Genomic DNA, 272335 nt, shown 5'->3' with positions numbered 1-272335 from the left:
GAGTAGAAGGCAGAGCCCCTTGCAGTTCGAAGGAAATTCAAGTCCTGACTCCGAGACAGGCCGGGTCGGCCGGGAGGTGACAGGGTGATGCCGAGACTCCCTCGGTGGGTGCCACGTGGAGAGGGGGCAACACCCGGACCCCGCCCAGCAAGCCAGCTCCAGGAGGGTGGGAGCACCAGGGCCTCCCTCCCAGGGGGTGTTCTCACCCCCGAGACAGCCCAGGGTCACAGGACTGGGCTCCCAGCCCCCCATAAAGGCTTCTTAAACAGCCTGCTTGGCCAACTGTCATCTCCATTAATGCATAAAAATCATTAGGCACCGGTCCCGAGACCCCGATCATAAAACCAGCAGGTCCCCGGGGCCCTCACCCGGGCGGCAAATGGCATCCAGGGGAGGCTCCCAGGCCCCCGTGGCGCCCGCTCCACTCGGAGCCTCTTCCGATCGATTTTATGAAGCAGCTTGGGGTTCGTCAATGCTCCCGCTCCCGCTTTATGCCCCTGTTTAAAAATTCTTAATTAAGCAGGTTTTTTCTGTTTACACTTGAACTAATTACACTTTTAAAACCAACAATAAAACATTAGGCCCAGGCTATTAAGAGCTTCGGTGCAGGCCTGCGGCGCGGCCCATGGGGCAATTCAGGAACTGGGTCCTTCCATGGGAGATAGGAGTGCCGGGCGGCGGGCGGGTGCCAGGCGTCCCTTAAGAGGGTCCCCGGGCCTTATCCGCCTTCCTGGAGGGTGGGGAGGGGACAGCAGGCGCCCTGATGAGCCGCGCTTCCGCCCCCCCGGCGGCCGATGGACCTATTGATCGCATGGCCTTATCCACGGTGCATCTTCCGGGGCATCCTCGGAAGACGTGGTCCATGCCAGGGAGGGCTGAGGGCCAGCCAGAGGGAGAACCGGAGGGCCAGGAGGGTCTGAGGCGGAAGATTCGGGTGCCGGGTCAGCAGACGGTGACTCTGGCCCCTGGACAGTGTCCTGAAGGGCGTTCAGTGGCCTGGCCCCAGAGGTGGGAGCATATTTGGGACTGGGGCGACATGTGCAGGCCCAGGGGGCACCATGGGGTTCCCAACAAAGCCCCCCATCCCTTGATGGGCATCTGAAGCTCTGTCTGAGCTGAACCAAAGCCGGCCTCCCCTCCCACTGCAGAGGCACCTGGGCCGGGTCACTGGTGGTGACTTCAAATGCTCCACGTGCACCACCAGCCGGGGCTCATGGGCTCCTTGGCATGGAATGTCCTCCACCAACTTCCTTCTCTTCTTATTTCTTGAGACAGGGTCTCGCTCTGTCATCCAGGCTGGAGTGCGGTGGTGCAATCATAGCTGACTGCAGCCTCAACCTCCTGGACTCAAACGATCCTCCCACCTCAGCCTCCAAAGTAGTTGGGACTACAGGTGTGCATCACCACACTCAAATTTTTGAATTTTTTTTGTTTGCTTTGTTTTGTTTTTTGAGACGGAGTTTCACTCTTGTTGCCCAGGCTGGAGTGCAATGACACAATCTCGGCTCACTGCAACCTCCATCTCCTGGGTTCAAGCGATTCTCTTGCTTCAGCCTCCCAAGCAGCTGAGATTACAGGCATGAGCTATCAGGCTCAGCTAATTTTGTATCTTTAGTAGAGACAAGGTTTCACCATGTTGGTCAGGCTGGTCTTGAACTCCTGACCTCAGGTGATCCACCAACCTCAACCTCCCAAAGTGCTGGGATTACCGGCATGAGCACCGTGCCGGCCTTAATTTTTGAAATTTTTGTATAAGTTGGCGGGGGGTAGGGGGGCTGGTCTCACTATGTTGCCCAGGCTGATCTCAAACTCCTGAGTTCAAGCAATCCTCGCCTCAGCCTCCCAAAGTGCTGGGATTACAGGCGTGAGCCACTGTGTCCGGCCAACCTCCACCAATTTAGGCCTTAGCTGCTTCCGCCCATCCCTCAGCCCAGCTTGGTGGCTGCCCTACAGAGCTTCCCGAAGCTGATGTGAGCCTCTTGAGCTCCTCAGACTCTAAGAATTTTTGAGGCATGGGGCCTTCTAGGCTGTACCCGCAAGTTGCTGTGAGCACTGATACCTCGGGGGCTGCTCTGAAGACAGTCACAGAGTCCCCCAGGGTCCACTGGGGCCTTGATCTGTCCTCTCTGCATGACCCCATCTCACCCACGGCCCCACCATCCATCCCATCTCCCAGGAGAGTTGCTGCCCTCCTTCGCACCCCACCCCGATGGTTACCTTCTCCAGCATCCTCGAGTCTCACCCAAGTCTCCCTGGAATACGCCCGCTCTGCCATGTTCCAGCAGCCCTCACCTTCTCCCAGCCTCACCTCTGGACTCCACCCTCGAGACCAGGCTCTGCAAACTTTCTTTTTTTTTTTTTTTTTTTTTTTTGAGATGGAGTCTCACTCTCTCGCCCAGGCCGGAGTGCAGTGGCGCTATCTCGGCTCACTGCAAGCTCCGCCTCCCAGGTTCACGCCATTCTCCTGCCTCAGCCTCCGGAGTAGCTGAGACTACAGGCACCCGCCACCTCGCCCGGCTAATTTTTTGTATTTTTAGTAGAGACGGGGTTTCACCATGTTAGCCAGGATGGTCTCAATCTCCTGACCTCGTGATCCGCCCACCTTGGCCTCCCAAAGTGCTGGGATGACAGGCGTCAGCCACCACGCCTGGCCCTCTGCAAACTTTCTATAAGGGACCAGGTAGCCAATGTTTTTGGCTTTTTGAATTGGACAGTCTCTGTCAGGACTGCTCAGCTCTGCAGTGGCAGTAAAACCACCACAGACAATATATAAGTGAGTGGCTGTGGCTGTGTGTCAATAAAGCTTTATTTATAAAGACAGACTGGCCAGGTGCTGTGGCTCATGCCTGTACTTTGGGAGGCCAAGGCTGGTAGATCACCCCAGGTTAGGAGTTCAAGACCATCCAGCCTGACTAACATGGTGAAACTCCATCTCTTCTAAAATTACAAAAATTAGCCGGGCATGGTTGCACTCACCTGTAGTCCCAGCTACTTGGGAGGCTGAGGCAGGAGAATCACTTGAACCCGGGAGGCAGAGGTTGCAGCGAGCTGACATCGCACCACTGCACTCCAGCCTGAGTGACAGAGTGAGACTGTCTCAGAAAAAGAAAGAAAAAAAAAAGTAAGAAAAAAGTATCATTCAAAGTGCTAACATTAAAGCTTTTTTCTTTCTTCTACAGTCTCTCTCAACTTGTCATAGTTTTCTTCAATTTGCTATTCCACATCATTCTACAGTTTATTTTACATATTTTTTAGACAGGGTCTCACTTTCGCCCAGGCTGGAGTGCAGTGGTGCAATCACAGCTTGCTGAGGCCTTGACTTCCTGGGCTCAAGTGATCCTCCCACCTCAGCCTCCCAAGTAGCTGGCACCGCAGGCATGCACCACCACTGTATTAGCCTGTTTTCTTGCTGCTGATAAAGACGTACCTGAGACTGGGAAGAAAAAGAGGTTTAATGGTCTGGGCACGGTGGCTCACGCCTGTAATCCTAACACTTTGGGAGGCTGAGGTGGGAAGATCATGAAGTCAGGAGATCGAGACTATCCTGGCTAACATGGTGAAACCCCATCTCTACTAAAAATACAAAAAATTAGCTGGGCGTGGTGGTGTGCACCTGTAGTCCCAGCTACTCAGGAGGCTGAGGCAGGAGAATGGTGTGAACCTGGGAGGTAGAGGTTACAGTAAGCCAAGATTATGCCACTGCACTGCAGCCTGGGTGATAGAGCGAGACTCCACCTCAATAAAAAAAAAGAAAAGAAAAAGAGGTTTAATGGACTCACACTTCCACACGTCTGAGGAGGCCTCACAATCATGGTGGAAGGCAAGGAGGAGGAAGTCATGCCTTACATGGATGGCAGCAGGCAGAGAGAGCTTGTGCAGGGAAACGCCCGTTTTCAAACCATCAGATCTCGCGAGACTCATTTACTATCACGAGAACAGCGCAGAAAAGACCCGCCCCCATAATTCAATCACCTCCCACAGGGTTCCTCCCATGACACATGGGAATTGTGGGAGCTACAATGCAAGATGAGATTTGGGTGGGGACACAGCCAAGCCATATCCACCACACTTGACTAATGTTTTCATTGTTTTGTAGAGATGGGGTCTCACTGTGTTAGCCAGGAAGGTCTAAAACTCCTGGGCTCGCATGATCCTCTCACCTCGAATTCCCAAAGTGCTGGGATCCCAAAGGCGTGAACCACCTAAAATTTTTTTAATTTTTAAATTTTAAAAAACTTTTAAATTTTTTTAAGCCTAAAATTTTTAAAATTTAATTTATTATTGTGAATTTGACCATTCATCTTTATGCTATGTAATGCCAGGTTTAAATACAACTATTGAAAGAATTTCATCATTTGGTCTGGAAATATTGGCTATGGTTCTTTAAGAGCACGTGACTTGTCTACAGAATCACCTAAATTAGGCCATTTGTGTTTTGGAGATTGCATGAGCATATGTGTTTGGTTCTAATGGGAACAACTGAAACACTGAACAAAATTAACCTGTTTTTATTTCACTTTTTCTTTTATTTTCTTTTTTTTTTTTGGAGATGGGGTCTCACTCTGTTGCCAAGGTGGGAATGCAGTGGTGCAATCACAGCTCACTGCCACCTCAACCTCCTGGACTCAAGCAACCCTCCAGCATCAGCCTTCAGAGTAGCTGGGACCGCAGGCATGTACCACCATGCTCGGCTTATTGTTTGTTCATTTTTTTATTTTTTAGCAATGGGGTCTCGCTATGTTTTCCAGGCTAGCCTTGAGCTCCTGGGCTCAAGCAATCCTCCCACCTTGACCTCCCAAAGCGCTGGGATTACAGGTATGAGCCACCATGCCCAGCCTTTATTTTACCTCTTCCTGCACGCCTATTCTACCAACTCTCTCACACACTCATCTGGTACTCGTTTTGGGTCTCGCTGAACTCTTATGAGCTGTGGGATCCTGGAACTCTGTGCCCCTGGGCATAGTGACCACTAGGTGCAAACAGACCAACATGGAATAGCTAAGCACACACGTTTCGAGGACCTCCCTTGCTCACAGGCTCGCTCCACCGTTCCACTGGACTTCACTTATAAAACACAAGTTCAGGCTGGGCGTGGCCAAGGTGGGTAGATCACGAGGTCAGGAGTTTGAGGCCAGCCTGGCCAATGTGGTGAAACCCCATCTCTACTAAAAATAAAAAAAATTAGCAGGGTGTGGTGGCGCACACCTGTAATCCCAGCTACTTAGGAGGCTGAGGCAGAAGAATCACTTGAACCTGGGAGGCAAAGATTACAGTAAGCTGAGATCATATCACTGCACTCCAGCCTGGGTGACAGAGCGAGACTGCATTAAAAACAAACAAACAAACAAACACACACACACACACACACACACACACACAAGTTCAAAGATCAAATTAGCAAAAGCATCAAGATGGTGACAGACACCAGAACATTAAGCCAAACATGAAACCCTGAACCACTGGGCTACACATCCATGAAGCCGGACCAGCCAGATGGGCCTGGTAGACAGCAGGCACTTAACAAATGCTTGCTAAGTAAATCGTTGGAATATGTTGGAGATCATCTAATCTCTGGGGGTTTGCAGTGTTCCTGGCAGCCTCAGAGGCTGTGAACATCTCCCAGCTCCAAGGTAGGGTCAGGAATGGGGGAGTTGTGTAGGGAAGTGTCCTCTGGGCGAGCTGAATAGTGGCCCCCCACAGATGTGCACCCCCGAATCCTAATCCCTGAAACCTATGGATAGGTCACTTTACATCCCTAAAGGGACTCTGCAGATGGGACTAAATGAAGGACCTTGGATAGGAGATCATACTGGATTATCTGGGGGATGCCCAATGTCCTCACAGGGTTCTTTTAAGAGGCGGCGGGAGGGCCAGGAGCAGTGGCTCACGCTTGTGATCCCAGCACTTTGGGAAGCCAAGGTGGGTGGATAACTTGAGGTCAGGAGTTCGAGACCAGCCTGGCCAACATGGTGTAACCCCCGTCTCTACTAAAAATACAAAATTAGCTGGGCATGGTGGCAGGTGCCTCTAATCCCAGCTACTCAGGAGGCTAAGCCAGGAGAATCGCTTGAACCTGGGAGGCAGAGGTTGTAGTGAGCTGAGATGGTGCCACTGCACCCCAGCCTGGGGAGTCAGAGAGAGACTGGAAGAGGCAGCGCTGTGGCTGTGAAGGGGGAGAAAGGGCCCTAAGATGAGGGATGCGGACGCCTCTAGACCCTGGGAAAGGCAGGAAATGGGTTATCCCCTGGAGCCTCCAGGAGGGACCAGCCCTGCCCATGCCTTGATTTTAGGATTTCTGATCTCCTGAACCACGACAGCATAAATCTGTGAAGTTTCGAGCCAATAAATTTGAGGTCATTTATTACAGCAGCTGCAGGGCAGGCACCTAGCCTGCACCCCCACCTGGAGGACAGGACTCTGCTTGCATCTGTCTGACACACCCACATTCTGAAAATTGATTCTTCTCGCCGGGCGCGGTGGCTCACGCCTGTTATCCCAGCACTTTGGAAGTCCAAGGCGAGAGGATCATTTGAGGTCAGGAGTTCCAGACCAGCCTGACCAACGTGGTGAAACCCCATCTCTACTAAAAATACAAAAATTAGTAGGGTGTGATAGTGGGTGCCTGTAATCCCAGCTACTCAGGAGGCCGAGCCAGGAGAATCGCTTGAACCTGGGAGGCAGAAGTTGCAGTGACCTGAGATCGTGCCACTGCACTCCAGCCTGGGCGACAAGAGCGAGACTCCAACCCAAAAAAGAAAGAAAGAAGATTGATTCTTCCAATAAGGCATTCTGACCAGGTGCAGTGGCTCACACCTGTAATACCAGCACTTTGGAGACCGAGGTGGGCGGATCATCTGAATTCAGAAGTTTGAGACAAGCCTGGACAACATGCTGAAACCCCATCTCTGCTAAAAATGCCAAATTGGCCGGGTATGGTGGCACATGCCTGTAATCTCAGCTACTTGGGAGGCTGAGGCAGGAGAATCTCTTGAACCCGGGACGCAGAGGTTGCAGTGAGCCAAGATCGTGCCATTGCACTCCAGCGTGGGCGACAGAGTGAGACCCCGTCTCAAAATGTTGTATTTTTAGCAGAGATGGGGTTCCAGCATATTTGCCAGGCTAGTCTCAAACTCCTGACTTCAGATGATCCGCCCGCCTCTGCCTCCCAAAGTGCTGGGATTACAGGCGTGAGCCACCGCGCACGATCAGGATGCTATATTGGAAGAATCAATTTGGAGGCTGGGAAGAGGAGGTAACCCATTAGTGATTTCAGAAGGAGGGGGGACACACCAGGGGAGGGGAGAGGGTTGCAGGGCCTTCATGGGGGGATTACCCTATGGGAGACCCCAAAGCGGGGACAGTGGGGACCTCTGAACTGGGACACCCCAGGCACAGGGGCAGCCGGGCGCCAGGCTGGGGACCTCCCACCCGTCTCCACACGCAGAGGCTCCGGCTCCTTCCGGAAGGACTGCCTGGATTTTCGGGGCAGGTGCTGTGTCCCTCCCTGACACTGGGGCTCCCCTGCATTTTGGCCATCAGCTGCCCACAGCCCCCTTCCTTTTCATGGGCACCTGGGACAAGTGAGGGGCACAGGTGGGTTAACACCTGACTGAGGATGAGTCTCTCTCTTCCCGGCAGGGCCCTGGCTGAGACCACCGTCAGGGGCCGCCATCAACTGGTGAGTCCACAGCCCGCCCCAGGGCTGCAAATTCGGGGGTGGGGTGGGGTGTGTTCCTGGGCTGTTTTGGGGAGGATCTACTCTGGGGAGGCCCCTGTGTCTAGCATGGCCAAGCTGGTGGGGAGGACGGGCTTCAGGTCACACTGGCCCCCTGCCCCGTGTGGGGAGGGACAGAGGACACGGCAGGCAGGTGGACGGCAGCAGGCGGGGAACATGGGGACCCCTTGGGGACAGGCAGGTGGCAGGAAACACTGGCCTGGGGTGGAGGTCACAGCTGGAGAAGGGGAACATTCCCAGCAGCCTGGAGCAGGGGCTCCACAGGGGCCGGTCCAAGCCCCTTGCCCGCAGCCAGCCCAGCTTTCTCGAACAGGCATTTTCCCGAGTCTGGGGCGGGGGGAGCATTTCTGAGAAGGAAAAGAGTCCCTCAGGGTTTCGGGGTTTCTGAGAACCGTTTCCACCTTTTCTCAGAAGTGCCTCCCCCAGACCCATCCCCGGGCCCCAGCCTGACAGGCATCAAACCTCCACTCCAGGGCTCTGGGAGGGGGTGAGCTCCCCGTCCCTGGGGAGTGCAAGCCGGCGCGGAGATGGGGGCCGGGCTGGGGACCAAGGCTTCCTCCAAGCCGGTGAGGGTCGTTTCCCAGCTCAGACAGAGGCACGGAAATCAGCTGTGGCCACTTCAGTGTTGGAGAAACTGAGGCGCAAAGACAAGACCTGCTTGGGTCATTCCCATGAGTTCAGAGAGGGGAACCGAGTGGGTGCGGCGTGGCCTCATGTGGGGGCAACTGACGAGGGGCGGGGAAGGTGGGCGTGGCTTTGGTGGAGGGGCGCCGTCTTGTGTGGGCGTGGCCTATGTTTGGGCGTGGCCTGCTGTGGCCGGCTTTCTCATGGGGCGTGACGCCAGGTCCCCTAGAGGGAAGGGGACATTTGCGACCTCCCTCCCTCCCTTCCACATCCAGGCTCTGGAGAAGCGACACAGAACGCAGTCAGCCGGCCTCTCCCTGCAGGAGCTGAGGGTCTAGCAGGGCAGGGGTGTGGACTGCAGCAGTGGTTCCTTTGACACGGAGTATATTTCATTCTTGCCACCCAGCCCCTGACTTGCTGCTTTGGAACTCCACCTCATTTCACCCTCGCTGCAAATCACCTGTCTCACAGATGGGGAAACTGAGGCTCTGAGAAGCCAAGCAGCTTGCCCAAGGCCCACAGAGGGTCTGAACTCGGGTCCGGCTGCCTCTAGAAGGCTTACAGGGAATCCGGCCTCAGCCTCCCCCAGACCACCAATTTCCAAACTCATGCAAAATTGTTCTCAACTGCCAACCTCCTCCTTCCTACCAGGCGGCTCCAGAAAGAAATGCTAACTGTCTGTCGGGCGCAGTGGCTCACGCCTGTAATCCCAGCACGTTGGGAGGCTGAAGTGGGAGGATCGCTTGAGGCCAGGGGGTTGAGATCAGCCTGAGCAACACAGAGAGATCCCCCTCTCTAACAAAAAATAAAAAATCAGGCCGGGCGCGGTGGCTCACGCCTGTAATCCCAACACTTTAGGAGACCGAGTCGGGCTGATCATGAAGTCAGAAGTTCGAGACCATCCTGGCAAACATGGTGAAACCCAGTCTCGCCGGGCGCGGTGGCTCACGCCTGTAATCCCAGCATTTTGGGAGGCCGAGGCGGGCGGATCACGAGGTCACGAGATCGAGACCATCCTGGCTAACACGGTGAAACCCCGTCTTACTAAAAATACAAAAAAAATTAGCCAGGCGTGATGGTGGGCGCCTGTAGTCCCAGCTACTCCGGAGGCTGAGACAGGAGAATGGCGTGAACCTGGGAGGTGGAGCTTGCAGTGAGCCAAGATCGCGCCACTGCACTTCAGCCTGGGCGACAGAGCAAGACTCTGCCTCAAAAAAAAAAAAAAAGAAAAGAAAAGAAAAGAAACCCAGTCTCTACTAAAAATACAAAAATTAGGCTGGGCATGGTGGCTCACCATGTAGTACCAACACTTTGGGAGGCTGAGGCAGGTGGATCACAAGGTCAGGAGTTCGAGACCAGCCTGGCCAACATGGTGACACCCCGTCTCTCCTAAAGATACAAAAAATTAGCTGGGCATGGTGGCATATGCCTGTAGTCCCAGCTACTTGGGAGGCTGAGGCAGGAGAAACGCTTGAACCCTGGAGACAGAGGTCGCAGTTAGCCGAGATCATGCCATTGCACTCCAGCCTGGTGACAGAGCCAGACTCCGTCTAAAAAAAAAAAAAAAAGTAGCCGGGCATGTTGGCGCATGCCTGTAATCCCAGCTACTCAGGAGGCTGAGGCAGGAGAATCACTTGTACCCAGGAGGTGGAGGTTGCAGTGAGCCGAGATCGCGCCCCTGCACTCCAGCCTGGGCAATAGAATGAGGCTCTGCCTAAAAAAAAAAAAAAAAAAAAAAAAAAAAATCAGACCTGGCGGCGTGCACCTGTGGTCCCAGCTCCTCTGGAGGCTGAGGTGGGAGGATCGCTTGGGCCCAGGAGGCCGAGGCTGGCACAGTGAGCTGTGTTTGAGCCACTGCACTCCAGCCTGGGAGACAGAGTGAGACCCTGTCTCAAAAAAAAAAAAAAAAAAATCTGTTTCTAATCTAGCGACTTCTCCCCACCTCTGCAGCCCTCCGCAGTCCTCAGCACCCCTTGCCCCCAGCCTGGATGTTGCTCCCAGACCTCCTTTTGTCTGCCCTCCTGCCCTCCAGGTAGTCCAAGAAATGACTTTTTTTTTTTTTTTTTTTTTTTTTTGAGACAGAGTCTGGCTCTGTCGCCCAGGCTGGAGTGCAATGGCGTGATCTTGGCTCACTGCAACATCTGCCTCCCAGGTTCAAGCGATTCTCCTGCCTCACCCTCCCGAGTAGCTGGGATTACAGGCACCTGCCACCTCGCCTGGCTAATTTTTTGTATTTTTAGTAGAGACAGGGATTCGCCATGTTGGCCAGGCGGGTCTCAAACCCCTGACCTCAGTTGATCCACCTGCCTCAGCCTTCCAAAGTACTGAGATTACAGGCGTGAGCCACCGCGCCCGGCCAGAAGGGACTTTTCAAAGTCTGGAGTTTCACCATGTTGGCCAGGTTGGTCTCAAACCCCTGACCTCAGGCGATCCACCTGCCTCGGCCTACCAAAGTGCGGAATTATAGGTGTGAGCCACCGCACCCTGCCCTAATTTTTATATTTTTATACGAACTGCATCGTTGCCCATCTCCACCTGCCAGAAGCCCCCATGGCTTCTCCACTTCTTCGGAAAGCACAAATCCCCGCCCTGTCCCCGTCTCCACCTGGTCTCCCAGGCTCTTCCACGCACCATGCACCCTGCTCCAGGCAAACTGGCTTTTACTCTGCTGGTGTCTCAAGGCCTTTGCACATGCACCCCCTCTGTCTTGTCAGCTGGCTGTCCTCTGTCTATCCTCAAAGCCGCCTCCTTCAGGAGCCCTCCCCGACCCCAGGCAGAGCTTCCGAGGTACCCTCCGGGTCCTCCTCAGCTCCGAGTCTCCCTCTCCCACCCCATTCTGGTCCCACAGGGCTGGAGGTCATCCACGCCTAGCAAAGGTCTACGGGGACTCAACGACTCCTTGGGTGGATGGGTCTTTGCTGCTTTAGGCCTGGTCCTCAAAGAGGGGAGAACCTGCCTGGGCCCCACCTTGGCCCTGTCGCACGCAGGCCACGCCCACTGGGAAAGCCGCCCTATAGACGACGTCCACATGCAGTTAGCGCGTTTGGCCCCGCCCCTCCACAAAAGCCTCACTCACTTGGCCCCGCCCCCTCGTCAGTCGCCCTCCGATGCGGCCACGCCCTATCCACCCCACCCATTCGGCTCCCCAGCTCCGGAGTGGCTCCAGGTTTCGGGGCTTTTCTGATCACATGTTTTCTTTTGTTTTGTTTGTGTTTTTTGAGACAGAGTCTGGCTCTGTCGCCCATGCTGGAGTGCCGTGGCACAATCTCAGCTCACTGCAACCTCAGCCTCCTAGGTTCAAGCGATTCTCCTGCCTCAGCCTCCCAAGTAGTTGGGATTACAGGCGCCCGCCACCACGCCCGGCTAATTTTTGTATTTTTAGTAGAGACGGGGTTTCACCATGTTGGCCAGGCTGGTCTCGAACTCCTGACTTCAGGTGATCCACCCACCTCGGCCTCACAAAGTGCTAGGATTACAGGCATAATCCCTGATCATAGGTTTTCTAGAACTGCTTCATAGCAACCCCACTCTTCTTTTCCTCTTGGGGACAATGATAGGCCCTTGGCCACCCCTCCCTCTTGGCCCTTCTTCCTCCAGGTCTTACGCCCCCTCCTCCAGGAAGCCCTCTCTGATCCCTCCGTGGTTTTCTTGTGTGTGTGTGTGTGTGTGTGTGTGTGTGTGTGTGTGTGTGACGAAGTTTTGCTCTTGTCACCCAGGCTGGAGTGCAGTGGTGCAATCTCGGCTCACTGCAACCTCCGCCTCCCAGGTTCAAGCGATTCTCCTGCCTCAGCCTCCCAAGTAGCTGGGATTACTGGCGCCCACGACCACTCCCGGCTAATTTTTTGTATTTTTAGTAGAGACAGGGTACTACTCTACCAAAAATGTTGGCCAGGCTGGTCTCGAATTCCTGACCTCAGGTGATCCACCCACCTCGGCCTTCCAAAGTGCTGGGATTACAGGCATGAGCCACCGCGCCCGGCCCCCTCCTTGGTTTTCTCATTAGACATTCATTTGTTTTTCTCTTTCATGAAAAGAGGTCATGTCCACTGTGATGACGACCGTGCCCACAGCCCCCGAAGCCCCCAGCCCAGGGGTTGGTGTGCAGCAGGGATTCGCAATACCTTTGTATAGACAGTCTCGAATGTAGGTTTCGGTCCCACTCGGAGGGAGGACCTCCAGACCCCAGGGGCACGAACATCAGCCTGGCCAGGCTCATCCGGAGGGGTCCCCCGTGAACTGCCTGCACCCGCCACCTCCTGGAATCCCCCCCAGCCCCACCTTCAAACCCGTGGATGCCTGAAGACTGGGGTGCAGAGCCTTCTGGGGGGCCTCAGCCGCTCCTGCGTCCCGGGTGAGATATAGCAGCTATGCAGTCTCTACCACTGCAGCCCTTATCCACAAAATCCCAGACCCTTGAGGCTGAGGTTCTGGGGCTCCTCACTGGATTCAAATCCAGACAAAGCCATTTGCCGGTGGTGGGACCTCACAGGGGTCACTCAACGCTGGAAAAGGAGAGAAGAATGGAGGGCCCTGCAGGCCTCTTGTGGGGATTAAAGGAAATGATACTGGCCAGGCGTGGTGGCTCCCGCCTGGAATCCCAGCACTCTGGGAGGCCGAGGTGGACGGATCACTTAAGGCCAAGAGTTGGAGACCAGCCTGGACAACATGGTGAAACCTCGTCTCTACCAAAAAATATAAAAATTAGCTGGGCGTGGTGGCTCATGCCTGTAGTTGCAGCTACTCAGGAGGTTGAGGCAGGAGCATTGCTTGAACCTGGGAGGCGGAGGTTGTGGTAAGCTGAGATTGCACCATTGCACTCCAGCCTGGGCAACAAGAGTGAAACTCGTCTCAAATAAATAAATCATTAATTAATTAATTAAAATAAATTAGATGATGCTTAGCACTGGGGTCAGCCACATGACCCTATGCGGTGGTTGTTACACTATTTTTCTTGTTTGTTTGTTTTGTTTTTGAGAGACAGTCTCACTCTGTCGCCTAGGCTGTAGTGCAGTGGTGCAATCACGGCTCACTGCAGTCACTATCTCCTGGGCTCAAGCAGTCCTCCAACCTCAGCCTCCAGAGTAGCTGGGACTACAGGCATGCACCACCAAATTCTGCTAATTATTTTTTAATTTTTTTGTAGAGGTGGGGTCTTGCTATGTTGTCCAGGCTGGTCTCAAACTCCTGGCCTCAAGTGATCCTCCAACCTTAGACTCCTGGGTAGCTGGGACTACAGGCATGTACCACCATGTTTGGGTAAATATTTTTTGGTTTTTATTTATTTATTTACTTTTAGATGGAGTCTCACTCTGTCACCCAGGTTGAAGTGCAATGGCGTGATCTTGGTTCACTGCAACCTCTGCCTCCCTGGTTCAAGTGATTCTCCTGCCTCAGCCTCCTGAGTAGCTGAGATTACAGGCACGCACCACCACACCCGGCTAATTTTTGTATATTTAGTAGAGATAGGGTTTCACCATGTTGGTCAGTCTGGTCTCAAACTCCTGACCTTGTGATCCGCCTGCCTCGGCCTCCCAAAGTGCTGGGATTACAGGTGTGAGCCACCACGTCCGGCCAATTTTTTTTTATTTTTTTGTGCAACGGGTTTTGCTCTGTTGCCCAGGCTGGTCTCCAACTCCTGGGCTCAAGAGATTCTCCCACTTCAGCCTCCCATAGTGCTGGAATTACAGGTGTGAGCCACTGCGCCTGGCCAAGTTGTTATTATTAGCTGTTTTCCAGCCCCTTTGCCAATCTGCTATTGTGGGAGCACGATCCCATCCTGTAGAAGTGGAAACTGAGGCTCAGAGAGCAGCCAGCACCCCCCCAGACCCATCTGGCCGCCTTCCCCCGGCTGGCCATGCCGGGTTGGAGAAGATAAAGCCGTGAGCCGTTATCAGCCGGTGCTGCGGTGACGGATGAGACGGAGAATTCCTGGCCGTCGCCGAGCCGCCCCATCGATCGGGTGTTTCAGCCTCCGTGGCCGGCCACGATTAATTTATGTGGGACTGGAGAACACTAATTAAGTCTGTTTAAGAGGAAGTTAACTTGAATACCCTGACCGCCCGCCTTAAGCACCATCAGAGTGGCTGAGAGGTTCTGCACGTGCGCCAGGGCCACCCCCAGACTCGGCGATACTTCCTCTGGGGACTGACCGGTGTCCAACCTGGGATGGAGCCTACACTGGCCCACCACACACTATCAGGCCACCAAGAGCCGGCTCCCAGCTCCTGACGGCTTCAGCAGTTTCCACCAGTGCAGACAGGGCAGGGGGATCCCTGATTTGAAAGCCTGGACTCGCCTGTGGGGCTGGCCCCCAACTGCATGCCCACAAGCCTTCGTGTGATCTGGCCTCTAAGGCTGAGGCCAAAGACGGGCACACAGTAGGTGCTCAATCCATGCTTGCCAAACCGGAGCTTGCTAATGGAACTTCGAATGCTCCCACTTGTACTCAGAGTGCAGCGATCACTCTTGAAGGCCAGTTGGGACACATCCCTCCCCCTGCTTGAGACCCCGTGTGGCTCCCCAGTGCCCTCCCCAGCTCAGAATCCCTAACTGGAACTTTGGGAGACCGAGGCGGGACTATCACTTGAGGCCAGGAGCTCAAGTCCAGCCTGGGCAACATGGTGAGACCCCATCTCCACAAAAAAGTTAAGATATTGCCCTGCTATGGTGGCACCTGTAGTTCCAGCTACTCGGGAGGCTGAGTCCGGGAGGTGGAGGCTGCAGTGAGCTGAGACGGCGCCGCTGCACTCCAGGCCGGAGGAGTCTCTAGGGCTGCCCCTTCACATCTCCGAGCCTTTGCACGTGCCGGTCTCTGCCAGGGGTCCCTTCCTGCTTCCCTTAGCCGATAATCCCCCACTCATCCTCCAAGCCCCACTCCCTGCAGCCCTCCCATCCCCCCCAGGCCCAGCCCTCAGCCCCTCTGCCCCTATTCCCCAATCTCAGGTCTCTCCCTCTGATCCCACCCTGACTGCACAGAGCCGGGAATGCCGGTGTCCAGCTCTGTCCAGACCATGCCCGGGATGCACCCACTCAGGCTCCAAATCCTCCAGGGTGGGGTCTCAGCACAAAGAGGTTCAGACACCTGGGTGTCCGAATGAATGAATGAATGAATGAATGAACAGCTGACACAGTTCGCATGACAGCCGTGTAGTACGGGTTTTTACCATTATCATTATTATTATTATTTTGAGACAGGGTCTCACTCCGGTGGCCCAGGCTGGAGTGCAGTGGTGCAATCTTAGCTCACTGCACCCTCAATCTCCCAGGTTCAGGCGATCCTCCCGCCTCAGAGTAGCTGGGAGTTCAGATGCATGCCCGGCTAATTTGTTGTATTGTTTGTAGAGACAAGGGGTTTCCCTGTGTTGTCCAGGCTGGTCTCCAACTCCTGGGCTCAAGCGATCCTCCTTCGTCAGCCCCCCAAACTGCTGGGATTACAAGTGCGAGCCACCACACCCAGCCTTATTATTAATATTACTATTATTATTATTATTGAGACAGAGTCTCACTCTGTCGCCCAGGCTGGAGTGCAGTGGTGTGATCTCAGCTCACTGCAACCTCTGCCTCCCGGGTTCAAGTGATTCTCCTGCCTCAGCCTCCCGAGTAGCTGGGATTACAGGTGTGCACCATCCCTCCTGGCTAATTTTTGTGTTTTTAGTAGAGACGGGGTTTCACCATGTTGACCAGGCTGGTCTCAAACTCCTGACCTCAAGTGCTGGGATTACAGGCGTGAGCCACCGCACCCTGCCTATTATTATTATTATTATTATTAGTGTCTGCTGGGCAAGCCTGCTAACTGCTGCCCCTCTGTTTCCTCATCTATAAAATGGGCAGTGGCCAGGTGCAGTGGCTCCCAGCACTTCGGGAGGCCAAGGCAGGAAGATCACCTGAGGTCAGGAGCTCTAGACCGGCCTGGCCAACGTGGTGGAACCCCATCTCTATTAAAAATGTAATAAATAGGTGGCTCACACCTGTAATCCCGGCACTTTGGGAGGCCGAGGCGGGTGGATCACGAGATCAGGAGATCGAGACCATCCTGGCTAACACGGTGAAACACCATCTGTACCAAAAAATACACAAAAGTAGCCAGGAGTGGTGGCGGTTGCCTGTAATCCCAGCTACTCGGGAGGCTGAGGCAGGAGAATGGTGTGAACCCGGGAGGCGGAGCTTGCAGTGAGCCAAGATCGCGCCACTGCACTCCAGCCTGGGTGACAGAGCGAGACTCCGTCTCAAAAAAAAAAGAAAAAGAAAAAGAAATGGCCTGGATATTGGGAGGCCGAGGCGGGAGGATCACTTGAGACCAGGAGTTCAAGATCAGCCTGTATAACATAGTGAGACCCACGCCCCATCTCTACAAAAAAAATTAAAAATTAGCTGGGCACTTGTGGTCCCAGCTACTCGGGAGGTTGAGGCAGGAGGATCGCTTGAGCCAGGGAGGTTGAGGTTGTCGTGAGCCATGATTGCACCACTGCACTCCAGCCTGGGTGACAGAGCGAGACTCTGTCTCAAAACAAACACGAAACAAAAAACCCGGAGACCCGGAGGAGGCACCCAGCGCCTGCAGGGAACCAGCAATGGGGACCAAGGAGCCAAAATACGGGGCCCCAGAAATGTCTGCTGTGGAGGGGCAGCAGCGGCTGAGTGCCATCTACTCTCTGGGACAGACCAAGGTGAAGATGGAGGAAAAACAGACGATAAACAGCTAAACCCGTAAATCACCAAGAAGATCTCGGAGGGAAATCAAACAGGATCATGGGTGATGGGGAGGTGCTGGGGGCCCTGGGACTGGGGACATTGGAGAAGGTGCTTCTGGGAGATGACACTGACGCTGAGACCCCAGGGAGTGAAGGAGCCGGGAGGAGATGCGGGACGGCAGCTCCCAGGCGAGGGCACAGCAAGGGCAGAGCCCATGTGGTGGGAAGGAGCTGGGAAGGTTCCAGCAGTAGCAATGGGCAAAGGGAGACAGTGAGTGGAGACTGAGTGAAGACGGAGCCGCAAAGGTCACCCAGGGTCGGATGAGCATGGATTTTCTCCTCAGGGCACTGGGGAGCCATGGACTATTCTTGAGCAGGGTAGGGGTGTCATCTGATTATTTAATTATTATTTTATTTTATTTTATTTTATTTTTTAGACAGAGTCCCACTCTGTTGCCCAGGCTGGAGTGCAGTGGCACGATCTCAGCTCGCTGCAACCTCCGCCTCCCTGGTTCAAGCAATTCTCCTGCCTCAGCCTCCCAAGTAGCCCACCACCCTGCCCAGCTAATTTTTTGTATTTTTAGTAGAGATGGGGTTTCGCCATGTTGGCCAGGCTGGTCTCGAGCTCCTAACCTCAGGTGATCTACCCACCTCGGCCTCCCAAAGTGCTGGGATTACAGGCATGATTCTTTTTTTTTTTTTTTTTTGAGACAGGGTCTTGCTGTGTGGCCCAGGCTGGAGTGCAGTGGTGCAATCATAGCTCACTGCAGCCTCAACCTCCACGCTCAAGTGATCCTTCCATCTCAGCCTCCCCAGTAGCTGGGACTACAGGCACACACTACCACACCCAGCTAAAAAAATTTTTTGTATTTTTAATTTATTTTATATATTTTTTTAATTTTTGAGACAGAGTCTCGCTCTATCACCCAGGCTGGAGTGCAGTGGTGTGATCTCAGCTCGCTGCAACCTCCGCCTCCCGGGTTCAAGTGATTCTCCTGCCTCCGCCTCCCGAGTAGCTGGGATTACAGGTGCATGCCAACCACACCTGGCTAATTTTTGTATTTTTAGTAGAGATGGGGTTTCAGCATGTTGACCAGGCTGGTCTTGAACTCCTGGCTTCATGTGATCCACACACCTCGGCCTCCCAAAGTGCTGGGATTATAGGAGTCAGCCACTGCGCCTGGCCTGTATTTAAATTTTTCTTTTTTTTTTTTTCTCTAGAGATGTGGTCTCGATGTTGCACAGACTGTTCTCAAACTCCTAGGCTCAAGTCCTCCTCCCGCCTCAACCTCCCAAAGTGCTGGGATTACAGGCATGTGCCACCGTGCCCAGCTGACATTTCTTGAGGCCACCCTAAGACCCAAATCTAAGCCCCCTTTCTGCATCCTGGCCCCGCCACCAACTAGCCTCCCCTCTCAGACAACATCTTCATTACAGAGCTGAGTTGTTTAAATAAATGAATTAATATTGACGAACCATCAGTGACCTAATAAATGATTAGTTAAAGTACACATACATCACGCCGCGGGGACGCCGGGAGCCCTTAATTACTGCTGTGGAGGGGCCGGCAGGGCCACGGCCACTGCCCTGCACCCCTTGGTCCCCAGACCCCTGCCCAGCCGTCCAGCTGCCCCCTGGGTCACAGAAGCTGGGCAGGAAGGCAAACCTTGCCTGTCTCTCCCTGTCTGTCCATCTCTGACACAGTCGCCTGGCAGAGACCATCTGCGTGGCCTTGACTCAGCCTCAACCCAGCCTTCCAGCCTCCCCATCTGCCTCCAACAGCCCTTCCCTGGAAGCCACCAGGGCTGGTGGCTTAAAAAACATGACTTTAGGCCTGGGTGCGGTGGCTCACGCCTGTACTCCCAGCACTTTGGGAGGCTGAGGCAGGAGGATCACCTGAGGTCAGGAGTTCGAGACCAGCCTGACCAACATAGTGAAACCCCCATCTTTACTAAAAATACAAAAATTAGCCAGGCGTGGTGGCGCATGCCTGTAATCCTAGCTACTCAAGAGGCTGAGGCAGGAGAACTGCTTGAACCTGGGAGGCAGAGGATGTAGTGAGCCAAGACTGCACCATTGCACTCCAGCCTGGGTGACAAGCGTGCCCAGAGCTTTGGGAGGCCAAGACGGGAGGATCACTTGAGTCCAGCAGTTCAAGACCAGTCTGGGCAACATAGCAAGACCCCATCTCTCTTTTTTTTTTTTTTAAATTTTTTTTAGACTGAGTCTTTCTCTGTTGCCCAGGCTGGAGTGCAATGGCGTGATCTCGGCTCACTGCAACCTCCACTTCCCAGGTTGAAGTGATTCTCCTGCCTCAGCCTCCTTAGTAGCTGGGCTTACAGGCACGCGCCACCATGCCCAGCTAATTTGCAAGACCCTATCTCTAAAAAAAAAAAAAAGGGGGGGAGGAAGAAACAAGGAAACATGACTCTGTTCACAACAGCCTCCTGTGGCTCCCAGTGCACCCCAGAAAAAGACCCACGTCCTCAATGCAGCCCACAGGACCCTGCATGGCCCAGCCTCCAGCTCCAGTGTCCGGTCTTGCTTCCCCACAGCCTGGTTCCAGCCTCAGGGCGCTGTCCTCCTCCTTCCTGTACCAGAAGTGCTGTCTACGCTCTGAGCTCCTGCTCACCTCAGGCTGCAGCTCAAGTGTCCCCTCCTCCAGGAAGCCCTCCCTGACCCCAGCCCGTGTTGGGCCCTTGGCAGCTGCCCCGGGGGGTCGCTTCTCTGCCCGCCAGCCCCACCCTGGGCTCTACTGCTGTATTTAGGGGTCCTTTTGTTGAATGCACCTCCTTTTTTTGGGGTGCACTGGCGTGATCTCGGCTCACTGCAAGCTCCACCTCCTGGGTTCACACCATTCTGCCTCGGCCTCCCGAGTAGCTGGGACTACAGGCACCCGCCACCACGCCCGGCTAATTTTTTGTATTTTCAGTAGAGATGGGGTTTCACCGTGTTAGCCAGGATGGTCTCGATCTCCTGACCTCGTGATCCGCCCGCCTCGGCCTCCCAAAGTGCTGGGATTACAGGCATGAGCCATGGCGCCCGGCCAGAATGAACCTCCTTCTTTGCCCTGAAGCCTGGGAGGGCAGGACAGGACCTGGCCGGATCACTGCTGGGTCGGGCATGGAGTTGGCTTTAGGGAGGTGCGTTGAGGAGTGCATAGGACCAAAGCCTCCTACAGACCCCGGCCTCAGTTTCCCCGTCTGTCCAGCGGGAAGTGACCCTGACCAGGCGCCTGCCCCCTTCACGCTCATGACGATGCTCCTGGCAGGGACGTGCAGGCCGAGCCCCCTCCTGCCCCTGCCTTCATCAAGGCTGGAAAGAGGGCCAGGAACCAGCATGGGAGCACCTGGGGGGATGCCATGGGGGAGGTGGTCCCAGCCCCAGCCCCTGGCCTGAGGCATCTCCACACCCTGCAGACAACGAGAGGGACGCCCGGGCGCGGGAGCCTTTAGCCGCCTTTAGCCCTCCTCCGGCACCTGTACCCTGCCTGTGCCTCAGTTTCCCCAGAAGATGGGGGGTCTCTGTGGGGATCTGGCAGAAGTGAGGTGAGGCCTGAGGGGCTGGTCCTGGTTGGCTCATTTATTCTCTTCTCCCAGCTCCAGGGTGTCCACCCTCGATGGGTGCTGGGCTTTTATGAAGTCCTAGGCTGGGGGGACCCAGCCAGACACCGACCCTCCCAGATTTCAAGGGCAGGGCAGGGCTCAGAGAGGGCAGCGGCTGGCCAAGGCCATGCGGCCTGCTCGGGTCAGGGGACAGGGTGGAGCTGGGGCACCCAGGAGCTTCTCAAGCCTCTACCTGTCCAGCACCAAGGCCCACCAGGGCCCCATGAGGCCCTTCCCGGCAGGAGTGGGGGCACTTGGAGAGGCCACGGCTGAGGGCTCCTGAGGCGGGTGGGGAGGGGGCCAGGGAGCTGGGAAGGGGAGAGATGTGGCTCCGGAGTCAGGGGGAGGAGAGGGCCAGAGACAGAGATAGGAGCATGGAGAGAGATGGAGAGACAAAGAGAGAGACAGAGACAGAGAGAGGGACTGGGGGACGAGGAGAGAGAGTCGAAGAGATAGAGATGAAGAAAGAGTAAGAGACAGAGACATGGAGATAGGGAGACAGAAGAGATGGAAAAAGAAGATGGAAAGAGAGAGACACAAAGGGAGAGGGAGACAGAGACAGTGGCAGAGATGGAAGAGAGAGACACAGAGAGACAGAGATGGAGAGAGGTGAAGATGGAGAGAGAGACACAAAGGGAGAGAGAGAGAGAGACAGAGAGACAGAGATGGAGAGAGATGAAGATGGAGAGAGACACAAAGGGAGAGAGGGAGAGACAGTGGCAGAGATGGAATAGAGACAGAGAGAGACAGAGATGGAGACCGGGATGGAGAGAAAGAGGCAAAGATGAAGAAAGAGTAAGAGACAGAGACATGGAGAGAGACAGAAAGAGATGGAGATGGAGAGAAGAGAGAGATAAGAGAGGGAGACAGTGGCGGAGATGGAAAAAGAGAGATGAAGAGAGAGAGAAGGAGAGAGACAGAGGAGAGAGACACAGGCTCGCCCTTCTGGATGTCCGGCATTGGGGGGCTGCAGGGGAGACTCTGGGGGGACACGGGTGGGCCCCCCATCCCTGCTCTGGCCCTGCCCAGAGGCTGAGACACCCTGGCAACCCTCTCCAGCAGAAGGAATCACCTGCCTCGACCCCTAAGTGTGACCTCCCTGACATTCCTCTCCTGAGCTCCCTCCTCTCCTGTCCTCCCCACCATGGCGGGGTCCTCGCCCAGCTGGTCCCTACTGAAGAGGTCCCAGGTGGTACCGTGTGGTTGTAGCTCAAGCCAGCCACATCCCCTCCTTCTGCCTGCAACCTGGAGGGTGAGTCTTGGCCTCCTGTCTCCTCATGAAAGCTCTGTGCCTCGGTTTCCTCCCATTCAGAGCCTCAGAAGTACAAGCCCAGGCCCCTTTCCTAGGAGGCAACCTAAGGTTCAGACACAGATGGGCCTGGCTGGGAGGGGTGGCTCACACCTGTCATCCCAGCACTTTGGGAGGCTGAGGCGGGCAGATCACCTGAGGTCAGGAGTTCGAGACAAGTCTGGCCAACATGGTGAAACCCCCCCTCTCTACTAAAAATACAAAAACTAGCCGGGTGTGGAGGCGGGTGCCTGTACTCCCAGCTACTCAGGAGGCTGAGGCAGGAGAATCGCTTGAACCCAGGAGATGGAGGTTGCAGAGAGCTGAGATCATGCCACTGCACTCCAGCCTGGGCGACAGACCAAGACTCTGTCTGAGAAAAAAAAAAAAAAGACACAGTTGGGTCTGGGTTTACAATCTCATCTTCTGGGCTCTGCGGCCTCAGACAAGGCCCTCCACCCCCCAGATCCTCAGTTTCCCCCTCTGTAGACTAGGCCAGTCATATTTCCTGCCTCACAGGCTGCTGAGAGGATGAAGAAGGTAGTTGGGGCATACAGTCGGTGCTCCATAATGTTAGGAACGATGGAAGGATAGAGGTTTTCAGGGACGATAGGGCAGGGAGGGTCATTGAGACCCAACTGAAGTCCAGTCTAAGTGGTTTGTATTTAATCTACTGCTATTGCAAAATACTGTCATTTGGTCAATCAACAAACGTTGACTGTGGGACCAGTGGACTGGGTCTCTGGGGGCGCATCGGGGTGAATGTGGGTGGGCACTGGAACCAGCTCCTACTGTGCCACAATCGGCAGGGGGACGGTTCAGGGCCTGGCACACAGTAGGTGTTCAATGAATGCGTGCTTGCCCACCCTCCAGCCCCCCGTGGGCATGGGGTCGCATGTGGGAGCAAACGACCGCGGAGTGGAAGGGAAGCTGGTCCTGTCCACTGCCCACCAGCCCCCGACTCAAGCTCATGGGCCCGGGGCCTTTCTGCTGAGGCTTCAGAAGTTGGTGGTGGAAGGGCCTCCTCCTGCCCCCACCCATCCGCTGGCCCATCCTTTCCTCCCACACTCAAGGGTTCATCTGCTTCAGCTCAGGCACCTACCAGAGGCCTTGGCGGGTGCAGAAGGGGTCACAGTGGATGGAGGGGCTGGTCCCCAACTCCCCCCACAACCCATCCCTTCCCTTCCTTCTACGGTGACCCTACTAGGGAGGCTCCCCAGGAGCGAGCCGGGGGCCCGCCTGTCCCGGTTCGGCCCCTCTGGCTTGTTTGAGCTCCGGCCTCAGTTTCCCCATCTGTATAATGGGACCAGGGCCTCTGCCACTCTAAGTGTTGGGGTGAGGATCAGAGACAACGCACATAAAGGCTTGGTGGCACAGCAGGAGCGAGTCAGGAGCACAGATATTCATGATCACCACCATCATCATCTGTGACTCTATTTTTATGCGAAACGCTAATCGGATTAGTAGGCCCCGCGCATGCGCGGCACACACTAGGCGCTCAATAAATGCAGCTGAACAAATAAACCCGTCTTCCTGGGTATGCGGCCTCGCAGAAAGGCGCACCCCTCTCTGCGCCTCAATTTCCAAACCCAAAACACAAAATGGGGGCCCCAGTTACCCATCCCCCGTTCCCGGGAGCGCTGGGCCGCGCCGCACCGGGACGCCCCCCAACCGGGAACGAGCCCCCTCCCAGGCCCCTGGCCCAGCGCCCTTCGGGGAACGGTTTACAAGAAGCGGCGCGCTTCCCCCGCGCGGCCCCCGCCAGGCTGCCGTTCCCAGCCGGGATAATCTAATCGCGTTTCCAAGGCTGCGATCGATAACCCCGAGGCGGCGCCAAAACGAGGCTCTTAAAGGGCCAGCAGCCCCGCCCGGGCCGGCGGGGAGGGGGCCGTGAGGTGGGGACAGGCTTTGCGCGTCTGCGCCCCCCGGCCGGCCCCCACCTCCAGGCTGTGTGGCCCTAGGCAGGCAGCCTGACCTCTCTGAGCTGCAGTGCCGCAGCCGGAAAACGAGATCCCCGGAGGCCAAGGGCAAACCTATTCCCTATCTGCGTCTTCCCCCATTGCCCGGATGGGGAAACTGAGGCTTGGGAAAGGAAGAGAGCAGCCTGAGCTAGGTTCTGCAGGCGATCCCACCCTCTCCCGCCTCTGGCCCCCCAAGACCATGCCTCCCCTCCTGCCCCAGAATCCATACAAACGTCTTTAGCATGCCAGTCCTCCCGGGCCGGCTCACCGACCTGCCGCGAGGCCCCTGGTGGCCCCACCCGGGCTGTGCCGCCCCGAGGAGGTGTCCCCAGCGCCCCACCGAGGAGGGGGGGCCAGCTTCTCCCGTGTGCTTGGAGGGTCCTCTCCCTGCCTAGCCTGCCCACCTGTTCCCCAAAGGGAAAAACCTCAGGGCACCTTCTTCCTTCTGCCCTGGTGGCTGGAATTCGGAGCTGCTCAGAGAGGCAAAGATGGAAGCTTCCAGAAATGGCAATGGTGGAATCTTCTAGAAGCAGCAGTGGTGGACTGCCCAGGAGCTATAGTGGTGACTTATTTATTTATTTATTTACTTATTTATTTATTTTGAGACGGAGTCTCGCTCTGTCGCCCAGGCTGGAGTGCAGTGGCGCCATCTCGGCTCACTGCAAGCCCCACCTCCCGGGTTCACACCATTCTCCTGCCTCAGCCTCCCTAGTAGCTGGGACTACAGGCGCCTGCCACCACGCCCGGCTAATTTTTTTTGTATTTTTAGTAGAGATGGGGTTTCACCGTGGTCTCCATCTCCTGACCTCGTGATCCGCCCGCCTCGGCCTCCCAAAGTGCTGGGATTACAAGCGTGAGCCACTGCGCCCGGCCAGTAATGGTGACTTCTTTTCTGGTTGGTCCCCAGCCCTGACCACTGCCTGGCCCAGCGGCCTGAGGCCAATGTCTTCTGGGCGTGTAAATTGGGATGAGGGCAGCGTTGTCCTTTCTCACCGTCAGCCCAGGGACTGTGTCTCCCACGCACTGGGTTCTCCAAAGGACTGTCCTGGACTGGACCCGGAGTCCAGACATCAGAGAGGCTGTGCCTGAAGGGAAACTGAGGCCCAGGGAGGGTCACACTCAGTGTGTGGCCCAGGGCTCGCCGGACCTTTGGCCCTGCTGACCCTCCCAACAGGGACCGGCTCACCCTATCTGAGTCCTGCCACCCCTGCTCCAGCCAAAGGACCCCCCCTGTCCTACACACACTGGGTCCCTCCCGGGAAGCCAGGCCTGACCCCACTTCCTTGTCACCTTCCGGGTCCGGGGTCGGGGCTGCAGGGGTGAGAGGAGATTGATCCAGCAGATGACCTTGTGGCCACTGTTGCCAAGGAGATGGCCCTTGGGGGCTGTGTGGGTGGCCAGGGCCAGAGAGTGACAGAGGGACAGAGAGAGGGAGGGATGTAGGAAGGGAGGGAGGGATGAAGGAAAGGAGGGAGGGACAGAGGGGAGGGAGAGACAGAGAGGGAGGGAGGGAGGGAGGGAGGGAGAGAGGGAGGTACCAGCAGTGGGTACGGTCCTCACATCAGAGCCTCCTGGGCAGCTGGTCGGCTATGTTGACACAGCCTGGGAACCAGCATTCACCCCTCCCTGGCGGTCTGCCATTGACTAACTGCCATTGGGCTCCTGTCTACAGGCTTGGCTTGGAAGTGAGACGCAGCTGCCACCACCCAAGTTCACCCAGGAGGGCTGGGAGCCTGGGAGCTGGCACCTGGTCTGCTCTCCGAGGTAGCCTCTGGTCCATTCACCCCCAGGACTGGGGTAGGTATCCTAGAAGTGGGGCCCATGTTCCAGGGCCCCACAGGATGAATAGGAGTTTGCCAGGTGGAGAGGGAACGGTAAACAGGAGGGAGGCGGCCCGCTCATCCAGCCCCACCACTGGAGAGGAAGGGGTGAGTGAGTGTCAGGAGGGTCTCTGCTTGGCAGGCTCTGTGACAGGGGAACCTCTGGCTGAGGCCAGCTGGTGACTGCTGGGTTTGTGGGAGCTGAGCATGGATTTCCCATAGTGACAGGAGCTGCTGGGCAGGGCTGAAGGACGGTTAGGCTTCTGACCTGGTTACCGCGTGCCGGCTGGATACCAGAGATCAGGGTGCAGCCGTGGACCCCAGACACGGCCCTGCCTCCTAAGAGCTCTGCATCTCTTGGGGGCACAGGCAGCAGCTGGGGCTGACTGGGGACCGGACCCAGAAGCCACTACAGCAGGAAGAGGGTGCGGGTGCAGGAGGCTGCAGCCACTGAAGTGGGGGAGATCGAGTGGAGAGCTGGGGGTTGGGGCAGACCAGGGAGAGGCCGACTGGGGGCGACCTGGACCCTTTGGCTGCAGGGGTCGGCTCACAGGGCCAGGGGGTTTGGGGCAGTGGAGCTGTGGGAGGGCCCTGGGGTATGTGGGGCCTGACTCAGGGGTGTCCTGCGGGACCCAGTCCATAAGGGGCCATTGCACTCAGGGACGCCAGCATGGGCTGTGGCTGTGAGTGTGCCCACATGCACACACACAAACATACGCAAGCACACCAGAACACGCAAACACACGCGTTTACCAGGACACACGTGCAGATACAGCAGGCCGCACATGAGAAGGTGTATGTGTGGACGTTCCTGGCACATACGTGCTCATGCGTGCACATGTATAAACGGGACTGACCATGTGCAAACACACCTGAGCTCGTGGCAACAAGCGAACATGTCACAGCCTCTGTGCGCACCCACACGGACATGCCAGCACACGCATGCAAACCTGTGTATAGGAGTGAGCGCACATGCTAGAATGCACACGAGCATGCGAGAACACGCATAAGCATGCCCCGTATACATCACGTGTGGCACACCTGAATCTACGTGAACACTGTTCATTCAGAAACACACCAACCACACAGGACCACGTGTGCCTCGGGTCAAAATGCCTGAGCCGGCCAGGCGCGGTGGCTCATGCCTGTCATCCCAGCACCTTGGGAGGCCGAGGTGGGCGGATTACAAGGTCAGGAGTTGGAGACCAGCCTGACCAACATGGTGAAACCCTAGCTCTACTAAAAATACAAAAATTAGCTGGGCGTGGTGGCACATGCCTGTAGTCCCAGCTACTCTGGAGGCTGAGGCAGGAGAATCGTTTGAACCAGGGAGGTGGAGGTTGCCGTGAGCCGAGATCGCGCCACTGCACCCCAGCCTGAGTGACAGAGCGAGACTCCGTCTCAAAAAAATAAAAATAAAATAAAAATAAAAATTAAAAAAAGCCCGAGCCGCGAGGCACTGGGGTAGCCGCGGATGCACGTGTGAGCGCGCACGTGGAGAGCGCCCGCGGGTTTCTGGGCTGCGGGCGCGCCCTGGTGGACGCCAGACCCGCTGCAGCTCTGTCCCTGGAAGGGGGTCCCAGTCCCACCTCCCTCGGTCTGGGCGTCACGCAGGGGTAAGAAGGGGACGGGACGGGGACAACACCAGAAGACCCAGGGGAAGGCAGCCCGCAGGACCCCCATCATCCAGCTCCCTCCATTCTTCCCATGACGCGCCCGAGTTTGGGGGAGTCTGGCGAAGCTCCGTGTCCCCCACCCCTGGCGTCCCGAGCGGGGGCCGCGGCTTTCCTGAGCCCACCTCCCCCAGCGCAGGGTGGGCTCCGTGGGGTGGGGGCCCCGACGCCCGGGGAGGACCCGCGGCCTTGCCCCAGTGGCCACCAGGTGGCAGCACGCGCGCCCGACTGAACCCCAGGACCAGCGAGGCCCCCGCGCCCCACCCCATGCACCCCCGGACCACAGGGAGGGGAGGGGTCTGGGGAGGACCCCGGGGGGCCGTGAGCACCAGCCTCGCCGCTCTATGCCTCGGTTTCCCCACCTCCCAGGGAGAGGGAGAATAACTGAACACACAGGCGTGGTGAAGTAACCAGGAGGGCTTCCCTGGGGAGGTGGGGTTGAAGGAAAAGGCACCAATGGTGAAGAAGAGCAGGCCGGATACGGGACGCGGCAGGTGCAGAGGGCCGGGGGGAGGGCGCGGTGGGGGCGAAGGGAACTGAGTCCTGAGCCTGGGCGGGATTGTGGGGTGGGGTTTGGAGGCAAAGGTCCCAGGTTTCCGATCTGAGCGCAGGAGGTGAGGACAAGGGCAGGATTTAGGGTCTACCTAGGACAGAGAATACAAAGGTTTGTTTTGATTTTTTTTTAAATGATATTCTTGGCCGGTAAATATTCTTACTATCCTCAGCCTCGATGGGCTGAGGATCCAAAGGTTTTAAGATACTCCGAACTTGAATTCACAGCTTTCCAAATATGGGATTCTCAGGATGGAGCCAATTGGAGAAAATTCCAGAATCCCAGTTCCCCTGGCCAATGCCAGCATTGATGCCCAAATGCAAGAGTGGCAAAGCCAGGGCGTGATGGCTCACACTTGTAATCCCAGCACTTTAGGTGGCTGAGGCAGGAGGCTCATTTAAGCCCAGGAGTTCGAGACCAGCCTGAGAAACATAGCAAGACCCCTGTCCTACAAAAATGTATTTATTTATTTATTTTTGAGACGGAGTTTCACTCTGTTGCTCAGACTGGAGAGCAGTAGCGATCTTGGCTCACTGCAACCTCTGCTTCCTGGGTTCAAGCGATTCTCCCTGCCTCAGCCTCCCGAGTAGCTGGGATTACACGCACGTGCCACCATGCCCAGCTAATTTTTGTATTTTTAGTAGAGAGGGGGTTCCCCTATGTTGGTCAGGCTGGTCTCCAACTCCTGATCTCAAGTGACTCACCAGCCTCTGCCTCCTGAAGTGCTGGGATTACAGGCGTGAGCCACGGCACTCAAACTCAAAATTTTAAATAATTAGGCTAGTGTGGTGGTACATGCCTGTGGTCCGAGCCACGTGGGAGGTGGGAGGATCACTTGAGCCAGGAGGTGGAGGGTGCAGTGAGCTATGATTGCACCACTGCACTCCAGCTTGGGTAACAGAGCAAGATCCTGCCTCAAAAGAGAAGAAAAAGAGTGGGCGGGGCGCGGCGGCTCATGCCTGTAATCCCAGCACTTTGGGAGGCCGAGGCAGGCGGATCGCCTGAGGTCAGGAGTTCGAGACCATCCTGGCTAACAAGGTGAAACTCCGTCTCTACTAAAAAAAAATTCAAAAAATTAGCCAGGCATAGTGGTGGGCGCCTGTAGTCCCAGCTACTCGCGAGGCTGAGGCAGGAGAACGGCGTGAACCCGGGAGGCGGAGCTTGCAGTGAGCCGAGATCGCGCCACTGCACTCCAGCCTGGGCGACTGAGCAAAACTCCGTCTCAAAAAACAAACAAACAAAAATTAGCTGGGCATGGTGGCGCACACCTGTAATCCCAGCTACTCGGGAGGCTGAGGCAGGAGAATCACTTGAACCCGGGAGGCGGAGGTTGCAGTGAGCCAAGCTTGTGCCACTGCACTCCAGCTTGGGCAACAAGAGCGAAAGAAAGAAAGAGAGAGAGAGAGAGGGAGAGAGAGAGGAGGGAAGGGAGGGAAGGAAGGGAAGGAAAGGAAGGAAAGAGAGAGAGAGAGGGGAGGGAGGGAAGGAAGGGAAGGAAGAGAAGGAAAGGAAAGAGAGAGAGAGAGAGGGGAGGGAGGGAAGGAAGGGAAGGAAAGGAAGGAAAGGAAAGAGAGAGAGAGAGGGGAGGGAGGGAAGGAAGGGAAGAAAAGAGAGAGAGGGGGGAGGGAGGGAAGGGAAGGAAGGGAAGGAAAGAGAGAGAGAGAGAAGCGAGGGAAGGGAGGGAAGGGAGGGAAGGAAAGGAAGGAAAGGAAAGAAAGGAAAGAGAGAGAGAGGGGAGGGAGGGAAGGAAGGGGAGGAAAGGAAAGAGAGAGAGGGGAGGGAGGGAGGGAAGGAAGGGAAGAAAAGAAACAGAGAGAGAGAAGGGGGGAGGGAGGGAAGGGAAGGAAAGAGAGAGAGAAAGAAGCGAGGGAAGGGAGGGAAGGAAGGGAAGGAAAGGAAGGAAAGGAAAGAAAGGAAAGAGAGAGAGGGGAGGGAGGGAAGGAAGGGGAGGAAAGGAAGGAAAGAGAGAGAGAGCGAGAGAGAGAGAGGAGAGAGAGGGGAGGGAGGGGAGGGAGGGAAGGGAAGGAAAGAAAGATAGAGTGGCAGAGACTCTGTGATTCCTGTGAGCCCCAGAGGCAGGGACCCCATAATCCCCAAGGGTCCCTGCAGCTCCCAGAGGCAGGGGCCGCTCCCAGGGCAGAGACCCTGTAACCTGTAACCTGAGGGCCAGCACCCTCCAGGCCAGGTGAGGAAGGCCCCGGTCCTCACCCCCTCACCGCCTCCGTAGTTTCAGAGCTACTGCACCTTTAAAATCATGTGCCAAAATTAGCAGCTCTGCTGTCATTAATATGCAAAAATGCAAATCAGGAACTGATTAAGCCCCAGCCCCAGAGGATGTTTCTACAGTGATGAATTCTATTGTCTGCGAGGGTGGTGGGTGGATGTGCTGGTAGATCCCGGAAGGGGGGGTCCTTGAGGGGAGTCCCAGCTCCGCCCCCCTAGTGCACACACAGCCCCTCCCAGCTGCCCTCCCCAGGACCAGTGGGTACGGGCAACTGGGCCAGGTTCCCTGTGTGACCGGGGAGTGTGGCTGGGGGTGGCCCGGGGAGGGACTCTCAGGGCCCTCACCCTGCCTGCTCCTAACCCGGGGAGGGACTCTCAGGGCCCTCACCCTGCCTGCTCCTAACCCGGGGAGGGACTCTCAGGGCCCTCACCCTGCCTGCTCCTAACCCGGGGAGGGACTCTCAGGGCCCTCACCCTGCCTGCTCCTCCACCCGGGATTCCCCTGGCCTCTGCCTGCAGAGTTTCAAATGCCTGTAAGGCGATTCCTTCGAAATTCTCCTTCCCCATCTGGCTGGGAGCCCCGACGGGCTGAGACCTCTGCCCTGTGGTTCCCCAGAGCACCGCTCTGAGAGGGCTCTGCAAACACCCTGCATGTGGGGAAATGCAGGCTCACAGGGGAGCGATGCGCACAGGGTCCCCAGCCCGTGAGAGGGTCCTGGGCTCCTCCCGGTGGGTTGAGACCTTCATGCCAGCACAGAGGCGCTGGCTGACGCAGGGGTGCAGGCAGCAGGGAGTGGGGTGGAGCGGGAGGTCTGGAAGAGAGGGTGCAGCAGTGTAACCAGCCCCTGTCCGGGCCAGTCAGGGGAGGCCCCAGTGTGAAGGGGAAGGAGAGAGAGGCAGAGACAGAGGGAGACAGAGAGGCAGAGAGAGACAGAGAGAAAGACAAGAGATAGGAACAGAAAGAGAAAGAGACAGAGAAGCAGAGAAAGAGACAGAGAAGAACAGAAACAGACAAAGAGATAGAGAGAGATACAGAGAGGCAGAGAGAGAGACAGGCAGAGAAACAGAGAGACAGAGAGGCAGAGAGACAGGCAGAGAGAGACAGAAAGAGATAGAGAAAGAGAAACAGAGAGACAACGAGAGAGATGGAGACAGAGACACACACAGACACAGAGAGACTGACAGAGACAGAGGGACAGAAAGAGATACACAGAGACAGAAAGAAACAGAGACAGAGACAAAAAGAGAGACAGAGATGGGGAAGAGAAAGAGACAGAGACAGGGAGGCTGACACAGAGAGAGCACAGAGAAAGAAGACAGAGAGAAACAGACAGAAAGAGACAGAGACAGAGAGACAAGGACAGAGATGGAGACCAACCGAGAAAGGCTGAGGGGGACTCAGAAGGGGACCCAGAGGCAGCGTGAGCCGACCCAGCGCCCTCCCTCTGCACAGGCTCCAGCTGGCCTGGGGCCAGCCACCAGCTGCTGCCTCCCGCCCACCCTCCCCCACGGCCAGAGCCCCAGCTGCCACCGCCACACACACGGCCACCCTTTGGCGGCCCCACCAGCTGCCCCGGGACCCCACGGCGCCCTGGGCCAGAAGGAAATACCTTCGCCTGGGCCGGGGCTCCCAGATGCCTGTCAGGCCGCCCTCTTCGGAGCCTCAGTTTCCTCACCTGTAAGATGGGGAACCCCCCAACTTAGCCTGTGCATTTATGGAGCACCTACTGTGTGCCAGGCCCCAGCTGGATGCTGGAGGTGTGGGGCGGCCAGGCTGGGCCCAGGGCTCCCCTTACAGAGCCAGGCAAGCCCCACAGGCGCAAGGGGGAGAAACAGGGGCCTGAGAGTGGGAGGAACGATAAACTGATGATACACCGGCAAAGGGGCCTGAGAGTGGGGAGGAACGGCTCCCGGCCGAGGGACATCCTGGGCACAGACCCTGCGGTCACAGGGAGAAAACGGTGTCCAAGCAGCAGCGAGGAGGTGGCCAGCGCAGCTGGAGGGAGGTGGGCAGAGGGGGCTCGGGAGGCCGGACATGGAGGGCAGTGGAGTCTTCCGAGACAAAATAAAGCTCAGGGTCGGCCAGGCGCGGCGGCTCACGCCTGTAATCCCAGCACTTTGGGAGGCCGAGGCAAGTGGATCACGAGGTCAGGAGATCGAGACCATCCTGGCTAACATGGTGAAACCCCATCTCTACTAAAAATACAAAAAATTAGCCGGGCGTGGTGTCGGGTGCCTGTAATCCCAGCTACTCGGGAGGCTGAGGCAGGAGAATGGCGTGAACCGGGAGGCGGAGCTTGCAGTGAGCCGAGATGGCACCGCTGCACTCCAGCCTGGGCGACAGAGCGAGACTCCGTCTCAAAAAAAAAAAAAAAAAAAAAGTTCAGGGTCAGCCAGGCCAGGGGGTTCCCACCTGGGATCCCAGTGCTGTGGGAGGCTGAAGTGGAGGATTCCTTGAGGCCAGGAGTTTGAGACCAGCCTGGGCAACACAGCAAGACCCCCCTCTACACAAAAAATAAAAATCAGCAGGGTGTGGTCAGGTGCAGTGGCTCACGCCTGTAATCCCAGCACTTTGGGAGGCCGAGACAGGTGGATCACGAGGTCAGGATATCGAGACCATCCTGGCTAACACGGTGAAACCCCGTCTCTACTAAAAATACAAACAATTAGCCAGGCATGGTGGTGAGCGCCTGTAGTCCCAGCTACTCGGGAGGCTGAGGCAGGAGAATGGCGTGAACCCGGGAGGCGGAGCTTGCAGTGAGCTAAGATGGCGCCACTGCACTCCAGCCTGGGCGACAGAGCAAGAACTTTTCTCAAAATAATAATAACGAATAAGGAGAAGAAGGAAGAAGGAGGAGGAGGAGGAGGAGAGGCCGGGCGCGGTGGCTCACGCCTGTAATCCCAGTACTTTGGGAGGCCAAGGAGGGCAGATCACCCGAGGTCAGGAGTTCGAGACCAGCCTGACCAACATGGAGAAACCCTGTCTCTACTAAAAATACAAAATTAGCCGGGCATGGTGGCAGGTGCCTGTAATCCCAGCTGCTCGGGAGACTGAGGCAGGAGAATTGCTTGAACCCGGGAGGCAGAGGCTGCGGTGAGCTGAAATCACGCCATTGCACTCCAGCCTGGGCAACAAGAGTGAAACTCCTTCTCAAAAAAAAAAAAAAAAAAAAAAAAAAAGAGGAGGAGGAGGAAGAGAAGGAAGGGAGAAGTAGGGCCCGGCCAGGTGCAGGGCACGGGCTTCCCGCCCCTTCTCCAGTTTGCTGTGTCCCCTGGATTCCTCCCGTGCCCCTGGGCCTGCCCTGACTCAGCCCTAGCTGCAGGCTCCTGTACCCAGTTCTGTATCCCATCTCAGCCCAGGTCTCCCTGACAGGGTCAGGTTCAGGGTCAGGACAGGAGCGAGGAGTGGCTGGTGAATTTCTTGTCTGTCTCTGCCCAGTGTGCAGACCGTATGCGTGAGGTACAGACCGGCCACGGACCGGCCGGAGACCCGGGGTTCTGCCCTGCCCTGCGGGTAGCTGAGGTTACGAAGGGGCCATGCCCCCACCCAGACAGCCGGGGTGATAAGGAGGCCAGGCCTGATGGAGCAGGAGCTGGGGGGACTAACAAGAGTCTGAAGCAAATAGAAAACCTGAGACCAACCTTCAGGGGGGTCACATGACCCGGTTTCTCCCGGGCAGCCCTCGGGGCCGTCCCTGGCCTCTGGAAAGGGGCCTCCCCTTCTCACACCCCTGCCACCTGCTGGGAGACCCAGAGGCCCAGCCTCTGCTAGGGGCCTCAGCAGCAGAGAGCACCCGCTCCTTCTCGGGCAGGACTGCCCTGTAGGGCTGTCTGGGACCAAGTCACTTTTGCCATCCTGAGTCCTTTCCTCTATTGGAAAAAAAAAAAGTAAAATTGAGGCTAGAATTGTTATTATTAATTTATTATTATTATTATTTGAGACGGAGTCTCGCTCTGTCGCCTAGGCTGGAGTGCAGTGGCACGATCTCGGCTCACTGCAACTTCTGCCTCCCAGGTTCAAGCGATTCTCCTGCCTCAACCTCCCTAGTAGCTGGGATTACAGGCACCTACCACTACACCCGGCTAATTTTTGTATTTTTAGTAGAGACGGGGTTTTGCCATGTTGGCCAGGCTGGTCTTGAACTCCTGACCTCATGATCCGCCCGCCTCGGCCTCCCAAAGCGCTGGGATTACAGGTGTGAGCCACTGTGCCCGGCCTTAATTCGTTATTATTATTGTTCATTGGAAAACAATTATTATTCATCATTTTTCTTCTGATTTAATTTTTTTTTCTTCCTGAGACAGGGTCTCACTCTGTCTCCCATCCTGCAGTGCAGTGACGCAAACTTGGCTCACTGCAGCCTCAACCTCTTGGGCTCAAACCACCCTCCTGTCTGAGCCTCTCCAGTAGCTGGAATACAGGTGCCTGCCACCACGCCTGGCTTTTTGTTTTTTTGTTTTTGTTTTTGTTTTTGTTTTTTGAGACAAGGTCTCGCTATATTGCCCAGGCTGGTCTCAAACTCCTGGGCTCAAGCGATCTTCCTGCCTCAGCCTCCCAAAGTGTTAGGATTACAGGTGTGAGCCACACAGTGCCCGGCCCTGATTTTAAAAGAAATTAAAACATTTTTGGCCAGGTATGGTGGTTCATGCCTGTAATCCCAGCACTTTGAGAGGCCGAAGCAGGTGGATCACCTGAGGTCAGGGGTTTCAGACCAGCCTGACCAACATGGTGAAACCCCATCTCTAGTAAAAATACAAAAATTAGCCAGGCATGGTAATGGGCACCTGTAATCTCAGCTACTTGGGAGGCTGAGGCAGAAGAATTGCTTGAACCTGGGAGGCAGAGGTTGCAGTGAGCCGAGATTGTGCCATCGCACTGCAGCCTGGGTAACAGAGCAAGACTCTGTAACAAAGGAAGAAAGAAAGAAAGAAAAAGAGAGACAGAGAGAGAGGGAGGGAGGGGAGGGGTGGGGGGAGGGGAGGGAGGGAAGGGAAAGAAGAGAAAGAAAGAGAGAGAAAGAGAGAAAGAAAAGAAGGAAGGGAGGAAGGGAGGGAGAGAGGGAGGGAAGGAGGGAAGGAGGAAGGAAGACAGACATTTTCATGGGCCCTAAAAGCCTCCGGGGCCTGGGCCTGTTGCGTTCGATGGACAGATTGAACTCACCCTGGTGGGTGCTCTTGTTAACCTCCTTTGACAGATGCGAGCTCACACCATTGTGTGACCACAACCACAGTGGACTCGCTGAGCAGTGCTCCTTGCCCTGAGCTCAAGCTCACGATCAACCTGGTGGGGCCTCCCCAGGACACCAGGGGTTTCCCCCAGGGAACCCTGGGACAGCAAGAGGCCTCCCCACCCCCAGGGAAATGCCCGGGCAGTGCGGATCCTGCAGGAGGAGGGGGTGCCCCGGTGGAAGCCCACCCACGCCCGTTCTGTGGTTCTGCAATCTCAGTCATGCAGCATCTATGGTGAGGTGAAAAACTAAACATTCTTTAATTTTAAAAAGCAGCCGGGGCCAGGGCACAGTGGCTCACGCCTGTAATCCCAGCACTTTGGGAGGCCGAGGTGGGGCTGATCACCTGAGGTTGGGAGTTCGAGACCAGCCTGACCAACATGGAGAAACCCCGTCTCTACTAAAAATACAAAATTAGCTGGGCGTGGTGGTGGGCGCCTGCAATCTCAGCTACCAGGGAGGCTGAGGCAGGAGAATCGATTGAACCCGGGAGGTGGAGGTTGCGGTGAGCTGAGATCACGCCATTGTACTCCAGCCTGGGCAACAAGAGCAAAACTCCATCTCAAAAAAAAAAAAAAAAAGCGGGGTGGCGGGGGGCCGGGCATGGTGGCTCATGCCTGTAATCCCAACACTTTGGAAGGCCAAAATGAGAGGATGGCTTGAGTCCAGAGGTTGGAGACCAGCCTGGGCAACATAGCAAGATCCCGTCTCTACAAACAAAATAAAGAAAAATTAGCCAGGTGTGGTGGTACATGCCTGCAGTCCCAGCTACTTGGGAGGCTAAGGATAGAGGATGGCTTGATCCCAGGAGTTTGAGGCTACAGTGAGCCATGATCGTGCTACTACACTCCAGCCTGGGTAACAGAGTAAGACCCCATCTTTTTTTTTTTTTTTTTTTTTTTTTTTGAGACACAGTTTCACTCTTTTGCCCAGGCTGGAGTGCAGTGGCGCAATCTCGGCTCACTGCAACCTCTGCCTTCAAGTTTCAAGCGATTCTGCTACCTCAGCCTCCTGAGTAACTGGGATTACAGGCACCCCTCCCCCACACCACCACGCCCAGCTAATTTTTTTTTTTTTTTTTTGAGATGGAGTCTCATTCTGTCACCCAGGCTGGAGTGCAATGGCGCCATCTCAGCTCACTGCAAGCTCCGCCTCCCGGGTTCAAGCGATTCTCCTGCCTCAGCCTCCCGAGTAGCTAGGACTACAGGCGCCCGCCACCATGCCCGGCTAATTTTTTGTATTTTTAATAGAGACGAGGTTTCACCATGTTGGCGAAGATGCTCTCGATCTCTTGACCTTATGATCCACCCGCCTCGGCCTCCCAAAGTGCTGTGATTACAGGCGTGAGCCACCATGCCCAGCTGAGACCCCATCTCTTAAAAAAAAAAAAAAATTAAAACTAAAAAAACATAAAATACACACAAAGATAAACCATCATCTTAGAACATGAAGATGAAGTGGATGCTGGCAGTCTTTTTTTTTTTTTTTTTTTGAGAGGGAATCTCACTCTGTCACACAGGCTAGAGTGCTGTGGCACAATCTCAGCTCACTGCAGCCTCTGCCTCCTGGGTTCAAACGATTCTCCCACCTCAGCTTCCTGAGTAGCTGAGACTACAGGTGCCCACACCACCACGCCTGGCTAATTTTTGTATTTTTAGTAGAGGGGGGTTTCGCCATGCTGGCCAGGCTGATCTCAAACTCCTGGCCTGAAGTGATCTGCCCACCTTGGCCTCCCAAAGTGCTGGGATGACAGGTGTGAGCCACCGTGCCCGGCCCCTGGCAGTTTTTATTCAATGTCTCCAGGACAGCAGCTCTCCTGTCAGCCTCACCTTCCAAATATTCTGTGGCCTTGTATCCAGTGGCCATTTGCATTTCTTCTTCTATGAATTAATCATTCATTTCTTTACATGGTTTTCTTTTTTAGTTTTTTCTTATTGATTTGTTGGAACTCTTTGTATATGAAGAACCCAAATCCTTTGCCTCTTATGATGTTGCAAGTGACGTTCCAACTGAGCTTCACGCATGTGGCCTTATGCATATTGTCAAAATGAAATTTTTTTTTAAGAGGCAAGGTCTCCGTCTATCCCCCAGGCTGGAGTGCAGTGGCACAATCATAGCTCACTGCAGCCTCCAACTCCTGGACTCAAGGGATCCTCCCACTTCAGCCTCCCTAGTAGCTGGGACTACAGTTGCACACCACCATGCCTGGCTAATTTTATTTATTAATTTATGGTAGAGATGGGGTATTGCTATGTTGCCCAGGCTGGTCTCGAACTCCTGGACTCAAGCAATCCTCCCACTTTGACCTCCCGAAGGGCTGGGATTACAGGCGTGAACCACCACTCCCGGCCCCCAAAACAAACATTTTCAACCAAGGAAAAGAGAAAATAATGTCCAATATAAACTCTCAAGCTAATCCTGCCTCTTCAAAAGATAAAGTAAGGGCCGGGTGCAGTGGCTCACGCCTGTAATCCCAGCACTTTAGGAGGCCAAGGCGGGCGGATCACGAGGTCAGCAGATGGAGACCATCCTGGCTAACGCGGTGAAACCTCGTCTGTACTAAAAATACAAAAAATTAGCTGGGCGTGGTGGCGGGCACCGGTAGTCCCAGCCACTTGGGAGGCTGAGGCAGGAGAATGGCGTGAACCTGGGAGGAGGAGCTTGCAGTGAGCCGAGATCGCGCCACTGCGCTCCAGCCTGGGCGACAGAGTGAGACTCCATCTCAAAAAAAAAAAAAAAAAAAAGATAAAGTAAGAACTGAAAGTGTCCCCCACCCCCAGAGTAACCACCAAGCCCTTGGGGCATTTCCTCCTGCACCTTTTCAATATGCTTTTTTCCTTTACAAAAGCTTCAACCAAAAGTGGAATGGTGGGTCTTTAACTTGTATTTCATTCCCCCAGAGAGGCGGCCTCAGCAGTCTTTTGGCTCCAAGCAGGCACGGGAACCTGACTTGCTGGATGGTCAACAATCGGGTTCCTAGTGCGGCCATGACACAATCTTCTTCTACAGCCCTTGTTGTTGGACACTTGGGCAGTTTTCAAATCAAGTGTTCTGTGCCACAAACCACGTTCTAATGCACAGCCCTGCTCATGCCGTCATGTTTTGTCTTGTTTTTAAAAAACGGCCTTGGCATGGGTGAGCAGTGGTCATGCCACCATTTTTATTAGATTTATTAGTTTTATTTTATTTATTTATTTTTTGAGACGGAGTCTTGCTCTGTCACCCAGGCTGGAGCGCGGTGGCGCCATCTCGGCTCACTGCAAGCTCTGCCTCCCGGGTTCACGCCATTCTCCTGCCTCAGCCTCCCGAGTAGCTGGGACCACAGGCGCCCGCCACCACGCCCGGCTAATTTTTTGTATTTTTAGTAGAGATGGGGATTCACCATATTAGACAGGATGGTCTCGATCTCCTGACCTCGTGATCCGCCCGCCTCAGCCTCCCAAAGTGCGAGGATTACAGGCATGAGCCACCGCGCCCAGCCCATTTGTATTTTTTTCACCAAGAGTGACTTTAGGTTTTTTTTTCGTCTGTGTATCTAGTGGCCATTTTAATTTTTTCCTGTATGAATTAATCATTCATTTCTTTGCATGATTTTTTTTTGAGTTTTTTCCTTGTTGATTTGTTGGAACTCTTTGTATACGAAGAGCCCAAACCCTTTGTCTGTTATGATGTTGCAAATAGTTTCTCCCCAGCTTTCTCATCTCATCTAACTTTATCGTGAGTCTGGGACCACACAAAAGTGTTTAGTTTTTATGTAGTCAAAAAACTTTTTTTTTTTTTTGAGTCAGAGTCTCATTCTCGTGTCCCAGGCTGGAATGCAGTGGCATGATCTCGGCTCACTGCAACCTCTTCCTCCTAGGTTCAAGTAATTCTCCTGCCTCAGCCTCCAAGTAGCTCGGATTACAGGCGCCTGCCTCTGTGCTCGGCTAATTTTTGTATTTTTAGTACAGAGTGGATTTCATCATGTTGGCCAGGCTGATCTCGAACTCCTGATCTCAAGTGATCTGCCCACCTCGGCCTCCCAAAGTGCTAGGATAACAGGCGTGAGCCACCGTGCCCAGCCTAAAAAACATTTTTTTTTTTTTTGAGTCTGAGTCTCATTCTGTTGCCCAGGCTGGAGTGCAGTCACACAACCATGGCTCAATGCAGCCTCAACCTCCCCAGACTCAGGTGATCCTCCTGCCTCAGCCTCCAGAGTAGCCGGGACTACAGGCACATGCCACCAGGCCCGGCCTAATTTTTGTATTTTTTTTGTAGAGATGGTGGTCTCGCTATGTTGCCAAGGTTGGCCTCAACCTCCTGGCCTCAAGTGTTCCTGCCGCCTGGGCCTCCCAAAGTGCTGGGAATACAGACATGAGCTGCCGTGTCTGGCCTGTGTGGTCAAATTTGAAGAATTTTCTCCTTGCATGGTTCTGGATTTTGTATCTTCTCTATGCCTGAAAAGGGCAAGGGGGCTGGGTGTGGGGCCGACCTTTGCTGAGCCTCTTCTGATCCCAGCACCTCCTGCTCACCCTCTCCTGTCTCACATGCAGCCACCCCCAGCTGTTAGAAAACTGCCGACCAAGGCCAGGCACAGTGGCCCACACCTGGAATCCCAGAACTTTCGGAGGCCAAGGGGGGTGGATCACCTGAGGTCAGAGAAGTTCAAGACCAGCCTGGCCAACATGGTGAAACCCTGTCTCTAATAAAAACACAAAAAATTAGCTGGCCGTGGTGGCAGGCACCTGTAATTCCAGCTTCTCAGGAGGCTGAGGCAGGAAAATTGCTTGAACCCAGGGGGCAAAGATTGCAGCGAGCCAAGATGGCACCATTGCACTCCAGCCTGGGCAACAAGAGGGAAACTCTGTCTCTGGAAACAAACAAACAAACAAACAGACAAACAAACAAAGCAAGGAAGGCTCCCCGGAGAAGGTGGCCCCCAAGCTGAGGGTGGAAGGATGAGTAAGAGAAGACAGCCAGGTACAAAGAGAGGAAAGTTGTTCCAGGAGAGGACACAGCCAGGAAACAGGCCCAGAAACCAACAGGCGCTTGGAGGGACAACCAGGAGGGGCGGAGACAGGGAGGTGGGCAGGGACTTTCGGGCTCTGGGCAGCAGCAAGACATACAATGTCCGTGGAGTGCAGGGCCGGTCTGACGGAGGCAGGGAGGGGGCGAGGGCAGGGTCCCGGATCCAGACAGGATGGCCCGGATGGGGATGGGTGGCACATCCATCAGTGCCACCCGCCCCCGCCCCCCGGCCCTCGGCCCAAACCCAGGGAACAGCTTGCATTTCCTCATCTCGTAGCTTTTGCCTCTGCTGTTCCCTCTGCTTAGTTACCCTTCCTCCCTGGTCCAGCTTTGCAGGCTCAGCTCCAGGCAGCCATCCCTGCAGCCCCCAAGCCCTGAGTCTCCTCCTCGAGTCTAGTTCTCACCCCTTGGGGTTGGGGGCACCTGTGCTCCCTGCCCTCCTAGGATCCTTGTCGTCTTTCCCCAGGGGCGCCCCCCCAGTTTCCCGTCTGTCTAACAGGCATCTCTTTCCACCCCTCCTGTTGCCCTGGGCATCCCACTCCACAGCCACGTCGCCGGCCTCCACCTCGGTCTCCCAGATGCCCTTCCCCACCCCCAGTGAGATCATGTGGCCCCCTTGGCTCCTCCAAACCCGCGAATCAAACCCAACCTTCTTAGCGTGGCAAGGCGTCCCTGGATGGCTTCTGACCTCCCAGCCTTTGTGCCAAAGGGCTGACAGCCTGGAGTGGCCTCCCCCGTTTCTGGAAGGCACCAGGTGCAGGTGAAGGAGCCTGGCGGGGTGAGGTGGGGTCGGGGGGCGGGGGGACAGGTGGACCGGGGATGGGAGCCTGGCTCAGCTTCAGGCATGAGGCCACTTGAGTCCTGCCTCGGTTTCCCCATCTAAACAATGGGATGACGTCCTCTGTGCCTTGAGCAAAGTTCAGGGGAGGTGAAGACCCCCGGGAAGAAGGGAGATGCCCCCATTGTGCCCAGGGTGCACTACAGAGGCGCTGTCCCCCCATGTCAAGGCGGGTGCAGGTCAGCAGGGCTGCCTGTGGGCAGGTGCATGGGTGGCGGGAACTGAGAATCTGGCTGGGCTCCCTGTCCCCTGCCCTGCCCCCGCCTCGGGGTAACTGGGCCAAACAATGCCCCGTGGGGGGTGAGGGGCAGGCACCCTGTGTTTGCACGGGCAGCCCCGGAATGTGGCAGGACAGGCCCCTGGGGGCCCCTGAGTCAGGAGCTGTGGGCGCCTGGCCAAGAGGGGGTGGGACCATCCTCGGCAGTTGGCCCTGGCCCTGGGGTGGACGGGCATCCGGCAGGTGCAGAGGGGCTGCGTGGGGGGCTCGGACAGAAGGAGGGCTCAGGGAGGCCAGGCTGCGTCCAGAGCTGGGCTCCCCCCGACTGGGGACTGTGCCTTCTTCACCGGTGCCCCCTCTCATGCAGCCCCTCCTGGCCATGACCCGCCCTGTCTCATGGGGCCTGGACACCACCCTGGGACATGAGCCTCCTGTTCCCCCTTCACGCCTCTCCCTTGACCCACGCTGGCCCCACTCAGTGAACGATACCGCCATTCACAGGCCCAGGTCCCTAACCCCACACCTAGTAGGCAGGCTGCTAACCCCTCACACCCACCCCCTGGGAGAGCCCTCAGTTATCCTCCAAATGTACCCCAGATCCACCCCAACTCATGGTCCCTGTGATCACGTCTGTCTTCTGCTCAAACTCCCACCATGGCTCCCTAGTCCTCTCACCATGAAGACCCAATTCCTCCCTGTGGCATAGGAGGCCCTGCCCCTCTCTCTGATCTTGGCTCCTCTTCTCTGGTCTTCTCTGGGCTCCAGCCTCACAGGCCCCGTTCCTTGAACACCCCACACCCCTTCCCACCTCAGTACCTTTGTCCCTCAGCTTCCCCTGCCTGGCATGGTATCCGCTCTCTGCCTCTCGACCGCATGCATCTTGAGGTCATAGCCCAAGAGTCACTGCCCCAGGGGACCCACTCCCTGTGGGAGATGGTCCTCCTTCCCCTGAATGCCCTACAGCAGGAGGTGTGAGGCTGCGTTCCCGTTCCCGTCAACCTCAGAGCCCCCTGCCCAGCTCTCCTGGCCCTCTGGCTCCCATAAGTCTGGGTGGAGGGGTAGGGGTCTGATCACCGACAAGCCTCTTCCCTTCCTTGGTGTCCTCATAGCTGGAAGTGCCCGAGGAGTCAGGAACCCTTGTGATCAGACCCCAGGAACTGGAGTGTGTCCCCACTGCTCCATTTCACACCAGAATCTCCTCCCTCCGCTAGGGGAGAACGATCATAAGCCCCTAGCACTCCCAATCTCAGGAGGCTTCCCTGCCCAGGTCCAACCAGCAAGCCTGGAGACGCCTCCTCCCAGAAGGCAGGAAGAACGGGGCCGGGCGTGGTGGCTCATGCTGGTAAGCCCATCACTTTGGGTAGGCCAAGGCAGGAAGATCGCTTGAGGCCAGGAGTTCTAGACCAGCCTGGGTGACAGGGTAAAACCCCGTCTCTATAAAAAAATACAAAAATTAGCCAGGCGTGGCAGTGGGCACCTATAATCCCAGCTACTCAGGAGGCTGAGGCAGGAGAATCGCTTGACCCCAGGAGGTGGAGGTTGTAGTGAGCTGAGATGGCACCGCTGCCCTCCAGCCTGGGCGACAGAGTGAGATTTCATCTAAAAAAAATTTTTTTTTTAAGAGATGGAGTCTTGCTGTGTTGTCCAGTCTGGTCTCGAACTCCTGGGCTCAAGCGATCCTTCCACCTCACCGCATCTCTGCTAAAATAAAATAAAAACAAAGTTGTGGAGAATAAGGGAATGGGCCCTACCCTGGCCGAGTCCCAGCCCAGGGCTCTGTGGGGTGGTCCTGATCTGGTCGTGTTGGGATCAGGCCCCTCACTGGAGGTCTGAACTCGAGCAGGAAGCCCCCACTTTGGGAGGCGACACCGATCGCCCCAGCTGCCCATGCTCAGTGGACGCCGGAGCGAGGTTTGTGCCGGGTGGACGCCGGAGCGAGGTTTGTCCCAGGGCCTGACACGGGTGATAAGTGCTGGGCCGCCACTCCCTTCTCCGCCCCTGCTGGAGGGCGCTGGGGGTTGGGGGAGTGTGTTCATACCCTGGGAGAAGTCAAAGGTGCCCACTTTAGGGACAAATGGAAACAGAAATCTGGAGGGTGGCCCCGAAGTCCTAATCCAAGCCCAGTCTCTCTGCGGACAGCTGTGGCCTGCACACCTACTGCGTCTGTCTCCGGAAACCTCGCCATCGCCGCCCCTCGCCCCCCTCGCTTCTGTGTCTCCCTAGTGGGAACTTGCCCTTGGCCTCAGTTTTTCTGACATATGTGGTTCATGTTGGCGGGGGCGCACACAGTAGGTGTGGAGGGAACAGGCGGCAGGTGCAGAGGCCCTGCTCCTCCTCCTGCCCGGCCCCAGAGCAAAACAAAGGCCACAGTCAGGAGGATAGCTTGCTGCCTGTCCCCGTGCCAGGGCCCTGGAGGGAGCACCCAGGCCTTGGGGCTGGGCAGAGGTGGTGGCCAAGTGGGGGGCCCCCACGGGCTGCTCCACCCAGTGACTCAGCCCCAGGACTGACCTCCTTGGGGAAAACAATGGTGGCTTGTGGTTACCAGCAGAACCTCCTGGCAGGCGTGAGCCCCAGGGTGCCCTGGGGCCCAGGGAGGAGACCCCTGAGTCTCAGTTTCCTCATCTGTACGATACGTGGAACCACACAGGCAGGAGGACCTCACAGGAAAGAGCCACATTCAGGACTAGACAAGGGGTCCCTCATGGGTTATCCTGCCGGGACAGCAGGGACTGAGTCCATCACTGTCCACAGTGCTATGATGCGCGGCACAAGGCCCTGCTCGCTGTCAGCGCCCGATAATTGAATAGTCCTGTACGGCGCAGTGGCACACGCCTGTAATCCCAGCACTCTGGGAGGCCAAGGCGGGAGGATCACTTGTGCCTAGGAGTTCAAGACCAGCCTGGGCAACATAGGGAGAACCCCGTCTCTACAAAAAATACAAAATTAGCTGGGTGTGGTGGCGCGTGCCTGTGGTCCCAGCTACTCGGGAAACTGAGGCGGGAGGATCGTTTGAGCCCAGGAGGTCAAGGCTGCAGTGAGCTGTGATCTTACCACTGCACTCCAGCCTGGGCGACAGAGCGAGACTCTTTCTCAAAAAAAAAAAAAAATTAATAATAATAATAATAATAAGTCCGTGATTGGATGGTTGCTTCCCTTCCGTGGGTGAAACTGAAGGGCTCCTCGGGAGGACTCCGGCTGCCACACTATGGCTTGGACCCTGAGTGTGGGTGGGGAGTGGCCCACAGTGAGCTCCCTACACTGGAATGGGGAGAGCCAGACCCGGCCACAGACACCCTCAGACCCATGGGGTCAGGGCTGGGCCACAAGGAAGGGCCGGGGGCTGAGGAGGCTGGGGTGGGATTGGAGCTGCTTGGAGACCCTGGCTCCGGAGAGGCCTCTGCGGGGGTGGGGGGCGGCTGAGGAAGGCAGGCATCAGCTGTGAGCACCTACTGTGTGCCAGACTCCCCCCTTCCACTGTCCAGATGGAGAAACCGAGGCCCGGAGAGTAGCACGAACTTGCCTGAGGTCACAGTGAGGTGGAGAGGGATGAGGGATTGCAGCGCAGACCCTGGGACCCACAGCCCTCTCCCCAGACCTGCGGCACGTGGAACTCTCTGGGCACGGAGGGTCGGACTGTGGACAGCCCAGTTTGGGTGTATAGCAGGAGGGGCTTGTGGCTTTGGTGGGGGGCCCCTGTGGCCCCGCTTCCCCGCCGGCCTGGCATAGGTGCAGCATTGAACTGTGATGACTCAGGGCCTCCAGATAGGGGTGGGAAAAGCCTCCCAGGTAGAAGACAAAGCAAACGTAGAGGCCCGGGGTGGGGATGAGCTTAGCAAGTTCTGGACCATCCAGAGGGCAGCATGGCTGGAGCCAAGCGGGCCAGCAAGATGGTGGCATCTTCCCAGGCTGGGAGTGGAGTGTAAATTTCCCTTTGGGGCCCCAGGGAGCCCTGGGAGATTGTGTTATTTTCATTTATTTGTTTAGTTATTTTTTTCTTTTTTTGAGACAGAACCTCGTTCTGTCGCCCAGCCTGGAGTGCAGTGCTGCCATCTCTGCTCACTGCAACCTCTGCCTCCTGGGTTTAAGCGATTCTCCTGCCTCAGCTTCCCGAGTAGCTGAGATTATAGGTTATGCCACCACGCCCAGCTAATTTTTGTATTTTTATTTTATTTTACTTATTTATTTATTTATTTTGAGACGGAGTTTCGTCCTTGTCTCCCAGGCTGGAGTACAATGGCGTGCTCTCGGCTCATTGCAACCTCTGCCTTTCGGGTTAAAGCGATTCTGCTGCCTCAGCCTCCCGAGTAGCTAGGACTACAGGTGCCTGCCACCATGCCCGGCTAATTTTTGTATTTTTAGTAGAGATGGGGTTTCACCGTGTTGGCCAGAGTGGTCTCGAACTCCTGACTTCAGGTGATCTGCCCGCCTTGGCCTCCCAAAGTGCTGGGAATACAAGCGTGGGCCACTGCGTCCGGTCAACTTTTTAAATTATTATTTTAAATATTTTTAGAGACGGGTGTGGGTGGGGGGGGGTTTCACTATGTTGTTCAGGCTGTTCTCGAACTCCTGGCCTCAAGCGATCTTCCCGCCTCGGCCTCCTTCAAAGCGCTGGGATCACAGGCAGGAGCCACGGCGCCCGATCCTAGGCGGGGTCACTTTTTACTAAAATGTAGACACGGACTACTAAGAATCAGGAAGCCAGATCTGGCCTGAGTTCTGTCCAAAGTCAGGTCCAAATTCACAGATGCCGAGACGGAGACTCAAGTCGGCAAAGGCACCGCTGAGGCTCCCCGCGGGGCTCTCTGACCCAGAGCCGGAGCCAGCCTCGGTTTTCCCGCCGGGAAAATGGGTCTGACGTAGCCCCCTCGGGGCCGTGATACCCGCTCGCACCACTCAGCACGCGGGGCCGGCCCGAGGAACGCAAATATAACCAAGCAGAAGGCTCCGCGCGGGCGGCCACGCCAACCTGAGAACAAAACTCCAGGACCCACCCCGGCCGCCTCTCGCGGCCTCTCGCTCGCAGAGTCCCGCCTCTGCTGAGGGGGCGGGGCCGAGAAGAAAGGAGGCGGGGCCTCACCACGAATGGCTAGGATCCCCGCCCATCAGACTTTCGCGGCTTCCGATTGAGCAGACTGCTCTGCCTTAGCTTTCAATCTCACGGGCCTTACTCGCTTGCGTCATGGACTAAGCGCACAGCTCGTGTGTGCTTCCGCGGACGGGGATAGTCCGTGATTTCTCCCCGCGCCGTGGCCCGACCGCCTCCTCTGCGCGTCCCCGCTCCCAGGCTCTGGACCTCACGGGATTCGGGGTCCTCACGAGGGTGCTCGAGAGGCCGAGCTAGGGCGTTCGGGCCCGAGCCGCCCGGAGGTGGCGGAGGGATCCGCGTGGGCCGCCGGGCGGGGCACTCGGGGGCGGAGCAGGGGCGGGGCCTGCACGGGGCGGGGCGGGGCGGCGCGGGCGGGGGGCGGAACATGTCTCCCGCCGCAGGAAGATGAGGCAGCGGCGGCGGCTGCGGGCGTAGCGGGCCGGAGCCGACGCGGCGGCGGGCACCGCGGGCACCGCGCACGCCGCTGCCCTAGGGGCGCCCCGGCCGGCCGCGCGCACGGGCCCCGCGGGACGGGCCACGCGGGGGTGGGAGGGGCCCGGGCCACGCGCGCCGCCGCCGCCGCCCACGCGCGACCCTCGGGGGCCCGGCCGCGACGCCCCTTTGTCCGGGGGGGGCCCCCCCGCTTCATGCCGCCGCCCCCCTCACGCGCCGCGTGCCCGGCCGCGCCCAGCAGGTGAGCCCGGCGGGGGGCGGGGGGCGCGCCCGGTACCCCCGTGCTTTGTGCCCAGGGAACCCCGGCCCGCCCCGCGCGCGCTTGTTGGGGGGGGCGCGGAGGAAGTTGGGGCGGGGGCGGTGTCGGGGGGCGCCCCGCGGCCCGGGAGTCATTGTTCTCCAACTTCGCGCGGCGCCGGGGGGGCGGCGACGTGGAGGAGCCCGGAGCTCGCCAGGCCCGCGTCGCCCCCGTCGGGCCGGGCACTTCGGGAAACTTTAAGCAGCCCCGGGCGGGGGCGCTGGGGGCGCCGGACGGGCTGTGCAACTTAGGCGCGAGGACCGTCCCCCCCAGCCCGGGCGCACGGGGACCCCGGGGCGCCCCCTTTCTCGGGTAGAGGGGGGCCCGGCCCGGGCGCCGGAGTTTGGTGGGGGGAGCGCGCGGGAGGGGCGTCCTTTTGTCTGCGCGGGGAAGGTGCCGCGCGCTGCAGGCGCTGGTCGGGGCCGGGCGGGCCGGGGGGGGGCGCGCGGGTAACATCTGCTCCGCGTTAATGCGGGGCGAGGCGGCGGCCGCGCTGCGAGCTTCAAAGGCTCCCGGGCCGCGCCGCCTGCACCGGCTGCGGGGGGAAGGGGTCCGGCTTCCCGGGCCGCCTCCCCCCGGGAAAAAGGCGTTCCAGCGCGCCCCCCGCCTTCGGCGCCGTGCAAAGTGGCTTCAAACATTCTCCAAGTCTCTCAAAGTCCTTGGGACGCCCCAGAAGTCTTCCAGCTCCCGTAGAATGCCCGTTTTAGCTCGCCACCCCCCCAACTAAGTCTGTCTTAAAATCGGTTTCAGCTACCCCACAAAAAAGTGCGGTTTCGTAGTCCTCAAAAAAAGTCAGTTTCACACGCCCTCCAAAAAAGAAAAAAACTGAGCGGGGGAGGGGCTGCGCTGGGGCGCCCGCTTCACACCCGGCCTCCAGTTGGCAGACAAAGAGGGGATTTCTCTGCTTCTGAAGTTGGGTCTCCCTCGACCTCGGAGGCTCCTCCCCACCCCCAGCCTCGGAGGTGTCTCCCGGGCTGCCCCCGTCCCCACCTGGGGACCCCTGGGGAAAGTCGAGACTGGAGGGGCCTGGAGTGCATTTCTTTGGAATGGAAATTTTTCTCTGTACCTTTTTCTGGGGGTGGAATGGGTCTTGGCAGGTGGATCCCCCATCCCCCATCTTAGAATGGAGCCCCTTGGGACCACGCGGGAGCACCCTGGTCTTGGGACGCTCTCCCCGCTCGTGGAGGGCAGGCAAGGCATGTTGTCAAAGTTTTGCTTAAAAATAATTCCCGGATACATCGCGACAGTAAAGCAATCTAGGGCTGTTTTTTTTTTTTTCTTTCCTGAATACTGTTGGGGTTTTCTTGGGGGGAGGGAGATTGAGGGTGGAGGAAAGCTTTGCTGGTCCCTGCATAGGATGCGTGTCCCCCCCACCCCCGGCACTTTAAGTCTTGAAGCTTGTAAAAGAGTTTCGTGGTTTTCTGACTTGTGGATTTCCCTCATGTTGAATTTGGGGGCGACCTGGTCTTCAACGGGCTGTGCCATCTGCTGGGGGAGGGGGGAATCACCAAATTTCCCTCGGGGTGGGGTAGGGTCGGGCTGTTCATCCCTTTCCCGGGGGTAGGGGGGCCTCAGAGGAAGCCCGGGGGTGGTTGGAAATGAGAGAGGTGGAGAAAGGAGAGGTTCTGGCTGCCCTGCGTGCAGTTTAAACTTGGCAACTTGATGCCCTGGTGGTCCCTGGGGGAGTTAGGGAGTTTATATTTGCACACCCTCCCCCCATTTTTCAGACTCCTTGTGGCCTCTGGGGAGGACTCTGCAGGGACCTAGACTCTGGAATTCCAGCTTCCTTGCGCCTGCTCCCAGGGCTCCCCGTGCCCCCAGGGCTCTGCTGGAACTCAGACCCCAGGGCGATTGAGGGTTTTTTAGGTGGCTTTTAGCACTCTGTGCTTTGGTCACTCACAACTCTTCTCTCCTCCCTGTTTCTCCCTGTCCATCTGTCCCCACATCCACCAAGCAGGGTTTCCAGGCCTGAGGTGCCCGCCCTGGCCCCAAGAGAATGAACCAGCCGCAGAGGATGGCGCCTGTGGGCACAGACAAGGAGCTCAGTGACCTCCTGGACTTCAGCATGGTGAGCCAGGACCCCCGCCCAGCCCCCGACACCCCTTTGCCCCCACAGTTCACGGGAAGGTTTTCAGGGGAGAGTGTTTGCTGAATACTTCAGCGATGGAGCCTCAGCTGTTTGGATGGGAGGCCCCGGTGGGGCTGGGGGAGTGGGCCGCTCTCTGGCAGGAGGCTGACACCGCACGGCAGCGCGTGTGCTATGGGGCTTTTGCCCGGACACAGCATGCTACAGCCTACTGCTTTACAGATGGGGAAACTGAGTCCTCAGGGGCATGGTCCTGGGCCCCCAGCTTGGCTGGGTAAGCAAAATGCGGCCTTGATCTTCTGATCTGTAAAATGGGCCTGATCAGGGTCGCTTACCTCATTGTAGATACAAAAATTAAAAGTAAGTAAAAGATCACTGCACTCCAGTCTGGTTGACAGTGAGACCCTGGAGACCCTGTTTCAGTAAATGGGAGGGGAGCTGGGCACAGTGGTTCCCACCTGTCATTCCAGCACTTTGGGAGGCTGAGGCGGGAGGATCGCTTGAGGCCAGGAGTTCCAAGTCCAGCCCAGGAAACATAGTGAGGCCCCATTTCTCAAAAAGACAAAACAAAACTCAAAAAATTAGCTAGGAGTGGTGGTAGATGCCTGTGGTCCCAGCTACTCGGGAGGCTGAGGCAAGGAGAATCACTTGAGCCCTGGAGGTTGAGGCTGCAGTGAGCTGTGATTGCGCCACTGCACTCCTTCCTGGGCGATAGAGTAAGATCCTTCCTCGAAGAAGAAAAGGAGGGGGTGCCCAGTGCTGAGCGGACGACCCTCCGTGAACAGGGCAGACAACGACCTGCCCCATACGGGACTCCCCTGGCGGGCAGAGGACACGGGCATGAAACTGACTGTGTGGTTAATTAGTCACACGTGGGTGCTGAAGTTAAGCTGCCAGAAGCCGAGCTTGGGCCAGGAGGAGGCTGGGTTGGGATTGAGTGGGAATTCATGGGCCACCGAGCAGACAGCAGCGCCACCATTGTGACTGCCACGGTTATCACTGCGGAGCAGGCAGGCCCGGTGGGGAGGGCGGGGCGGCTTCTTCAGAGTGTTAGGTGGTTGGATCTGTCCCTGTACGGCCCATTTTCCACCTGGGTGAATGGAGGCTCAGAGGGTGCTGGTCCTCAGAAGTCACACAGTTCAGGCAGGTGCAGTGAGGCTGGAATGCCGGAGCCCCCTGGGATACCGGCCGCTGCCGGGTGCTGTAAAGGCCCGGGGCCTCGGTTTGCCTGCTGGTATAGTGGGGCCATGTGTTATGGGTTCCTGGAGAAGCCCAGGGACCTTGGTTTGTTTCTTCTGGCCTGTCTACAGATGTCCTTAAATTCTGCTCCCCCCACTCCATGCCCAGTGGCAGCGTTTGGGGTTGAAACAGGTTGGGGGAGGGCACTTTCAGTCTGAATTTAACCCTCCCGCCTATGAGGCACAGGCCACTGAGGTCTGTCAAAAACAAAAGTCCCCAAACTGAAACAACACCGGCCACCCTGCGGAAAAAAACAGCCCAAGGGCCGGAGGGGCCAAGGCTCCGGAAGGGCCATGCTGGTATTTTTAAGCCCCGTTTTATTTTTGCCTCCCTGGCTGAGTAACCCGAGGTGCAGTTGGGTTGTTTTTTGTTAAACTGACAAGTCACAGACCGCTGGGCTGGAACAGACCAGCGTTTGGGGGGGGAGGGCACAGGTTCAGCACCAGGACCTGACTCCTCACCTCAAGCCACTCAGCACGTCTCCCCATCCCGGGTCGGAGCCGTTCCCAGATGAGGAAACAGGCTGGGAGGGGCGAGGTGCCCGTCCTCTCCGGGCGTCCCCCCTCGGGCTTTATCCAGAGGTGGAGTTCCACCTCCCTGGCCAGGACGGGGAGGCAGAGGCAGCCCCTGTGACTGCCCGCATCCCCGCTCTGTTCCTGCGTGCCTGCCTTCTGCCCCCGCCGAGGCTGGGTCCTAGGGGAAGCACTTACTTCCCTGGACCAGATGCGTATAAAGTGAGAGAACAGGGAACTCCAAATAAATACGAGGGAGAACGCTAACCCAGGCTGTTCCCAGCACGCCTTTGTCCTGCCCCGACCCAGGCTAGCTTTGGTCTGGAACGAAGGACCCGCCGGCACTGGCCTGGGCTGACATGCCCTGCCTGGGTCCCAGGCAGTCCCTGGGCCTGAGTCAGGGGCTTCAGGAATGAAGGGGGGGAGCGAGTCCCTAGGACCGAGGCTGTTGGAAGCGAGCTCCCCAGGCCCTGCCGCGTGCGAGACTCCCATGGGCTTTTGGGTTTCACCACGTCCCACACAGCCAGAGCCCTCGGTCCATTCTCAGAAGAGGAAACTGATGCTCCAAGGGGTGCGGGGGCTGTTCTGGGCTGCTCATGAGGCCTGCAGAGCCCACAGGACACAGCCCGGTACCCCTGTGACCTGTGGCACGTTGGTGCAGCCCTGGTGTCCTAGGGGACAAAGCAGATAGAAACGCAGTTGGCTGTCCCCCACAGCAGGCCTTTGTTTCCCAAATGGGAGGTTGGCCCTTGGAGGTCTGGGTCCAGGGGAGGCTGGGCGCGCCTGAGCCTGCGGGAGGGGGTGCGGTCCTGGGCTAACACTGCCTTCAGCGCGGTTGCCACCCCTACCCGCAAGACCGTTCTTCCTCTCCAGGGCCAGGTGAGAATGCGGCCTCCGTTTCCCCTTCTGCAGGACCAGGGAGTGGGGGACAACCCCACTTCCTGGGTCCCCTTTGGACCTGTGGATCGTGGCCACAGGCGCTGTGCCTTCGCCTCCTGGCTGGCTGGGGAAGGTGTTGGGGATCTTGGCTGCTCCTCAGAAAGCCCTTGGCTCTGATTCCAGCCACTTTGATCACTTAAGCCCCGATGGGAGCCTTAAAACGCAGCCCCTTGGGGCAGGGCGGAGGCTTGTTGTGTTTTTTTCTGTGGCAAAAGGGTTTGTTGCTGTTGGCTTTTCCGGTTAATGCCGCTGAGCCCGTTAATCTTTAAGGACTTAGTGTTCTGGGTACGGGTGAGCCGGGCGGGAGGGAGGGTGGCAGTCCCACACCCCTAGCACCCAGGAGCTGGATCAGCTGTGGGGTGCAGCCTCTCCCCAGCCCCTCCAGCTTCCTGCCGGGCCCGGGGCTCCATCCCGTGTCTTCCTCGACCTGCTGCCTGTCTGAGCCTCAGCTTCCCCTTTTGCCAAGAAAACCCATACCCAGCCCTGGTAGGGGGACACTGGGCCCTACCCCCTGCTCCAGGGACCCCCGCTCCAGGGACCCCCTGCTCCAGGGCCTGCCATGCGGGGCCAGTGCACACACAGGAAACGAGGAGTCAGCCAGGGCTCAGGCATCCGGGGACTCTCCACATGTCCACCTGTTGAGTGTAAACCTCTCACTTTTCAGAGCTGAAATGTAAAGCAACTTTGTATCACTGTCAAGAGCTGATTGATAAGTTGTATCTTTCACCTAATGGGATACCCCTCCCCCCAGAGCAAAGGCAGGGGGAACAGCAAGTTTTCAGCGGCAGGGATTCTGCCTGGCGGTACAGCGGGGTCATCGTCTGGAGTTTTCTCACCCTGGGCGTGGGTGTCCAGGGTGCACCGTCACTTGAGGGCACGCGAGTCCTCAGAGTCTTCTGGTCTGTGATGGGGCGGAGCAGGACCGGCCGGGCCTAGATGGAGCGCAGTCTCAGGTTCCCGGGTGTCCCCAGCTCTGCTCCCAGCTTGGGTTCGAACCCGGGACTGTAGGGTTTGGTTTGCCGCCCACCCTGCTCACGTCTCCCCTCCCCTTCCTGCAGATGTTCCCGCTGCCTGTCACCAACGGGAAGGGCCGGCCCGCCTCCCTGGCCGGGGCGCAGTTCGGAGGTTCAGGTAGGACCCCGCCTTCCTGCCGGTGCTCGTGGAGTGAGGAGATCAAGGGTCTGTTGAAGATAGTGTGTGGGGCGAGGGAGGCTGGGGCAGCAAAGGAGGGAGACAATGGGGAAAGGGCCACACAGGCCGGGCCAGGGGCAGCGAGCCTGAAGACCCCTGAAATCAGCTGCCGTTGCCCGTGTGACCTGCCTTGGGAGCCCGAGCCCCTCGTCCCCTCGTCCGTCCCGCGCCTGGAGCCTGGGTCTGGGGGCTGGGTGGGGCTTGCCTTGAGGCGCAGGGTTGGAGCTGGGCCTGTGTGTGGGTGGGGATCTCGAGCATCCGTTTCTCCAGTGAATCCATAAGGGGGAAACTGAGGCTCTGGAGAGGGCGTGGTGCGGGATCCCGGCTCTCACTGGATCCCACCCACCTTGTGAGCCTCGACGACTTTCATTTAAGCAGGTATTAGGCGCTTGCTGTATGCAGGGCCCAGCACCAGGGTGACCGGCCATTGTGGTTTGCCCAGGACTGAGGGGCAATTCCTGGGACCCGCAGCTTTGAGTGCTCAAAGCAGAAACATCCCAGGCTGACCTGGATGAGCGGGTCACCCTCGCTGATGACACAGCAGTGGGCGGGACAGATAGGGGAGACGTGGGGTCCTGGGGGTCTGGAGCGTGGGCAGGGCTTCATGGCACACCCAGCGAGGGCCAGGTTGCCCCAAAGCGGGACTTCTAGTGAAGGTCCCCGCAGAGGGCGTGTCGGGGCAGAGCCCTGAGGGTGAGAGGAGGGGGCCATGGGAGCATGAGGGGAGGAGTTTGCCAGGCAGAGAGAGCAGCCCGTACGGACGCCCTGCGGTGGGACCGTCCGGCGGGGCAGGCTAGGGGCGCTGTGTTCGTTGCAGGGGCAGCGGGGAGCCCTGGATGGTTGTGAATGGAGAGAGGGTCTAGTCTGATGTGCATTTGGGCGGCCCAGGCTGGCTGTCGACAGGATTTGGTGGGGGAGGTTGGGGCGGGTGCCCCCGATGCTGCTTCAGAGCCACGGGTCTCTTTGTGGACATCAGCATCTTTCCGGGGAGTGGGGGCCTCGGGTTGGGGCCTCTGAAGCTGTGTCCTTCCTGCCTCCGGGATCTGGGTGGAAAGCGCCGTCCTGCAGTTATCTCCAGAATCCCCCAGGGGTGGGCCCTGGCTGGAGTGTCGGGATTTTGAGCGGTGGGCAAAGGGGGGTCTGTACTTGGGCACTTGCACCCCCACATGGAGAGACATCGCTTTGCTGCCCCCACTGCCTCACACTGGCCTTCCCCTCTAGTGAGGAAGTGGCCACAGGGCTGGCCGGAATATGCTCCCTGAGGCGTGGAAATCCCCAAACGCCACCCTGCCAGCCCCCCGGAAACAGCCCCAGGAACCGGACATGCTAATGCTTCCCTGTGTGAGGCAGAGGGTCAGGCCCTGGGGGCTTCCTGGAGGAGGAGGCGCAACTCCCAAGGCCGTCCACTCTCATTCTCCTGGGCCTCTGGGTGGGCTTACAGCAGGGCCTGGTGGGGAGGGTGGGGTGGGAGGTGTCTTCCCTCGTCCCCTGTCGTCTCTCACCCCCTCAGCCCTGGCACGGACCACTAGCTGTGAGATTGGTCCCTGGGTAACCAGAGCTGTGGTGTGTGGGCCGTGTGGCCCTGAGAATGCTCCCTCTGGGTTGCCTCTCCCTGGACGTCCAGCCCGGTCCCAGCAGGAACCTGCCAGTGTTTGCAGATGTATTTTCTGTGGTTCCCACAGAGTCTCGCCCTGTGCTCCGGCCCTGCCCCAATGCTGCAGGTTGGGAGGGTCTCGCCTTGTCCCCCCACACATTAGGGCGGAGGCTTTGGAGGGCCCAGTGAGGCCCAGTATGTTGCATTTTTTGCCCTTGAGGGACGTGATGTGGCTGCTCCAGCCTGGGACCCCCCAGCTCCTGGACACAGAGGGGTGACCCCCTCCCCGTTCAGTCCATGCAGTTAACGCCCGCCTGAGCCCGGGGGTGGTGGAGGATGCAGAGCTCCAAGGCCTGAGTTGGTGGCACCCTCCTCATTGCCTCCACTCCCCCAGGCCCCTGCAGGCTGTGGCGCTGGCCCCAGGTGTGGCCCTCCTGAAGCTCCCGCAAGATGGGCACCTGCTCTCTTCCATCGTCAGGTTCAGCGAGTCGGTGGGTGCGAGGGGCGGAGGGATCCCGGCAGGGCCCAGGAGCTGCAGTAGCTCGTTTCCCCCCTCCCCGCTTCTCTCCGAGGACCCAGAAAGAGGGGAGGTTGGGGCTCATCAGCAGGATGGAGCCCCGGAGCTGTGGGATCCCTTCCCAAACCTCGGCTTCTTCCTGGAACAGTGGGTGCAGCTTCCTTCCAGGCGGGGCCTAGTTGGCTTCGGGGACGCCACCCTTCGCCAGGAGTCCCCAACGCTGATGGCTGATGGGGTACCCCAGCCGCGTTCTCCACCTTAGCCCCTTCTTCATGTGCCCTGTTCTAGCTCCCTTTTAAGTCACCTCGCTTTTCTTAAGTTCATTTGAAAGGAAACTTTAGATTTGAGAACCAGAAACCCAGGTGAGAATAAAAGGTGTCCCTGAAAATTAATTAAACACAAGTTTTCCCCTGTGAAGGGTCTGCCTGCTCTTCGATATTTATAAATATTTAAAAATTGGTGTCGAGAGAGGAGTTAGGTACTGGGCAAGGTGGCTCACACCTTTAATCCCAGCACTTTGGGAGGCCAAGGCAGGAGGATCGCTTGAGGCCAGGAGGTCAAGGCTGCAGTGAGCTGTGTTTGAGCCACTGCGCTCCAGCCTGGGTGACTGAGAGACCCCAACTCAAACAAACAGAAAAGGGCCAGACACAGTGGTTCATGCCTATAATCCCAGCACTTTGGGGGACCAAGGCGGAAGGATCGCTTGAGCGCGGGAGTTAGAGACCAGCCTGGGTAACACAGCAAAACCCCATCTCTACTAAAAATACAAACATTAGCTGGGCGTGGTGGTGCACACTTGGGGTCCCAGCTACTCGGGAGGCTGAGGCAGGAGGATCGCTGGAGCCTGGGAGGCGGAGGTTGCAGTGAGCTGAGATTGCGCCACTGCCCTGCACCCTGGGTGACAGAGCCAGACCCTGTCTCAAAACAAAAACAAAACAAAAAAGGCATTAGAGATTAACGAATAGGAAACCAAGATTTTCTGGTTGTCTGGATCGGAAGACATTTAAAACGGGAATAATTTTTGTACGCCTTCTCCCGCCCACCGCCTCCCATTTTTGGAAACCCTCAGGCACAGGTCTCTGAGTGACAGCCCATCTTCTGCCAAGACAGACAGGCTCTGAGGCCACGGGGGACACCAGGAAATTGCTTATTGACAGACCAAAGGAAAGTTCTTTCCTATTTTTCATTTCCCCGTCGCTTTCTCTGTCCGTGCGATTGTAAGTGTGACACACGCTCAGAGTGAAAATCCACAGAACGGCACCTCCGGGTTCTGCTTTAAGAGGAAAGCCCGGGAGAACCTGGCGCGTGGGTCATTTCCTCCGGGTGCGTGTCTGGGAGTGGGATTGCTAGGTCCCTGGATGCTTTTTCACGTTGAAAACATCCCTTGTGACTGACTGGGCGCGGTGGCTCAGGCATGTAATCCCAGCACTTTGGGAGGCCAAGGCAAGAGGAGTACCTGGGGCTAGGAGTTGGAGACCAGCCTGGCCAACGTGGTGACAGCACAGCCTGTCTCATTTAATAGGTGACAGAGATCGTGTCCTTTCACCTGCCACTCGTTTAATAGAGGGTGGTGGTGTTCTCAGAAGGGGATTGACCCTGTGAATGGCTCTCTGGTGAATTTTCTGTTACTCTCTTGGGCCCTCGTCCTTGAAGTTGATCCACTTTTTATTCTGAAGTCTTTCGGGATTCACAGGAAGTGGCAGAGTGTTCTCCTCTCACCTAGCCACCCCCAGGGGTACCGTCCCGCCCACCCGTGGTGCTGCGTCAGACCTAGGAAGCCAACATTGGTGCCGTCCACAGATGCTGATCAGATTCCACCGGCTTTACATGCACGTGTGTGTGTCTGTGCGTGTGTGTGCGTGCGGGTGTGTCTGTGTGCGTGTGTCTGTGCGTCTGCGTGTGCGTGCGTGTGTGTGCGCACGTGTGTGTGCGTCTGCGTGTGTGCACGTGTCTGCGCATGCGTGTCTGCGTCTGTGTGCGTGTCTGCGTGCGTGTCTGTGCGTCTGTGTTTGCGCGTCTGTGTTTGCGTGTGTGTGCGTGCGTGTGTGTACGCGTGTGTCTGTGCGTGTCTTTGTGTGTGTGTGTGTGTGTGTGTAGTTCTGTGCAGTTTTGAGACATGCACCTTCCTTAAGCCCAGGAATCACCAATCTGTTCTTCATCTGTATGATTTTTTTTTTTTTGGGGACCAGGTCTCACTCTGTTGTCCAGACTGGAGTGCAGTGGTGTGATCATAACTGACTGTAGCCTTGAAGTTCTGGGCTCAAGTGATCCTCCCACCTCAGCCTTGTGAGCAGCTGCGACCACCTAATTTAAAAAATACGTATATTTGTAGAGGGCTGGGTCAGCGGCTCACACTGGTAATCCCCAGCACTTTGGGAGGTTGAGATGGGAGGATTGCTGGAGCCCAGGAGTTCAAGACCAGCCTGGGCAACATGGAGAAACCCTGTCTCTGTTTAAAAAAAAGAAAAATAGGCCGGGCGCAGTGGCTCACTCCTGTAATCCCAGCACTTTGGGAGGCAGAGGCGGGCGGATCATGAGGTCAGGAGATCGAGACCATCCTGGCTAACACAGTGAAACCCTGCCTCTACTAAAAATACAAAAAATTAGTCGGGCGTGGTGGCGGGCGCCTGTAGTCCCAGCTACTCGGGAGGCTGAGGCAGGAGAATGGCATGAACCCAGGAGGCGGAGCTTGCAGTGAGCCGAGATCGCGCCACTGCACTCCAGCAAGACTCCGTCTCAAAAAAAAAAAAAAAAAGAAAAAAAAGAAAAATTTCAGCTGGGTGCGGTGGCTCACACCTACAATCCCAGCATTTTGGGAAGCCAGGGTGTGTGGATCACATGAGGCCAGGAGTTCAAGACCAGCCTAGTCAACATGGCGAAACCCCGTCTCTGCTAAAAATACAAAAATTAGCTGGGCGTGGTGGTGCGTGCCTGTCATCCCAGCTATTCAGGTGGCTAAGGCACGAAAAGCACTTGAACCTGGGAGGCGGAGGTTGCAGTGAGCTGAGATTGCACCACTGCACTCTGGCCTCGGGGACAGAGGGAGACCGTGTCTGAAGAATAAAAAAATATTGTATAGATGGGGTCTTGCTGTGTTCTCCAGGCTGATCTTGTATTCATGAGCTCAAGTGATCCTCCTACCTCAGCCTCCCAGAGTGCTGTGATTACATGTGTGAGCCACTGTACCCAGCCCAATTTTTCACTTTTAGTATTTTGTGTAAATGGAATCCAATAGTTTGCAACCTTCTGAGATTAGCTTTTATTCTGTTACGTTAGCATAATTCCCTGGAGATCCAGCCAAGCTGTTGGCTGTATCTTTTTTTTTTTTCTTTTTATTGCTGCCTCATTAACTTTTTTTTTTTTTTTTTTTGAGACCGAGTTTTGCTCTTGTTGCCCAGGCTGGAGTGCAGTGGCGCGATCTCAGCTCACTGCAACCTCCGCCTCCGCCTCCTGAGTTCAAACGATTCTCCTGCCTCAGCCTCCTGAGTAGCTGGGAATATAGGTGCCTGCCACCACGCCTGGCTAATTTTTTGTAGTTTTAGTAGAGACATGGTTTCACCACGTTGGCCAGGCTGGTCTCAAACTCCTGACCTCCAGTGATCCACCCATCTCGGCCTCCCAAAGTGCTGGGATTACAGGCGTGAACCACCGCGCCTGGCCGCCTCATTAACTTTTTAACAGCATCAGTAATACAACAGTTTACATCACTTTTTTTTTTTTTTGAGACGGAGTCATGCTCTGTCACCCAGGCTGGAGTGCACTGGCGCATCTCAGCTCACTGCAAGCTCCGCCTCCCAGGTTCACGCCATTCTCCTGCCTCAGCCTCCCTAGTAGCTGGGACTACAGGTGCCGGCTAAGTTTTTGTATTTTTAGTAGAGACGGGGTTTCACCTTGTTAGCCAGGATGGTCTCCATCTCCTGACCTTGTGATCCGCCCACCTCGGCCTCCCGAAGTGCTGGGATTACAGGTGTGAGCCACTGCTTACATCACTGTTTCTTGAGCACTGTGCATTGGACACAAAGCTTGGCTTATTCACTGGGAATTCTCAGTTCTAACAGGTTAGCGAAATAGGTGCAATTATTACCCTGTTTTACTGGTAAATAAGCTGAAACTTAGAGAGTTTAGTAACCATTGCACTAATTTTTTGTATTTTTAGTAGAGGCAGGGTTTCACTGTGTTAGCCAGGACAGTCTCGGTCTCCTGACCTGGTGATCCTCCCGCCTTGGCCTCCCAACGTGCTGGGATTACAGGCATGAGCCACCAAGCCCGGCCTCATTTGGCTGTTTGATAATGTTTGGAGGCGCCTGTGTGTCCACCCGTGCCAAAAGTGCTGGGATTCCAGGCCTGACCCTCTGCGCCTGGCCCTGTTCGGCTCTTTGATAACGTTTGGAGGCGCCTGTCTTTCCACCTGCGCAGGGAGGCTGAGGGCGCCGCGGTCCTCAGTGCGCCAACTTTTCGGTGGTTTCTTTGTTCTTGACTCGGCTGCCCTGTGCATTTTCTCTCTCATTGATTTTTCTTCCAGAGAATCTGCTTCATTGGCAAATCGATATTGATCAATTGATCAATTTTTCTCTTTATCGGCATTTCTTCTCTTTCTAAAGTTTTTGGTGACGTTCAGATCACAGGCCCCTTTGCTGACTTCTGCCCTCTTCTGTTCCATCAGTGTGGTGTTGAGGGTTCCACCCCGTGAACCCCATCCCATTGGTTTCCATAATGCATGTTTTTCTCATATTACTGACATCTGTTCCTTTTTTTTTTTTTTTTTCCTAATTCCTCTTCAGGTCAGGTTGCTTCAGAGGTTTCCGAGTTCCAAGTTGGAGGCCCTTTCTTGATTTCTAGATCTCCAGTGCCAAAACTCAGCTTTGGCTTAAACGGTAGCTACTGTTTGCAGGACGCAGAGCTCCTCTGCCGAGGCTGAAACATGGATTATTTTTGTCCTTCTTCGTGAGTACTTGAGGGATAGTTGGATGTGGAGCTGCGAGGCCTTTCAACCATATTTAGATTTTTAATCTGTTTAATGTCAGGCTGAGAGCAGCGCCATCCCCCTCTGTTCTGTTTGTCGGTTTCTCTGTTGACGTATTTAGATGCCAGGATTGTGGGCTTGTGTGGGCTCAGACAGTGGGATTTCGTTGTGGATCGAGTCATTGTCAACAACAACAAAAAACCCTTCCTTGGCTGGTGGTGGTGGCTCACGCCTGTAATCCCAGCACTTTGGGAGGCCAAGGCAGGTGGATCATCTGAGGTCAGGAGTTCAAGACCAGCCTGGCCCACAGGGCGAAACTTCATCTCTACTAAAATATAAAAAATTAGCCAGGCATGGTAGCAGGTGCCTGTAATTCCAGCTGCTCGGGAGGCTGAGGCAGGAGAATCACTTGAACCTGGGAGGCAGAGGTTGCAGTGAGCTGAGATCGCGCCACCGCACTCCACCCTGGGCGACACAGCGAGACTCTGTCTCAGAAAAAGAAACCTCCCTTGAATTGAAACTTCGATATGAACGTTGCAACCCTTCCTTTTTGTTGGCACGGCTTGGCAGATCTTTGTGCACCTGGTTGTATCTCCTGAGTCTCTTGTTTCAAAACTGTCTTTGGTCGGCACCACGTTTTCAGATTAAAGACGTTAAGCACCCGTCCATCTTCGTTCTCAGCTTTTCCTTCCATCGTCTTATTTTGTTTTTCCATCTGTGTGCTTCCGACTCCGGATTGCTTCCCCCGGTGTGTGTTTTCTGAAGCTCTGTACCGCTTTGCGGCTCTGCCAGTGGTTCTTTTCTAGTTTTGAATAACACGTTTAAGGCCGTGATTGAATAGCGGTTAGTACTCTGCGTTGTGAATAACACGTTTAAACACGCCGTTTCTCGCGCTCTCAACTTCCGAAGTGAAATCGCATCTGCCCCCTTCTGTGAGAAGGTGAAAATTGAGCCTGTATATTTCTCTTCCCTGCTGGTATTTGCTACCAATAAATTGCTACTTTTAAAAAACATTGTCCGAGGCCAGCGGATCATGAGGTCAGGAGATCGAGACCATCCTGGCTAACACGGTGAAATGCCGTATCTGTTAAAAATACAAAAAAATTAGCCGGGCGCGGTGGTGGGCGCCTGTAGTCCAGCCTGGGCGACAGAGCCAGACTCAGTCTCAAACAAACAAACAAACAAAAAACAAAAAAACATTGTATCTGTTCATAATTGTGTTTTTGCATCTTAGTAGGAAACATTTGTATCATTAAATAGTGACTTTGCTACTTACTGTGAGGGCTTGAGCAAATGGCATCTATCTTTTGCGTCAGTTTCCTCATCTGTAGGGTGGGGGTAATGTAGCCACTGCAAGGATTCAGTGAAATGAGAGAGAACTCACAAAGTGCCCCCAGAGGGCTTTCCTTTTGTGCCTGTCTTGTTACGGCTTCTAGCAATCTCTTGATTCGTAATTAAATGTGCTCACCGTCTACTTCATTCCATAGAACCCCCAGGCTCTGCCATTTCTTTGAGGATCCATGGGGCTTACAGGCTTAAGACAGTCTTCTCGTTTTTTAGGGTAAATCATTGAACTTCTTGAACTTCATCGTTTTTGTTCCATGTTGGGTTCCCTCCTGTGTCTCTTTTTCTTTTTCTTTTTCTTTTTGAGACGGAGTCTCGCTCTATCGCCCAGGCTGGAGTGCAGTGGCACGATCTCGGCTCACTGCAAGCTCTGCCTCCCGGGTTCACGCCATTCTCCTGCCTCAGCCTCCCGAGTAGCTGGGACTACAGGTGCCCACCACCACGCCCAGCTAATTTTTGTATTTTTAGTAGAGACGGGGGTTTCACCCTGTTGGCCAGCATGGTCTTGATTTCTGGACCTCGTGATCCGCCCGCCTTGGCCTCCCAAAGTGCTGGGATTACAGGCGTGAGCCACCGTGCCCGGCCCCAGGTTGGTTTCTGAGCTTGTTTTGAGGGGCAGGTTCTCCGGTCCCCACACTCAGGTGTCGCTGGTGATGCCCATAGGCATGGAAGCAAGAGCGGGATGGGGTCTCGGTTATCTCTGTGGTCACTGAAATTCAAAGCGGGGCCCTGTTTCTCTGAGTTGTTACGTAACATCTGTGCTCGACGCCCACTCTCGGGGCCAGCTCTGCCCTTCAGGGAAACCCCAGGGCCTTGGGGAGCGGGGTTGCGAGGCGCCCCTGGTTCTGGGGGAGAAGGTTGTCCCTGGTTCTGGTGGAGGAGGTTGCCAGGCGTTCTCGGTTCTGGTGGAGGAGGTTGCGAGGCGTCCCTGGTTCTGGCGGAGGAGGTTGCCTGTGTTGCCCGCACAGCCTCACTGTGCCTCTGCCCGAGGGCACGTCCTGCCACTTTAGGTGCTCTGGGGACCCCCACTCTTAGGGTGGTGTGTGGTCTCCACTCACATTCTCTTCAGCCTCAGGTTTGTCTGCTTGCGGGCGGGCCACAGGGCCCTGCTTTCCCACCCCCCATCGCCAGACATTAGAGGCAGATCGAAGGGGGAGGCTTTGCGGGATCTCGTCAGCCCCCCAACAAGGAAGGGCTCTGTGGTGCCCCAGAAGCATTTTCTCCCCCACCCCGGATCCTCCTCAGAAGCTGGGAGCATGTGCCACAGCCTGCGGGCCCTGACCAAGAAGACACGACGGGAAGATAAACCCAGGGCGGCTGCAGTGCGCGAGCTGGGCCGAGGGCATCCTGGTCTTTCATCTTCTCCCATAGCTTGAACTTAGATAAAATGGAGGCTGTGCACGCCTGTGACCCCAGGGCTTTGGGGAATACAAGGTGGGAGGAGCGCTTGAGTCCAGGAGTTTGAGACCAGCCTGGGCAATGTAGTGAGACCCCATCTCTACAAAAAAATTTTTTTAAATTCGCCAGGCGTTGTGGCTCATGCCTGTAATCCCAGCACTTTGGGAGTCTGAGGCGGACGGATCACTTGAGGTCTGGGATTCAAGACCAGCCTGGCCAACATGTATGAAACCCCGTCTCTACTAAAAATACAAAAATTAACTGTGCGTGGTGGCAGGCTCCTGTAGTCCCAGCTACGTGGGAGGCTGAGGCGGGAAAATCACTTGAACCCAGGAGGTGGAGGTTGCAGTGAGCCAAGATCGCACCACTGCACTCCAGCCTGGGCAACAGCAAGACCCTGTCTCAAAGCAAAAGAAAAAAAAAATTTTTTTAAATACTGCTCCACCCAAGGAAAGGCCACCCCCAGATTCAAACCTCTGTCTGATCTCACCCGTCATGACCCCCGGAGGGGCTGGGAATGGGTCTGAGAAGCATCACAAGCTGCAGGGGCCAGACCCAGGCAGGGCGGTGGGACAGGCTGCCATCGGGGTCCTTCAAGATTTTAATTATAAGGAGGAAGAAGAGACAGGGCGAGGCACGGGCTTGGGGGGTCATAGTGACCCTATATGGGATGGCCCGCTTCTACTCCCGAGTAAACGGAACCTGCGTGAGGAGCTGTCGAGGTGTTAATTGGTTTTTAGACGTGACCGTGGTATTTGGTGGTGGCTGTTATTTCATTTGCTTTTGGTGACTGGGTTGTTCAGTACAGCAGGCACTAGCCATATATACATTTTTTAATGTAATTTTTAATGTGCTTGAAAAAATGCTGGCCACGTTTCCAGCAGTTGGTAGTGCGGTTCCCGTATTGGACAGCAGAGGTGGAGAATATTTTGATCCTCCAGGAAAATGTTCTTGGAAGCACAGTTATTTATGAGTAAAATGAAGACGTTGAGGGTGGGTGTTTTGGGGGCGTCAGCTGTGTTCCAAGCAGTGCTGCGGACAAAGAGGGGTCCCAGGCTGGGAAGGGGCTCAGGCAGGGGGTGTGGGTGGGGGTCACCTCCTGTGTTGGGGAAGAGGAGAGTGGTGAGGTCAGGAAAGAGTTTGGTCTTTATCCTGAGGACGGTGGGGAGCCATGAGAGAGGGTAGAGGGAGGGAGAAGGGCCAAGTTTTGCTTCTAAAGGCTCCATCCGGCTGCCTGAGGATGTCAGCAGACTTGGAAGGAAGCTGCTGCAGGGACTGGGTTTAACCCGCTGCTGTAGCTATGGGGCAAGCTGCTGTTCTTTGGGAGGAGGGAAGGTGAGAGGACTCCCAGGACTTTAGCCTGAGCACCTGAGTGGGGGCACATTGCAGAGCTGGGGCTATAGGATGAAGTCCCCAGGCCCATCTGAAGCCAGACCACCTGGTGGTGTGCCTGAGGGTTTGGCAGGGGCGGTACACAGGGCTGTGTTCAGGGCCCATGTCCACGAATAGTTTTGCCTGCCCGGCATGGTAACCCCACTTCTGGTACTGAAGTCTGTCGATTGGGTTTCTTGTGTAGAGGCAGCTGAAGGCACTTGGACAGTCTTTTTCTGTATCAAGGTCAGCCGGCCTTCCCCGGAAAGGACCAAGGAGTGAATATTGTTGGCTGTGCAGGACAGATGGTCTCTATTGGAATTGATTCAACTCTACTCTTGCAGCAAAAGCAGCTGTTGATAGTACATGGACAAACGGGCATAGTGTGTGCCAATAAAACTTTATTTAAAAAGCAGCTTAGGGGCCAGACTTGGTCCTTGTGTACTGTTTGCAGATCCCTGCTGCAGACCAATCTCAGTCCTACCCGGTATTTACTAAGCGCCTTTTGAAGCCTCCCTCTCCCATTTGCCAACGAGCCACCAGGCAAAGACCAGTCCCCAGTCCCTCTCAGGAGGGGACCCAACAGGGACCGGGACTGGGAAACCACCAGCCTGGAGCGTTCCTTGGCTACCGATGGCCTCTCTGAAGCAGCATCTTTCATTGTTATCCTCACGGCAGCCCAGGCAGGTGGGCGGCTTCCACACCCCGTGACTGGAATTGGAACTGAAGCCCAAGGGGTGAGCCGCTCCTGGGGCCCTCTCCCCAGCGCCCCTGCGCCGTCCACTCGCAGGCCTCTCCCGAGGCAGCCAGGCTGGCCCAGGGCAGGAAGGTGCCCTTCCCGGGTAAAACTCTGCGGTGCTTCACCAAAGAAATCACAGAAAACCACACTCTGACAGCAGCGTCTTATTCTATTAGTACATTTTAATTAGAACAGGAGCAAGGGATGCATTATGAATATTCATGGTGGGTTATTAAAAAGCATGATTAATCGGTGGGGGGGATTTTAATAACTGTATTAATGTGGGGGCTGTCCTTATTTTTGTCATTTCTAGGAGGAGGCCAAGGCTGGGTGAGGGAGGGTTCCCCCAAAGGGCAGATTGAGGCCGCAGTGCCTCTGGCACAGGCCTGTTGGAGTGAACTTTGGGGGCGATCCCTGGGCATGGGGCCCCAGGAGGTCCCCCACCACACCAGGCCTTCCAGGGGGTGAGGGCTGGGGTGCCAGGAGCCTCCCGTTTGCTCAGTTGGGGGTCTCTGCATCTCCTGGGGTACTGGCTATGGCCGGAGGGGACCAGACAACATGCAGGTGATATAGAGGCAAACTGAGACCCAGAGGGTGCCGGTGCTGTTCCCACCCCTACACAGCCAGCCCACCCTGGCCTCAGCAGCTGCCCTGTTTGCCAGGGCCCACATGCAGGACCAGGATCTCGGGGTGCAGATGGCCCAGACCTGGCAGCGAATGCCGTGTGGATTCCTGGAGACCACAGGAGCCCCCTGCCTGGCCCCCAACCCAGCCAAGGCAGCATCCCAGCCCCCCACTCATAATCACATTGGAAATTTTTGATTAGAAAACAAAATCTAAATGAGGCGCATGAATATTCATTAGACTTGGAGATTAATATGCATAATTATGCAAATCAGACAGCAATTAAACACCAATACTCCCCGGGGGGAATGATTAACACAAAGGCACCGAAATAGAAGGATGCGATTTGAAAGAAGTTTCTGGTGTGGATGAGCAGGGAGGGCAGGGGGCGGGGCGGGGGAGCCTGCAGAACAGCCTGAGGTGGTGCCTGTCACAGACATCAGCCCTGGGCTGGGTCCCCCAGGCCTGGCTCTCGGGCAGCCTCTGGACTTGGGAGTTGGACATGGACACCCCCAGCCCTGCAAAAGTAGGGCCTGTTGGTAAATCATTTATAGAGAGGGAAACCAAGGCAGGGCAGCAACTCCGTGGCCAAGCTGAGGAGGCCCAGGGCCCGCTCCTGCTTCTCCACGGGTGTGCTCTGTGGCCCCCGATGGAAGGGGGAAGGATCCAAGCAGGCCCGCCCTGCCCAGGGCAGAAGATTCTGGAGTCCTGGGCGTTGGCTGTGAGTGTTCTGAGAGATAAGGGCCCCGCCCGCCCCGCCCCGGGACCAAGGTCCTCGTCCCGTCCCTTGCTGCTCCGGGAACTCCTGCCCCACGCAGGCTTCTGGTCTCCACACTGGGCTTGTTCCTGGGTGATGAGATTCGGCTCCACCCTCACGGGCTGCCAGCCTCCTGCCCGGTGGGTGAGCCTCTGCTGCTGCTTCAGCAAAGGGCGGCCCCAGTTCCCACACTGGCAGGTGGGGACAGGGAGACCCTGGGCCTCCCCAGAGCTCATGGGTTAGCTTCCACACCCTCATGCTGTCATGAGCCTTTCTCACAGGGTCAGAAGAGTCTGCATCTGACACAGAGACCCCAGCCCACATAGTCAGGGCTGGGCCAGAGGGAGGGACTTGGGGCTGATGGGGAGGAGGCTCGGCGTAAGAGTGAGGTCTTTGCCCAAGGAGGGTATGAAAGCTGGGGCTTTAGTGGGTGGGTAGGAGTTGGCCAGCAGAGAGCCGACAGAAGAGTTAATTTAAGTTTATGGACCTGTAAGTGCTCCGAGTCCCAGGGTATCTGGGTGTTAGCTGCTGACGGGTGTCCTCATAAGTCGGGCTGGGTGAGGCTGGGTTAGGAAGGGTTCCACAAGCCCCCCGGGTCCACTGAGGTTTGCCCCTGAGACGACGAACCGAAGCTTTTAGAGCTGGGCAGGCGTGAGGGTGACCCATAACTCTCTCTGTCCTGCCTGCAGGTCTTGAGGACCGGCCCAGCTCAGGCTCCTGGGGCAGCGGCGACCAGAGCAGCTCCTCCTTTGACCCCAGCCGGGTAGGAGTCCCCGTGAGGCCTGAGACCCTGAGTTTCCTGTCCCCAGAGTTGGGGGCGAGGGGTGTGGGGAAACTGAGGCTGAGAGAAGGGGCCAGCCTTCCAGGGGTTTGGACTGGGGGACGTGGGTTTGAGTCCTGCCTCTCCAGCTGTAATACGGGGTGGAGGGGGGGCCTGTGAAGCCCCAGCACCTCTCATCCCCACCCCATCTCCCCTAGACCTTCAGCGAGGGCACCCACTTCACTGAGTCGCACAGCAGCCTCTCTTCATCCACATTCCTGGGACCGGGACTCGGAGGTGAGTGCCCGGCCTGGTGCGGTCCCTCTGCTGTGCACAGATGTGCAGACGTGGGCCTTGGCGTGGCCAGTGCACGCACAGCGCCAGGCAAGTCCCCAGCGTTCACCCAGAAGGTGTGGACAGCCGAAGCCTCTGCCCGTCCTGGGAGCAGCTGCGGGAGGTGCAGGGGACGTGGCCCGGACTCCCTGGTACGGCACTCTGCAACTAGGCTTCCCCGCCTGAGCGTAGAGGCAGGGAGGCCATTCCAGACCCCACTTCCTCCCTGGGATTTCTGCAGGGCTCCTCCTGCTTCCCGGGGAGGGGTCAGCAGGGCTGGCCTGTGCCTGCTGGGAAGGAGGCGTAGGAGTTCTGGAGCCCATGCCCTTCCGCAGACCGGCCGCCCACCCTCTTTCCCTGGGGGGCCCTCCTGTTAACCGAGAGAATCGTGACTCAGGTTGGGCTCGGTGGCTCACGCCTGTAATACCAGCACTTTGGGAGACCGAGGTGGGTGGATCACCTGAGGTCAGGAGTTTGAGACCAGCCTGGCCAACATGGTGAAACCCCGCTTCTACCAAAAACACAAAAATTAGCCGGTCGTGGTGTTGGATGCTTATAGTGCCAACTACTCAGGAGGCTGAGGCAGGAGAATTGCTTGAACCCAGGAGGTGGAGGCTGCAGTGAGCCGAGATCACGCCATTGCCCTCCAGCCTGGGTGATGGAGCAAGATTCCATCTTAAAAAAAAAAAAAAAGAATGACGACTCAGGCCTGGTGTCTGGTCCCACCCCACCACGGAACCTGGGCAAGCGCCATCCTCTTCTGAGCCTCAGTTTCCCCACTGTGGGAAAGGGACCCTCCCAGAACCTTCTTGGAGGGAGGCGGTGAGGACTGGCCCAGCTCTGCAGGCCCTGCCCAATGCCAGGTGGGGGTTGGTGCCTGGCCTTGGGAATATTCCAGCCCCGCTGCAGGCTCACCCGTGCTGCAGGGGAACGAACCGACGCTTGGGAAGGGCCCCCTGGCCGGGGGTCTGTGGCTGGGTGGGGCTGACTGGGGCGCCCTCCTCCAGGCACCTGGGGCTGCGACTGGGACAGTGTCCCGTGTGCGGTCCCTCCTGCGGGTGACACAGGAAATCCCCCGAGCTTCACACGCTCCGCCTCCTGCGGGAGTGTCAAGTCCTGTGCCCCAGGGTTCGGGGGCTCAGGTAGGGGTCTTGGGGGGGTCCTGCTGCTTGGGGGGCTGGTAAGGGCCTCAGGGGTCCCGCTGTCGTGGTCACCCTCCTGCCCCAGTGCCTCAGCTGTGGAATTTGTGGTTTCATCCCTCAGTCATCCTGGGATGCGGGATCCTTCCCTTCTCCAGAACCCGACGGTTTGAGGCAGTGTTTCTGCTGGCTTTTCGTGGTGCAGTGGGGGTGTGCGCTGCTTAGAAGCCGGGAGCTGTGGGGCACTGGACCTGCTGCAGGGCCCAGGTGCTCACCGTGTACTCCTCGGCATTGTTGGCTTGCGGGGAAACTGAGGCCCGGAGGACTTTGGGGGACCCAGCCTTTTTTCCCTGGACCCTGAGGGGCAGCCCCTGTTTGGGCCCCACAGCGGGGCAGGGATGGTCCTGTCTCGCTTTGCCCAGCCTAGAACTTGGAGTACAGTAGAGTCAGTTGGTGTCCTGAGTAGGAAGCGAATAGCGTGAAGGTCGGGCGGGCGTGTCTGAGGGCCCACCACGTGCCACGGGCGATTTCTGCCCGTTCCCCTCACGGGGTAGGTGAGGCCTGGCCCCGCCCCCCTGCCGGGGGTGGCCCCTGTACCTGGGAGGCTGGTTCCTCACTGGCTGTTCCTTCCTCCCAGCCTCTTCCTCATACCCCCGATGGCCCCAGGGTGGGCAGGGCTGACGTGGGCAGTTCCCACGGCCCGGCCAGCAATGCCCAGAGCCCAGCCGTGTCCCACCTGCCACCCCCACGGGTGGGGCCCAGGCCATAGCCAGGCAGCTTGGAGAGGGCAGGCGGGGGTCCCGGGGAGGCACGGGGGGCTTTTGCCATAACCTCAGCCTCCTATGGCCTCAGTTTTCTCACCCGAGGAGCCGGGCGAGTGACTGCTGTGGCTGGGTGTGGCCTGTGGGGTGGGTCGTGGCTGTCATCTTCCCCATGTCCCCCCGGGTCACCAAGATGAGGAAACGGGAGGCAAAAAACAGCAGCATTTGTTCCAGGAGTTGGGAAATCGTTGAACTTTTAAAATTCAAAAATCGGGAAATTTTTTTCCTGCTTTGAGAATAATGTACATTACTCGATCGCGCGTCCCAGCCCCTCACAGCAGCCCCAGTCACATTCCGTGCCCAGTGTCAGCCAGAAGGGGATTTAAGTGGTTCAGGTCCTGAGTAATAGGGGTGCCTGCTTCAGGCAAGGCTGGATCCAGGTGTTACTGCATCAGCCCCAGACCCTCCACACTGGGGGCTCGCCCCAGCAGGCTGTCCCCCTCCGTAGCCCAGGCCCTCCACACTGGGGGCTCGCCCCGGCAGGCTGTCCCCCTCCGTAGCCCAGGCCCTCCACACTGGGGGCTCACCCCGGCAGGCTGTCCTCCTCCGTAGCCCAGGCCCTCCATGCTGGGGGCTCGCCCTGGCCAGCTGTTCCCCTCCGTAGCCCAGGCCTTCCACACTGGGGGCTCGCCCCGGCAGGCTGTCCTCCTCCGTAGCCCAGGCCCTTCATGCTGGGGGCTCACACTGGCCAGCTGTCCCCCTCCGTAGCCCAAGCCCTCCACACTGGGGGCTCGCCCCGGCAGGCTGTCCCCCTCCGTAGCCCAGGCCCTCCATGCTGGGGGTTCGCCCTGGCCAGCTGTCCCCCTCCGTAGCCCCGAGGCCTCACCTGTCCTTTGTCACTGAGCGCCCCAGGGAAGTGCTCATTGGTGGGGTGCAGGTCACATGCTCATTCGCGAATGAACCCTGGCCTGAAGGCTGCATGCTGGGCACTTTGGGGGAGCCTTGCCAGGGGAACCCAGGGGCCTGTGCGGTGAACCTGATGTGGTGTGCACAGGCCCCGGGGCTCCCCGCCAGGGCCCCCAGGCCTGTCCCCGGGACAGACAAATGCCTCTGACCCCAGTACCCCAGGGCATCAGCCCCTCAACGCCTGAAACAGAGGAAACTGAGGCTCAGGAAGGGCAGGGGCCTGGCCAGCAGGAAGCAGGGCCACTGTGAGCTCTGCTGTCCCCTTCCCGCCCCACCCCTGTGAGCTCTGCTGTCCCCTTCCCGCCTCACCCCCGTGAGCTCTGCTGTCCCCTTCCCGCCTCACCCCCTGTGAGCTCTGCTGTCCCCTTCCCGCCTCACCCCCTGTGAGCTCTGCTGTCCCCTTCCTGCCTCACCCCGTGAGTTCTGCTGTCCCCTTCCCGCCTCACCCCCTGTGAGCTCTGCTGTCCCCTTCCCGCCTCACCCCCGTGAGCTCTGCTGTCCCCTTTCCGCCTCACCCCCTGGGCAGGGCTTATGTGGGCTGCAGATGCTCAGAGTTGGCCCCGAAGTCATCGGGGACCCCTTCTTGTCCCCAAGCCTGTCATTGGGCAGGAGATGGGCATACTGGGGTCAGGGCTCCCCGAGATGGGCACACTGGCGTCAGGCTCTGCCAGCATCCTGCTGTGGCGCTCTCAGTCGTGTGCACTTACTGAGAGCCTATTGTAGGCACATGGCAGGCACTCGGGGGCCCTCAGGATGTTCCTTGGGGTCGCCTCCCACTAACCTTCCTTCTCCCCTTGCAGGCAAGAGCGGTGAGCGGGGCGCCTATGCCTCCTTCGGGAGAGACGCAGGCGTGGGCGGTCTGACTCAGGTGAGGGGCTCAGGCCGGGCTGGGGTGTATTTTAATTTTAAACAAATCTGTCACCCACTCTCTCTGATCTGCAGAAGCTCTCCTGGCTTAGCTAGGTTATGTTTGCTTCCTGGTAGCAGCGAAACCAGGCTGGGCTTGGGCCAGGGTGGGCTGCGTGGGTGTGGACCGGGAGCAGTGGGGAGGTAGGTGAGGACCAGGGAGGCCAAGGCCTGCGGGGCTGCCATGCTTAGCTGGAGGGGCTCAGTTGCCCTCTCCTCTGAGTGGCAGGCAGGAAAACAGGCCACGCAGCAGGCCTTTGCAGGTGTGGACTCCCTGGGGAGCCCATACAACAGGCCCCTGTGCAGCCAAGATCCTCACCCACGCTGGCCCTGGTTGTGAGGCTGGGGGAGGATGTTGGGGGCTGTGACCAGTCACAGGGGTCCCATGCAGCCTCCGGTGCTGGGCACCCCCAGGGTTCCTCCTTCACCCCAGGACTTCATCTCTGTCCCCGCCGTCGGCTCCTGGCTCTCAGTGGGGCTCGGCCTTGTCACAGGTGGGGCCGTCTGTGTGCTCACTGTGCCCAAGCCAGAGCAACAGTAGCCATAGTGATGGAGGGGGCCAGCCGGGTGCCAGGCTCTGCGCCAGGGGCAGACGCGCGTTTCCCTATCAGTCCCCGCAACGAGGGGCCGCGGCCTACGTGCCCATTTTACAGACAGGAATACACAGGTGCCCGGGCTCCCCATCCGAGAAGCAGAACTAGGGCTCGGGCCCTGCTCTCTGGCGCTCCCGGGTGACTCATCGAGCCCCGCGGTGGCCACACAGGGTGCGGGCTCAGGACAGGCCGGGCCTCGGGAGAAGGCCCTGTCCTGGGCGCTGGGCCACCCCGTGGGGCCACTGGATGATGATAGAACAGATGATTCTTTTTTTTTTTTGAGACGGAGTTTCGCTCATGGCCCAGGCTGGAGTTCAATGGCGCAATCTTGGCTCACCGCAACCTCCGTCTCCCGGGTTCAAGCGATTCTCCTGCCTCAGCCTTTTGAGTAGCTGGGATTACAGGCATGTGCCACCATACCCGGCTAATTTTGTATTCTTTGTAGAGACGGAGTTTCTCCATGTTGGTCAGGCTGGTCTTGAACTCCCGACCTCAGGTGATCCGCCCGCCTCAGCCTCCCAAAGTACTGGGATGACAGGTGTGAGCCACCGTGCCCGGCCTTAGAACGGATGAAATGCAGGAGTCAGTTCCGGGACCCGGCTCAGGGCAGCCCTGGCTCCCTAGGAAGAAAGCCCGTTTCACACTAACATGTACAGAATCCAACCGAGGGCTTTACAAAACAAAGCCAAAAAGATAGGAAGCAGCCGGGTGCACAGACGCTGAGCCACGCAGCTTTGTACTTTGCGTCTCAGAATCCGAGGAGCAGCCCCTTGGGTTGGCCACACTGGTATCTGTTTCTCAGTCTTTCGTTCTTCGTGAAAACAGCAGTGTGGGATGCGGTCAGTCTCAAGTCAGAAAAACACAGCAGGTGTCACAGAGAAACACTGTGACAGGCAGAAGGGGCATCACCCACTGAGGGGTGGGTCTGAGTGGCTTCGGCCTTTGCAGTTTTTTCTTGAATGGAACAGCCTGGGGTCTGGATGCCAGCTGGGCGCTTTCTGACCATCCGCTCCCCACCAGGCTGGCTTCCTGTCAGGCGAGCTGGCCCTCAGCAGCCCCGGGCCCCTGTCCCCTTCGGGCATGAAGGGGACCTCCCAGTACTACCCCTCCTACTCCGGCAGCTCCCGGCGGAGAGCGGCAGACGGCAGCCTAGGTGAGCGGGGTCTGGCCGGGGCATCGGGGGCTTCTGGGAGGGAGCCTGCAAAGGGAGGTAGGAGGCTCCCCGTTAGCTGAGGGCACCAGAGGGAGCAGACCCCGCACCTTCCAGGTCCTGGCTGGACGTCGGGCGCTCGGGCCGTGGGAGGGATGGATGGTGATGGGGGGTCGAGGCTGGGGCCGGCGGGCATGGCACGTCCAGGGAGAGGTTCCTACGAGCCTCTGGTCCCGAGGTTCCTGCAGCTGACGGGCACGGGCTCTGCCATGTGCTTTCTGTGTCAGATGCCTCATGGGGCTGCATCGTGGCTCCTCTGCACTGAGCCCTGCTGCACACGCGGGCATCCCCCGCGAGGCACGTCACAGCCTCGGGCTCAGGAGCACTGGACGGCGCCTTGAACTACCCGGGGCCCATTCCAGGCAGCACAGTCGCCAGGCATGGTGGCACTCACCTGGGGTCCCAGCTTCTCTGGAGGCCGAGACAGGAGGATCACTTGAGGCCAAAAGTTGCAAACCAGAAATTCTGGGCAACATAGGGAGATCCCATCTTTGCGAAAAATTTTAAAAATTAGCTAAGTATGGTGGCACACACCTGTGGTCCCAGCTACTCAGGAGGCTGAGGCAGGAGGATGGTTTGACCCTGGGAGTTCGAGGCTGCAGTGAGCTGCGATCGCACCATTGCACTCCAGCCTGAGCAACAGTGCAAGACCCTGCCTGAAAAAAATAAGCGTGAAATCACCCACAAAAAGCACAAAAACGTAAAAGATCGTGGCTCTGAATAGACCAAGGACAGGAGCCCCGTGATGCGGGAGGAGGCCTCTGTTCCGCCTCGGCTGGGCACGTGCGCCTGGGCCAGTCGAACTTTTCCCACTGTGTGCACGTCCGTGAGTGACCAGGAAGGCGCCTGAGTGCTGGTTTCCGGGTTATGGATTTTATCCTGTAGGCGAGTTTGCAAACAGCAGCCCCAGGTGGTGAAGCCTGACTGCATGGGATAGTCGGGGCCATCTTGGAAGGAGGGTGGGGCCAAGGGGCTTCTCAGCAGAGCCTTGGTTCAGAATCCACCAACTCCTCGTTTTCCAAACTGCGCGTCGCGGGAGAAAACCGTCGTGGTTCTTCGACATCTTTGGAGCCGTATAGATAGACCCGGGGCTTTTTGTTGTTGTTGCTGCTGCTGCTGTTGTGTTTTGAGACGGAGTCTTTCTCTGTCCCCAGGCTGGAGTGCAGTGACACGATCTCGGCTCACTGCAACCTCTGCCTCTCGGGTTCAAGTGATTCTCCTGCCTCGGCCTCCCGAGTAGCTGGAATTATAGGCGCCCGCCACCATGCCCGGCTACTTTTTGTATTTTCAGTAGAGACGGGGTTTCACTGTGTTGGCCAGGATGGTCTCGATCTCTTGACCTCGTGATCTGCCTGCCTTGGCCTCCCAAAGTCCTGGGATTACAGGCATGAGGCACCGCACCCAGCCGACCCGAGGTTTTTAATATATGAAACGGGAATTGTGAGGGTCTCTCCTCCAGGGTGTAGGGCAGGGGTTGTTGTCATGGCCAGTGGCCGGTTCTCACCCCTTTTGCTCCTAACAGACACGCAGCCCAAGAAGGTCCGGAAGGTCCCGCCGGGTCTTCCATCCTCGGTGAGTCGCACGAGGGAGAAGGGACCCCACAGCTCGTCAGTGGCAGTGCCAGGCCCTGTGTCCTGGCGAAGCTTGGGAACACACATGGCGGGGTGGGCCCCGAGTGGACAGGCCCCCTGTGATTTCTGAGCCAAGATCTGAGCTCTGACCTGAGCTCTGACCTGAGGCCGCCTCCAAGGGAAGGCGGGGAAGTTCTTCCCTAGGTCCAGCCTCTGTCTGTCTTGTTTTGAGAGAAAGGCAGTCCTGGTGGCTGAGGCCCCTTTAGAAAGGGCACAATTGTGCTGGGTGTGGTGGCTCATGCCTGTCATCCCAGCGCTTTGGGAGGCTGAGGTGGGTGGATCACCTGAGTTCAGGAGTTCTAGATCAGCCTAGTCAACATGGTGAAACCCCATCTCTACTAAAAATACAAAAATCAGCCGGGCATGGTGGTGCGTGCCTGTAATCCCAGCTACTTGGGAGGCTGAGGCAGAAGAATCGTTTGAACCCAGGAGGCGGAGGTTGCAGTGAGCCAAGATCATGCCGCTGCACTCCAGCCTGAGCAACAGAGTGAGACTCCGTCTCAAAAAAAAAAAAAAGTGGGGGGTGCCGCAATTGGGGCTCCCTGTTACATCCTCACAGCTTCAGGCTGCCCCGCATCCCTGCCTCCCTGCCAGGCCTCGCAGATGGTCCAGGCTGCTGTGCCACACTCCTGCGGTCTCATCTCGCTGGAGGGAGAGGGAATTTGCCGATTCCCTGGCTCAGTAGCCACCAACCACCCTCTGCCCAGTGCCTGTGCTGGCCCCAAGAGCCCTGGGCATACATCTCCTCACCCCTCCAGCCGACCAGCTCCCCACAGGCCTGGGTTCGGGATTAGAGTCAGGTTGGCTTCCCAGGCCAAAGGCGTGGTCAGGCTCTGCTCCCAACAGTATCACTCACTCCCCTCCTTCCCCAGGGTGCACTTTCTCTGCCCTGAAACCGCCCCCCAGTTTATTACAACATCAGGCCCACCCAGCATACTTTCCGCTCCAGCACAGCAGCAGACGTTACCAACAGGCCCCAGCCCCACAGTCCAGGCAGTGCCAGCCAGTCAGAGCTGGCGCTACTCACAGACCCCTCTTCCTGTTACTTTAGTGAAGGACGAATGTTGCTCTGGGACCAAGGGAAGCTCAGCACTGGAAGATTGATTCCAGCTGGGGAACAAGGGAGAAGGATGGGATGGGGTGTTGGAGCTGGGGTTTTGATGGGTCGATAGGAGTTTTCTGGATTAAGGAGGAAAAAGGTTTAGTAGGCAGAGCCAGATCCAAGTCCTCAAGTACAAAGGTCAGAAGTTCAGGGAGGCGGGAGGTGGGGGCTGGAAAAGGAGTAGGAGAGAGAGACCAGGACATCATAAGAACCTCAAACTTGGCCAGGGGCTGGGATTTACCTAAAGGGGGGTGGCTTTACAGGGAAGGGAAACGGGGTGGTAGATGTGCTACCAGGAGGGGACAGGAGGCCGGCAAGGTGCGTGGGCTGATCGTGGCCCCTCCGTCCTGACTGCACCCCCCACCGCCCACCTGCCCGCAGGTGTACCCGCCCAGCTCAGGTGAGGACTACGGCAGGGATGCCGCCGCCTACCCGTCCGCCAAGACCCCCAGCAGCACCTATCCCGCCCCCTTCTACGTGGCAGGTATATGGCAGGGCGGGGGCTCGCCAGGGATGGTAGGGCAGGGCTGGGGTTCCCCACTTGGCCCCCACCTTACCAGCTCCCCTCCACAGATGGCAGCCTGCACCCCTCAGCTGAGCTCTGGAGTCCCCCGGGCCAGGTGGGCTTTGGGCCCATGCTGGGTGGGGGCTCATCCCCACTGCCCCTCCCACCCGGTAGCGGCCCGGTGGGCAGCAGTGGAAGCAGCAGCACGTTTGGTGGCCTGCACCAGCACGAGCGCATGGTAGGACTCAGGGCAGGGGGCAGGGGGTGGGCGGAGGGTGGCAGTGCCCCATCTAACCCACCCTCCTCCTGCCTGACCCCCCAGGGCTACCAGCTGCATGGAGCAGAGGTGAACGGTGGGCTCCCATCTGCATCCTCCTTCTCCTCAGCCCCCGGAGCCACGTACGGTGGCGTCTCCAGCCACACGCCGCCTGTCAGCGGGGCTGACAGCCTCCTGGGTATGGCCCCTCCCTGGGATGCGGCCTCTCTGAGGGGACACTGGGCTCCAGGCAGGGTCTGGGTGGGCTCAGTGCGGGGTGGCGAGGACTCCACGGGAGGCGCAGGCGCGTCTGCTGGCCCTGAGAGCGGGTTGTTGTCAGTTCTCATTGTCCGCTGTCTGCAGGGCCTGCCACGTGCGTTGGGCTTGGGATGTCTGGAAACAGATCTTTCAGGAGCGGCTTTCCCGCCTTACAGCTGGGAAAGAGGCTCAGAGAGGGACTCACCCACCCAGGGTCGGAAAGGGACTCAGTCACCCAGGCTCAGAGAGGGACTCACCCACCCAGGCCCAGAGAGGGACTCACTCACCCAGCGTCAGAGAGGGACTCAGTCACCCAGGCTCAGAGAGGGACTCATCCACCCAGGCCCAGAGAGGGACTCACCCACCCAGGGTCAGAGAGGGACTCAGTCACCCAGGCTCAGAGAGGGACTCACCCACCCAGGCCCAGAGAGGGACTCAGTCACCCAGGCCCAGAGAGGGACTCACCCACCCAGGCCCAGAGAGGGACTCACCCATCCAGGCCCAGAGGGGGACTCACCCACCCAGGCCCAGAGGGGGACTCACCCACCCAGGCCCAGAGGGGGACTCACCCACTCAGGGTCCTCTGCCAGCGGCCTGTCCCCAGTGCCTCAACCCCTGCAGAGGCCGGTTTCAGGGGGTCAGACAGAAACCGGACCCGAGTCAGGCTGCTCTCCCCGGCGCAGCAGTGTCTGTGCAGGACGGCAGAACTCAGGAGAGCTTGCCGTCGGCGGCGGCACCCAGGCCGGGCTGCATGGGCCTCACTTCTCTTCACCCACAGGCTCCCGAGGGACCACAGCTGGCAGCTCCGGGGATGCCCTCGGCAAAGCACTGGCCTCGGTGAGGCGTGGGGCATGGGGGGTGGCCAGGCAAGTGACCTGAGAGGCCGGCCCCTGACCGCCGATCTCTCCTGGTCCTCCTCGCAGATCTACTCCCCGGATCACTCAAGCAATAACTTCTCGTCCAGCCCTTCCACCCCCGTGGGCTCCCCCCAGGGCCTGGCAGGTCTGTGAGGGTTTTGGGGGGAGGGGAGGCTGAGGTTGTGAGGGTTTGGGGGGAGGGGAGGCTGAGGTCTGTGAAGGTTTTGAGGGGGAGGGGAGGCTGTTTCTGGTGCCTGCACCTTGCTGGGATAGGCAGGCAGGTGGGAGGGAGCAGATGGCCCCCAAGGGCCCGTGGCATCGCTGGTCAGGAACCGACAGTGGAAGGGAGTCCCCCATGGGCTTGTGTTCCACTGGGCAATCCAGGAAAGCTGCCTGGTGGAGGCAACCTCCAAGCCAGCCCTCCAAGGCTATAGCACATAACCAGGCAGTGAGGGAGGGCTGGGAGGTGGCGTCCAGGTTAGGTCACAGCACAGGCAAAGCCAGGAGGCAGGACCTGGCAGTTCACACTGCGTGAACATGAGGGGACATTGGCGTGCCTAGCAGCTCCCAGGTCCGATGGGGCCAGCAGCGCCAGGGCTGTGGCCTGGACTCTAGAATGTGTGCGTGTTGCCATTTGCTCACCCACTGGGTATTTATTAGGTACTGACTGTTTACCCTGTGTGGTGCTCTGGCATGGGAGGGCAGACCCTCCTATCACTGTGAGGACGTGCTTGCTTATCGGCAGGGGGTGGGGGGCAGGTACAGGAGGAGGGGGAGTGAGAACTGGAGGTTTCCAGGAGGTCTGGGTGTTTAAAAACACCCGTGAGTCCTCATCTCTGCCCCATGGGAAGCGCCAGGAACCCTCACTTCACTTCGGCCTGTCTGGTCCCACCTGGAGCTTGCCACTTCCTTGCCTGCTGCTGGAGCCCAGAGTGGGTCAGCCAGGGTGGGGCAGCATGGGGAGGAGCCCCCTACCGTGTGCTGCCGAGCCACTTTATCCTCTGAGTGGGGAGTTGGATTTTGTAGATGGGGAAACTGAGGCTCAGAGATGGGAATGGCAGTACCCACTGGGCACCCAGCATCCCTGCCTGGCGGGGCTGAGCAGCTTTGCATCAGTGTGGGGTGCCCCGGAATGGCCATCGTGGGCATCACCGGAGGCTGGACAGGCACGGTGGTTCATGAATCCCTCCCCATGGGCATCAGGCCATGCTCACACCCTGCCCCTTTCACCCCATTCACGTCCCCACTCCCTTCCAGGGACATCACAGTGGCCTCGAGCAGGAGCCCCCGGTGCCTTATCGCCCAGCTACGACGGGGGTCTCCACGGCCTGGTGAGTGCCCGCCCTGCCACACCCCACCCTTCCCCGACAGAATTTGCAGGACAGATGCTCCTTGAGAAGGAGAAACCTTTTAGTTAGTTTCTTGTAAATAAGCCCCAAGCTGTTATTGAGGCCTCGTGGCCACCAAGGCACACACATTTTGTGTGCGCTCCCGGACGCCATATGCCTGGCATACGCAGCTTCTTGGGGAAGGGGAAAATGGGACCACCGGCCACTTGCATGTGGAAGGGACATGAATGGGGGCCTGTGGGGTCCCTCGGCTTGGGCCCCTCACCACCCATCCCCCCACCCTGCAGCAGAGTAAGATAGAAGACCACCTGGACGAGGCCATCCATGTGCTCCGCAGCCACGCCGTGGGCACAGCCGGCGACATGCACACACTGCTGCCTGGCCACGGGGCGCTGGCCTCAGGTTTCACCGGCCCCATGTCGCTGGGCGGGCGGCACGCAGGCCTGGTGAGCGCTGGGCGAGGGTGGGGCTGGGCAGTGGGCGGGGACCCGGCTCCCCCTGATGCACCCGTCTCCCCACGCCTGCAGGTTGGAGGCAGCCACCCCGAGGACGGCCTCGCAGGCAGCACCAGCCTCATGCACAACCACGCGGCCCTCCCCAGCCAGCCAGGCACCCTCCCTGACCTGTCTCGGCCTCCCGACTCCTACAGTGGTAAGCTCTTGAGCTTGGGACTGTCCGACTCCTGGTTCCAGTTGGGGAAACTGAGGCACTCTAGTGGTGGGGGTCAGGGTGGGAGCCCAGGGCAGGTGTGGTCACCGTGGGGGCACCTGGTGACATGGGCGCCCCAGTCAGCAACTTCAGGAGGGTGGGTAAGACCGGCAGGGCCGGCGTTGGCCCTGGGCGTGTGAGGTGGACGGCTCTGGGCTGCCTCTTCATTCGCCTGCTCTCAGACGCTGTGTGCCTGGCAGCGCTCAGCACTGGGGAAGAGGGGCGAGGGGTGCAGCAGGATGCCTCTGCCTCAGGGGAGACAGACCAGGAGCTCGCTGCACAGTACAGGTGCCACGGAGAAGGAACGAAGTGGCTGCGGTGGGTTGGGGGTTTTGTATGGCTTTGAAGATGGTGGCCCATGAGGCCACAAGGTGGTGTTTGTTTGGGCAGCATCTGGGAGGAGGCAAGAGTAGGCAAGTACCTGGAGGAGGAGGGTTTCAGGCAGAGGGCGCAGCCCAGGCAAAGGCCCTGGGGCTGGACTGCACCTGGGAGGAACAGCCAGGAGACCCGTGGGGTTGGAGCAGAGTGAGGAGAGGGAGAGAGGGAAGGGGGGAGGGCAGGGCAGGTCATGCGGGGCCTTGTGGGCTGCGGGGAGGACTTGGGATTTGGCCATGAGAAAGGTGGCAGCCGTGGAGGGCTGAGGAGGGATGGGACCTGACCCAGGTGCTCACAGATACCCTCTGGTGGCTGCTTGGAGGACAGACTATGAGTGGCATCTGGAGACCAAGGCAGAGGCCACAGGGCTGGTCCAGGGGCCTTGGAGGGGTGAGCAGTGGGTGGGCCCTGCATCTCCTGAAGGCGGGGCCCACAGGATTTGTGATGGACAGGACTTGAGGGTGAGAGAAGGCAGGGTGGCTCTGGGATTTCTGGCCCGAGCTGTGGGTGACACTGGGGCTGGGAACTCCGTAAGGAAGGGGACAAAGGAACAGGTTGGGGACAAATCTGGACCTGGGCCTGGGGATTGTTGAGCGTCTCAGACACCCATGAGAGGCCCAGGAGAAGGCGGGGTCATTGTGGACCCTGTCCTGGCCCTGTGCCTTCCACCAGCCCAGGAATCCTGCCTGCTTTCCAGGCAGACTTTCCAAGTACCTTGATTCTATCACCCCTAGGCCAGGGCATCTCACCGCAGTGGCTCTGCCCCCAGGGGACACTGGGTGATGTCTGGGGACATCTGCAGTTGTCAGGGCTGAGGGGAGCTCCTGGCATGGAGTGGGTGGGGGCCAGGGATGCTGCTCAGCACCCTGCAGTGCCCAGGACGGCCCCACCCCAGAGAAGGGTCCGGACCCACAGGTCAGCAGTTTCCAGGGGCAGCCCCAAGCTTAGTCTTTCACCCGTAGGCTCCCCTCTGTTTCCTTCCTGTCCTTCACTTCGTGTGCTGAGGCCTGGGCTGGTCCTGGTGGCTGGCGTTGGCTGATTGCAGCAGAGTTCACTGTGGGGAGCGGGTGCATTTCTGAGGCTCCCCCTCAGGGTACAGGGGTCTCAGGGGATGGCAGCTGGTTTGCTCCATGTGAGCCCTGACTGATTCCTGGACTCCCAAAGCCCGGGTTTTGGGGGTGGCCCAGGCCCTGCTGAACGCAGAGTGGCCGCATTCATTTGGGGCACTGTGTACCCTTAAGCCACATGTTTTGCAATTATTGTTCTTGAGCTTCATGAACACGGCGTCCCACTAGCGTGTTCTTTACATGCTGGTTTGCTGGCTTATGTTGTGTGTGGGGTACATGTGTGGTGTGAGCGGCTGGGGTCCCATTGTGAGTGTGCCGTTGGCCCTGGCCCGGGCGTGGGGCTGTAGGTCATTCCAACATCATGCTTTCCTGCCAACCTGCTGATCAAGGGTGTGATACACCTGTTGTCAATTCAGAGGAAAGGCTGATGAATTATTTTCCAAAGCAGCCAAGTTGCCCTCCCACAGGCAAGATTTTGACTGTTCAGGTCCCTCAACTTTGCTAGCTGACTGGGTATGAAAGGGTAGCGCAAAGCCACCCTAATTTGCATTTCCTTAAGCTGTTGATGCGCTGAAGCGGACTTCCACGTGTTTCTGGCCATGTGGTTTCCTTGTCTGTGAGATGCCTTTTTGGATACCTTGCTTATTTTTCTACTGAGTTACTTTCTTTTTGTCCTTTCCCATTGATTGTGGGAGATCACCTCCTGGTTGGCTACATCTATGGTGGGTGTCTTCTATTCTTTGGCAAATGCTTTTCTTTTCCTGGTATCTTTGCTGATCAGGAACTCTCAATTCTGATATAGTCCAGCTGACTGATTTTTGTTTTTTCTTTTTTACTTGTTTTGTTTTGAGACAGGGTCTCATCCTGTCACACAGAGTGCAGGGGCATGATCACAGCTCACTGTAGCCATGACCCCCTGGCCTCAAGTGATCCTCCCACCTCAGCCCCCCAAAGTGCTGGGATCACAGGCGTGAGTCAGCCACTGTGCCCGGCCTGTGTTCTTTCAAAAGCAGCGCTTTGAGCACTTGCTTGGACAGCTCTTGGACTAAAATGAGAATGATAAAGATTAGCATAGCATCTGCACAAGGGTGACGTGGACATTCCTGAAGTGTTCCAAAGTTTTATTCTTTTTTTTTTTTTGAGACGGAGTCTCGCTTTGTCACCCAGGCTGGAGTACAGTGGCCCAATCTTGGCTCACTGCAACCTCCGCCTCCTGGGTTCAAGTGATTCTCCTGCCTCAGCCTCCCAAGTAGCTGGGATTACAGGTACCCGCCACCACAGCTGGCTAATTTTTTGTATTTTTAGTAGAGATGGGGTTTCACCACGTTAACCAGGATGGTCTTGATCTCCTGACCTCGTGATCCACCCATCTCGGCTCCCAAAATGCTGGCATTACAGGTGTGAGCTGGTGTGAGCCACTGTGCCCATCCGAAGTGTTCCATATTTTTAAGTTAATGATTGAAACAGTTTACTTTCACCAAAAAAGAAGAGTGTTCTTTTAGCATCTTAGTAGATTCCTGCCATTGAGTTGCTGCAGAATTTCTACACACTTTGTTCCAAAGGTGGTAAAACTGTTTCCCTTTCATCTTGTGGTCCTTAATCTGTCTGGCATTGGTAGCTACACATGGCGTGAGGTAGGGATCCAGTTCTGGTTGTTGGTTTTTCGTTTTTATTTTTGGCCAAGACCTGGTTTTTCCAGGAAAGCCCAAGTCCCTCACCACAGGAGCACAAAGAGATATGTCAGTTGGCCCTGGAGGCCGACGCAGGCCCCTGACCCCAGGCCTGTTGCAGGGCTAGGGCGAGCAGGTGCCACGGCGGCTGCCGGTGAGATCAAGCGGGAGGAGAAGGAGGACGAGGAGAACACGTCAGCGGCTGACCACTCGGAGGAGGAGAAGAAGGAGCTGAAGGCCCCCCGGGCCCGGACCAGGTGCCAACCCACCCCTCGGCCCTCCCCACCCTCACCCCATCAGGACGCACATGTGCACAGGCCACACGCACACCGCACCCACACTGGGAGGCCGTCGGCGGGCCCCACGCTCTTCCCCCAACCTCACTGTCTCCCTCTGGCCCCCTCCCGGCGCCCTCCCCATAGCCCAGACGAGGACGAGGACGACCTTCTCCCCCCAGAGCAGAAGGCCGAGCGGGAGAAGGAGCGCCGGGTGGCCAATAACGCCCGGGAGCGGCTGCGGGTCCGTGACATCAACGAGGCCTTTAAGGAGCTGGGGCGCATGTGCCAACTGCACCTCAACAGCGAGAAGCCCCAGACCAAACTGCTCATCCTGCACCAGGCTGTCTCGGTCATCCTGAACTTGGAGCAGCAAGTGCGAGGTCAGTGGGGGCGCGGGCCACCAGCGTCCCCGCAGCGCCACCCTCCCTCGTGTTCCTGCCCTCGCTCTCCTTCCCCGCCCGCCTTCCTGGAGCCAGCCCTCCCTCTGCAGCAGTTGCCTCCTTGCAGTGACTGTGCCCTTCACCCCCCTGACCGCATTGCCATGACTGTCCACTCCTGACTGCCAGCCCTTCTCCCTGCCTGCCTCAGCATCCCCTCCACAGTGGGAGGACTGGACTCTTTCTGGACCCCTAGTCCTTCAGGCCTGGGCTCTGTGGCTCAGAACTGTATCTCCCAGCTCCAAGGGGCTCCCACTCGCCCTGGTCCTCCTTTCTTGGGAAGCCCAGAACCCAGCTCACAGAGGCCAGTATCCCCTGATCCCAGAGACAGGAGCTGGTGTGCAAACCACCCTGGCCCCTTCCTGTCAGGCAGATGCCACGCAAGGCCACATGAGCCCATCCCCTGCCTCTGACTCAGTTTCCCTATCTGAAGGTGATAGGGAAACTTCCTATCACCCCCATTTCCCAGGGCCAGGGGGAGGAAGGATACAGACAGACCCTGTCCCCACCCCCAGATGTGAGCTGACTCCTTCCCCCCACTGGCGCTGGCGGCTGCTTCCTTAACACCTTCCTTTCCTCGCCTGCACCCCGTTAACCCTTTCTCTCCTGCAGCACTGTTGCTGGGACCGGAGCCAGAGCCCCGGCCCGGCCCACGCGCTATCCCCTCAGCTCTAAGATTTCCGAGTCTCTGCAGCCGTGTGTGGCACGCCTCGCGCCCCACAAGCCCGCCTCTCTGCTGTCTGCCTTCCGCCCTCCCCTCCATCCCGCCCGTCCGTCCCTCTGCTTCCCGTGGCAGCCCCTCCTCACCTCGCACTTGCTGCCCAAGCACCGGGAGCGGCTGGGCTGCAACCTCAGGGCGTTTCCTCCCCCAAAGCCCCCCGTCAGGGCTTGCGGGAAGAAACCAGACCCGGGAGCACGCAGCCCCTGGTCCTGTCAGTTTGGTCTGTGCGCTTGTCCTGGGCTCCAGGGGCCGCCCCCACCACCTGGAGGGATCCCCTCAGGCCCCTAAGGCAGGGTGGGCAGGCAAGTGGGTGAGGCAGCCCCCTAGAGACTAAGACAGGGCACCAGGCATGCTGGGCACTGGGCCAGACCTTCACCCATTTCATCTTCACCACAGCCTAGAGCAGTGGGTGCCCTGATGGGGACCGGCATCCATTCTACCAAGTAGGAAGCCAGGGAACAGAGCGAGGTCACCCGTGCAGGGCCATGCAGCACAGAGGCCTGGGCCTGGACCCGCACCCCCGCGGCAGCAGCAACAGTGCCCACTCGCCAGCTGCATGCTGCTCAGCTGGAGAGGGGGCTCAGCCTTGGGCCTGGCACAGAACAGGCTCTTGGAACCTCAGAGCTCCTACTGCGACCATTCACGGTGGCAGTGACAACGGGGTTCCCGGAGGCCTAGGGAGCTGGCCTTCCCAGCCAGGGGCAGGAGCTACAGGGAGGGCTCATCTTGGGGCAGCCGGAGTTCACTGTAGGGGATGGGTGCATTTCTGAGGCTCCTTCCCAGGGTGTGGGGGTCTCGGGGGATGGGAGCTGGTTTGCTCCATGTGAGCCCTGACTTGAGTCCTGGACTCCCCAGTCCCGGGTTGTTGGAGTGGCCCAGGTATTTGCCTGCTGAGCCCGTGTCTTCAAGGCCTCCTCTGTCCACAGTGAGTCTGGCCAGGCCTAGCTGTCCATCACCCCGCAAGTGGCTGCTCTGAGCAGGGAAAGTCATCATCTTGGGAGGGAAGAACAAAGAGAGGAGCAGGCACTGGGCCTCCCCTGCCCCCAGCCCTGCCTTGGGGCCCACAGAGTGAGCAGGGTCAAGGGAGAAGCAGTTACCCTGTGGGCTCCCAGACGGGGAAGCAGGGCCCCATCTCCCTCCACAGAAACGTCTGGGAACAGTCAGACCTTGGGTCTTCCTGGGTGTGACCACATCCACAGCCTCCCCTAGAGCTGAGTCTGAGGGCACTTGCACCTGGGCAGCCAGTTGCGTACACACACAGGCGCCCCACCATGGGGCTCTGCTGCATTCCAGGGAGCACATTCGCCGCGTGCACAGAGAAGCACATTTTCACGCATGTGACAACACACACATCAGCATGTGGACCCGTACTGCTGCCCACACCAACACCAACACCAGCCGTGTACCCCCACTGCTGTCCACACCCACACCAGCCATGTACCTGCATTGCTGTGCCCGACACCAGCCGTGTACCTGCACTGCAGTGCCTGACACCAGCTGTGTAACTGCACTGCTGCCCACACCAACACCAGCCATGTACCCACATTGCTGTGCCCAGCAACGTAAGCTGTGTACCCGCACTGCTGCCCACACCCACACCAGCTGTGTACCCCCACTGCTGTCCACACCAACACCAGCCATGTACCTGCACTGCTGTGCCCAACACCAGCCGTGTACCTGCACTGCAGTGCCTGACACCAGCTGTGTAACTGCACTGCTGCCCACACCAGCACCAGCCATGTACCCGTACTGCTGCCCACACCAACACCAGCCGTGTACCCACACTGCTGCCCACACCCACGCCAGCCGTGTACCCACACTGCTGCCCACACCCACGCCAGCCGTGTACCCGCACTGCTGTGCCCACCAATGTAAGCCATGTACCTGCACTGCTGCCCACACCCACACCAGCCATGTACCTGCACTGCTGCCCACACTGCTGTGCCCACCAACACCAGCCGTGTACCCACACTGCTGCCCACACCAGCACAAACACAAGTAGCTGGATACCCTCTCCACAACCCAGCCCTGCCCTCCCACCCAGCCTTGGCGCATCACTAACAGAGGCCTCGGTGCTGTGACCCAGCAGTACGGACGAGGTGCTGTCCCTGGAGGAGAAAGACCTGAGGGACCGGGAGAGGCGCATGGCCAATAACGCGCGGGAGCGGGTGCGCGTGCGGGATATTAACGAGGCCTTCCGGGAGCTGGGGCGCATGTGCCAGATGCACCTCAAGTCGGACAAAGCGCAGACCAAGCTGCTCATCCTGCAGCAGGCCGTGCAGGTCATCCTGGGGCTGGAGCAGCAGGTGCGAGGTAGGCTTCCCGGCCAGGGCTGCCCCAGCACCCTCTCCCTTCCCCACACCCAGGTGCAGATGCTGGGGTCCTCCTGTGCTTGCCGCCCCCGGACTCTGTCCATGTCTGTCTTTGTGGCTGGTCTCAGACCCAGTGACGTTCCCCAGACACCCCCTGATACCCACTCTTTTCTTTACAAGCCTCCACCCCATCCCCCCAGCCTTCTCAAGGAAGGAGGTGAGAGCCGGAAATACAGGAGGCCACACGTGATGGGGCTCTGCCCCCACCCCCCCCTCCCTGACATCCTACCCCCCACTCCCACCTCACATCTTTCTCCTCCCTGGGACCGTCCCCCACAGAGCTCTCCCCCTCCCTCCAGAGCGGAACCTGAATCCCAAAGCAGCCTGTTTGAAACGGCGAGAAGAGGAAAAGGTGTCGGGTGTGGTTGGAGACCCCCAGATGGTGCTTTCAGCTCCCCACCCAGGCCTGAGCGAAGCCCACAACCCCGCCGGGCACATGTGAAAGGTATGCCTCCGTGGGACGAGCCACACGCTCTCAGCCCTGTGCTCTGGCCCCAGAACGGCCACTCGAGACCCCGGGCTTCATCCACATCCACACCTCACACACCTGTTGTCAGCATCGAGCCAACACCAACCTGACAAGGTTCGGAGTGATGGGGGCGGCCAAGGTGACGCTGGGTCCAGGAGCCCCCTGGGGCCCTGGCCTACCACTCACTGGCCTCGCTCCCCCTGTCCCCGAATCTCAGCCACCGTGTCACCCTGTGACCTGTCCCATGGATCCTGAAACTGCATCTTGGCCCTGTTGCCTGGGCTGACAGGAGCTTTTTTTTTTTTTTTTCCCCAGTAAACAAAACCTGAAAGCAAGCAACAAAACATACACTTTGTCAGAGAAGAAAAAAATGCCTTAACTATAAAAAGCGGAGAAATGGAAACATATCACTCAAGGGGGATGCTGTGGAAACCTGGCTTATTCTTCTAAAGCCACCAGCAAATTGTGCCTAAGCGAAATATTTTTTTTAAGGAAAATAAAAACATTAGTTACAAGATTTTTTTTTTCTTAATGTAGATGAAAATTAGCAAGGATGCTGCCTTTGGTCTCTGGTTTTTTTAAGCTTTTTTTGCATATGTTTTGTAAGCAACAAATTTTTTTGTATAAAAGTCCCGTGTCTCTTGCTATTTCTGCTGCTGTTCCTAGACTGAGCATTGCATTTCTTGATCAACCAGATGATTAAACGTTGTATTAAAAAGACCCCGTGTAAACCTGAGCCCCCCCGTCCCCCCCCGCCCCAGAAGCCACTGCACACAGACAGAACGGGGACAGGCGGCGGGTCTTTTGTTTTTTTGATGTTGGGGGTTCTCTTGGTTTTGTCATGTGGAAAGTGATGCGTGGGCGTTCCCTGATGAAGGCACCTTGGGGCTTCCCTGTCGCATCCTCTCCCCTCAGGAAGGGGACTGACCTGGGCTTGGGGGAAGGGACGTCAGCAAGGTGGCTCTGACCCTCCCAGGTGACTCTGCCAAGCAGCTGTGGCCCCCAGGGCTACCCTACACGACGTCCTCCCCAGGCCCCCCTAAGCTGCTCTCCCTTGGAACCTGCACAGCTCTCTGAAATGGGGCATTTTGTTGGGACCAATGACCCCTGGCATGGGGACCACACCCTGGAGCCCGGTGCTGGGGGCCTCCTGGACACCCTGTCCTTCACTCCTTTGCCCCAGGGACCCAGGCTCATGCTCTGAACTCTGGCTGAGGGGATGCTGCTCAGGAGCCAGCACAGGACACCCCCCACCCCACCCCACCATGTCCCCATTACACCAGAGGGCCATCGTGACGTAGACAGGATGCCAGGGGCCTGGCCAGCCTCCCCCAATGCTGGGGAGCATCCCTGGGCCTGGGGCCACACCTGCTGCCCTCCCTCTGTGGGGTCCAAGGGCAAGAGTGGCTGGAGCCGGGGGACTGTGCTGGTCTGAGCCCCACGAAGGCCTTGGGCTGTGCGTCCGACCCTGCTGCAGAACCAGCAGGGTGGCCCCTCGGGCCCATCTGTGTCCCATGTCCCAGCACCCAGGCCTCTCTCCAGGTCTCCTTTTCTGATCTTTTGCCATGAGGGTAACCAGCTCTTCCCAGCTGGCTGGGGACTGTCTTGGGTTTAAAACTGCAAGTCTCCTACCCTGGGATCCCATCCAGTTCCACACGAACTAGTGCAGTGGTCACTGTGGCACCCAGATGTGGGCCTGGCTAGCTGGGGGCCTTCCTGTGCCCTTCATGCCCCTCCCTGCATTGAGGCCTTGTGGACCCCTGGGCTGGCTGTGTTCATCCCCGCTGCAGGTCGGGCGTCTCCCCCCGTGCCACCCCTGAGACTCCCACCGTTACCCCCAGGAGATTCTGGACTGCCTGACTCCCCTCCCCAGACTGGCTTGGGAGCCTGGGCCCCATGGCAGATGCAAGGGAAACCTCAAGGCCAGCTCAATGCCTGGAATCTGCCCCCAGTCCAGGCCAGGCGGAGGGGAGGGGCTGTCCGGCTGCCTCTCCTTTTCTCGGTGGCTTCCCCTGCGCCCTGGGGGTTTGATCTCTTAAGGGAACTTGCCTCTCCCTCTTGTTTTGCTCCTGGCCCTGCCCCTAGGTCTGGGTGGGCAGTGGCCCCATAGCCTCTGGAACTGTGCGTTCTGCATAGAATTCAAACGAGATTCACCCAGCCCTAGGAGGAAGAAACAGCAGTTCCTGGGAACCACAATTATAGGGGGGTGGGGGGTGTGATCTGAGTGCCTCAAGATGGTTTTCAAAAAAAATTTTTTTAAAGAAAATAATTGTATACGTGTCAACACAGCTGGCTGGATGATTGGGACTTTAAAACGACCCTCTTTCAGGTGGATTCAGAGACCTGTCCTGTATATAACAGCACTGTAGCAATAAACGTGACATTTTATAACGATGCCCTGCAGTCCCCGGGTTCTTTCTGGTGTCACATGTTTAGGAAGGGAAGTGGGGGGCCCCTGACGTTCACCTCGGGTGCAGCAAGGACCATGGTCCTCCCTGTGCACTGGGCTTCCTCGAAGCGACTCCTCACTCTGAGGAGCCCATAGCTCCCAGGGCGGCTGGGAACCTGCATGTGTACTCAGGGCTCCAGGCCACCCGGAAGCAGGATTGGCTCCCAGGGAAAAGCAGCTCCCTGGGGGCTGCACTTGGGCGCGTAGGAACCATCCAGGACTTGCAGTCCTCCCAGCCCCCATCTGGGAGGGCTCCCCATCTCCCAACGTCCCCCCACCCCCGGGGTGTTGGAACCCACTTCACCGCCCCTTCCTGCTCCGAAGTCAGCTCGAAGTCCGAGCCTGTCATTGCTCCTCTGAAACCTTCCACGGCTCCGTTGCTGGCAGCATCAACCCCACACTCCTTAGTGCGGCATCTGTGACTTCCTCCTCAACCGGATGCCCACGGAACCCATGGACAGAGCTCTCGGGGGGAAGGGATGTGGCAGGACCTGTGAGGGCACTGCTCATCCCAAAGTGCCCACTGGCATCTGTTGCTGTGCCCAGGGACTTGGCCGCTGCATCTCTGCGAGGACACAGCTGGACTGCCCTGCTCCCCTACGGGGTTGGGGTGGAAGGAGTGCCTTCCTGGCCACTTGACGGGTGTTGGCCCCCAGGAGAGAGCCCTTTGGCGCACAAGTGCCTTAGGGAGGAGAAGGCTCAGCACAGTGACTCATGCCTGTAATCCCAGGGCTTCAGGTGGCTGAGGCGGGAGGATCGCCTGAGGCCAGGAGTTCCAGTCCAGCCTGGGCAACATAGTGAGACCCCATGTCTATAATTTTTAAGGGAAAGAGAGTGGCCAGGAGTTGACAGAAGGTGCTGAGGGAGCCCTGTCCACCACTCTACCCAGCTGGCCTCTAAATTCATGCTGGAAAACAACTTTTAAAATATACATTGGCCGGGCGCGGTGGCTAACGCCTGTCATCCCAGCACTTTGGGAGGCTGTGGCGGGTGGATCACTTGAGGTCAGGAGTTCGAGACCGGCCTGGCCAACATGGCGAAATCCCATCTCTACTAAAAATACAAAAATTAGCCGGGCATGGTGGCGCATGCCTGTAATCCCAGCTATTTGGGAGGCTGAGGCAGGAGAATAGCTTGAACCCAGGAGGCAGGGATTGCAGTGAGCTGAGATTGCACCACTGCACTCTAGCCTGGGCGACAGAGCGAGACTGTCTCAAAAAATTAAAATTAAATTGGTTGTACCTGGTGACACACACTTGTAGTCCCAGCTACTTAGGAGGTTCAGGTGGGAGGATCGCTTGAGGTGGCAGTGAACTGTGATTGCACCACTGCACTCCAGCCTGGGCAACAGAGCCAGAACCTGTCAAAAAAAAAGGGTGGGCCAGGTGCAGTGGCTCATGCCTGTAATCCCAGCACTTTGGGAGGCCAAGGCAGGCGGATCACGAGGTCAGGAGATCGAGATCATCCTGGCTAACAGTGAAACCCCATCTCTACTAAAAATACAAAAAATTAGCCAGGCGTGGTGGCGGGCACCTGTAGTCCCAGCTACTCGATAGGCTGAGGCAGGAGAATGGCGTGAACCTGGGAGGCGGAGCTTGCAGTGAGCCAAGATCACACCACTGCACTCCAGCCTGCAGCCTGGGCGACAGCAAGACTCCGTTTCAAAAAAAAAAAAAAAAAAAAAGGGTGGAGGGGACATCCAGATGGTCCAACAAAATAACAAAAACCGGCTCAAGAAACAAAAAGGAAGTTCTATGTCATGTTGAATGGCTTCAGGCACAGCTGGATCCAGGCGTCATTACAAATCTCTCTCCATCTCTCAGCTCTTGTTTATGTCACTGTCTCTGATGAACTTTTTTTTGTCTGTCTGTTTTGAGACGGAGTTTCACTCTTGTTGCCCAGGCTGCAGTGCAATGGCGTGATCTCGGCTCACCGCAACCTCTGCCTCCCGGGTTTTCAAGCAATTTTCCTGCCTCAGCCTCCCGAGTAGCTGGAATTACAGGCATCCGTCACCATGTCCGGTTAATTTTGTATTTTTAGTAGAGATGGGGTTTCTCCATGTTGGTCACGCTGGTCTCGAACTCCCAATCTCAGGTGATCTGCCCGCCTCAACCTCCCAAAGTGCTGGGATTATAGGCGTGAGCCACCGTGCCCGGCCACTGGCGAACTCTTACATTGTGGCATCTGGAAACTCTGGGCTGACATTCCAGCAGCCCTTGTGTTCCTGTCCTTTCTCTTAATAGTCTCTGTGTCAGCCCCTGCATCCCACTTTTTTAAGTTTCCACCAATGGGAAGAGTCTTATTCAGGTGCTCTCTGATCCCAAGCTCAAAAACCCCAAGCCAACTGGAAAGTTCTACAAACAATGCCCAGGGCCGGGCCCGGTGGCTCACACCTGTAATCCCAGCATTTTGGGAGGCGGATCACTTGAGGTCAGGAATTCAAGACAAGCCTGGCCAACATGGCCAAACCCCATCTCTACTAAAAATACAAAAACTAGCCAGGTGTGGGGGCTCACGCCTGTAGTCCCAGCTACTTGGGAGGCTGAGGCAGGAGAAGCTTGAACCCGGGAAGCGGAGGTTGCAGTGAGCCGAGATCGTCTCATTGCACTGCAGCCTGGGCCACAGAGCGAGACTCCGTCTCAAAAAAAAAAAAAAAAAAAAGAAAAGAAAAACAGTGCCCAGACTGTGGTGTCCAAAACCTATTTCTCGGCTCCCACCCTGAGTCCTTAACCAGGGATAGGGATGGGTTAGCACCCGCAGTCCCCAGAGAGCTGCAGGCTTGGAGAGTACTGAGGGGCTGACCCCAGGAGGACAGGCCAGGCTGGGCAGAAGAACCCACGGTGTCCATTCCTTATCACGAGGCCTGCAAGTGACGCTGGCGCCCGAGAGACAAATCACGCCCAGTGCCCCGTCTAGGCTATGGCCTTTCCGTTCATGCTGTAAAGGTGCCTGTGGGTCAGGCAGTCCAGGAGGGCTTCCTGAGGGAGGCAACTCTTGAATATGGGGGAAAAGGCACAAAAGTGCAATGGCGGTGTCTGGGAATATGCCCCTCTTCCTTCTGCCCACACCGGCCCGGTGTGCAGGGGGGAGGCTGGAAGCTGGGAGCTGAGTGAGCGTGTACGGTGCTGCGCCGGGTTGTGGGAGAGCAGAGGAAGCAGGGACTGGAGAAAGGCGAGCCCAAGCGAGCCTGGTGCGGTGGAAAGCAGAAGGCAGAAAGACCTGCCTGTCATCAGCTAAGAGCATCCAGAGACGTTCACCGAGCAAGGAGCCAGGCCACCCTCTGCTGCCAGAATGAGGAATAACCCAGGCTCGCAAACGGAAACCTGCAAAGAGATTTCCGACAGGGCCTCCAAGCAACGGGCAACGCTGAGGCTCAGGGAAGCACTGCCGCTCGACCAAAGTCCTACAGCGAATCAGGAACAACGCCTGACGCCTCCAAAAGTGGGCTCCAATCCCAGCTCTTCCCTTCTGTGTGACTCTGAGCAAGACCCTTCCCCGCTGGACCTCAGTTTCCTTCATTGTAAATAACGTTCTGGCACATACTAGGCGCACAAAATCACTGGCAGGTAGCCCCGCGGAGCCCAGAAGCACATTCGGCCGCCAGACCACGTGGCCAGAAAGCCCCGCCCTAACACCGCCCACTCCGGACCACTTCTCCGCGGTCGTCCAACCCTCGCCGGAAGTTACTGTAAGTGGCTTCCGGGTCTGTGCGCACAGTGGCGGATGATGTTTTTTTTTCCTTCCCCCCCCGCACTCCCCGCGCGCGTGCGCGCCGCGGCCGCGCCTGCGCAGTGTAGCCGGGTCAGCTGGACAGGGTCATCCTGAGGGTGCGACGCCGCCGCGATGGTGACCCGGTTCCTGGGCCCACGCTACCGGGAGCTGGTCAAGAACTGGTGAGGACGCCGACTCGCGGCCCCATCCGCGCTCCCGCCTCGGCCCAGCCCCGCGCCGCTGCGTTCCGTATTTGTGCGCGTTTCCGGGGGCCGGGCCGGGCCCAGGTCCCTTGTTGTGCCCGGTGACAGAGGGGGAAACTGAGGCAGAGAGGCGGAGCGGCGCGTCCCGGCGTGAACGGGACGTGACGGACCCAAGGCCAAACCCCAGCATGCCCGGCTCCGCGGCTAGGCCGCTCCAAGCCTCAGTTTCCCCATCTCTACCGGGGGATCCGAATGGTGACCCCCTGGACGGAAACGCCCAGAAGGTGCCGAGTCCCGATCCCCAGCCCAGCACTCGCGGCATCTTCGGCCTTTGCCACTATTTTGGTTTTTATGATTTTTAACAAGGAGCGTGAAAGCTTCAGCTGCGCCTGAGCCCACGTGGGCAGCGGGAAGGCATAGGGGTGGCCCCCATAGAAGCCGGGCTGGGGGTGGCCTCCGTAGGGTTGTCTGGTGTTTCCACGTGGGGTGCTAAGAAGCAAGGCCTTGCTGGGTGCGGTGGCTCCCGCCTGTGATCCCAGCGCTTTGGGAGGCCGAGGCAGGTGGATCACCTGAGGTCAGGAGTTCGAGACCAGCCTGGCCAACATGGTGAAACCCGCGTCTCTACTAAAAATGCAAAAATTAGCCAGGCGTGGTGGCGGGTGCCTCTAATCCCAGCTACTCGGGAGGCTGAGGAAGGAGAATCGCTTGAACCCGGGAGGAGGAGGTTGCAGTGAGCTGAGATTGCGCCATTGCACTCCAGCCTGGGTGACAGAATGAGACTGTGTCCCAAAAAGAGAAAAGAAAAAAAAAGCAGCAAGGTCTTAGCCGGGTGCAGTGGCTCCGGCCTGTGATCCCAGTGCTTTGGGAGGCCCAGGCAGGAGAATCACTTGAGCCTGGGAGTTCAAGACCATCCTGGACAACACAATGAAACCCCATCTCTACAAAACAAAAAATTATCAGGGCATGGTGGCACCTGTCTGTAGTCCCAGCTACTGGGGAGGCTAAGGTGGGAGGATCGTTTGAGCCTGGGAATTTGAGACCAGCCTGGGCAACACAGCAAGACCTTATCTCTACAAAAAAATTTAGAGCTGCTGGGCGCAGTGGCTCACGCCTGTAATCCCAACACTTTGGGAGGCCGAGGCGGGCAAATCACCCGAGGTCAGGAGTTTGAGACCAACCTGACCAACATGGAGAAACCCCGTCTCTACTGAAAATACAAAATTAGCCAAGTATGGTGGCACGTGCCTGTAATCCCAGCTACTTGGGAGGCTGAGGCAGGAAAATCGCTCAAACCCGGGAGGTGGAGGTTGTGGTGAGCTGAGATTGTGCCATTGCATTCCAGCCTGAGCAACAAGAGCGAAACTCCGTTTCTAAAAAAGAAAAAAGCAAAGGCTTATGATTGGCAGTGTGTCCGGAAGCCAGAACATACTTCCTCCATCCCAGACTGGGGGACAGGTCGGGGACAGGGTCTGCACGGTGGAGCTGACTGGGACCTTCAAGTGGAACGTGATGGTGCCGGTGGCATTTTACAGCGTGGGTAACTCAGGCCTGGGATGAGGAAGCCTGCTCCTAGCTGAGAACCCAGTGGCCCATGGTAGCCAATGCAGCCCCTACCGGGTGCAGCAGGTCTGCTTCTTCTGTGTTCAGTCACAGCGGGGACCACCCGTCATCCGTGCTTTCATCCAACAGCAAGCATTTATTTATTTATTTATTCATTTATTTATTTAGAGACGGAGTCTTGCTCTGTCGCCCCGGCTGGAGTGCAGTGGCGCAATCTCGGCTCACTGCAAGCTCCGCCTCCCGGGTTCACGCCATTCTCCTGCCTCAGCCTCCCAAGTAGCTGGGACTACAGGTGTCCACCACCACGCCCGGCTAATTTTTTTTGTATTTTTTAGTGGAGACGGGGTTTCACCGTGTTAGCCAGGATGGTCTCAATCTTCTGACCTCGTGATCCACCTGCCGTGGCCTCCCAAAGTTCTGGGATTACAGGCATGAGCCACCGCGCCCAGCCCAACATTTATTGAGCACCTACTATGTGTTAGGGACACGCCAATAGACCGAACCCTTGTGGGCGGACATTCTGGTTGGTGGGCAAGGAAAGGTAAAGAAACGAGACCTGTGGTGTGGGGCTGACCTAAAATAACGAAGCGGGAGAGGAAGGGGTGCAGACACCTGCGTGCGAGGGGCCGTGCAGGGCTGTGCCACCAGGCAGTGGCTTTGGGAGGCTAGGGAGCGGGTCTCATCCCCAGGAGGCACTGTGGGGTTGTGTCTCAGAGTCTCAGACTTAGGACTGAGAGGGCCACAGTTCACCAGCTGGGGACCCTGCAGCCCACACCCCTTCTAGGCCCTGCTGGGGCTTGCTTTGAGGAAGGGGTTGTCGTGGCGACGAGGTTGTTGGTCAGTGTGGTCATGGTCTGTACGTCCTTCCTCAGTGGCTAGTGGAAATCAGGTTTTGTGGGCTCTTCCCACACTGTCCAAATCCACAGGGTCCTACATGGGGTGACCAGGATGATAGGGGAGGCGGAGGCCGGCCCACTGGGCATATTTATGAGCAGGCTTCTCTGGTGATTAATAATCCAGGGCTGGGCGCAGTGGCTCACGCCTGTAATCCCAGAACCTTGAGAGGCTGAGGTGGGTGGATCCCTCGAGGTCAGGAGTTCGAGAAGAGCCTGGCCAACAAGGTGAAACCCTGTCTCTACTAAAAATACAAAAATTAGTCGGGCGTGGTAGTGGACACCTGTAATCCCAGCTTCATGGGAGGCTGAGACAGGAGAATCACTTGAACCTGGGAGGCGGGGGTTGCCGTGAGCTGAGATTGCGTCATTGCACTCCAGCCTGGGTGACAGAGCGAGATTCTATCTCAAAATAAATAATAAGTAAATAAATAAATAAATAAATAACTTATCCAGAATGCCATCAAGACACACGTGCAAAGATTCCTGCCCTGTTGGTGGCATCTGCCTCCGAGCCAGGTTCCAGGAGCAGCTGTGCGTGCCCCCAGCTGGTGAGCGGGCACCTGGCCTGCACTTGGAGAGTCTCTGGTGAGGCCCCCTGGGGCAATGTGGGCAGGGTTTCTTAAATCCGTCTCCAGGAGGAGCACCCCTTACCGCCCCAACATCCCAGCTGTGTGATTCGCTGTGATCCAGGGAGGTGAATCGGATTTTTTTTTTTTCTTCCGAGACAGAGTCTCACTGTCGCCCAAGCTAGAGTGCAGTGGCACGATCTCGGCTCACTGCAACCTCCACCTACAGAGTTCAAGTGATTCTCCCGCCTCAGCCTCCCCAGTAGCTGGGACTACAGGTGCGCACCACCACACCGGGCTAGTTTTTATATTTTTAGTAGAGATGAGGTTTCACCATGTTGGCCAGGCTGGTCTAGAATTCCTGACCTCAGGTGATCCACCCGCCTCGGCCTCCCGAAGTGCTGGGATTACAGGTGTGAACCGCTGCACCCCGCCCGGAATTGAATTTTAATTTCAGCCCTCTGTTGGCCAGCAGTGGGACCTGCAATTGTTATCTAGTGCTGTGTGCATAAGAAATGGTCTCCCAAAATTAGCCGCTTAAACTAGCAAACACTCCTTATCTCACAGTTTCAGTGGGTGCACTGAGTCGACTCCTCAGGCTCTCTTGTGAGGCTGCAGTCTCATCCGAGGGTGTGACCAGGCAGATCCGTTTCCACGATCACTCACGGGGTTGTTGGCTGGATTCATTTCTTTCTTCCTTTTTTTTTTTGAGACGGTGTCTCGCTCTGTCGCCAGGCTGGAGTACAATGGCATGATCTAAGCTCACTGCAAGCTCCGCCTCCCGGGTTCATGCCATTCTCCTGCCTCAGCCTCCCAAGTAGCTGGGACTACAGGCGCCCGCCACCTCGCCTGGCTAATTTTTTTATATTTTTAGTAGAATGGGGTTTCACCATGTTAGCCAGGATGGTCCCTATCTCCTGACCTCATGATCCGCCCACCTCACCCTCCCAAAGTGCTGGGATTACAGGCGTGAGCCACCATGCCCGGCCCTCATTTCCTTCTTAGCTGGAGGCTGCCGTCAGTTCTCTGCCACTTGGGTCCCTTCATAGGGCATCACACAGCATGGCAGCTGGCTTCTCCAGAGGCAGCTAGAGGTTGCACAAAGGTGCCCAGGATGGAAGCCAGTCTTTTTCTTTTTTTTTTTTTTTTTTTGAGACGGAGTCTCACTTTGTCACCCAGGCTAGAGAGCAATGGTGCAATCTTGGCTCACTGCAACCTCCACCTCCTGGGTTCAAGCCATTTTTCCACCTCAGCCTCCCAAGTAGCTGGGATTACAGGCATCCACCACCATGCCCGGCTAATTTTTGTATTTTTAGTAGAGACGGGGTTTCACCATGTTTCCCAGGCTGGTCTTGAACTCCTGACCTCAGGTGATCTGCCCGCCTCAGCCTCTCAAAGTGCTGGGATTACAGGCGTGAGCCACCACGCCCAGCCTCTTTTTCTTTTTTAATTTTTTTTGAGATATGGTCTCATATTTACCCAGGCTGGAAGGCAGTTGGTGTAGCCACAGTTCACTGCAGCCTCTGCTTCCTGGGCTCAAGAGATCCTCCTGCCCCAGCTTTCCTAGTAGCTGGGACTACTGGCATGTGCCACCACACCCGGCTAATTTTTCTTAATTTTGTGTAGAGATGGGGTCTCACTCTGTTGTCTAGGCTGGTCTCAAACTCCTAGGCTCAAGTGAGCCTCCTGCCTCAACCTCCCAAAGTGCTGGGATTCCCCTTGTGAGCCTCCGTGCCTGAAGCCAGTCTTTTGTCACTTGACCTCGGCAGTGAGGCCCCATTGCTCATGCTGCGTTCTACGCATTAGAAGCCTGTGCCCGGCCGGGCGCGGCGGCTCACGCCTGTAATCCCAGCACTTTGGGAGGCCGAGGCGGGCGGATCACGAGGTCAGGAGATCGAGACCATCCTGGCTAACACGGTGAAACCCCATCTCTACTAAAAATGCAAAAAAATTAGCCAGGTGTGGTGGCGGGCGCCTGTGGTCCCAGCTACTCAGGAGGCTGAGGCAGGAGAAAGGCGTGAACCCCGGAGGCGGAGCTTGCAATGAGCTGAGATCCCACCACTGCACTCCAGAGCCTGGGCAACACAGCGAGACTCCATCTCAAAAAAAAAAAAAAAAAAAAAGAAGCCTGTGCCCAAGTTCGTACTGTGCGAGGGCGTAAACGCCAGCAGGCGGGCTTGCTGGTCCTTCCTAGAATCTGCTGGGCCTTCCTAGAATCTGCTGGGCCCAGGCAACTCAGGGGAGCTCTCACAGCACGTGCCGTGGTGGGCAAGAGCGTGAGCTTGGAACCGGAGGCCTCGATCCTCGCCAGCTGTGTGGCCTCAGGTGAGGGCCTCGCCCTGTCTGTTGTTTGGTGTCCTCGCCTGGGAACAGGGACTGTGATGGCGGCACCTGCCTGAGTCCTGCAGCTGTGGCAGGGATGGATGAATTTCTGCAGACTGCAGCAGACTGGACCCATCATCATGGTGGTTGCAAACTTACAAACACCTACACATGCCCCAGGCCCAGCCTCCCCCCCAGCTCCACTCCCACCCCAGCAGCCCCTTGAGCAGTTACTGGCTTCCCGAGAGCCGGCAGCATGGGCAGGGCCTGTGCTGCTGGTGCCACCCCTCAGGGCTCACAGCACTGGGCGGGTGCAGGTGCCAGGCCCGCACCTCAGCCATCACCGCTCAGGACGGGGGGCCGGGGTGGGCAGGAGAGGGTCTTGGAGAAAGGGTCCAGAGCAGGCCTGACCATCCCCTCTTCTCGCAGGGTCCCGACGGCCTACACATGGGGCGCTGTGGGCGCCGTGGGGCTGGTGTGGGCCACCGATTGGCGGCTGATCCTGGACTGGGTACCTTACATCAATGGCAAGTTTAAGAAGGATAATTAATTACACAAACCCTTCACAGACTGCTCTGGTAAGTTTCAGTGGGCTGCGGTGGGTGGACTGCATGATGGCCGCTGAAGAGTGGGTTCTCCAGGCTCCCAGAGCCGGGGCGGCAGCCCTCACTGCTCCCCCTGGAGAGGCCTGCATTCGAGAGTGGGGCCCTGGGTGCCCTTTCGGGCATCTCCGGCCCACGGGCACAGAACTGTCCGCCCCGCAGCCTTGGGTTGTGTGATTGGGGCGTGGGCCTTGCCCTCTCTCTGGACAATCCCAGTTAGTCTTTGAGGCAGACCCTGCTTCCATCTCAGTGGGCACTCCAGCCTGAACTGGGTGGGGGCCCATGTTACAGACAGATGGGGAAGGTGGAGGCTGGCCCACGGTGGCTGGACACCCCATGAGCTCTTGGAAGCGCCTGTGAGGCCCTGGACGCATCCACGTGTTTCTCCAGCATGCCAGCTGCCCTCTTAACCACAGTGCCTGTGGCATCTGCCCAGTGCCCACATGACAGTCCCACGTGGCCGTGCTCTTACACCCCCATTTTCCAGGTGCTGGCCTGAGGCCTGAGGCCATGCCACTGTTTGAACCTGGGCCTCAGAGCCCTGCTCCGGTCTGTGTTCCTCCCTACTGCGTGGAGCCCGGGGCCTGTGCTACATTGGTGTTCCTGCCAGGCTGCTGTCCTGGGCCACTTCCGCAGCCAGCTTCATATGGAAGGGACATTTCTTTTTTTTTTTTTCTTTTTTTTTGAGACGGAGTCTCGCTCTGTTGCCAGACTGGAATACGGTGGCGCGATCTCAGCTCACTGCACCCTCTGCCTTCCGGGTTCAAGCGATTTTTGTGCCTCAGTCTCCCAAGTAGCTGGGACTACAGGTGCCCACCACTACACGCAGCTAATTTTTTTTTTTTTTGAGACAGAGTTTGGCTCTTGTTGCCCAGGCTGGAGTGCAATGGTGCGATCTTGGCGCACTGCAACCTCCACCTCCCGGGTTCAAGCGATTCTCCTACCTCGGCCTCCCAAGTAGCTGGGATTACAGGCATCTGCCACCACACCAGGCTAATTCTGTATTTTTAGCAGAGATGGGGTTTCTCCATGTTAATCAAGCTGGTCTCAAACTCCTGACCTCAGGTGATGCGCCCGCCTCGGCCTCCCAAAGTGCTGGGATTAGAGGCGTGAGCCACTGCACCCAGCCTGGAAGGGACACTTCTACTCACCCTGCCTCGTCTGCTCTCCCTCCAGGTGCCTGGTGGCGCCAGCTCCTCCCACCTCAGCACCTGCTGCATCTGGAGCAGCCCAAGCCTCAGGATGGACGAGAGGAAACCCACAGCTCAGCTTCAGGCTTCTTATGTTTCTGAAAACAGCTTGGATATTTTAATGCACGTTGCATTAAACCTCACTGAAACCTGCTCCGTGCCCGGATGTTGATCATGCTGGTGGCTTGGTTACTGTGACTGTAGCTGGAGTGGCACAGGTGACCCAGGCATCCTTTCAGCTCCAGAATGTTGCAAGTCTAGGAGAGTTTTCCAATGGCTGACAGAAACTGCTTATTTAAAATGTTTCATAAGTAATATCTGCAGTATGTTTATCCGTTGCTGCCTTAACAAGTTACCCCACACGTAGTGGCTTAAAGCAACGAACATTCACTATCTCACAGTCTGTGTCAGTCAGGGATTTGGGAGTGATGTATCTGGGTGGTTGTGGCCCAGAGTCTCTCATGAGGTTGCAGTTAAGACATCAGCCAAGGCCACTTTGTCTGAGGAAGGCTCAGCTGGGGCTGGAGCCACTTCCAAGCCAGTGCCCTCACGTGGCTGTCGGTGACAGCCACAGTTCCTTCCCATGGGGGCCCCTACACGAAGCTGCTTGAGCATCCTCACGGCATGGCCTCTGCCTTCCCCAGAGCAGGTGAACCAAGGGAGAGGAAGGAGAAAGCCACAGTGCTTCTATGAGCCACCCTGAGAAGTCTCACGTGATCACTTCCGCCACAGCCTGTTTATCAGAAACAGTCCCAGCCCGAGTCCCAGCCCACGTGCAGAGGGAGGAGAATGAGGTTCTGTGTTTTGAAGGGAAGAATATCAGAATTGGTAGACATTTCAAACTGTCACATTAGGGGTACAAAAATGAACAGGCTGGGAGCGGTGGCTCATGCCTACAATCCCAACACTTTGGGAGGCTGAGGAAGGGGCATCACTTGAACCAGTTCAGTACTAACCTGGGCAACAAAGAGGCTCCTGTCTCTGATAAAAAGAAAAAAAATGAAAAAATAAAAATGAACAGGTATTAAAAGAGAATATGGTACAAAGTCACACTCCCTGATACAGCTGCCCAGTTTTTTCCAGCTCTTGCCAATCTCTGAGCCGACATTGCACCACTGCACTCTAGCTTGGGCAACAGAGTGAGACTCAAAAAAAAAAAAATCCTAGACATACTGTCTGCATACGTAAGTGTGTTGATGGAAATAGCTATTATATCAGTCTGCTAGGGCTGCCATAACAAAATACCACAGATTTTGCATGGCTCAACCAACAGAAATTTATTTTACTTATTCTTTTTTAAAAGACAGTCTTGCTCTATCGCCCAGGCTGGAGTGCCGTGGCACGCTCTTGGCTCACTGCAACCTCCGCCTCCTGGGTTCAAGCGATTCTCCTGCCTCAGCCTCCCAAAGTGCTGGGATTAACAGCTGTGAGCCACTGCACCAAGCCTATTTATTTATTTATTTTTGGAGATGGAGTCTTACTGTGTCACCCAGGTTGGAGTGCAGTGGCATGATCTTGGCTCACTGCAACCTCTGCCTTCAGGGTTCAAGCGATTCTTCTGCCTCAGCCTCCCGAGTAGCTGGGATTACAGGTGCCTGCCACCACGCCCTGCTAATTTTTGTATTTTTAGTAGAGATGGGGTTTTGCCATGTTGGCCAGGCTAGTCTTGAAATGACCTCAGGTGATCTGCCCACCTCGGCCTCCCAAATTGCTGGGATTACAGGCGGGAGCCACTGTGCCCGGCCAGATTTTGTTCTGATTTTTAAAAAAACATTGGCCAGGGGTCTGTGCGTGGTGGCTCACGCACCACTGCACTCCAGCCTGGGTGACAGAGCCAGACTGTCTCAAAAAATATATAAAAATTAAAAAAAAAAAATTGTCTGCAGGCTAAGTGTAGTGGCCCACACCTGTAATCCCAGCACTTTGGGAGGCCACGGTGAGAGGATTGCTGGAGCCCATAAGTTTGAGGCTGTGGTGAGCCGTGATTGTGCCACTGCACTCCAGACTGGGTGGCAGAGTGAGACCCTGTCTCAAAAAAGAAATTGTGTGACTTGAGCCCTGCATCTGTAGGTTACCAGACCCCAGTAGCAGTGAGCTTCCCCTGCCTATTTCTGTATCTGCTGTCCTGGTACTTAAGTCCCAGAAGGGAAGGCAGAGACTTCAGCATGGTGGCACTGAGGCCCTCGCCAGCCCAGGAGGTGACAGGAGCCAGCCTGGCGGATGGGGTCCTGTGTTTGTTGCCACAGTGAGTCACTGGACTGCACTGTAAAGAGGAGCAGTCTCGTGGTCCCATCAGCCATTTATTCAGTCATTTATTTCTACCAGCATCCACTCGAGGACATTTTTTCTTTTTTTTTTTTTTTTTGAGACAGAGTCTCGATCTGTCGCCCAGGCTGGAGTGCAGTGGCGCGATCTCAGCTCACTGCAACCTCTGCCTCCCAGGTTCAAGCGATTCTCCTGCCTCAGCCTCCCGAGTAGCTGGGACTACAGGCGCCCGCCACCAAGCCCAGCTAATTTTTTGTATTTTTTAGTAGACACGGGGTTTCACCGTGTTAGCCAGGATGGTCTCTATCTCCTGACCTCGTGATCCACCCGCCTCGGCCTCCCAAAGTGCTGGGATTACAGGCATGAGCCACCACACCCGGCCTTGATGACATTTTTTCTACAGACTATAAATCCTTTATAAACTTTAATTTTGTTGCTCACGTTTTCCTCTGTTTGGCCATCGTGACCCCTTCCAAATGGGCTCCTGTGTGCACATGATATGTCCCGGGTCATTTTTTTTTGTTATTGAGGTGAAATTCACATAACATAAAATTAACCATTTTCAGGTGTGCAATGGAGTGTTTTAATACATTCACACTGGTATGCAGCCACCGCGCCCAGCCTGGAATTGGCCATTTTAAAGACTATTTTATTGACTTACTTTAGACAAGGTCTCGCTCTACCACCCAGGCTGGAGTGCATTGTCACAATCATAGCACAATTTTAAAAATAATCTTGGCCGGGCGCGGTGGCTCACGCCTATAATCCCAGGACTTTGGGAGGCCAAGGCAGGCGGATCACCTGAGGTCGGGAGTTTGAGACCAGCCTGACCAACATGGAGAAACCCCGTCTCCACTAAAAATACAAAATTAGCCGGGCATGGTGGCGGGTGCCACCATAATAATCATCTCCCTTGCATGGGGGCAGGCCTTGCACTGGCTGCCCTAGTCAAGTAATCCCAGCTACTTGGAAGGCTGAGGCAGGAGAATCCTTGAACTCGGGAGGCGGAGGCTGCAGTGAGCCGAGATCGCGCCACTGCACTCCAGCCTGAGCAACAAGAGCGAAACTCCGTCTCAAAAAAAAAAAAAAACAAATAATTAAATTTAAAAAATAATAATAATCTCCTAGCCGGGCGTGGTGGCTCGCGCCTGTGATCCCAGCACTTTGGGAGGCTGAGGCAGGCACATTGCTTGAGCTCAGGAGGTTACAGTGAGCCAAGATCACGCCACTGCACTCCAGCCTAGGCAACAAAGTGAAACCCTGTCTCAAAACATAATTATCATCTCCCTTGCATGGCGGCAGGCCTTGCGCTGGCTGCCCTAGTCAGGTACCACGGCTGGTTCTGGGGTGTAACTGCCTGGCTTTGAGTCCACGGCATAGACTTTCCTGTCTCCTTGGGAGCACTGATTCTTCCATGGCAGCCCAATGCTATGCAGCCTCGGTCTCAGGCCAGTAACCAGCTCCTGAGCTTCTCGGGAGACAGAGCTGGCTGTCTCACACCTCACCTCACCTCACGACGAGGTGGGGTGAGTGGGGCATCCGACCCTCATCCACCCATCCATCCTGATTTATTCAGTGCTTCTGTGGTCAGCACAACATCCCGAAAATGTGCCCGTTCCGTCGGCCGCTGTGGCTCACACCTGGAACCCCAGCAGTTAGGGAGGCCGAGGTGGGCGGATCACTTGAGGTCAGGAGTTCGAAACCAGCTGGCCAACAAGGTCAAATCCCATCTCTTCTAAAAATTCAAAAAAATTAGCCGGGCACGGTGGTGGGCGCCTGTAGTCCCAGCTACTCGGGAGGCTGAGGCAGGAGAATTGCTTGAACCCGGGAGGTGGAGGTTGCAGTGAGCCGAGATCACGCCATTGCACTCGAGCCCGGGCAACAGAGCGAGACTCTGTCTCCATCAGTCAATCAATCAATCAATAAATGAATGTGCCTGTCCTACTCCCTGGAACCTGCAGCTAAAGGGACTTTGAAAATGGGATGAGATCTTCAGATGGGAAAGCATCTCAGATCGGGTGGACCCAATGTCAACAAAAGAGTCCTTAGAACCAGGACAGTTTCTCCAGCTGGAGGCAGGGGAGCACAGCAGCTAGACTCAGTCCTTGAACACCTGTGCAGGCCTGCCCAGCCCTAGCCTTGGGAGCGACGCTGTCAGGGGGAACTGATGGGGGGCAGCCCACCCGTTTCCATTTCAGGATCCCTCTGGCTGGCTGGGGAAGGGGTTAAGGGGAGACAACAGGGGGTGGGCGATTCCGCAGGAAGGTCCTGGAACTCTCCCGGCCAGAGATGGTGGCTGGACTAAGGTGCAGGGGGTGGTCGGGGAGCGGGGCGGGGGGGCTCAGATTCCTGGATTTTGAGGGTTCAAAAAGCAGCTGGACGGGGCGCGGTGGCTCACGCCTGTAATCCCAGCGCTTTGGGAGGCCGAAGTGGGCTGATCACCTGAAGTGAGGAGTTCGAGTCCAGCCTGGCCAACATGGTGAAACCCCGTCTCTACTAAAACTACAAAAATTAGCCGTCCGTGGAACCAGCTACTTGGGAGGCTGAGGCAGAACAGCTTGAACCCGGGAGGCGGAGGCTACAGTGAGCCAAGATCGCGCCTCCGCACTCCAGCCTGGGTGACAGAGACCCCGTCTCAAAAAAAAAAAAAGCTACTGGAGGGAACTTGGGGGCGTGGAAGGGGTGGTCACGGGGGAAGTCCCCCAGATTTGGACGCTCGTAAAAAGCTCGGAAGCTGGGAGACCAGGAGGGCGGGGAAGTCGAGGTCCAGTCACTGGGCCAGAGTCCCCAAGACTTGGGCTGGAGAAAAGGACCCCACTATTCCGAAAGCATGTCCCCGCGCACGCGCACCAGGCGGCCAGGAGAGACAGGGCACAGTAAAAGGAGCCGCGCGGACTCCGGGCACAGCTGCTGGGCACTGGCAACTCGCAAGGCACAGCGCGCAGGCGCGCACGCCTCTTAAGGCCCCGCCCCCTCCCAGCGCGCTGATTGGCGGGGCCGTAGAGGGGCGGGGGCATGGCGCCGCGGCTGCGCAGCGCGGGGCCCCGCGCGGGCGGGTGGGCGGAGCGGGCCCCCCGAGCGGGGGCTGGCGAGCGCGGGGAGGGGGCCGAGAGGGCGGCAAAGCCGGCGCGCGCCCGGCTGGGGGCGGAGGGCGGGGGCCCGCGGGCCGGAACAGCCGCGGCAAGTGGCGGCGGCGGCAGCGGCAGCGGAGGCAGCTGAGGCGGCGGCGGCGAGCGGGGGTCCGGGCGGCGGCGGCGGGCCCGGCGGCGGGCCGAGGAGCCGGGCGCAATGGAGCGGAAGAGGTGGGAGTGCCCGGCGCTCCCGCAGGGCTGGGAGAGGGAAGAAGTGCCCAGAAGGTCGGGGCTGTCGGCCGGCCACAGGGATGTCTTTTACTATAGGTGAATGAGCGCGGCCTCAACGGGCGCCTCCCAGCGGCCTCTGCGGCGGCCGCGGCGCCCCTGCCCCGGGCCGCGGCCTGGGCCCCGCGCGTGCGTCGTGCGTGCGTGCGTGCGTGCGTCTTGCGTGCGGCGCGCGGAGCCCCAGTGCGCGTGCGCCGCTTGTTGGGCCGCATGGCTTTTGGCCGGCCGTTCGGGGACTGGCTGCCGGACGGCGACTGCGGCCTTTGTTCGTGCGCGCTGGGCCAGGGGCGCCTGGCGGCGGCCAGATGCTGCCGGGGGGCAGGGGTGGAGGGTGGGCTGTCCCTTTGGTTCCCGTGAGACGCAGGGGGTGCCTTCTTGGGGCGCTCCTGGGGTGGCGCGGAGCCCGAGGGGGTGGCCAGCCGGGATTTCGGGGAGCAGTGCTCATGGGCGGATCGGGGAGGGCGTGCGTGAAAATAGGGTTCTTGGGCTCGCCCCAGTCCTGGGAATAAGCGCCTCAGGGTGACTGGTCTCCCGCGCAGCGTTGCTTTTTTTAAAGGTATTCCCCTTGACTCCTTCCGAGGCCTCTGATCCTCTTGGGTCGTGGCCCCCTCAGGGTGGAGACCTGAGGCTTTCGACTTTCCGAGCCCACCTAACGGTAGTCTTTGCGTGGATGTTATTGGTGGTGGAAGGCTTTCAGAGACCCCCCCCCGTCCCCAAATTGGAACAAGGCGCTGCTCAGAAAGGTCGCAGGGAACCCCCTCCGTGGAACAAAGACTTAGTCGCCTGCTGCAGCCAAGTCCCAGACAGTCGGCCACCTGCTGTTTGTCCTCTTTCTTTTTTTTCCTGGCTCGGGAAAGATGCTTTTGATTCTGGGCCAGCTTTGATTGCGCCCTCCCCTTGGTTCAGTGTCCCGTGGCGCCTTCAGGTCCCCCAGGAGGGGAAAGCGGAGGACGCCTGCCATGTGCCGAGCACCTGGGTAAAGGGGGGTGTGCGGCTGGTCCCCCTTTTTCCCACAGCTCGGGGTCGTGGGCAGGAGACCGCCCAGGTGAGGGCGGGTGGTTTCCACGAGCCAAGGAGGGGCAGAACGACCGCTCCGTCCACTGTGCACTTCGGTCCTCTGTGGTTCTTGACTGTCCCGGTTTGGGGAGATAAAGTGAGAAAAGTGAGCGGGGAAAGGATGGCTGTGATCAGAAGCAATGTGTGGGGCCTCGTCCTGCAGGAGGAGCTCAGGGACTGGTTCCTGGAAAGTTGGAGGACAGCAAGAGAGGGGAAACTTGGTCCCCAAATGTGTACCCTTATGAGCTGGAACCCTGTAATTGCAGGCATTGGCATAGCGGGACTGCAATCCCTGTCTCTGAGGGACAGGCTCATGCATCCCCCTTTGGTACTCGCCCCCTTCACTGGCTCTCTGGCTCTTTAGAAAGCCTGCAGCCCTGTGTTCTGTCCTCTGTCAGGAGGAGGCCGGGCCTGCCTCCACGCTCCCTCCAAGCACGTTTCTGGGCTTCCTTCTCCCAAAGGCTGCCGTAGAGTCCACGGCAGGTCTGTGTCGGCCTCTGCAGCCCCTTGTCAAAAACAAGCCTCCCCAGCACCAGGCGCTGCCTGGATCCCGACCATTCAGTCAGGAGTGAGGCCGGGTCCTCCCGCTTACAGGTGACAGCCAGGGCACCAGCCACTTCCCATTACAGCCGTGGGTACACGTCCTGAGATCTGCAGTGACACATGCTGAAATCTGGGAGGGCAGATGACGGGGCCTGAATGAGACTGGGGTCAGGGAGGGCTTCTCTGAGGACGTGACATTGAGTGACAGGGAGAGGCGTCCAGGCAGCAGGAACCCCCTAAGAGGTGGCTGCAGCTTGGGAGCTAGAACCAAGGCCAGCTTAAGCGGAGTATCCTGAGGCTGTCATCACCCCACCTCTCTCATTCCCACTCTGGGCCCTGGCCCTGAGCATGAGGGTCTAGCAGTGGAGAAAAGCAGGGAGAAGCTCCTCTACAGGCTAGAGATTTCAGGTTTCTCTGCAGAGGGTGAAGCCAGGCAGCCCAGAGCCGCCCTCTGCAGGTCTGGGGCCTCAACCCAGCCCTTCATCTGAGGCTGCAGGCTCCCAGACTGCGTTCTCTGTTGGGGGTGCCTGGGGGAGAGTTCAGGCCATGTTGCCCACTTTTTTCTATACGTGTGGTTTTATCAAGGCTGTTCTTTTTTCATTGAATAAAATCTCAGGGACATCTTTTTGTGTCAATAGATGGGCATAACCTTTATTTAAAATTGAGATATAATTAACATTCCACAAAAGCTACCTTTTCTGTTTTTTTTCTTTGAGACAGGGTCTCACCCAGGCTGGAGTGCAGTGGTACAATCACGGCTTACGCATTCTTGACCTCCCAGGCTCAGGCGACCCTCTCAGCTCAGGCGACCCTCTCAGCTCAGCCTCCCAAGTAGTGGGAATTACAGGCACGTGCCACCATACCTGGCTTATTTTTATAGAGATGGGGTTTTGCTGTGTTGCCTAGACTAGACTGGTCTCGAATTCCTGGACTCAAGCAGTTAACCTGCCTCAGCCTCCCAAAGTGCTGGGATTACAGGCATGAGCCACTGCCTGGCCAAAGCCACTTTTTAGAAATGTACAATTCAGTGGGGTTTTTTTTTGGAGATGGAGTTTCACTCTTGGCCCAGGCCACAGTGCAATGACGCAATCCCAGCTCACTACAACCTCTGCCTCCCGGGTTCAAGCGATTCTCCTGTCTCAGCCTCCCGAGTAGCTGGGATTACAGGCGTCTGCCACCACGCCCGGCTAATTTTTGTATTTTTAGTAGAGAAGGGGTTTCGCCATGTTGGCCAGACTGGTCTCGAACTCCTGACCCCAGCACCTCAGCCTCCCAAAGTGCTGGGATTACAGGCCTGAGCCACCACACCCGGCCCCCAGTGGTTTTTAGTACATTGACAAAGTTGTGCAACCATCACCGCTATCTAATCCCAGAACATTCTCATCACCCTGAAAAGCAGCTCTGTCCTCATTAGCAGTCACTCCCCACTTGTTACTCCCCCAGCCCCTGGTAACCACTAACCCCCTCTATCTTACATTTGCATTCATTCATTCATTTATTCATTTTGAGACAGGGTCTTGTTCTGTCACCCAGGCTGGAGTGCAGTGGTGCAGTCACAGCTCACTGCATCCTTGACCTCCTGGGCTCAAGCGATCCTGCCTCCTAAGCCTCCAGCATAGCAGGGACTACAGGCATGTGCCACCATGCCCAGCTAATTTTTTATGTTCATTATTATTTATTTATTTTGAGAAGTAGTCCCGCTTTGTCACCCAGGGTGGAATGCAGTGGTGCAATCTCGGCTGACTGCAGCCTCCACCTCCTGAGTTCAAGCGATTCTCCTGCCTCAGACTCCTGAGTAGCTGGGATTACAGGCCCCCACCACAACCCCCAGCTAATTTTTATATTTTTAATAGAGACGGGGTTTCACCATGTTGGCCAGGCTGGTCTTGAACTCCTGACCTCAGGTGATCTGCCCTCCTTGGCCTCCCAAAGTGCTGGGATTACAGATGAAAGCCACTGCGCCTGCCTTTTTTTTTTTTTTTTTTTTTTTTTGAGACCGAGTTTCGCTCTTGTTGCCCAGGCTGGAGTGCAATGCTGCAATCTGGGCTCACTGCGACCTCCACCTCCTGAGTTCAAGGAATTCTCCTGCCTCGGCCTCCCAGCTAGCTGGGATTACAGGCATGTGCCACCACGCCCGGCTACTTTTGTATTTTTAGTAGAGATGGGGTTTCACCATGTTGGTCAGGCTGGTCTCAAACTCCTGATCTCAGGTGATCGGCCCTCCTTTGCTTCCCAAAGTGCTGGGATTACAGGTGTGAGCCACTGCATTTATTCTTTTTGAGAGGGTGTTATCGAGATACAGTTTATGTACCATACAATACAGTCATTTAAAGTGCACGAGTCAATGGTTTTTCAGCATATTCACATATTTACGGATATGGGCAGCTATCCTCAGATTCAATTTTAGAATTTCCATCACCCCAGAAAGAACCCCAGGCCCATTTACCACTGCCTTGTGTGCTCACCCCCAGTCTTAACAACCAGGCTGTGATCTGTGTCTCTTGTTCGCCTTACACCTTTTTTTTTTTGTTTTTTTTGGAGACACAGTCTTGCTCTGTCGCCCAGGCTGGAGTGCAGTGTCATGATCTCGGCTCACTGCAACCTCTGCCTCCTGGGTTCAAGCCAATTCTGCCTCAGCCTCCCGAGTAGCTGAGACTATAGGCACGTGCCACTGTGCCCGGCCAATTTTTTGTATTTTAGTAGAGACGGGTTTCACCATGTTGCCCAGGCTGGTCTCGAACTCCTGAGCTCAGGCAATCCACCCACCTCAGCCTCCCAAAGTGCTGTGATTACAGGCGTGAGCCACCGCGCCCGGCCTTGTTTCCCTTCATCTTAAAAGGCAGAACGGCCTCTCTTTGGGGTGACCGGAGGCAAAGAGCTGTTGGGAGTGTTTTGTGGGGTCTCTTCTTCCTTCCTTGTGGCTACATGAAGCCTGAGTCTCAGCCTCTGGTTTCTTGGTTTCTTTCCACTGCCGTGGGCAAACCAGCTTCGATTTAACGTCAGCCAGCCCAGAGAGTAATTAAAAGAGTTAAGTCTCAAAAGTAAATCTCCGGGAAGAGCCCTCAGTGGTTTCAGACCCCCAGGCACTTGTCCTCGTGCCCTCCCTGAGGCGTCCTGTCCTACTGGACATGCTGGAGCCTGCCTGTGTCCTTGTGGACCATGGAATTTGCCCGGGGTTGGGGGGCAGGGGTGGAGAGAAATAAAACTTCCTGTGATCTATGTATCAGCCCAGTACATAGATCCTGGATAGAGGCGATTGAGCTAAGCATGGGACCAAGCATTTCTGTGCAGTGCCTGCAGAATTGAGTTTCCTTCTGGCTATGGGAGATTCTTCTGAGCTGTTTCAGTTGTCTGACATCTGGCATCTGCCATGGGCCAGGACGTCTGCGGCAGGGGCAGAAGAGGACAGGAGGAGACTGCCCTAGAGGATTCTGGGAAAACGGGAAAACAGCAAAACAGAGCTACCCACCAATCTCAGGCTGATGCATTATTAATAAAAGTGACTGTTGACTGAGTTTGTAGACATAATATGTTTGAGGTACCTGGCCTAGTAAACACCATACAAGTGCTATTATTTCTAAATGATTTTATCAAGATAAAAGACACCAGCCAGGCATAGTGGCTGCTGCCTATAATCCCTTTGGGAGGTTGAGGCAGGAGGATCTCTTGAGATCGTAAGTTGGAGACCAACCTGGGCAACATAGCGAGTCCCCATCTATGCAAAAAATTTAAAAATTAGCTGGGCATGGTGGTGCACACTTGTAGTCCTGGCTCCTCAGGAGGCCAAGGCAGGACAATCCCTTGAGTCCAGGAGGTCAAGGCTGCAGTGAGCTGTGATCGCACCCCTGCACTCCAGCCTGGGCGACACAAGGAGACCCTGGGTCTGAAAGGAAAAAGGAAAAAAAAAAGAAATGAAGCAGCAGGGCATGACGACTCCCACCTACAATCCCAAAGCTTTGGGAGGGAAGATGGGAGGACTGCTTGAGCTCAGGAGTTCCAGACCAGCCTGGGTAACATGGTGAGACCCTATCTCTATTAAAAAAATATAAAAATCGGCTGGGCGCGGTGGCTCACGCCTGTAATCCCAGCACTTTGGGAGGCCAAGGCAGCCAGATCATGAGGTCAGGAGGTCGAGACCATGCTGCCTAACACTGTGAAACCCCATCTCTACTAAAAATATAAAAGATTAGCCGGGCGTGGTGGTGGGCAGCTGTAGTCCCAGCTACTCGGGAGGCTGAGTCAAGAGAATGGTGTGAACCCGGAAGCCGGAGGCTGCAGTGAGCCAAGATCGCACCACTGCACTCTAGCCTGGGTGACAGAGCGAGACTCCGTCTTAAAAAAAAAAAAAAAAATTAGGCCGGGCACGGTGACTCACACCTGTAATCCCAACACTTTGGGAGGCTGAGGCGGACAGATCACCTGAGGTCAGGAGTTCGTGACCAGCCTGGCCAACACGGTGAAACCTGGTCTCTACTAAAAATACAAAAATTAGCCAGGTGTGGTGGCGGGCACCTGTACTCCCAGCTACTCAGGAGGCTCAGGCAGGAGAATCACTTGAACTTGGGAGGTGGAGGTTGCAGAGAGTCAAGATTGAGCCACTTCACTCCAGCCTGGGGGACAGAGTGAGACTCCATCTCAAAAAAAAAAAAAAAAAATTAGGCGTGGTGGCTTGTGCCTGTCGTCCTAGCTACTTGGGAGACTAAGGTGGAAGGATCACCCTAGCCCAGGAGTTCAAGGTTGCAGTGAGCTGTGATTGAGCCATTGCATTCCAGCCTGGGCAAGAGTGAGACCCTATCTCCAAAAGGAAAGAAAGAAACGAAGTCCTGTCCCTATCAGCAGCCACTCCACATCCCGCACCCCAGCCTCTGGCACTACGCGTCCCCTTCCTGTCTCTGAATTATCCTGTTCTAGACATTTCTTAGAAATGGGATCACACACTGTGTGGCCTTTTGTGTCTGGCGTCTCTCACTGAATGTGGCATCCTCAAGGTGCATCCACGCTGTGGCCTGTGTCAGAGCCTCGCTCCTTTTCATGGCTGAGTATGTCCCATCGTGTGGATGGGCGTTTGTCCGTTCATCCATTGAAGGCGTCTGGGCTGCTTCCACCTTCTGGCTCCTGGGGACATCCGTGTAGAAGTGATGGTGTGGATGCGTGCTCATTTTTCGGGCAGATACCTAAGAGTGGCGTGGCCGGGTCATCTGGAAACTCAGTGAAGAGCTGTCAGGCTTTTCCAACATGGCTGTTCCATCTTACATCCCAACCATGATGACGATGTGTTGGGTTGGGTGCTTGTCATCCTGTAGTGTGACCTCATGTGACACACAGGGCAACCCATTGGTGGGTGTCCTTATGTCCTGGAGAGGATGAGTTGCCGGCGCTTGTCCGTGGCAGGCTGAGAGCAGAGCCCCGTGTCTGAGAGCAGGTCTGTGTTTACCTGGCTGCCTTGTTGCGAGCTCTCCAGTCGGGTTATGCCCAAGCAGCTGTTAGGGCCTGGCCCCAGATCTTAGAACGAGACCCCTTCCCAGTCTGGCCCTGCTGCTGTAACCCCAAGGTGGAAGAAGATTGCTTTTAGGGCTGTCCCTCACATACCTGTTCTCCGTGGGGTCTTTTCTCAAGAATGTGACCTAAATTCCATTTCTGGAATGTTCTGGACACGTGAGCCATCCTCCCAGAGCCGGGGCCCAAAGTCCTGTAGGTAGTAGCGTTTGTACCCGAACTAAGCGTCTGCTGTGCCTGACGCTGCCAGGGCCTACGGTGGGGAGGATTCAGAGGGGACCGGGGTTGGGGGTCTGGAGCAAGGATCCGATGTGGAGGCTGGGGCTAGGGCCAGGGTGTGAGGATCGGGGCCAGTGCTCCGGGTCTGGGGCTGGCGCCCAGATCTAGGGGCCAGTTGTGGGGTGCTGGGGTCTGGGATGAAGGTCTGGGGTCACGCCAGGGTTGGAGTCTGGGGCTGGGGCCAGGGCCTGCCTGGGTTTGGGGTCAGGGCCGTGTTGGGGTCTGGGGCTGGGGTCGCGACCTGAAGCTGGGGCTGGGACTGGGTTTGGGTCTGCGGCCAAGGCCTGGGTTTGGGGTCTGGGGTCCGCCCGGGGCGCCGACCGTCCCGCCTCCCCGCAGCCCGAGCGGGAAGAAGTTCCGCAGCAAGCCGCAGCTGGCGCGCTACCTGGGCGGCTCCATGGACCTGAGCACCTTCGACTTCCGCACGGGCAAGATGCTGATGAGCAAGATGAACAAGAGCCGCCAGCGCGTGCGCTACGACTCCTCCAACCAGGTCAAGGTGAGTGGTGGCGTCACGCAGGTGACGTCGGCGCGGGGCGTTCTAGGCGGGGACGCGGCCATGACGTGAGCTGCAGGCGACACAGCCCGGAGTCCTGAGCGCAGGAGGTCACAGCGGGCGGAGGGCACAGAGCGGAAGGCGCGGGCCACAGGGTGCAGAGCGCAAGGCGCATGGCGAGGACGCGGCCCGCGGCGGGGGTTCCAGAGCCGGCCGGACCGACCCTGCGGGAGCGGCCTCCCCGGACCGTGGGGGTCCTGGCGGGCGCGGGGGACACGAGGGGCGCCGGCAAAGCAGGGGGTCACCCGGGCCCCGCACCCCCTGAGGCTCCGCGCCGCCGGGGCGCCCCCAGGCCGGACTGCATATCCTTCCTCCCGCAGGGCAAGCCCGACCTGAACACGGCGCTGCCCGTGCGCCAGACGGCGTCCATCTTCAAGCAGCCGGTGACCAAGATTACCAACCACCCCAGCAACAAGGTCAAGAGCGACCCGCAGAAGGCAGTGGACCAGCCGCGCCAGGTGAGCTCAACGCACAGCGACCCCAGCCTTCCCGGCCGGGTTGTTCACTTTGGTGGGTGGACGTTTGGAATAAGGTCGTACGTGGAGCGGACGTAGTGAGCGCAGGAGTTCCAGGCTAGCCCGGGCAACATGACGAGGCAAAAAAACAAGTAAAAAATTAGCTGGACGTGGTGGCGCCCGCCTGTGGTCCCAGCTTCTCGGGAGGCTGAGGTGGGAGGATTGCTTGAGCCCAGGAGGCTGAGGCTGCAGTGAGCTGTGATCACACCACTGCACTCCAGCCTGGGGGCAGAGCAAGACCCAGTCCTGCGGTCCCCTCTTGGAATGTGCAGGGTATTGGTGCCAGGATACGCCCCACCCTCAACCCCCAGATACCAAAATCTGGGGATGTTCGGGCCCCTCAGAAAATGGTCTAGTATGGCCTCACGCGGTGACTCACGCCTGTAATCCCAGCACTTTGGGAGGCCGAGGCAGGTGGATCACCTGAGAGGTCAGGAGTTTGAGACCAGGCTGACCCAACATGGTGAAACCCCGTCTCTACTAAAAATACAAAAATTAGCTGGGCGTGGTGGTGTGCGCCTGTAATCCCAGCTACCCGGGAGGCTGAGGCAGGAGAATCACTTGAACCCGGGAGGTGGAGGTTGCAGTGAGCCGAGATGACACCACTGCACTCCTGCCTGGGCGACAGAGCGAGACCCGGTCTCAAAAATAAAATAAAAATATTTTTTAAAAATGGAAATGGTCTAATGTTTGCACGTTACCTGCAGGTATTTTCTAGCTTGCTCATGAGGTGTGGATGCTTGTGACGTTCCTTGTGTGTGTTTTATTCATTTTTTTAAGTTTTTCACTTTCGAGACAGGGTTTCTGTATGTTGCCCAGGCTGGTCTCAGGCTCCTGGCCTCAAGTGATCCTCCCACCTTGGCCTCCAAAACTGTGGGGATTACAGGTGTGAGCCAACTCACCTGGCCAGTTGTTGTATTTATTTTTTTTTCCCCCCAAATATTTTCAGTCTGCCGCTGGTTGGGTGTGTGGTTATGGAACCCACAGATACAGGGGGTTGACTGCCCTTATGTGACTGTGTAACCTACTTCTTAAAAACCTGAGAACCGTGTGTATTTTCTTTTTGTTTTTTCTTTTTTTTTTTTTTTTTTTGTGACAGAGTCTCGCTCTGTCACCCAGGCTGGAGTGCAGTGGCAGGATCTTAACTCACTACAACCTCTGCCTCCTGGTTTCAACTGGGTTCAAGTGATCCTTCCACCTCAGCCTCACAAGTAGCTGGGATTTCAGGTACCCGTCACTACGCACGGCTAATTTTTTTTTTTTTTTTTTTTCTTTTTTGAGATGGAGTTTTGCTCTTGTTGTCCAGGCTGCAGTGCAATGGTGCGGTCTCAGCTCACTGCAACCTCCACTTCCTGGGTTCAAGTGATTCTCCTGCCTCAGCCTCCCAAGTAGCTGGGATTACAGGCGCCCGTCACCACACCGGACTTTTTTTTGTATTTTTAGTAGATAAGGGGTTTCACCATGTTGACCAGGCTGGTCTCAAACTCCTGACCTCAGGTGATCCACCCACTTCGGCCTCCTAAAGTGCTGGGATTACAGGTGTGAGCCACCCCATGTGTATTTTTTATTCTTATTTACAAACGTCCACTGGATCCCTGGCTGTGGAAAGCCTGGGCAGGGTCTGGAGACCCAAGGCAGTGGGAGGGGAGATGCCCCATTGGGACCCACATGGGGCAAGGAGGCCAGGTGGGCCTCCCTGGAGCCCAGCAAGGACCTGGAGTGGGGAGAGGGCAGGGCCACTCTTGAGGTTCACATATGTGTCTGGGGCAGCTCTTCTGGGAGAAGAAGCTGAGCGGCCTGAACGCCTTCGACATTGCTGAGGAGCTGGTCAAGACCATGGACCTCCCCAAGGGCCTGCAGGGTGAGCGGGCACCCTGAGGGGAGGCGGAAGGGGATGTGCCGGGTGGGGTGGAGGCGCTGCAGGTGCCCTCATCTCCTGGCAGGGTGGATGGCTGTTCCTGCTTTGGGTGCTTAGGGCAAATCTGCCAGCGACTGGGGCAGGAGGAGGGGACCCAGTGGGGTTGGGGATGGGTAAGGGCGCTTGGGCTGGGCCCTTCATTCTTGACCTTGGAGACCCTGCGGGTGGGGCTTTGTGGCTTCCAGGTGTGGCGCAGGCCTGGGGCTGTTTTCACCTGCAGGACGTGCAGTTTTGCCATGGAGATCCTAAATAAACAAACAAGGACAGCTGACTTTGCTTCTGTACTCTCCCAGCACGTCCACACCACAGAACAAAGAATGCAGCTCTTGCATGGTTTTGGTGGTTGTTTTTTGAGACAGGGTCGGCTGGGTACAGTGGCTCACACCTATAATCCCAGCCCTTGGGGGGGCTGAGGCAGGAGTTTCACTTGATCTCAGAAGTTTAAGACCAGCTTGGACAATATGTGAGACCCCATCTCTATAGAAAATACAGAGCAAGGCCAGGTGCAGTGGCTCACGCCTGTAATCCCAACACTTTGGGAGGCCAAGGCGGGCGGATCATGAGGTCAGGAGATCGAGATCATCCTGGCTAACATGGTGAAACCCTGTCTCTACTAAAAATACAAAAAATTAGCCGGATGTAGTGGCGGCCGCCTGTAGTCCCAGCTACTTGGGAGGCTGAGGCAGGAGAATAGTGTGAACCTGGCAGGCGGAGCTTACAGTAAGCCGAGATCGCACCACTGCACTCTCCTGGGCAACAGAGGGAGACTCCGTCTCAAAAAAAAAAAAAAAGATACAGAGCAAGACCCCATCTCAAAAACAAAAGGCAGCCTTTCCGTGGCCCATGCTGAAGTACAGTGGCGCCGTTACTACTCACAACAGCCTCTACCTCCCGGGCTCAAGTGGTTCTCTCAGCTCAGCCTCCTGAGTAGCTGGGACCACAGGTATGCAGCGTGACACCTGGCTAATTTTTGAATTATTTTGTAGAGACAGGAGTCTCACTGTGTTGTCCAGGCTGGTCTCAAACTCCTAAGCTCAATCAGCCCTCCCACCTCGCCCTCCCAAGATGCTGGGATTACAGGCGGGAGTCGCCACGCCTGGCCTAACTTGCTTTTTTTTCTGTTATGAATGTAGTAACACAAGCGGGAGAGGGAATTTAGAAATGAAACCCAAGTTGGGGTTCCTTCCAAGAAGGTGGCAGCTCCCATTCTTGGGGCATTTCCATGGCCTGTCTGGGCCACAGCTGCCCCGTGGTGACCTCTCCACTTGCGGCTGTTTGTCCACTGCCTGGCAGGGGTGGGACCTGGCTGCACGGATGAGACGCTGCTGTCGGCCATCGCCAGCGCCCTGCACACTAGCACCATGCCCATCACGGGACAGCTCTCGGCCGCCGTGGAGAAGAACCCCGGCGTATGGCTCAACACCACGCAGCCCCTGTGCAAAGCCTTCATGGTGACCGACGAGGACATCAGGTAGCCCCTTGGCCTGGTCCCCTGCTGCTCCACCCTGTCTCTTGTGGCCGTGGGGACCCTGAGTGTCCCCATGTGCCTGCGTGCTTCCCGTCTCCCCACGACGCTGCTGGGGTTTTGAAACAGAAACAGGGCAAGGGGACCCATCGTCGGAGCAGTATGAACCGTTTCACCTGCGTCCTGGGTTCAGGGCGAGCCAGGCACCCCTTGGAGGAATGTTCTTGAAAAGAGTGTGGTCCTTTGAGTCCGTGAGGACTGGCTGTGCTGGGTGCTGGGCTCCATGTTGGGCCCTGGAGACGGAGGGACAGGGCAGGCCAGGAGTCTCTGCCTTCAGGGAGATGGCTCTGGGTGCCTGCTGAGGGGCAGTTCTGATGTGCAGAGCCTCGGAACGAACAGCAGGGAACACGGCCGCTCAGAAACAGGCAACAGTCAGGTGAGGCTGAGCAGCCCAGGGGTGAGGGGCCCTCCTGCGGGGCCTCAGGGCCGAACCCACTTCCAGTGTGTAGAGTGGACGCAAGGCCGCCTGGTGACAGAGGCGCCTGCAGGAAACTCTGGAAGTGCTGGAGCGAAGACGGGACCTTTCCCGTTCAGTGCAGCACACGGCTTAGGTCAGAGGAAGGAAAGGAAACTTGACGGTTCCAGAAAGAAGGAGCCAAGACCCGGAACGGCCAGGGAGGCGCTGGGCACGCGGGTTTCCTGTGGCAGCAGCCAGGGTTAAAGGCCCCTGGGCACAAGAAGAGACCCTGTGCCCCCACGCAGGGTGAACAGATGGACCTGAGACGCCACCCCCGCAAGCACACAAACTGTGGGCCCCAAGGGTTCCGTCCAGAGCGGCTGGCGGCATCCTCCTCCGGCCGTGGTACCTCTGGGCCCCCTCTTTTGGGTTTGAGGTCCATTTACACTCTCTGCGCGCTCAGAGAACTTCGCGAAATGAAGATGGTGAAATAGGAAGAATTGTCAACAAAAGAAAAGAACAAGACTGTGAAAAATAGCAGACAGATCATTAAAAGCCCTGCAGAACTTGCAGAAATAAGGCCGGGCACAGTGGCTCACGCCTGTAATCCCAGCACTTTGGGAGGCCGAGGCGGGAGGATCACCTGAGGTCAGGAGTTGAAGACCAGCCTGGCCAACATGGTGAAACCCCGTCTCCACTAAAAATAACATAATTAGCTGGGTGTTTTGGCACATGCCTGTAGTCCCAGGTACTCGGGAGGCTGAGGCAGGAGAATCACTGGAGCCCGGGAGGCGGAGTTGAGATCCTGCCACTGCAATTCAACCTGGGTGACAGAGTTAAAAAAATAAAATAAGAACTTATAGAAATAGGAAAGGGCATTGAAATGAGGAACTCGGTGGTGGGTTCCGCAGGAGGTAGGGTCCTGTCTGGAAAGATGACGAGCAGGTGGTGGCTGCAGTCGAGTAGGTGAGCCAGGGTGTTCCGGGTGGTGGGGACAGAGTGAGAGGGAGCAGCTCAGGTCTGCAGGAACCGCTGGAGAGAGACCCCGGAGGCAGGGGGCGGCTGAGCCTCGGCCACAACTGGGGAGAAACACAGTCAGCTTTGCCTGGGAGTGAAAGCAGAACAGAGACGGGCTCTTTGGGCAGCCAGAGAGGGAGGTGGGCAGAAGCACGTGCTGCGGCCCTGGAGGCGGCAGGCAGAGGAGCGGCCACCCTGGAGTGCCTGGCATCAGCTTGTAGGCCCCGAGGAGGAGGCCCCCCATCCCTGGTGGTGGGTTGAGACGAGGGTGTGGATTCTTTTTCTCAGGCCCCCCGAGCCATGGTAAAGGAGTGCACGCTGGTGCATAGTGGGCAGCGGAAAGGTGACCCCCGGCCTGCGAGGGTGGGGGCTGCTGCGGGCTGATGGTAGCTGATTTTGGTGAGGCTTTTTTTTTTTTTTTTTTTTTTTTTGGCAGAATCTGGCTCTGTTGCCCATGCTGGAGTGCAATGGCGCCATCCCAGCTCACTGCAACCTCCGCCTCCCGGGTTCAAGTGATTCTCCTGCCTCAGCCTCCCAAGTAGCTGGGACTACAGGCGGCCGCCACCACGCCCAGCTAATTTTTATATTTTTAGTAGAGATGGGGTTTCGTCATGTTGGTCAGGCTGGTCTCGAACGCCTGACCTCAAGTGATCTGCCCACCTCGGCCTCCCACAGTGCTGGGATTACAGGCATGAGCCTCTACCTGGCCTGGTAAGGGTTTTCCTGCCCCACTCAGTGCCTGTCAAGGGACAGGAGCAAGGGTTTACACATCTGAGCCCCGGGGAGGCTCAGGGCCAAGTCTGGGGACTGAGGGGTCAGGCCCCTCCCTTGGTCCCAGTAGAGGTGGCAGGGGGGCCATCTGGGAGGGTGGCGGACGCTGGCGATGGCCAGCGGCAGCCGGTCGTTCTCTGCATGGATTGTGAAGGGAGGGGTAGCATGGGCCAGGGCTGGTCCTGGGGGTGCCTGTGGATCCCTCGGGCCTCCCCTCTCAGCTGAGGTCCCCACGTTCATCCTGTGTCCACGTCCTGCTGGCCGCTCACCTTGGTGTAACGCAAGGTCCGTGTGTCCCCAGGAAGCAGGAAGAGCTGGTGCAGCAGGTGCGGAAGCGGCTGGAGGAGGCGCTGATGGCCGACATGCTGGCGCACGTGGAGGAGCTGGCCCGTGACGGGGAGGCGCCGCTGGACAAGGCCTGCGCTGAGGACGACGACGAGGAAGACGAGGAGGAGGAGGAAGAGGAGCCCGACCCGGACCCGGAGATGGAGCACGTCTAGGGCAGGTGCTGCGGGGCCACGGGGGCTCCCTGGAGTCGGGTCCTGGCAGTGGGGACTGCCTGGTGAACACAGATGTGCTTGGGATGACGGGTACCTCCCAAGAGCTTCCCATCTCCCTAGAAGAGCCCAGGCGTCCCCGTCCCGTGGAGTCGCTAAAGCCAGCCCTCCCTGTCCTTTCCAGAGGCCCTGCCGAGAGCCCGTGCTGCCTGCTGGAGCCGCCTGCAGACGCGGCCCTCGGCCCCACGTGAACCAGGCTCGGCGGCCAAGCCCAGCCTTGGAGACACCCGGGAGGAAGGCCGTGCTCCTGGCTCCCTCCTCGGCCTGTCCCCACTTCCCGGGGCCTCAGGGCACACAGCTGGGGCTGCCCCCACCCGAAAGACCCTCCACACTCGTCCTCTACAGAGTCCGGCTTCGGGAAGTGCCGGGTGCTCCTGGGCCCTGCCTGGCTCCCTACGACCTTTGGGCTCGAGGCCAGCTCCTCCCCATGCCCGCTGTCCCAGCTCCTTGAGACTGGAGAGCAGCCAGCAGGTGCCCGGCAGCTCGGCGCCAAGGATTGCTGACAGCTGGGAGGGTTTCTCGGTCTGGAGGCGTAGTTTTGAAACTCACATCACCCACTGTGCAGCGTGAGGACGGGACTCTGGTCTGCTGTGGGGGGCGTGCAGGACGGCGCCACCCTCTGCCCTGCCATGCGGCTGGTGGTGCCACAGACCCTCACCGTGCCTGAGTGGCATGCCCAGGAGGCCGCTCTCCTTCAGTAAATCTAACACAGTCGAGGCACGTCATCGGGCGGCCTTCCCTGTGTGCCAACGCCAGCCTTCGCTTCTGAAAACCAAACTCCAGCCGCTGCCAGTCGGGACTTGGTCGCCCGGCGCTGCCAGAATGCTCCACTGCCAGCCGGCCCCCCTGCCTCGGTTTCCCTTCTGTTTAGTGGCGACACAGGCACCCAGCTTTGGGGTGGTGCTGACGCTCCCAGGGGTGCCAGGAGCCACTGGGACAGGGTGAGGCTCCCAGATGCTCCTCGAGGTGCCCGGCTCTCCAGGGAGCTTCTGGCCCAAGGCCGTCTGAGGGATCTGCTCCTTAACCCCCCAGTGCCTTGGCGAGGGCAGGTTCCAAGCCACAGACGCCTGCCCTGAGTGGACTCTGCGGCCAGTCCCTGGTGCCCTCCTGGCCCTGGTGCCCAGTGAGGGCTCCTACAGGTGGGTTCATTGGCCTGGGCCCAGCGAGCCCCCACCTGCATTGACCTTAGGCCCATAGAGAGGGCCTGTCCCGGTGCTGCCCCAGCCAGGATCTGGTCGCTGCCCCAGGGGGACTGATGGGCAGAGTCGCCCCTGTGGCTGGACTGTGACCATCCCTGATGGGGCCTGACCGCGGGAGCTGAGGAAGCGCCGCTCCACCGTCTGCCCTCCGAGGACCCCCATGGAGGCAGTGGGCTGGCAGCTTCCTGCTGCTCCCTGTCAGAGTCAAAGCACAAATCCTCAGGACGGGCTCAAGGGCCAGGGCAGCCGAGGGAAGCTCCAGGTGGGGACCACGTCTTCCTGAGGTTGGTGCCCACTGGCTGGGACCCTTTGCAGTGGGGTGGCCTCCCCTCTGTCTGTCTGGTGGAGGGAGCCGTGGGCGTGGGGACGTGACTGAATAAAGCCACCGTGGGTGGATGTGCTTGGAGCCTGGAGTTCGGTGCGTCCGCTAGACTTTGGTGCCCACGTTTGAGCTTCTGTCTTTGGTTGGGTGATGAAAGGCTGAAAGCGGTGTGGGGACAGGGCCAGCAGGTCCCCCAACCTCGCGGACATTCACAACCCAAGAGTCAGGCTTGGGGGTATTCAAAGAAGACCAGGCCGGCCTGGGCATCTGTGGGCAAGGGCCGTGCCCCCTGAGGTGCCGCTGGCTCGGCCTAGGGATCGTGGGTCTTGGCCCTGCTGCCCCGGTGAGGAAGATGGGCTGGGGCTCCGAGCCAGCACCGCTCCTTCCAAAGGAAGGGAAGCAGGAGGGGCTGCCTGGCAGGGAGGGCCCCCCAGGTCCTCAGGTCCTGCACAGCCGCTGCAGGGAGGGGAGCTGTGCCCCGGGACCCTGGACTTCAGCTCACTAGCCATGGCCACTGGAAGCTGCTTTCTGGACCTGAAGGCTGGGAGGCCACCCTCCCCTCACCTGCCCGGCACTCAGAGACACTCTGTTTCCCTCTTCCCATCTCCCACTGTGTCCCTGTCTCCCTTGGTCTCTCTCTGTCTCTGTCTATCCCTGTCTCTGTCTCTCCCTCTTGTCTCTCTCTGTCTCTGTCTCCCTCTCTGTTCCTCTTTGTTTCTTGCTCTCTCTCCTGTCTCTCTCCCTCGGTCTCTGTCTCTGTCTCTTGCTGTCTCTCCCTCTCTGTCGCAGCCCAGCTTCCTGTCACTGACAGACCCCGATCAGTCCCTCTGATCCCGGGGTTCTGGCCATGTCCTGGCCTTGGTCTGAGATGTGATGATCCCTACCCCTGCCACAGGGCCCTCCCCACCGGAAGCCCATCCAGGCCCTGGGCTGTCGCTGTTGACGAAGCTTGAGGGTCCTTTCCTCTCTCCCTGAAACCTTGGGGACCCCCACAGGCCAAGGCAATACTGGCCTTTGCTAGAGGTCGTGCCCAGTGAGAAGTGAGTTGTAGGCGTGGGCACCTGGGGGACCAGCCCAGTGCTCAGGCCCTCGTCAAATTCTCTGCCCTGGAAAAGTCTCAGACCCTCAGACAACCCCCTGGGCGCACCCAGGCTCCACACTTCAGCCCCAGAACCCAGACCTGGCACGGGGCGGGGAAGCCTGAGCTCCCAATGCTGGGATCTTTCGTGGGGGCCTCATGACCAGCCTGCCCTGTGCGGTCCCAGGCCCCATCCTCAAAGGCCACTTGGCTGCCCCCAGCCCCGCCCTTGTCTCAGCCCCAAGACCTTCTGGGACTTTTTTTTTTTTAGACAAGAGTTTCGCTCTTCTTTCGCTCTTGTCGCCCAGGCTAGAGTGCAGTGGCGTGATCTGGGCTCACTGCAACCTCCACCTCCTGGGTTCAAGCCTCAGCCTCCCGAGTAGCCACCACGCCCAGCTAATTTTTGTATTTTTAATAGAGACAGGGTTTCACCATGTTGGCCAGTCTGGTCTCGAACTCCTAACCTCAGGTGATCAGCCCGCCCCAGCTTCCCAAATTGCCGGGATTACAGGTGTGAACCACCATGGCAGCCCTTCTGGCACTTGCCAGCAGCAGCAAGAGCCTCACGTGTCCCCCGCCTCCCCTCAGACCAAGCTCCCCACCACTGCCGCCACAGAGGGTACCAGGGAGGAGAGGCCTCAGGACCCCCGTGGCAAGGATGCACCTCCCAGCCCTCGGCCCAGCCACACGGACCACAGGGCTCCCGAGTCTCAGCAACACCAGCTAAGGGGCATCATGCCTCTCCTGCCACACCCAGGGCCCGTGCCTTGCTGTCCCTGCAGCCCCCAGACCCAGGCAGACAGGGACAGCCCTTCTGACCACCCCACACACTCGCCACCACAAAGATCCCTGGGGATGCCCCTCGCCTGTGTGTGTCCCTCATGGCTGTCACAGCAAATCTCCAGGAGCCCGGAGGTGCCCATGGAAAACACCCCCAGCTTCCGGAACATTCTTTCGGACAGGGCCATACCGGAGCAAGACTCAGCTTTCTGGTAGCGGGTGGCTGGGCACTGCCTGTGAGATTCTGTCACACTCGTTCCAGATTCAAGGGGTCCAAAAAGTGTAAACAAGTCAAGTGCCCATCCAGGGATGAACGAACACAGCCCGGCCCGGCCACACCATGGAGCAGGACTCGGCCATGAGCAGGAACCAGGCTCTGACACCGGCCACGGCGCAGATACCCCTGGAGGAGTCCACCCTCAGCAAGAGACACACAGACACCGACACGGCGTGCGATCCCATTTGTGTGAATGTCCAGGACAGGCCGATTCAGAGACAGGAAGGGGACACGTGGGTGCCAGCGACTGGGGATGATGGGGAGTGGGGGGAATGGCTAAAGGGCACCCACAAAAGTTAATGTTCCACAATTTTTCTTTTTTTGAGATGGGAGTCTCGCTCTTGTCACCCAGGCTGGAGTGCAATGGTGTGATGTCGGCTCACTGCAAGCTCCGCCTCCCAGGTTAACGCCATTCTCCCTCCTCAGCCTCCCAAGTAGCTGAGATTACAGGCATGTGCCACCACCCCCAGTAGAGACGGGGTTTCACCATGTTAGCCAGGCTGGTCACGAACTCCTGACCTCAAGTGATCCGCCCACCTCGGCCTCCCAAAGTGCTGGGATTACAGGCGTGAGCCACCGTGCCTCACCAGAATTGTGTACTTTTTTTTCTTCTTCTTCGGCATGGAGTTTCGCTCTTGTTGCTCAGGCTGGAGTGCAATGGCGCAAACTTGGCTCACCGCAACCTCCTCCTCCCGGGTTCAATAGATTCTCCAGCCTCAGCCTGCTGAGTAGCTGAGATTACAGGCGCCCGCCACCACACCCAGCTAATCTTTGTACTTTTAGTAGAGACGGGGTTTCACCATGTTGGCCACAGGCAAAAGAATTTTGTCGAGGGCAAATAATATGAGACCACAAAACTGCCTTCCCTGCTCAGTTTTAATTTTCACAGTTTTAATTTTTAGCCTTCTCTGGTTACCAAAATAACGCACGCTCACGGCCGTTCGTTTGGAGATATTTCCAGTTAACGTGTGTGAAGTGGGTTTTTTGAGATGTAATTTACAAGCAATAAAATGCTCCTGTCTCTGCTGTCCTGCCTGCCTTCCTTCTCCGTCACAGGATTCTCCCTGTGCATTTTCCTTTTCCTTTCTGAGTTTTGTTTTGTTTTGTTTTTTGAGATGGGGTTTCCCTCTTGTCGCCAGGCTGGAATGCGATGGTGCGATCTTGGCTCACTGCAATCTCTGCCTCCCCGGTTCAAGCAATTCTGTCTCAGCCTCCCAAGTAGCTGGGATTACAGGCATGTGCCACCACGCCCGGCTAATTTTTTGTATTTTTAGTAGAGACGGGGTTTTGCCATGTTGGCCAGGCTAGTCTCGAACTCCTGACCTCAGGTGATCCACTGATCTGCCCCCACCTTGGCCCCTCAAAGTGCTGGGATTACAAGCGTGAGCCACTGCACCTAGCCTTTTTTTTTTTTTCTTTGTTTTGAAGCAGGATTTCACTCTGTCGCCTAGGCTGGAGTGCAGTGGCGTAATCTCAGCTCACTGCAACCTCTGCCTCCCGGGCTCAAGCAATCCTCCCACTTTAGACTCCCAAGTAGCTGGGACCATAGGTGTGTGCCATCAGACCCGGCTAATTTTTAAATTTTTTGTACAGGCTGGGCAAGGTGGGACACGCCTGTAATCTTAGCACTTTGCAGGGCCTAGGCAGACAGATCACTTGAGGTCAGGAGTTTGAGACCAGTGTGGCCAACACGTACTAGAAAGCACGAAAATTAGCTGGGCATGGTGGTAGGTGCCTGTAGTCCCAGCTAGTCGTGAGGCTGAGGCAGGAGAATCCCTTGAGCCAGGGAGGAAGAGGTTGCAGTGAGCTGAGATCACGCCGCTGCACTCTAGCCTGGGCAACAGAGTGAAGGGATTCTGTCTTCAAAAATAATAATAATAATAAATAGGCCAGACACGGTGGCTAATGCCTGTAATCCCAACACTTTGGGAGGCCTAGGCAGGAGGATCACCTGAGGTCGGGAGTTTGAGACCAGCCTGACCAACACGGAGAAACCCCTTCTCTACTAAAAATACAACATTAGCCAGGCATGGTGGGCACCTGTAATCCCAGCTACTCAGGAGGCTGAGGCAGGAGCATCGCTTGAACCTGAGAGGCGGAGTTTACAGTGAGCCAAGATGGCGCCATTGCACTCCAGCCTGGGTGACAGAGCAAGACTCCGTTCTCAAAAACACAAAACAAAAAAAACTGTATCCTAAGCAAGACAATGGATCCCCCAGGCCCACCCCTGGGCTTCATCAGCGATGATCACGGCTCCTCTTGTCTCCCATAACCCCCACCCTGCCCGGTCAAAATGCCTCCCTTCCTATGTGATTTTCTTCCAACATTCTCCCATGAAAAAATGTCAGATGCGGCTGGGCATGGTGGCTCATGGCTGTAATCCCAGCACTTTGGGAGGCCAAGGCGGGCGGATCACCTGAGGTCACGAGTTCAAGACCAGCCTGACCGTCATGGTGAAACCCCGTCTCTACTAAAAATACAAAAATTAGCTGGACTTGTTGGCGGATGCCTGTAGTTCCAGCTACTCAGGAGGCTGAGGCAGGAGAATCGCTTTAACCCAGGAGGCGGAGCTTGCAGTGAGCTGGGATTGTGCCACTGCACTGCAGCCTGGGCAACAGAGCTAGACTCCGTCTCAAAAAAAAAAAAAAAAAAAAAAGAAAAGAAAAAGTAAAAAACATCAGATGCAGAGTGGGCCTGAGAGAATTTCACATTTCACGGTGACCACGATAGTGCCACCACCTACACCAGCGCTTCCCACCTGAGGTGACTCTGGGCCCAGGGGCCACGTTTGTGGGCATCTGGGCTGTCACAACCAAGGAGGTATATTATGGGTTGAATCATGTCCGCACAAAGATGTCTGTGTCCTCAACCCCATAACTTCTGAATGGGACCTTGTTTGGAAAGAGGGTCTCTGCAGACAAGTTAAGCCAAAGTTGTACGGGAGAGGGGTGGACTCTCATCCTGTGACTCCTGTTCCCATGAGAAGAGGGAAACCAGGACACATATAGGGAGACATAGGTGTGTGAAGACAGAGGCCGAGGTCAGAGCGATGCGGCCACAGTGAGCGATGCGGCCACAGTGAGCGATGCGGCCACAATGAGCGATGAGGCCCAGAGCCCCCAGAAGATGGAAGAGGCAGAAAGGACGCTCCCCAGAGCCTTTGAAGGGGGCGCGGCCCTGCCCACACCTTGAGTTTTGACTCTGAGGCTCCAAAACTGGGAAAGAATTAAATATTCATTGCTTCATTCATTCATAAATTCATTTGTTTATTAGACACAGGGTTTTTTCTTTGTTTGTTTGTTTGTTTTTGAGACAGAGTCTTGCTCTGTTGCCCAGGCTGGAGTGCAGTGGTGTGATCTCGACTTGCTGCAACCTCCACCTCCCGGGTTCAAGCGATTCTCCTGCCTCAGCCTCCCAAGCAGCTGGCACTACAGGCTCACGCCACCACACCCGGCTCATTTCATATTTTTAGTAGAGACGGGGTTTCACTGTGTTGGCCAGGTTGATGTAGAACTCCTAACCTAAGGTGATCTACCTGCCTTGGACTCCCACAGTGCTGGGAAGACAGGCGTGAGCCACCACGCCCGGCGCCCGGCCGACAATGCCATTAATAATTGCAAGTGGCTGGGCATACTGTTACCCACCTGTAGTCCCAGCAGTTTGGGAGGCTGAGGCAGGAGGATTGCTTGAGGTTAGGAGTTCAAGACCAGCCCGGGCAACAAAAAGGACCCTGTCTCTACAAATACAAAAAGTAGCCCGGTGTGGTGGTGCACACCTGTGGTCCCAGCTACTCAGGAGGCTGAGGCGGGAGCATTGCTTGAGCTCGGGAGTTCTGGGTTGTAGTGAGCTATGCTGATCCAGCGTCTACATTAATATGATGACCTCCCTGGACTGGGAGGACCACCAGGTTGCCTAAGGAGGGCTGAACCCGCCCAAGTCAGAGACGGAGCTGGTCAAAGCTCTCATGCTGATCTGTCCTGGGGTCACACCTGTGAATAGCCACTGCACCCCAGCCTGGGCAACAGAGCAAGACTCTGTCCAAAAAAGAAAGAAAAGGAAAGGAGAGGAGAGGGGAGGGTAGGGGAGCAGAGAAGGAAGGGAGAATCCTGGCTGATACGGTGAAACCCTGTCTCTACAAAAAATACAAAAAATTAGCTGGGTGTGGCGTCAGGCACCTGTAGTCCCAGCCACTCGGGAGGCTGAGACAGGAGAATGGCGTGAACCCAGAGGCGGAGCTTGCAGTGAGCCAAGACTGCACCACTGCACTCCAACCTGGGTGACAGAGCGAGACTCCGTCTAAAAAAAAAAAAAAAAAAAAAAGAAGGAAGGGAGAGAAAAGAAGAAATGAGGAACGAAATAAAGGATGAAAGAAAAGGAAGGAAGCAAGGAAGGAAGGAGAAGAAAGAAAGAAGGAAAGAAAGAAAGAGAAAAAAGGAAGAGAGAGAGAAAAAAAGGAAAGAGAAAAGGCAAAGAAAAAAGAGGAAAGAGAAAGAAAAAAAAGAAAAGAAAGAAAGGAAGAAAGAAAGAAAAGAAAGAAAGAGAGAAAGAAAGAGAAAAAGAAAGAGAAAGAAAGACAGAGAGAAAGAAAGAGAGATAGAAAAATAATTCCAAGCATGGGCGTGCACAAAAGAGAAGTCCAGGACCCCAGGAGGGGAAGTGGGGCTGGATGCAGCCTGGGGTCAGGAGAGAGATTTTGGGTGGCGAAGGGCTCCAGGCAGGGGGATCCTGACCCTGCCTGCCTGGAAGAAGTGGGCAGAGAAGCCACCAAAAGTGAAGGGCCCAGCAGTGGGTGGCTGTGGCTGAGGGACTAGATGAGGGGCTGAGGGGGACCCAGGGTGTGTGAGGCTGGGGGAGGGGACAGAGGAGAAGCCTTGCTAGGCAAAGGGGCAGGCTGCCCCACTCCTGCCCAGAGAGCCCTGCCTTCGGTCCAAGTTTGCACAGCCAGCCAGGGACAGGTCTGGTAGAAGAGGGGGGCAGGTAGACCCAGCCAGACAGGTTTATCACAAAAAACCCCATAGGTGCAAGGAAGGCCCCGAAGGACAGCTGGAGGAAGAGCCGCTGGGAAAGCGTGGCTTTTTTTTTTGAGAGGAGTCTTGCTCTGTCAACCAGGCTTGAGTGCAGTGGTGCAATCTCGACTCACTGCAACCACCACCTCCAGGGTTCAAGCAATTATCCTGCCTCAGCTTCCTGAGTAGCTGGGATTACAGGTGCGCGCCACCACGCCTGGCTAATTTTTGTATTTTTAGTAGAGTCGGGGGTTTCACCATGTTGGCCAGGCTGATCTCTAACTCCTGACCTCGTGATCCACCCGCCTCGGCCTCCCAAACTGCTGAGATGACAGGCATGAGCCACCGCGCCCGGCAAGGGTGGATTTAGAGGTGGACAACACCCATTGCGGGGAAAGGCACCCCAGAAGAGGGTGGGGCTCCACATGGAGGGTTCTGGCTGGTGTGAGCCTGCCCTCGCCATGGAAGCACCACTGAGGTAGAGAGGTCTCTGGCTGGGGGCACAGAGACCGGGTCTGTGGCCTTGGGTGGGGCGGAGGAGGTGGCGTGGAAGAGGTGGCCTGACCCCAAAGCCTGGAGCCAGCCAGAGGGGAGCTAGGAGAGACTAGGGGAGAGGGACCTAAGGCCCTGGGGTGTGCATGATTGTGGAGCTGTCCCTGGCACAGAGGCTGGGGGTGGGGCAGGGGCCTGACCCTAAAGCCCACCTGATAGCAAGGGGTACTTGGGGACTGGGACCCCAGGCCCTGGGGGGTGCACCGTGGGGCGGGGGGTGGACCCTGGCACAGAGGCGGTGGGCGGGGCAGGAGCCTGACTTCGAAATCCAGTGGGATCGCGAGGGGGACTTGGAGAGGACCCCACGCCTTTATGCAGGGAGGTGGGGGTCCCTGGCACAAGGAAGCGGGCGTGGAGCAAGAGACCTCGCTTGGGGGCGACCCGGATCTCTAGGGGAAATTGGGAGCGGGACCTCGGGCCCTGGGGCGCGCGAGGCAGGGACTCTCAGGCTTGGGGCGGGAGCGCTGTCCAGGCAGGGGCTGAGCCGCACACACCTGCAGCAGCGCCCGCACGTGCGGATGCGCCCGGGTTCCCGCCCGAGCGCCGGTCGGAGGCGGGGCCTGGACCACGTGCCCGGCGCCGGCCCCGCCCTTGCCCCGCCCCCGGCCCCGCCCTGCGCGCCTGCGCCCTGGGGGCCGCCCATTGTTGGGCCGCGGCGTGACGTCGCGGGGGCGGGGCCGGGGCGGGGCCGCGGGAGGCGGCGGGAGGGAAGGAGCGTCCCGCGCCGCCGCCGCCGCCTGCCTCGGCCGCCGAGGAGCCGCCGCCGCCGTCGCCGCCGCCGCCGAGCCGCAGCCAGAGTCGCTGCCGCCGCCCGGCCCGGCCCGGCCCCGAGCAGCCCCGCGCCGCCGCCGCCCCGCCCGCCCGGCCCCCCGTGCCCGCCCCCGCCGCTGGATGCAGGCGGCCGGCGGCCCAGCTCGCAGAGGCGGAGGGCGGCGCGGGCGGCGGCGGCGGCGCGGGCGGCAGGAGCGCGGGCCCCAGCGCTAGCTCCCGCCATGCCCAGCTCGCTCGGCCAGCCCGACGGCGGCGGGGGCGGGGGCGGCGGCGGCGGCGGCGTGGGGGCGGCGGGGGAGGACCCCGGACCCGGACCTGCGCCCCCGCCCGAGGGCGCCCAGGAGGCCGCGCCCGCGCCCCGGCCGCCGCCCGAACCCGACGACGCGGCCGCCGCGCTCCGCCTGGCGCTGGACCAGCTGTCGGCGCTCGGGCTGGGGGGCGCTGGCGACACGGACGAGGAGGGGGCGGCCGGGGACGGCGCAGCGGCGGCGGGGGGCGCGGACGGCGGGGCGGCTCCGGAGCCTGTGCCCCCCGACGGACCTGAGGCCGGCGCGCCCCCGACCCTGGCCCCGGCCGTGGCCGTGGCCCCCGGGTCGCTGCCGCTGCTGGACCCCAACGCGAGTCCCCCGCCGCCGCCGCCGCCCCGGCCGTCGCCCCCCGACGTGTTCGCGGGCTTCGCGCCCCACCCCGCGGCCCTGGGCCCCCCGACGCTGCTGGCCGACCAGATGAGCGTGATCGGCAGCCGCAAGAAAAGCGTCAACATGACCGAGTGCGTCCCGGTGCCCAGCTCCGAGCACGTCGCCGAGATCGTGGGTCGCCAGGGTGAGTGGCCCTCGTCGGGGGTTGCTGTCCTGCGGGTCCCCGCACCGCCCGCCCCGGGGAAGGGGGTCGCCCGAACCCAGCCCAGCCCGTGCCGGACGCCCCGCACCGGACACGCCCCGCGTGGGCTCCGGCCTCGGCCGCTGCCTTTGCGCCTTTGTCCTGCAGCCGCCGCGGGAGAAAGTTGGGCGCAGCCCGCGCTCCTCCCCTGCGCGCTCCGGCCCCGCCGCCGCCTTTGTCTGGGCCGCCTCCAGCCCGGAAAGGCTCCGGGGAGCCGCGCCGCAGCCCAGGCCCTCGGCCGCCCGCAGGGGCACCCCAGAGAGGGGCTCGAGGGCCCGGGGCTCCGGCCGGGCGGGGGGCGCCCCACACCCAGCACAGGCGGCGGGGCGGGGCAAGCGCAGGTTTAGGGGTGGCTTAGGGGGGCCGCCTGCAGGACCGGGAGAGAAGGCTGACAGTACAAAGAGCGCACGTCTCAGTCTCCAGCCTGGGGCCCTGACTGGGGTGGGGACGGGACCGGGCAGGAGAGGGTCCCTGTTCCACTCTCTGGCCCCGAGTCAGGGATTTCGGGGCCTGGGGAAGGACCAGCTGTCAAAGCCACTTCTAGGGTGCAGCCTGCCGGGCAGGCCGGCGGGCGGCAGGCCCCGGGTGTGGGGTCCAGCGGTGGCATCGTCGGAGCTTCCCTCTGGCCGCCCCATTGTTCTCTTTGTTAGAGAGCGAGGCTGAGATTTGCAGGGTGACATCAGGCCGGCCGCTGCTCATTGGCCCCCGAGCTGCGGGGCGGGCGGGCGGGTGGTGGGCAGTGCCTGGCCCAGCTCACACCCACCACCCCGTTAGCCACCCGCCCGCCTGCCTCCCTCAACTTTCTCCTGCCTTCCCGCCACCCCTCCCCGCTCCTGGGTCCCCTCTGACCGCCAGTGATCAGCCAGGTTCTAGAACTTGGGGTGGGGCCTTGGCGGGGCTGGTGATGGGGCCGCAGGACACTTGGGCTGGGGGTCCCTGCCTCCCCCGGGCTCTCGGGAATCCAGGCCAGAGAAAGGTGTGGGGGGCTGGGATTGCAAGGTCATCTATGGCCCTGGCCTCAGGCGGGGGACCACCAGGGCGCCCTCCCCTCCGCCCCTTCCCTCGGTCCAGGTGGGTGGGGCAGCACAGCCTCCTGTCTTTTGGTCGTTCATTTGTCCAGCTCATGTGGGGACCCACGGAGGGTCAGGCATGGTGCTGGCCCCAGGAAGCATGCTCTGGAGTGGTGGGTGGGGAGGGACTGGGTGCTGTCTCAGTCCTGCTGGCTGCCCTTGGTGGGACCCCCTGGCAGGAGGGCACCCTACCATCCTGTTACTGCCTCCCCATTGAGGCCTTCCACCCGGCCTCCATGTCCCATACCCAGGGCCTAGAACGGGACAGCTGCCCTGTTCGGAGTGTCTGGGAGCCTGTGGAGACAGGCGTCCAAGCTGAGGCCTGGGGACCAAGTGACCAAAGGCACGAGGCTGAGCCTCCAGGTGGTGGAGGGTGTGGCTGTGTTCTTTGTGAACGCGCTTGTCCTGGCACCCAAGGGCCTTTGAGCGAGGCTATGGCCACATGGGGAGCTGGCAGGAATCAGCGTCAGGCTGAGAGCTTCTAGACCTGTGGCCTCAGGGTGGGAATTCTCTAGGGGCAGGTCCATGGGAAATGGAGTCTGTGGGCACCAGGCTCAGCCCCCACCTCTGGCCTGTGCGTTCTGCACCCACTTACTGGGCTCTTGCTGGTGGCGGTCAGCAAGGCAGGCCCTGGGGTTCAGTGGGGGTCGGGGGTAGAGTGGGCCCTGATTGCTTGTCCTGCAGGCCGCCGTGGCCCTGCGGCCCTGCGCAGATGACGGCCCCTCTCTGTGATGTGCGGACGTCTCACCTCCATTAGGGTAGAGGATTCTGGGGCAAGATGCTGGTTTTATTTATTTGTTTATGAGACGGGGTTTCGCTCCGTGGTCCAGGCTGGAGTGCAGTGACGCGATCTGGGCTCACTGCAAACTCCGCCTTCTGGTTTCAAGCAGTTCTCCTGCCTCAGCCTCCTGAGTAGCTGGGATTACAAGTGCGTGCCACCACGCTCAGCTGATTTTTGTATTTTTAGTAGAGACGGGGTTTCACCATGTTGTCCAGGCTGGTCTCGAACTCCCGACCTCAAGTGATCCGCCCACCTCCACCTCCCAAAGTGCTGAGATTACAGGCGTGAGCCACTGCGCGCGGCCAGTTTTATTTATATGTTTTTATTCTAAAGTTTTTCTTGTAGAGACAGGGTCTTGCTCTGTTGCTCAGGCTGGTCTTGAACTCCTGGCCTCAAGCGATCCTCAGCCACCCAAAGTGCTGGGGTTCCTACAGGTGTGAGCCACTATGCCTGGACCCAGGTTGCTGGTTTTAATCCCAGCTCCAGGTCACACACAGTGGCCACCCCATAAGTGGAGTGCAGGTTGCCAGGGATGCGACTGTGGATGCCAGGACAGGTTGGCAGCTTCAGTAGTCCTTACGTCTTCCACCGCTTCAGTAGTCCGTACATCTTCCACACTGTAGAACCATCTGTGGCTCCCAGCTTCTCCCACCCACCCCATTCTCAAGCATACCTTTCAATGTCCTTTGTGCCCCGGCCCTGCCCCTTTACTCACCTTCCTCTCCACCCTGGGGCTCTCTGAACTTCTCATGCTTCTCTGTCAAACCCAAGCTCCAAGGCTACCCCTTCCCTGGAGGCCAGGAAGGGTGCACCTGTCCGGCCTCCCCACCTAGACAAGAGTCACACAGGCCTGGCACCAGCCCTCTCCCCAGTAGCCACGTGCTGTTCTCTTGAGTTTCAGTTCTCTTGATCCTAGAGGGGGTCCGAGTGCTTTCTGGGCAGACTGTGGTCATTCAAACCCTCTGAGTTCCTACCCATCCGCTGGAGGCTCCAATTCATTCATTTGCTGTATCTTTTTTTTTTTTTTTGGGGGGGGGGGGATGGAGTCTCGCTCTGTTGCCCAGGCTGGAGTGCAATGGCGCGATCCCTGTTCACTGCAAGCTCCACCTCCCAGGTTCAAGCGATCCTCCTGCCTCAGCCCCCCTAGTAGCTGGGATTACAGGCACGTGCGACTATGCTCAGCTGGTTTTTGTATTTTCCGTAGAGACGGGGTTTCGCCATGTTGGTCAGGCTGGTCTCACACTCCTGACCTCAGGTGATCCACCCACCTCTGCCTCCCAGAGTGCTGGGACTACAGGTGTGAGCCACTGCGCCCGGCCATTGGCTAGATCTTTATTGAGTGTCTACTGTGTGCTAAGCCTATGCCAGACTTGACCTGCCCCATCTCACTGAGGCCCATAATGTGCCCCAGGGAAGGTCCTGCAGCTCCCAGGTCACAGATGGGGAGGCAGAGGCTGCAAGAGGTAAAGAATAGGTAAAAACTGAGGGGATAGCAGCACTTCGAGAGGCTGAGGCAGGAGGATCCCTCGAGCCTAGGAATCGAGACCAGCCTGGCCAACATGGCAAAACCCTGTCTCTACAAAAAAAAAAATACAAAAATTAGGCATGGTGGCACACTCCTGCGGCCCCAGCTACTCCGGAGGCTGAGGCAGGAGGATTACTTGAGCCTGGGCGGTTGAGGCTGCAGTGAGCTATGATCTTGCCACCGCTCTCCAGTCTAGGCAACAGAGCAAGACCCTGTCTCCAAAACAAAAAAAAAAATCATGGGCTGGGATTCAAACCCAGTTTCTCTGGTGGGTCAGCAAAGAAAATTTCAGATTCCAAAGCTTGAGGGCTGGGGGTGAGGGGAGGCAGCCTGTCTGGGAGACAGGCAAAGTGGAGACCCAAAAGCACAGGCGTCTCCCTCCAGCCGGCCAGCAAAGGTGCTCTAGGGGACCTCCGGCCCTGCTCCTGCTGAGACCCCAACATGTACCCTCCTTTCTCACCCTGCTTGCCGGGCACCCTGGGTGAATCTGTGCTCTGTGGCGGCCTCTCCCCCTGCATGTTCCCAGGGACAGGAACCAGGGCAGGTGCTTGGTCGTGGTTGGGTCTTCAGTGTCTTGCCGGGGCCTGTACACAGAAGGTGTTCTGTGGCTAATGAATGAATGAATGAGTGAGTGATGTTGAAGGCAGGGCTTCGACTGGAAGCTGCTCAGGGCTCGCTCTCTCCGCTGTCGGCACAGGCTGAGGCTAGTGATTTTAGGTTGTCCCCCTCAGCTGGGGGAGACCCCCGGCTCACTGTCTCCCCTCCTGTCCCTTGTTCCTGGCTGCAGCCCCAGAGGCTCCTCTTCTCCTCCCATCCCCGCAGGCCTCAGGTTTTCCCGACGGCTGGGGACAGTGCTGGGGTGTTGGCGGGGACCATGCCATGGTTTTCCTGTCCATACACTGCAGAGCCCTAGGAAGAAAGGGTCTGCTAGGAAACCTCCACACGGCAGACCCAACTGAGAGTTCTGGCGTTAGTACAGTGTACATGTTCCCTTCATTCCCCAAGAGGTTTTTTCTTTTCATTTTGAGACAGGGTCTTGCTCTTGTCGCCCAGGCTGGAGTACAGTGGCTCAGTCTCGGCTCACTGCAGCCTCCACCTCCCAGGTTCAAGCGGTTCTTTCACCTCAGCCTCCCGAGTAGCTGGGATTACAGGTATCTGCCACCACCACGCCAGGCTCATTTTTGTATTTTTAGTAGAGACGGGGTTTCGCCATGTTGGCCAGGCCGGTCTCGAACCCCTGACCTCAGGTCATCCGCCTGCCTCCACCTCCCAAAGTGCTGGGATTACAGGTGTGAGTCACCACGCCTAGCGGTTTCTTGTTGTTGTTGTTTTGTTTTGTTTTGTTTTTGAGACAGGGTCTGGTTCTGTTGCTCTGTCCTGAGTGCAGTGGTGTGATCATAGCTCACTGCAGCCTCAACCTCCTGGGCTCAGACGATCCTCCCACCTCCGCCTCCCAAGTAGCTGGGACCACAGGTGCACACCAACACACCCAGCTAATTTTCTTTTCTTTTCTTTTTTTTTGAGGCGGAGTCTCGCTCTGTCGCCCAGGCTGGAGTGCAGTGGTGCAGTCTCGGCTCACTGCAAGCTCTGCCTCCCGGGTTCAAGCGATTCTCCTGCCTCAGCCTCCCGAGTAACTGGGATTACAGGCGCCCGCCACCACGCCCGGCTAATTTTTGTATTTTTAGTGGAGATGGGGTTTCACCATGTTGGTCAGTCTGGTCTCGAACTCCTGACCTCGTGATCCACTGTGCCCGGTCCACACCTGGCTAATTTTTTTTTTTTTTTTTTTTTTTGAGACGGAGTCTCACTCTGTCGCCCAGGCTAGAGTGCAGTGGCGCGATCTCAGCTCACTGCAACCTCCATCTCCCAGGTTCACGCCATTCTTCTGCCTCAGCCTCCCAAGTAGCTGGGACTACAGGCGCCCGCCACCACACCCGGCTAATTTTTTGTATTTTTAGTAGAGACAGGGTTTCACCGTGTTAGCTAGGATGGTCTTGATCTCCTGACCTCGTGATCCACCCATTTTGGCCTCCCAAAGTGCTGGGATTACAGGTGTGAGCCACCGTGCCCGGCCACACCTGGCTAATTTTTAAAAATTTTTTGTAGAGGCCAGATATGGTGGCTCACACCTGTAATCCTAGCACTTTGGGAGGCTGAGATGGGAGGATCACCTGAGCCCAAGAGTTCCAGACCAGCCTGGGCAACATAATAAGACCCTGTCTCTGCAGAAAAGCTTTAAACAATTAGCCGGGCGTGGTGGTGCATAACTGTAGTCCCAGCTACTCGGGAGGCTGAGGTGAGAGGATGGCTTGAGCCCAGGAGGTCAAGGCTGCAGTGAGCTGTGACTGCACTCCAGCCTGGGCGACAGGTGAGACCCTTTATAGAGACAGGATCTTGCTATGTTGCCCAGGCTGGTCTCGAACTCCTGGCCTCAAGTGATCCTCCTGCCTTGGCCTCCCAAAGTGCCAGAACTACGTACGGGTGTGAGCCACTGTTCCTGGCCTGGGAGGGGGTTTTGACATCCCTGTTTGACAGCTGAACCAGCTTCCCTCCTCCCCACCAGACCCCTCAGCTCCCGCTGGCTTCCATGGTGGTCCAGGTCTGGGATGCTGCTGTCCCACGTCACCCGGCTGCCTGGCTGGGGGCGGCCGCGTGTTGGACTGAGTGTTGGCTGTGAGGCCTTGTTCTCGCCCCGTCCTGCTTCTAGAATCCTGCCCTTGCTGTTGCCTCAGCGGCTCCCTGGGGTTCACATTCCCCTTCCTGCCATGGCAAACCCATCCAGCCTGGGCTGGTGGCCTCGGCTCCCACGCCAGGACTTGTGGTTTCATTGGTGAGTCGTAGTGCACGGTCATTGCAGCCAGGACCCTGGACGGGCTGGTTGAGTGATGCCCGCTGGTGTGTGCGCTGCGTGGGGCCCCGAGGCCCTGCCCTGGTAGGGGGAGACTCGGCTGCTGTGGGTTGGGGGTGTGGGACAGGTCAGGGCCAGACTCTGGGGTGGTCACCCCGATTCCCAGGCATCTCAAGCCCTCCGAGTTGGAATTCTGGGGACATGGCCCATGAATCTGCATTTCAGTGCCTGCCAACCTTCGGTGTCCCCCAGAGCCCGCCCTTCAGGCTTCCTGTCCCTCTAGCCTCGCTGTGTCATTTCCAGTGGGGCAGGGGTGGGCTGGGATCACTCCTGGAGCCCCGATTCCTTGGCCTCTTGGCGTCTTGATGTGGGTGGAGTTTTGGGGGCCAGCACGTGTCAAAGCAGACGCAGCACCAATGAATTGAGCTCCAGCTCCGTCTTTGAGGTCCTAGAGGCCTTCTAGCTGTGAGGTCTCCACCCAGCGTCACCGTCTGGGTTAGGGCAGGATGGAGTAAGGGGAGGGAGGGGGAGGCGCCAGTTCCCTCCCCTGCCCCGACGCACGCGTGGCTCCCAGCACCATCCTGGTTTCTGCTTAGACAGTCACACGCCCCCTTCCTTGCCACCTCCATCTCCCAAATTTGTCATCTCACCCAGACCAGACTTTCTGTGACCACAGCCTGTGAGCTCAGCGGTGGCCACGTCGGGGCAGCCTCTCCCACGTGTGACCCTCTGGGGACCCGGGGCGGCTCCCAGATCAGCAAGGGAGGACCCCGTGCTGCACCCTGGCAACGCTGGCGGGCTCTGCCCTCTGCCGGGTCGGCGTGATGGGGAACAGGCTCACTTCCTGCCTGTGGGCAGGGCCAGCGGAGCCTCCATCTGTGGGTGGCACCTCCTGCCCCAGCCTTGCTGGGTCTCCACTCCCTGTGCCTCAGTTTCCTCTCCTCAAGGAGGATCTATCTAAAGCAAACACTGTGGGCTGCAGTGAGACCTGCCAGGGTGGCTGCCAGGAGCCAACGGCCTGGTCATGGCCCTCTGAGGGCCTGTGAAGCCGGGCCTGTGAAGCCAGGCCTGTTACCTTCCCCTTTCACAGTGAAGAAACAGGCATAGCAAGGTCCCCCGAGTGCCCAGGGAATCCCCAGCCCCATCCCCCAGCCTCAGGGAGGCAGCTCAGAGAGTCAGGCATGTTAGGAGAGACTCAGAAGAGCAGGCCCAACCCGGTGCAGTCAGGGTGGGCTTCCTGGAGGAGGGGGACACCGGACTGTACAGAGGAATGGAGGGGACTGGGTGCAATGGAGGTGAACAGAATGCTGCGACTGGGAGGGACAGGTATGGTGGCAATGCAGCTGGGGCGGGAAAACTGCTGTCCCCCTCCGAGTGGGTGCACCCCCGCCACCCCTCCCAGAGTCCTCCCTACCGAGCCCCTGGGACCACCAGCCTCCAGGCCACACGCCTTCCATCTTCCTGGCCCAGGCAGTTTCTGACTTCTTCCCCGTCAAAAGTGCTGATCCTGCTCATTTCATCTCTTGCACTGTGGGAGAGTTAGCAACACTGTTTTCCCCTCAGAGCCACCTTCTGACTGTATTGAAACATCCCTACAGCTCCCTCTGCTTCCCCAGAGCCTGAGGGGTTGTGAGCAGTGGCTCAAAACTCCTTCACTGGCCAGGCGCAGTGGCCCACACCTGTCATCCCAGCACTTTGGGAGGCCGAGGCAGGAGGACTGCTTGAGCCCAAGAATTTGAAACCAGCCTGGGCAATATAGTGAGACCCCATCTCTACTAAAAATAAAAATAGGCCGGGCGTGGTGGCTCACGCCCGTAATCCCAGCACTTTGGGAGGCCAAGGCAGGTGGATCACCTGAGGTCAGGAGTTCAAGACCAGCCTGGCCAACATGGTGCAATCCCATCTGTACTAAAAATAAAAAAAATTAGCTGGGTGTGATGGTGGGCGCCTGTAATCCCAGCTACTCAGGAAGCTGAGGCAGGAGAATTGTTTGAAGCTAGGAGGCAGAGGTTGCAGTGAGCCGAGATGGTACCACTGCACTCCAGCCTGGGCAACAAGAGCAAAACTCCGTCTCAATAACTAATTAAGCTGGGCATGGTGGTGCCAGCTCTGGAGGCTGAGGTGGGAGGATCACTTGAGCCCAGGAGTTGAAGGCTGCAGTGAGCTATGATCACACCACTGCACTCCAGCCTGGGTTACAAGAGTGAGATAATCTCAAAAAAGGAAAAGAAAAAAAACATTAAGGCCCCAGGGGTGGGGTAGGGATGTCTGGGACCCCAAGAAGGCCATACCTGGTCAGCGGTTGCCTACACAATCGGTGAGGAGACCCCTGCCTCCCACACTGACACTCATGCCCCTCACCAGGTCAGACCCCCAGCCCAGCCAACAAGAACGAAGCCACAGCAGGCCCCTCAGGGCCCACCTGGATACCTCGGAGGCATCTGGAGTCAGGGTGCGGGCGTCCGCAGTCGGGCCGAGACCTCGGCTCCCCTTAGGCCAGGGTCTTGGTAGCCTAGGGAGGGTCATTTGGCCGGAAGAAAATTGTAGGCAGTTTCCACAATCTGAATTTCGGCTTCCCCTCCTGTTGGGCCGGGAGGTGGTGTCAGAGGGTCTGCAGTTGCTCTCTGGGCTGACACAATGGGGGCTTGAAACCATGGAAACGTCTCCTCTCTCATTTCTGTAAGATAAAAGTTCCAAGTCAAGGTGTGGGCAGGGCGGGGGGCGCCTTCAGTTTCCGGGGGCTATGGCCAGTCCTTGGCTTGTAGAGACATCACTGCAGTCTCTGTCTGTGTCTCCACAAGGCCAGCTTCTCTGTGTGTGTGTGTCTCTCTTTTTTTTTTTGCTTCTTTTTTTGAGACAAGGTTTTGCTCTGTCGCCCAGGCTGGAGTGCAGTGGTGTGATCATAGCTCACTGCAGCCTCCACCTCCCGGGCTCAGGTGATTCTCCCACTTCAGCCTCCTGAGTAGCTAAGACTACAGTTGTGTACCACCACACCTGGCTAATTTTTTGTTGTTGTTTGTAGTAGAGATGGGGTCCTGCTGTGTTGCCCAGGCTGGTCTCAAACTCCTGGGCTCCAGTGATCCTCCTGCCTCAGATTCCCGAAGTACTAGGATTACGGGTGTGAGCCACTGACCCTGCCACTGTGGCTCTTTTTTTTTTTTTTTTTGAAATGGAGTCTTGGTCTGTGGCTAGGCTGGAGTGCAGTGGCATGATGTTGGCTCACTGCACCCTCCACCTCCTGAGTTCAGGTGGTTCTCCTGCCTCAGCCCTCGCCAGTGGCTGGGATTACAGGCGTGCGCCACCACACCTTGCTAATTGCAGTTTTTTTGTTTTTTTGTTTTTTTTGAGACAGTCTCGCTCTGTCACCCAGGCTGGAGTGCAATGGTGTGCGATCTCGGCTCACTGCAGTTTCTGCCTCCCAGGTTCAAGCGATTCTTCCGCCTCAGCCTCCCGAGTACCTGGGACTACAGATGCCTGCCACCACGCCTGGCTAATTTTTTGTATTTTAGTAGAGACAGGGTTTCACCATGTTGGCCAGGCTGGTCTTGAGCCCCTGACCTCGTGATCCACCCGACTTGGCCTCCCAAAGTGCTGGAATTACAGGGATGAGCCACTGCACCCCGCTTTTTTTTTTTTTTTTTTTTAGTTGGAGTCTTGCTTTGTCGTCCAGGCTGGGGTGCAGTGGTGCAATCTTGGCTCACTGCAACCTTCGTCTCCTGGGTTCAAGTGATTCTCCTGCCTCAGCCTCCCAAGTACCTGGGACTACAGGTGCCTGCCGCTGCACCTGGATGATTGTTTGTATTTTTAGTAGAGACAGGGTTTCACCATGTTGGCCAGGCTGGTCTGGAACTCCTGACCTCAAGTGATCCGCCTGCCTCGGCCTCCCAAAGTGCTGGGATTACATGGGTGAGCCACGGGCCCAGCCGACCCTACATATTAAATTAATACTGTCAACGCCGCGTGTTAGGGTCCAGCTTGTGAACTTGGGGGAAACATTCACACCCCAGCCGTCACACTGCAGTTCCAGGGGAACATAAATTATGGCGCACACCTTTCAACCTAAAACAGGGTCCCCTTGCCGTCTTGCTTTTAGGCCAAACTCGAGCCCAGAGGGGAAACTGAGGCTGAGGGAAGAAGGGATGTGGCGTGTCTGAGGATAACGTGTTGTTGGGCACAGGCTGGGAGGTAGGGGCTCCCTCACTGGCCCTGCAGCCTGCATGCCCAGCGGGGCTGAGCTGCGCAGGGGGCTCTGGGTCACCTTGTCCTTCCCCTCCCTCCCCGACAGGCTGCAAGATCAAGGCCCTGCGGGCCAAGACAAACACCTACATCAAGACCCCAGTGCGGGGCGAGGAGCCGGTCTTCATCGTGACCGGCCGGAAGGAGGACGTGGAGATGGCCAAGCGTGAGATCCTGTCGGCGGCCGAACACTTCTCCATCATCCGCGCCACGCGCAGCAAGGCCGGGGGTCTGCCCGGCGCCGCCCAGGGCCCGCCCAACCTTCCCGGACAGACCACCATCCAGGTGCGCGTGCCCTACCGGGTGGTGGGGCTGGTGGTGGGGCCCAAGGGCGCCACCATCAAGCGCATCCAGCAGCGGACGCACACCTACATCGTGACGCCCGGGCGCGACAAGGAGCCGGTGTTTGCGGTCACTGGGATGCCCGAGAACGTGGACCGCGCGCGCGAGGAGATCGAGGCGCACATCACGCTGCGCACTGGCGCCTTCACCGACGCGGGCCCCGACAGCGACTTCCACGCCAACGGCACCGACGTCTGCCTGGACCTGCTTGGGGCGGCCGCCAGCCTCTGGGCCAAGACCCCCAACCCGGGACGACGGCCCCCCACGGCCACGGCCGGCCTCCGCGGGGACACGGCCCTGGGCGCCCCCAGCGCCCCCGAGGCCTTCTACGCGGGCAGCCGCGGCGGCCCCTCCGTGCCGGACCCAGGCCCCGCCAGCCCCTACAGCGGCTCCGGCAACGGGGGCTTCGCCTTCGGCGCAGAGGGTCCCGGTGCCCCGGTGGGGACGGCCGCCCCCGACGACTGCGACTTCGGCTTCGACTTCCTGGCGCTGGACCTGACCGTGCCCGCCGCGGCCACCATCTGGGCGCCTTTTGAGCGCGCCGCCCCCTTGCCCGCCTTCAGCGGCTGCTCCACGGTCAACGGAGCCCCGGGACCACCCGCCGCCGGCGCCCGGCGCAGCAGTGGGGCCGGGACCCCCCGCCACTCGCCCACGCTGCCCGAGCCCGGCGGCCTCCGCCTGGAGCTCCCGCTGTCTCGCCGCGGCGCCCCGGACCCGGTGGGCGCGCTGTCCTGGCGACCCCCGCAGGGCCCCGTATCCTTCCCAGGTGGCGCCGCCTTCTCCACGGCCACCTCGCTGCCCAGCAGCCCCGCGGCCGCCGCCTGCGCCCCCCTGGACTCCGGCGCCTCCGAGAACAGCCGCAAGCCCCCTTCGGCGTCCTCGGCCCCGGCCCTGGCGCGAGAGTGCGTGGTGTGCGCCGAGGGCGAGGTGATGGCTGCGCTGGTCCCCTGCGGCCACAACCTCTTCTGCATGGACTGCGCCGTCCGCATCTGTGGCAAGAGCGAGCCCGAGTGTCCCGCCTGCCGCACGCCGGCCACCCAGGCCATTCATATCTTTTCCTAGAGCGCGGACCGCCACGTGGCCGGGGCCATCTGCGGGGGCCAGGGGTGGGCGCGGGAGACGGGGCGGGACCCGGGGTGGGAGAGGGACGGGGAGGGGGCGAGGGGCGGAGGCCGAGGGGGCAGGGGGGTGGGCGGCGGCCAGTGTTTACAGATGAGCTTTAACTGCCGTCTCAGGCGTGGAGACGGAGACCCCGCAGCCCGGCGGCGCCTCAGCCCTTCAACGACAGTATTGAGTGGTCAGGTTACAATAAACCGGAGAGAAAAGGTCCGCTTGCACTTTTTTTAATTTTTTTATTTTTAGACACCCCTCCCCTCCAGGGTGATCTTTAAAAAAGCAAAACAAAAAACACGGTTTTTCCAGCGCTCAGTGTTTTTCCTTTTGTCCGAAGCCGTTTTCTGATTTGACTTTTCTCGCCGGCCGGTCTCAGGCCGCACAGACGTTCCAAAGGAGGGTGACATTTTTACTCCCTTTTTGGGGCTAACCATTTATGCTTTTGTACATCAACCATGCGCGGCCGGAGGGGGGCAGGGGGGCGGGGGCGAGGGGCGTTCCAATCAAATTTCTAACTTTCTGTTAATTATTAATCCCCTTTTTACTGCGGTTTCTGTTGTCATTTTTAAAATTTTTTTAATTTTTTTTTTTTTTTACTTTTACTTTTTACCTCTTGTGTATATGTAGGGAATTTATAGGGAAATATGTACTTTATGGAATAAATTTTAAGAACTAAAATATATTTTATTTTAAATAAAGTAATGGACCTTTAATCTTACACAGCTAAATTACTGATTATATATTTGCTGAGCTGATTTAAGGGTTAAAAAAATTGTATCAAGAGTTTTATTTTTTGACTTCAAAGCCTTCTTAATAAAGCCTCTTTTCTACATGTGAGCACATGGCTTCAGCGTGGTGTGGGGGGTGGGCACCAGGAGGGGAGACCCCGGGGCAGGGGACACCCGGATCCAGCCCCTCACCCCCCAGTTCCGTGGTCCAGGCCCTCACCCCGACCAGGCACTGTCTCTTGTTCCAGAGGAAGGAATTGGGTGTGTGGGGGAGGGTCTAGCTGGGCTCCCTGTGAGCAAACCTCAGGTCCCGCCCATCCCTGTGGGTGTTCAACCATGGATTCCACAGAGAAAGGGGACCCAGGCTGTCCTTCCTCAGGGACATCTGCCCAGCTCTCTGGGTGTGTGGGATCCATCCCAACAGACCGTCCAGCGGTCGTGCAGATGGGGAAACTGAGGCCTGGAAATGCCCGTCCCAGGTTTGACCCCGATGCATCCTGGTCTGTGAAGAACGTCTGAGCCGTGGTCATCCCCCTACTGCTCTGGGAGCCATGACACATGGGGCCACCAGATATAGCTCTTCAGGGCTGGGGTTGAGACCACAGGCTCACTGGGTGCGGTGGCTCTCGCCTGTAATCCCAGCACTTTGGGAGGCCGAGGCAGGTGGATCAGGAGGTCAGGAGATCGAGACCATCCTGGCTAATACGGTGAAACCCCATCTCTACTAAAAGTACAAAAAAAATTAGCCGGGCGTGGTGGTGGGCGCCTGTAGTCCCAGCTACTTGGGAGGCTGAGGCAGGAGAATGGCGTGAACCCGGGAGGCGGAGCTTGTAGTGAGCCGAGATTGCACCACTGCCCTCCAGCCTGGGTGACAAAGTGAGACTCCGTCTCAAAAAAAAAAAAAAAAAAAGACCACAGGCTGGACCCATGGTGACATGGTGAGCCGTCCCAGCGCGCCATCCCAAAACAGCCGGGAAGCCCCTGGGTGTCAGGATGGGCCACTCCGGGGACAAGGAAGGGGCCGGGCACACAGGCTGCAGGCTTGGGGAGTGGACCTTGGGGAGGGGCCTGGGACTTAGAACCCACCAGGGAAAGAGAAGCACGTGTGGAAGAGAGGCCTGGAGAGCTTCCGGGAGGAGGCGAGGAGGAGAGAGGAACCACCAGAGACGGACACCTGAGTTCAAGCCCAGCCCTGCCCAGGCCCCTGGCCTGGAACTCCCTCCTCTGCAAAACGCAGGGTGTTCGAGGCCCAAACTCCCTCTCGGTGAGACTGAGGGGCGTGTCATTGGTTGAATGGAGTCCCCCCACCAAAATAAGGAGTCCCCCAGAAAGTGAGAATGTGATTTTATTTGGGAAAAGCGTCTTTGCAGATATAATTAAGGATCTCAAGATGAAATCCTCCTGAATTAGAGCAAGCCTTAAATCCAATCATGAGTGTTTTTTTTTGTTTGTTTGTTTGTTTTTCTGTTTGGTTTTGTTTTGTTTTTGAGGCAGAATCTTGCTCTGTCGCCTAGGCTGGAGTGCAGTGGCGCCATCTCGGCTCACTGCAAGCTCCGCCTCCCGGGTTCATGCCATTCTCCTGCCTCAGCCTCCCGAGTAGCTGGGCCTATAGGTGCCTGCTGCTACGCCCGGCTAATTTTTTGTATTTTTAGTAGAGACGGTGTTTCACCGTGTTAGCCAGGATGCTCTCGATCTCCTGACCTCGTGATCCGTCCGCCTCGGCCTCCCAAAGTGCTGGGATTACAGGCATGAGCCACCGCACCTGGCCATGAGTGTTTTTATAAGAGAGGGAGAGGGGCCGGGCGCGGTGGCTCACGCCTGTAATCCCAGCACTTTGGGAGGCTGAGGTGGGTGGATCACGAGGTCAGGAGATCGTAGACCATCCTGGCTAACACGGTGAAACCCTGTCTCTACCAAAAATACAAAAAATTAGCCGGGCGTGATCTCGACTCACTGCAACCTCCACCTGCCAGGTTCCAGAGATTCTCCTGCCTCAGCCTCCTGAGTAGCTGGGATTACAGGTGCCCACCACCACACCCGGCTAATTTTTGTGTTTTTAGTACAGACGGGGTTTCACCAAGTTGTCCAGGATGATCTCAATCTCTTTGCCTGGTGATCCACCTGCCTTGGCCTCCCAAAGTGCTGGGATTACAGGTGTGAGCCACCACGCCCAGCCGGGAGGGACTGTTAACCTGGGTCTGGCCACAGCTGTGCGGAGCGGCTGGGTTCGGCTGCAGGCCACACACCCCGTGACCTGGGCTGACTTCGTGCCTCAGCCAGACTGCAGAAGGCCGCAGGGAGGGGCGGGTGTGCGGATGCCCCCCTCCCCTCTCTGCAATTGGGTCATGGAGAGAATGAGAGCAGCCCCCAAGGGGTCGAGGAATCAAAGATGGGACAAATGTCAAAGAGGTGGAGGAGAGTCTTTTGGAAGGATATGAGGGTTCCTGCAGCCCCTGGGTTCCGATAGAGTGGGCAGAAGGGGACGATTTTGTCTGGTGCTGCAAGGATTCAGGGGGTGTCATGGAGCAGCTCTGCTTCCGGGAGCCCCAAGTGGGGTCAGTTTGTCACCTAACTGCAGGGGAGGCTGGGGAGAAGAGAGGCACCTCCAAACTGGGAGGAAGCTGGACGTGGTGGCACACACCTGTAGTCTCAGCTGCTCGGCAGGCTGAGGTGGAAGGATCACTTGAGCAAAGTGAGGTTGAGGCTGCAGTGAGCCGAGATTGCACCACTGCACTCAAGCCTGTGTGACAGAGCAAGACTCTGTCAACAACAACGACAAAAAAAAAAAAAAAAAAAAAAGGAGAAGAGAGGACATGACAGGGCTAGGCGCAGAGACCCTGGGAGGTGGGGTTGGGAATTGCCCGGCGGAAGGGAATGGCAAAGCGTGGGGAGGCTGCTGGGTGACCCGCCAGGGCAGGGCCCAAGTCTAGACTGGCCAGGACCTGCTCTAGGCGTTTCTGATGTAGTGATATAGAGGAGCTGAGGCCCCCCAGCCAGGGGCCAGGGGTGTCACCATGCTGGTCCCAGGACTTCCGGAGACATCCGAGGGATGAGCTCACTCCCACTGCAGGGTTGCTCAGCTGACACATGAGAGTCTGAAGTGTCTGTCGCCTTTGGGGACAGCACAAGAGATGGCCAGAGATGGATTCTGTTTTTGTTTTTTTAAGAGACAAGGTCTTGCTCTGTTGCCCTGTCTGGAGTGCGGTGGTGCAATCATAACTCACAGCAGCCTTGACCTCCTGGGCTCCAACGATCTTCCCACCTCAGCCTCCTTAGTAGTTGGGACCACAGGCACATACCATCATGCCCAGCTAATTTTTGGTATATTTTTAAATTTTTTTGTATATTTTGCAGAGATGGAGATTCTTCATGTTGCCCAAGCAGGTCTCGAATTCCTGGCCTCAAGTGATCCGCCTGCCCCAGCCTCCCACAGTGCTGGGGTTACAGGCATGAGACACTGCATCTGGCCCAGTCTGGATTCTTAAAGTTGCTGCCCGAGGCCCTGGATCCAGCTGTGCCTGAAAGCCAACTTTTCCATGCCAACCTTTCCATCATCAGAACTAATAGGAGTTGGAATAACTCAAACTCTAACCACCTACAGGGACCACATTTCTGACCAAGGAGCTGGAAGAATTTTCTAGAGGGGCTGGGGCAGCAATGGTAAAGCAAGGATCCCGTGAATTGGCCTCTCCATGTCTCGGCACAGCTCAGGGAAGCCAAGGGCTGAGGCCTGGCCTGTGCCCTGGGCACAAAGTCTCATTGCTATTGTCATTCACCTCCTTTGACTCATGGACTTGGCATGGTGGGGTGACCCTAGTCCAATGTCTGCTGAAAATCCCCTGTTCCAGGTCTCATGAGACACGGGGGACACTGAGGGGCAGGGCTGTGGTTCTCCCATCTGTAGGCTCCACGTGGGAAGGATACACCACCCACACATTTTGTGTCCCTTGGTGGGAAGAATGCACCACCCACACACCGTGTGTCCCTTGGGATGTCCCCAGGGTAGAGACCGTGCCCCATGTCTACCATGCACGAGGAAAATGGTGGGCTCTAGAGTCAGATGCCTGAGCCCCTGTCTGCCGCACCACCTTCCTGGGCTGTCCCTGGGCGTGTCACTTCGCCTTCTCAACCTTGGTTTCTGCATCCGTAGGATGGGGAATTGGGGGCTTAACCAAGGGTAAACCACCAGCTGGTGAGCAACAGAGCCTGGTACAGGGCAAGTGCTCAGTAAGAGCTGGCCCACTATAGGCGCCCTCGCAATCACTGCCCTCAGATGCTTACATTCTGGAGGGGATGGATGGGTAGGTGGATGGGCAGGTGAGTGAATGGATGGATGGATGGATGGATGGATGTTGAATGGGTGGGTGGGTGGTGGATGGTGGATGAGTAGATGGATGGATGGATGGACGGATGGATGAGCAGATGGGTGGGTGGATGGGTGAGTGGATGGGTGGGTGAATTGGATGGATGAATGGGTGGTTGGATGGGGGATGGGTGTGGGTGGGTAGACGAATGGATGGATGGGTGGGTGGGTGGATGGACAGATGGATGATTAGATGGGTAGGTGGATGGATGTGTTGCTGGGTGGGTGGGTGGGTGGATAAATGGATGGATGGGTGGGTGGGTGAATGGATGGGTGGGTGGATGGATGGGTGGATGAGTGGACAAGTAGATGGGTGGGTGGATGGATGGGAGGGTGGATGGATGGATGGATGGATGGGTGGATGGGTGAACAGGTGTATGGGTGGACAAGTCAATGGGTGGGTGGATGGGAGAGTGGGTAAATGGATGGATGGATGGATGGATGGATGGATGGATGGATGGATGGATGAGTGGTTGGATGGATGGATGGATAGATGGGTGGATGGTTGGATGGATGGATGGATGGGTGGATGGTTGGATGGATGGATGGATGGGTGGATGGGTGAACAGGTGGATGGGTGGGTGGATGGAGGAGAGGGTGGGTAAATGGATGGATGGATGGATAGATGAGTGGGTGGATGGTTGGATGGATGGATGGATGGGTGGGCGGATGATTGGATGGATGGATGGATGGATGGATGGATGGATGGATGGATGGGTGGATAGGCAGGTGAGTGCATGGATGGGTGGATGGGCAGGTGAGTGAATGGATGGGTGGATGGGCAGGTGAGTGAATGGATGGGTGGATGGATGGATGGATGGATGGATGGATGGATGGGTGGGTGGGTGAACGGATGGGTGGGTGGATGAATGGGTGGATGGGTGGACAGGTGGATGGATGGGTGGATGGATGGGAGGGTGGGTGGATGGATGGATGGATGGATGAACAGGTGGATGGGTGGGTAGATGGATGGGAGGGTGGGTAAATGGATGAGTGGATGAGTGGATGAATGGATGGATGGATGGATGGATGGATGGATGAGTGGGTGGGTGGGTGAATTGATGGATGGAGGAATGGGTGGTTGGATGGGGGGATGGGGGAGTGGGGGAGTGGGTGGACGAATGGATGGATGGATGGGTGGGTGGATGGATGGGTGGATGGGTGGACAAGTGCATGGGTGAGTGGATGGATGGGAGGGTGGGTAAATGGATGGATGGATGGATGGATGGAGGAATGGGTGGTTGGATGGGGGGATGGGGGAGTGGGTGGACGAATGGATGGATGGATGGGTGGGTGGATGGATGGGTGGATGGGTGGACAAGTGCATGGGTGAGTGGATGGATGGGAGGGTGGGTAAATGGATGGATGGATGGATGGATGGATGGATGAAGGGATGAGTGGGTGCATGGTTGGAGATGGATGGATGGGTGGGTGCATGCTTGGATGGTTGGATGGATGGACGGATGGATGGATGGGTGGATGGATGGGTGGGTGGATCGTTGGATGGATAAATGGATGGGTGGATGGGTGAACAGGTGGATGAGTGGGTGGGTGGATGAGTGGGTGGATGGTTGGATGGGTGGATGGGTGGGTGGATGCTTGGATGGATGGATGGGTGGATGGGTGGACAGGAGGGTGGATGGGTGGATGGATGGGTGAATCAGGAGTTCAGAGGAGAGAGAGATTAATTCTGCCCAATGAATTCTGCTTGGGGCTGCCACAGAAGGCTAGACAGGGCTGGTTGGATGTGGGGGTCAAAGGGAGACAGTATGGCAAAGGTGTGGAGGTGGGATGACAGGGCACACGCAGGGAACAAAGAGTAATCAGAGAACAGGTGAAAATAACGGGAGATGATTTCAGAAAGTGAATTGGGATATGGTCTTTGGCTTCTTCAGTCTCACTCACCCCCTGCACAGAACTGTGATGGGAGCCCCTGTTTTTGCTGCAGTCTAACTACCTCACCCCTAAAAAAAAAAAAAACCCACACCAGCATGTGCTGGACTTCACCAGCCAACAGAATTTAAGTCTAAATTTAAATGTAATTACCCTCAGGTGGCTGGTGGCTCCTGTATTGGATCTTTCTAGAATCTTCTAGAATGTTCTAGCCCAGCGTTGTTCAATAGAACTTTCTACAATGATGAAAACGATTATGGGAATGGTCTAAATCTGCACTGTGTGATACAAAGCCACCAGCTGTGCATGATTTGTCACCTGAAATGCGAGGACAACTGGGAAGGTGAATTTTTTATTCTACTAAGCTTGAATTTTTATTTATTTATTTATTTATTTATTTATTTAAGACAGGTTATTGCTCTGTCACCCAGGTTGGAGTGCACTGGCGTGATCCCCGCTCACTGCAACCTCCGCCTCCCGGGGCTAAAGCGATTCTCCTGCCTCAGCCTCCTGAGTAGCTGGGATTACAGGCACCTGCCACCACGCCCGGCTAATTTTTGTATTTTTAGTAGAGATGGGGTTTTACTATGTTGGCCAGGCTAGTCTCGAACTCCTGACCTCAGGTGATCCACCCACCTCAGCCTCCCAAAGTGCTGGGATCACAGGCGTGAGCCACTGAGACTGGCCTTTTTTTTTTTTTCTTGAGACAGAGTCTTGCTCTGTCACCCAGGCTGGAGTGCAGTGGCACAGTCTCGGCTCACTGCAACCTCCACCTCTTGCGTTCCAGCGATTCTCCTGCTTCAGCCTCCTGAGTAGCTGGAATTACAGGCATGTGCCACTGTGCCTGGCTAATTTTTTGTGTTTTTAATAGAGACGAGGTCTCACCATGTTTCCCAGACTGGTCTCCAACTCCTGAGCTGAAACGATCCACTTGCCTTGGCCTCCCAAAATGCTGTGATTATAGGTGTGAGCCACGTGGCCTGGCCTTATTTTTTTAAGAGTCAGGGTCTTGGGCCGGGTGCAGTGGCTCACGCCTGTAATCCCAGCACTTTGGGAGGCCAAGGCGGGCAGATCACGAGGTCAGGCGATCGAGACCATCCTGGCTAACACGGCGAAACCCCGTCTCTACTAAAAAATTCAAAAAATTAGCCGGGCGTGGTGGCGGGCGCCTGTAGTCCCAGCTACTCGGGAGGCTGAGGCAGGAGAATGGCGTGAACCTGGGAGGCGGAGCTTGCAGTGAGCCGAGATCGCCCCACTGCACTCCAGCCTGGGCAACGCCAGGTTCTGGGACCAATGGACACACATCTCACCAAAGACCAACCAGGGAAGAGGAGGCAGGGGTGCCAGCGTGCCCAGAGGCAGTGGGAGGAGAGTAGGGGGGACAGAGGTCCTGAGGAGGTTTGGCTCTGGGTCCCAACCCAAATCTCATCTCGGTTGTAATCTCCATGGTCCCCACGTGTGGAGAGAGGGAGCAGGTGGGAGGTGATTGGATCATGGGGGCGGTTCCCTCGTGCTGCTCTCTGATAGTGAGTGAGATCTTACGAGATCTGATGGTTTTATAAGGCAGTTTTCCCTGCTCTTCCTTCTTCTCTCTTCGCCTGAGTCAGGTAAGACACGCTTGTTTCCTCCTGCACCGTGATTGTAAGTTTGCTGAGGCCTCCCCAGCCATGCAGAACTGTGAGTTCATGAACCTCCTTTGTTTATAAATTACCCAGCCTTGGCGGGGCGCGGTGGCTCCCGCCTAGAATCCCAGCACTTTCAGAGGCCGAGGTGGGAGGATCAATGAGGCCAGGAGTTCGAGACAAGCCTGGCTAACACGGTGAAACCCCATCTCTACTAAAACAAAAAATTAGCCGGGCGTGGTGGCGGGCGCCTGTAGTCCCAGCTACTCGGGAGGCTGAGGCAGGAGAATGGCGCGAACCCGGGAGGCGGAGCTTGCAGTGAGCCGAGATCGTGCCACTGCACTCCAGCCTGGGCGACAGAGCGAGACTCCATCTCAAAAATAAAAAGATAAATAAAAAAATAAAAAGAAAAGAAAAAATAGTTTGCTGAGAATGCACATGTACCCTAGAACTTAGAGTATAATAAATATATATATAATAAAATAAAAAATAAAAAACAATACATTACCGAGGCTCAGTAGTATCCTCCTGCCTTGGCCTACTGAAGTGCCGGGATTACAGGTGTGAGCTCCTGCACCAGGCTTCTCAGTGAGAGTTATAAGCCAGAGACCTGCATTCTTGTGGTCCCTGAATTACTGGGCGGCGGTGGGGGTTGGGGGGGACGGTTTGGGGAACACAGACGGGAATTAATTCCATAGGTGTTTATTATAATTGATTGAGCGCCTTATTGCCAAAGCCCACAGTGGGTAGGCTGTCTCGGCTGGGCGTGGTGGCTCACGCCTGTCATCCCAGCGCTTTGGGAGGCCGAGGTAGATGGATCACATGAAGTCATAAGTTCGAGACCTGCCTAACATGGCGAAGCCGTCTCTACTAAAAATACAAAAATTAGCCGGATGTGGTGGTGCATGTCTGTAATCCTAGCTACTCTGGAGGCTGAGGCAGGAGAGTCGCTTGAACCCAGGAGGTTGAGGTGAGCTGAGATCACGCCATTGCACTCCAGCCTGAGCAACGAGAAACTCTGTCTCCAAAAAAAGGGGGGCGCGCTCTCCTACCCCACTGCTTCCCCACTCCATCGCGACCCCATCTCCTTCCCCATTTCGACCCCACAGCCGCCAGGCTGGACCAGAACGGCACGTTCTCTGTCGCCACCGTGTGGCCAGCGCCGCACATGACACCCTGCCCCGCCCCGACATCGGAGCGCTGAACCCCCGGGAAATTCCCGGGAGATTTGTCCAAAGTGGAGACGCAGGTCCCTTCGCTCGGGGCTGCGAGCTTCCCCCGCGCACAAATGGGCGCACCTGTTCCCCCGTTTTCCTGCCGCTGGCCGACCCTCGCCCAGTAGTTCAGCGCTAGCACGCAGTGGGGGCTCATTAAATATTTGCTGATTGGCCGGGCGCAGTGGCTCACACCTGTAATCCCAGCACTTTGGAAGGCCGAGGCGGGCGGATCACCTGAGGTCAGGAATTCGAGACCAGCCTGGCCAACATGGTGAAACCCCGTCTCTACTAAAAATACAAAAATTAGCCAGGTGCGGTGGCGCACACCTGTAATCCCAGCTATTCGGGAGGCTGAGGTAGGAGACTCGCTTGAACCCGGGAGGTGGAGGTTGCAGTGGGCCGAGATCATGTCACTACAGTACCTCCTGGGTGACAAGAGGGAAGCTCCGTCTCCAACAACAACAACGACAACGAAATTGCTGATTGAATGGATGACTGGCAGGGGACACAGAAATGTGTTCTTCCTTTATGCAAAGCAGATCCAGTCTCGCCCAGTGTTAGGGGCGACAGAGAGATACCTGGACACCCCACACCACCCAGAGAGTTTTACCACTATCCTTTCAAGGGCAGAAAAGACTCCACTTTTTTTGGCTTTTTTCTTTTTTTCTCTTTTTATTTTTTGAGACAGAGGCTTGCTCTGTCACCTAGGCTGGAGTGCAGTGGTGCGATCTCAGCTCAATGCAACCTCTGCCTCCCGGGTTCAAGCGATTCTCCTGCCTCAGCCTCCTGAGTAGCTGGGATTACAGGTACCTGCCACCACGGCCGGCTAATTTTTGTATTTTTAGTAGAGATGGGGTTTCACCATGTTGGCCAGGCTGGTCTCGAACTCCTGACCTCAGATGATCTGCCCGTCTTGACCTCCCAAAGTGCTGGGATTACAGGCGTGAGCCACCGCTCCTGGCCCATAATTTTTTTTTTTTTTTTTTTTTTTTGGAGATGGAGTCTAGCTCTGTCGCCCAGGCTGGAGTGCAGTGGCGTGATATCTGCTCACTGCAAGCTCCGCCTCCCAGGTTCACGCCATTCTCCTGCCTCAGCCTCTCGAGTAGCTGGGACTACAGGTGCCCGCCACCACGCCCGGCTAGTTTTTTGTATTTTTAGTAGAGACAGGGTTTCACTGTGTTAGCCAGGATGGTCTCGAACTCCTGACCTCGTGATTCGCCCGCCTCGGCCTCCCAAAGTGCTGGGATTACAGGCGTGAGCCACCGCACCCAGCCCTCATAATTTTTTAATTGAAAATTTTATTGAAATAATTGTCAATTCATATGCAGTTGCAAGAGGAGGGAGGATCCCATGAGCACAGGACGACAGGAATTCTTCTAGGTTGCATTGAGCTGTGATCCTGCTACTGCACTCCAGTCTGGGTGACGGAACAAGACCCTGTCTCGGAAAGAAAGGAGGGAAGGGCCGGGTGCAGTGGCTCGTGCCTGTAATCCCAGCATTTTGGGAGGCCAAGGCAGGTGGATCACCTGAGGTCAGGAGTGCCAGACCAGGCTGGCCAACATGCAGAACCTCCTCTTTACCAAAAATACAACAACAACAAAAAATTAGCCGGGCGTGGTGGCGGGCACCTGTAGTCCCAGCTACTCTGGAGGCCTAGGCAGGAGAATCGTTTGAACCTGGGAGGCGGTGGTTGCACTGAGCCTAGAACACACCACTGCACTCTCGCCTGGGCAACAGAGTGAGACTCCATCTCAAAACAAAAACAAAACAAAACAAAACAAAAAAACGGGTGTGGTGGCTCATGCCTGTAATCACAGCACTTTGAGAGTCCAAGGCAGGTGAATCACGAGGTCAGGAGTTCGACAGCAGCCTGGCCAACATAGTGGAACCCCATCTCTACTAAAAATACAAAAATTAGTCGGGCGTGGTGGTGGGCGCCTGTAATCCCAGCTACTCCGGAGGCTGAGGCAGGAGAATCGCTTGAACCCCAGAGGCTGCAGTGAGCTGAGATCACACAATTGCACTCCAGCCTGGGGTGCATTAAGGACACTCTGTCTCTAAAAAACATATAAGTAAGATTTCACATGGATACAATCCATCAATCTTACTCAGGATTCCTCAGTTTAACTTGTGATCATGTGTGTGTGTGTGATGTCTTTAGTCTCCTATAATTTGCTGGCCTGGGTAGATTCGTGTATCCACCATCATGACATGGAGCATTTCCATCACCATCAGGATCTCTTGCTGTTTGTGCACCCTCCCCGCACCCTCATCCCTAACCATAATTCCATTTCTAAAATGTTATATAAACTTTTTTTGTTCTTTACACAGGGTCTTGCTCTGTTGCCCAGGCTGGACTCCAGTGGTGCAACTACAGCTCACTGCAACCTACATGAACTTCTGGGTTCAAGGCATCCTCCTGCCTCAGTCTCCCAAGCAGCTAGGACTACAGGTGTGCATCATCATCCTTGGCTTATTTATTTATTTATTTATTTATTTATTTATTTATTTTGAGACTGAGTCTCGCTCTGTCGCCCAGCCTGGAGTGCAGTGGCGCCATCTCGGCTCACTGCAGGCTCCGCCCCCCCGGGTTCACGCCATTCTCCTGCCTCAGCCTCCCGAGTAGCTGGGACGACAGGCACCCGCCACCACGCCCGGCTAACTTTTTTGTATTTTTAGTAGAGACCGGGTTTCACCGTGTTAGCCAGGATGGTCTCGATTTCCTGACCTCGTGATCCGCCCGCCTCGGCCTCCCAAAGTGCTAGGATTATAGGTGTGAGCCACCGCGCCTGGCCTTAATTTTTTAATTTTTTATAGAGATGGGGTCTCACTATGTTAATAGAGATGGGGTCTCACTGTGTTCCCCAGAGTGGTCTGGAACCCCACCATGCCCGGCTAATTTTTTTTTTTTTTTTCCGAGACGGAGTCTCACTCTGTCACCCAGGCTGGAGTGCAGTGGCGTGATCTAGGCTCATTGCAACCTCCGCCTCCGTGGTGAAAGTGATTCTCCTCCCTCAGCTCCCCGAGTAGCTGGGACTACAGGCGCCCGCCACCACGCCCGGCTAATTTTTGTATTTTTAGTAGAGACGGGGTTTCACCATGTTGGCCAGGGTGGTCTCGATCTCTTGACCTTGTGATCCGGCTGCCTTGACCTCCTTAAGTGCGGGGATTACAGGCGTGGGCCACTGCGCCCGGCCGGGACAGGTTTTTTCACTCAGCGTTATTCTCTGGAGTCATCAGGAGTTTGAAAACTCCCCGTGGGACCCAGGTTGACCTACCTACCAGCACCCCATTTTTTCATAGATTGAGAACCAGCGCCTCAGTGTCCCCATCTGTATAGTGGGAGAGAAAAGGTCCCTGCTCCCGGGGCCTTGCCAAGGTGCAAGGAAGCTTTATGACGTCACACACAGTTGCCACGGGCAGCAGCCAATCCTGCTGGCCCCAGAGGTAGCCGCCCTTGGTCCCCCCCACGCCTTGCTTGCTTGCTGGTGATTGGAGGAGGCATGATGTCACGTGCTCCCATAGACCAATGAGGAGGTGGTCCGGAGGCTGGGTTCAGCTGTAGCCTCAGCGTGGGAAAAAGGGTAAAACGGAACTCTGGGGCCGGGCGCTGGGGCTCACGCCTGTAATACCAGCACTTTGGGAGGCTGAGGCGGGTGGATCGCCTGAGGTCGGGAGCTCGAGACCAGCCTGGCCAACATGGTGAAACCCCGTCTCTACTAAAAGTAGAAAAGTTATCCGGGCATGATGACGCCTGTAGTACCAGCTACTTGGGATCCTGAGAACGAGAAAAATCTCCTGAACCAGGGAGTCGGAAGCTGCAGTGAGCCGAGAGCACGCCACTGCACTCCAGCCTGAGTGACAAGAGCGAGACTCTGTCTTAAAAAATAAAACTGAGCTCTGGAAATTCTTGCCAGGACAAGTTTTCCCTCTCTCAGGGTTAAATCAGTGGTTTCCAAAAAGAAAAAGAAGGAGAAGGAAGGAGGAGGGGAAAGAGGAAGAGAAGGGAGTAGGGGGAAGAAGAAGGGAAGAAAGAAAAAAAAGCCTTTGAGCCAGGGCTGGAGTGAATTCATGACCATTTCTTGAAGTTCCAACCCTTGTAAGCACCCAAAAAAGTGAGGCTATTAATTTTATTTCTGGCAGCACACAGTTCACCCGTCTAAGGAAGATTCCAGAAACTTTAGCACGAGGGCGGTGTGGGTGCTTTGCCATCTCTGGAAGTTCTTATACCTAGAAATAAGAATTGGCCCGGGAGGTTAGAAAATTAATATATTCTGTGGTTGGTTTATTTTTAATAAACCACCATTGCGGGCTCGGGGCGTGGGAGACGGCACAGATTGTTGCTGTTCTTGACGCCCACAAGCAGATGGAAATAAATACTCTAGGTAGGTCATTTTGCAAGACACCCAGTTAAACACTCTGAAGATGTTTTGTCTTTTTCTCCCTGGAAACAAATGTTCCGGGCAGAAATGAAGCTGTTTCTTGCATGTTTTGGGTTGTGTATTAGTTAGCTATTGCTGGGTCACAAGTTACCTTCACATTTGCTGTCTGGGCCAGGCACGGTGGCTCACAGTAATCCTAGTGCTTTGGGAGGCTGAGACGGGGGAGTTGCTTGAGACCAGGAGTTTGAGTCCAGCCTAGGTGACGGAACGAGACTCCTTCTCTCTATAAAAAAAGAGAAGAGGCCGAGCGCGGTGGCTCACACCTGTAATCCCAGCGCTTTGAGGGGCAGAGTCGGGCAGATCACCTGAGGTGAGGAGTTCGAGACCAGCCTGGCCAACATGGTGAAACCCCGTCTCTACTAAAAATACAAAAATTAGCCAGGCATGGTGGTGCATGCCTGTAATCCCAGCTACTCGGGAGGCAGGAGAATCGCTTGCACCCGGGAGGCAGAGGTTGCAGTGAGCTGAGATTGCGCCACTGTACTCCAGCCTGGGCGACAGAGACAAACTGTCTCAAAAAAAAAAAAAAGAAGAAGAAGAAGAACTTGGTGTCTTGCAATAACAACAAACTTTTTTTTTTTTTTTTTTTTTTTTTTTTTTTTTGAGATGGAGACTCGCTCTGTCGCCCAGGCTGGAGTGCAGTGGCATGATCTCCAATCACTCAATCACTGCAAGCTCCACCTCCCGGGTTCACGCCATTCTCCTGCCTCAGCCTCCCGAGTAGCTGGGACTACAGGTGTGTATCACCACAGGTGGCTAATTTTTGTATTTTTAGTAGAGACGGGGTTTCACCATGTTGGCCAGGCTGGTCTCAAACTCCTGACTTCAGGTGAGCAGCCCATTTCAGCCTCCCAAAGTGCTGGGAATGCAGGCGTGAGCCACCACGCCCGGCCGGCTCATTTTGTTTTTAAAGGCAGTGATGCACTTGCTCTGTGTTTTCTCTGCTTGCTTTTGTTCCTCTCTCACCCACACTCCATTCCTTTGGGGTCCCTGGGGGCATCTCCAAATTCTCCCCACTGATCCCTCCTCCTAGGTCTGGCCACACCAAGGCACACGACCTCCCCTGACCCGTCCCCCTGCTTCCTCCCCCCGCCCCAGCCTTGCGTGCCTGCAGCCCTCTCTACTCCCAACACGGGCCCCAGTGTCTGTTTTGGTCGTATTTTCTCTCCCATCCACAAACGCTGGCTTTGCTTCATCCCCCGTTCCATAAAAAGCAAAGAGTTGGCTCTATCTCCACAGACGCAGCAACACACACAGGCACACGGCCGAGAGGCGACTCGGGGACGCCGCCATGGGTCAGTTATTCTCTCCAGGAAAGTAAGCATAGGAAACAGATGGGAAAAAAAGAGGAGACCCTGTCACTTCCCAGAAACAGAGGGGGCCCAGGGACAGGTGGTGGTGGACCCTGGGACTTGAGTTTGATTTGTTAAGGTTGCAATTTTGTGACAAAGAAACGGCATCCAGACCAAGCGCAGTGGCTCACGCCTGTAATCCCCGCATTTTGGGAGGCCGAGGCGGGTGGATTGCCTCAGGTCAGGAGTTCAAGACCAGCCTGGGCAACATGGTAAAACCCCGTCTCTACTAAAAATACAAAAATTAGCCAAGTGTGGTGGCACACGCCTGTAGACCCAGCTACTCAGGAGGCCAAGGCAGGAGAATTGCTTGAACCCAGGAGGCGGAGGCTGCAGTGAGCTGAGATCCGGCCACTGCACTCCGGCCTGGGCGAGAGAGTGAGACTCCATCTCAAAAAAATAAATAAATAAATAAAAATAAAAGAAATGGGCCAGGCGCGGTGGCTCATGCCTGTTATCCCAGCACTTTGGGAGCCTGAGGTGGGCAGATTGCCCGAGGTCAGGAGTTCAAGGCCAGCCTGGCCAACATGGTGAAATCCCGTCTCTACTGAAAATGCAAAAATTATCTGGGCATGGTGGCACATGCCTGTAGTCCCAGCTATTCAGGAGGCTGAGGCAGGAGAGTTGCTTGAACCCCGGAGGCAGAGCTTTCAGTGAATTGAGATCACACCACTGCACTCCAGCCTGGGCGACAGAGTGAGACTCTGTCTCAAAAAAAAAAAAAAAAGAAAGAAAAAGAAAAAGAAAGGAGGCCAGGTGCAGTGGCTCACGCCTGTAATCCCAGCACTTTGGGAGGCCAAGGCGGGAGGCTCACAGGTCAGGAGTTCGAGACCAGCCTGACCAATATGGTGAAACCTCATCTCTACTAAAAATACAAAAGTTAGCCGGGTATGGTGGCGCATGCCTGTAATCCCAGCTACTTGGGAGGCTGAGTCAGGAGAATCGCTTGAACCCGGGAGGCAGAGGGGTCAGTGAGTCAAGATGGCATCGCTGCACTCCAGCCTGGGCTACAGAGTGAGACACTGTCTCAAAAAAAAAAAAAAAAAGAAAAGAAAAAAAAGAAAAGTCTGCATTTTACTTTCAGAATTGATAGACTATGGTTCCAAAGGGAAAGGGCTGTGAGGAGGGCCCCTGGGAAGCTTCAGACCTGCTGGGTGGCCTCGGACTCATCACGCCCCCATTTGAGTGGTGGAGCGCTCTGCCTGCAGATGGGTGGCCCCAGGACACGCTGTGCTTGGCAGGAGGCCATCCCCACCTCAACCCCTCTCTCGCCCCGTGCATCACTGACCTTGGTGAGGGGCCACTAGGGGGACATTGCTCCCTGCGGCGTGTGAGGTGCAGCGTGGGCTTGGGAATGTGCAACGTCTCCCGGGAGTGCCGTTTCTCCACTTCACTCCTTTTTTTTTTTTTCCCCTGATTACAGAGGAAATCCGCTTTAGGAATTAAACACTAAGCCTGTAAATATTTCAGTTCCTATCTCCAAGCTAGGGTCTCTCCTCTTGGGCACTATGGATGTTGGGGCCAAGCCATTCTCTGGGGTGGGGCTGTCCTGGGCATTGCAGGGTGCTGAGCAGCGTCCCTGCCCTTCACTCACTCCATGCCAGGAGCACTCCCTGTCATCATGACCACAGATGTCCCGAGACATAGCCCAGTGTCCCCTGGGGACAGAATCACCCCCCCACCATTGAGAGCAACTACTATTCTTTCTTTCTTTCTTTTTTTTTTTTTTGAGACGGAGTGTCTCTCTGTCGCCAGGCTAGAGTGCAGTGGTGTAATCTTGGCTCACTGCAACCTCTGACTCCCCGGTTCAAGTGATTCTCCTGCCTCAGCCTCCCAAGTAGCTGGGATTACAGGCATACACCACCATGCCTGGCTAATTTTTGTATTTTTAGTAGAGCCGGGGTTTCACCATGTTGGCCAGGATGGTCTTGAACGCCTGACCTCGTGATCCGCCCACCCTGGCCTCCCAAACTGCTGGCATTACAGGCATGAGCCACAGCGCCCGGCCAAGAACTACTACTATTCTAGAGGCTAAGGTGGCCAGGCGCGGTGGCTCACGTCTGTCATCCCAGCACTTTGGGAGGCCAAGGCGGACGGATCAGGTCAGGAGATCCAGACCATCCTGGCTAACACGGTGAAACCCCGTCTCTATTAAGAATACAAAAAAATTAGCCGGGCACGGTGGCGTGCACCTGTAGTCCCAGCTATTCGGGAGGCTGAGGCAGAAGAATGGCGTGAACCCAGGAGGCGGAGCTTGCAGTGAGCCGAGATCACGCCACTGCCCTCCAGATGTCAATGATGCCCTTTTGTGTGCACCTCCAGGAATGTCTCTCTTTTTTCTTCTTTTTTAGACGAAGTGTCACTCTTGTCGCCCAGGCTGGAGTGCAGTGGCGCCTTCTGCAAACTCCCTCTCCTGAGTTCAAGCGATTCTCTCGCCTCAGCCTCCCAAGTAGCTGGGATTACAGCCACTCACCACCACGCCCAGCTAATTTTTGTATTTTTAGTAGAGACAGGGTTTCACCATGTTGGCCAGGCTGGTCTCGAACTCCTGACCTCAGGTGATCTGTCTACTGGTGGCATTACAGGCGTGAGCCACCGCACCCAGCCAATTTTTTATTTTTATTTTTTGAGAAAGGGTCTTGGTCTGTCACCCAGAGTAGTGGTGGAGTACCGTGGTGCAATCCTAGCTCACTGTACCTCCGAACTCCTGGGCTCAAGCAATCCTCCCACCTGGGCCTCCTGAGTAGCTGGGACCACGGGCATGTGCCACCAGGCCTGGCTTTTAAATTTTTAGTAGAGACAGAGTCTTCCTATGTTGCCCAAGCAGGTCTCAGACTCCTGTCCTCAAGTGATCCGCCTGCCTCAATTTCCCAGCCTGCTGGAATTACAGGCGTGAGCCATCGCACCCGGCCTCACTTCTCCCTCTTTTATGATGAGTTTCTGGGGTTGATAACGGGAACTTGGAAGTGGAACTTCATGCAGAATCATGCTGCTGGCAGGGATTCCAGAGAATACATGCCCCCCTTAAACAGGCAGGGAAACTGAGGCCTGGATGTGCCTGTAAGTGGCCAGCTGGGACTGGAGCCCCGGTCTCCTGATCCCGCATCGGTCGAGGTGGAGTTTTCTCCAGCACAGGATACACCTCTGAGCACCTTAGCAGACGCCCCAAGCACAGCCCAGGAGCCTCGCACTGAGAATTGTGGCCTCAAGTGCTGATGAGGGGGCCAGGCACAGTGGCTCATGCCTGTAATCCCAGCCCTTTGGGAGGCCGAGGTGGGAGGATCACCTGAGGTCAGGAGTTCAAGACCAGCCTGACCAACATGGTGAAACCCTGTCTCTAGGCTGGGCACAGTGGCTCACGCCTGTAATCCCAGCACTTTGGGAGGCCGAGGCAGGCGGATCACGAGGTCAGGAGATCGAGACCATCCTGGCTAACATGATGAAACCCCGTCTCTACTAAAAAAAAAAAAAAAAAAAATTAGCCGGGCGTGGTGGTGGGTGCCTGTAGTCCCAGCTACTCGGGAGGCTGAGGCGGGAGAATGGCGTGAACCCGGGAGGCGGAGGTTGCAGTGAGTCGAGATCGTGCCACTGCGCTCCAGCCTGGGCGACAGAGTGAGACTCCGTCTCAAAAAAACAAACAAACGAAACCCTGTCTCTATTAAAAATACAAAAATTAGCCGGACGTGGTGGCACATGCCTGTAATCCCAGCTACTCAGGAGGCTGAGGCAGAGGAATCTATTGAACCCGTGAGGCGGAGGTTGCAGTGAGCTGAGATCGCACCACTGCACTCCAGCCTGGGCAACAGAGCAAGACTCTGTCTCAAAAAAAACAAAAGAGCTACTGAGGGGCCTGGAGTCCTTCTGCGATTGGCAGGGGTTTTTCCGTCATCAGCTCTGCACCCCTCGGCCTGCCTTAATGCCCCCCGTGAGCCTTCCCAGTTCCCCAGCCTCACTCATCCCAGGAGATGGCCAGATGTTTGAGTCTCGCACCGCTGGACACTTAGGTTGCGTCCAATTTTTTTTTTTTTTGAGACGGATTTTCGCTCTGTTGCCCAGGCTGGAGTGCAATGGTGCAATCGCGGCTCACTGCAACCTCTGCCTCCTGGGTTCAAGTGATTCTCCTGCCTCAGCCTCCTGAGTAGCTGGGACTACAGGCCCCTACCACCACACCCAGCTAATTTTTTGTATTTTTAGTAGAGATGGAGTTTCACCATATTGGCCAGGATGGTCTCGAACTCCTGAGCTCAAGTGATCTGCCTGCCTTGGTCTCCCGAAGTGCTGGGATTACAGGTGTGAGCCACCACGCCTGGCCTTGTATGACATTTTGATCTAACAACCAATGCTCCATCAGCCCAGAGAGGTCAGGTCCATGAGTGCACCGTCCACCCCAGGGCAGCACAGGTGACGGTTGTGCCAACTGTGTCCCAGAGCATAGCCAGCCATCTTTCCAGCCTCAGTGTCGGCTTCTTTCCTGTCCACCCATTAAGCAAGTGTCGCATGTTTTAGATTTGGAGTTATGGCAGAACCCCACTTCTGGTACTAATTTTGTTGTTGTTGAGACAGGGTCTTTGTTCTGTCGCCCAGGCTGGAGTGCAGTGGTGCAATCACAGCTCACTGCAGCCTCAACCTCCCATGCTCACGCCATCCTCCCATCTCAGCCTCCCAAGTAGCTGGGACTACAGGCATGCGCCACCATGCCCAGCTAATTTTTTGTAGAGATGGGGTCTTGCCATGTTGCCCAGGCTGGTCTCAAACTCCAGGGCCCAAGCGATCCTCCTGCCTTGGCCTCCCAAAGTGCTGGGATTCCAGGCATGAGCCACTACACTGGCCTCTGGTGCTAATGTCTGCATTAGTGAAAATGTAACCCACCTCTGCCACTAAGAGAAACAGGGAGGATGCAACGTCACGTGGGGTCAACGTTTCTTTGCCAAAGCTCCTCAAACGCTTTCCCCCAAAGAGAGGCAGACCATGGCCTACAGCATTTCAAATTGTCCTTAATGAAAAAGGAAGAGATCCCAGCAAAGTCTGGGTTGAACAGTCATGCCACAAGGCAAGAACCCACCTCCCGTGTGCCCCCCAGTTCTCCCCCAGGACAGCCCCTCTGGGGGAGCCACAGGAATGGAAATGGAGCCTGGGTCCCTGGCACTACCATGCAGGGGTCCACTCTGACCCTCAGGGGCACTAGATACTCTGCAGCATGCGGAGGGCGTGGTGAAGGTGCTGTCGGGTGGTGGGGGCACAGCCGTGGCTCCGCAGGACGTCCAGGGAGTAGGAGGTGCCAGGGGACCCCTGCTCCCAGAGGGTGAGCTGCAAACCCTCACCCTCGCCACTCAGCACCAGTTGGGCTGGGACTCCACTGAAGCTCACCTGCAAAGGGTAAGATACCAGTCAAGGGGAGACGGGTACCCCTGCACCTGCCTCCAGCCCTGGCGCTCCAGAAGGACAAGTGGACACTGGACCCAGAGCCCCCAGTCTGGCCCCTAGTGCCTGCCCCAGCCACAGGAACTCGGGGTCGGGAGGCCAAGTGCTCCACTGTACACCTGGGGAAACTGAGGCTCAGATGGGGGCTCCCCTGCCCACAGTCTTCCAGCAAGACCCTGACTTTTTTTTTTGAGACAGAGTCCTGCTCTGTCACCCAGGCTGGAGTGCAGTGGCGCGATCTCGGCTCACTGCAAGCTCCGCCTCCCGGGTTCACGCCATTCTCCTGCCTCAGCCTCCCCAGTAGCTGGGACTACAGGTGCCCGCCACCATGCCTGGCTAATTTTTTTTTTTTTTTTGTATTTTTAGTAGAGACGGGGTTTCACCGTGTTAGCCAGGATGGTCTCTATCTCCTGACCTCGTGATCCGCCTGCCTCGGCCTCCCAAAGTGCTGGGATTACAGGCGTGAGCCACCGTGCCCGGCCCTTTTTTTTTTTTTTTTTTTTTTGAGACGAAGTCTTGCTCTGTCGCCCAGGCTGCAGTGCAGTGGCGCGATCTCGGCTCACTGCAACCTCCGCCTGCCAGGTTCAAGCAATTCTCCTGCCTCAGCCTCCTAAGTCGCTGGGATTACAGGAAGGCTCCACCACGCCCAGCTAATTTTTGTATTTTTAGTAGAGACGGGGTTTCACCGTGTTGGTCAGGCTGGTCTCAAACTCTTCACCTTGTGATCTGCCCGCCTCGGCCTCCCAAAGCACTGGGATTACAGGTGTGGACCACAGTGCCTGGCCCAAAAACGTCGTGCATTTTCCATGCTGTAGTGTTGTACACGGGAGCCAATACTTTTTTTTTTTTTTTCCGGGAGGCAAATGCTTCCTAAGGCTCCCCCAAAGCTTGCTCCGTAACAGCACAGGCAGGCCAGACCCCACCCTGCCGAGCCCCAGTGCCCCCTGAGTTTGAGCCTCGGGCTCACCTGCACCATCCCATTGCTGAACAGCAGCAGCAGGGCTTGCTCAGAGGCCAGGAAGCGCAGGAGGCAGAGGCCGGGTCCAGCAGGTGGCACAGGTGTGGGGAGGGTCCCCTCCTGTGGACAGACTCGGCTGAGGTCACGTGACGCAGGGGGCGTCCCCACCCCTCGCCCCCCCCCCCCAGCACCCCAGCTCTCACCTCCCGCAGCCGCCGCTGCAGGCAGCCGGCAAAGAGCTGCAGCACGGCCAGCTTGGCGCCCAGCGGGCCAGGCACATCCCTCAGGGCGAAGGTTTCCAGCCTCCCGCAGTCGGGCATGTAGCACACTTGGCTGGGGCCAGGACACAGGGCCTCTGTCCTGGACAGCCCAGGCCAGTGGACACCCTTCCATCGAGCTACACCCCCTGGAATGGTGGCTTTAAAGAGCAGCTCTGCCCTAGTTACACCTTATCCATATGCCCAGTGCAGCTCTCTGTCCTCTCTTCACCTCAGCTGACAGCTGGTCCACCCTTCCTGCCTTCCAACTCTGTCCACACTCCAGCCCCTCTCATCCCTCGCTGGTCACCAGCACAGCCCAGGCCTCCGCCACTGCCCACCTGATGAGTCCAGCCACCTCCCCACTGGCCCCTATGTCACTCCCGCTAGAAAGATTGTGTTAAGGCCGGGCGCGGTGGCTCACACCTATAATCCCAGCACTTTGGGAGGTCCAGGTGGGAGGATCACCTGAGGTCGGGAGTTCGAGACCAGCCTGGCCAACACGGAGAAACCCCGTCTCTACTAAAATTCAAAATTAGCCAGGCGTGGTGGTGGGTGCCTGTAATCCCAGCTACCCCAATCCCGGGAGTGGGAGGTTGCGCTGAGCCGAGATTGCACTCCAGCCTGGGCAACAAGAGCAAAACTCCGTCTCAAAAAAAAGAGACAGGGTCTCGTTCTGTCACCCAGGCTGGAGTGCAGTGGTGCAATCATGGCTCACTGGAGCCTTGACCTCCTGGGACCAAGTGATCCTCCCACCTCAGCCATCCAAGTAGCTGGGACCTACTGATGCATACCCTTGCAGCTGGCTAATTAAAAAAAAAAAAAAAATTGGCCAGGTGCGGTGGCTCACGCCTGTAATCCCAGCACTTTGGGAGGCTGAGGCGGGCAGATCACGAGGTCAGGAGATCTAGACCATCCTGGCTAACACAGTGAAACCCCATCTCTACTAAAAATACAAAAAATTAGCCAGGAGTGGCTGAGCGCGGTGGCTCATGCCTGTAATCCCAGCACTTTGGGAGGCCGAGGCGGGTGGATCACCTGAGGTCAGGAGTTCGAGACCCGCCTGGCCAACATGGAGAAACCCCGTCTCTAATAAAAATACAAAATTAGCCAGGAGTGGTGGCGGATTCCTGTAGTCCCAGCTACTCAGGAGGCTGAGGCAGGAGAATGGTGTGAACCCAGGAGGTGGAGCTTGCAGTGAGCCGAGATTGCGCCACTGCACTCCAGCCTGGGTGACAGAGTGAGACTCCATCTCAAAAAAAAAGAAAAAGAAAAAAGAAAATTTTGTAGAGAAAGGTCTTGCTGTGTGACCCAGGCTGATCTCAAACTGCTGGGCTCAAGTGATTCTCCCACCTCAGCCTCCCACAGTGCCAGGATTACCGGCGTGCACCACCACGCCCAGCTAATTTTTAATTTTTTTGTGGAGATGGGGTCTTGCTATGAGGCCAAGGCTGATCTCAAACTGCTGGGTTCAAGCGAGTCTCGCACCTCAGCCTCCAACGTGCCAGGATTATATGTGTGTGCCATCACGCCAAGCTAATTTTTAAAATTTTTGTAGGGATGGGGTCTTGCTATGTTGTCCAGGCTGATCTCGATCTCCTGGGCTCAAGGAATCCTCCTGCCTTGGCCTCCCAAAGCACAGGGCTGCCGCTTGTCATTCACGTCACTTTCTCAGAGACCCCTTCCCCTTCCCCCTACCCACACGACTGAGATTCACCTCCTCTCCTAATCTGCCTCTTCACTGGGTTCATTTACTACGGAAACGCACTTGCTTATTCGTTTAGCATTGTTCTCCCCGACCAGGCAGGGAGCACCTGTAGGTGTGCACAGTAGGTGCTTAATAAATACTTGAGAGATGAATGAAAAAAGGCAGGGGGAGTGCCTGGTCCCCCAGGGCACAGGAGACCACAACTTACCCTCTGGGGGGTCGCGGGGCCATGTGTGTGCCGTCCCGAAGCAGGACACCACTGCCCCCGTCCGAGAGCTGGTAGCCAAAGCCGTATTTGCTGGAATAATCCACCCATTTGGGGGCCCAGAGGATGGGCTGCTGCTCTCCCGGGGGGTCCTGTGTGGCTGGGCACAAACAAAGGTATGCTGAGCCAGGGGTCAGGGGTCAGGCATATAGTAGGCACTCAATAAATGCGATGGACTGAAACCATGGGTGAGACCCTTCCCACGGCGGGGACCGGACAGAGGCTTGGGGGCTTCGGTGGTGGATTCCAGGAGACCAGACATCAACAGAAGCCACGGAACCGTAACTAATTTCTGGCTTGCAGAGGGAGACTGTGGGATACTGGCGCACCCCTGGGAATGAGCAATTCTCAAATACTTGCAATGCTCTGAAAATACTACACATTTCTGTGTGTGTTTTTGTTTGTTTTGTTTTGTTGAGACAGAGTCTTGCTCTGTCCCCAGGCTGGAGTGCAGTGGCACAATCTCGGCTCACTGCAACCTCCGCCTCCCGGGTTCAAGCCATTCTCCTGCCGCAGCCTCCTGAGTAGCTGGGATTATAGGCACGTGCCACCACGCCCAGCTAATTTTTGTATTATTAGTAGAGATGGGGTTTCACCATGTTGGCCAGGATGGTTTCGATCTCCTGACCTTGTGATCCACCCGCTTCAGCTTCCCAAAGTGCTGGGATGACAGGCGTGAGCCACCATGCCCTGCTCCGTTTCTGGGTTTTTGCTTGTTTGTCTGTTGACTTTTCAGACAGTGGCATGATCTCAGCTCACTGCAGCCTCCACCTCTGAGCTCAAGTGATCCTCCTTCCTCAGCCTCCTGAGTATCTGGGACAACATGCATGCACCACCATGCCCGGTTCATTTTTTTGTAGAGATGGGGTCCCGAGGCTGGGCGCGGTGGCTCATACCTGTAATCCCAGCACTTTGGGAGGCCGAGACCATCCTGGCTAACACAGTGAAACCCCATCTCCACTAAAAATACAAAAAAAAAATTAGCCAGGCACGGTGGCGGGCGCCTGTAGTCCCAGCTATTCGGGAGGCTGAGGCAGGAGAATGGCGTGAACCCGGGAGGTGGAGCTTGCAGTGAGCCCAGTTCGCGCCACTGCACTCCAGCCTGGGCGACAGAGCGAGACTCCGTCTCAAAAAAAAAAAAAAAAGCACCCGGGCATGATGGCTGATGACGCCTGTAATCCCAGCACTTTGGGAGGCCGAGGCGGCCAGATCACCTGAGGTGAGGAGTTCGAGACCAGCCTGGCCAACATGGTGAAACCCTGTCTCTACTAAAAAAATACAAAAATTAGCAGGTGTGGTGGCACACGCCTGTAATCTCAGCTACTCGGGAGGCTGAGGCAGGAGAATCACTTTGAACCCAGGAGGTGGAGGTTGCGATGAGCCAAGATGGCACCATTGCACTCCAGCCTAGGCAACAGAGTGAGATTCCGTCTCTTAAAAGAAAAGAAAGAAAAGGAAAAGAAAAGGCTTCTGGGCTGGAGACCTGGCGTGTGGTTTGGGGCTCCCTCTCTAAGGGTGGCAGTATGTGTGGGTCAGTGGAGGCTCAGGGAGAGGAGAGGAAGAGGGTTTAGGTTCTGGGACACTGGGGATAAGAGGGGTCCCCCTTTGGAGTGTGGCCTGTGGGCACAGGGCTCTGTGGCCAATGTCCCAGGTCACGTTTCCTCACTCCCTGGGTCTCTAACAAGCCCAGGTCATGAATTTAAGAGACCCTGAAACGTAAGGCTGCCCCAGAGCCCTCCGTGCCAGGCTCTGTACACAGGAGGGCTAACCCACTCCCCTGATGTCACCGTGTCCTGGGGCCTCCCTCACCCCTACTCCTCACCCCCAGAAATACCCAGGAGGGCCCAGGATGGGAATGAAGCCAATTTTACTTGGCTAGTAAGAGTAAAGGTGATCCTGGGGGCTGGGCCGGCTCCTACCCGGGGGGCCTACGTCCAGGCACAGCTGCAGGTGTCTGAGGGCCGCCTCCACCTCTGGCTGCCGGCTCCCCGCGGGCCCTGGGAAGACAGGTCTTTGTGCCGCAGACAGGCCTGGGTTCCCACCACCAGGCTCTTCCAACCAGTCCCACTCCCCGCGGCTCCATCCGGGAACATCTCGTCCTCAACCCAGAGGCGGCGTTCCCATTTGACAGGCGGGAAAGGTGAGGCCGGGACGGCGGCTGTGAGCCTGGTAAGCCACGGCCTTGGTCCCCCCCTCACTTGTAATTCCTCCCTCCGCACCTGCAGCCCCGGGCTGGGACGGGGATCTGCTCACCGGCCAGGTCACTCTGCAGGGTCCCGTGTGCGACCAGGTGGATGGGGCCTTCCAGGCAGGGAACCTCTTTCGCAGACAGGGAGCTCTGAGGTGGGAGCAGCAGGGGTGGGGGTGGCCCCGGCCCCAGCCCCAGGGACAGGCGTGAGGTGGGTGGCGGGCTCTGGCCCCTGCCTGTGCCCTCCGTGCTTTGCACACAGAGGCACTGCTTTCCCCTTGGGAGGCAGCCTCGGAGTGTCTCGGAGGCATACAGTAGGTGCTCAATAAATGTGATGGACTGAAGCCATGGATGGGACCCTTCCCATGGCCTGGAGCCCGGCCCTTGGGAAACCCCAGGTGGGCACATTTGGACGCAAATGGATCCCAGCTCTGATGCATCATGATGGGACTAGGGGGAGGGGGCCGGGCTTGGAGACCCCAGAAGGGGTTCAGAGAAGCCGGCATGGGGGAGGGGGTTTTAGCAGGGGCCAGCATGCCCTCCACCTGTGTCTCCCCGTGTCCCCCACCCCGATGTCTCACCTCGCCGTCCCACTCCATGGAGTCAGGGTCTGGCCCACCTTCTCCTGGACCCGAGGCCTCTTTAGGCGTGAAGGGGCCTGAGGGAGGCACAAGGCCTTGGAGGGGGCACAGCCTGGGCCCCAAGCTGGGGGTAAGGGGGCACCTGCCACCCACACCCACCCCTGATGTGGAGACAGAGCGGAGCAGGTGGCAGGTGTGGGCAGGCGGGAGGTGTGGGCAGGTGGGAGGTGTGGGCAGGTGGGAGGTGTGGGCAGGTGTTGGGCAGCTGTGGGCAGGTTGGAGGTGTGGGCAGGTGTTGGGCAGGTGTGGGCAGGTAGCAGGCGTGGGAGGCGTGGGCAGGTGTTAGGCAGGTGTGGGCGGGGGTGGTACTTACAGGGTGGCCGGCACTGGGTGAGCAGCCGCTGGCCCACCTTCCAGAAGATCCTGCCCAGAGGCGGGGGTATGGCGAAGATGGGGGCACTGTGGCAGGAGTGGGCCGGCAGCCGGTCTGGAGTGAAACCCTTTGGATGGGGATTTGGGATTATCCCCGGCTTAGGTCACCCAGCCCCTGAGCACCTGGGTTACCTGGGGCAGGGCGGGGCCTCCCTCGGCTGAGCAGGGCAGGCTCTGGCTCATCACCTGCCAGGGACCCCACGCCGGGGACCCCACGCCGGGGACCGCCGCCCACCTGTGTGAAGAAGTCATCCTGCAGCAGGTGGTCCAGGCTGGGCCGCTCGGCCGGGTTGGGTGCTAGGAGGTACGCGATGAGGCGGCGCGCATTGGCGGACAGATGAGCGGGTTCGGGGTAGTGGCCCTCACGGATGTTTTGGTACATCTCCGACAGGGGTGAGGCCATGAAGGGCGGGGTGCCGGTCAGCACCATGTACCTGGGCCAGGTGGGGGGCAAGAACCTGGGTGTCCAGGCATCGCTCAGAGCTACCCCTGCACACTTGCCCAGACCTGCCTACACAGCTTAGCTGTGCAACCCATATCGGCTTCCTCATCTCCCAACATCCGCCTGCACCTAGCACCCTGTGCAGTCCCATGCACGCTGCTTGGTGGACACCAGCGTCTGTCTATCCCCTGGCTGCACCTGGCACCCTGTGCAGTCCCATGGACCCTGCTTGGTGGACACCAGCGTCTGTCCATCCCCTGCCTGCACCTGGCTCACCCTGAACTCACCTGCATACACCTTTTCAATGCTTCTATTTTTTTTTTTAAGACAGGGTCTCGTTCTGTCACCCAGGCTGGAGTGCCGTTGTGCAATCACAGCTCACTGCAGTCTCCACCTCCTGAGCTCAAGCAATCCTCCCAACTCAGCCTCCTGAATAGCTGGGACTACAGATGCACACCACCACTCCTGGCTAATTTTTGTAATTTTTGTAGAGACAGGGTTTCGCCAGCTTGGCCAGGCTGGTCTTGAACTCCTGGGCTCAAGCGATCCTCCTGCCTTGACCTCCCAAAGCTCTAGGATTACAGGCGTGAGTCACTGCGCCTGGCCTCCACCTTCCAATGCTATCCCATGCCCGCTCACACCTGCCCTGCTCCCACACACGCTGTATCCCTGTACACATACGCCCTGACCTGCCTGTGCCGCTGCCACCTGCCCACACCTGTCCATGTCTGTGTGCACACCCTCCCCCGTCCTCCCTCACACACGCATCCCCACACACGTCCTGTTCATACCGCACGCTTGGTGGCGACAGGTGCCTGTTCCACGCGCCCCACCCTGCACAACGGTCCCCACCTGTTCCGTGCAGGCTACCCCCCGCCACACCTGCCCCTCTGGAGGCCCTGCCCACCTTCTCCAGGACCCCACTCACATGATGCAGCCCAGAGCCCAGATGTCCAACTGGCAGGAGTGACCATTTCTGGAGACAACCTCAGGGGCCAGGAAGTTAGGGGTCCCACAGAGTACTCTAGGAAGGGCGTTATGGGGGGCTCAGGAAGGCTGGGTGGGATCCCCGTGCCAGACTTCAGGGCCAGCCGTGCCCACCCAGACAGACTGCTCAGAGCCCTCCCCCTGGCTCTCACCTGTGGCAGCGGCCCCCTGGCCCCACCTTGGCCGCCAGTCCCAGGTCTCCAATCTTCACCTCCATGTTCTTGTTAAGGAAGAAGTTACCTGGCAGTGGGAGGGGCATTGCACATGGGGGTGGATCCGTGCCCACCTCCCGACGCCCCCGCCCACAGTTCCCCTGCCTGGCACTCACTGAGCTTCAGGTCGCGATGCACGATGCAGGGCTGGTGCAGGTAGCGCAGGCCGCTGACCAGGCCCCGCAGGTAGTAGCGCACTTCTGGCTTGGTCAGGGTCTGCCACGCCCTCAGCACGTGGGCCAAAGACTGTGGGTGACCAGCGGCCCCAGATTAGAAGGCAAAGGTAAGCTCAGCCTGGCCAAGGTGGTATGGCTGATTATGGGATGAGCACAGGTGAGCGCAGGTGCACACAGGTGAGCAAAGATGACCAACCCCAATAGGAGCATGCGGGTTCAGATGGGCCCAGGTGGCCACTGAGGGGGGCACGAACCTTTCCCCACGGGCACAGTTGCCCGGCCCCGGTCCCGCACCTGGCACCACCTTGAGGGTGAACACGGCGCTGGTGGACATGCTTGTCAGCTGGAGAAGGGCCAGGTGATTAGGAGTGAACGCAGAGGGGGCATATTCTGGCACAGGTGGACCCAAGTGGGCTCAGGTCTACTTAATGGGCACAGTGAGTTCAAGGGAGTGTATGAAGACATGATGACTAAGTTCAACTAGGCCACGGTGGGCACAGCGGGGTGCAGGAGGGGCGCAGGTGACCACAGGTAGGCACAGGGGCATGCTGGTGGGTACAGGTGGGCATGGGTGAGTCCAAGGGGGCCAAGAAGAAGCAAACACATTCTGATGGGCCCAGGTGGTCACAGGTGAGTCTGAGACGGGCCTGATGAGCACAGCATAAGCTGGGCCCAGGTGGATCAAGAGAGCCTGGGTGTGCCGGGGTGAGTAAAGGATGGACACAATTGGCCCTACGTAGACGTAAGAAGTGCTGGCGAATGGACAGCAGAGGGCACACAGGATGGTACGGGGGGCAGCGGCGAGGTGCAGATGGACACGGGGTGGACAGAGACGGGCACAGCTGACATGACTCCTGCCCTCTCCCCGCCCCCGGGCACCTGGCGGCTGCAGTACTCCAGCACCATGTACACATGGTCGCGGTCAGCAAAGTGTCCGTGGAAAGCCACGATGTTGCGGGGTCGCAGGCGGCTATGCAGGGCGATCTCGCGCTCCACCTGCAGGCACGGCCCCGACATGTACCCGCCTGCAGCGGGGCACAGGCTGCAGGATGCTCGCCTGCCTCCTGTACGATCTCATGGCCACCCAGGGCTGGGACCAAAGGGCAGGGCCTTCTTCGGGACATGCTGCGGGCTGTGGGCCCTGGGGACCGATGGGGACACGCACCTTTCCCTGCGGGCGAAGTCACCTGGCCCCAGCCCCGCCACACGGCACCACCTTGAGGGCGAACACGGCGCTGGTGGACATGTCTGTCAGCTTGTAGCAGCGGCTGAAGGCGCCCTGTGGGGAGGGGTCAGCAGATCAGTGGGCAGGTGTGCACGGGTGTGCAAGCTGGCAGTGCGTACAGAGGCACAGGGCAGCCAGGGACGCAGGCGCGTCCAGGTCTCTTCACACACACACCGGGGAAAAAACAACACACAGCTCCCACCCTCCCGCCTGGACACACAAGACATGATGCACACAAGAAGGCACAGAGACACAGACACACAGACACATCCACGCCTGGTGCATACAGGCCACGGACCAGAAGACAGCACCGGATGCACAACACCACGCCTGAATACGACACACGAACACACAACACCCAGACACAGAGTCACCATGCATGGACACACAACGCAACACCCAGATACACAACGCAGCAACACACAAACACATGAATATACAATGTCTGGACACACAGTCACCACGTGTGGACACACAACACAATACCCAGACACAGCGCAGGAACACACAAACACATGAACACACAACACCTGGACACACAGTACAACACATGGACAAAGACACAGACACAAACACATGAACACACAACTCCTAGACACACCACATATGAACACACAAACACACAAGCACACCACATGAACACACAACACCCAGACACACAACACAATGACTGGACACACAAAGGCATGACGCACAAACAACAGGTGAACAAGCAACACAACACCCAGACACACACACACACGAACACCGCACAGCACCCAGACACTTGGAAGCAGCGGGCACAGACGCGGCACACTCAGACCCTCGCCAGGCTCGCACACACACCCAGAGGCAACACAGCGTCGCATCCCGAGGCCGAGCCGCACGCCCACACCCCGGACACGCAACCCACGGACACGCCGCACAGCGCGCCCAACACGGTTCCCGCGATGCGAAACCCCGCACGGGAGGCCCCGCGGCTCCGGACGCGCGCCCGCGCCAGACCCCGCGCTCTCAGGGACGCGCCGCGTAGACCGCGCAGGATCGCCCGCGCGCCCCGGGACCCCAGCCCAGCCCGGCCCGGCCCCGTCGCGGACTCGGGGCGCGGGGCTCCCACCTTGCCGATCAGCTTCTCGCGCCTGTACACGCGGCCCGAGCCCGGGTCTCGCAGGAAGGCGGCGACCAGGGGACGACTCCTGCGCCGCCGCCGCGGCCGGGGCTCCATCGCGCGGGCTCTGTTGCAGCCGGGCCGGGACCACCGCGCTGCGGCCGCTCCGGGGCCGCTCTGAGGGGGCAGGAGCCGCCGGGGCGCGTCTTATTGGCCGCGGGGGATGGGAGGGGGCGGAGCCCGGGCGCAGGTCCAGCCCGGGGAGGGGCGGGAGGTGCCCGGCCGGGGAGTGGGGGGCACGTGAGCGGCGGGGACGCCGCGGCTGGGGAAGTTCCACGGACCAGAGCGCGCCCGAGTCCCGCGCGCCAACCGGGCGCCAGGGGCCGCGCTCAGCCAGCTAGCTCCTCCGACCCTGCACCCCCGGGCTGGCTGGGAACCGCTGATACGCCCGCTTTACCGAGCGGGAAACTGAGGCTGTCTTGCGCGTGGGGGGTTGGGGGCTTCCGGGGGCCTCTCCCCCACAGTGCGCTTGAGGTATGAGCCTCGACGTTCTGAATGTGTGCCATTTCGGGTCCTCCCTGCTGGCGGGTCCCTGGGGCCCAGATGAAAACGTGGGGCTTGATGGCCCTGGGCACTGGGGAGCCACAGCAGAATTCGGAGCGGCAGAGAAGCCCAGCGTTTGTGATGCTGGGGCTGGTGGGGAGGGCGGTGAGGCCTGGGACAGGGACCCAGGAGGCAGGACCGGGGCTTGGGGACCCATGGGCTGGGGTCCTACAGGGTAGTGGATGTCCCATATGAGGGAGCTTCAGCCCGGAGAAGGGATGGGCTGTGTGGAGCAGCAGGTGGACCCTGGCTGGGGTTTGCACGGACAGCCAGGTGGGGACGTCCTTGAAATGGCGACCTCAGAGAGCATCAGAAACCTCAGAGAACTCAGAGAACAGCTGGGTGGGAAGACAGTGGGGGGCTTGGGACTCCCCCGGAATCGTGGGGGTGGTTGCTCCAAGCCCTGCCCCAGACTCAGGTGCACCCCTTTCCTGGTGAGGTCTTCCCTCACCCTTCCACCCAGCCTGGGATACAAAAATGGGCCTTGTCCCCATTGTACAGGCGAGACATTGAGACCCAGTGATGCGAAGTCGCTCAGTCAGCCCAGGAAAGGGCAGCGCTGGGTTTGAATCCCGGCAGCCGCCCCTGGACGCCTGCAGTATTAATCCCCAAATGTTACATAACACCAGGAATGGGGAGGGGTTACCAGGCTCCGTGGGGCTGGAATTTTCCAGGGACCAGATTTCGGAATCTGGCCCGGCCACACCACTAGGGACAGGAAACACCTTCTGAGCCGTCACATGTCCACCTGGTGTCACGAATGGGGCCCCCTTGCATTGGACGGGGCTGAGCTCGGGCACCTTTGCGGGGGTTCTGGTCCCAGGGCCAGGGCGGAAGATTCCTGGCCAGCCTGGGGCCACCGGGTTGCAGCTGGGGAGCCCAAGTCCCCTGCTGATGAGAACCAGGTGAGGCAGCTGCAAGGTGGGCTGCTCGGGGCCCGAGTGTCTGAGCTGTCACACGACTGTCACCCTGGAATCCTCCAGGGGCAGAAAGCCAGTTCCTTGCTTTTTTGTTTTTTGGTTTTTTTTGAAACAGAGTCTTGCTCTGTCGCCCAGGCTGGAGTGCAGTGACGTGATCTTGGCTCACTGCAACCTCCATCTCCCGAGTTCAAGCGATTCTCCTGCCTCAGCCTCCCAAGTAGCTGGGACTACAGGTATGCGCCACCACACCCAGCTGATGTATTTATTTATTTGTATTTTTAGTAGAGACGGGTTTCACCATGTTGGTCAGGCTGGTCTCAAACTCCTGACCTCAAATGACCCGCCTGCCTCGGCCTCCCAAAATGCTGGGATGACAGGCGTGAGCCACCAGGCCTGGCTTCCGGTTCCTTCCTGCTAGCACCAGTCCATCCTGGCATCAGTTCAGGCATTTGTTAAGCACTTACTGCGTATGGGCCTGTGTCAGGCTGTGCGAGCCCAAGGCAGACCCAGCCCTGTCCTCGTAAAAGGACCACTGCTTAACGGACTGCAAGAACGTCCAAGACTTCACCAAGTCAGGGGTCAAGGAAAGCTTTGGAGGTGGAAGGAAGTGAGCCAGGCCCGTTCTGGGCAGTAACTTGTCCCTGAGGCAGGTGCTGTTCTTAGCCCTGTGTTACAGATGAGGAAACTGAGGCTCCGAACGTCCGGTGCCAGCCCAGGATCACCGCGGACTGCATGTGGCTGAGCCTGGAGTCTAGGTGGGAGTGAATCCAGAGCTCCTGGTCCCCCCACAATAGGTCTGTCCCTCTTTCAGGCTGCCAGCCCCAGCAGTCCCAGGGAGCAGTGCCAGGCAAGGCCCTCGTGCTGAGGCGGGCGTCTGAGCTTCCTAGGGGGAAAGAAATCAGAGCTCCTGGCCCAGAGCCTCGCAGCCCGCCTGTCAGCTGATGCTCCTTGCACAGAGACCGGCTCGCCCTCCCTCTCCCCTGGCCGCCCACGGCTTTTCCTGGCTGAGATTCCACTATGGAGCTGGGAAAGACCTCCTAGTCCCGGCCTGTGCCCCTCTGAGCAGGGACTCTGTCCCCCAGCCTATGTGAGCCCTCCTAACCAGCTGTCCCCATCCCCCGCCCTGCCCCAGGCTGGCTGCTCACCACAGCCTTGCCCCAGGGGAGTTTTGGGGGGCTAAGGATGAATGCCCCCAAAGACACCCCTCAGCTCTCCCTGAAGGCCTCTTACACAGATTAGGGGATGGGGAGGGACTGCTGTTGGGTACAAGTCTCCTTTTGAGGATGAACTGTTTTAGAATTAGATAGAGGGGGTGCTTGTTCAACACTGTGAGGGCAGTAAATGCTGCTGAATTGTGCACTTTTAAAAAGGGTAAATTTTATGTTATGTGAATTTCACCTGAAAGGTTAAAAAAAAAAAAAAAAAGAATTGGCCGGGCCCTGTGGCTCACACCTTAGTCCTAGCACTTTGGGAGGTCAAGGCAAGAGGATCACTTGAGGTCAGAAGTTCGAGACCAGCCTGGCCAACATGGCGAAACCCTGTCTCTACTAAAAATACAAAAATTAGTTGGGCGTGGTGGCTCACACCTGTAATCTCAGCACTTTGGGAGGCCGAGGCGGGCGGATCATGAGGTCAAGAGATCGAGAGCATCCTGGCTAACACGGTGAAACTTCATCTCTACTAAAAATACAAAAAATTAGCTGGGTGTGGTGGCGGGTGCCTGTAGTCCCAACTACTCGGGAGGCTGAGGCAGGAGAATGGCGTGAACCTGGGAGGCGGAGCTTGCAGTGAGCCGAGATCGCGCCACTGCACTCCAGCCTGGGTGACAGAGCAAGATTCCATCTCAAAAAAAAAAAAAAAAAAAAAAAAAAAGTAGTTGGGCATGGTGGTGCGAGACTGTAATCCCAGCTACTCAAGAGGCTGAGGCACAAGAATCCCTTGAACCCAGGATGCAGAGACTGCAGTGAGCCAACTACACTCCAACCTGGACAACAGAGTGAGACTCCCTCTCAGAAAAAAAAAAAAAAAAAAACGGTAAATAAAGAGGACCAGGTGCAGTGGCTCACGCCTGTAATGCCAACACTTTGAGAGGCGGAGGTAGGAGGTTTGCTTGAGCCCAGCAGTTGGAAACCAGCCTGGAAAACAAAGCAGGACCCTGTCTCTACAAAAAATTGTCTAAATTAGCCGGGCATAGTGGTGCATGCCTGTAGTCCCAGCTACTCAGAAGGCTGAGGTGGGAGGATCGCTTGAGCCCAGGAGGTCAAGGCTGCAGTGAGCTGTGATTGCACCACTGCACCCCAGCCTGAGCGACAGAGCAAGACCCTGTCTCAAAAAAATTTAAAAAAGAAAGAAAAGGACAGAAAGATAAAAAGAAAAAAAAGAAATCTGGCCCCTTCTATTTGCTGCCCTCTGTCAGCATCTGCTTGAGACAGTGCATCTCTTCGAGCAGTCAAGAAAGTCCAGCCTACCTCAACTCACACCATCCCTGGAGCCCACCCCAGCCACGGGAAACCACCTTTTCCTCTAATGGCCCAGTTCGTCCCAGGGCAGGCTCTCATTGGCCCACTTGGGTCACATGGTCATCCCCCAGCCAATCCCCGTCTCTGGGAGATGGAATTATCTGATTGGCCAAGCATGGGTTACGTCATACGCAATGGAGGAGGTGGGCCAGTCCACCTGATCCACGTCGCCTGAAAGTAACAGAACAGGTGGTTTTCAGCACTTGAAGGTGGAGGGGAAGGGGCACCCTGGAGCCTGGAGCCTGCAATCCATGTCACAGGCCTGGAGCCTGGGCAGTGGGGTAAGAAAGCAAGAGGTCTCTTCCAGGAATTCTGGACGGTGCCCGGGGCACTGGGTGCCTGCAGGGAACAGATTCCGAGCGTGCACAAGAAACCGGCACAGAATGAGGACCGGGCGAGCAGCGGCCAAGGAGGGTCCAGGGCCCTGAGTCCCATGGGGTGACTCCAGCCGGGGAGCGTCCCAACTCCGCGTGGCCCCTGCTGGTGCCCAGGAACAGACGGACAGCCCCAGGGACCGGGGGGTCCAGGGGTCTGTGGGGCAGGGATGGGGAGGCCCCACCCAGTCCACGCCGGAGGTTGAGGTATCCTGGGACCACCGTGTCCTAGGTTTTGCATTTTTAGTAGAGACGGGGTTTCACCTTGTTGGTCAGGCTGCTCTCGAACTCCTGACCTCAGGTGATCCACTGGCCTTGGATCCCCAAAGTGCTGGGATTACAGGCGTGAGCCACCGTGCCCAGCTCAATGTCTGCAATTTGATGAGTTTGCACATATGCGTCACCACACTCAAGATGACAGGCCTACCTGTCACTTCCCGAGGTCCCTTGTGTCCCACCGTTTTTGTTCTTTTATGGTAAGAACCCTTACCATGAAATCTACCCTGTGAACACAGTTTGAAGTGTGCGGTACCATCCTGTTCACTGTAGCCCAGTCACACAGCAGATCGCGGCATTCCTTAAGCCTCAAGGCCATACAACCATGAAGGAAATGGAACCTAATTGATCCACATCCGCCGGGACCCGCGTCTCAGTCTCCCCTCTAGTCCTGACGCTGCCTCAAGGAGGGGGTCCAGGCTGAAACTCAGAGTAGGGGGACTCGGCTGATTCCTGGGTCAGGGTCCAGGCAAGGGCAGGGGAATGTAGTAAGCTGGGACCCCGCCCGACTGGGACCCCAGGAGCCTCTGAGCCTCAGCAGCCACCCCCTCCACCTACACCGGGTGTCTTAGGCTGAGCTCCCAGCCTCCTCCTAGGGACATCCAGAGGACAGAGGTGGGAGACGGTAGGGGACAAGAACTGGGGGTGGGGGGCAGCCCTCCACATCTTCACCACCACCTCTGCCAATCTTGCAAGCTCTAGAGCCCCCACGCAGGGTGCAGTGGCTGCGGTATGCACTCCCAGGAGGGAACAGGGGCTGCGGGGTACACTTTCCATAGAACTCAGTGCCTACTGTATGCACTCCCTGCAGGAGACAGCGCCTTATGTATACCTTCCTTGCAGGACGCAGCACCTGCTGTATAACGTCCTTGCAGGACGCAGCACCTGCTGTATGTACTCTCTACAGGATGCAGTGACTGCTGTATGCACTTCTCTGAAGGTGCCATATCTACTGTATACACTCCTTTGCAGGGCAGAGTCTATGCATTTCTACAAGATGCAGCGCCTGCTGTATACCCTTCCTGCAGAGCATAATGCCTGCTGTGTGTGCTCCCTGTGGGCGCTGTGCTTTCTGTATACCTTCCCTGCGGGGCACAGGGCCTGCTGTCTGCACTCCCAGTGGAGCTCTGTGGACTGGACGTCTGGGAATGGGGCACATCTGAGGAGGATACAATTGTCCTAATGACACATTGACACATGTCCTGAGCTGACTTCTTTCTTTCTTTCTTTCTTTCTTTTTTGAGACGGAGTCTCGCCTGTCTCCCAGGCTGGAGTGCAGTGGCGTGATCTCGGCTCACTGCCACCTCTGCCTCCCGGGTTTAAGCGATTCTCGTGCCTCAGTCTTCCGAGTAGCTGGGTTTACAGGCACTCACCGCCATGCCTGGCTAAGTTTTATATTTTTAGTAGAGACTGGGTTTCACCATGTTGTCCAAGCTGGCTTCAAACTCCTGACCTCAGGTGATCCGCCTGCCTCGGCCTCCCACAGTGCTGGGATTCCAGGCATGAGGCGCCGTGCCCGGCCTGCCCTTCTCTCTTGACCCCTTCAGTGATGGCCTTCTTGACATCCCCACAACCACCACCCCCCAACCCGGGGCCATCAGTGGTGGGCCTGGGCTATTTTCTCCAATAGTCCAGGTCAGAAGGTGGGGGGTCATACATTCCAGGGGGCTGCCTTACCCGCTGGCCTGGGACTGGCTGGGTTCTTCACAGCTGTGCACACAGTAGGTGCTCAATAAATGGCATATGGGTGGCTCTGCTGACATGCTACAGGCTGGAGGGCAGACTGAGTTGGACCAGCAACACCCTGTATGTCCCCAGCAAACCTCTCTCCCTGTGGTCAGCGCTGTGGGACAGCAGGGTGGGCTTCCTGGAGGAGGGGGTGCTCAGGCCGAGCCTGGGTGGAGCCCAGGGAGCAGGACAGTCCCCCCATCCCCTCCTTTAGTGCCCCAGTCCCTCAGCCCGCCCGCCAGGGGGCGCCGTGGGGCGACACCAGAAGCTGGTGGAGCCCAGAACCCAGGGCCTGGTCTCATCCCTGCGTGGGTGGGCACGGGGCGGCGCACAGACGCCCGGCGAGAAAGGGTGGGGTGGGGGGAGTCCCGGGGTGCCCCCTCGCGTTGCCGGTCCGCGCAGAGCCGGATTCCAGACGGAAGGTTCGCGGTGGAGATCCCTGCCGGGCCCACTGCTGGGATGGGGAAACTGAGGCCGGAGAGGGTGTGGCCGCGGCTGTGAGGGAGAGGGACCGCCTGGACCCGGGTCTGGCTCTGAAGCCCCGCTGGCAGCCCCGGGGCCCGGCAGGGAGGGCGGGAGGCGGGGTGGGGCGCGTCCCCTGGTGACAGCAGCGCCCGGGAATGCGCCAGCTGGGAGGGTCTCTCCGCCCCCCGCGCGCGGCCCACGGGGCCGAGCCTCTCCCCAGTGCGCTGGGGCCCTGCGCTGGGGGTGACCGGGACCTGGGTCGGGGAACCCCCGGATGGGAGCCCAGGCGCGCCGGGGTCCCCATCCACGAGCAGGGCGACCCCCCGCGAGAGGGGTGAGGGGCAGGACCAGGGGAGGGGGCTGTGACCGGGGATGGGGACGCCGGTGGGACGCAATCCGGGCGTCGGCGGGGTAGGGGCAGCGCCCGGGACTCCCAGACCCAGAGCGGGGTGACCTCGGTTCGCGCACATTCCCGGGCCCTGAGCGCGGCGCCCGGAATAGCAGCCCCGGGGCAGAGGGGGGCGGTCAGTCCCCGCGCCGCGCCCCCGCCCGAGCCTGCCAAGGTCACCCGGACCCGGGCGCCGGACACCAGCCTGCGGCTCCGGGACCCCTGCGCTCGCGTCCGCCGGGCAGTCCCCTGCCGCAGATCCGTGCCCGCCGCGCGAGGGCGCCCGGGGCCGCCGCCCCTCCTGACCCGGGCCTGGGCGCGCCTGCGGAGGCCGCGGTGGGAGGGACCGTCCCAGGCTCCCCACCCCGCCCAGCACCTTGGGCCCCGCCGCTTCCGCTCGCCCTGGGGCCGCTCAGGGAGCCGGGACGCGCTGCCTGGGCTCCGCGCAGCCGGTAAGTCCATCTGCCTATCCTCCCACTCTCTCCGGGGGAAACTGAGGCCCAGAGGTGCGGCTTGCCTTGAGATCCCTCCGCCAGTCCGGGCTGCAGCCCACACGGGGAGGGGAGAGCCTTGATTCTGGGCAGGGCCCATTGAGGAGGGGGTAGGGTGGTCCTTGTAGCCCCCTACTTTTCACCACCTAGACCCCCACTCCTCAAACCAGGCTTAGAGTCCGGTGGGGGTGGTCAGAAGGTCAAGCCCCCTCCCCCTGTTTTTTTTGGTTGGTTGGTTGTTTTTGAGACTGAGTCTCACTATGTCGCCCAGGCTGGAGTGCATTGGCCCCATCTCGGCTCACTGCAACCTCCGCCTCCTGGGTTCAAGCGATTCTCCTGCCTTAGCCTCCCAAGTAGCTGGGATTACAGGTGTGCACCACCACACCGGGCTAATTTTTGTGTTGTAGTACAGATGGGGTTTTACCATGTTGGTCAGGCTGGTCCCAAACTTCTGACCTCAGGTGATCCACCTGTCTTGGCCTCCCAAAGTGCTGGGATTACAGGCGTGAGCCACCACACCTGGCCCCCCTCCCCTTGTTTTAAGTTTCTGGTGCAGACTTCTTCCTGCTTCCTGGGCCAGCCCAGGCTCTGGGCTCAGAGAGGGGCACGGATGCAGCAGACCACACAGCTGTCTCAGCACCTAGAGATACCCAGGACCCTAGACCCTTGGTGCCCCAAAAGTCCAAATGCTGGAGCCAGGGAAACAGGGTCCAGGTGGGACCCAGCCTCTTCCCCAGCTGGTGCCCGGGCCGGGGCTCACCCACCTGCCTTCAGGCTCTGCTGGCAGCGGGACGCCCTGGCTCACTTGGCGGCTGCTTCCCTTCCCTCCCCTTTCCCCCTGCAGGCTGCGGTCACGAGGAGGGTGTGGATGGCAAGTGACTTCATCCCTGCCCCGACAGGATGGAGAAACTAAGGCCCAGAGAGGCAGTCAGCCTCCTCCCCTTCCTTGCTCCAGCCTCAGCAGTGGCCCCTTCCCTCCACGGGCTGCCCCGGAGCTCAGTCCCACCCCCTCCGCCGATGAGGCCATGAGGCACCGACTGGACCCGGGCCAGGTCACCCCTCCCTGTCCCATCCCCAATCCGGGGGACTCCCTGCTGTCTGGGAGCTGAGGGAGCCCTGGGGCCGGGGTGCAGCTGAGGGCCTCTTCTAGGGACCCAACTCCTGATCCAGCCCCTGCCGGCCGCACCTTCCGCAGGGTGTCACAGAATCATGGACTGAGTCCACTTGGCCCCCACTGCACAGATGGGGAAACTGAGGCCTGGGAGAGTGGAGTGGCTGGCCTCAGGCCACACGGAAAGGTAGAAGCAGTGATGGTGGGGAGGGCGGGGAGGGGGCCCCAGCCCTAGGAGGCACCTGTGTACTATTTTTGAATGATCCCTCCAATCATCAAGCATCGATTAAGCACCTACTGTCTGCATTATAGCACAATACACATATCAATAATATTGTAGGCTGGGTGCAGTGGCTCATGCCTATAATCCTAGAACTTTGGGAGGCCAAAGCAGGTGGATCACTTCAGGTCAGAAGGTTGAGACCAACCTGGCCAAGATGGTGAAACCCTGTCTCCACTAAAACGGCAAAAATTAGTCCAGCGTGGTGGCGGGCACCTGTAATCCCAGCTTCTCGGGATGCTGAGGCAGGAGAATTACTTGAACCGGGGAGGGTTGCAGTGAGCCGAGATCGCACCCCTGCACTCCAGCCTGGGCGACAGAGCGAGACTCCGTCTCAAAAACAAACAAACAAACAAACAATAACAACAATAATAATTGCAGATGACATTCTGAGTTCTTCCTCTCCATACCGGGCTCCACGTCTCCTGTCTTCTTTACCTGATCCACGGGACCCCTCATCTTTCCTGTAAGGGAGGCTCTATTACCCCGTTTTTCAGAGAGGAGAGGTAGGGCTCAGAGAGGTTTAGTTACTTTCCAAGATCACACAGCCAGTCAGGGCAGAGCTGGCACACAACCCTGTGTCTCTGGCGGTGGCTCTATGGACTCGGCCCCTCTGTTCCCCAGGCCCCGCCTCTTCCAGAACCTCCTGCTCTTCCTGTGGGCCCTGCTGAACTGTGGTTTGGGGGTCAGTGCTCAGGTAAGGGGGGGCATGAGCCCAGGGGGTGGCGAGTGGGAATGGGGACCCAGTCAGCAGTGTGGGGTCACCAGCGTCCCCCCACAAGGCTGACCGTGCCTCTGTCTCCCCAAGTAGAGTCCGGGCGAGTGGACCCCATGGGTGTCCTGGACCCGCTGCTCCAGCTCCTGCGGGCGTGGCGTCTCCGTGCGCAGCCGGCGCTGCCTCCGGTGAGCGGGGCCCGGAGGGGGTCCCTGCCCCTCCTCCCCCGCCGGCCCAGCCCGGCCCCTGGCCGCACCCTCGGCCTGCCCACACATGCTGTGCCCTTTAATCCCCCTGATCCCGCTGGAATGCAGGTGGGGTTGGCGGGGGCGGAGGGTGGAAGGCCAGCCCTGGGAGGGGGTCCCTGGGGGTTCTCGCCACACTCTGTCTCCCTTCAGGCTTCCTGGCGAAGAACCGTGCTGGGGAGACTCCCACGAGTACCGCCTCTGCCAGTTGCCAGTAAGCCCTGCCCACCTCCCAGACCACTCTCCCACCCCAGACTGCCTGAAGCCCACCACCTGCCCCTTGGGGTTGTCCCAGCCTCTGGCTCACCTATCTCTGTCCCTAGGACTGCCCCCCAGGGGCTGTGCCCTTCCGAGACCTACAGTGTGCCCTGTACAATGGCCGCCCTGTCCTGGGCACCCAGAAGACCTACCAGTGGGTGCCCTTCCATGGGGGTGAGTAGTCTGGTCTCCTGTGGTCAGAATTGGTCCAGAGCGAACAACTCATTAGTCTCAGGGAGAGGGTCTTGGAGGGTTGCAAAGAGAAGAGGGTATTAGTGCTAGGGCTTTGAAGGATATGTAGGAGTTAGTGAAACAGAAGCAGCATATGTTAGGCGTGAAACAGGGGCAGAAGGAAGCAGGGTTCATTCTGCACAGGGCTGAACACCCAACTAAGGATTGACTTAGAGCTGTATCCAGAGGCCAACACTTCTCAAACTTATCCCAGTAGCAGGAAATGTTGCTGCATTGAGCTGAAAATAGCGAGTTATATAACTATGTGCCCGGGTCAGTGCGCCTCCAGATTTCAAGGAGACAGGCAGCTTCACACGCCATGGGGAAGGCAGACACAGATATAAGAAAAGCCTAGAATGGACAAAGTGCCATCCATCAACCTCATTTCCTTCCTTCCTTCCCTTTCTTCCTTCCCTTCCTTCCCTTCCTTCCCTTTCTTCCTTCCCTTCCTTCCTTCCTTCCTCCCTCCCTCCCTCCCTTCCTTCCTTCCTTCCATCAATCCGAGAATTGGAGGAAACCTGCTGTGATCCCACCCCCGCAGAGGCCCACTAGGGCCAGCCCAGGATCCGTTCCAGGCAGGGTCCACCAGCCAGGCTCAGGGAAATGGGAGCCAGAAGGAGCTGGAGAAGGAGGAGTGGAGATCACGGCTGTCGACCTTTGTGTTTGATCAGACAGCTCATTTTGCCCCACTTCCAGGCAGAAGGGGAAACTGAGGCCCAGGGAGGACCAGTGACACAGCTCAGTTGTGCGGGACTCAGTCCAGTCAGTACTGGACAAACACTTCATTGGGTACTTGCTGGTGGCTGGGCCAGATGCTCAGATCTTCTGTTTTTTTTTTTTTTTTTTTTTGAGATGGAGTCTCGCTCTGTCACCCAGGCTGGAGTGCAGTGGCATGATCTTGGCTCACTACAGCCTCCACCTCCCTGGTTCAAGCGATTCTCCTGCCTCAGCCTCCGGAGTAGCTGGGATTACAGGCTCCCACCACCAAGCCTGGCTAAATTTTTATTGTTGTATTTTTGGTAGAGATGGGGGGTCTCGCCATGTTGCCCAGGCTGGTCTTGAACTCCTGGCCTCAGGAGATCTGCCCACCTCAGCCTCCCAATGTGCTGGGATTACAGGCATGAGACACCACACCTGGCCTTTTTTAAGGCCATCCATCTGCACACTGATTGAATTCTTGCTTCTGTATCCTAGAGCTTGGAACAGTGTCTGGAAAACAGTAGGTGTTCAGTGGAATGAAGAATGAGTAATGGTGTTAAAAATGAATAATATGTAAGGACTCCTAATATAAAGACAATGAATGAATGAATGAATGAATGAATGCAGCCCCAGGATACTTGCCTGGGAGTCCCAGGTTGCTGGACGCAGAGCACCTACGGTCCAGTCCTGGCTCTGCCTCAGCCTCAATGTGTGGCTTTGGCCAAATCTCTGGGCTTCATCTGCCCAAAGAGATGGTTGCCTGATGAAGCTTGGTAGAGGGGGACTGGAGCTCGAATAGGGGTCCCCGGCCCACCGACTCCTCCTGCCCTCAGCGCCCAACCAGTGCGACCTCAACTGCCTGGCTGAGGGGCACGCCTTCTACCACAGCTTCGGCCGCGTCCTGGACGGCACCGCCTGCAGCCCGGGTGCTCAGGGGGTCTGCGTGGCTGGCCGCTGCCTTGTAAGGACTCGTCAGGCCCCGCCCGAGCCCCGCCCACCTCCCACTCAGGCCCCACCCATCCTAGGCTCCACCTCCACCCTCCTCCCATTAGCCTCCACCCCCTCCCTAGGCTCCACCGCCCTCCCCCTCCCCTTCCAGGCCCTGCCCCCAGCCCCCCTTAGGCACCCACCCCCTGGGCACCAAGCCCATCCTCCTCCCGCCAGGTCCTGCTCCTCCCTAGGCTCCACCCCCATCTTCCCTCCAGGCCTTGTCCTCTTGCTCCCAGGCACTGCCCTTTCCCCAGGTCCCGCCCCTCCCAGCGTCAGTGACGCCGCGCCTGTCCTTCACCCTTTAGAGCGCCGGCTGTGATGGGTTGTTGGGCTCGGGTGCCCTCGAGGACCGCTGTGGCCGCTGCGGAGGCGCCAACGACTCGTGCCTTTTCGTGCAGCGCGTGTTTCGTGACGCCGGTGACTACCTGCCCCGCCCTCTCTGCACACACGTCAGAGTGGGCCCTTTAACAAGCTGTGGCCCGGAAGCAAATTTCCGTGCTGATTGGCCAGTGTGCGGCCCAGCCCCCCTTTCTCCTCATCCTGATTGGCTACTGACAGATTGTCCCGCCCTGCCCCAGAACAGATGGGGTTTTAAACCTTTCCCTGCCACACTGAAGCAATAGTAATTGTAACTCCAAACGTTTACGGAGGGTTTTCCGGTTCCCAGGACCCTGGCTAGCTGTCTTACCCGTGGTAGCTCATTTAATCCTCAAGTCATCGCTCAAATACACCCCCACTGGCACCCCAACACCCTCCTACCCTCCCACCCAGGTGCCTTCGCTGGGTACTGGAACGTGACCCTGATCCCCGAGGGCGCCAGACACATCCGCGTGGAACACAGGAGCCGCAACCACCTAGGTATCCTAGGATGTGAGGCGGGAGGCACCCGGCTGGGCACCCGGGGGCGGTTGTCCCCGTTTACAGATGGGGAGACTGAGGCCTGAGGAGGGGACCCCAGGGTCTGGGAGACGAGACGACAGGTTCCTGAGGGCTGACTGTTCCCTTGCAGCACTGATGGGGGGCGATGGGCGCTACGTGCTTAATGGGGACTGGGCGGTCAGCCCACCAGGGACCTACGAGGTGGCCGGCACGCATGTGGTCTACACCCGCGACACAGGGCCCCAGGAGACATTGCAAGCAGCCGGGCCCACCTCCCATGACCTGCTCCTACAGGTGCCACTGGGCCTCCAACAGGGTCAGAGGGGGGCAGCTGGGGACAAGGTCAGAGACGGGAGGCTGGTGACAGAGTCAGAGGGTGTCAGCTGGGGACAGATCATCAGCGGTGAGAGGCTGGGGACAGGGTCATAGGAGGGAGTTTGGTGACAGGGTGTCAGAGGGGGTCGGATGGGAACAGAGGATCAGACAGGGGAGGCTGGGGACAGGGTCAGAGGGGGAAGTCTGGTGACAGAGGGTCAGAGGGGGTCGGCTGGGGACAGAGGGGAGAGGCTGGGGACAGAGGGTAGGAGTGGAGGTGACTGGGGCCAGAAGGGGGAGTCTGGGGTCAGAGGGGAGAGGCTGGGACAGAGCATCAGAGGGGGGAGGGTGGGGACAGGGTCAGAGGGGATCAGCTAGGGACAGAGCATCAGAGGAGGGAGGCTGGGGGCAGACAGGATCAAAGTGGGGAGGCTGGGGTCATAGGGTCAGAGGCAGGAGGCAACCCCAGCCTCCTGTGAAGCTCCCTGTGTCCCCTCCCCTGCTCCAGGTCCTCCTGCAGGAGCCCAACCCTGGCATCGAGTTTGAGTTCTGGCTCCCTCGGGAGCGCTACAGCCCCTTCCAGGCTCGTGTGCAGGCCCTGGGCTGGCCCCTGAGGCAGCCGCAGCCCCGGGGGGTGGAGCCTCAGCCCCCCGCAGCCCCTGCTGTCACCCCTGCACGGACCCCAACCCTGGCCCCAGGTGAGGTGGGGACAGCCAGGGTGGGGGATGAGTGGGGACTGAGGCCTGTGCCCCTCACAGCACCACCCATCCCACAGACCCCTGCCCACCCTGCCCTGACACCCGCGGCCGCGCCCACCGACTGCTCCACTATTGCGGCAGTGACTTTGGTGAGACCCCCGACCCCTACCCTCACTTAGCCCCTACTAACCTGGCCTCCTCCTGACCTCTGACCCTAATCTGACTTTACCCTTGACCCCTTCTTCTGATCCTAATTTGCCTCTTGACCCTAATCCCTCATTGATCCCTGACGTGATCCTGACTAGTCCCTATAGATCCCGAGGTCCCACCTGACCCTCAGTCCCTCTTCTGGCAAGGGAGGGGGCGTAGAGATTTGCGCAGAGTTGAGCAGCCAGCCAGCTTAGCACGCCCCCTCAACAGTGTTCCAGGCCCGAGTGCTGAGCCGCCACCGCCAGGCCCGGGAGACCCGCTATGAGGTGCGTATCCAGCTCGTCTACAAGAACCGCTCGCCACTGCGGGCACGCGAGTACGTGTGGGCGCCAGGCCACTGCCCCTGCCCGATGCTGGCACCCCACCGGGACTACCTGATGGCTGTCCAGCGTCTTGTCAGCCCCGACGGCACACAGGACCAGCTGCTGCTGCCCCACGCCGGCTACGCCCGGCCCTGGAGCCCTGCGGAGGACAGCCGCATACGCCTGACTGCCCGGCGCTGTCCTGGCTGAGCCCCTGCAGGAGCCCCGGCCACACACAGCAAGAAAGATACATCTGACCAGCCTCAACGTCAACGTATTTCCCCTCTCACCCTGGCTTCCAGGCAGCTCTGAAATACGTCCCACCTGTGCAGCTATGTGACTCCCTCCCGCACACGCTTAAGACACCTCTGCATGCAGTCAAAGCCACTGTCACAAGCCGGCAGGCACTGGTGAGGAGGCACTAAGGAGACTCTGACTTTTATTTCGCCTCTCTCCTTGGCTGCCAGGAAGCTCATAGCTATTTATACTCAGAAAGTTTAACGCTGCTTTCTTTCTCTTTGCGTGCGTCACACTTGCTTGGAGACACTGTCATGAACGAGCATGACACCCTGCTGCCCTGGGTACCCAGAAGATCATCTGTTTACTTCCCAGACACTGTGCTGTCTCTGCTCTCTGCTACTCACACACACCCTCATGTGTGAAGGGCAGAGACACTGTCACAAACAGGCATGCCCCTTAGAAGACATGCCTAACCAGGCACTGTAACGTACCAACGTACCAATTTCCCCTTTTCCCCTGGCTACCAGGAAACTTGGAGACAATCTTTTCAGCCTCAGCATTTCTGGCTGGATTTCCACCCATCAACACGTGCTTGCTCCTCCTTTTTTTTTTTTTGAGGCAGACCCTTGCTCTGTCACCTAGGCTGAAGTGCGGTGGTGCAATCATGGCTCACTGCAGCCTCAAACTCCTGGGCTCAAGCGATCCTCCCACCTCAGCCTCTACAGCAGCTGGAACTCCAGGTATGAATCACCATGCCCGGCTAACTTTTAAATTTTTTGTAGAGATGGGGTCTTGCTACGTTGCCCACACTGCTCTCCAACTACTGGCCTCAAACGATCCTCCTGCCTCGGCCTCCCAAAGCACTGGAATTTCAGGCATGCACTATCGTACTGGCTGTTCACCCCCCTTTTATTCCTCTTTAATTTTTACAAGCACTTTTTTAAAAAAAAGTTTAAGTTCTGGGTGTGTGCAGAATGTGCAGGTTTATTACGTTAGTATACACGTGCCATGGTGGTTTGTGGCACCCATCAACCCATCATCTAGGTTTTAAGCCCCACATGCATTAGGTATTTGTCCTAATGCTCTCCCTCCCCTCGGCCCCCACCCCACAAAGGACCCGGTGTGTGAGGTTCCCCTCCCTGTGTCCATGTGTTCTCATTGTTCAACTCCCACTTGTGAGTGAGAACAAGTGGTGTTTGGTTTTCTGTTCCTGTGTGAGTTTGCTGAGAATGATGGCTTCCAGCTTCATCCATGTCCCTGCAAAGGACATGAACTCATCCTTTTTAATGGCTGCAGAGCACTTTTTTTTTTTAAGCACCCCAGTCACATGCACTCAGCCACAGAGACTCAGGGACACGCTGGTGGAACCCCGTCTCAACTTTGCTCATGGATAGGCACGCATGTTCACATGCACCCACCCCTCCTCCTGGTCCAGCCTCACCTCCTCCCTGCACGTCTGACACTGTGTGAGGTGAGGGCAGGGAATAGAGGAGGATAGGAGCAGGTGGGGAATGAATGGGGCTTTGGTAGGTCCTGAGCCTCCCCCACCTGCCACATACTTTCTCAGGCCCACCCCGGGAACCCCTCCCCAGGTGAGGAGGCAGGTGAGAGCCGCTGCTGTCTGCCAGCTGCCAGCCCGCTATGTTCTTCTGCAACCAGGAGGGCCGACACGGGCTGTGTGTGTACTAGGGGGTGTCGCGAGGTCACTCAGCAAACCCTCCTCCGTGGGGTGCCAACCCTCTGCGTCTGACGCCTGATGGGCTCATGCTGCCACCTGGGACAACCCGCTCTGTGTGGGACCAGTGGTTGCATTTCTCTCTGGGGCCTGGGGTGCCTGGGGTCCATGGGTCCCCACTGTCCACTGGGCACGGACAAGCTGCCCCCACCAGGCAGGGAGCAACCAGAGAGGGTGAAGGGCAAGGAGGCGGCCGAGGCAGAGGGAGTCGGCAAGGGGTGCAGGACATTGGTGGACACGGCCCCTGATCTTGCAGATGACCCCAGGCCAGGTGCAGCCCCTCTCCAGCCTCAGTTTCCCGCTCAGTGAGTGATGCCCTTGAGGCCCCTCCCAGCTCTGACACGGGAGTCACACTTTCCTGGAGCCCTTCCCTAGCCCCCTTTTTCCTTCACACATCTCTGCAGCAAGTGCTTATTGAGCACCGACGGCATACCAGGGACCCAGCGGAGCCTGGGACGGCCCAGGCCTGGCGCTTCAGTGACGTGGGGCCGCAGTGCCCCCTGGCGGCAGGACGGGACATGAAGGGACTCCGGGCGCGCCTCGTGGCTTGTGGCCCCAGGTGCCCTGAGCCCACTTCCGCGTGGGCACTCGCTTCCCATTGGACGCGGGCCCCTCTCGCAGGCCTCCTCGTGACAGCACTGGCTCATGAGGCTACTGTCGGTGCCTGCCGGCACCCCACTGCCCTCCGTCCCCTGTCAGTCTGTAAGGCTGTCCCTTCTCCCCGGCTGTGGTTTGGGGTGTCCCAGGGAATGGAGGTTTCAAGGTCTCTCCCGGCCACGGACCCCCTGGGCTGCCCTGGCGCCTGGATCTCAGACAGTTACCCTAGGGGCTGCCCAACCCGCCAGGGGAGCTGACACTTGGAGAGTTTCCTCAACAGGGACCCCAGGCTGTGCCTGCGGCCAGGGAGAAACACTGAGGCGCTGGGAGAAACACGCACCAGGTGTCCCACAGCCCCCACCGCCAGGAGCACGCCATTCCTGCGTGGGCGAGAGGACCCCAGCGTGATTTGAAAATGACAACATTGTTTCCAGTGAGAACCACGTAACCATCGGCAATAAACAGTCTCCAGATTTGCGCTTTAGCTTTAAAGCCAACAAGCGAACGTTTTGTTATCTTTGCTATTTTTATTTTTTTAGAGCCGGGGTCTGACTGTGTCTCCCAGGCTGGATTGCAACGGCGCATTCATAGCTCACTGCAGCCTCAGCCTCCTGGGCTCCAGTGATCCTCCTGCCTCAGCCTCTGGTGTAGCTAGGACTACAGGTGCATACCACCATGTGTGGCTAATTTTTCTTTTCTTTTCTTTTTTGTAGAGATGGTGTCTCTCTATGTTGCCAAGGCTGGGCTTGAATACCTGGCCTTAAGCGAATCTCCTGTCTCAGCCTCCTAAAGCGCTGGATTACAGGTGTCAGCCACTGCACCCGGCTGCCACTCTTTCCTTCTTTTATTTATTTTTATTTTTATTTATTGTTTGAGATGGAGTTTTGCTCTTGTCACCCAGGCTGCAGTGCAATGGCGCAATCTCGGCTCACTGCAACCTCCACCTCCCGGGTTCAAGCAATTCTCCTGCCTCAGCCTCCTGAATAGCCAGGATTACAGGCAACAGCCACCACGCCTGGCTAATTGTATATTTTTAGTAGAGACAGGGTTTCACCATTTGGCCAGGCTGGTCTCTAACTCCTGACCTCAGGGGATCCACTTGCCTTGGCCTCCCAAAGTGCTGGGATTACAGGCATGAGCCACCGAGCCCGGCCTCCATTTGTTTAAAGACCCCTTTAGGCCAGCTGTGGTGGCTCATGCCTATAATCCCAACACTTTGCAAAGCTAAGGCAGGAGAATTGCTTGAGCCCAGGAGGTCGAGGCTGCAGTGAGCTGTGATTGCATTGTTGCACTCCGGCCTGGGTAACAGAGTGAAACCCCCTATCTATTTGAAAAAATAAAGGCCGGGTGCGGTGGCTCACGCCTGTAATCCCAGCACTTTGGGAGGCCGAGGCGGGTGGATCACGAGGTCAGGAGATCAAGACCATCCTGGCCAACATGGTGAAACCCCGTCTTTACTGAAAATACAAAAAAATTAGCTGGTCATGGTGGCGCATGCCTGTAATCCCTGCTACTTGGGAGGCTGAGGCAGGAGAATGGCGTGAACCCGGGAGGCGGAGGTTGCAGTGAGCTGAGGTTGCGCCACTGCACTCCAGCCTGGGGGACAGAGAGAGATTCCATCTCAGAAAATAAAAATAAAAGTAAATAAATAAAAACAGCTGGGCACAGTGGCTCACGCCTGTAATCCTAACACTTCGGAGGGCCAAGGCAGGAGGATCACCTGAGGTCAGGAGTTCAAGACCAGCCTGGCCAACATGGCGAAACCCTGTCTCTGCTAAAAATACAAAAATTAGCTGGGCGTGGTGGTGCACGCCTGTAATCCCAGCTACTGGGGAGGCTGAGGTGGAAGAATCACTTGAACCCGGGAGGCAGAGGTTGCAGTGAGCCAAGATTGCACTATTGCACTCCAGCCTGGGTGACAGAGCGAGGCTCCGTCTCAAACATAAACAAAATTTAAAAAATACAAAATAAAAATAAAATAAAATGCCTGAGGGGCTAAAGGTCACATTTCCACCTGGTAAGACAAGTGTGTCCTCCTCCCCACCTGTGCTCCCTGGGTGTGCTGACCTGGGCAGGCCAGAGCCAGTTTTGCTGCTCCCCGCCAGTGAAAGTGAGGGACCATGCCAGGTGCAGAGCGAGCCTGGCACCCTCTCTCCTCCCTCAGGGCCATGACCAGACCACATTCTTCAAACCAGCTGGGCCAGTGATCGGCAGATTCTGAGAGCCCCGTCTGCCATCCCCGTGTGATCACCGACACAGGGTGGGGGGTGATTAATGATTACCTTTGCCCTTTGCTCTGATAAATCCTTCACCCCGAGTAAAAGACAAAGTCCCGGGCCGGGCACAGTGGCTCACACCTGTCATCCCAGCACTTTGGGAGGCCAAGGCAGGTGGATCACCTGAGTTTGGGAGTTTGAGAACAGCCTGACCAACATGGAGAAGCCCTGTCTCTACTAAAAATACAAAATACAAAACTCCTGGGCGTGGTGGCACATGCCAGTAATCCCAGCTACTCGGGAGGTGGAGGCAGGAGAATTGCTTGAACCCAGGAGGCAGAGGTTGCGGTGAGCCGAGATCCCACCATTGCACTCCAGCCTGGGCAACAAGAGCGAAACTCTGTCTCAAAAAAAAAAGACAAAGTGCACCCCCCACCCCCAGTGCCTGTGTGGTGCAGCCCCGAAAACTCCCCTCCTCCCTCCTCCCTCCTCCCCCCTCCCCTCCTCCCCCCTCCCCTCCTCCCTCCTCCCCTCCTCCCTCCTCCCTCCTCCCCCCTCCCCCCTCCCCTCCTCCCCCTCCCCTCCTCCCCCTCCCCTCCTCCCCCTCCCCTCCTCCCTCCTCCCTCCTCCTCTCCTCCCTCCTCCCCTCCCTCCTCCCCCTCCCCCTCCCCTCCTCCCCCTCCCCTCCTCCCTCCTCCCCCCTCCCTCCTCCCCCCTCCCCTCCTCCCTCCTCCCCTCCTCCCTCCTCCCCTCCTCCCTCCTCCCTCCTCTCCTCCTCCTCTCTGCCCTCCTCCCCCCTCCCCCCTCCCCTCCTCCCCCTCCCCTCCTCCCCCCTCCCCTCGTCCCTCCTCCCCTCCTCTCCTCCTCCCTCCTCCCCTTCTCTGCTCCAGCCACAGGAGCCTCCTCTCTGTGCCTCCCACTCACCAGCGTGGTCCTGCCTCAAGGCCTTTGCACAGGCTGTGCCCTCTGCCTGGAACACTCTTTTTTTTTTTTTGAGAAAGAGTCTTGCTCTGTTGCCAGGCTGGAGTACAATGGTGCTATCTTGGCTCACTGCAACCTCCGCCTCCCGGGTTCAAGCGATTCCCCTGCGTCAGCCTCCCAAGTAGCTGGGATTACAGGCACCCGCCACCACGCCCGACTAATTTTTTGTATTTTAGTAGAGACGGGGTTTCACCATGTTGGCCAAGATGGTCTCAATCTCCTGACCTTGTGATCCACCCACCTCAGCCTCCCAAAGTGCTAGGATTGCAGGCATGAGCCACCACACCCAGCCTTTTTATTTTTATTTTCTTGAGATGGAGTCTCACTCTGTCGCCCAGGCTGGAGTGCAATGGCACCATCTCCACTCACGGCAACCTCTGCCTCCCAGGCTCAAGTGATTCTCTTGCCTCAGCCTCCCAAGTAGCTGGGACTACAGGCGTGTCCCACCACACCTGGCTAATTACTGTATTTTTAAGTAGAGACAGTGTTTCACCATGTTGGCCAGGCTGGTCTCGAACTCCTGACCTCAGGTCATTCACCTGCTTTGGCCTCCCAAGGTGCTGCGGATTACAGGTGTGAGCCACCACGCCCGGCTGACCACTCTTTTTTTCTTCTGGAGACAAGGTCTCGCTCCGTTGCCTAGGCTGGAGTGCAATGATCATGGCCGGGCATGGTGGTGCGTGCCTGTAGTCCCAGCTACACAAGAGGCCAAGGGAGGATGATCTCTTGAGCCCAGGAGGTCAAGGATGCAGTAACCCATGATTGCATCACTGCACTCCAGCCCGGGCAACAAAGCCAGAACCTGTCTCACAAAAAAAAAAAAAAAAAAAAAAGTGTCTCCAGACAAGACCCAAAGGCCCGGGGACAAAACTGTTCTGGGTTGAGAATAACTGAGTTATGGCCCCTGGGGAGAATATATCAGGGTTTGTGGTTTATCCTACTCACTGTTTTTTTTTTTTTTTTTTTTGGAGATGGAGTTTCGTTTGTTGCCCAGGCTGGAGTGCAGTGGCGCAATCTCAGCTGACTGCAACTTCTGCCTCCTGGGTTCAAGCAATTCTCATGCCTCATCCTCCCGGGTAGCTGGGATTACAGGCATGTACCACCATGCTTGGCTAATTTTTGTATTTTTAGTAGAGATGGGGCTTCACCATTTTGCCCAGGCTGGTTTTAAACTCCTGACCTCAGGTGATCCACCTGCCTCGGCCTCCCAAAGTGCTGGGATGACAGGTGTGAGCCACCGCACCCGCCTGGGGGAGTTTTAAGAGAAGCAGGCTAATGCAAATAGGCCAGACAACTAGTTCGGGAGGGAGGAGAGAAAGCACTGTGGTTAAGGACAAGCTTTTCCGGGGCTTGCACCCATCCTGGCCGTGTGGGTGGACCTTGAGTGGGTGAATTAGCCTCTGGGCCTCAGTCTCCTCATCTATATTATGGGGCTGGTCGGCACAGCTGGGATTCATGCCTGATGAAATGGGACGGTGCCCTCGCAGCCCCTCCCCTGGGCCCCCCGCACACGTGGCACACAGGTCTGGTCCGGGTTAGCTTTATTGGAGCCTCCTAGCTAGGCCAGGTGTTTCAGGCACCAGTAGTGCTGCAGGCACGGGGGCCTGTGGTGTGGCCAGCTGCAGGTGATCTCGGTGGTGGACTCCGAAGTGTACTCCAGAGAGGTCCCGGAATGGCAAGGGACCAGCTCGGGCACTGAGGCGCTGCTGGCAGGCTGTTTCGACGATTCCTTCTGGCGCTGTCCACTGGTCTTGGGGGCTGCGTCCTCCGGCTTGCCAGAGGGCTTGCTGGGGGGCTGCGTGGGGATGTTGCTGCTGCTGGGAGACTGGACCATGGGTGAGACCGGGCTGGAGGTGACGTTGGGTGGCTGCAGGGGCCCCGAGGACGGGAGGGCTGACTGGGAGGGGCCAGAGGAAGTACCAGGCGGCTGGGTGCGTTGCCGAGACCAGTGGGAGCTGCCCTGTGCCCGACGCTGGCCCTGGGCCTTGCCGGACACGCGGGAGCCACGGCCAGAGCCAGAGGGCAGCTGGCCCTGGGATCCAGAGCTGGGGGTGGCCGAGGACTGGGACTGGGACTTGCCCGAGGTGGCATTTAAGGAGATCCCCAGGGCCTTGCCTGGACCCGAGGGACTGACAGGGGCTGCTGTCAGGGGATGCGCTGAAGACTCTGTGGAGGCCTGGGAGCCTGGCGCGGCCCCCTCCTCACCAGCCAGGAGGTCCTTGCGAGGCTCAGGGGGCTGCTTCACTTGTCCTTCGGCTGCGGGGTCTGGCTTGGCTTGACTGCCGAGAGAGGGGCGGGTGGGGGAGGGCCGTGAGGCAGGCCTGGGCTCCATGGAGCTGCTCGCAGGCGGGACTGAGGCTACTGGCTGTGAGCGTGACAAGTCGAGGGGCCAGGCAGCCACCCTCAGCAGAGATGGTGTCAACCACACGCACGCTTTCATGGTCACCCATGCACAGATGGGTGCACACAGAGCACACGCATGTGCAGTCATGCACACGCACGCACTCACACGTGCACACGTGGTCACACGCACACACATACACTCACATGCACACGTGGGCACACACACACATGCACACGTGAGAAAACATGCTCACTCCCTTGCTCACTCATACACACACCAAACATACACTTGAGCCCATGCACACGCACCCTCTTGCACATGACAAAACATGCACACACAATAATACATGTGCACACAGCAAACATATGCTCAAACACACACACACGCGCGCGCACACACACACACGCACACACACACACAGCTCCTTTCTCCCCACCGCGGTTACGTACGGTCAGCTTCCAGGGGAGTGGAGGGCCCGGCCACAGCCGCTGGGGTGACGCCTGCCCGGCTACGGGCCAGGGCCTGCAAGACTGGTTCCCGGAAGCGTGAGAGAGAGAGGCGGACAGTGAGAGGGGGCGGCCAAGATGCCAGACAGTGGGCGGTCAAAGTCAGAAAGGGAGGCAAGGTGGAGAGAGACAGGTCCAGACCCAGGAGATGGCCTGAGGCAGCCGGGCGCCTGCGAGCACCCACCGTTCCTGGTTATTCCGGCCGCCGCGTCCAGGGCTCGCCCACTGAGGTCGTTCATGATTCTGTCCACGGCCCCGTGGTGCCTTAGGAACAGCGGACGCACGACGCGCTGATACAGCATGAGAGCCCCGTTCCAGGGCCTGGGAGCCATGCAGCACAACAGGAAGGCGCACTGCAGGGCGGGGCAGGAGTTACACGCGGGCCCACCCAGCTCTGTGCCCCTGGTGGGGAGAGGGGCTGCACCACTCCACCAGATGCCCATCCTGGACAGGAACTGGGTCTCCACCATCAGACACCCTTTAGGGTGGGCCCGCCACCATCAGACATCCTATTGGGATGGGCCTGGGTTTTCGCCATCAGATACCCTCTAGAGTGAGCCCTCCACCATCAGACGTCCTACTGGGACAGGCCTGGGTCTCCACTGTCAGACACACTTTAGGGGTGGGCCCTGTGCCATCAGACATCCTATTGGAATAAGCCTGGGTCTCCACCATCAGACACCCTTCAGGGTGGGCCCTCCACCATCATACATCCTATTTGAGCAGGCTTGGGTCTCCATCATCAGACACTCTTCAGGGTGGGCCCTCCACCATCAGCCCCCGGACAGGGCTTATTTCCCCAGGGAAGGGACTGAGTCTTCCCCTCACATCCCCCATCTCCTGGTATCCTCCGGACTTTCTGGCCCCAACGCCTCCCAGGAATCCCCGAGCCCCATGCGCTCCACGGCTGTGCCCGCCCTGGCAGGGCCCACCTTGCCCACGTAGTAGAAAGGGAACCAGGACAGGAGTAGATCGCTGAAGAACTCGGCCAGCCCAAACAGGGCGTACACCACCCAGTAGGTGAGCCACACAGTGTCGTCGTCCTTGCTTGGGCTCTCGATAGCTTTGATTCTGCAGGGAGGGTGCAGCAGGGTCAGGGGCTGCCAGGGAGCCCCCAGAACCCCCCGCGTGGGCAGCCAGCCGTGCACTCACGAGGCATATGCGGGGTACACAAATCCGATGAGATTGCACAGCAGAGACGCTCCGTAGCCGAACAGCAGATACAGGCTTAGCAGAGTGACGGCTCCTGCCGGAGAGAGGCGGTGGTGTGCCGGGGCTGGGGACCCGCTGAGCCCCCACGACGGTACCCAGGCCTCCTTTCAGTCGACGAAGACTGCAACCGTCACCTCCTCCCAGGAGCCGCCTCCAGGATGTGTCCACTGCCCCCGATGTGCCTGTACATCTCCCATCGTGCCTCTAGGCCCTGAGCCTTGTGCCTGTAACTGGTCAACGTGTCCATGTCCCCCACCGGGGTTGAGAGCTCCTCAAGGGCAGGCAGGAGCTCGACGCTGGGCAGTGGGGGTGGGTGCAGAATAGCTGCCCAGTAAAGCGTTTGCGGCTGGGCGCGGTGGCTCACGCCTGTAACCCCAGCACTTTGGAAGGCCGAGGCAGGTGGATCACGAGGTCAGGAGATGGAGACCATCCTGGCTAACACGGTGAGACCCCATCTCTACTAAAACTACAAAAGATTAGCCAGGCATGGTGGTGTGTGCCTGAAGTCCCAGCTGCTGGGGAGGCTGAGGCAGGAGAATGGCGTAAACCCAGGAGGCGGAGCTTGCAGTGAGCCAAGATCGCGCCATTGCACTCCAGCCTGGGTGAGGCTCCGTCTCAAAAAAAAAAAAAAGTGTAATCTGCAACGACAGCCATCTCATTCCAGGCCCTATGGGAGGCACTGGGAAAACAGGCCAGTGTTTCAATATCAGGGATGGCAGAAACCTGCAAGGGAGGCCAGGCTGTCATGAAGACTTGATTCTAGAGCTGAGAAAGGCAACTGTTTCATCTGTTATCTTAGCGCAGGGTTTCTCTGCCTTGGCACTGCTGATGTTCAGGGCCGGGTCATTCTTGGTTGTTTTCGGTGGAGAGGGGGAGGTGGCTGTCCTGGACACTGCAGGGTGCTGAGCAGTGTCCCTGGCCTCTGCCCACTCCATGCCATCAGCCCCCAAGTCATGATGACTACAGGTATCTCCAGACATCACCCAGTGTCCCCTGGGGCGGGGTGGGGGGCAGGGCTACCCCCTTTGAGAACCCCCTGTCTTGGAGGCAGCAAACCCCAGCATCTCGATCCCCCGGGTGGAGGAGAGCCCTTTGGTCGGGTGTGCACTCACCAGCCGGCACTGAGTGAGGCTGTGGCTGCATGGAGCCTCGGTTTCCCCCTTGGTAAGTGGGAGTAGTAATGGCCCCTGCCTCCTATGGTTACAAGTTAACAGAGAGAACGCCTTTCTGCACGTTTATTTCTATTTATTTTCGAGAGGGAGTCTTGCTCTGTCGCCCAGGCTGGAGTGCAGTGGCGCAATCTCAGGTCACTACAAGCTCGCCTCCCAGGCTCAAGTGATTCTCCTGCCTCAACCTCCCGAGTAGCTGAGCGTACCACCATGCCCAGCTGATTTTTGTATTTTTAGTAGAGATGGGGTTTCACCATGTTGGCCAGGCTGGTCTCAAACTCCTGACCTCAGGTGATCCGCCCGCCTTGGCCTCCCAAACTGCTGGGATTACAGGCGTGAGCCACCGCCATCAGCCTTTCTGCACATTTATTAAGTGCCTTCAACTATAACACAGTCCCAGCAAGGAGGGTGTTCAGAGAAAAACGTGTGTGTGTGTGTGTGTGTCCAGCTCAGCCCCAATCCTGAACCTGGCTCTGAAAAGAATGACTATGACAGCTGCATTTATTAAGCGCCTATTGTGTGCCAGGTTTTGTGCTTTCCCTGAATTATTCAACAGCCAAAACTGGGGGTGGGTAGGTGTTGCCCAAGGTCACACAGGGAACCTCTGTGCTCCAGAGAGCTTGGACAGCCTTCTTCCTCCTCCCCTGGGGCTGCTATCTGCAGAGTGAGATAGAGGCCACTTCTGGACCAAAGGGCAGAGGCCCAAGTCCCCCCAGCCCCTCCCACCTGCTTTAGTCTTTATCCAAAAGCACCCAAGGTCAGGGGTAGGAGGAGTCCCCCAGCTGGTCCCAGGAGTGGCCTCCCAGTCACTGTCCCCTCTGAGTTTCTTCGTATGTTACCCAGGGGTGTGGGATTTGTCAATTTAAAGGAGGTGGGAGACGGGGATGAGGGACTGCCATCTCTCCCCGGGCCTGGCTCGTGGGGAGGAATGACTCTCCCAGGGCGTCCCTCCCCTAAATCCCTTTTCCTGCAGCTTCAGCGATGGGAGGATGACCTTGGACATCAGAACTGTGGAGGGAGGCCCAGCCCCCAAGATTAGCAGCAGATGGGACTGGGGGTGGGCAGGGTGGAGGACTGTATGCTTCAGACAGAACAGGCACAGAGGCAGCCCCTGCCTCCCTGTGCCTCAGTTTCCTCTCTGGTGACACGGTGCCCCAGGCAGCCCCTCCCTGCTGCCTGCCTCCTGGGCGCTCTATGACCTAAATTCCTGCCCACTAGCCCCAGGGATGTGGAAAGGGAGGGCAGAGGTCAGGGACCTGCTCCCGGGGGCAGGCACAGCCGGGCCATGCCCATGCCACCTGCTGCGCTGCACATGGGACCAGGCACCTGGGGACCTCCAGGGTGTGGGCACAAACTTCAGACTGTTCTGGTGCTGCCTGGCATGGGAACCCCCAGATGGTGGGAAAATTGGGGGGGAACTGGACTCCTGGGATCCACCTGCAGAAGGTGCTCAAAAAAGTGGCACTGTCCTCTACCCAGAATACCCCAGGCCCAGAGCAAGTCCTTGTGAGTCATTCTGCGGAGCTTCCCGGAAGAGAAGGCAGAGCCAGTGGGGCTGGGAAAGGCTGGGTGCAGTGGCTTCCACCTGTAATCCCAGAGCTTTGGGAGGCTGAGGCAGGAGGATCGCTTGAGCCCATAAGTTTAAGACTAGTCTGGGTAACATAGTGAGACCCTGTCTCTTAAAAAAGTTAATTTTAAAAAGTTTTAGGCCAGGCAAGGTGGCTCATGCCTGTAATCCCAGCAGTTTGGGAGGCCGAGGTGGGCAGATCACCTGAGGCCAGGAGTTCAAGACCAGCCTGGCCAACATGGTGAAACCCCGTTTCACCATGTTGAACGGCTAAAAATACAAAAGTTAGCTGGGCATGGTGGTGGGTACATGTAATCCCAGCTACTTGGGAGACTGAGGCAAGAGAATCGCTTGAACCCAGGAGGTGGAGGTTGCAGTGAGCCAAGATCACACCACTGCACTTCAGCCTGGGCAGCAGAGCAAGACTCGGTCTCAAAAAAAAGTTTTAAAGGTGGGGAGGGAGGCATTTAAGGAGCGTTTACTACATGCTCTTGCTAGAGATTTGGAAAGGGGAAGGGGCGCGCAGCGTCACCAAGGGTGAAAGTCACGGAAGAACTGTAATGGAGTCACAATCGGGGTGCCTGGATCTCCGGCTCTGTGGGCCCCAGTCCAGCCTCCCCACATCACAGCCGTCAGACAACCCAACTCCGTCTTAACAAACATTTACGCGCGGTGGCACTAAGCCATTGAGCTGGGGGAAGGTGAGCTAGGGCAGGAGAGGAGGAGGAAAGGAGGAGGGTCCTGGGCAGCCCCCCAGGACGGTCCGTTCCCCTTCCCGCCAGGAGCCTCCCCTCAGAAAAACGGGAAGATCTCTACTGTTGCAGCCAGGCCGGGGTCCACGGGGGAAGGGGGACGGCGAAACGCGCAGGACACTGGCATCCCGACCCCTCTGGGGCCACTGGGCAACTGGAAGAACCGGACTTCGGCATGGCAGGCACCCAGCGTCCGGAAGGAGGCGTCGGGGGGCGGCCAGGGAGCAGGGTCGCAGGGCGCGGGCAAGGGAGGGGCTGCGGGCGGACCTCGAGGTTCCAGTCACCTCGCGTGCTCCACCGGCCGGACCGGACCCCGTAGCCGGGGAAGGAGTCCGGTCTGCGACCCCCAGGCCCATGGCCTCGGTGTGCCCGTCGGCGAAACGGGCTAGCGCCGACGGCTCACCTGCAGCCAGATACCGCTTCTCCACCCCGGTCTTGGCCTCCAGCGCCCCCAGCACTTCGGTGACCAGGTTCCTTTGCTCCAGGAAGTGCTCCACGCGCTGCCTCAGGCCGTCCATGGCCCCGACGCGCCCGGGGTTGGCTGCTCGAGCTCGCCCGCGGACCAGCGCACCCACCCCGCTGCACCGGCACCGCTTTCCCGCAGCCTGAGCCGGGCTGCTCCGGCCCCGCGCCGGTGTCCGCCCCCGGCCCCCTGCTAGGACCAATGGGAGGGCAGGGCGGACAAAGGAGGTGGGGCCTGCCCCGTCTCCCCCGCCGCATAGCCCTCCGCCGCGGCCGCCGCTGACCAGACCCCGCCGGGAGAGGGCGGGGCGCGGCGGCCCAGGGCACCGATTGGCCGGGCCGGAGCGAGACGTAGCTGATTGGAAGGGCGGTGTCAGAGGATGGGATTATTGGCTGCGACGCTGAAGGGTGGAGCCAGGGCGAGGAGAAGCGTGGGGGGTGGGGGGGGCGCGGAGCCGGTGGGAGGGGCTAAAGAAAAATCCGAGCCGATTGGAGAAACGGGACGCGATTCATTGGCGAGACCAGTGGAGGGCGGGGCTGATCACAAAGAAGGCAGGGCGGAATGGTAGGGGCGGGAACGGGGCGAGGCTTATCGGAGGAGGCGGGATTACGCAAAAGAATGATTCTGATTAGGCCGGATAGGAGGCCGGGCTGATTCTCGAAGGAGGGGTGTGTTGGAAAGTGGGAGAGGTCAAACAAAGGGTAGGACGCGTTATCGCAACAGTGAACCCGCTTCTCTCAGTTAGTCTTGTCGTTGTACAAATGGGAAAACTGAGGCTCCCGAGGGTGTGGGTCTGCGGAAGACGGGCAGGCGTGCGTCCCTCACCCGCTTCTGTTAGATCTTCGCGCCCCTCCTGGCTGAGTAGCCGCAAGGCCCCCTGGGAGTCGACGCCTTCTGCGTTGCTATGGCGCCGGGGGCGGGGCGGACGCCTGGGACCACTCGGCGGTTTGGCGGGAGGGAGGGGCTTTGCGCAGGCCCCGCTCCCGCCCCGCCTCCATGAGGCCCGCCCCGATTGCGCTGTGGCTGCGCCTGGTCTTGGTCTTGGCCCTGGCCCTTGTCCGCCCCCGGGCTGTGGGGTGGGCCCCGGTCCGAGCCCCCATCTATGTCAGCAGCTGGGCCGTCCAGGTGTCCCAGGGTAACCGGGAGGTCGAGCGCCTGGCACGCAAATTCGGCTTCGTCAACCTGGGGCCGGTGGGTGGGACCGGGATGGACGGGAAGTGGGAGCTTGGAGGGGACTGGACGACCCTAGACCCCGACAAGGGGGAGGGAGCCCACAAGGTCTTCTAAATATCAAGAGTCCCAGCCCACCCCTGCCTCAGCCAAGCTCAGCTTCTGGGACTCCCAGAGAGCACCTGCTGGGGAAGGACAAAGAAGGGGGCTGTTACCGGCCCTCGGGGGCTCCAGCAGGGCAGCCGGGTCCCATCGGTGCGGCCGCTTCCCCACATCCCCAGATCTTCCCTGACGGGCAGTACTTTCACCTGCGGCACCGGGGCGTGGTCCAGCAGTCCCTGACCCCGCACTGGGGCCACCGCCTGCACCTGAAGAAAAACCCCAAGGTGAGCCTGGCCGGGAGGCCACCCCCCTGCCCGGGGTCGCAGCTGCCTCCTGGGGCCACTAGCCATCTTCTGTGGTTCTCGTGGTTGTTATGAACAGCTGTGTGCTTTCTGTGGCTCAGACCCGCCCGGACCCCAAGTCTATACAGCAAGAGGAGGCAGGAAGACCCAAATACGGAAATCATGGCGCCTGCCAGGGCCTGGTACACAGTGGGCACCTCTTGTCCTCCCCCTCCCTCCTCTGGGCCCCAGGGGCTCTGGTAAGGAGGGACAGACGGCGTGCCTTCCCCACCGTCTAGGTCATGGGATGGAGGGAAGGGGATTTTACGACACCGTAATGGGTTCCAAAGAGTAGGAGGCTTGGCCGGGCGCGGTGGCTCACGCCTGTAATCCCAGCACTTTGGGAGGCGGAGGCGGTCGGATCACAAGGTCAGGAGATCGAGACGAGATCCTGGCGAACACGGTGAAACCCCGTCTCTACTGAAAATACAAAAAAACTAGCCGGGCATGGTGGCAGGCGCCTGTAGTCCCAGCTATTCAGGAGGCTGAGGCAGGAGAATGGTGTGAACCCGGGAGGCGGAGCTTGCAGTGAGCCGAGATCGCGCCATTGCACTCCAGCCTGGGTGACAGAGCGAGACTCCATCTCAAAAAAAAAAAAAAAAAGTAGGAAGCTTAAAGTCACCCAGTGGCCCTCAGGACGCAGTGTCCGGGCGCTCAGAAAGGGGCCTGGGTCCCATCGGGCTGGGCCCTGTCTAGAAAATGCCTGGGATGTCAAGCTGAGGGGTTGGGATGGAGCCTGGGAAGCCCTCGGAGGCCAGGAAGTGCCTTGAACAGGACCGGACAGCTGCCTGCTTATAGCACCGGGAGGGAGAGCAGTGGCCGGTTCCTGATGTGGTTTGCAAGAAAGAAGCCAGGCCTGGCATGGTGGTTCATGCCTGTAATCCCGGCACTTCGGGAGGCCAAGGCAGGCAGATCACTTGAGCTCAGGAGTTTGAGACCAGCCTGACCAACACGGTGAAACCCCATCTCTACTAAAAATACGAAAATTAGCCAGGCATGGTGGTGTGTGCCTGTAGTCCCAGCTACTTGGGAGGCTGAGGTAGGAGAATCGCTTGAACCCAGGAGGCAGAGGTTGCAGTGAGCCAAGATTGCGCCACTGCACCCCAGCCTGGGCGACAGAACAAGACTCTGTCTCAAAAAAAGAAAAAAAATAAGGAAGTGATGCAGGAGAGAGATAGAAGGATCTAGAACAGGGATGGGGGAGAGAGTGGGTGGGAACCTGGGGACCTGCAGTCACCCGGGGCAGCGACGACGCTTCTGTGGGCCCAAGGACAGGTGGTCCAAAAGCCTCGACCCCTTCTGACTGCAGACAGAGCCCCAGGCACATGGGGACCCTGGAGAGCAACCCCCACAAACACAGGGTCCCAGGGCACGGGGCTGCCTCACTCCCTGAACCACGAGGGGCCCCAGGGGCGAGCAGGGGACAGGCCTGATGCACCCTCTGCTCTGCAGGTGCAGTGGTTCCAGCAGCAGACGCTGCAGCGGCGGGTGAAACGCTCTGTGGTGGTGCCCACGGACCCCTGGTTCTCCAAGCAGTGGTACATGGTGAGCAGGCAGCCAGGGTGGGTAGACGGGTACGGGGCCGCTGGCGCCCTCAACTCCAGGCCCTCACAGGGTCACAACCCCGCCTCCCCCTGCAGAACAGCGAGGCCCAACCAGACCTGAGCATCCTGCAGGCCTGGAGTCAGGGGCTGTCAGGCCAGGGCATCGTGGTCTCTGTGCTGGACGATGGCATCGAGAAGGACCACCCGGACCTCTGGGCCAACTACGTGAGACCGCGGGTGGCTGTGGGCGAGGGCTGCCCCAGGTGCCGAGGCTGGCACCACCCTAGGGACGCCTCCCGGCCCCCTCATATCCCCACCTGCCCCCAGGACCCCCTGGCCAGCTATGACTTCAATGACTACGACCCGGACCCCCAGCCCCGCTACACCCCCAGCAAAGAGAACCGGTGAGCAGGGCTCCCACAGCACACGGGGGAAGCCCCAGTACCCGGCAGGGGGATGGAGGCCGTGACGGGAGCCCCTCTTGGCCCTGGCACCAGGCACGGGACCCGCTGTGCTGGGGAGGTGGCCGCGATGGCCAACAATGGCTTCTGTGGTGTGGGGGTCGCTTTCAACGCCCGAATCGGAGGTACCCGGGGTCCCCCAGCGGCACCATTCCGGGACAGAGAGGGAAGGGGGTGACTCTGGCGGGGAGCTGGGCCCAAGGACTCGGGAGTCCACCCTCTCACTGCTGGGTGGTGCTAGGGCCCCATACTCCAGGGCTTGGGGGGTGCTGAGCCAATACGAATGGTCCCACTCCAGGGAGCAGAGAGAGGGCCCAGGTAGGGCTGGGGAGTGGTGTGGAGTGGCGCGGGGCGGGCTGGGGCGTGGGGAAGGCCAGGGCCGGTGGCAGCGGCCCTCACGCCCTGGCTCTGCAGGCGTGCGGATGCTGGACGGTACCATCACCGATGTCATCGAGGCCCAGTCGCTGAGCCTGCAGCCGCAGCACATCCACATTTACAGCGCCAGCTGGGGTCCCGAGGACGACGGCCGCACGGTGGACGGCCCCGGCATCCTCACCCGCGAGGCCTTCCGGCGTGGTGTGACCAAGGTGAGTGGCAGCCCGAGGAGGGCAGGGGTGGCAGGCCAGGCCGACGCCCCCTCCCCGCCCCTCCTGGTTTCCCAGGGCCGCGGCGGGCTGGGCACGCTCTTCATCTGGGCCTCGGGCAACGGCGGCCTGCACTACGACAACTGCAACTGCGACGGCTACACCAACAGCATCCACACGCTCTCCGTGGGCAGCACCACCCAGCAGGGCCGCGTGCCCTGGTACAGCGAAGCCTGCGCCTCCACCCTCACCACCACCTACAGCAGCGGCGTGGCCACCGACCCCCAGATTGTGAGTGCAGCCGCCCCAACAGGGTCCCCGCCCCAGGCCCTGCCATCCCAGCCTGGCCTCCTCCTGTCCCCACCACTGTGACTTAGCACCCTCCCAAAGCTGCTTTGAAAATGCAAATCCAGGCCGAGCACGGTGGCTCACACCTGTAATCCCAGCACTTTGGGAGGCTAAGGCAGGCAGACAAGGTCAGGAGATCAAGACCATCCTGGCTAACATGGTGAAACCCTGTCTCTACTAAAACTACAAAAAAAAAAAAGGCCAGGCACGGTGGCTGACGCCTGTAATCCCAGCACTTTGGGAGGCCAAGGTGGGCGGATCACGAGGTCAGGAGATCGAGACCATCCTGGCTAACAGTGAAACCCCGTCTCTACTAAAAATACAAAAAATTAGCCGGGCATGGTGGCGGGCGCCTGTAGTCCCAGCTACTCGGGAGGCTGAGGCAGGAGAATGGCATGAACCCGGGAGGCAGGGCTTGCAGTGAGCCGAGATCGGGCCACTGCACTCCAGCCTGGGCAACAGAGTGAGACTCCGTCTCAAAAATCAATCAATCAATCAATCAATCAATAACCCAAATCCAGGCCAAGCACAGTGGCTCGTGCCTGTAATCCCAGCACTTTGGGAGGCCAAGGTGGGTGGATCACCTGAGGTCAGGAGTTCAGGACCAGCCTAGCCAACATGGCAAAACCCCATCTCTACTAAAAATACAAAAAAAATTAGCCAGGCATGGTGGCGGGGTGCCTGTAATCCCAGCTACTCAGGAGGCTGAGGCAGGAGAATCGCTTGAACCCCAGAGATGGAGGTTGCAGTGAGCCAAGATTGCACCACTGCACTCCAGTTTAGGCCACAGAGCGAGACCCTGTCTCAAAACAAAACAAAACAAAAACAAATCCAGCCGGGCGCAACAGCTCACTTTGGGAGGCCAAAGTGGGAGAATCACTTCAGCCCAGGGTTTCTTTTCGTTTGCTTGTTTTTGAAGATGGAGTCTCGCTCTGTTGCCCAGGCTGGAGTGCAATGGCGCAATCTCAGCTCACTGCAACCTCCACCTCCTGGGCTGAAGCGATTCTCATGCCTCAGCCTCCCGAGTAGCTGGGACTACAGACGTGCGCCACCATGCCCAGCTAATTTTCTTTTGTATTATTAGTAGAGACGGGGTTTCACCATGTTGGCCAGGCTGGTCTCAAACTCCTGACCTTGAGCGATCTGCCCGCCTCAGCCTCCCAAAGTGCTGGGATTACAGATGTGAACCACCATGCCCAGCGAGCCCAGGGGTTTGAGAACAGCCTGGGCACCATAGTGAGACCCTATCTCTACAAAAAAATTTAAAAATTAGGCCGGGCGTGATGGTGCACATCTTGGTCCTAGCTACTCGGGAGGCTGTGGTGGGAGGATTGCTCGAGCCCAGGAGGTCAAGGCTGCAGTGAGCTGTGATTGCACCACTGCACTCCACCTGGACAGCAGAGCAAGACCTTGTCTCAAGAAAATAAATACATAGATGAAACCCAAATCCAACCCCACCCAGCCCAATCACAGCCCTCCTCTGGCCCCCCAGGGTTCTTAGATGAAACCAGCTCCGGGACCCCAGCCACCTCTGTGCCCTGTCTCAGCCCCTTGCAGGAAGGTTCCCCCTCATTTCTCCAGGCCCCTTCTGCCTCAAGTTCTCCTTGGGGAGGCCCCTGTGCCCGATCACTGCCCCTCTTCTTCCCCTGCTGACTCTTCCTTCAGACCCCTTCTGCCTCAAGTTCTCCTTGGGGAGGCCCCTGTGCCCGATCACTGCCCCTCTTCTTCCCCTGCTGACTCTTCCTTCAGACCCCTTCTGCCTCAAGTTCTCCTTGGGGAGGCCCCTGTGCCCGATCACTGCCCCTCTTCTTCCCCTGCTGACTCTTCCTTCAGACCCCTTCTGCCTCAAGTTCTCCTTGGGGAGGCCCCTGTGCCCGATCACTGCCCCTCTTCTTCCCCTGCTGACTCTTCCTTCAGACCCCTTCTGCCTCAAGTTCTCCTTGGGGAGGCCCCTGTGCCCGATCACTGCCCCTCTTCTTCCCCTGCTGACTCTTCCTTCAGACCCCTTCTGCCTCAAGTTCTCCTTGGGGAGGCCCCTGTGCCCGATCACTGCCCCTCTTCTTCCCCTGCTGACTCTTCCTTCAGACCCCTTCTGCCTCAAGTTCTCCTTGGGGAGGCCCCTGTGCCCGATCACTGCCCCTCTTCTTCCCCTGCTGACTCTTCCTTCAGACCCCTTCTGCCTCAAGTTCTCCTTGGGGAGGCCCCTGTGCCCGATCACTGCCCCTCTTCTTCCCCTGCTGACTCTTCCTTCAGACCCCTTCTGCCTCAAGTTCTCCTTGGGGAGGCCCCTGTGCCCGATCACTGCCCCTCTTCTTCCCCTGCTGACTCTTCCTTCAGACCCCTTCTGCCTCAAGTTCTCCTTGGGGAGGCCCCTGTGCCCGATCACTGCCCCTCTTCTTCCCCTGCTGACTCTTCCTTCAGACCCCTTCTGCCTCAAGTTCTCCTTGGGGAGGCCCCTGTGCCCGATCACTGCCCCTCTTCTTCCCCTGCTGACTCTTCCTTCAGACCCCTTCTGCCTCAAGTTCTCCTTGGGGAGGCCCCTGTGCCCGATCACTGCCCCTCTTCTTCCCCTGCTGACTCTTCCTTCAGACCCCTTCTGCCTCAAGTTCTCCTTGGGGAGGCCCCTGTGCCCGATCACTGCCCCTCTTCTTCCCCTGCTGACTCTTCCTTCAGACCCCTTCTGCCTCAAGTTCTCCTTGGGGAGGCCCCTGTGCCCGATCACTGCCCCTCTTCTTCCCCTGCTGACTCTTCCTTCAGACCCCTTCTGCCTCAAGTTCTCCTTGGGGAGGCCCCTGTGCCCGATCACTGCCCCTCTTCTTCCCCTGCTGACTCTTCCTTCAGACCCCTTCTGCCTCAAGTTCTCCTTGGGGAGGCCCCTGTGCCCGATCACTGCCCCTCTTCTTCCCCTGCTGACTCTTCCTTCAGACCCCTTCTGCCTCAAGTTCTCCTTGGGGAGGCCCCTGTGCCCGATCACTGCCCCTCTTCTTCCCCTGCTGACTCTTCCTTCAGACCCCTTCTGCCTCAAGTTCTCCTTGGGGAGGCCCCTGTGCCCGATCACTGCCCCTCTTCTTCCCCTGCTGACTCTTCCTTCAGACCCCTTCTGCCTCAAGTTCTCCTTGGGGAGGCCCCTGTGCCCGATCACTGCCCCTCTTCTTCCCCTGCTGACTCTTCCTTCAGACCCCTTCTGCCTCAAGTTCTCCTTGGGGAGGCCCCTGTGCCCGATCACTGCCCCTCTTCTTCCCCTGCTGACTCTTCCTTCAGACCCCTTCTGCCTCAAGTTCTCCTTGGGGAGGCCCCTGTGCCCGATCACTGCCCCTCTTCTTCCCCTGCTGACTCTTCCTTCAGACCCCTTCTGCCTCAAGTTCTCCTTGGGGAGGCCCCTGTGCCCGATCACTGCCCCTCTTCTTCCCCTGCTGACTCTTCCTTCAGACCCCTTCTGCCTCAAGTTCTCCTTGGGGAGGCCCCTGTGCCCGATCACTGCCCCTCTTCTTCCCCTGCTGACTCTTCCTTCAGACCCCTTCTGCCTCAAGTTCTCCTTGGGGAGGCCCCTGTGCCCGATCACTGCCCCTCTTCTTCCCCTGCTGACTCTTCCTTCAGACCCCTTCTGCCTCAAGTTCTCCTTGGGGAGGCCCCTGTGCCCGATCACTGCCCCTCTTCTTCCCCTGCTGACTCTTCCTTCAGACCCCTTCTGCCTCAAGTTCTCCTTGGGGAGGCCCCTGTGCCCGATCACTGCCCCTCTTCTTCCCCTGCTGACTCTTCCTTCAGACCCCTTCTGCCTCAAGTTCTCCTTGGGGAGGCCCCTGTGCCCGATCACTGCCCCTCTTCTTCCCCTGCTGACTCTTCCTTCAGACCCCTTCTGCCTCAAGTTCTCCTTGGGGAGGCCCCTGTGCCCGATCACTGCCCCTCTTCTTCCCCTGCTGACTCTTCCTTCAGACCCCTTCTGCCTCAAGTTCTCCTTGGGGAGGCCCCTGTGCCCGATCACTGCCCCTCTTCTTCCCCTGCTGACTCTTCCTTCAGACCCCTTCTGCCTCAAGTTCTCCTTGGGGAGGCCCCTGTGCCCGATCACTGCCCCTCTTCTTCCCCTGCTGACTCTTCCTTCAGACCCCTTCTGCCTCAAGTTCTCCTTGGGGAGGCCCCTGTGCCCGATCACTGCCCCTCTTCTTCCCCTGCTGACTCTTCCTTCAGACCCCTTCTGCCTCAAGTTCTCCTTGGGGAGGCCCCTGTGCCCGATCACTGCCCCTCTTCTTCCCCTGCTGACTCTTCCTTCAGACCCCTTCTGCCTCAAGTTCTCCTTGGGGAGGCCCCTGTGCCCGATCACTGCCCCTCTTCTTCCCCTGCTGACTCTTCCTTCAGACCCCTTCTGCCTCAAGTTCTCCTTGGGGAGGCCCCTGTGCCCGATCACTGCCCCTCTTCTTCCCCTGCTGACTCTTCCTTCAGACCCCTTCTGCCTCAAGTTCTCCTTGGGGAGGCCCCTGTGCCCGATCACTGCCCCTCTTCTTCCCCTGCTGACTCTTCCTTCAGACCCCTTCTGCCTCAAGTTCTCCTTGGGGAGGCCCCTGTGCCCGATCACTGCCCCTCTTCTTCCCCTGCTGACTCTTCCTTCAGACCCCTTCTGCCTCAAGTTCTCCTTGGGGAGGCCCCTGTGCCCGATCACTGCCCCTCTTCTTCCCCTGCTGACTCTTCCTTCAGACCCCTTCTGCCTCAAGTTCTCCTTGGGGAGGCCCCTGTGCCCGATCACTGCCCCTCTTCTTCCCCTGCTGACTCTTCCTTCAGACCCCTTCTGCCTCAAGTTCTCCTTGGGGAGGCCCCTGTGCCCGATCACTGCCCCTCTTCTTCCCCTGCTGACTCTTCCTTCAGACCCCTTCTGCCTCAAGTTCTCCTTGGGGAGGCCCCTGTGCCCGATCACTGCCCCTCTTCTTCCCCTGCTGACTCTTCCTTCAGACCCCTTCTGCCTCAAGTTCTCCTTGGGGAGGCCCCTGTGCCCGATCACTGCCCCTCTTCTTCCCCTGCTGACTCTTCCTTCAGACCCCTTCTGCCTCAAGTTCTCCTTGGGGAGGCCCCTGTGCCCGATCACTGCCCCTCTTCTTCCCCTGCTGACTCTTCCTTCAGACCCCTTCTGCCTCAAGTTCTCCTTGGGGAGGCCCCTGTGCCCGATCACTGCCCCTCTTCTTCCCCTGCTGACTCTTCCTTCAGACCCCTTCTGCCTCAAGTTCTCCTTGGGGAGGCCCCTGTGCCCGATCACTGCCCCTCTTCTTCCCCTGCTGACTCTTCCTTCAGACCCCTTCTGCCTCAAGTTCTCCTTGGGGAGGCCCCTGTGCCCGATCACTGCCCCTCTTCTTCCCCTGCTGACTCTTCCTTCAGACCCCTTCTGCCTCAAGTTCTCCTTGGGGAGGCCCCTGTGCCCGATCACTGCCCCTCTTCTTCCCCTGCTGACTCTTCCTTCAGACCCCTTCTGCCTCAAGTTCTCCTTGGGGAGGCCCCTGTGCCCGATCACTGCCCCTCTTCTTCCCCTGCTGACTCTTCCTTCAGACCCCTTCTGCCTCAAGTTCTCCTTGGGGAGGCCCCTGTGCCCGATCACTGCCCCTCTTCTTCCCCTGCTGACTCTTCCTTCAGACCCCTTCTGCCTCAAGTTCTCCTTGGGGAGGCCCCTGTGCCCGATCACTGCCCCTCTTCTTCCCCTGCTGACTCTTCCTTCAGACCCCTTCTGCCTCAAGTTCTCCTTGGGGAGGCCCCTGTGCCCGATCACTGCCCCTCTTCTTCCCCTGCTGACTCTTCCTTCAGACCCCTTCTGCCTCAAGTTCTCCTTGGGGAGGCCCCTGTGCCCGATCACTGCCCCTCTTCTTCCCCTGCTGACTCTTCCTTCAGACCCCTTCTGCCTCAAGTTCTCCTTGGGGAGGCCCCTGTGCCCGATCACTGCCCCTCTTCTTCCCCTGCTGACTCTTCCTTCAGACCCCTTCTGCCTCAAGTTCTCCTTGGGGAGGCCCCTGTGCCCGATCACTGCCCCTCTTCTTCCCCTGCTGACTCTTCCTTCAGACCCCTTCTGCCTCAAGTTCTCCTTGGGGAGGCCCCTGTGCCCGATCACTGCCCCTCTTCTTCCCCTGCTGACTCTTCCTTCAGACCCCTTCTGCCTCAAGTTCTCCTTGGGGAGGCCCCTGTGCCCGATCACTGCCCCTCTTCTTCCCCTGCTGACTCTTCCTTCAGACCCCTTCTGCCTCAAGTTCTCCTTGGGGAGGCCCCTGTGCCCGATCACTGCCCCTCTTCTTCCCCTGCTGACTCTTCCTTCAGACCCCTTCTGCCTCAAGTTCTCCTTGGGGAGGCCCCTGTGCCCGATCACTGCCCCTCTTCTTCCCCTGCTGACTCTTCCTTCAGACCCCTTCTGCCTCAAGTTCTCCTTGGGGAGGCCCCTGTGCCCGATCACTGCCCCTCTTCTTCCCCTGCTGACTCTTCCTTCAGACCCCTTCTGCCTCAAGTTCTCCTTGGGGAGGCCCCTGTGCCCGATCACTGCCCCTCTTCTTCCCCTGCTGACTCTTCCTTCAGACCCCTTCTGCCTCAAGTTCTCCTTGGGGAGGCCCCTGTGCCCGATCACTGCCCCTCTTCTTCCCCTGCTGACTCTTCCTTCAGACCCCTTCTGCCTCAAGTTCTCCTTGGGGAGGCCCCTGTGCCCGATCACTGCCCCTCTTCTTCCCCTGCTGACTCTTCCTTCAGACCCCTTCTGCCTCAAGTTCTCCTTGGGGAGGCCCCTGTGCCCGATCACTGCCCCTCTTCTTCCCCTGCTGACTCTTCCTTCAGACCCCTTCTGCCTCAAGTTCTCCTTGGGGAGGCCCCTGTGCCCGATCACTGCCCCTCTTCTTCCCCTGCTGACTCTTCCTTCAGACCCCTTCTGCCTCAAGTTCTCCTTGGGGAGGCCCCTGTGCCCGATCACTGCCCCTCTTCTTCCCCTGCTGACTCTTCCTTCAGACCCCTTCTGCCTCAAGTTCTCCTTGGGGAGGCCCCTGTGCCCGATCACTGCCCCTCTTCTTCCCCTGCTGACTCTTCCTTCAGACCCCTTCTGCCTCAAGTTCTCCTTGGGGAGGCCCCTGTGCCCGATCACTGCCCCTCTTCTTCCCCTGCTGACTCTTCCTTCAGACCCCTTCTGCCTCAAGTTCTCCTTGGGGAGGCCCCTGTGCCCGATCACTGCCCCTCTTCTTCCCCTGCTGACTCTTCCCTTCAGACCCCTTCTGCCTCAAGTTCTCCTTGGGGAGGCCCCTGTGCCCGATCACTGCCCCTCTTCTTCCCCTGCTGACTCTTCCCTCAGACCCCTTCTGCCTCAAGTTCTCCTTGGGGAGGCCCCTGTGCCCGATCACTGCCCCTCTTCTTCCCCTGCTGACTCTTCCCTCAGACCCCTTCTGCCTCAAGTTCTCCTTGGGGAGGCCCCTGTGCCCGATCACTGCCCCTCTTCTTCCCCTGCTGACTCTTCCCTCAGACCCCTTCTGCCTCAAGTTCTCCTTGGGGAGGCCCCTGTGCCCGATCACTGCCCCTCTTCTTCCCCTGCTGACTCTTCCCTCAGACCCCTTCTGCCTCAAGTTCTCCTTGGGGAGGCCCCTGTGCCCGATCACTGCCCCTCTTCTTCCCCTGCTGACTCTTCCCTCAGACCCCTTCTGCCTCAAGTTCTCCTTGGGGAGGCCCCTGTGCCCGATCACTGCCCCTCTTCTTCCCCTGCTGACTCTTCCCTCAGACCCCTTCTGCCTCAAGTTCTCCTTGGGGAGGCCCCTGTGCCCGATCACTGCCCCTCTTCTTCCCCTGCTGACTCTTCCCTCAGACCCCTTCTGCCTCAAGTTCTCCTTGGGGAGGCCCCTGTGCCCGATCACTGCCCCTCTTCTTCCCCTGCTGACTCTTCCCTCAGACCCCTTCTGCCTCAAGTTCTCCTTGGGGAGGCCCCTGTGCCCGATCACTGCCCCTCTTCTTCCCCTGCTGACTCTTCCCTCAGACCCCTTCTGCCTCAAGTTCTCCTTGGGGAGGCCCCTGTGCCCGATCACTGCCCCTCTTCTTCCCCTGCTGACTCTTCCCTCAGACCCCTTCTGCCTCAAGTTCTCCTTGGGGAGGCCCCTGTGCCCGATCACTGCCCCTCTTCTTCCCCTGCTGACTCTTCCCTCAGACCCCTTCTGCCTCAAGTTCTCCTTGGGGAGGCCCCTGTGCCCGATCACTGCCCCTCTTCTTCCCCTGCTGACTCTTCCCTCAGACCCCTTCTGCCTCAAGTTCTCCTTGGGGAGGCCCCTGTGCCCGATCACTGCCCCTCTTCTTCCCCTGCTGACTCTTCCCTCAGACCCCTTCTGCCTCAAGTTCTCCTTGGGGAGGCCCCTGTGCCCGATCACTGCCCCTCTTCTTCCCCTGCTGACTCTTCCCTCAGACCCCTTCTGCCTCAAGTTCTCCTTGGGGAGGCCCCTGTGCCCGATCACTGCCCCTCTTCTTCCCCTGCTGACTCTTCCCTCAGACCCCTTCTGCCTCAAGTTCTCCTTGGGGAGGCCCCTGTGCCCGATCACTGCCCCTCTTCTTCCCCTGCTGACTCTTCCCTCAGACCCCTTCTGCCTCAAGTTCTCCTTGGGGAGGCCCCTGTGCCCGATCACTGCCCCTCTTCTTCCCCTGCTGACTCTTCCCTCAGACCCCTTCTGCCTCAAGTTCTCCTTGGGGAGGCCCCTGTGCCCGATCACTGCCCCTCTTCTTCCCCTGCTGACTCTTCCCTCAGACCCCTTCTGCCTCAAGTTCTCCTTGGGGAGGCCCCTGTGCCCGATCACTGCCCCTCTTCTTCCCCTGCTGACTCTTCCCTCAGACCCCTTCTGCCTCAAGTTCTCCTTGGGGAGGCCCCTGTGCCCGATCACTGCCCCTCTTCTTCCCCTGCTGACTCTTCCCTCAGACCCCTTCTGCCTCAAGTTCTCCTTGGGGAGGCCCCTGTGCCCGATCACTGCCCCTCTTCTTCCCCTGCTGACTCTTCCCTCAGACCCCTTCTGCCTCAAGTTCTCCTTGGGGAGGCCCCTGTGCCCGATCACTGCCCCTCTTCTTCCCCTGCTGACTCTTCCCTCAGACCCCTTCTGCCTCAAGTTCTCCTTGGGGAGGCCCCTGTGCCCGATCACTGCCCCTCTTCTTCCCCTGCTGACTCTTCCCTCAGACCCCTTCTGCCTCAAGTTCTCCTTGGGGAGGCCCCTGTGCCCGATCACTGCCCCTCTTCTTCCCCTGCTGACTCTTCCCTCAGACCCCTTCTGCCTCAAGTTCTCCTTGGGGAGGCCCCTGTGCCCGATCACTGCCCCTCTTCTTCCCCTGCTGACTCTTCCCTCAGACCCCTTCTGCCTCAAGTTCTCCTTGGGGAGGCCCCTGTGCCCGATCACTGCCCCTCTTCTTCCCCTGCTGACTCTTCCCTCAGACCCCTTCTGCCTCAAGTTCTCCTTGGGGAGGCCCCTGTGCCCGATCACTGCCCCTCTTCTTCCCCTGCTGACTCTTCCCTCAGACCCCTTCTGCCTCAAGTTCTCCTTGGGGAGGCCCCTGTGCCCGATCACTGCCCCTCTTCTTCCCCTGCTGACTCTTCCCTCAGACCCCTTCTGCCTCAAGTTCTCCTTGGGGAGGCCCCTGTGCCCGATCACTGCCCCTCTTCTTCCCCTGCTGACTCTTCCCTCAGACCCCTTCTGCCTCAAGTTCTCCTTGGGGAGGCCCCTGTGCCCGATCACTGCCCCTCTTCTTCCCCTGCTGACTCTTCCCTCAGACCCCTTCTGCCTCAAGTTCTCCTTGGGGAGGCCCCTGTGCCCGATCACTGCCCCTCTTCTTCCCCTGCTGACTCTTCCCTCAGACCCCTTCTGCCTCAAGTTCTCCTTGGGGAGGCCCCTGTGCCCGATCACTGCCCCTCTTCTTCCCCTGCTGACTCTTCCCTCAGACCCCTTCTGCCTCAAGTTCTCCTTGGGGAGGCCCCTGTGCCCGATCACTGCCCCTCTTCTTCCCCTGCTGACTCTTCCCTCAGACCCCTTCTGCCTCAAGTTCTCCTTGGGGAGGCCCCTGTGCCCGATCACTGCCCCTCTTCTTCCCCTGCTGACTCTTCCCTCAGACCCCTTCTGCCTCAAGTTCTCCTTGGGGAGGCCCCTGTGCCCGATCACTGCCCCTCTTCTTCCCCTGCTGACTCTTCCCTCAGACCCCTTCTGCCTCAAGTTCTCCTTGGGGAGGCCCCTGTGCCCGATCACTGCCCCTCTTCTTCCCCTGCTGACTCTTCCCTTCAGACCCCTTCTGCCTCAAGTTCTCCTTGGGGAGGCCCCTGTGCCCGATCACTGCCCCTCTTCTTCCCCTGCTGACTCTTCCCTTCAGACCCCTTCTGCCTCAAGTTCTCCTTGGGGAGGCCCCTGTGCCCGATCACTGCCCCTCTTCTTCCCCTGCTGACTCTTCCCTCAGACCCCTTCTGCCTCAAGTTCTCCTTGGGGAGGCCCCTGTGCCCGATCACTGCCCCTCTTCTTCCCCTGCTGACTCTTCCCTTCAGACCCCTTCTGCCTCAAGTTCTCCTTGGGGAGGCCCCTGTGCCCGATCACTGCCCCTCTTCTTCCCCTGCTGACTCTTCCCTCAGACCCCTTCTGCCTCAAGTTCTCCTTGGGGAGGCCCCTGTGCCCGATCACTGCCCCTCTTCTTCCCCTGCTGACTCTTCCCTTCAGACCCCTTCTGCCTCAAGTTCTCCTTGGGGAGGCCCCTGTGCCCGATCACTGCCCCTCTTCTTCCCCTGCTGACTCTTCCCTTCAGACCCCTTCTGCCTCAAGTTCTCCTTGGGGAGGCCCCTGTGCCCGATCACTGCCCCTCTTCTTCCCCTGCTGACTCTTCCCTCAGACCCCTTCTGCCTCAAGTTCTCCTTGGGGAGGCCCCTGTGCCCGATCACTGCCCCTCTTCTTCCCCTGCTGACTCTTCCTTCAGACCCCTTCTGCCTCAAGTTCTCCTTGGGGAGGCCCCTGTGCCCGATCACTGCCCCTCTTCTTCCCCTGCTGACTCTTCCCTTCAGACCCCTTCTGCCTCAAGTTCTCCTTGGGGAGGCCCCTGTGCCCGATCACTGCCCCTCTTCTTCCCCTGCTGACTCTTCCCTTCAGACCCCTTCTGCCTCAAGTTCTCCTTGGGGAGGCCCCTGTGCCCGATCACTGCCCCTCTTCTTCCCCTGCTGACTCTTCCTTCAGACCCCTTCTGCCTCAAGTTCTCCTTGGGGAGGCCCCTGTGCCCGATCACTGCCCCTCTTCTTCCCCTGCTGACTCTTCCTTCAGACCCCTTCTGCCTCAAGTTCTCCTTGGGGAGGCCCCTGTGCCCGATCACTGCCCCTCTTCTTCCCCTGCTGACTCTTCCTTCAGACCCCTTCTGCCTCAAGTTCTCCTTGGGGAGGCCCCTGTGCCCGATCACTGCCCCTCTTCTTCCCCTGCTGACTCTTCCTTCAGACCCCTTCTGCCTCAAGTTCTCCTTGGGGAGGCCCCTGTGCCCGATCACTGCCCCTCTTCTTCCCCTGCTGACTCTTCCTTCAGACCCCTTCTGCCTCAAGTTCTCCTTGGGGAGGCCCCTGTGCCCGATCACTGCCCCTCTTCTTCCCCTGCTGACTCTTCCTTCAGACCCCTTCTGCCTCAAGTTCTCCTTGGGGAGGCCCCTGTGCCCGATCACTGCCCCTCTTCTTCCCCTGCTGACTCTTCCTTCAGACCCCTTCTGCCTCAAGTTCTCCTTGGGGAGGCCCCTGTGCCCGATCACTGCCCCTCTTCTTCCCCTGCTGACTCTTCCTTCAGACCCCTTCTGCCTCAAGTTCTCCTTGGGGAGGCCCCTGTGCCCGATCACTGCCCCTCTTCTTCCCCTGCTGACTCTTCCTTCAGACCCCTTCTGCCTCAAGTTCTCCTTGGGGAGGCCCCTGTGCCCGATCACTGCCCCTCTTCTTCCCCTGCTGACTCTTCCTTCAGACCCCTTCTGCCTCAAGTTCTCCTTGGGGAGGCCCCCTGTGCCCGATCACTGCCCCTCTTCTTCCCCTGCTGACTCTTCCTTCAGACCCCTTCTGCCTCAAGTTCTCCTTGGGGAGGCCCCTGTGCCCGATCACTGCCCCTCTTCTTCCCCTGCTGACTCTTCCTTCAGACCCCTTCTGCCTCAAGTTCTCCTTGGGGGAGGCCCCTGTGCCCGATCACTGCCCCTCTTCTTCCCCTGCTGACTCTTCCTTCAGACCCCTTCTGCCTCAAGTTCTCCTTGGGGAGGCCCCTGTGCCCGATCACTGCCCCTCTTCTTCCCCTGCTGACTCTTCCTTCAGACCCCTTCTGCCTCAAGTTCTCCTTGGGGAGGCCCCTGTGCCCGATCACTGCCCCTCTTCTTCCCCTGCTGACTCTTCCTTCAGACCCCTTCTGCCTCAAGTTCTCCTTGGGGAGGCCCCTGTGCCCGATCACTGCCCCTCTTCTTCCCCTGCTGACTCTTCCTTCAGACCCCTTCTGCCTCAAGTTCTCCTTGGGGAGGCCCCTGTGCCCGATCACTGCCCCTCTTCTTCCCCTGCTGACTCTTCCTTCAGACCCCTTCTGCCTCAAGTTCTCCTTGGGGAGGCCCCTGTGCCCGATCACTGCCCCTCTTCTTCCCCTGCTGACTCTTCCTTCAGACCCCTTCTGCCTCAAGTTCTCCTTGGGGAGGCCCCTGTGCCCGATCACTGCCCCTCTTCTTCCCCTGCTGACTCTTCCTTCAGACCCCTTCTGCCTCAAGTTCTCCTTGGGGAGGCCCCTGTGCCCGATCACTGCCCCTCTTCTTCCCCTGCTGACTCTTCCTTCAGACCCCTTCTGCCTCAAGTTCTCCTTGGGGAGGCCCCTGTGCCCGATCACTGCCCCTCTTCTTCCCCTGCTGACTCTTCCTTCAGACCCCTTCTGCCTCAAGTTCTCCTTGGGGAGGCCCCTGTGCCCGATCACTGCCCCTCTTCTTCCCCTGCTGACTCTTCCTTCAGACCCCTTCTGCCTCAAGTTCTCCTTGGGGAGGCCCCTGTGCCCGATCACTGCCCCTCTTCTTCCCCTGCTGACTCTTCCTTCAGACCCCTTCTGCCTCAAGTTCTCCTTGGGGAGGCCCCTGTGCCCGATCACTGCCCCTCTTCTTCCCCTGCTGACTCTTCCTTCAGACCCCTTCTGCCTCAAGTTCTCCTTGGGGAGGCCCCTGTGCCCGATCACTGCCCCTCTTCTTCCCCTGCTGACTCTTCCTTCAGACCCCTTCTGCCTCAAGTTCTCCTTGGGGAGGCCCCTGTGCCCGATCACTGCCCCTCTTCTTCCCCTGCTGACTCTTCCTTCAGACCCCTTCTGCCTCAAGTTCTCCTTGGGGAGGCCCCTGTGCCCGATCACTGCCCCTCTTCTTCCCCTGCTGACTCTTCCTTCAGACCCCTTCTGCCTCAAGTTCTCCTTGGGGAGGCCCCTGTGCCCGATCACTGCCCCTCTTCTTCCCCTGCTGACTCTTCCTTCAGACCCCTTCTGCCTCAAGTTCTCCTTGGGGAGGCCCCTGTGCCCGATCACTGCCCCTCTTCTTCCCCTGCTGACTCTTCCTTCAGACCCCTTCTGCCTCAAGTTCTCCTTGGGGAGGCCCCTGTGCCCGATCACTGCCCCTCTTCTTCCCCTGCTGACTCTTCCTTCAGACCCCTTCTGCCTCAAGTTCTCCTTGGGGAGGCCCCTGTGCCCGATCACTGCCCCTCTTCTTCCCCTGCTGACTCTTCCTTCAGACCCCTTCTGCCTCAAGTTCTCCTTGGGGAGGCCCCTGTGCCCGATCACTGCCCCTCTTCTTCCCCTGCTGACTCTTCCTTCAGACCCCTTCTGCCTCAAGTTCTCCTTGGGGAGGCCCCTGTGCCCGATCACTGCCCCTCTTCTTCCCCTGCTGACTCTTCCTTCAGACCCCTTCTGCCTCAAGTTCTCCTTGGGGAGGCCCCTGTGCCCGATCACTGCCCCTCTTCTTCCCCTGCTGACTCTTCCTTCAGACCCCTTCTGCCTCAAGTTCTCCTTGGGGAGGCCCCTGTGCCCGATCACTGCCCCTCTTCTTCCCCTGCTGACTCTTCCTTCAGACCCCTTCTGCCTCAAGTTCTCCTTGGGGAGGCCCCTGTGCCCGATCACTGCCCCTCTTCTTCCCCTGCTGACTCTTCCTTCAGACCCCTTCTGCCTCAAGTTCTCCTTGGGGAGGCCCCTGTGCCCGATCACTGCCCCTCTTCTTCCCCTGCTGACTCTTCCTTCAGACCCCTTCTGCCTCAAGTTCTCCTTGGGGAGGCCCCTGTGCCCGATCACTGCCCCTCTTCTTCCCCTGCTGACTCTTCCCTTCAGACCCCTTCTGCCTCAAGTTCTCCTTGGGGAGGCCCCTGTGCCCGATCACTGCCCCTCTTCTTCCCCTGCTGACTCTTCCTCAGACCCCTTCTGCCTCAAGTTCTCCTTGGGGAGGCCCCTGTGCCCGATCACTGCCCCTCTTCTTCCCCTGCTGACTCTTCCTCAGACCCCTTCTGCCTCAAGTTCTCCTTGGGGAGGCCCCTGTGCCCGATCACTGCCCCTCTTCTTCCCCTGCTGACTCTTCCTTCAGACCCCTTCTGCCTCAAGTTCTCCTTGGGGAGGCCCCTGTGCCCGATCACTGCCCCTCTTCTTCCCCTGCTGACTCTTCCTCAGACCCCTTCTGCCTCAAGTTCTCCTTGGGGAGGCCCCTGTGCCCGATCACTGCCCCTCTTCTTCCCCTGCTGACTCTTCCCTCAGACCCCTTCTGCCTCAAGTTCTCCTTGGGGAGGCCCCTGTGCCCGATCACTGCCCCTCTTCTTCCCCTGCTGACTCTTCCCTCAGACCCCTTCTGCCTCAAGTTCTCCTTGGGGAGGCCCCTGTGCCCGATCACTGCCCCTCTTCTTCCCCTGCTGACTCTTCCCTCAGACCCCTTCTGCCTCAAGTTCTCCTTGGGGAGGCCCCTGTGCCCGATCACTGCCCCTCTTCTTCCCCTGCTGACTCTTCCCTCAGACCCCTTCTGCCTCAAGTTCTCCTTGGGGAGGCCCCTGTGCCCGATCACTGCCCCTCTTCTTCCCCTGCTGACTCTTCCCTCAGACCCCTTCTGCCTCAAGTTCTCCTTGGGGAGGCCCCTGTGCCCGATCACTGCCCCTCTTCTTCCCCTGCTGACTCTTCCCTCAGACCCCTTCTGCCTCAAGTTCTCCTTGGGGAGGCCCCTGTGCCCGATCACTGCCCCTCTTCTTCCCCTGCTGACTCTTCCCTCAGACCCCTTCTGCCTCAAGTTCTCCTTGGGGAGGCCCCTGTGCCCGATCACTGCCCCTCTTCTTCCCCTGCTGACTCTTCCCTCAGACCCCTTCTGCCTCAAGTTCTCCTTGGGGAGGCCCCTGTGCCCGATCACTGCCCCTCTTCTTCCCCTGCTGACTCTTCCCTCAGACCCCTTCTGCCTCAAGTTCTCCTTGGGGAGGCCCCTGTGCCCGATCACTGCCCCTCTTCTTCCCCTGCTGACTCTTCCCTCAGACCCCTTCTGCCTCAAGTTCTCCTTGGGGAGGCCCCTGTGCCCGATCACTGCCCCTCTTCTTCCCCTGCTGACTCTTCCCTCAGACCCCTTCTGCCTCAAGTTCTCCTTGGGGAGGCCCCTGTGCCCGATCACTGCCCCTCTTCTTCCCCTGCTGACTCTTCCCTCAGACCCCTTCTGCCTCAAGTTCTCCTTGGGGAGGCCCCTGTGCCCGATCACTGCCCCTCTTCTTCCCCTGCTGACTCTTCCCTCAGACCCCTTCTGCCTCAAGTTCTCCTTGGGGAGGCCCCTGTGCCCGATCACTGCCCCTCTTCTTCCCCTGCTGACTCTTCCCTCAGACCCCTTCTGCCTCAAGTTCTCCTTGGGGAGGCCCCTGTGCCCGATCACTGCCCCTCTTCTTCCCCTGCTGACTCTTCCCTCAGACCCCTTCTGCCTCAAGTTCTCCTTGGGGAGGCCCCTGTGCCCGATCACTGCCCCTCTTCTTCCCCTGCTGACTCTTCCCTCAGACCCCTTCTGCCTCAAGTTCTCCTTGGGGAGGCCCCTGTGCCCGATCACTGCCCCTCTTCTTCCCCTGCTGACTCTTCCCTCAGACCCCTTCTGCCTCAAGTTCTCCTTGGGGAGGCCCCTGTGCCCGATCACTGCCCCTCTTCTTCCCCTGCTGACTCTTCCCTCAGACCCCTTCTGCCTCAAGTTCTCCTTGGGGAGGCCCCTGTGCCCGATCACTGCCCCTCTTCTTCCCCTGCTGACTCTTCCCTCAGACCCCTTCTGCCTCAAGTTCTCCTTGGGGAGGCCCCTGTGCCCGATCACTGCCCCTCTTCTTCCCCTGCTGACTCTTCCCTCAGACCCCTTCTGCCTCAAGTTCTCCTTGGGGAGGCCCCTGTGCCCGATCACTGCCCCTCTTCTTCCCCTGCTGACTCTTCCCTCAGACCCCTTCTGCCTCAAGTTCTCCTTGGGGAGGCCCCTGTGCCCGATCACTGCCCCTCTTCTTCCCCTGCTGACTCTTCCCTCAGACCCCTTCTGCCTCAAGTTCTCCTTGGGGAGGCCCCTGTGCCCGATCACTGCCCCTCTTCTTCCCCTGCTGACTCTTCCCTCAGACCCCTTCTGCCTCAAGTTCTCCTTGGGGAGGCCCCTGTGCCCGATCACTGCCCCTCTTCTTCCCCTGCTGACTCTTCCCTCAGACCCCTTCTGCCTCAAGTTCTCCTTGGGGAGGCCCCTGTGCCCGATCACTGCCCCTCTTCTTCCCCTGCTGACTCTTCCCTCAGACCCCTTCTGCCTCAAGTTCTCCTTGGGGAGGCCCCTGTGCCCGATCACTGCCCCTCTTCTTCCCCTGCTGACTCTTCCCTCAGACCCCTTCTGCCTCAAGTTCTCCTTGGGGAGGCCCCTGTGCCCGATCACTGCCCCTCTTCTTCCCCTGCTGACTCTTCCCTCAGACCCCTTCTGCCTCAAGTTCTCCTTGGGGAGGCCCCTGTGCCCGATCACTGCCCCTCTTCTTCCCCTGCTGACTCTTCCCTCAGACCCCTTCTGCCTCAAGTTCTCCTTGGGGAGGCCCCTGTGCCCGATCACTGCCCCTCTTCTTCCCCTGCTGACTCTTCCCTCAGACCCCTTCTGCCTCAAGTTCTCCTTGGGGAGGCCCCTGTGCCCGATCACTGCCCCTCTTCTTCCCCTGCTGACTCTTCCCTCAGACCCCTTCTGCCTCAAGTTCTCCTTGGGGAGGCCCCTGTGCCCGATCACTGCCCCTCTTCTTCCCCTGCTGACTCTTCCCTCAGACCCCTTCTGCCTCAAGTTCTCCTTGGGGAGGCCCCTGTGCCCGATCACTGCCCCTCTTCTTCCCCTGCTGACTCTTCCCTCAGACCCCTTCTGCCTCAAGTTCTCCTTGGGGAGGCCCCTGTGCCCGATCACTGCCCCTCTTCTTCCCCTGCTGACTCTTCCCTCAGACCCCTTCTGCCTCAAGTTCTCCTTGGGGAGGCCCCTGTGCCCGATCACTGCCCCTCTTCTTCCCCTGCTGACTCTTCCCTCAGACCCCTTCTGCCTCAAGTTCTCCTTGGGGAGGCCCCTGTGCCCGATCACTGCCCCTCTTCTTCCCCTGCTGACTCTTCCCTCAGACCCCTTCTGCCTCAAGTTCTCCTTGGGGAGGCCCCTGTGCCCGATCACTGCCCCTCTTCTTCCCCTGCTGACTCTTCCTTCAGACCCCTTCTGCCTCAAGTTCTCCTTGGGGAGGCCCCTGTGCCCGATCACTGCCCCTCTTCTTCCCCTGCTGACTCTTCCTTCAGACCCCTTCTGCCTCAAGTTCTCCTTGGGGAGGCCCCTGTGCCCGATCACTGCCCCTCTTCTTCCCCTGCTGACTCTTCCTTCAGACCCCTTCTGCCTCAAGTTCTCCTTGGGGAGGCCCCTGTGCCCGATCACTGCCCCTCTTCTTCCCCTGCTGACTCTTCCTTCAGACCCCTTCTGCCTCAAGTTCTCCTTGGGGAGGCCCCTGTGCCCGATCACTGCCCCTCTTCTTCCCCTGCTGACTCTTCCTTCAGACCCCTTCTGCCTCAAGTTCTCCTTGGGGAGGCCCCTGTGCCCGATCACTGCCCCTCTTCTTCCCCTGCTGACTCTTCCTTCAGACCCCTTCTGCCTCAAGTTCTCCTTGGGGAGGCCCCTGTGCCCGATCACTGCCCCTCTTCTTCCCCTGCTGACTCTTCCTTCAGACCCCTTCTGCCTCAAGTTCTCCTTGGGGAGGCCCCTGTGCCCGATCACTGCCCCTCTTCTTCCCCTGCTGACTCTTCCTTCAGACCCCTTCTGCCTCAAGTTCTCCTTGGGGAGGCCCCTGTGCCCGATCACTGCCCCTCTTCTTCCCCTGCTGACTCTTCCTTCAGACCCCTTCTGCCTCAAGTTCTCCTTGGGGAGGCCCCTGTGCCCGATCACTGCCCCTCTTCTTCCCCTGCTGACTCTTCCTTCAGACCCCTTCTGCCTCAAGTTCTCCTTGGGGAGGCCCCTGTGCCCGATCACTGCCCCTCTTCTTCCCCTGCTGACTCTTCCTTCAGACCCCTTCTGCCTCAAGTTCTCCTTGGGGAGGCCCCTGTGCCCGATCACTGCCCCTCTTCTTCCCCTGCTGACTCTTCCTTCAGACCCCTTCTGCCTCAAGTTCTCCTTGGGGAGGCCCCTGTGCCCGATCACTGCCCCTCTTCTTCCCCTGCTGACTCTTCCTTCAGACCCCTTCTGCCTCAAGTTCTCCTTGGGGAGGCCCCTGTGCCCGATCACTGCCCCTCTTCTTCCCCTGCTGACTCTTCCTTCAGACCCCTTCTGCCTCAAGTTCTCCTTGGGGAGGCCCCTGTGCCCGATCACTGCCCCTCTTCTTCCCCTGCTGACTCTTCCTTCAGACCCCTTCTGCCTCAAGTTCTCCTTGGGGAGGCCCCTGTGCCCGATCACTGCCCCTCTTCTTCCCCTGCTGACTCTTCCTTCAGACCCCTTCTGCCTCAAGTTCTCCTTGGGGAGGCCCCTGTGCCCGATCACTGCCCCTCTTCTTCCCCTGCTGACTCTTCCTTCAGACCCCTTCTGCCTCAAGTTCTCCTTGGGGAGGCCCCTGTGCCCGATCACTGCCCCTCTTCTTCCCCTGCTGACTCTTCCTTCAGACCCCTTCTGCCTCAAGTTCTCCTTGGGGAGGCCCCTGTGCCCGATCACTGCCCCTCTTCTTCCCCTGCTGACTCTTCCTTCAGACCCCTTCTGCCTCAAGTTCTCCTTGGGGAGGCCCCTGTGCCCGATCACTGCCCCTCTTCTTCCCCTGCTGACTCTTCCTTCAGACCCCTTCTGCCTCAAGTTCTCCTTGGGGAGGCCCCTGTGCCCGATCACTGCCCCTCTTCTTCCCCTGCTGACTCTTCCTTCAGACCCCTTCTGCCTCAAGTTCTCCTTGGGGAGGCCCCTGTGCCCGATCACTGCCCCTCTTCTTCCCCTGCTGACTCTTCCTTCAGACCCCTTCTGCCTCAAGTTCTCCTTGGGGAGGCCCCTGTGCCCGATCACTGCCCCTCTTCTTCCCCTGCTGACTCTTCCTTCAGACCCCTTCTGCCTCAAGTTCTCCTTGGGGAGGCCCCTGTGCCCGATCACTGCCCCTCTTCTTCCCCTGCTGACTCTTCCTTCAGACCCCTTCTGCCTCAAGTTCTCCTTGGGGAGGCCCCTGTGCCCGATCACTGCCCCTCTTCTTCCCCTGCTGACTCTTCCTTCAGACCCCTTCTGCCTCAAGTTCTCCTTGGGGAGGCCCCTGTGCCCGATCACTGCCCCTCTTCTTCCCCTGCTGACTCTTCCTTCAGACCCCTTCTGCCTCAAGTTCTCCTTGGGGAGGCCCCTGTGCCCGATCACTGCCCCTCTTCTTCCCCTGCTGACTCTTCCTTCAGACCCCTTCTGCCTCAAGTTCTCCTTGGGGAGGCCCCTGTGCCCGATCACTGCCCCTCTTCTTCCCCTGCTGACTCTTCCTTCAGACCCCTTCTGCCTCAAGTTCTCCTTGGGGAGGCCCCTGTGCCCGATCACTGCCCCTCTTCTTCCCCTGCTGACTCTTCCTTCAGACCCCTTCTGCCTCAAGTTCTCCTTGGGGAGGCCCCTGTGCCCGATCACTGCCCCTCTTCTTCCCCTGCTGACTCTTCCTTCAGACCCCTTCTGCCTCAAGTTCTCCTTGGGGAGGCCCCTGTGCCCGATCACTGCCCCTCTTCTTCCCCTGCTGACTCTTCCTTCAGACCCCTTCTGCCTCAAGTTCTCCTTGGGGAGGCCCCTGTGCCCGATCACTGCCCCTCTTCTTCCCCTGCTGACTCTTCCTTCAGACCCCTTCTGCCTCAAGTTCTCCTTGGGGAGGCCCCTGTGCCCGATCACTGCCCCTCTTCTTCCCCTGCTGACTCTTCCTTCAGACCCCTTCTGCCTCAAGTTCTCCTTGGGGAGGCCCCTGTGCCCGATCACTGCCCCTCTTCTTCCCCTGCTGACTCTTCCTTCAGACCCCTTCTGCCTCAAGTTCTCCTTGGGGAGGCCCCTGTGCCCGATCACTGCCCCTCTTCTTCCCCTGCTGACTCTTCCTTCAGACCCCTTCTGCCTCAAGTTCTCCTTGGGGAGGCCCCTGTGCCCGATCACTGCCCCTCTTCTTCCCCTGCTGACTCTTCCTTCAGACCCCTTCTGCCTCAAGTTCTCCTTGGGGAGGCCCCTGTGCCCGATCACTGCCCCTCTTCTTCCCCTGCTGACTCTTCCTTCAGACCCCTTCTGCCTCAAGTTCTCCTTGGGGAGGCCCCTGTGCCCGATCACTGCCCCTCTTCTTCCCCTGCTGACTCTTCCTTCAGACCCCTTCTGCCTCAAGTTCTCCTTGGGGAGGCCCCTGTGCCCGATCACTGCCCCTCTTCTTCCCCTGCTGACTCTTCCTTCAGACCCCTTCTGCCTCAAGTTCTCCTTGGGGAGGCCCCTGTGCCCGATCACTGCCCCTCTTCTTCCCCTGCTGACTCTTCCTTCAGACCCCTTCTGCCTCAAGTTCTCCTTGGGGAGGCCCCTGTGCCCGATCACTGCCCCTCTTCTTCCCCTGCTGACTCTTCCTTCAGACCCCTTCTGCCTCAAGTTCTCCTTGGGGAGGCCCCTGTGCCCGATCACTGCCCCTCTTCTTCCCCTGCTGACTCTTCCTTCAGACCCCTTCTGCCTCAAGTTCTCCTTGGGGAGGCCCCTGTGCCCGATCACTGCCCCTCTTCTTCCCCTGCTGACTCTTCCTTCAGACCCCTTCTGCCTCAAGTTCTCCTTGGGGAGGCCCCTGTGCCCGATCACTGCCCCTCTTCTTCCCCTGCTGACTCTTCCTTCAGACCCCTTCTGCCTCAAGTTCTCCTTGGGGAGGCCCCTGTGCCCGATCACTGCCCCTCTTCTTCCCCTGCTGACTCTTCCTTCAGACCCCTTCTGCCTCAAGTTCTCCTTGGGGAGGCCCCTGTGCCCGATCACTGCCCCTCTTCTTCCCCTGCTGACTCTTCCTTCAGACCCCTTCTGCCTCAAGTTCTCCTTGGGGAGGCCCCTGTGCCCGATCACTGCCCCTCTTCTTCCCCTGCTGACTCTTCCTTCAGACCCCTTCTGCCTCAAGTTCTCCTTGGGGAGGCCCCTGTGCCCGATCACTGCCCCTCTTCTTCCCCTGCTGACTCTTCCTTCAGACCCCTTCTGCCTCAAGTTCTCCTTGGGGAGGCCCCTGTGCCCGATCACTGCCCCTCTTCTTCCCCTGCTGACTCTTCCTTCAGACCCCTTCTGCCTCAAGTTCTCCTTGGGGAGGCCCCTGTGCCCGATCACTGCCCCTCTTCTTCCCCTGCTGACTCTTCCTTCAGACCCCTTCTGCCTCAAGTTCTCCTTGGGGAGGCCCCTGTGCCCGATCACTGCCCCTCTTCTTCCCCTGCTGACTCTTCCTTCAGGCCCCTTCTGCCTCAAGTTCTCCTTGGGGAGGCCCCTGTGCCCGATCACTGCCCCTCTTCTTCCCCTGCTGACTCTTCCTTCAGGCCCCTTCTGCCTCAAGTTCTCCTTGGGGAGGCCCCTGTGCCCGATCACTGCCCCTCTTCTTCCCCTGCTGACTCTTCCTTCAGGCCCCTTCTGCCTCAAGTTCTCCTTGGGGAGGCCCCTGTGCCCGATCACTGCCCCTCTTCTTCCCCTGCTGACTCTTCCTTCAGGCCCCTTCTGCCTCAAGTTCTCCTTGGGGAGGCCCCTGTGCCCGATCACTGCCCCTCTTCTTCCCCTGCTGACTCTTCCTTCAGGCCCCTTCTGCCTCAAGTTCTCCTTGGGGAGGCCCCTGTGCCCGATCACTGCCCCTCTTCTTCCCCTGCTGACTCTTCCTTCAGGCCCCTTCTGCCTCAAGTTCTCCTTGGGGAGGCCCCTGTGCCCGATCACTGCCCCTCTTCTTCCCCTGCTGACTCTTCCTTCAGGCCCCTTCTGCCTCAAGTTCTCCTTGGGGAGGCCCCTGTGCCCGATCACTGCCCCTCTTCTTCCCCTGCTGACTCTTCCTTCAGGCCCCTTCTGCCTCAAGTTCTCCTTGGGGAGGCCCCTGTGCCCGATCACTGCCCCTCTTCTTCCCCTGCTGACTCTTCCTTCAGGCCCCTTCTGCCTCAAGTTCTCCTTGGGGAGGCCCCTGTGCCCGATCACTGCCCCTCTTCTTCCCCTGCTGACTCTTCCTTCAGGCCCCTTCTGCCTCAAGTTCTCCTTGGGGAGGCCCCTGTGCCCGATCACTGCCCCTCTTCTTCCCCTGCTGACTCTTCCTTCAGGCCCCTTCTGCCTCAAGTTCTCCTTGGGGAGGCCCCTGTGCCCGATCACTGCCCCTCTTCTTCCCCTGCTGACTCTTCCTTCAGGCCCCTTCTGCCTCAAGTTCTCCTTGGGGAGGCCCCTGTGCCCGATCACTGCCCCTCTTCTTCCCCTGCTGACTCTTCCTTCAGGCCCCTTCTGCCTCAAGTTCTCCTTGGGGAGGCCCCTGTGCCCGATCACTGCCCCTCTTCTTCCCCTGCTGACTCTTCCTTCAGGCCCCTTCTGCCTCAAGTTCTCCTTGGGGAGGCCCCTGTGCCCGATCACTGCCCCTCTTCTTCCCCTGCTGACTCTTCCTTCAGGCCCCTTCTGCCTCAAGTTCTCCTTGGGGAGGCCCCTGTGCCCGATCACTGCCCCTCTTCTTCCCCTGCTGACTCTTCCTTCAGGCCCCTTCTGCCTCAAGTTCTCCTTTGGGAGGCCCCTGTGCCCGATCACTGCCCCTCTTCTTCCCCTGCTGACTCTTCCTTCAGGCCCCTTCTGCCTCAAGTTCTCCTTGGGGAGGCCCCTGTGCCCGATCACTGCCCCTCTTCTTCCCCTGCTGACTCTTCCTTCAGGCCCCTTCTGCCTCAAGTTCTCCTTGGGGAGGCCCCTGTGCCCGATCACTGCCCCTCTTCTTCCCCTGCTGACTCTTCCTTCAGACCCCTTCTGCCTCAAGTTCTCCTTGGGGAGGCCCCTGTGCCCGATCACTGCCCCTCTTCTTCCCCTGCTGACTCTTCCTTCAGGCCCCCACCTGGGGCCACTGCCTCCACGAAGTCCTCTAGGCCTTTCCCCACCTCATACACTTGCCTCCCAGTGTTTGAGAGTCCCAGAGGTAGTGACCAGCTCCCCTGCAGGGCTTCGCAGGCCATAACCAGGAGGGCCTGGGTCACCTCTCAGGCTCTGGGGCCAGGCACATAGCAGGTGCTTCCCTGAACACCTCCAAACCCAGGCACGTTTCTGCCAGGGCTGCCCCCTGATCCTACTGCTGCCGCCCCGTCGCTGACCTGCACATCTCTCAGGCAGGGCTGGCTTCCAGGCATATGACGCAGCAGGTACCTTTTGAACTCAATCTTTGGTATTTTTCTTTCTTTTTTCTTTTCTTTTTTTTTCTTTTCTTTTCTTTTTTTTTTTTTTTTTTGAGACGGAGTCTTGCTCTGTCGCCCAGGCTGGAGTGCAGTGGCGCCATCTCAGCTCACTGCAAGCTCCGCCTCCCGGGTTCACACCATTCTCCTTCCTCAGCCTCCTGAGTAGCTGGGACTACAGGTGCCCGCCACCATGCCCAGCTAATTTTTTGTATTTTTAGTAGAGACAGGGTTTCACCATGTTAGCCAGGATGATCTCGATCTCCTGACCTCGTGATCCGCCCGCCTCGGCCTCCCAAAGTGCTGGGATTACAGGTGTGAGCCACAGTGCCCAGCACTTTCTTTTTTCTTTTGAGATGGAGTCTCGCTCTGTCACCCAGGCAGGGTGCAACAGAGTGAAGTAGCATGATCTCAGCTCACTGCAACCTACGCCTGCCGGGCTCAAGCGATTCTTGTGCCTCAGCCTCTTGAGCAGCTGAGACCACAAGCATGCCACCATGTCCCGCTAATTTCTTTTGTATATTTTGTAGAGATGGCATTTCACCATGTTGGCCAGACTGGTCTCCAACTCCTCAGGTCAAGCGATCCACCAGCCTCGACCTCCCAAAGTGCCGGGAATAGCAGGCCACGCCACCATGCCCGGCTAATTTTTTTGTATTTTCAGTAGAGACGGGGTTTCACCATGTTGGCCAGGCTCTTAGTTCTTTTTGAGCATAGTCCTTGTTACTTCTTGAACTCAGTCCTTGGAGTCCTTGGTACCTTTTTTTTTTTAAATTTTTTTGAGACAGAGTCTCACTCTGTCACCCAGGTTGGAGTGCGGTGGTGCAATCTTAGCTCACTGCAACCTCTACGTCCCAGGCTCAAGCGATCCTCCTGCCTCAGCCTCCTGAGTAGCTGGGATTACAGGTGCACACTACCACACCCAGCTAATTCTTGTATTTTTCCTGTAGAGATGGGGTTTCACCATGTTGACACAAGCTGGTCTCAAACTCCTGAGCTCAAAAAATCTGCCCGCCTCAGCCTCCCAAAGTGTTGGGACTACAGGCGTGAGCCACTGTGTGGCCAGTCCTTGGTACTTTTTGACTTCAGTTCTTGGTACTATTTTTTTATTTTTTTGAGATGGAGTCTTGCCATGTTGGCCAGGCTGGAGTGCAATGGTGTGATCTTGGCTCACTGCAACCTCTGCCTCCTAGGTTCAAGTGATTGTCTTGCCTCAGCCTCCCAAGTAGCTGGGATTACAGGCGCCCGCCACCATGCCTGGGTAATTTTTTTGTATTTTTAGTAGAGACAAGGTGTTGACAAGGCTGGTCTCGAACTCCTGACCTCCGGTGATCCACCCACCTCGGCCTCCCAAAGTGCTGGGATTACAGGCGTGAGCCACCGCGCCCAGCCCTTGGTACTTTTTGAATTCAGTCGTTAGTACTTTTTTTTTTTAATCCAGAGTCTCGCTCTGTTGCCCAGGCTGGAGTGCAGTGGCGTGGGCGTGATCTCCACTCACTGCAACCTCTGCCTCTTGGGTTCAAGTGATTCTCCTGTGTCAGCCTCCCGAGTAGCTGGAACTACAGGTGCCCGCCACCATGCCTGGCTAATTTTTGTATTTTTGTAGAGTTGGGGTTTCACTATGTTGACCAGGCTGGTCTTGAACTCCTGACCTCAGGCAACACGCCCGCCTCAGCCTCCCAAAGTGCTGGGATGACAGGCCTGAGCCACTGCGCCCGCCCGGTCCTTGGTACTTTTTGAAGAAGGGCTGTATTCTCACTGTGCACGGCCCCCCGAGTCCCACCCCCCTCTGCCCTCAGGTCACCACGGACCTGCATCACGGGTGCACAGACCAGCACACGGGCACCTCGGCCTCAGCCCCACTGGCGGCCGGCATGATCGCCCTAGCGCTGGAGGCCAAGTAGGTGACTGCGGGGCCCCGTCCACCGCCCTCGCCCCCAGGCGCGGCCCCGCGGCTCACCCGCCCCCGCCCCCGCCCCCCGCAGCCCGTTCCTGACGTGGAGAGACATGCAGCACCTGGTGGTCCGCGCGTCCAAGCCGGCGCACCTGCAGGCCGAGGACTGGAGGACCAACGGCGTGGGGCGCCAAGGTGCGGCGGGGCCGGGCGGGGGCGGGGACCCGGGGCCCACGGGGCGAGTGACTGCTGCCCTTCCGCGCAGTGAGCCATCACTACGGCTACGGGCTGCTGGACGCCGGGCTGCTGGTGGACACCGCCCGCACCTGGCTGCCCACCCAACCGCAGAGGAAGTGTGCCGTCAGGGTCCAGAACCACCCCACGTGAGACCCCTGCGTGCCCCTCCGCTATCACCGCTGGGGGTGTGGGGGACAGGCCTGAGGCCTCAGTTTACCCATCTGTAAAACGAGGGCTGGACCCCGTGACCTCTGAGCCCCGACCTCGCCTGCTGGCCGCCCACCCACCCCCCAGCAGGCCGCAGGAGGGTCCTCACCCCTCGACCCCCTCAGCCCTATCCTGCCGCTGATCTACATCAGGGAAAACGTATCGGCCTGCGCCGGCCTCCACAACTCCATCCGCTCGCTGGAGCACGTGCAGGCGCAGCTGACACTGTCCTACAGCCGGCGCGGAGACCTGGAGATCTCGCTCACCAGCCCCATGGGCACGCGCTCCACACTCGTGGCCATACGGTGAGCGGCCCGCAGAGGGGAGGGGGCGGCCTCATGCCCTGTCGGTAAACGCTGCCATCTACCCGGAGTGTCCTCACGGGGAGGGGCCAGGCCTATAGGAGTCACACGGCAGCCTAGTGGGTGGGACCCCGAGTCACACCCTCACCCACACCCAGAGGACACGCGGCCACCAGCGCGTGCGGTCAGACACTTCATGGGGCTCTGCCGGCTTCACAAAGCCATCCCTCTTGACACCCCCACCCCCACCCACCCTTCTGTCCCAGACCCTTGGACGTCAGCACTGAAGGCTACAACAACTGGGTCTTCATGTCCACCCACTTCTGGGATGAGAACCCACAGGGCGTGTGGACCCTGGGCCTAGAGAACAAGGGCTACTATTTCAACACGGGTGAGGGCGGGGAGGGGCTGTGGTGGGCGGGGCTTGGCTCTCCAACCTCCCCCCAGGGGCTCTGGAGCTAGCCTTGGTGACCGCACTGCAAAAGGGGTTCCCAGTGGCCTTCTCCAAGAGAACATGCACACAGTAGGCGTGCAGTCACCCGGGAGATGGTGTGCAATGACAGGCACACAGTAGGTGTGCAATGACAGGCGCACAGTAGGGGTGCAGTCACCCGGGAGATGTCGGTGTCCAGTGACAGGCGCAGAGTAGGTGTGCAATTCCCTGAGAGATGTGAACCAGTCCAGGGCCCCGCGTGGGAGCTGAAGGGGAGGGAGCCCGGGGACTACCAGGACCAGGCTGCCGAGAGCCTCCTCCTCCTGTGCCCACCCGCGACCCCTGTCCAGGGACGTTGTACCGCTACACGCTGCTGCTCTATGGGACGGCCGAGGACATGACAGCGCGGCCTACAGGCCCCCAGGTGACCAGCAGCGCGTGTGTGCAGCGGGACACAGAGGGGCTGTGCCAGGGTGAGTGCCGGCGGGGCAGGGCCCACTGCTGGGAGGCCTTGGCGGCCACCGTGGGCAGCGTGCATGTGGCCCCAGGCGGGCGGGTGGCGGGTAACAGGCTGCCGGTGGTGAGCTGACGGGCCTTTGCGTGCGTGTCCCTGAGCAGCGTGTGACGGCCCCGCCTACATCCTGGGACAGCTCTGCCTGGCCTACTGCCCCCCGCGGTTCTTCAACCACACAAGGCTGGTGACCGCCGGGCCTGGGCACACGGCGGCGCCCGCGCTGAGGGTCTGCTCCAGCTGCCATGCCTCCTGCTACACCTGCCGTGGCGGCTCCCCGAGGGACTGCACCTCCTGTCCCCCATCCTCCACGCTGGACCAGCAGCAGGGCTCCTGCGTGGGACCCACCACCCCCGACAGCCGCCCCCGGCTTAGAGCTGCCGCCTGTCCCCACCACCGCTGCCCAGCGTCGGCCATGGTACTGGGCCTCCTGGCCGTGACCCTCGGAGGCCCCGTCCTCTGCGGCATGTCCATGGACCTCCCACTATACGCCTGGCTCTCCCGTGCCAGGGCCACCCCCACCAAACCCCAGGTCCGGCTGCCAGCTGGAACCTGAAGTTGTCAGCTCAGAAAGCGACCTTGCCCCTGCCTGGGTCCCTGACAGGCACTGCTGCTGTGCTGCCTCCCCAGGCTGGCCCCAGAGGAGCGAGCACCAGTCCCCGACGCCTGGCCTGCCAGGGATGGGCCCCGTGGAACCCCGCAGCCTGGCGGGAGAGACAGAGAAGTCTCCTCTGCATTTTGGGTTTGGGCGGGAGTGGGCTGGGGGGAGAGGCTGGAGCACCCCAAAAGCCAGGGGAAAGTGGAGGGAGAGAAACGTGACACTGTCCGTCTCGGGAACCGCGTCCAACCTCAGAGTTTGCAAATAAAGGTTGCGTAGAAGGTGCTCAGTCTGTGGCCTCCTCTGGAGCAGGGTGGGCCCGAGGCCCCAGGACTCAGGTGGTTTCTGCTTGGGGTCCCCGGACATCAGTCCATGGAGAATGCAGCCGGCCGCGGAGAAGGAGTCCGCCCAGGCCCAGGGACCCCAGGCAGTGGGGACAGCAGGGAATGGCCGGGGGTCAGCAGTAATGTCCAGCCCCAGAGCATGGCTCACCATGGCCCAGAATCCTCTCCTGCGGTGATTCCTTTGTTTTTTCTCTTGTTTGTTTTGAGACAGGGTCTCCCTACGTTGACTAGGCTAGAGTACAGTGGTGCGATTGTAGCTCACTGCAGCCTTGAACCCTGGCCTCAAGCAATCTTCCCTCCTTGGCCTCCCAAAGTGCTGGGATTACAGGCGTGAGCCACTGTGCCTGGCCCTTTCCTCCCTCCCTCCCTTCCTTCCTTTTCTTTACTTCCTTCCTTTTCTTTACTTCCTTCCTTCCTTCCTTCCTTCCTTCTCTTTCCTTCCTTTTCTTTCCTTCCTTTTTTAGTAGAGATGGGTTTCACCATGTTGGCCAGGATGGTCTCGATCTCCTGACCTCGTGATTCGCCCACCTTGGACTCCCAAAGTGCTGGGATTACAGGCTTGAGCCACCGTACCTGGCCCCTTCCTTCCTTTCTTCCATTCTTCCTTCTCTTTCCTTCCTTTCCTTTCTTTCTTTTCTCCCTTTTCTTCTTTCCTTTCTTCTCTTTCCTTCCTTTCTCTTTATTTCCTTTTTCTTTTCTTTTTTTCTTTCTCTCTCTCCTTCCTTCCTTTTTCTTCTTCCTTCTTTCCTTCCTTTCTCTTTCTTTCCTTTTCCCTCCCTCTGTCCCTTCCTTCCTTCCTTCTCTCTCAACAATTTTTTTTTTTTTTTTTGAGACAGAGTCTTGCTCTGTCGCCCAGGCTGGAGTGCAGTGGCACAATCTCGGCTCACTGCAAGCTCTGCCTCTGGGGTTCACGCCATTCTCCCGCCTCCGCCTCCCGAGTAGCTGGGACTACAGGCAACCGCCACCATGCCTGGTTAATTTTGTTTTTCTTTTTGTATTTTTAGTAGAGACAGGGTTTCACCGTGTTAGCCAGGATGGTCTTGATCTCCTGACCTCGTGATCCACCCACCTCGGCCTCCCAAAGTGCTGGGATTACAGGCGTGAGCCAACGCACCCAGCCTAATTTTTGTATTTTTAGTAGAGATGGGGTCTCACCATATTGGCCAGGCTGGTCTCAAACTGGCCTCAAGTGATCTGCCCGCCTTGGCCTCCCAAAGTGCTGGGATTACAGGCATGAGCCACCGCGCCCAGGCTGAATTTACAGTTTAAACAGGTGAATTTGGCTGGGTGCGGTGGCTCACGCCCGTAATCCCAGCACTTTGGGAGGCTGAGGCTGGCGGATTGCCTGAGCTCAGGAGTTTGATACCAGCCTGGGCAACACAGTGAAGCCCCATCTCTACTAAAATACAAAAAAAAATTTGACGGACGTGGTGGCGGGCGCCTGTAGTCCCAGCTACTCGGGAGGCGGAGGTTGCAGTGAGCCGAGATCGCGCCACTGCACTCCGGCCTGAGCGACACAGTGAGACTCTGTCTCTAAAAAAACAAAACAAAACGAAATAAACAGGGGAACTTTATGGTATGTAAACTGCATCTCAATAAAGCCCTTGAGAGAGGAAAAGGGCCCTCTGCTCTTTCTGCCTTCCCAGCCATCAGCGGAGAGGAAAAGGTGACCTCCAGCACCGTCCCCGAGGTGGGAGGACCCGCCTTGGCCGGAAGTGGAGGCGCCGCGACCGCCCCGCCCCCGCTGTGTTCCGGTCGTCGAGTGCTCATGCACCACCAGGCTCCCTTAGGTGGACAGCAATTTTGTGCTCCCGTCAGCCACGTGGGTGGCGTGCTCCCCTAGTGCCGTGTTCCCCTTTTCAGAAAGACGAGCCTCGGATGCTTTTCTACCCAGCCAGTGGAGCCTGGACTCGAACTCGCTCTCATCGTAGCGCGTCCAGGTTCGGGTTCGCCTGAGAGGCTGAGATCCGAGTCTCAAGGGCATTATCCCTTTAAGACGGGGCGGAGCCCCGCGATGAGCGGCGGGTCGGCGCGAGAGGAGGCCGGAAGTGTTTATCACGTGTTCGGGGACGGGGCGGTGCTCCAATCGGAAGCGGAAGTGGCTGCATCGTCGACGCTGGGCTTTCGGGTCCCGCGCCCAGGTGGGAAGAGGCCGGCGACTGGGGTGACCGCGGGGAAACTGAGGCAGAGGTTGAGCGAGACCCTGAAGCCTTGGCCACCGTGTTTTTGGGCGGAGGGAGGGTCAGGGCCTGGGGCGAGCTCAGAGGGGCGGGACAGGGCGGGCTTCCCCGGGAGCGGGACCGCGACGGGTGCTTACGAGTTCGCTGGGCGGGAGGAGCAGCCCGGTCAAGGGCGGAGAGGTGGACGCCCCGGTCAGCGCCCCCTTCCCCGCCTTCAGAGATGGGCTCCAAGGCCAAGAAGCGCGTGCTGCTGCCCACCCGCCCGGCGCCCCCCACGGTGGAGCAGATCCTGGAGGATGTGCGGGGTGCGCCGGCAGAGGATCCAGTGTTCACCATCCTGGCCCCGGAAGGTAGGGGGAGCCCGGTCCCGGGGAAAAGCGGACCGGAGACCCCGGCAGCAAGGGGACGGAAGAGAAGCACACCCCTAACTCTTGACCCCACGCCCTGGGAACCCCAGTAACATGGGCACGGTCCGTATCCTCTCCGAGTCTCCCTCTACTCCTCCGTAGAGTGGGACCGATTTTCAGAGGGTTCTTCTGACAGGGGTGGAGGCCGGGCGCTGTGGTTCAGGCCTGTAAGCCCAGCACTTTCGGAGGATGAGGCGGGAGGATCGCTTGAGCCCAGGAGTTCGAGACCAGCCTGGCCAACATGGTGAAACCCCGTCTCTGCTAAAAATGAAAAAAAAAAAAAACAACAAAGAGTTAGCCGGACATAGTGGCAGGCGCCTGTAATCTCAGCTACTCGGGAGGCTGAGGCAGGAGAATCGCTTGAACCCGGGATGCAGAATTTGCAGTGAGCCGAGATCGCACCACTGCACTCCAGCCCTGGTGACAGTGCGAGACTGTCTCAAAAAAAAAAAAAAAAAAAAATTGCTGGGTGTGGTGGTGGACACTTGTAGCCCCAGCTTCTTGGAGGCTAAAGTGGGAAGATCCAGCCTGGGCAACACAGCCAGACTCTGTCTCAAAAATAAATAAGTGGCCAGTGCGGTGGCTTACGCCTATAATCCCAGCACTTTGGGAGGCCGAGGTGGGTGGATCACTTGAGGTCAGAGGTTCGACACCAGCCTGGCCAACATGGTGGAACCTTGTCTCTACTAAAAATACAAAAATTAGCCGGGTGTGGTGGCGTGGGCCTGTAATCCCAGCCACTCAGGAGACTGAGGCAGGAGAATCACTTGAACCTGGGAGTCGGAGGTTGCAGTGAGCTGAGATCACGCCACTGCACTCCAGCCTGGACCACAGTGATACTCTGTTTCAATAATAATAATAATAATTAATAAATAGAAATAAAGAAAGTAAAACAGAGGTGGTAAGCTAGGGCCCGCCAAACCCTGCCCCTGATTTACGAGGTGGAAGCTAGTCAGAGACCAAAGGGTTCAGCAGTGCAGTTGGGTGAATTTTGTGTTCTGGATGAGGCTCATTCATTCATTCAGCAAGCCTTTTCTTGAGCATTTCCTTTGTGCTGGGCTCTGCACTTAGAGCACTGCTAATGGACAAGTGAACAAAAGAAACAAGAATGTCCGCCCCAGGCTGTTCTGGGGGTGGCGGGAAACAAATGAAGATGAATCGGCCAGGTGCGGTGGCTCACACCTATAATCCCAGCACTTTGGGTGGCCGAGGTGGGCGGATCATTTGAGGTCAGGAGTTCAAGGCCACCCTGGCCAACATGGTGAAACCCCGTCTCTACTGAAAATACAAAAAAATTAGCCGGGCATGGTGGCACATGCCTGTAATCCCTGCTACTTGGGAGGCTGAGGCAGGAATTTGCTTGAACCCAGTAGGCAGAGGTTGCAGTGAGCTGAGGTCGTGCCACTGTACTCCAGCCTGGGTGACAGAGCAAGACTCTATCTCAAACAAAAAAAAAGAAAAAAGAAAATGAGTCATGTGGAATGATAGAAACTGCGAATTTCTAAGGGAACATTTTTAAAAAGTAATATTAGAAAATTCTGGGGCCAGGTGCAGTGGCTCATGCCTGTAATCCCAGCACTTTGGGAGGCTGAGGCAGGAGGGTGACTTGAGGCCAGGAGTTCAAGACCAGCCTTGGCAGCATAGCGAAACCTATATCTACCAAAAATACACAAACTAGCTGGGTGTGGTGGCATGCACCTGTGGTCTTAGCTACTCAGGAGGCTGAGGCAGGAGGGTTGTTTGCGCCCAGGAGTTGGAGTCTGTAGCCTGAGTGACAGAGTGAGACCCTGTCTCTGAAAAAGAAAAAAAGAAAAATTGAGTTGCGTTTTCCCTTTAGACATATTTCAAGTGCCCAGGAGCCGCACATGGCTGGTGGCTGGTATGGACCAGCATCGGTGGGAGGCGTGCGCATCATCTGGAAGGTTCTGTGGGCCGGTACCGGTCAAGGTGCATGAGTTGGTTTTATTCCCAGCATGCAGTTCGGTCACCTGAGGGTGCTGGGGCTGTGGTTTGAGCTTCATGGGCTCAGGTCCATGGCCGTTGAGTGTGGCGAAACTGAGGCACGCTGTGCAGGGGAGCGGGGGTGCTCACAGAAGGTAGGGGGCCTCCTGTGCCTTCATCCAGGCACTGCCCGGCCTTTCCCACCCTGTTGCTAAAGCAGGTGGTGACAGAGGTGATTTGATCAGCCCAGACCCGTGCGGCACGTGGAGCCTTCGTCCGTGGGAGACCACACTGCCGAGGGGCAGGCCAGAGCCGAGGGGCCCCTGACGCTTCTCTGAGTGACCCTGAAGTTGGTGCTGCTTCAGCCCTGCTGCACTGGGCTTGCACACCTGGGGGAGCAGGGAGCCATACGTAGTTTCCGCTGAATGTGGGAGTCACCAGGACGTCAGTGCCCACCTCTCACCTTCGCCACCCCTGCCTCCCTAAGTGTGGGCTCCAGGAGGTTGCACGGCCCCTGGAGAGGTTTTCGGTGGCGGGCTTGTTGCGTCTCTGGCTTCCAGAGACAGCAGGAATGAGAGCCAGGCCGGCTCAGTGGAGTCCATCCGGGTGGGTGCCACGGCTTTTGCAGGAATGGAAGCCCCGCCCCCAGGAGGGCCACTGCTGGCGAGGCTTGAGCTCTTTCTGTGACCCGATCCCCCTGGTCACACGCTTTGCTAAGGCGGGTAGCCTAGAGCTGGAAGCCCCTCCTGCCACCCAGCCGCTGTGCCTCTCCCAGCTGATGGACGAGGATGCCTCCATTATTTGATTTTTATTTATTTATTTATTTATTTTTGAGACAGGGTCTCATTCTGTCGCCCAGGCTGGAGTACCGTGGCACGATCATAGCTTATTGCGGCCTCGGCCTCCCAGTCTCAAGCGATCCTCCCGCCTCTGCCTCCAGAGAAGTAGGGACCACAGATGCGTGCTACCACGCCCCGCTAATTTTTGTATCTGTATTTTTTGGTAGAGATGGGGGTATCACTATGTTGTCCAGGCTGGTCTCTAACTCTTGGGCTCAAGTGTTCCTCCCGCCTCGGCCTCCCAAAGTGCTGGATTACAGGCGTGAGCCACCACACCTGGCCACATCCGTCATGTTAAGAAGACCCCGGCCGGCAGGCTCACTCGGGGACTGCAGGGAACCCTGCCCTTTGGGGGCAGTAGTGAGGGGTGCCCAGGAGGATGGGGTGGTCAGCAGGCAGTGATGCTGCTGTGTCCTGTCTCAGACCCCCCAGTTCCCTTCAGGATGATGGAGGATGCGGAGGCCCCGGGAGAGCAGCTCTACCAGCAAAGCCGGGCCTACGTGGCTGCCAACCAGCGGCTGCAGCAGGCGGGCGACGCGCTGAGGCAGAGGTGTGAGCTCCTGCAGCGAGCCGGCGAGGACCTGGAGCGGGAGGTGGCCCAGATGAAGCAGGCAGCATTACCGGCGGCCGAGGCTGCCTCCTCAGGCTGACCTCTCGGGGCCTGCAGGCCTGGGCAGCGCACAAGGTGGCCTGCACCCAGGCTTTCCCTGGGGGTCCGTCGGCCCCAGACTGGCATTCACGGGGTCCCAGCCCACGTGGGTGTCGACACAGGCGCCCCTCCTGATGCTGGGGCTGCGGTTCATCCGTCGTCTCATTCATGCCGAGTTGGTGGGACCCACCCAGCTGGCTCCGTCCTGCGTGACCTGAGGACCCACTGGGGTTCTGGAAGAGGATAGGGACATTATTGCTGTACTGTGATTCTGTCCTCGGCTCACAGTGGCCGTGCTCTGCAGTGGGGCACCTGGGAGCAGGTGCCACCTCCTTCCTCTCCCGGGGCAGGCACTCGCCTGTCCACTTCTGAGTCCAGGTGTTGGGATCGAGGTGTTAACTGTGATTCCATCCAGCGAGTGCCCACCCAATGTCAGAGCAGCCCGAGGGCCAGCCTGAGCCCCTGACCCCACTTCCTTCTGGGCCCCGGGCTCCTCCCACAAGCCACGTTGATCTTCACAACGACCCTGGGCCGCTGGGGTCACCCAAGAGAAGCAGCCCTGAGACCCAGCCAGGCTGGGCCCAGCTCCACGGCACGGGTGTCTCCCAGCCACTGCCCTTGCTGGAGGACCGCTGTGAGTCACTGGCCAGGAGCCCAGGGTGTCCTGGGTCTCATAGCCACCCTGCCGGCTGCAGCAGGTCCTGGGCCTGCTTCCCTGCGGGTTCTGGCCCTGGGGGAAGGGGCGTTAGTGCGGCGGAGGGTCTTGCCAAAGGCTTTTCATCCTAAATAGCAACTTGAGTGGAAACCTGGGCAAGGCGGCCCAGAGGCTGGGCCCTGCACATAAAGCTTTCGTGTGTGTCTGGCCGTCTGAATGGTGCCTCTGTGAGCGGCTCCGTCCCGGGGCCCCGGAAGCTGGGGAGGGAGGGTTACCGGCGACCCCGGGGAACCCTGCTCAGTCCTGCCGGGCACTGCATGCAGGGACCGTCCGCCTGACCCAGAGACCTGGGGCTGCCTCGCCCTCTCTCCAGACCCACAGCTAGCTTTGTTTCTTGAATGTGGAAGATGTCTCTTATTCCCTGAAGAAAGGGGGCCTGCCACACACAGCCTGGGAGGCGCCTCATCCAGAAACTGGGACTTGGCTAGCCCGGCCTGGGCCCTAGGGACTTCTCACTGGTCATGCTTCTGAAGCTGCTCACCTGGCCCAGGGAGGTCCCGGCAGTGTCCCAGGGTGGAAGGTGGGGAGGGGGCCGGCTCCTGCCATCCCTTCCCGCCCTGCACTTCTGTGCTGCTTGCAGTCATAGCTTTCCTTGTCCCCCCAGCTGGGCCAGGGCTGTGCTCCCTGAAGTGGCTTTGACGTGGGGCCGTCCCAGCTCCCGCAGCCCCTGTCCACCATTGACTCTCCCCGGTAGTGGCTGCTGTGGCTGCCCCATCCCAGCTGTTGCACCAGCCACAGCTCCTAGTGGCTCATGGGTGCCTCCTGCCCCACACTGGGGCCTGCCATAATAACTGGCCCAGGTACCAATGCCCAGGTTGGACCCCCTGTCTGGGGTGCTGTGCACCCCCTGGAGCCTGCCCTCCCTTGGGACCAGGGGGAGACTCCTGGCCTCAGCCAGTGCCTCCCCGGCCCATCTGGGTGGGGTGCCCACAAACCCTGTGCCCGCAGTTTCTGCTTTCTTGCTCTGCTTCCAGGGATCTAACCTGGGGGGGTCTCAGCAATTCTGCGGCAGCACATAGACAGCGATGAACCTGCCCGCCCACAGCCCATTTTGAGGAATGGGTGATGGCGGCAGGCAATGCAACAGCTCAGTTTATTAAATGTGCGTGAGTCGGACAGCTGACGGTGTCGTCCTTATGCCGGACAGATGGCTTTACATTTAGGGAAGGACAGGCTGTCACTATTTACCACTATTTACACGTCCGTTTAACACTGCAGAGACCCGGTACAGAAACGTGGGGTGGTGGCTAGGGGAATCAGACAGACCAGGCACGCGCCGTCAGGGCTGGACCGGGGCAACAGATGGGGCGGGGTGAGGTAATGCTGTCGGAGCTCGGGAGGACCATGCCGGTGGGCACGGTGCCCCGAGTTCAGCACCCACGTGTGGTCATGTTGGGGGCCAGTGGCGGTCACTGTCCATCAGCCTCAGGACCCTCCACCCTCCCCGCGTCCTCAGACCCTCAGCTCCTTAGGACTGGCCCTGGAGCACTGGGGGGCAGACGAGGACCCCTTGTCGCCCTGGTGCAGAGAGGCCAGGTGGCCAGGCAGGGGCCACGGTGGGAGGGAGGCCTTGCAGTGGGCGTACCTTGAGTTGATTGTCCAGAGACCGCGGACTGCCTGTCCCCTTCTGGAGACAGCTGGACTGGGCGGTGAGGTGTGGCTGTGGCCCCCACGGCAGGGGATGGAGAAGGCGAAAGTGAGCTCAGGACTCGGGGTGGGGGTGGGAGGCGGGGCTGGCAGCCATGTTGCGCACCTTGCTGCTGGGCAAGGCGTCACGGGCAGGAGCCGGCCAGACCCAAGTTCTGTGAGCAGTACCAGGCGTCTCCCCGTCATCGCTGCCACCACGCTCCCCCAAGAGGTAGCTCTGGGAGTTAGTTCCCCACGGCCCACATGGGGAAACAGAGGCAGGGAGCTGGGAGGGCGCCGCCCAGAGACTTACATATGTGGAAGGCAATGCCGCACCTCCTTCCTGCATAACCCTGGCCCTGTCACCAGCGACCTGGTGGCTGGCTTCGCCGTTTCCCTACCCTTTGGCGATTAGGGGCGCAGCGGGCCGGGGCGAGTGTGAGGGTGAGCACGTGTTTGGCATCCCCAAGTCCAAAAGCTCAGAAGAGACCACCAGGTTCCCCCTCAGGCCATGGATGGGGACAGCAAGTGTGAGACCCCCGCTGTGTCCTGAAAGGGGGCTCCTGGCAGGCAGGAGGTCGCCCCACTCAGCCTGCATTTTCCCCGCTCTCTGCTCAGCCATCCATGTCCCCCTCTTCCCCCAAAACAACCTGACAGCCTTGCCTGGCTGCGAGGTCCTAGGAGGGAGCGTTGGGCACCTCCAGCACCTGCTGGGTGGCGCACCTCGGTGACTTACGGACGTCCTGTCTGGAGCTCCTCATCCTGCAGGGTGTGGGCCCGGAGCATGGGGTGCAGCGTGACATGCATTCAGAGAAGCAGCAGTGTTAACTGGGGGTGGGGGCTGGGGTCAGCTTTGCTCACAGCGGCCCTGAGTTGAGGACAGCTCCTTCTGCCAGAAAGGCTGGCCTTGCCCATGCTGGGGATGGGACGGGAGGGATGGTTCATCCGTGGTGGGGCTGGGGTTTCCTTCTGAGCTCCATCCACCCAACCCTCAAACCCTGCTTCGTTCCTCCTGGAGAAGGCACGTGGGGCATTGAGCGTGTGCCTTCAGCCTGGGCAGATCCGTGGGTGAAGGCAGCGCCTGCTGGAGCTTTTCTGCAGAAAAGAGGTCGTCGGCTCCCTCTGCAGGACGAGGCGTTGCCCCAGTCACGGAGACCCGGCCCCTGCGAGTCCCACCCCGCGCAGGAGGCCCAGCTCCCAGCCTCCCCCGCCAGGGGATGAGGCAGCCGAGCCCCTCAGGCCCTTCTATCAGCTTTCACCTCATCTGGCACCAAATACTCTCCAGCCCTGCGTTCACCTGCCGGAAGGCCCCCGGACCTCCCGCCTTGTCCCAGAGCTTCGGGTGGAGGGCAAGGCTGGGTCCCCGCCCCAGCTGTGCTGTTTCTGGAGTTCTAGGGCCTAGCGCTTTATGCATCATGAACCAGAAGGGAATTGAAAAGGGACAAGATGAGCAGCGGTGCAGTCCTGGGCACTGACCACGCCCACATGTGATGGTCTCCGTAACGTGCAGGCTCCGCTGGGGAGAGGCCAGCGCGGGCTCCAGGTCCCAGGGCCTCGGGCTCACTGCCGGGACTCCCCTCAGTCTCCTTTCCATTGGCCTCGCCCGCCGCGGCTGGGCCGGGCCGATACTGACTCCAGCGACCCTTGGGGTCGCCCCAGCTGGTAGCCAGCATCTCCTCTGGGATGGGGTCCAAATGTCAGCCGGCCCGGCGTCTGCACCAGGGTCCCATCGTACGCAGCCCGCTGCCTTCCAGTCTTCCGCCAAGGGGTGCGACAGGCAGGGGGATCCGTTGGCCTCTGCCCCTCCCACCCCCACCCTTTTGGGCTCCGGGTTCCCTGAACACCGTCTGGGCGGGGCTTCCTGCCGGGGCTCGGCCACACCCCCACCCGCACTCCCACAGCTGGGGCTGAGAATGAAAACAATCCCTGCAAAGCCCTCATTAGCGAATTACCAGCGGCTGCAGTGATTACAGGCTTCGCCCCTGCGCGCCGCGAAGGCCCCCAGCTGGCAGGCTCGCCGCGGCGCCGCCCTCCCCCAGCCTCGCCCCACCTGCGGCGGGCGCCGTCACCTCCCCAGCGCTGCCCCTGCGAAGCAGCGGACCCGGAGGCTACCGCCTCCCTCGCCCGGGGTCAAGCAACGGCTTCCGACAGGGGAAGGGCCGCGCGCTCAGGGCTGGGCCAGGACGCCCTTGCCAGCGCTCCACGGTCGGGACTTGAGGCCTAGCGGCCGCCCCGTTTCCTCCTGCACCTCCGCGGCACAGAGGCAAGGTCTTCCGGTGAGGCGCGAGGTCGCCGTGCGCTGGGCGGGGGTTCTGAGAGTGGTGGGGCTCGGGTGGGCAGAGGCCCTGGGGCGACCTATGGGGGACGTCTACAGCGCAGGCCCATGGGGCAGCCAGACCGCGCCGCAGGGCCGGGAGAGAACGTTCCAGAAGGCCGGCCTAGGCCACTATTCCAGGAGGGTGGCGGAGGCAGTGGCCGGGGCTTTCTCCGCGGCCGAGTCGGTGGTGGCTGCGACCACCATGGGGCTGGGCACATAGTTGAAGGGGGGTACTCGGGCCGAGCGGCTGGGGGAGCCGTGCCGGCTGGCGGGGAAGCCCCCCACGGCGACCCCCAGGCCCTCGTGCACGAAGGGTGCGGAGATGGGAGCCTTGGCGAGGCTGGGACCGTCCACGTCGCTGCCGAGGAGGGAGAGCTGGCCGCCGGCGGGGGCCCCGGGGGGCTCCCTGGTCTCCAGGCTCGGGGACGTGCTGGAGTTGGTCTTGGGGGCGGCGACCTCCTCGGTCTGGACCACGGCGTCGCTGGTCTTGCGCGGCGGGGGCCCGGCCGGGGCGTCCTCGGGCGTGGAGCCCCGCAGTGGCAGGGCCGTGGCGGGCAGCGTGCTGCGCAGGATGTGGGGCACGTCCTCATCTCGGATGCGCCGCCAGGTCGTGCCCGGCGCGGCCACCCTGGGGAGCGGCCGGGGCTCCCCGTCGCTGCTGCGGCGCGCGGCGTCGGCTGAGGCAGGGGCAGCGGGGACGGCGCCGTCGGGCCTGCGGGCCACGCTGATGTGCGGCAGCGACGCGTAGCGCTTGACAGTCTCCGGCCGGGCGGCGGGCGCGCGCACAGGCAGGCGGGACGGGCTCTCGGAGCTGGTGCGCCGGGCAGGGCGCTCGCCAGGGCCGGGTCGGGCCGCGGGGGGCCGCTGCCGGGCCGGGGCCTGCCGGGGTGCCGCACGGAGCTCTTCGCAGCGCGAGGAGCAGAGGAAGACGGCGGGCAGCGCGGGCCGGCCGCGGCGGGGCGAGGCGCCCTGGGGGGCAGAGGCCGCGGACTCGGCCGAGGACAGCTCGGAGCGGCGGCGCCGCAAGCCCGGCGACTCCTTGATGAAGGTCAGCTGTCGCCGGAAGCCCGAGCGTTCGGAGGACTCGCTGCCGCTGGAGAGGGCTGAGGCCACACGCACCAGGCCCAGGCGGCCCCCGCGCGCCCCCGGGCCCGCCTCGGTCCCCGCCCGGCCCCTGGGGCCCGGCTCCGGGACTGCCCGAGCCAGCGGTGGCGGCCCACGCCGGGCCGGCCTCTGCATGAACGGAATCCGCACGGGCGATCTCTGCGTCTTGTGCTGCTTCGCCAGAAGGGTGCGCGCCGGCGTCTTGGGCACCGGGGAGGCTCCGGGGCCGGGCAGGGCCCCAGCAGCCTGGGTGACCGGGGGGCGCTTTCTGGGCAGGGGCTGGGAGGCGGGCGAGGTCTGGGAGGAGCTGGAGGAGGGGGTCTTGGCGAGGCGGGCGGGCGGTGTGGCGCTTCTGGGGGGCTGGCTCAGCGTCGCCAGCTCCGAGGTCTTGCCAGGCCGGTGTAGGCTCCGCGACCGCTGCTGCCCGGGGCTCGGGACTTTGGCTGGAGCCGCGGGCTGTGCCAGGCAAGGGGGCGCCACCTTCCGCGGTGTGGCGCGGGGGCCGGGGGTCCCTTTGGGCTGGGCACGGGGTGCCGGGCTGGGGACGTAGATCACTGTTCGTCCCCGGAGCACAGCTGGCACCCCGGCCGTGGTCTTCTGTGTGCCACGTGGCTTCTCGGGGCCTGCAGGGGAACGGGGGCTCCCGCTGGTCTTGACTGAGGCTGCGCCCCTTTTCTCTGGCCGCCGGGCACTGCCCATTTCTCCCTCCGCCTGTCGTCCCTTCCTGTGCTTGGGGGGCTGTAGGGTGGATCCCACCGACAGCCCGGATACGAAGGACAGGATGGAGTCGGACTCGGACGAGGCCTCCCGCGTGGCAGCTGCTGCCTGGTGCAGCCACGTGACAATTGAATTGGCGCCCTCCTGGATGGCGCGCCACTCCACGCTATCCAGGTCGGAGGCCCGGTCCGAGCCGGCTGCCTCCTCGCCGCGTTCCCGGGACCCCTCTGTGGGCCGCTCATCCAGCCGGGTGGCTCGGGGCTTGCGGCGCCGCAGGCCAGACACGGGGGGCCGGCGCCTGGGCAGGGCCGAGCTGATGCACCGCTGCAGAAGCTCCTCCGCGGCCCGCGGGCTGGGCGAGCTGTCGCGTCCGCCTCCTGGGCCCGGGTCCTTGGTGACCGCGGGCTCCCGGCCTCGTGGATGGACGGCCGGCGGCTCCGAGGGCTCGGGCTCGCTGAGGGAGCTGGCGGAGGAGCTCAGGGAGTAGCAGGGCGGGGTCTCGTCAGCAATGAGGCTGGGCTGGGTCCGGGCGGGCGGCGGGGCGGCTGGTGCAGCCTTGGACGGGGCAGGGGCCTCCTTCCGGCCCTGCGGACGCTCCCGCGTAAAAGCGCGAGGGATGGCCGATGTGCGCCGGTGGGTTGGCGTGGGCGCGGCCGCCGGGGGCTCCTCGTCCGAGTCGTTGCCGTAGAAGCAGTACACGGCCTCCTCAGTGGGCGTCGTGAGGCACAGCGACTGGAGCGCCCCGTCCCCGCGGGTCCGGCCGGGCTTTGAGCCGTCCTTGTCTGCGGGGGCGCTCGGGGGCCGGCCCAGGGGCAGCTCCAGCCCTGCTCGGTTCTTGCCCGCGCCCCGAGACTGCTCCGCGCTGCGGCCGGCGCCTCCCGCCTTGTGCCGGTGCCCCATGGCCTGTCTAGCAGAGGTGGGGCGGCCGGTGGGTCTTTGCCTGCCCGCTGGTCCCCCGGGCTGGTCCCTGGGGGGTCCCTGCAGCGTCTCGTCGCTGAGCGAGGCGGCGCTAGAGAAGTTGACCGGCGTGCCCTCCGCGGAGTCAGTGCAGGAGTCGTCCTCCTGGGCTGGGGCTGGGGCGGGCACCAACATGTAGACGGGCACGGGGAGTGCGCGGCGACCTGGCACCAGCGCGGAGGCCACCTTGCGCAGCCGGGCAGGCACGGCGGCTCCCAGGCACTCCCGCAGCAGTTCCAGCTCCTGGTCCGCGGCGCCGCGAGGGCGAGAACCCGTGGGCGCCGGCCCCTCCTCCCGCCGCCGGTGCCCTGCAAAGTGGAGGCCGGCGCCCCCGCCGCCCCCGCCGCGCTCGGGGCAGGCCGAGGGCAGCAGCCGCAGCTCCACGTCCTGCTGCACGTAGTGCTCGTGCAAGGCCAGGGCGCTGAGGCTGGAGGCGCACGAGAAGTTCTCGTCTGGCTTCTCCACGGTAAAGCGCACGCTGCCTGCGTCCAGCTCAGATGGCAGCCGGCAGCGCTCCCGGCAGTCGGCGATGTCCAGGAAGCGCTTCACGTAGCTCTCCCACTGCAGGCTGAACTGGGTGGCCTCGGGGGGACCCTGTGGCGCGGGCGCCAGCGGTGGCGTCTTGCTCCGGCTGGGAGGCATGGTCTGTCCGGGGCTGTCGGGCAGCTCGCTAGGGCTGATGGTGCCACTGCCCTGCCCGCTGCAAGGGTCACTGGGGATGGAGCTGGCGATGGACGGGCTCTCGAAGCTGCCCAGCGAGCTCACAGAGCTGCAGCGGCTCAGCACAAGCGGTGTCTCCTGCACGTAGTTCTCCGACGAGCTGGACGGCGTGGCGTCTTCCACCCCCAGGCCCCGGCCTCGGTTACGGCGGGGAGCCGGAATGGCTACGGGCAGCGAGGTGGCCCCGGGCGCCCGCCACGTGCTGTCCAGCTCAGCCTCGCTGGGGCCGGCCTCCTCCAGCCCCTCCAGGGAGGAGTCACTGTCATCCAGGTCACCACCCTCGCTGGGGCCTGGGCGGTCGGCCGAGGACAGCGAGGAAAGGGAGCTGCATCGGGACAGCGAGAGTGGCCCCTCTTGCGCCGCCAGTTTCTGCAGTGCCTTGCTGGCCACAGACAGCGGGGCAGCCGCCAGCTTCTCGGGAACCTTGCTCAGATGGTCTGCCGGCAGCCAGGCCTGCTTCCGGGCCCCTGGAGAGGTTCCAGGCCCCGCGAGGGGCTCTGCACCCGCCCTTGAGGCACCCTCAAGCAGTGGCACGTGCTGATAGGTAGGCGACAGCTTGATGGTGCGCACGCGGGCGTCAGCGGATGTGGCCTCGCGGGCCGGGGGCTCGGCCTGGCCGCCGGGCAGGTCAAGGTCAAGCCGGCTGGGCCGAGGCTGCCCACACTTGGGGTCCTCGCGGCGCGAAGCCAGTGCGGCCAGCGGGCAGGGCAGCATATGTTCGCGTGGGCAGTACCCGTCGCTGGCACTGCCGCTGTTGAGGCTGTCGTTGGAGAGGCTGGCGTGGGCCGCCTTGAGCCGCAGCAGCGGGTGCGCCCGGCTTCCTGCCTCTCGCCGCCCGCCCTCCGGGCCGCGGCATGGCGAGCAGGACTGGGCGCGGCCCTCCCGTGGCGCCTCCTGCCCCGGGTCTCCAGAGCTGAGGCTGAAGCTATCGTCGGACGAGGTGTGCAGGGCGGAGATGTCCTCCACCAGCTGGTCGATGCGCGCCACTGCAAGCGCCAGCTTGGCCTTCGCCTTGGCCGCCACGGCTGCCTCCCCACTGGTGTCCTTCTCTGCCTCCTTACCGCCTCGGCGGGTGGGCGGGGTGCGAGCCAGCGCCTGCCCCTGCAGGAAGGGGCTGCCCAGGAAGAGGGACAGCGCGGCAGGGCTAGCTGGCTCCCTGGTGGCCGCGGCCGCAGCCAGGGATGACGGTGCATCGTCGTCGTCAAAGCAGCCCGAATCGGAAGCGTAGTCTTGGGCCAGGCCGTCCAGGTGTCGCAGGGGCGGCAGCGGCTTCTTAGTGGCGGCCTCGGCTGCCGGGGGGCCCTGCTTCTCCAGGTGCTCCAGCGCCTGCGCGAGGTGCCGTGCGTCTAGCTCGGCCTCCAGCGCCCGCTGCTTGCGCACGTACAGGCTGGGCACGCAGCTGCCTGGGGACACGGCGGTGGCGGCCGCCTGGTGCTTGGCGGGCCGATGGGCCAGCAGGTTGCGCAGGGCGGCGGCGCTGCCCATGGCGATCATCTTGTGCTTGGAGTGCACCAGATTACGCAGCATGCCCACGGCGCCCAGGTCCCACAGCAGCTCCTGGTCACGGGCGCTGCGGGCCGACAGGTTCCAGAGCGTGCCGCACGCGTTGCTCACGATGGTCAGGCTGTGCGAAGTCAGATGCTGCAGCAGCGTCTGCAGACAGTTGTGATCCCGGAGCACCTGCCTGTAGGCACAGGGTGGGTTAGCCTGGGCCACCCCCCACCCTCCCCTGCCCACCGAAGGATGGGGGGGCCAGATGTGGCAGGTAAAAGTAAACGCATCTGGTTAGGTTTGGATCTTGGAAAGACTAATTTTTGGTATAAGTATATCCCAAAGATTGCATGACAGAGACTAAATTATTTTTTTTTTGAGATGGAGTTAAAAAAAAAAAAAAAGTAGGTCGGGTTCAGTGGATCACACCTGTAATCCCAGTACTTTGGGAGGCCAAGTGGGGTGGATCCCCTGAGGTCAGGAGATCGAGACCATCCTGGCCAACATGGTGAAACCCTCTCTCTCTTAAAAATACAAAAATTAGCTGGGTGTGGTGGCGAGCACCTGTAATCCCAGCCACCCGGGAGGCCGAGGCATGAGCACTGCTTGAACCTGGGAGGTAGAGGCTGCAGTGAGCCGAGATCGCGCCACTGCACTCCAGCCTGGCAAGAGACCAAGAATCCATCTCAAAAAAAAAAAAAAAAAAAGGAAAAAACAGCATGCACATATCCTATGTGGTATCTGGGATATACTTAGATAGATTCTGTCTATATCTATCTTTTTTGAGAGAGAGTCTCGCTCTGTCGTACAGCCTGGAGTGCAGTGGTGCAATCATGGCTCACTGCAGCCTCCAACTCCTGGGCTCAAGCAATCTTCCCGCCTCAGCCTCCCAAAGGGCTGGGATTACAGGCGTGAGCCACGATGACCAGGTAAAAATAATATTTTGTGTTTTCATAAATAACATGTAAATATTTTTATTTTAATATTTCTTATTTAACAACATTTTTATTTTAATAATTTTTTTTTTCTGAGATGGAGTTTCACTCTTGTTGCCCAGGCTGGAGTGCAGTGGCATGATCTCGGCTCACTGCAACCTCCACCTCCTGGGTTCAAGCGAGTCTTCTGCCTTAGCCTCCCAAGTAGGTGGGATTACAGGCACCCACCACCCCGCCTGGCTGATTTTTATATTTTTAGTAGAGACGGAGTTTCACCGTATTGGCTAGGCTGGTCTCAAACTCCTGACCTTAGGTGATCCACCTACCTCGGCCTGCCAAAGTGCTGGGATTACAGGCGTCCACCACCCCACTGGCTAATTTTTATATTTTTAGTAGAGATGGAGTTTCACCATATTGGCTAGGCTGGTTTCAAACTCCTGACCTCAGGTGATCCGCCCACCTCGGCCTCCCAAAGTGCTGGGATTACAGGCGTGAGCCACCGCGCCCAGCCAATAAGTTAATTTTTAGTATATCCGATGTGTATTTGAGATGTACTTCAATTAAAAATATTATTTATTTTTATGAATAAGTATTCTCTATTGTTTAGTAAATATTTTAATGAAGACAGTTATATTAATATGATTTAAAATACACTTGAGACAGGGTCTCACCCCCATCACCCAGGCTGGAGTGCAGTAGCATGATCACAGGTCACTGCAGACTCAACCTCCTATTGTCAAGTGATTCTTCCGCCTCAGCCTCCTAAGTAGCTGGAACTACATGTGGACACCAAGCCAAGCTAATTTTTCTTTTTTTTTTTTTGAGACAGTTTTGCTCTTGTTGCCCAGGCTGGTGTGCAATGGCATGATCCTGGCACACTGCAACCTCCGCCTCACAGACTCAAGCAATTCTCCTGCCTCAGCCTCCCGAGTAGCTGGAATTACAGGCATGAGCCACCACACCTGGCTAATTTTTTTTTTTTTTTTTTTTTTTGAGACAGAGTCCCCTCTGTCGCCCAGGCTGGAATGCAGTGGTGTGATCTCACCTTACTGCAGCCTCCGCCTCCCGGGTTCACGCCATTTTCCTGCTTCAGTCTCCCGAGTAGCTAGGACCACAGGTGCCCGCCACCATGCCTGGCTAATTTTTTTGTATTTGCAGTAGAGACGGGGTTCACCATGTTAGTCAGGATGGTCTGGATCTCCTGACTTTGTGACCTGCCCATCTTGGCCTCCCAAAGTGGGATTACAGGTGTGAGCCACTGCGCCCGGCCCACACCTGGCTAATTTTATATTTTTTAGTAGAGACAGGGTTTCTCCATGTTGGTCAGGCTGATCTTGAACTCCCAACCTCAGGTGATCCGCCCACCTCGGCCTCCCAAAGTGCTGGGATTCCAGGTATGAGGGACCGAGCCCAACCTGAAGTAATTTTTTTTTTTTTTTTTAAGACGGAATCTTGCTCTGTCGCCCAATCTGGAGTGCTGTGGCACAATCTCGGCTCACTGCAAGCTCTGCTTCCCGGGTTCACGCCATTCTCCTGTCTCAGCCTCCTGAGTAGCTGGGATTACAGGCACCCGCCACCATGCCCAGCTAATTTTTTGTATTTTTAGTAGAGATGGGGGTTTCACCGTGTTAGGCAGGATGGTCTCGATCTCCTGACCTCGTGATCCGCCCACCTCGGCCTCCCAAAGTGCTGGGATTCCAGGTATGAGGGACCGAGCCCAGCCTGAAGTAATTTTTTTTTTTTTTAAGACGGAATCTTGCTCTGTCGCCCAATCTGGAGTGCAGTGGCACAATCTCAGCTCACTGCAAGCTCCGCCTCCCGGGTTCATGCCATTCTCCTGTCTCAGCCTCCTGAGTAGCTGGGATTACAGGCACCCGCCACCACGCCCAGCTAATTTTTTGTATTTTTAGTAGAGATGGGGGTTTCACTGTGTTAGGCAGGATGGTCTCAATCTCCTGACCTCGTGATCCGCCCGCCTTGGCCTCCCAAAGTGCTGGGATTACAGGTGTGAGCCACTGCGCCTGGCTGCCTGAATTTTTTTTTTTTTTTTTTTTTTTGAGATGAAGTTTCGCTCTTGTTGCCCAGACTGGAGTGCAGTGGCACAATCTCGGCTCACCGCAACCTCCGCCTCCTGGGTTCAAACGATTCTTCTGCCTCAGCCTCCCGAGTAGCTGGGATTACAGGTGCCCGCCACCACACCTGGCTGATTTTATATTTTTAGTAGGGACAGGCTTTCTCCATGTTGGTCAGGCTGGTCTTGAACTCCCAACCTCAGGTGATCTGCCTGCCTGGGCCTCCCAAAGTGCTGGGATTACAGGCATGAGCCACTGCGCCTGGCCTGAAGTAATTTCAATGTAATAAATAGGTCTGCATTTTAGTATATCTCACGCAGTATTTGGGACGTATTTATGCTGCAAATAGCAGCCCCTGGGGAAGCCTTGGGAGCATGCATTCACGGGAGGACAGTGCCCAGCCCAGCCCTGTGCCCGCCCCGAGCGCAGCTGCCTGTGTGCGGGTGGGGGGGTGGGGGCCGACCTGTAGTCCTCACGGGTGGCGACGAGGCTGGACACATTGCGGAGGATGCCGCCGCCGCTCTCGATGATGGCCAGCGAGTTGCTCTGACACTTGTAGGTCAGGGTGCTCACCAGGAAGCCCAGGGCGCCATCCACCTGGCAGATGGCCGCCTTGTTCTCTGTGCTGTGTGCAGACAGATTCCACAGGGCGCTCAGCACGCTCTTCAGGGTGGACTCCTGGACGAGGGGCGGGAGAGGGGCGGGTCAGGGCCTGAGTGGCCCGGAGGAAAGGCTCCCACGCTCACATTCAGTGAAGTTGGGTTTTTTTGTTTTTTGTTTTTTTTTGAGACGGAATCTCACTCTCTCCCCCAGGCTGGAGTGCAGCGGCGTGATCTCGGCTCACTGCAGGCTCCAACTCCCCAGTTCAAGCGATTCTCCTGCCTCAGCCTCCCGAGTAGCTGGGATTACAGACACCCGCCACCACGCCTGGCTAATTTTTTGTATTTTTAGTAGAGACGGGGTTTCACCGTGTTAGCCAGGATGGTCCTGATCTCCTGACCTTGTGATCCGCCCGCCTCAGCCTCCCAAAGTGCTGGGATTACAGGCGGGAGCCACCGCGCCTGGCCCAGTGAGGTTGTTTTTTTGAGACGCAGTCTTGCTCTGTGGCCCAGGCTGGAGTGCAGTGGCGCAACCTCCGCCTCCTAGGTTCAAGTGATTCTCCTGCCTCAGCCTCCCGAGTAGCAGGATTAACAGGTGCGCGCTGCCACGCCTGGCTGTTTTTTTTAGTAGAGATGGGGTCTGACCATGTTGGCCAGGCTGGTCTCAAACTCCTGACCTCAAGTGAGCCACGGCGCCCAGCCCACATTTGCTTTCAAAGAGCAGTGACATGAGGAGTGAGCCCCAGCCGGTCTGAGGCTGGACCACCTGCTAAGCAGTGAGCTGTTCAACTTGATTTCCTCCCAAGTCGGAGAGCTCGCCCGCTGCCGCCAGCCGTCTCCTTCCAGTGACTGAAGAACCATCCCTGCCGCCCACCGGGTGCCCACCTTGGTGGCCCGCAGGACACACTGCACCAGGGCAGTCACGCTGCCCGCCTCCCTCAGCACCTTCTTGCTGTTGATGTCGGCCCTCCAGGACAAGTTCCGAAGGATGCTGGACACCACCTGGGTGGGGTGAGGGGCAAGTGTGGTGGGACTAGGGTCCAGGCCCCCCAAACCCCCCAGCAAATGTGAGTCTGCAGAGAGTCGGACGGGACACCCCTGCCAGCCCACCACACCGCTGGGGAGGGGCCTCTGCCTATCGGGGACACCCTGGAAGGCTTTCCCAGCACCCCGCCCTGTACCTGGTGGAGCTCCTCACTGTCGGAGGCCAGCTGGGCCACGATGGCCTCCATGCAGCCGCGGCGCGCACACAGGGTGGCCTGTTGGGGGTTATGCAGCCGGGGTCACGGGGTTGGGACACAAGGGAGACTGTGCCCCTCACCTCCCAGCCCCGTCTGTGTGCTGCAGCTGCAAACCTGTTGATCCTGACCACTACAGGGGACGGTTACCCCATGCTCAGGTCGGGAAACTGAGGCCCAGACAGGGGCAGACACCCAGCCTCGGGGCCCTGAGGCCCCCTCTACAATGAGGGCCATTTTCTGCAGAGGCAGCAACAGGGTGGGCGTGAGGACACCGCCAGGTGGGGAGGTTCAGCACGGGCTCCCGTCCCCCCACACCGCACTCTCTGGGCCTCAGTCTACCCGTCTGTAAGTTGGGGACAAGTGGCCCCAGCTCTCAGGGCTGTTTCGAGGCTGGGATGAGTTGGAAGGAGGCTCAGTCCCTGGAAGACCGGATGAGGAAAGTGCCAGCCCACCCACTGCTCCCGGGCACCTTGTTGGCAACGTCCCCAAAGGTGAGGTTGGTGAGGGTCATGCCCGCGTAGCGGCGCAGCGCCAGGTTCAGCGGGTCCCGGGTCATCTTGTGCATCTCATAGTCAACCTGCAGCAGCTCTGCCACGGCCTGCAGCCCACCTGTGAGGACCCGACAAGGTTGGTGGGTGGCGGGGACGGCCCTGCCTGCTGCCCAGCGCCCCACCTCACTCCCTTGCCCAGAGGCCCTCCCTACGCCCCAGACCTGCCCTCAAGTTCCCCTTCCAGGCCCAAGTCTGAGACCTCCTCCAGGAGCCGGTATGGCCTCACCCTGCTGCCAGACCCACAGGGGTACCCCCAGTGCCCTGTGACTGCCACCCCCGCCTCCTGTCAGCCCTCGGCCCTGGCTCACGCTTCCTCCAGCCACTGGGCCTCTGCACCTGTTGTGCCCTCAGCCTGGAATGCTCTTCCCTGCCCTGTTTGATAGGTGCCTCGGGGAAGGCCCCCTGAGTCCTCTAATAATCCACCCCAAGACCATCAGATGGAGAGCAGCATCCCCAGCACAGACAGGGCTGTGGGGATGGGTGACGGCCACACCCACCCTCTTCACTCGCCCGGCTTCCCCGTTACAAAAGGGGGAATCAACGGGGAGATGGCGCCTGTGAGTCAGAGGGAGAGGAGGACTTGTCACCAAAACACTTTTCTCCCTCTTCAAAGACAACAGAGGCCAATGTGACTGTTCTCAGGGCAGGGGTGGGTCAGTGGAGACACCCTTTGGGGAAGTGAGCTAGGGACATATCTCAGAAAACTTCCAGCCTGAAACGCGTACATTCAGGTTCACCACAGCACGATTCACAGAGCCAGGAGTGGGGGGCAGCTAGAGCATCCATAGGAGGACAAGTGGGTCAGCCCAGCGTGCCCCGTGCACACGATGGGATGTCACGCAGCCTCAGAAGGGAGCCAGGCTTTGGCCGGGTGCGGTGGCTCCTTCTGCCTGCAACTCCAGCACTTTGGGAGGCTGAGGCAGGAGAATCGCTTAAACCGGGGAGGCAGAGGTTGCAGTGAGCCGAGATCGCGCCACTGCACTCCAGCATGGGCAACAGAGCAAGACCCTGTCTCAAAAGGAATGAGGCTCTGAAACAAACAGACTATGGTGTAGGTGCACCTTGAGGATGTCACGCTCAGTGGGAGACGCCAGGCATAAAATGACAAATCCTGTGTGATTCCACTCCTAGGCCTTCCCTAGCTCCATCAGATTCACAGAGACAGAAAGTAGGATGGGGGTGGGTGCCAGGGGCTGGGGACAGGATGGGCAGGAAATGTTTCACCGGGACAGAGTTTGAAGATGTAAAGTGGCCGGGCGCAGTGGCTCGTGCCTGTAATCCCGGCACTTTGGGAGGCCGAGGTGGGCGGATCACCTGAGGCCAGGAGTTTGAGACCAGCCTGAGCAACACGGTGAAACCCCATCTCTACTAAAAATCCAAAAATTAGTCAGGTGTGGTGGCGGGCACCTGTAATCCCAGCTACTCGGAGGTGGAGTTTGCAGTGAGCTGAGATTGTACCACTGCACTCCAGCCTGGGCAACAGAGTGAGACTCTGTCTCAAGAAAGTTACAGCAAGACTTTTCTTTTTGAGACAGGGTCTGGCTCTGTTGCCCAGTCTGGAGTGTGGTGGCATGATCATAGCTCCTTGCACCTTTAACCACCTGGGCTCAAGAGATCCTCCCACCTCAGCCTCCCCAGTAGCTGGGACTAATTTTTTTTTTGTAGTGATGGGGTCTCACTATTTTTGCCCACCCTGGTCTCGAACTCCTGAGCTAAAGTGATCCTCCTGCTTTGGCCTCCCAAACTGCTGGGATTACAGGTATGAGCAGCCTCGCCCGGCCTCAATTACTTTTTATATTGACAAAGAGAAGATGTTGCAATGTCCTCAAACGTAAAACACCCCCTACAGTTCCAATTCTGGGCCTGTCTCTATCTATCTTTGCCCTTCTGGTCCGTTCCCTGTTCTGAGCCCCAGGGAACTTAGGGCTGAAAGTCACCCCCGAGGCCTCAGACCAGATCCGGAGGCCACACGCAGCTCATGGGGACAGAGGGCCCAGGGTGACGGTCCACTCAGGAGAGGTGCTATGTGACTCCAGGGAGTCTGTCCCTCTCCGGGCTCCAATCCCCAGCCCTGACCACACAAGCTCAGATGACCCAGCCTCTGTCCCTTTAGCGGCCGAGGAGCCACCACCTGTTCGGGGGCTGGAGGATGGCCTCGCAGAGGACCTGGGACACTCACCTAGCTCGTTCATGGCACGGCGGTACTCCTCCTCAAAGGACAGCTTCATAACAGCACAGGTGGCCTGGCAGATCTGCGGCTCGATGGGGATCGGGGCTGTGGGCACAGGGACCAGATCAGAGCCCCCATTCCCAGGAAATGACCCAGGTGACTCCCGAAGGTCCCCCCCACCCCCGCCCCAGGCCTGAAGGATCCCGGGAGTTTCGCAAATGGCTGCAAAGTTGGGACTTCCTTTCCCAGCCTCTCTAAGATGGCATGATGGGGTGGCCTCTCTCACTCAGCCTTGGGAAGGGAGGTGAGGTAGTTCCTGGAGCACCACACCTTTCAGCTGTGCTTCTGCCCTTTTTAAAAATAAAACTGACGAGACAGGGTCTCGCTCTGTTGTTCAGACTGGAGTGCAGTAGCATGATCTCAGCTCACTGCAGCCCCAAATTCCTGGGCTCAAGCAATTCTCCTGCTTCCGCCTTCCAAAGTGCTGGGATCACAGGTGTGAGTCACAGCGCCCGGCCCCCCATATTAACTTTGCGATCAACTGCAAAAAAAGAATCTCAAAGTCTGCACCCAACTTTCCAGAGTTACCCACGATCCGTCCATGCATTCAGCGACTTCCCGAGCGTTTACTCTGCGCCAGGTACCATCATGGGCGGGTCTTTTCCCAACGTCAAATGCCCCCACAGGCCTCGGCGGGAGCCTGGTACTGCAGCCTCCAACGCCAGAAGGCAGGCAGCAAAGGCTGGAGGTCCTAGTCGCCCATCCCCCGGGAAGCCCTAGCTGCACGTTAATTGCGCGGAGGGGGCCCACCAGGCCGGGCACTCACCGCTGCCGGCGCCGCCTCCCTCGGGCCCGCCGTCTCGGGCCTGCAGCCAGTCCCAGCAGGTCTCGCAGTAGGCCCGGATCTGCTCCAGCACGTGCAGGACGCGCATCTCCTTGCGCGCCAGGCCCTGGTCCGGCTGCGAGAAGACGATGTTGTGCAGCGCCGCGTTGGCGCGCATGCGTGCGTCCTTGGCGCCCGGTGCTCCTGGGGCCCCGGCGCGACCCCCGGCCGCAGCCTCGGTGCCGTGGAGGATTTGCAGCAGCAGAGGCAGACAGCCCGAGCGGCGCATGGCCACGCAGCTCTCAGGCGAGCTGGACATGGCCAGCAGCGTGCGCGCTGTATCCTCCTGGTCGCGCGTCGCCAACATGGACAACAGCCAGAAGACCACCTCCACCTGGGGGGAGGGCAGGGTCAGGGTGGGGTCCCTCACCTGCCCCCCGCACACCTGGAAACCCGGTCGGAGCCCTGTGACCCCTGCCCCGTCCCCAAGGGCAGCCCCACGCCCACCTGGGGGACAGATGAGGGGACACTAGGAGGCTGCACACGTGCTTCGGGGAGGCTGGCCCCCCTCACCTGGCATTCCTAGGGTGGCAGCGCACAGCCAAGGGACTCCACGGGGACGTCTATGGTGCCCCACTCAGCCCCCGCTACGGGACGTATTTCCCCATCCACCTCGCCAGGCCCGCAGCTTCTGCATGAGCCGCACTCCAGAGGGACCTTCCTACACCCGAGGGGGTGCTGGATGGAGGCATGGGAGGGCACCACCACTGGCGAGGATGCAGACCTGATCCCCCTTCCAGCCCAGACAGCTGCGCCAGCCCCCGTTCCACCCTCCCCCTCACCTTGCTGTTGCCCGGCTGAGGGGTGCCATCATCAGGGTGTGTGGGGACCTCTGTCTCGGGGTCCTCGTCCACCGGCACCGACTTCACCGCCAGCAAGGCCTGCAGGGAGAGCACCAGGGTCGGGGGTACAGTCCCAGAGCACCCCAAAGAGCACCCAGTCTGCTCACCCGTGATGATGTGGGCGGGGGCGGGCAGAACTCGAGGAGCCCCGTTCTGCCTGGGCCGACACCACCCCTGGGCCCTGGCTCTGCCCCACCCGGTACCTGGGGCTCCGTCTGCTGCACTCGGTCCTGCGCCTCCAGCAGCTCCTTGTCAATCTGCTCCAGGCGCGAGGCGCGGATCTGCTCAGGACCACACGAGGGCAAGTGCTGGAGCTGACCCCGCCCCCGGCTCTGACCCCGCCCCCGGCTCTGACCCCGTCTCTCCCTGGGATGACCCCACCCTGGGCTCTGACCCCGCCTCTTCCTGATAACCCCGCCCCAGGCCCTGACCCTACCTCTTCCTGGGATGACTTCGCCCTGGGCTCTGACTCTGCCTTCTCCCTGATCCAGCCCTGCCAGCTCCCTAAGCCCCGCCTCCTAAGATATGACCCCACCCACTGTCTAAACCCCGCCCTTACCTAGTCCATCCCAGGCTCTGACTCCTCCCACTTCCCATTTGGGCTCCACCCAGAACCTAGACCTCGTCCTTCTAGGCCCCACCCACCTGCTGATCTGGCCCTGCCCACAGGCCATGCCATCTTCCACTGTCGCACCCCACCGCCCTTGTGCTCAGGCTCTGAGCCTCCTGACTCCACCCACCAACACCTCCAGCTTCTGGCCCCGCCTCCTGAACCAGAACCCGCGCCCCCCAACCCAGGATGCATAAGACTCCTCCCATTACCCCAGACCCCGCCCATAATATCTGCACTGACTTGCCCAGTGGCGCAGGGCCCCGCCTACCGCCGCGCCACCCCGCCCACCGCCGCACCTGTGCCCGCTGCACCATCTCGTCCGAGGTGCCGAAGCGCTCCTCCATCAGCGAGCGGATGTGCTGGGCCTCGAACTCAAGCTGCTGCCGGATCAGGTCCATCTGCATCGAGAACTGCTGGCAAAGGCAGGCGGGCGGGCCACGGTGAGGGGCGCCCGGGCCAGGCCTCGTTCCTCCCCCACGCCGCTTCCCGCACCCTGAGTGGGGCGGGCGCGCTGCCCCCTGGCTCCCCGGCCGGCTCACCGTCTCCACGTGCGGCAGCTCGTCCAGGCGCTTGGACAGGCCCTGCAGCTGGGAGTAGTACCAGAGCTTCTCCTTCTCCTCCTTCTCAATCTCATTCAGCAGGAAACACCTGGGGAGCAAGTCAGCGGGGGCGGGCTCAGAGGCCGGCGCCGTGTGTGTTTATTTTGATATTTGTAATCACTTGTTAGCGCTTACTGTATGCCAAGTTTAATAGGCAACATGGCAATGTCTCCCGTGGCGCTCCCCGAGCTAGGGTAAGGGGGGTGGGTATTGAAATTAATTGGGGGATGCAAAAAAAATTAAAGGAGAGAAAACAGTCTGGGCAACATAGTGAGACCCCCTCTCTAAAAAGGAAAAAATAAAAATATAAAATATAAAAATAGCCGGTCAGGCGCGGTGGCTCACGCCTGTAATCCCAGCACTTTGAGAGGCTGAGGCAGGCGGATCACGAGGTCAGCAGATCCAGACCATCCTGGCTAACACGGTGAAACCCCGTCTCTACTAACAATACAAAAACAAAATTAGCCGGGCGTGGTGGCGGGCACCTGTAGTCCCAGCTACTCGGGGAGGCTGAGGTGGGAGAATGGTGTGAACCCGGGAGGCGGAGCTTGCAGTGAGCCGAGATCGCGCCACTGCACTCCAGCCCGGGCAACAGAGCGAGACTCCATCTCAAAAAAAAAAAAAAAAAAAAAAAAAAGTACAAAAAATGAGCCAGGCATGATGGTGCGCACCTGTGGTCTCAGCTACTCCCTGACATGGGAGGCTGAGGTGGGAGAATCACCTGAACCCGGGAGTTCGAGGCTGCAGTGAGCGATGATCATACCACTGCACTCCAGCCTGGGTGACAGAGTGAGACCCTGTTTCAAACTATATGTACTTAACAAAAAAAAAAAAAAAAAGAGAGAGAGAGAGAGAAAGCAATTCCTTTGGAAATTCTCCTCCTTGAAGAAAGACTGAGGGAGGCTGTCCTGCCTCTAACACTTCTCCCATACTTGCTAACCTCCCGCCAGCTTACAAGGTAGCTTCAGGCTCAAAGTGCTGCTCCAGGTGCAACAGAGGTTTCCCTTAATCTCATGGGAGACACGGCCATTCCCATTTTACAGGGCAGGAGTCTTAGGCTGGGAGGGTTTAGGGGAGCTGAGTGAGGTCCCACAGCAGAGCACAGACAATCCCATGCTGCTCTTCAATGGCCCCATCTGACCCCACATGACCCCACCCAGCTGCACAGGGTGCCCGGACCCTGCCTCCCTCTGCTGGCCCTGAGCCCACGTTTCTTGGGCCACAGCTCTCTCTCTACAAAGACTGCTTTGAGCCCCTCTGGCTCCAGGCCTGGCTGAGCCCTGGCACCGGACACAGCCCGGTCCCTGGCGACGCCTGCGTGTCGCGGACCCCTGGGGACGTCTCCAAGGAGCCTTTCCCTCAGCCAGGAACGTCCCCCATCGTCTCTGAACTCCAGCAGAGGTCAGCCCGGCTGGAGAGGGGGAGGGAGGCCACGTGGGGACGAAGCTCCGAGGTGGGCGGGGTTGTTCGGTGGGCGGTGCCATATGCAAGTGGGTGGGGCGTGTGAGGTGTGGGCGGAGACATATTCGGGTGGGCGAATTAGAGGGCAGAGCCCGCTGGGGACCGAGTCATGCTCCAGCTGCCCGAGGCTGGGTTCCCACGCCCACTCACCGTTCCCGATCCAGTTCCTCCAGCAGCCGGATGGTGGCCCGGCTCAGCTCCCCAAAGCTGTCCTTGGAGGGCCCGGAGCCGTGTACTGGGCTGCCCTCGGGGGTCCGGGCGGCAGGCTCCGGGCCCAGGGTGGGCGGCTGGAACTTGAGGTTGTATAGGCTGGTGATGTCCATCTGTAGGGCTGGATGGGCGGGGACAGGGCAGAGGTCAGCGGCCCTGCCTGCCTTTCCCCCCAGCCTCCCCCACTCCCTCTGCGGGTGGCCCCACCGCTCACCCTTCAGCTGCTCCAGCACCTCCGTCTGCCCCGAGGACACCAGCACTCGGGCCTCCTGCTCCAGTTTTCCCTGTAGGTGCTTCAGGACCTCCTGCAGGGGCGGGAAAGAGGGCGGGAAGCCATCAGCCACTGCACTGGGCTGCCGGGGGACACCACCCCGGGACCCTAGCCCACCTCCTCCATGTAGGCCCCCACCTTCATGCCCGACGTCTCTGTCTCCAGCTTGGACAGGTGGCTGGAGTTGTCCCTTAGCTCCTGCCTCAGGTGGCTGTTCTCAGCCTTCAAGGCCTCCACCTGCCGCACCAGCTGCTCGTAGGGCGCCACGGAGCTCGCCATCTTCAGCTCCTGCAGCGTCTGGGATTACAGGGTCAGAGGGTTCAGCTGATGGTCTGGGGAGGGCGCGGTGATGCCTTCCGGACAGACGGCCCCTGACCTAAGCCCCAGCCGTCCTGCCTGATCCTGGGTTGGGGGGGTCTCAGGCAGGAGTCACTGGTGTGGACAAGTACAGGCCCACGTGGTGCTGGCCAGGCAATCCGGGGCGCAGAGGGGCAGGTGGAGTGAGAGGTGGCCCCAAGGGGAGACAGAGGGGCCAGCAGACAGACGTACAGACAGCTGAACGTCCAACTGACCAGTCGACCGACAGACGATGTGTCGGCCTCTCCTTCCCAGCCCCCAGGACACATCCTGACAGCCGGACAAACACACAGACAGCTGGGACAGCCTAACCCAGCAAGCCGACTGGCCAGCCCAGCACCCCCAGGCTCACAGCCAGAGAGGGCGACAGACAGACAGACAGGACCCTCCCCCATAAAAGCAAGCCTGCCCAGAGGCTGACAGCCAGACACGCGGGGCGGACAGACCACCAGCTGTCCCTGCCGATGGACAATGAAAACACCACGAAGGCCAGTGGGTGACACCTAAGCTGTGCAGAAACGGCAGGACAGATGGACCCAAGCCCACCGCCATCACCGCAGCAGCCCCACCACCCTCCATCGGTGGCTGAGCTCAGGGTGGCTACCTGTGTGGCCCGCACCCCCTGCACAGCCTTCAGCTGTTCCCTGCCGGCCCTGGCAGCCCCTGCCCCATCCCTTGACTCTGCCAGCGCCGCTGGCTTCTTTGTGCCTCTGGCCGTCTTCTGGCTCTGGCCTGGCCTCCTCCCTCTGTCCAGCCGGCCGGCGCCTCCTCCCTCGGCTCGGCCCTCCCGCCGGAGCCCCCCTTCACGCCCCCCTTCCCTCTTTGTTCCTTTCCCATCAGCGCTCGCCTCCTCCCTCCGCCTTTGTCTCAGACGCACCAATGGCAGCCCATCCCTCTGCCACCTCCCCCTGCCAGCCTGAGCCCCCTCCTCACACCGGCCCTGTCCAGCCCACCTGCTCCTCCCCTCCCTCCTCCACCTGGCCACACACATGTATTCACCCGTCATTTGTTCTCTGACCCCCAGGTGCCCCCTCATCTCCTCCCCTCCCACCCAAATGTCACCAGGGGCACGGCTGGGACAGGAGTAGGGGTGGGGGCTCAGTCGCAGGTAGGAGGATGGAGTCCGGCTGTCCCGTCCTGCGTCAGGGGACGCAGTGTGTGGCTTGCCATGTCATCCGGCTCCTTCTCGGTCTGTCCTGAGTCTCAGGGACCACCATTTGGCTGTTCCCAGAGGGAGAAACGAGGCCCTAGGAACCGAGGTCTGGCACCCAGATGCTGCCCCAGAGGGGCTGGGAAGTCCAGGCTGGAGGCCCGACAAGACCCGCCCCTCTCTGGCTTTGGGTTGCCCCTCTGAGGAACCTGCAGGGCAGGAGTGCCCAAGGGCAGGGTGGGAGGGGCACAGGGACTGGAAGTCAGGTGGCAGAGGCTGGCAGCCATCACCTCCCACCCTGATCCGATGATGTCCAAGGCTGTTCAGGTCTCTGGTGGGGATCAGGCTTGGGGTTGGGGGCTACACGCAGGGAGACCCTGGGGTCTGGCTCGAGCCCCATGTTCCAGCTGAGGTCACCATCCCATGCCCAGCCAGGTGGAAGGACCAGATGACGTGCAAAGCAACACACGTCTGCCTCCTGCTCCCCAAACCCAGGCCTCCCCCACATGGCTCTTCTCAGCTGACCCACGCCAAGCCTCAGACACCTTCCCTCTCCCCACATTCGGTGGTCATTTCTGCATCCTCATCAGACTGAGCTAGTCCCTCCAAGCTCTGCCCAGCGGGATCGTGCCTCCCCCAGCTCCTGACGCCCCTCTGTCAGGACATTCTGATCAGCCTCTTCCTGGCCTCCCACAGTCCCCCGTGCACAGCCAGAGGGAGCTTTAAACGTCACAAGTGAGATCCCATTTCTCCCATGCTCAAACACCTTCCATGGCTCCCCAGTGCCCTCAGGATACGCTCCGACTCCTCCATGTACACCGCGACTCACTTAGAGGCTGGAGGCTCTCTTCTCTCAGGCCTTTGCACGTGCAGTTGCCCTGCCTAGAGCACCTTTTCTAAGTCCTGCCATCCCACACAGTGCAGCTTCTTCCACGAAGCTCTTCTGCCTACTTTCACCCCCAGGTTGCATCGTGTGGCCTCCTGGGGGCCTTCCTGAGCGATCACTCCCTGAAGGCACCATGACTGGGGGCTGGTCTTATTGAGTGGGCTGCATTTCAGGGGAGGGAGGCATAGGTATGGGAAGCCAGGCCCAAAGGGGCCTTTCTCCTTCCTTTAATCCAAACCCCCTCTTTCCAGAGAGGGAAACTGACACCCAGAGAGGTGCAGCAACACCCCCGAAGACACACCACAGGCCTGCCCATCCCTTCCTCCGATCACCTCAGGGAGGTCCGGATAATGAAGCCTGTGAGTGGGTGTGTGCGCAGGACCGGCTGCAGAAACGCTGACGCCCAGCTCACCGGGACTCAGTTTCCCCTCCAGCTCCCACTCTGGGGAAATGGAGGGTCCAGAGTCTGTGCTGACGGGCAATGCTGAGAGACAGGGATGGAAACCTCGACGCGAGGCGGAGGTCGCGCCCCTGCCCTCCTCCCCGAGGACACACACCCGCTTACTTGCAGCTGGGCTCGCGGGGCGCCCGGGTCTGGGGCCTCCTCCCTCTGCGCAGCTCCGCGGGCCCCACCGGAGATCCCGGCCCGGGGTGGCCTCGGAGCGCGCGGGCTCCGGGGTCTCCGCGGCGCGGGCAGGGGCTCCGGGGCGGACAAAGCCCGGTCCGGGCCTGGGCAGGCGGCGCTGCCGCTCCTAGCGCTGGGCGAGACCACCGCGAGCGGGGGAGGATGCGGGATGAGGGATGCGGGTGAGACAGCCAATGAGGGCGCGGGAAGACGGGCTGGTGCCATGGCAACAGCCAATGGCGGCCCGGGGCGGGGACCGGCGTCGGCCGCGGGGCGTCGGGCCTCCGCGCGGGCTCAGGTGCCGTGAGTGCGGGGGGCGAAACCCCCCCGAGGGAAGGGGGTGCCCCGAGGACCAAGATTCCTGTGTCCCGCACTTTATTGCAGGGTGCAACGGCCTCTTAAAACCTCCTGCGTCTGGATTTGCAGAATTGGAGAGTAAAACATCAAATCCTGGATGTTACATCAGCATCTTGGCGGGGGAGGGGTTTCCAGGGCAGTGGCCGGGCTGGGGCCAGGCCTGCACCCACCCCACAGGTCCAGCCTGGCCTGGTGCAGATGCGTCAGGGTGGGCCAGGGTTCGGGTCCAGGCTGGAGCTCCCTGAGGGTCCTGCCTGGTGGGGAGGGGAGAGGGGAGGAGGGGCAGGGCCACTGGGGAGCACCTGGGACGCTGCATCTCCCCACATTTCTCCCTGTCTCCCCAGCGGAGCGTCAGGTCCTCCTGTAACTCCGTTGCTCTTCATGTCCCTCTCTCTTTCTGTCTCCCCCTCTGTTCTCTGTCTCTCAATCTCTGTGTCCATGTGTCTCTGCCCCTGGTCGGTCGCACACTTAATTCACCCTCACGGACCGAAGGCCAGAGGAGGGAAGGGCCAGGGGTCCCAGGAGTCGCCATCTCCAGGTGTCCTGGATGCTCCATGAGTCCCTGGAAGCCATTTGAAGGTTTAACACACAGAGCCCGTACCTGCAGCTCGGAGCAGCCCTTCCTGCTCTGGACACAGACTCACAGCACAGAAAGGGAGGCGACTGGGGCCAGAAGAGTGATTTTTTTCCGTGCTGGGCAGGCAGGCAAATCATTCGCCGCTCAACCCTCGGTTTCCTCCTCTGTAAAATGGAGAGGAGGCGGAAGATTCTGCAAGGGCTGGTGCAGGGAATGATAGGAGAGGGTGGGAAGGTCCGAGTATTCAAGGCCCCGCAGACAAAGGCAAGGGAGGACCCGTGCTGTTTCCTGTTGGGCCTTGAGCTGAAGACCCGAGGGCCTTGTCCCGGGCCAGCACTGCCAGGGGCTGAGAGCCCTTTGGCCTGGCTGTCTGGGAGCCCCCAGAGCTGGACGCAGCTGTCCCCACTGGTTGGGTCTGGGGAGGCAATGCAGTGGGCAGACACAGGGGATCTTTTCTTTTTTCTTTTTCTTTTTTTTCTTTTTTCTTTTTCTTTTTTTTTTTTTTTTTTTTGAGACGGAGTCTTGCTCTGTAGCCCAGGCTGGAGTGCAGTGGCACGATCTCCGCTCACTGCAAGCTCCGCCTCCCAGGTTCACGCCATTCTCCTGCCTCAGCCTCCCGAGTAGCTGGGACTACAGGCGCCCGCCACCACGCCCAGGCTAATTTTTTGTATTTTTTAGTAGAGACGGGGTTTCACCACGTTAGCCAGGATGGTCTCGATCTCCTGACCTCGTGATCCGCCCGCCTCGGCCTCCCAAAGTGCTGGGATTACAGGCGTGAGCCACCACGCCCGGCCTTTTTTTTTTTTTTTTAGATGGGGTCTTGCTCTGTCCCCCAGGCTGGAGTGCAGTGGCGCGATCTCGGCTCACCGCAACCTCCGCCTCCTGGGTTCAAGTGATTCTCCTGCCTCAGACTCCTCAGTAACTGGGATTACAGGCATGTACCACCATGCCAGCTAATTTTTGTATTTTTAATAGAGAGGGGGTTTCACCGTGTTGGTCGGGCTGGTCTCAAACTCCTGACCTCATGATCCGCCCGCCTCGAAGGGGATTTTTTTCTGGAGGCTGGAAGGCTGCCCTGAGAAGTGAACAGCAGTGATCAGGAGGAGAGGCGTTCCAGGCTGAGGGAAGATCAATGCATGCTTGGGACACAGGGGGTGTCTGGTGGAGCCATGGGGTAGGGCGCGTGGTGGGGTTTGACAGGTCAAGCCGGGGCAGAGCTGGGCGAGGCTGAAATGGGGTTGGGGATGCAGAGCCCAGGGCCCTGGCTTCAGCTCAGCCTTGTTGTCCCTGTGTCCCCCTGGGCATGTCTCTCTCTGGCCTCAGTTTCCAGTCTTGTTTACTGAAGGGTGGGTTGGATAATCCCTGCCTCCCCCCCAAAGAGGAACTAAGTCCCACCTCCCTGTGTAGTTTCAGATGTCTCAGCTCCCCAGGCCCCCATCAGGCAGGGGTTTGGGGGATCCAAGGTCAGTCCTGTCCTTGTATACATGGGGAAACTGAGGCCTGGGCCAGGGAACGTGTTGCCTGAGTTCACCTGTGCCAGCCAGGCCTCCGGAGTGACACTGAGCCTCCCTTCTTATCCCTCTGGGGGTGGCCAGGGCCTGGAGGGCTGAGGGTACATGGGGGCTGAGACCCCAAGACAAGATGCCCTTGGCCCCAAATCTACAAAACATTATGTCCCTGAACAATCCCCCTCTACACACTAAAATCCTCGACCCTGTAAATCCTTGAACCACAGCCACACTCAGACATCACCAGACATTTCAGAGCCTCAAGAACCCCCCACAGCCCCCTAAGACTTCAGGAGACTGAGAGAGGTCTCCCCCTTCTCCCACTGCAGAACGCAGGGCCTAGCCCAAGACTCCGACCTAGGCTCCTCCCTGGGGTCCTCCACGCCCTCTACTGCTGCTGGGCTAAAGGGGAAGTTGCATGAAATGCTCACTCCCCCACCCCTGTCCTGTGACACCTCCCCGCAAGTCCGCAGCCTGGCACACGGCTCACTCTTGGAGTGTCTTTGAGCCTTCTGAGTCTGACCTCGAGCTGTCCCCGCCCCCTTGATGCCTCCTCTGTGCCAGGGGCTAGAGGCAGAAACAGGGGCGGCCCCCATCCGGAGCTGGGTGGGGACAGAGAAGGCACCAGGTCATCGCGGGAGGATAGAGACGGCCCGCCGCCGGCTGGGTGGCCGGGCAGAGCCCTGACCGGTGAGGAGGCCACCGGAGGTGGGGGAGGGTGGGGTAGGCCGGTCCAGGCCGTGCCCTGAAGCCTGACCGCCGCTATGGGCCTCAGTTTCCCCGGCGGCGAGTCGGCAGACGTGCGCCTCCGTCAGCACCGCGGACAGCTCCCCGGCCCCCGCCCCGCGTTCTCTTGCGGGCGCCTTAGCTCCGCAACGAGGCTCCGGCCTCGAAGCGTGACCTTGGGCTCCCCGCTGCACCCCCCCCAGCCTCAGTTTCCCCTCCAATGAGGGATGTCACAGCCGCGAAATTCAGACGATTCCGGAGGCTGGAGAAGCGCTGGGGTCGGGAGCGGACGGATACGAACAGCAGCGGCGGCGAACGTCAAAGCAGGCCATACGCTCGCGCCCAGAAGGGGAAACTGAGGCCCAAAGAAGCGCAGGGCGTGGCCCAGGCCCCCACCCTGCGCAGGGCCGAGCCTCCGCAGGATGCCCCCGCAGCCGCCCCCGCCGCCCCAGCTGGCGCAGCCTCCGCGTCGGCGCAGTGAGGAGGGGTCCGAGGGTCTCCTGCAGAGGCCGAGGGCTGGGCTGGGCGAGCCCTGCGCTTGCGCAGACCCGGGCTGGGGGTCGCAGCGGCGCACGAGAGGGGCTTCCATCCCCGCCAGCCTTCCGAGGCGGTTTCCCCGGCAACGGTCTCTACGGCGAACGCACTAGACCCCCGACTCTGCAGCCTCCGCGCGCTCGCCCCATGCGCCCCCCGCCGCCGCGCCCGCTGTTCCCGCGGTGTGGACCCCGCCCCGTTCCTGCGCGGCCCGGAGCCCTCCCCAACGGCCCGACCCACGCGCCCTACCTGATCCCCGAAGAAGGCCGAGTGCAGCAGGCTCAGGAGCCCCAGGAGCCCCATGGAGCCGCGGCCGCCCCGGACCCGCCGCGCCCCGCCCCTCGGCGGCCAGGGTGGGGGTGCGGGACGCGAACGGGGCCGCCCTGCGCCTGCGCGGAGAGGGGCGGGAGGGGTCAGTCCGCGGGCCCGGGGCGGGGCTCCTCCCGAAAGGGGCGAGGGCGTGCCGTGGGGTCTGGAGGTGCTCGCGGGGGCTGGGGAGTCTCGCGGCACCGAGGCTGCGGAGGGGCGGTGGGAGATCCGGGGATGGGAGAGAGGAGAGGGGACTCGCGTGGGCCGAGCGGCGCCAGGGTCCAGGTCCGACCAGGCTGGGGAGTTCGAATGCGGAGGAGGCTGGGGGGCCCGAGGCGGCGGGGAGGAGGCCGGGTGGGGGTGGGGTCACGAGAGGTCCCACGGGGAATGGGGGTCGCGGAGGGCCAGAGGCGGCGTCGCCATGCGGCTGTGGTCCGCTGCCCGCGGACGGTCACCCTGCGGAAGCTCGGAACCACCCCCGAATCAGCC

General features: G+C 58.8%; 10 protein-coding genes and 1 non-coding gene across 66 annotated transcripts; 8 read left to right on the top strand and 3 right to left on the bottom strand.

Moving 5' to 3' along the window:
* Positions 1–46927: 46927 nt before the first annotated feature.
* TCF3 (transcription factor 3) lies at positions 46928–89691 on the top strand. 24 transcript variants are annotated; one of them, XM_034951783.4, is made up of 20 exons: positions 46928–47242; positions 49257–49367; positions 53134–53206; positions 67263–67336; positions 67552–67630; positions 71333–71400; positions 73052–73184; positions 74764–74813; positions 76356–76458; positions 76548–76717; positions 76802–76934; positions 77772–77830; positions 77917–77995; positions 79108–79181; positions 79487–79645; positions 79727–79850; positions 83141–83276; positions 86542–86768; positions 87127–87272; positions 87612–89691. In XM_034951783.4, the coding sequence occupies exons 2-19, from the start codon at positions 49296–49298 to the stop codon at positions 87267–87269; spliced, it is 1956 nt and encodes a 651-aa protein (XP_034807674.1). In that variant the 5' UTR covers positions 46928–47242; positions 49257–49295; the 3' UTR covers positions 87270–87272; positions 87612–89691. The 24 variants fall into 24 exon arrangements, with proteins under 24 accessions (XP_034807674.1, XP_057156542.1, XP_057156543.1 ...); XM_063599751.1 differs by having other exon boundaries at positions 47086–47242; positions 79490–79645; positions 86545–86768; XM_055103286.2 differs by having other exon boundaries at positions 47086–47242; positions 79490–79645.
* On the top strand, positions 82369–82472 carry LOC112437948 (U6 spliceosomal RNA). Its single transcript, XR_003026446.1, has one exon. It is a non-coding gene; the product is annotated as a U6 spliceosomal RNA (small nuclear RNA).
* A 3787-nt stretch (positions 89692–93478) lies between the features above and the next one.
* LOC100970584 (cytochrome b-c1 complex subunit 10) lies at positions 93479–100948 on the top strand. The gene is made up of 3 exons (XM_003805023.5): positions 93479–93638; positions 99433–99581; positions 100782–100948. Exons 1-2 carry the CDS (start codon positions 93589–93591, stop codon positions 99551–99553), a joined length of 171 nt encoding a protein of 56 aa, XP_003805071.1. The 5' UTR covers positions 93479–93588; the 3' UTR covers positions 99554–99581; positions 100782–100948.
* Positions 100949–106114: 5166 nt separating this feature from the next.
* Positions 106115–122654, top strand: MBD3 (methyl-CpG binding domain protein 3). Of its 4 annotated transcripts, none has more exons than XM_034951830.4 (7): positions 106115–106362; positions 114133–114292; positions 114670–114807; positions 116635–116725; positions 118076–118253; positions 120794–120997; positions 121174–122654. In XM_034951830.4, the coding sequence occupies exons 1-6, from the start codon at positions 106349–106351 to the stop codon at positions 120990–120992; spliced, it is 780 nt and encodes a 259-aa protein (XP_034807721.1). In that variant the 5' UTR covers positions 106115–106348; the 3' UTR covers positions 120993–120997; positions 121174–122654. The 4 variants fall into 4 exon arrangements, 3 of the variants coding, with proteins under 3 accessions (XP_034807721.1, XP_034807719.1, XP_063455815.1); XM_034951828.4 differs by having other exon boundaries at positions 106115–106458; XR_010110802.1 differs by lacking the exon at positions 121174–122654 and adding an exon at positions 120158–120432 and having other exon boundaries at positions 106300–106458; positions 120794–120931.
* An 8338-nt stretch (positions 122655–130992) lies between these two features.
* Positions 130993–144665, top strand: MEX3D (mex-3 RNA binding family member D). Of its 2 annotated transcripts, XM_034951797.3 has the most exons (3): positions 131241–131856; positions 142423–143763; positions 143951–144665. In XM_034951797.3, exons 1-3 carry the CDS (start codon positions 131256–131258, stop codon positions 144007–144009), a joined length of 2001 nt encoding a protein of 666 aa, XP_034807688.2. In that variant the 5' UTR covers positions 131241–131255; the 3' UTR covers positions 144010–144665. The 2 variants fall into 2 exon arrangements, with proteins under 2 accessions (XP_054959250.2, XP_034807688.2); XM_055103275.3 differs by having other exon boundaries at positions 130993–131856; positions 142423–144665.
* Positions 144666–164421: 19756 nt separating this feature from the next.
* PLK5 (polo like kinase 5 (inactive)) lies at positions 164422–187995 on the bottom strand. Of its 4 annotated transcripts, none has more exons than XM_063600750.1 (15): positions 187976–187995; positions 174238–174351; positions 173952–174068; positions 173013–173142; positions 172837–172924; positions 172626–172721; positions 171491–171689; positions 171197–171323; positions 170824–170900; positions 170308–170392; positions 169974–170051; positions 167998–168154; positions 166028–166157; positions 165834–165944; positions 164422–164812 (listed from the first exon to the last, which is right to left on the bottom strand). In XM_063600750.1, exons 3-15 carry the CDS (start codon positions 173976–173978, stop codon positions 164627–164629), a joined length of 1491 nt encoding a protein of 496 aa, XP_063456820.1. In that variant the 5' UTR covers positions 173979–174068; positions 174238–174351; positions 187976–187995; the 3' UTR covers positions 164422–164626. The 4 variants fall into 4 exon arrangements, with proteins under 4 accessions (XP_063456820.1, XP_063456818.1, XP_063456819.1 ...); XM_063600748.1 differs by lacking the exon at positions 187976–187995 and adding an exon at positions 175394–175573; XM_063600749.1 differs by lacking the exon at positions 187976–187995 and adding an exon at positions 175123–175269.
* On the top strand, positions 182689–191281 carry ADAMTSL5 (ADAMTS like 5). Of its 12 annotated transcripts, XM_063600740.1 has the most exons (14): positions 182689–183109; positions 183993–184019; positions 184344–184446; positions 185164–185236; positions 185351–185442; positions 185653–185713; positions 185823–185931; positions 187576–187648; positions 187983–188094; positions 188449–188535; positions 188687–188850; positions 189380–189569; positions 189647–189718; positions 189990–191281. In XM_063600740.1, exons 5-14 carry the CDS (start codon positions 185371–185373, stop codon positions 190289–190291), a joined length of 1242 nt encoding a protein of 413 aa, XP_063456810.1. In that variant the 5' UTR covers positions 182689–183109; positions 183993–184019; positions 184344–184446; positions 185164–185236; positions 185351–185370; the 3' UTR covers positions 190292–191281. The 12 variants fall into 12 exon arrangements, with proteins under 12 accessions (XP_063456810.1, XP_063456812.1, XP_063456811.1 ...); XM_063600742.1 differs by lacking the exon at positions 183993–184019; XM_063600741.1 differs by lacking the exon at positions 183993–184019 and having other exon boundaries at positions 185348–185442.
* Positions 191282–197374: 6093 nt separating this feature from the next.
* Positions 197375–204170, bottom strand: REEP6 (receptor accessory protein 6). Of its 2 annotated transcripts, XM_055103273.1 has the most exons (6): positions 203804–204169; positions 199853–199946; positions 199633–199771; positions 198885–199053; positions 198644–198724; positions 197375–198129 (listed from the first exon to the last, which is right to left on the bottom strand). In XM_055103273.1, exons 1-6 carry the CDS (start codon positions 203916–203918, stop codon positions 198092–198094), a joined length of 636 nt encoding a protein of 211 aa, XP_054959248.1. In that variant the 5' UTR covers positions 203919–204169; the 3' UTR covers positions 197375–198091. The 2 variants fall into 2 exon arrangements, with proteins under 2 accessions (XP_054959248.1, XP_054959249.1); XM_055103274.1 differs by lacking the exon at positions 198644–198724 and having other exon boundaries at positions 203804–204170.
* Positions 204171–204519: 349 nt separating this feature from the next.
* Positions 204520–236648, top strand: PCSK4 (proprotein convertase subtilisin/kexin type 4). 8 transcript variants are annotated; one of them, XM_063599727.1, is made up of 15 exons: positions 204520–204564; positions 205315–205419; positions 206929–207021; positions 207117–207245; positions 207348–207424; positions 207518–207606; positions 207896–208068; positions 208144–208356; positions 233981–234081; positions 234167–234270; positions 234341–234458; positions 234645–234824; positions 235088–235212; positions 235605–235727; positions 235873–236648. In XM_063599727.1, exons 3-15 carry the CDS (start codon positions 207019–207021, stop codon positions 236319–236321), a joined length of 1884 nt encoding a protein of 627 aa, XP_063455797.1. In that variant the 5' UTR covers positions 204520–204564; positions 205315–205419; positions 206929–207018; the 3' UTR covers positions 236322–236648. The 8 variants fall into 8 exon arrangements, with proteins under 8 accessions (XP_063455797.1, XP_057156540.1, XP_054959233.1 ...); XM_055103258.2 differs by lacking the exon at positions 204520–204564 and adding an exon at positions 204711–205054 and having other exon boundaries at positions 234672–234824; positions 235605–235678; XM_055103257.2 differs by lacking the exon at positions 204520–204564 and adding an exon at positions 204711–205054 and having other exon boundaries at positions 235605–235678.
* Positions 236649–238460: 1812 nt separating this feature from the next.
* C20H19orf25 (chromosome 20 C19orf25 homolog) lies at positions 238461–243583 on the top strand. 3 transcript variants are annotated; one of them, XM_055103267.2, is made up of 3 exons: positions 238461–238848; positions 239106–239237; positions 242498–243583. In XM_055103267.2, the coding sequence occupies exons 1-3, from the start codon at positions 238722–238724 to the stop codon at positions 242722–242724; spliced, it is 486 nt and encodes a 161-aa protein (XP_054959242.1). In that variant the 5' UTR covers positions 238461–238721; the 3' UTR covers positions 242725–243583. The 3 variants fall into 3 exon arrangements, with proteins under 3 accessions (XP_054959242.1, XP_054959244.1, XP_054959243.1); XM_055103269.2 differs by having other exon boundaries at positions 238762–238871; XM_055103268.2 differs by having other exon boundaries at positions 238778–238897.
* Positions 243584–244512: 929 nt separating this feature from the next.
* APC2 (APC regulator of WNT signaling pathway 2) lies at positions 244513–271925 on the bottom strand. 5 transcript variants are annotated; one of them, XM_055103245.2, is made up of 15 exons: positions 271787–271925; positions 264956–265114; positions 264761–264851; positions 264487–264667; positions 262816–262924; positions 262573–262689; positions 261867–261944; positions 261604–261702; positions 260765–261155; positions 259948–260043; positions 257687–257826; positions 257158–257235; positions 256862–256978; positions 255841–256055; positions 244513–252563 (listed from the first exon to the last, which is right to left on the bottom strand). In XM_055103245.2, the coding sequence occupies exons 1-15, from the start codon at positions 271838–271840 to the stop codon at positions 247511–247513; spliced, it is 6978 nt and encodes a 2325-aa protein (XP_054959220.2). In that variant the 5' UTR covers positions 271841–271925; the 3' UTR covers positions 244513–247510. The 5 variants fall into 5 exon arrangements, with proteins under 5 accessions (XP_054959220.2, XP_054959218.2, XP_054959219.2 ...); XM_055103243.2 differs by lacking the exon at positions 271787–271925 and adding an exon at positions 267776–268210; XM_055103244.2 differs by lacking the exon at positions 271787–271925 and adding an exon at positions 267776–268210 and having other exon boundaries at positions 262573–262686.
* Positions 271926–272335: the final 410 nt, after the last annotated feature.

The sequence above is a fragment of the Pan paniscus genome, chromosome 20, assembly GCF_029289425.2.
Source record: "Pan paniscus chromosome 20, NHGRI_mPanPan1-v2.0_pri, whole genome shotgun sequence".
Classification (NCBI taxonomy): Eukaryota; Metazoa; Chordata; class Mammalia; order Primates; family Hominidae; genus Pan; species Pan paniscus.
Note: the sequence above shows the minus strand (reverse complement) of the source record. Positions and strands in the feature narration are given on the sequence as shown.

Coding starts and splice junctions, on each gene's coding strand:
- TCF3 (XM_063599747.1), top strand. CDS start 49,296: ATGAACCAGCCGCAGAGGATGGCGCCTGTGGGCACAGACAAGGAGCTC. Junction 76,459..76,547: donor CGCCCCCTTCTACGTGGCAG/GTATATGGCAGG, acceptor TCCCCTCCACAG/ATGGCAGCCTGCACCCCTCA. Junction 83,678..87,126: donor CTTGGAGCAGCAAGTGCGAG/GTCAGTGGGGGC, acceptor CCCTCCCTCCAG/AGCGGAACCTGAATCCCAAA.
- LOC100970584 (XM_003805023.5), top strand. CDS start 93,589: ATGGTGACCCGGTTCCTGGGCCCACGCTACCGGGAGCTGGTCAAGAAC. Junction 93,639..99,432: donor CGGGAGCTGGTCAAGAACTG/GTGAGGACGCCG, acceptor CTCTTCTCGCAG/GGTCCCGACGGCCTACACAT.
- MBD3 (XM_034951828.4), top strand. CDS start 106,349: ATGGAGCGGAAGAGGTGGGAGTGCCCGGCGCTCCCGCAGGGCTGGGAG. Junction 114,293..114,669: donor ACTCCTCCAACCAGGTCAAG/GTGAGTGGTGGC, acceptor TTCCTCCCGCAG/GGCAAGCCCGACCTGAACAC. Junction 118,254..120,793: donor GTGACCGACGAGGACATCAG/GTAGCCCCTTGG, acceptor GTGTGTCCCCAG/GAAGCAGGAAGAGCTGGTGC.
- MEX3D (XM_034951797.3), top strand. CDS start 131,256: ATGCCCAGCTCGCTCGGCCAGCCCGACGGCGGCGGGGGCGGGGGCGGC. Junction 131,857..142,422: donor CGAGATCGTGGGTCGCCAGG/GTGAGTGGCCCT, acceptor CCTCCCCGACAG/GCTGCAAGATCAAGGCCCTG. Junction 143,764..143,950: donor GCCGGCCACCCAGGCCATTC/ATATCTTTTCCT, acceptor CTGCCGTCTCAG/GCGTGGAGACGGAGACCCCG.
- PLK5 (XM_063600750.1), bottom strand. CDS start 173,978: ATGGTGCTGGAGTACTGCAGCCGCCAG. Junction 171,690..172,625: donor TGGGCTCTGGGCTGCATCAT/GTGAGTGGGGTC, acceptor CACCTGGCCCAG/GTACATGGTGCTGACCGGCA. Junction 168,155..169,973: donor CCTGGACGTAGGCCCCCCGG/GTAGGAGCCGGC, acceptor GTTTGTGCCCAG/CCACACAGGACCCCCCGGGA.
- ADAMTSL5 (XM_063600737.1), top strand. CDS start 185,371: ATGGGTGTCCTGGACCCGCTGCTCCAGCTCCTGCGGGCGTGGCGTCTC. Junction 185,932..187,575: donor GTGGGTGCCCTTCCATGGGG/GTGAGTAGTCTG, acceptor CTTCTACCACAG/CTTCGGCCGCGTCCTGGACG. Junction 188,536..188,686: donor CAGGAGCCGCAACCACCTAG/GTATCCTAGGAT, acceptor GTTCCCTTGCAG/CACTGATGGGGGGCGATGGG.
- REEP6 (XM_055103273.1), bottom strand. CDS start 203,918: ATGGACGGCCTGAGGCAGCGCGTGGAGCACTTCCTGGAGCAAAGGAAC. Junction 199,947..203,803: donor GAAGCGGTATCTGGCTGCAG/GTGAGCCGTCGG, acceptor TCTCTCCGGCAG/GAGCCGTCACTCTGCTAAGC. Junction 199,054..199,632: donor CTTTCTACTACGTGGGCAAG/GTGGGCCCTGCC, acceptor CCCGCCCTGCAG/TGCGCCTTCCTGTTGTGCTG.
- PCSK4 (XM_055103250.2), top strand. CDS start 204,860: ATGAGGCCCGCCCCGATTGCGCTGTGGCTGCGCCTGGTCTTGGTCTTG. Junction 207,246..207,347: donor CGGACCTCTGGGCCAACTAC/GTGAGACCGCGG, acceptor ACCTGCCCCCAG/GACCCCCTGGCCAGCTATGA. Junction 234,825..235,087: donor TCCACACTCGTGGCCATACG/GTGAGCGGCCCG, acceptor CTTCTGTCCCAG/ACCCTTGGACGTCAGCACTG.
- C20H19orf25 (XM_055103267.2), top strand. CDS start 238,722: ATGAGCGGCGGGTCGGCGCGAGAGGAGGCCGGAAGTGTTTATCACGTG. Junction 238,849..239,105: donor CTTTCGGGTCCCGCGCCCAG/GTGGGAAGAGGC, acceptor CCCCGCCTTCAG/AGATGGGCTCCAAGGCCAAG. Junction 239,238..242,497: donor CACCATCCTGGCCCCGGAAG/GTAGGGGGAGCC, acceptor GTCCTGTCTCAG/ACCCCCCAGTTCCCTTCAGG.
- APC2 (XM_055103243.2), bottom strand. CDS start 268,060: ATGGCACCAGCCCGTCTTCCCGCGCCCTCATTGGCTGTCTCACCCGCA. Junction 264,852..264,955: donor CAGAGACGTCGGGCATGAAG/GTGGGGGCCTAC, acceptor CCGCCCCTGCAG/GAGGTCCTGAAGCACCTACA. Junction 261,703..261,866: donor TGCAGCAGACGGAGCCCCAG/GTACCGGGTGGG, acceptor CTCTCCCTGCAG/GCCTTGCTGGCGGTGAAGTC.